The sequence below is a fragment of the Vicugna pacos genome, chromosome X (genome assembly GCF_048564905.1).
Source record: "Vicugna pacos chromosome X, VicPac4, whole genome shotgun sequence".
Taxonomy (NCBI): Eukaryota; Metazoa; Chordata; class Mammalia; order Artiodactyla; family Camelidae; genus Vicugna; species Vicugna pacos.
In genome coordinates, this window is record NC_133023.1 from 86,324,579 (window position 1) to 86,585,252 (window position 260,674).

Here is a 260,674-nt window from a genome sequence, read left to right on the forward strand (position 1 = left end):
CTTAAATGAAACATGTTTCTCTCCTCAAGATACCTCTTCCCCTGCATCTCCCTCCAAGCTGCTCATCCATTCATTCTCCACATACTATAGTCAGCATCCTCCTACTACGTCATCACTACTTCCAAACCATAACTCTTTCAATATGGCTTCCTTAAAGTTTATACCATCCATTTTCTCTTCTTCACTGCAGTAGTCTAATAACCTCTTGGCCAGCCTCTTTCTCTCTCTCTTTTTTGTTTTCTTTGTTGCCACTTGACTCACAGTCTTCCTCTCTAACAAATTGGTCACCATCCTGGGCAACCTCAGTGTTCTTATCAACAAGCATCCATCTTGGGCACCTACTGTCCAGGGTGGGAGGAGCATTTGGACAGCCTCAGTTGACTAAACCTTGTGGTTTCCTGGTGGTTTCTCAATATGAAATCAGTACATTTGTACAGAGATTCAGCCTTGTGGTGTCCAGGACAGAGAGTCTAGGATGATTACAGCTGAGTAGAGTTTCAATAGATTTGAATTTTTCTCTGCAGCAGACTTGGTCTCCAAGTATCTGAGATGGTGAGATTTCTGGGGAAAGGTATTTAAGCAAGAGTTGCAGCAGACAGATTCTAGGCTTATCTGCCACAGTATTCAAATCAAGTCAATTACAAAGAGACTGCCCTCTGAATTAAAGTTTCATGATTTTAATAAGTAAAAAACACTATTTCGATAAATATTTCTTGAGAATATAGTATGTGCCAGGTATTGTCCCAGGAGCTGAGAAAAGGAAAAATGGAGAAAAAAGAATCCCTGACCCCATTGCTTAAATCAGTTCATAACTGTTTAACATAAATCATCCATATGTCAAGTTGAAATAATGATACTCACTTCACAGAGTTGTTGTGAGTTTTAAATAAGATAATTCATATAAAGCAAATAGCTCAACAAATGGTAAGTAAGTGGTAAAGGCATGGGGCTATTATGAACTCTTCTGCACCTCCCAAGTGTGACCACCAGGTGTCAGCCTCCCCTAGCTAAACCCTACCAGGCCAAGGGTGACCAGGTCGTCTACCCTCTCCAATAGGAGAGGAAGAAGCAAAGGACCTGGACTCAACTATTTGTTCCTCACCTACTCCTGATCAGAGCTACTAAGACGCAGAAATTTCTTAGCACCAATTTCAGGTGAGAACTTGTATGCCTGCAGAGTAAGCCCAGTGGGAAGGGTTCTGCAGTCTCCCTAGGCACCACAATATGGAAATGACCAAGATCAGGTCAAGAAGCAGCAGATAAAAGGACATTAAAGGCCAAGAGAGGCAAAGGAAAACCAGTTCAGGAAAAGGCCAGGAACAGAGTGAAATAGGAGGAAGAAAGAGAGACTAAGAGAGAGGGAAAGATGAAACTTTTCTTAATCAGTCACCTCTCCAGGGCCTCACCCAAAGCTTTACTAAAGCCCTCTCATTTAAGCCACCAGCAACCTGAAACCCCCACCTCCCAGGCTCCTGCCACACGTCAAATCCCTTTTTAATCCTTGTAATCCCACTGATTCTCTAGCTGGCTTTCTCCCGGATATATTTCAGAGAGGAGCTTTAGAGTCCCTGGCAAAGAACTCATCATTCTTTTTTAGCCCATGTAATTTCTACTTTGTATCTGAGCTGCCATCTTTTCCAGACTTCCCTGTTCTCCTTATTAGAAACTATATTTCCATTTTTTGAAAGACGCCTTTCCCCCTCCGTACAATAGCCTCTTTGACTTTGCCACTTAACCAAGTTGCATATTTTATTTCCCAAGTGCCTAGTATTTTTGATAGTTGGCATACATTTTCTCAGGCTTCCAATATGGTATTTTTTAAATAGTCCACAAGCTTCCTGTGCATTATTGACTTTTTGAATGTTAGTCTTAATTTTTCCTAATGTCTTATAACATGTGGCATACCCAAACAGGAATAGGCCTGTTCAGACCCCATGGTGAAGTAGAGCTGTTGACTTAGTGTACTCTCTGTGGACAAAACGCGGCCTGCAACTGTTTTTCAGGACCAACCACCAGTTAAGGGCTCTTCCCTTAATCCAGAAAGAGATCTTTGCTTGGGAATTTCTAAAGAAAACCTAAAAAATTAATTGAGAAAGCAGAACCTACACTATGTAAAAAAGAAAGAACAATGTAATAAAAAGTAAAGCATGCTACAGTTACTATCAGTTAATATAAAGAGGGGTGAGGGTTTAGCTCAGTGGTAGAGTGCAGGCTTAGCATGCACAACGTCCTGGGTTCAATTCCCAGTACCTCCATTTAAAAAAATTAATAATAATATAAAGGCCAAACTTGTGAGCTATCATTAATTCCTTCTCTCCCTTAGTTAATTGTGGCAAAGGGAAGTGAATCAATTTCTAGGGCACCACAAGGATTCTAGGAACTAACAGATTCAGTTACCTGAAAAAATCTGAACTTGGATTTCCTGCAAATCACGATCAATCCAGGTCACTGCCAGCTCACTCAAAAGAGGCCTGAGCCCTTCCTCTCACCCAGCTGCCACTGTCTCTATCCATTGTCAATAGAGAAATAGCCTTATTAGGGAAATGGCTCTGCTCTGCCTTGGCCACGTCGCATATAACTACATAGGCAAAGGCTTGGACTATCGGAGTGGTGGAATGCCTCCTGGAACATGAGGGGATGGGAGCCCTGTAAGGAGCGCCTGTGAGGCCATCTCCCACTGGCCTCCCTACCCATCCTGGGAGGCTGTCTGAGATAGTTTCTCATCCCCGCCCCGATCCCCGCCCCGGTTCAGATAAGGCATGGAGCTTTCTATCCTACTCCTTGAGAACAGAGTGGCAGGACATAAAACCTTGTTGTGGCAGCTCAGCTCCTCAGGACAACTTGTTTAAATGTTGTCCTTTTTAGCGTGTGGGACAAGGATCACAGGGAGCTGGCACCTTAGGCTTATTCTTCTTTTTGCTGTCTACTTAAGTGGTAAAATGTCTGGATCTGGAGGTGACTCACCATATCTTACAGGTCAAATCAGTCAGGCCTTGGCCTTGCCTTGTCTAGTGCATGACCTTGACAAGCCTTGAGCCATTCCACACAACCAAGTGGTGATTGTGATCAAAGCACAATGGGTTGAGGCTGCAGCTAATTCCACTGATAAGGTCTGAGTCCTCCTACCCGCTGGAGGCTACTGCTGCTTCTAACACTAAGTGAGAGGCCTAGAGACTTAATTTGTTCCCCTTCTGTACACCTCAGCTAAGACTGCCTTTGAGACAAAATAACATTTCCAGCATTTTTCCTATTTTTTGAAATTGAGATATAATTTACATAAAATTAAATGTAGATTTTAGGTGTACTTCTTGATAAGTTTTTGACAAACATATATATACTCACATAAGCACCACCCCTATCAAGATAAAGAATATTTTTATCACCTCGAAAAATTCCCACTTCAACTTTCAACTAGTAGATAAATAAGTCCGAGAGATCTAATCCACAGAATAGCAGTTATAGTCAACAATACTATATTATAAACTTCAAAGTTGCCATGAGGCTAGATCTTAATTGTTCACACTACAAAAAAGAAATAATAATTATGTGGCATGATAGAGGTGTTAGCAAATGCTATTGGTAATCATACTGCAATATATAAATGTACGAAATCAACATGTTGAACAACTTAAATGTACAAAATCAACATGTTGAACAACTTAAATGTACACAATATTATATGACAACTGTATCTCAATTTTTTTTTTAAAGTTCCCACTTGCCCCTTTCTAGTCAGTTACCACCAGTCTCCTCCAAGGGCAACCCCTGTTCTAATTTCCATTTATAAATGCTTCATATATTGGAATAATAATAATAAAAGCATCTAATACTAAATAAATAGTTCAAATACATGGACTCATAACGTATGAACTCTTGTGTATAGCTCCTTTTACTCAACTTTACGTTTCTGAGATTCTTGTAAATTGTTGCATATATCAGTGTTATTTTTTTAATGCTGAGTAGCATTCCATTGGATAGATGTACCACAGTTTGTTTATCCATTCACCTGATGATGGACAGTTGAGTTGTTTACAGTTTTGTGCTATTATTAATAAAACTGCCATTAATATTTGCATATAATTCAACATTGTTTTGAATCCTGAAGAAATGCTTGTTTGCATCTTCTTTTCCTTCTATTATAGAATATTTCAAACATAAAAACAAGTATAGACAGTAATAAAAAGGAATATCTGTGTAACCCTCCATTTTTTTCCCTTTTAGATAGTTTTCATTTTTTAGAGAACTTTTAGGTTCCCAGAAAAATTGAGCAAAAAGTACAGAGTTTCCATACACAACTTATCCCCACCAATGTACACCCTCCCCTATTATCAACATCTCTCACCAGAGTGGTACATTTGTTACAGTTGATGAAAAACACTATGTTGTACACCTGAAACTAATATAATATTGTAAATTGACTATACTTCAATATAAATAAATAAATAAAATCTCTAAAATCTAAAAAAAAAAAACCCAACCAACCAACCAACCAACAAAAAAACCCAATTTGCCTAGATGCTTCAAAAAAGTCACTATCATAAAAGGCACAAAAAATGCAGTGGAACTTTACTAGATTAGAGGCTAAATGAAATGACAACTAAGTACAATGTATGACATTTGAGTGGATTCTAGATGGAGTTTAAAACACCACTAAAGGACATTATTACAGTAATTGGAGAAATTTTAACATGGATTGTAAATCAGATAATAGTATTATGACAAACATTAAAATGCCTTGAATGTGATCAGTGTATTGTGGTTATGTAGAAGAATGCCTTTGCTTTAGGAAATACATGCTGAAGTATTTAGGAATTAAGTGCCATTTGCTCTCAAATGATTCAGGAAAAAAATGTGTATTCACACATAGATAAAGCAAATGCTGCAACATGCTTACAATTGATAAGGGGTGTATGGGTATCCATTACACTATTCTTGCAGCTTAGTATTTTAAATGTTTCAAAATAAAAAACTAGGGAGGTAACTATGTTGCAAGGAGCATTTTTGCACATATCTTCTTGGGCACATGAAACTCTAGGTTATATACTTAGAAGTAGAATTTCTGAGTCATAAAATATGAGCATCTGTAGCTTTACTAGATTTTGCTAAATTACTCTCCAAAATGGTTGTATCAGTTTATAATCCCACTACATTTCACCACATCTTCATGCAACACTGTCAGTTCTCATGCATGCCAATCTGATGGGTGTAAGTGTCTCATGATTGCTTTCCCCCCCAAATTTTCTTATGAAAAGAATTTAAACATATAGTAAATTTTTTAAAAAAGTATTCAGTGAATTCAGGTGGTGGCTCTATTGAGCATTTTGTCCTATTTGCTTTATCCCATATCTATCCATAATTCAATCTACCATATTTTGTAATGTATTAAAAGTAAGTTGAACACATCAGTAGACCACTCCTAAACATTTCAGCATGCAGATCATTAACTAGAGTTCAACATTCGCTTACAGATTTTTAAGGTAAAATTTATACACAGTGGAATGCCCAAACCATAATTGTATATTCACTGAGTTCTAACAAATGCATATACACCTGTGTAACCCAAACCTCCATCCAAATATAGAACATTATTGTCACCCATAGAAAGCTCCCTAACTCCCCTCCAGGTCATTCCCTGGCCCCATTCCCACCAGGTAACACTATTCTATTTTTGTTTTTGTTTTCAAGAGAGATTCATTTTGTCTGTTCTAGATACCATATGTACTCTTACTCTTTTGTGGAAGATTTCTTTCACTCAGCGTAATGTTTGTGAGATTCAACCAGGCTGTTGTATCTATCACTAGTTTGTTCCTTTTTATTGCTGAGTAGAATTCCATTGTATGCCACAGCTTGTTTACCCATTTCTCTGGTGATAGACACTTTGTGCCTTTTCAGTATTTGGCTATTATAAATAAGGCTGCTATGAACATTCTTGTCAAGTCTTTTTGTGGACATATCTTCTCATCTCTCTTGGGTTCTTACTGTCTTAATCTGCATGTCTCTGATTACTAATGAAATTGAACATATTTTCATATTGACCGTATTGCATTTTATATATGTCTTCATTGGGGGGGGTAATTAGGTTTATTTATTTACTTATATTTAGAGGAGTTACTGGGGATTAAACCCAGGACCTTGTGCATGTGCATGCTAAGCATGAGCTGTACCACTTGAGCTATACCCTCCCCCTTCATTTTATATACTATCTACTTCGATGTTTTGTTCATTTTTCTGAGCTGTTTGTCTTTAATTTTTTAAGAAGCTCTTTATTCAAATGCTAATTATGTATCTCTTACGTGTTGCAAATATCTTGTCTCTCCTTTTGTTTATGGTATGTATTCTTATGCAGAAGTTTTAAATTTTACCATAGCCAAATTTACCAATTTTTCCTTTACATTTTGTACTTTATCTATCTTGTCTACCACAGGGATCTTCAGTCTAAGGTACACATTCCCTAGGGGTATGTGAAAACTTTTCTAAGGTGTTTAAAACTATGGATGGCATTGAAGGAATCAATTTCTAGATCCTCAACTTTTATAGCTATTCTTTCCTAAAACTGTAATATATCAGAATGGCTGTGTAGTGGCCTCATTCTGGGTCTCCTTTTCTACCTTTCTTCTCACAAATGCCTGCCTGTATCCTTTTCCCCAGTCTGAATCTTAGTATTGCACATTGTCCCAAGTATAAAACCTCTGGTGAGCCAAACAATGTGGCAAATCTAAATATTGGTGTTAAAAGTGTACATACTGTATTATATGAAATTATAGAACAGGGAAAATGAATTCACAGTGAAAACAATCAGAACAGTGGTTGCTTCTAGGGTGGGAGTGAAGATTGACTACCTTAAACAAAAAAACACAAAAGCAAATAACAAGCATGTTGAAGTATTTAGGAGTGAAGTGTACTAATGCCTGAAACTTAACTTTGAAATGCATAAAAACATAAGATGGGTTAATGGATGGATAGAAGGCTAGGTAGATGGAAAGATAGGTAATAAACATAGCAAAATGTTACTTACAGAATCTAGGTGCTGAGGATATGGACATTTATGTACAAGTCTATCAGCTTCTCAATTTGTTTTTAATTTTCCATATTAACATGTTAGGGGGAAGGACAAAAACTACTGATGCTGAGGAAACCTCCTCTACTCAAACTGTTGTGTCTTTCTCTGCTCCTGAGAAGTCCATGAGAACAAAGCAATGGGAGCTTTGGTGAGAAGTACTGAAGGTGGCAATGCTTTATTTCATCTGGGCAACATCTATCTTAGAATTCAGAAGTGAGATAGTTGTTATAAGGAAGGCATTAACACATTTTTATTTGAGTTGAAAAACAAAGTCAGACTTTTAAAACAAAATAGGTCTCATTTGACTTTTTTTTTCTTTTGGATGAATAGGAGTGACTCGGCCAATTAGAATATATGGTGGGCATTTTCCATAAATTGGATAAACTTAAATCAGCAGCTCCAAAAAGTTTTAATGAAAATATATTTAAAGCACAAGATAAAACAGAAGCATCTGGTTTTAAAATACTATATTGGTAAAAGTTCACTCAAATTAATAATATTTTTATTTTTCCAACCTTTCCTTTCTGAGCATATCAGGTAAAATAAGTTACCCATCAGGGAAAACAAGTGAAAAAGTAAGTAGGCATGGTTACTAATCATCTAAAAAGCTTTTTTGTTACAGTTCCTAGAAACTGATAAAGTGCATGGCTCTAGTGAAAGAGTAACAAATCCTTTTGCAAGTCAAGTGGTTTCCAATCCTTTGCTTTCAACAAATTTGAAGGAAAATATAATCAGGTAGTCAGAAAATCATAAAAAGACACTTTGATAGATCACTATATGGTTTTGGCAAAAAAAAAAACAAAACCCAGAGTTCAGATGATTAAATTATTAAATAAATAAATTCCCATATTCTTTTATGTTTGAACAAGTTTCTCAGTGTATCCCCTATAAAAATAAAAACAGAAATAGAATTGAAGCTGAATTCTCATTCTAGCAACAAGTGATATTTATACATCCATACAAGGGAGGGAAAAAAATCCAGTTCAATCAAGGGTGCATTTCCAATAAAATTTGACTTTTTGTGTTTTCCATTCATTTATCAAAATGTATAAAATATTTATATTTTGAGCAATTTTATACTAATAATAATGGTTACAATAGCTCAGTGCAGAGAAATAGTAATAGCTAAAAACTTATTTTTATAAGACATTTGTTAAAATTTTATTTTATATTCATATTCTTGCTGCAAAGAAATATGATAGGGTGATCAATAAAAGACTTTTAAATATAACATATATAATATTAAGATAAAATTCTATGAGGGAAGTGGAGTGGAAAAATGAAGTAAAGACAAAAATAGATACAAGTTTTCTGGCTGTTAACGAAGAACTTATTCCTTAAATTTTCAAATGGGTGATGGTGAGTATCAAATCACTACAGTATTTAGAGTTCATTTAAAATAACCATGGATTTGATTTTTATGCCAACATTTACAATAGATTGGAAAGTATATCCCCTGTAATTATTTTAACTCATAATGAAAACATTTTTATGTCACATTGAACATGTGAAAGAGGATCCATAATTTTTCAAAATTCTTTTATTAGAGATCTGAGAGCAAAAACCATGAAAACCACTAGTCTTTTTCTACCCTATGATGAAACTGTATTCTCTTATATTTTCTTTAAAAATGTAAAAGTTTTGCCTTTTACATATATACCTCTAATCAAGCCAGAATTGATTTTTTTTTACAGAGTATCAAGTAAAGAAATATATTTTCCCCCAACATGTAGCCCCAATAGACCCTGCATCATTTCTTGATTGGCCCATCCATTCTTTCCTTTTCTCTCCTACTGACTTATAATGCCACTTTGATCATATGCCAACTTTCCATATGGAAACATGTGGGTCTAATTTGGGAATTTCTTTCTACTTCATTGGCGTCTTTACCTATGTGTGGACCACATCACATTGTCTGAGTCCCCACATCTTGTTCTTTTTCCTCAAAATTGTCTTGGCTATTCTTGGCTGTTTGTTCTTCCATATGAATTTTAGAATTAGTTTGTCAAATTGCATTAAAATTTCTGTTGGGATTTTTATTGGAAATGCACAGGATCTATATTTAGATTCATTTGGGGAAATATCTTTACGATATTGAGTTACTGCAGTGGCAGAGAAGCTAGTTGTCTATCCCAAATCCATTCTCTTTTCCTTTCTAACAGAACCCTGACTTATTTGGGGTGGAAATGTGCCCAGATAAAAAAATACACTTTTCACTCTCCCTTGCAGCTAGGAATCGTCAATAGGTGTAAGTGCAAGTTCCATAAGGCTTCTGGGAAGGGTCTTTAAAGGGAGGGACCTGTCTTAGATAGGAAGACATGACTCATCCTCAGCTTCCCCCTTCTTCCTCTCAAAAATATCCCCTTTTCACGGCTCTTGAAATCATGACTTTACACTCCATTCACAGCCTCTGCTGGGACCTTCCTCACTCCCTGGTTACTGTATTTCCCTCCTAAGCTATCTCACCACCACTCCCCTCCGATCCATTCTCTGCATTACTATACCAGGGTGGTTCTTCTAAAACCCAGCTCATTTTACTCCCCTACTCCAGAAGTGGTTCTCAAACCTGGCTGCACCAAAATCAGCTGGAAAACATGGAGAAGCTTTATATTTTCCTGAAACATAGCCCACAGTCTCTGACTCTGAATCACAGGAGGAAGGAGTATCCCCAAATCAGTAGTTTCAAGAAGTTCTTCAGGTGATTCTATTTCACCATTCAGTTTGGGAACCACTGATATATGATAGAAGCCAAATTATTTAATGTGTTGTGCAAGGTGTTATGGATTCAATTGTGTTCCTCCAAAATTCACATGTTGAAATCCTAACCCCCAGTCCCTCGGAATGTCACTGTATTTGGAGCTAGAGCCTTGGAAGAGGTAATTAAGTTCAAATGAGGTGGTTAGGGTGGGCCCTAACCCAATATGACTTATGTCTTTATAAGAAGAGGAGATTAGGATACAGGCACACAAAGAGGAAGGACCATGTGCAGACACAGGGAGAAGATGGCCATCTGCCAGCCAAGAGGAGAGACCTCAGAAGAAACTGAACTTGCCAATACCCTATCTCAGACTTCCAGCCTTCAGATCTGTGAGAAAATGCATTTCCATTGTGTAAGCCGCCCAGTCTGTGGTATTTGTTATGGCAGCCAGAGCAGACAAACACACAAGGATTTTATCCAGGCTCTGACTACCTCTCTAGAGCCCCAGCTCTGTCAGGCTCCATCCATCCTCCATCACTACCCACCCAAACCTCCAACACTTAGTAGTTTTGAACTAGAGTTGGGCAACCTAACTTCTCTGTACCCAGTTTTCTTATCTATAAAATGGGGATAATAGTATTATCTCCCTAGGGTTGTGTGAGGATTAAATGCCATCAACTATGCAATGCATCTAACACGGTTGTGAACATATAAAATATTCAATAAATGTTAGCAGCTACACTCCAGCCATAAGGCATTAACGGCCATCCTCTAAATGTATGCTGTCTTACTCCACTTCCATAACATAGCACATGCTGACATGTCTGCTTAGAATGCCTTTTTCTCATGGCTTCACCTAGCTGACCCTTGATTGCCTTTCAGGACTGAATTCCTGGTGCAGCCAGCTCTTCCCCTAGTCTGGAGCCCCACCCTGGGCTCCCACAGCACCCTGTGCTCGCCTCTATCAAGTCAGAAGCCATTGCAGGGTTTTCAGTGGAGGACTGACCTCATCTGGCTTAAGTATCTCCTATATGACAGGCACCATTCTAGGTTCTGAGAATAAAAAGAACACTTAGCTCATGGGGTTGCTGAGAGGATTACAAGAGATAAAGTGTGCCAAGTACTTAAGACAGTGCCTGGCATATGGTAAACACCCAGTAAATGCTATTATTATCTATCTATATTCAGGACACTACCTCACAGCCACTGACGTCTTTGGCCTCTTGCTTCCAGTCCTCCACTCTAAACACAAATCCCACTACCATCCTGGGTGATGACCCTTCCAACATGCTAACCTCTCTCCTGGATCTCAACTCCAGTAGCTTTCACCACTACCCTACTCCAGACACACTGTGACGACATCTTGACCTTGACAATTGTTGGACTGTTGGATTTTTGCAAACTGAATACATTGTGTATAAATGTACAAATAGATTCATATATAGAAAGCCCAGGTGGAATCTTCCTTTAGCTTGAGGCAAGACTGTGCTCTTCGGTCTCCACCCCAAATAAGCAACAAGTCGCTTCTGTAAGACTGGGTCTCTGGAAGATAAAGGCAGAGAAGGGAAGGGGAGGGCTGGCTGGAGATGCTAGTTTTGCCTGCATAAGACAAGAGGAAATTACAGCTGTAGCCTTTCTGGAAGTAAGGAGGGAATAAGAGGTTAGTGATCAAGATATCTGTGAAAAGTCAGGAGATTGAGGGGCAGATGCTGCCAATAGACACTGTTCAACATTTATGATTGTCACAAAAGCTGTTCTCTGACACTGAGTTAAGAGTAATCCTGTGCAGGTGTGCACCCCTTCCTGCCAGAAGAAGTTACATCAAACTCACGGCTCCAAGGGCAAGGCCTGGAAGTCAGGGTTCACCCCACCTCCTTTCACTCAAATACTTCTGTATCTATTTTATTTATTTGGACTTTCACTTATAACTGCTTTTGCAAAAAGTGTTGCAGTGCTAAACCTTTGCTGTTTCCCTCAGCAGGTAACTATGTATTTTACTTTCCCTAGAAGCCAGCTTTCATTGAGGTGCGGTGACTACCCTCACATTCCTCTCTACTTATCCACATCTCATGCCCTCGAGCCTCTGACTATGTGTCCTTTTTCCTGTTCAAGGTTAATGCCACTACTCATGCTTGATCCCATCTCTTTCTCATTTCCTGAGTCTTTATGCCATCAATTTTCCTTTCTCCTATAAGGCTGAACCATATTAAATTGCTATTGGGGACATCTAGCAATGGTGGAACATTGACAATTTCACATAGTTTAAACTAATATATCTTTGTTCTTTCCCTCTTTAAATTTTCCTTTTCCTCAACCAAAACAATTACAAGAAATTATTGTACAGGTTAGAGTAACCTCTTCATAGATGGTGTTTAACTTCTCACCTCCATGTGTCCCTGAATATAAAATCTAGACACCATACCCCAGATATATCTGCCTTTGCTGTTCACATCTCCCAACTGACAATTCACCCACAAGTATTTACCAAAGGTCTGGCATGTTTATGAAAGTTTTGATCACTCATTCAACAAACATCTTCTGAGTACCTACATTGTGCCAGATACTGTCATAAGCACTTGGAATGGATCACTGAACAAAACAAAAACCCCTGCTCTCTTGGATCCTATATTCTAGCAGGGGTGGGAGGAGGGAGATATGCAATAAACATAATAAATAACTATATACACATACGTGTGTTAGAAAGTGATAGGTGCCACGGAAAAAAGTAAAAGTAGAGCAGGGAAGAGAGATAGGGAGTGCTAGAAGTTGTGATTTAATTTCATTTAAAGAATTAATTTATTTACTGAAGTATAGTTGATTTACAATATTGTGCTTGTTTCAGGTGTACAGCATAGTGATTTGTGGTTTTTTCAGATTATATTCCATTATGGGTTATTACAAGATGTTGGGTATAATTCCCTGTGCTATACAATAAAACCTTGCTGTTTATCTATTTCATGTATAGTAGTTTGTATCTTTTTCATCCCATACTCCTAATTTGTCCCTCCCTTCCTCCCTCTCCCCTTTGGTAACCATAAGTTTGTGAGTCTGTTTCTGTTTTGTATTTAGATTCAATTGTATTATTTTTTAGATTCCACAAATAAATGATATCATATAATATTTGTCTTTATTTCACTAAGTATAATATTCTCTAAGTCCATCCACATTGCTGCAAATGGCAATATTTCATTCTTTTTTATGCTTGAGTAATATTCCATTGTGTGTGTGTGTATGTGTGTGTGTATATATATATATATATATATATGTATACATACACCAATATATACAATCCACATCTTCTTAATCCAATCATCTGTTGATGAGCACTTGAGCTGCTTCCACACCTTGGCTATTGCAAATAATGCTGCTATGAACATTGGGGTGTATGTATCTTTTTGAATTAGTGTTTTTGTTTTTTCTGGATATATACCCAGGAGTGGAACTGCTGAATCATATGGTAGTTCTATTTTTAGTTTTTTGAGCAACTTCCATACTGTTTTCCATAGTGGCTGCACCAATTTACATTCCCACCAACAGTGTATGAGGGTTCCCTATTTTCTGCATCTTGGACAACATATGTTATTTGTAGGCTCTTTGATGACAGCCTTTCAGACAGGTGTGAGGTGACAACTCATTGTGGTTTTCATTTGCATTTCTCTAATAATTAGCAATATTGAGTATCTTTTCATGTGCCCGTTGGCCATCTGCATGTCGAGAAGTTGTCATTTTAAATATGGTGGTTATGGTAGGCCTTATTGAGAAAGAATTAAGCAAAGACTTGAAGGGTGAAGGACAGCCATGGAGATATCTGGGGAAAGCATTCCAGGGTCATAGTGGTGTTGATGAAAATTGGTGATATTCTGAACGTATTGTGAAAATTGAGATGAAAGCATTCACTGATAGACTGATGTGGGATAGGAGGGGGGAATTAAAGATGACTCCAAGGGTTTTGGAGAAATTTTAAAAAATGAGTTACACATAGATCATGCCATAAGTGAACTTACAATATAGGAGAGATAAGACATGTACACAAGTACCTATACTACATGGCAGCAAGCACTGTGCTCAATAACAAAGGCACAAATTCAAGTGTCAAGCAAGATGAAGAAGTTCTGGAGATGGATGGTGAATGTACATGTGGATATATTTGATGTCACTGAACTGTACACTTAAAAATGGTTAAAATGGTAATTTTTATGTTATATACATTTAATCATAATTTTAAAAAGGGTGCTAAGAAAACCAAAAACAAAAATTCAAGTGCCTACATTCAATAGCTTGTAATAACCAATAATGAAAAAGAATCTGACAAATATATATATATATGTATAACTGAATCACTATGCTATACACCGGAAACTAACACAACATTGTACATCAACTATACTTCAATTTAAAATATATATATATATTAAATTTCCTTGCAAGTCAAAAAAAATTCATGTGCCAAAAGAGTTCAGAGGAGGAAGAAGAGATGAGCTTCGGCTAAGGGAATAGAGAAGGCTTTGAGTAGGGGCAGTCTTTTCACCTAGGCAGAGGGAGCAGTTTAAGCAAATTAATGGAAGACAAGAAGGCTGAGGATGGGCAGGGGCACAGCAAGTGGTTCCATTTGTCAGAAGAAGGGAGTGTGAACAAGAGGCTAAGGAACTTTAACATTATCTTGGTGGCAGCATTGAACAGTTTAACTCATATGGCCTTGGGGAGGCTGAATTGTCGGGGACCAGTCTAGGGACAGAGGGGTCAGCTGGGAGACTTGAGTAATGGCCAGACCCACCTGTAATCAGACAGATTAAGGTTTGAATCACTGTTCCAGCTCCCACACATACTAGCAGTGTGACTTTGGGCAAGCCATTGAAACTCTCTAAACCTCAGTGTCTTCATCTGTAAAATGAGGAAAATGATAGTTAAATATTTCATAAGATTGCTGTGAGGATTGAGTGAAATATATATTTGCTTGCAATTACTATTATTACAGTAAGTCAGATGTGAGATTTCCAGAGCTGTGACAATGGGAGAGGATCAGAGGGGATATCTTAGCAAAAGCCTAAGAACCAAAAAGTTTCTCCTTTTCTCCCTCCAAATTCCCTTTTCATGAAGGGCAGTATCATTTGAGGATGCAGGTGATACTTATGATATTCCCCTTGACATGAAACATTATCGTTCAGAACCTCTCATCTCACTACACTAGCCTGTAAGGTGGCCCAAGTTTCTGAAGTAAACTTCATCTGTTAGTCTGATTATTGGTTCCTACAGCATATTTGAAATAAATCCAGGATTATAAGTATTTTATGTACACAAATTTCCTTCCGCTTTCTTTCTTCCCTGTTCATTTTCCCTTCGTCTCCCAATCCCCTTCCCGCCCCGACTGAGTCTTCCTTTCTTTTCCCTTTCACCCTCCCTCCTTGGACACAGATCATATTCTAATCTCAGCTTCCTCGTTTATTTGGTGCGTGCTATAGGCACAGTCAGCCTCTCCGGGCCTCAAATTTCCTCTGTTAAAATGGGTTTAATAAGAGAGTGCCTACCTTAGAGGGTTGTCAAAATTAGAACACACAACAAGTCCTATGCCGACCACAGTGCCTGGACTATAGTAAGAACTAAACCTCTTCGCTCTCTGTCTTTTCATCCTTTTACCTCTATCCCTTTACTCCTCCACCTCAGAGCTCAGCATATAAAAACCGTGGGAAAAAACACCTCGAGCCTACAGCAGGAAATGCTGGAGCTGGGGGCGGGGACTACGCGGTGCCCACTGCGCATGCGTGCCCGCTCCTTCAGGTTCTGGGCTCCAACTCGGGGGGGGTGGGGTGGGGGGAAATAGGGCTCCATTTGTCCTGGTTCCCCCTTCCGGCCCCAGGAAGTGGCGGGACCTCGGTGGCGCCCCGGGCGGGCTCAGCGTTAATCGAAGGACGTCCAGGCCCGAGGGGTAAGTTCGAAAATGGCGGAGGGGAAAGAAGGAGGGGCTTTGCAGGGCGGCGAGGGTAGAGGCAAGCTGACTGCGGGGGGCCCAGCGGCGCGGCAGGGGCCGGGAGACGGACGGGCCGCGCCGCGTGCCGTGTTTCTTTGAGGCCCTGACTTGCACGCACTTTGGATTCCCCAACTCGGGGTCCTCCCAGGGAATGGGCGGGCTGGTGGATGAGCGTGAGGGAGACGGAGGGACTTCCGTTTCCTTTTCGACTGGGGCCTGGCCGCGGAGAGGAGTTGGCATTTCCAGATTGGGGCTTGGGCTGCCCCTCCTCCAGGACCCTCCCCTCGGCACCGCGCGGGGCGCCGCGGGCGATCCAGGCCGGCTCTCCTGGCGCGGTGGGTACTGCCCGTACGGGCTTCCTCATCCCTCTCCTCCCCTCCCCTTTCCTTCTCTCCCCTCCCTCCCCTCGGGCCCGGCGCTGCGGGGGAGGGCGAGAAAGCCGCCCCTGCCCTGCGCTGGTGGCTCTCCCGGAGCTTCTTGCCCAGGTCCTCGCGACTGCTGAAGGAAGGCGTGGGTACGTGGGTGGCTTCAGGCCGCCCGGGTGCCTGCTTAAACCCCGTGGCCCCTAAGGTAAATCGAGTCAAAGAACTTTTTTTTTATAATGATCAAAGGGGACCCCCCCCCCACACCTGGTGCCTGTGGCAGGTATGGAGCAGGGTGGAGTGTGTCTGGCGAGGGCGTGTGAAGCAGAAAGAATAGGAGTCCAAGACCTTCCGGAAGAGGAAATTAGTAATTCTTTCCAACCCTTGCTGCCGTGGTCACCTCCCTAGCACCTTCTGGGAGTAAAACAAAATTCAATCTAACTTTCAGTTTCATTATTTTAACTCCATAATACACTTAATTGTTTTCTTTTCAGGAGGAGGGGAATGGTTATTGCTGACACTAAGCAACAGCCCTCTCCACCTCCAAAAAAGAAAAATGTCAATCAAAGCTTTGTAAAAACCTATCAGATTTTAATAATCTACTACTTTGCTTTCAAATATAATTACGTCACTACTCATGTCACAAATGTACTACCTTGATAGCTAATGACACTTAGAAATTTACTCTCGTAAGATTGGAGGTTGCTTTAGTGCTTTTCTGCTCTTTTTTTACTTAACATTTGTTACATCCAGTTCAAGAGTACACTGTTACAGACGGCCATCTTAGAATTATAACGTTTTAGAGTTGGAAAGGATCTTAGTCCAACCCTGATATTTTACAAAAGCATAAACTAAGGCACAGGAAGATTTCATGGCTTGCCTAAAGCTACTTGATTACTTAGATTAGAACCCAGGTTGTCTGGCTCCTAGCTCAACACTCTTTCTGCGCAGCTGCTTCACATAGCCTCCAAGCAAGAAAATTAAATGTATTCCGTGCACGTTTCTGAAGCATATACCACTTGTGCCATACAACCGTGCTACTGCTTTCTGTGTATTTAACATGTTTATGAAGCCAGTGCTGGAGATATTTTTCCCCATCGTTCAAGAAGTGGCAACAGTTTAGCTTAAAAAGATTTCTACATACGCACCCATCTACTTGTATATGCTTAACTTCGTGAAGGAGGCACAGGAAAAATGTTAACAGTGATTACTTTGGGAGGTGGAGGGGGATGGGAATCTTTTACTTTGTATTCACATATGACCGAATGTACTGTTTGAACTTCTTATCATAAACAAGTATTGATTTTATAACTAAAAACAAGTTTTAGAGTTCATACACATATATGTATATCCGTATAAACAAGTCTCAATGGTATGTGTGTATGTATTTATATACATACATATATTTATGTCTCAGTGGTTTGTGTTGTAAAATCCGCGAAGGTTCATGTCAGCCCTACTGGCAGAGCAGTCCTGATTTTTGGATGCTCACATTTCTTCTTTGGTTTTCTCCTGTTGCTCCTAATGTAAGAAGGTAGCAATGATATATGTTATTAGTCTTCACATATTTTTATAAAATGTGCTAAGCTTTTGATTATTGAGTAATGTAGGAAATAACATTCAGGATATCAAATTTGGCACAATGGTAAAATTTTGAATGTAGAATCTTTGCGGGTAAGAATCATAATAAAAAATTAAGACTGAAGCGGTCCCTGGTGATTAGTGGTTCTTTTGTTTTTATGAATAGGTTAAGACACAAGAAAAAGTGAATTGCCCAAGGTTATATATCTGATTATTAATAGAGCTTGGACTAGAGTCTTGGTCCTAATCCAGTGCCCCTTGTACTACACCTGTAATTTTATTACTTTCTAGTACATTCGATGACTAATTAAGGGGACAAAGTAATGCTGACTAAAGGTTAGTCAGGCCCATTTCAGTAGGTAAGAATTACTGTGATTAATGTACCAGTTAATTTATATAGTGCTTGAAATAGTAATGTAAATGTTCTCCTTATATTTGGTTGTAAACATTAGCTTGTTTAGTAAATCCTTTTATATTTATTTACATATATATTATTATGTTTATATAATATTTAGTAAATATTATAAATGCTTAGAGACCCCACATACGAAATAACGATATTTCACTGTTTTTGTTTGGTCTCATATTTAAGCCTGGTAGCTGGTGCTAATAGAAAAAAAAAAGCTATGGTTTATATTTAAAAAAAAACTAATGAGTGCCTACTGTATATGCCAGGCATTGACTGTGTGGTAGAGTTCCAAAGATGAATATGGCAAAGTAGATGCCCTTGTTCTTTTGAGAATGGGAGATTATCATGAGCTGTCAATTCTCAAACTTTATCTCTGGTCTAATCTGGTAATAGTATTAAAAAATGTAATCTGCGGCACTGTTTAAGGTCATTGTGTGAGTAGAATTGAGGAGATAAAAACAGTAGTGGTAAAATAAGTTGAATTGAACAAATACTATTTTCATGTTTTAGAGGTCATGTGATACAGTAGAACGAGCCCTACATTGGAGGCCTGGGTTCTTGTTTTGTCTTTGTTTCCGATTAGCTGTGCGATTGTCAGCAAATCACTAAGCCTTATTTTTTTCTTTTTTCTTTTTCATAACTTTTTAATATATTTATTCCATTTAATTCAAAACATGAAAAGGCCATTTGGAATACTATATATTATAAAAGAAAATATGTATATCATATGAATTTGAGGCCAAACTTAAGAGTTATATGTTTAATCTGTTCTGTGTATACTTAGTAATAGGTTGTCTTTTGTGTGATAAAAGCATATTTATGTCCATTTTGTAGGACTCAGCATGGACTTTTATTATTTTTAAATATAATATAGTTGTAGCTCTGCTATTTGATACATTTTGGGATTTGATCTGGTGTGATTGGTACCCAGTCTTTGTTGTTGACACATGTGATTCAGTATTATGATGTGTCTATTATGTATTTTCAAGGATATGGGTTGTGGTGACAAGTGAGGTGTGCTGTGTGGACTGGGAATAGTTGGACTCAGATGGTCAGACAGAAGTTGAACTGAGTGAGTTAAGGCTGATTTCCTAAACTGGGCAAAGCTGGTCCCACTGTGCATTCCCTGGTATATTTATAAATACTAATATGGTTTGAACTTTATACTTATTCCTGTAATAATTTTGTTGACCTTAAAACATGTCAGCATACATGATACACCTTTCTATGGCTCCAGCTAATTTTTCAAGCCTTGAAAGGGCATGGAGCCTAATATTTTCTACCTCACTGGACTACCCTTTTTGCCAGTGATCCTTATAGTAATTTCCTTAGACCTATGTTGGTCCAAATCACTGGGTTTACTTTTTATTTTTTTTAACTGTCATTTACTGGCCACATGCTCTTTGATGAGTAACAACCAGTCAGAAAACCACAGTTTCTCCATAACTCAAATGTGAGTATGATGTGTTGTATAGATTAGATTAGCTACCACATATGAAAAAATGCTAAATTGTAAGCCACATTACATATTTAATTATAATCAGAGGTAACATGGTAAAAGAAAAAAAAGGATGATGATCTGTGGAATCACATAAACTCATGCTTAAATTTTGACATTGTATTAAAACAAATAGCATGTTTTAGTAGAGAACTATTTACATGTAGCTAAAATGATGGGGTGGAGGAAAATGAAAATTAGTTTATGGATAGTTTTTAGAACACGTGAGCGTCCATTAAATATGTTGTGATATTTTAATTTGGCTTCTGGTTATTTATTGTGGCAAAGTTTCCTTTACTTTGTGTCATTTTTTAAATTTAAGCCGAACAGAAAACAAACCTACTCAATGTTTGCATATAGGCAACAGAGTGGCTATTAGATAGAACTAAATATTTTTACTGGGAGAAAAAGAAAAGATACTGACTTTTATCAAGAACTTGTTTCAGCACTTGCTTGAGATCCCAACATGATCATGAAAGGGAATTCTGAGAAATATCTAGGGTAGGTTTGACCCATTCACCAAATCGTTCATTGAAAGAACCTCAGCATGGCACTTATGGAACCATTTGATTTTTAAGTACTACATCCTAATTACTCTGTCAGAATAAGTTATCTGGACAAGTATCAAGTAGAATAAGTTCCAGTTTCTACGGTCTTAGTCAAATCATTTAACTTCCTTATGCTTTAGTTGCCTTATCTTAAAGTGAAAGTGTGACTACTATTATACTGTGAAGCACAAACATAAGTAAATTATATTGAACAAGTTTTGCTTGTGGATGTCTACAGAATATAATGATCTTTTCAGTGTACTTGTTTCTGAGCTGCCCTTTTGTAAAAATTATTTTAGAGAAATTTTGGCCAGAGATCAGGGGAGACTCCTTTTTCACCAGGCCCCAAATTAATTTATTGTTTTTATAAGGCAATGAATGAACAAGTTTAGAACTGCAACAAAAGGCATCACTCAACATTTTTCAATGAAGTCTTTTATTTTCAACTTAAGTTAACAATAAGTAGCGATCAGGTATTATTATTATCTGTATTCCTCAGCCCTCTGTGCTAATGATTTACTGCTACACAAACAGTGGACCAAAAGACATTTGTTCATGGCCAACTACTGTGGACGTGACGTGGTTACTGTGTTTATCTCTGGGAGTTGACCTATATCCTCTTTTTTGTTTTTAAGCTGATGATAGTAATATTACAAAGTAGAAAGGTGGCACAAATTCTCAGGACAGGCAAAAACATAAAGACTAAGAAAGTACCCTTCCCTCTCCTTTTGAGTTATAAAAATTATCTTCTGTGAAGGAAGAGCCAAAACCTTGGGATAGGAAGTCCCACTATTGGTAGCTTACTGGGCCAGTGTATTCACAAACTAAGGAAGCCTTGTCACGTGGCAAATAGCCAAATAATACCCCCAGTCTGCTGGGCAGGATTGTATAAGGGACCTTGATTAATCGAGAGTCCAGCTGCTTTTTTCTTTTGATTAGAATCTAATACAATTTAGATAAATTCTGGATAAAATGTGGAAAATTAAGAAAACCACAAAGAAAAAAAAATCAGTAGTCCCACTGCCCAAAGATAATAACCACAGTAGAATTTTGAATTTTAGCCTGTCTTTATATGTGTTTTTTAATAATTGGGATTATACTGAACAATATTGTATTGTTAACCATCTGCTTTCACTTAATACAACATCATGAACACATATCTGTATTCTTTAGTATTCTTCTACAACCTAGTTTTTAAAGATTGCCTAGTATCCACATTACCAAAGTGTTGTCCTCTTTTGTTGGAATTGAGGGGGGTTTTTGTTTTTATAAATAACGCTGTATTGAACATCCTTTTAAATACATTTTTAAAAGAAATCCCTGATTATTTCCTTGGAGTTCATACTTAGACCTAGAATGACTGGTTCAAATGTAATCATATATTTAAGACTTTTAGAGTATATTGCCAGATTATTCTCTAGAAAATGTGTACCAGTTTTTAGTTCCATCAACAAGAGTGCCTGTTGTCCCATACCTTCTCCACCGCTAAATTTTTATTGTTGATAGTGAAGACAATCTCTGCCAAACAGGACAAAAATGATATCTTTTAAAATGTTTATGTCTTTGATTACTAGTGCTATTTAACATTTTTGTATATGTTTTGTTAGCCATTAGTATCTGCCATTTGTAAATTTGTCTCTTTTCTGTTGAGATGTTCACCTTTTTCTCATAGATTAATAAGTGCTTTCCAGCTTTTTCTTAAGACTATTTCTAGTCAAAACCAAGATAGATTTAAAGGAGGTGGAAATAGGACACACTTCTGTTTGAGGCCACTTCATATTGGTGTTAAAAGCAAATAGACAGAAGGACATTTACTCCAACATTTTTTATAGTAGTAAAAAATTGTTAGCTTTCTAAATGTCCAGCAATAAAGGTGCATAACTATGTGTATATAGAATATGTTAACATTTATGTGTTTTAAAATGCTCATACGTGATTGCATGTTCGTAGCCCGTCTCTGGAGGAATGCACAAGAAACTGGTAAGAGTGATTGCTTCTAGGAAGGGAACTGGAGGTTTAAGGTTCAGAGGTGGAATTGATACAACTATTGTGCCTCTTGAATTATTTGATCATGTGTATATTTTCTTTTTTATAAGTATACATTTAAAATTAATGTTCAGCAATATGGAATTGATGAGGTTATGATACATTAATATAGTCAGATACTAGTCATCCATTTAAAATAATGTTCTAATCCAGATAAAAACTGATGTGGAAAGATGCTTATGATATATTACTAAATGGCAAAAAGCAAATTGTGAAAATACCATGTACAATAAATCCCCTTTAGAAATACTTGTAATGTGCATATGCTACCTGCACATAGAAAAGGCTTTTAAAGGATAAACATATTAAAGTATTCACAGCTTGAATAGTAGGATTCTATTTTTCCCCCTTTCTTTTATAAAGGAAAACTATTGTTTATATTAAATATTGGGTTGGTGTCCATCTTGAGATTTTGTTTTTCTGCCTGCTCTGATTTTAGCAAAGGTTTTGATCTGAACTCTGAATAAGCACAAATAGTATTAATCTATGTCATGGATCTAGAGTTTGGGCTATAGGTGGTTTGTTCTTGAATCAAAGACTTGATTAACAAGCACTGTAAATTGTCTTACGTTCTGAGCAGTTTTCAGTAAAGTGGAAGTGGGGATAATCGTGACCTTTTAATGATTTTGAGTGAATTCTTGAACCCCAAACCTGTATATTCTTCATGAAAACATTCTTTTGGGGAAACACAGTCCCATAATTTGTTGAAGAAAAAAAATGAAGGAATACCTTCCTGGGTTGTCCATTCTGAGAGAACTGTACCTGTGGAGTTAATTATTATAAGTAATTTGGCAAAGATTGGAGGTCTGGGCTCAAATTTAAGTATTATTATAGCTTTCTCAATTAAGTATAGAACATGTAATTGATACTCCCTTTGTTGATTCTCAGTATGCCCTTTCAGGTGTTTACAGAAGTAGGCTTCATGATCAAGCATATGTTGTAGACAGAAGTATTAATAAGTTTATGTTGTTGACTGAACTTATGGGCTAAGTGCTCATTAATGCCATTCAGTTGTTTGAATGGCTCTAGTGCTTAATTTTAGGGTGAGAACTTTTGATTGGATTGAATATAATTAACCTCAAAAATGTTTTATTGACCATTTAACCTAAAGTTAAAAGGAAATATGCTTCTTGGTTTGAAGAACCTTAGTAGTATAAATGAACAATTTGACCAAAAGTTGAATTTTTATGTAAATATAGTATAAAAGCTGAATTTTTTAAATGATCCCTTTTTGTTCAGGGCATATTACTTTTAAAATTCAGCTTTTTTTATACTGTGATACATTTACATAGATACAGTTCTTAGATACTACAACTTTGTAAATCAACATGCTATTTCTAAACAGGGAACTAATACTTTAAGATCATTAAAAGAGGGATTGACCTCCACTGGGTCAGGGAGAATGTTGCTTATTTGACAAAATCTCTATGCTGTATCATCTATAGGGGAAAAAAAGCAACTGATGAGAAAATCTTATAATATTTCTGCATGTAATAAGCAAAGAGAGAAGCTTAAGATAAATTTTAAATTATTATGGTGTTTTGGGTTAGCACATAGAAGTGTTTATGATGTTACTGTGAAAAATTTTGTAAATCCTGTAATATTTTTGAAATGTGACTTTAGTATATGTTTGTATCACTGAAGAACTGTACTGTTTGCCTGATATGCATGTATTTCCTGTTTGGGTCACATTTCCTGGGGACAATGGCATATTAACAATTTTTAGTACTCACAGTGATCTCAAGGGTTTAGGGGAGGTAGTGGGTGGGATGTGGGATAGTAACAGCTGTGGCATAATAGAGGTATTTCACATTCATTATTTTGCCCAACATTGATTAAGCACTACTGTGTGTCATGCATTGCTTTAGGCATTGGGAATACAAATATGATAAGACACAGTCCTTACCATATAGGACCTTCCTTCTCACAATACACACACACACACACACACATACACACACACACACGTGTGTGTGTGTATGCAAAAGTTATTCAATATTATTCTAGTACAACTTGAGTCATCAGCAAATTAGAGGATATAGTGAAGGCACAAAGAATAGTCATTTTACTGGGCTTTTGGGTGGAAGAATCAGCAAAGATGTCATAGATGAGATTCTAAAAACATACATTTTCTGAGTTTTAAGCAAATGCCCTTATTTAATCACATAATATGTTTCAGTCAGCATAGTAGTACTGCATTGGGGGCTAATAGGGTTATATTGCTTGCTTAATTTTTGTCGTATTTTTAATATCATTGTGTTAGTTTCTTAGGGCCACCATAGCAAAGTACCACAAACTGAGTGGCTTAAAACAACAGAAATTTATTTTCTCACAGTTCTGATGGCTAGAAGTCCAAAATCAAGGTTTTGGCAGGGCCATGCTCTCTCTCTGAAGGCTCTGGGGAGAACCTGTTCCATGCCTTTCTCTTAGCTTCTGGTGTTGCTGTTGATCCTTGGTATTCCTTAGCTTGTAGATACATCATCACTCTAGTCTCTGCTTCTGTCTTTACATGTCCATCTTCCCTGTGTCTGTTTCTTCTTTTTCTACAAGGATATCAGTCATATTGGATGAGGGCATCCTAATGACCTCATTTTAACTTGATTACATTTGTAAGGACCCTATGTCCAAAGAAGGTTACATTCCTAACCAGTAGTTAGGACTCCAGCATATTGGGGGTGGGGTGGTGTGTGTGCACAATTCAACTCATAACAATTGTTTAATTTCCTTTTACTGTGCCACATCAATATAGTTACTTAAGGAATGCTTTTTCATGGTGAGAGGTTAACAAAGCCTTTGGTTGCAAGAATATAAGTATTTGTAGTTCATTAAATGATCCTGTAGTGATTGGATGAATTTCATCAGAGACCAGAAGGGTGAAGCACAGACAGGTTATAGATTATCTATGAGCACAATGGAAAAAAAGGCTCAAGGTTTTGCTACTTATTTGTTAAGAACAATGATTTGTTATTCTGGTACTATTTTGACTTTAAAAAAATTTAATGGGTATTTGTAATAGTTAATTTTCAGTCATCAGAGATAGTTTCCTAGTTAACCATCTTAAATAATTAAATTTATATTAATCTTCAGAGTCAAAATTACTTTCTTCAGTGTCTTGTACACATATGAAACTGCTTGCTTATTTTTTCTACGTTGCTGTGATAACTGAAACTCATGATATTATGGAATAGATTATTTTCTAAAATTGCATAAGCCATAATAATTGACTACCAAATAGTGTTTTTATATTCACTGTTAATCTTCATTTCAAGTAAGGCAGATTTTTATTAGAAAGCTTAATACTTAAATACATTTCTGAGTAGTGTTCTGATATTAAATCTCACAAAAATATTTCCCTGCATGGGATTTTTTTTTTCTATTGCTTTGACATTAGAAGATTTTTTCAGTTAATCAAGACTTTATTTCGTTATATATTTTTTACCATTTAGAGAAGCTATCCTTCAAAGTGAAGGCGTTCAGTCCTTCATTGTTTTAATAGTGCACAACTGTTATAAAGGCATCCATACTAGGCCTACTGTAAGATTAATTAATAAGTAGCTTTGGGGGGAGTTAGCCATAAACCACAGGGAACTTATCTACTTCACAGTATTCTTAATTTCTATGTACACGCATACTATAGTGCTTGTGCATTTTGTACAATGATAATTACCAAAGAAATCAGGCAGAGAATGAAAGTTGGCAGCTTTACCCTTACTTGTTCTAAGTGGATATGTGGGAAATAAATAACCTAATGAAAATAATAATCTCTACCTGTCAATAGTAAATACCACAACTTTCTCCTAAAGTGTAGGCAGTGTTCCTAGAATAATTCCACTGAAGAAAATCCAAAATCTTTGTACAAAAAAGGGCACAAGTATGTCCTATGCATAAAAAATCTCTTAATGTAAGTGCATTTTGTATCCAAAACGATTTGCACTAGTTGAATACAGATCTTCCTCAACTTACAATGGCATTATGTCCTAGTAAAACCATCCTAAGTTGAAAATACCATAAGCTGAAAATGCATCTAATACACCTAACCTACTCAACATCACATCTTAGCCTAGCCTACCTTAAACCTAAAAAGCCTACCAGAATACTTATATTCACTTACAGTTGGGCAAAATCATCTAACATAAACCTATTTTATAATAAAGTGTTGAATGTCTCATGTAATTTATCAAGTACTATACTGAAACTGAAAAACAGAATGGTTGTATGGATGCAGAAGGGTTGTAAATATATCAGTTGTTTACCCTTGTAGTTGGGTGGGTGACTGGGAGCTGTGGCTCACTGTGCTGTCCAGCATCACTAGAGAGCATCAAACTGCCCTAGCCCAGGAAAAGATGAAAATTCAAAGTAAGGTTTCCACTGAATGGGTATCACTTTTGCACCATTGTAAAACTGGGAAATCATAAGTTGAACCATCATAAGTTGAGGACAATCTAGACATTAAAAGAGTTCAAAAGTGCACCAACATATATACAGACATACCCAAAACAAAAGGAATGCTTTCCAATGAGATTTTGAATGAGGATAAGAATTAAAGGACAGTGTCTCCTATATTACCAGAGTCAATGAAATTAATGTCATTTAAAACATAAATTATACCTATTTGGAATTAGTTTATAGATATATAATGCACAGGATGGACAAACAACAACACTGAATTTCGTAATTCAGGATCATAGCTTCAATGCTTCATGATATGGAAGGAAACTCCTAAAAATAGCCAGTTGGTTTGATTTTTTTAGAAGTTAGGAAAGAATGCATTTCAGAAAATAATTTGTAATAGTTAACAACAGAACAACAACATTAATAAATAAAATACTAGCAACACAAGAACTGAGGTCCTCAGAGTACCAAAAGAGAGAGAATCAGACTTCACATTAGAACTCAAAGAATGTAGTTAAAGGAAAAATTAATTAAGATCTTTGTAACAGGTTAAATATTTAACCACTTCAAATAGAAGTGATTTGGGCCTCTCACATAGTTCTGAAAATGTATTGTACCATCTAGTCTTCCATATCAAAAGCACATAATTTCATTAGCAGAGCTCCCTTTGTTTTAGACTTGAAAATCACTGTGATCCAAAGTTTGTACTAACAATTATCAAACTACTATTTAAATAACATTTAAATAGCTTTATTGAGATTTAATTCACATACCATGAAATTAATTTTAAGGTGTACAGTCCAGTGATTTTTAGTATACTCACAGAATTGTGCAACCACCACTACAGTCTAATTTCTAATGTTTTCATTACTCCAGAAAGAAACCTAGTAACCATTTATAGTTAATCCCTTTTCCTTCCTCTCCAAGCTGTAGGCAACCACTAATCTACTTTCTGTTTCTATTTATTTTAACGACATTTTAAACTTACAACATTATTGTTCACATGCCTATTCCAGGTCATCAGCTCAGAGGTTTAAAAGTTCTTAAACTAGCCAGATTTACAAGTCCTGTGACTTCCTCACTCAGAAAACATTCAAATGATGGTTTCATGATGTTATGACTATTCCATCTTCTAAGAGTTTTTGATCTGGAACATGTGTTTCAAATTCTGTTTGTACCACTTGCTAGGGGTGCTAAACTCATTTAATTAAAAGGAATAGAACCATTCTGTCCAGGCTCAAAACTGAGTTTGTTCTATTTGGTTTAACCTTCCAGGCTTTCCATAGTAAAAACAGCTTTAGGAATCTTCTGTGGCACGCCACTATCTTCAATAATAATGTCACCTTCATCACTGTCTTCATCCTTTGGTTCAATCTGCTGTGAATGGCCAAAAAAGCTATTGTCAGTAGCACTGCCAGAAGTCCTATTGTTCCTAGCATATTCTCCTGGTTTACTTGTCTTGCTATTATGGTGAGGTTGCGGCTGTTTGCAATCATCCTGTCTATTACTTGATCTCAACTCTTCCTTGAAACGTCTGTACAATTAACTTCTAAAACTTCATCATTAACAGCCAGTGGTTCTGTGCTATGAGCCAGACCTCCTGAAACAAGCCAGGATATAAAGATCCCTGGGACCTTCTCTAAGCCATGTGTTGTCTCAGCTAGGCTGAAACCATCCCAGCTATAGAGTCCTAGGGACTGTTCAGTGTTGTGTTCGTAGAAATGAACTAATCCTCTGATGTGTTTCTGGGAGAATATCCACACCTGTAATAGAATTCACAGGTCTAAAGTCTTGGTGCATACCAATGACTGGATGTGGCTTTTTTCTGTGGTTGACAGAGAACAATGCGTTGGTTAAAACACTTTCCTTTATTAGCATGTCTGTACCAAAGCAGTGTTTGCTTCTTCCTTTATCTTTTTTTTTTTTAACATAAAAATCCTAAGCCAGTGGGTTGGCTCTTGAAACAGCTTTGTGACAATTATCATCATTATTTATAGACAGTAAGTCTTCCTAGATGTCTGCATAGTCTAATAAAATGTTAACATTAGGTATCTTATGAACATGTTTCAGTAATCCATAAAACTCTTCAAAATGTCCAAGTTTTGCTCTTTCTATCGAAAACTGTTGAAATGAATGCCAAATCTACTGTTTTCCTCCAAGATGCCCAGAAGCTCGAAACTCACCAAATGCACCTGCAGAGGTGACTTGAGTTTCACTCCTGAGCTCCAAAGGGCAGCCGGTGTGGCCTGTCTTGTGTGGCAGGTGGAGATACAACTCCGTCCTCCCTCCCTCTGCTTTGGTGGCTGCAGAGCTCCGGTGGTCGAGGAGGAGGGGGCAACTAGCCCATTCACATCTTTGCTCTCGGCTGCCTCCCCGACGACTGGACTCCTGATCCAGGCCAGTGGTGCCAACCTGAGAGACTTTAAGTGAAAACATTAAAGACATTTTGGAAAAAAAGACCACTTGTAATCCTGCTACCTTACTATTTAACCAATTTATTAAAAATTACCTTCCAAGTCTTGTCCACAAGTAGTTTTCACGCAGTGGCAGTGTGATGTACATCCTACTTTATATTCTTTTCCCCTTTAAAATAAGCTTTGTTCTGTGTATTTGGCAACTTTATTAATAAAAACCTGAGGGAAATAGAAACTTGTGTACAGATACTAAGTAGGTGGGTTTTCTGTGTGTTTTTCTCTCCCTTCCAATCCCCCATATTCCCACATTATTACTAGATTAGCAGTTAGTCTCCTCTCCTTGGCACATGCCCATGGCTATCTTTACCCAGTTGACTAGGCTGTATGTGTGTGTCTGTGTTGTGTGGGTGTGTATATATATAGTGTGTGTATGTATCTGTATATTTTAAACACATCATCTCACCATCTTGAAATCTTCCACACCCCTCTATAAACGTGTACCACTGCTTGCTGATTCTTTTTATGTCATTGTTGGCTTTCATAGTGACATTTTTTTCCCAACCACTGTTCTCTCAAGATTCCTGACTGCCTAGCCCCTTTATGTCAAAGCTTTTTTGGGCATCGTTCTCTCTGTACCTTCTTACCTTTTGGCTTACCCAGTACAAAGTCTGAATATGCTTTCACAAAGAAGCCTTAAATTATCTCAGCATACTTCACTGCACTGAAACCTTTTCACATCCAAAGCCTTTTTATAATCCTTCTCCTAAATCCATATCCCATTTTCCTCTGTATTCACAATTCCTGTGCTCCACATATACTTTCTAAATATCATCTTCCCCACCTTTATTTCACTTAAATTCTTTTTTTTTAATTATCTCCCATCCCTTTCATTTGGTGCTTTCCTCCAATCCCAAGGTTTCTGTATTTTGTCAGTTATTCTTTCTCCCTTTCACTGCTAACCTCTGGTAATTCAGTTTTCTCACCCTTTTGCAAAATCTCACACTCTGATAATGTATAAGTAGTGTTCAATTGAGTGCTTCTGAATAAATAACCTGCTTTTCAAAACAGTGAAATCTAAACTATTAGCATGGAAATAACCCCTGGGAAGATGAGGTCTCTACTTGAAAGCTTCAAATACAGATTCTCTTGCTGTTGTTGAATGCTGCAGCTTTATCTGATATTATCTGAAATGGGATGACTACTTGAACCACACAGAAGGTTCACTGTTGTAAAATGAAAATAGTTTGTTGATTTTATACTTCTTTTTTGATTGACCCGAGAAGCAACACTTAACCACCTCAGAGAAGGTAACATTCATATGGTTTAGACTATATTGAGCATTAATTCTTCACAATAATTATAGACTTAGAATGTTTAATTCTGCCTCCTAGTCCATGCCAAAGTCGTAATCTCCAAGTCAACCCAATCCATTTTATACTGATATTGATTGTTGTAACTGTTCATCCTTGTATTGGGTTAAAATCTACTGGCTGTAATTATATTCATTGACTGTAATTCTTCCCTCAAGCTAAACAGAATTTGGATCCCTTTTCTACATGACAGCCTTTTAGTTATATAAAAATAGTTATTCTAACTGGGGGACAGTTTAGCTCGGGGTAGAGCATGTGTTTAGCATGCACGACGAGGTCCTGGGTTCAATCCCCAGTACCTCCATTTAAAAAAATGTTTAACGGGAGGAGGGTATAGCTCAGTGGTAGAGCACATGCCTAGCATGCATGAGGTCCTGGATTCAATCCCCAGTATCTCCAATAAAAAGTAAATTAAAATAAATAAGCCTAATTACCCCCCCAAAAAATAAATAAAAATAAAGTTATAAAAAAAAGTTTAACAAAGGTAGTTATTCTACCTCTTTCCCCACAATTGTCTTTTCCCTTTGAAATAAATATCCTCATCTCTTCCAACTATTCCTCACCCTGATGCTCTCTGCTGACATTACCCTTTGTTAATGTCCCTTCTAAAATGTGTTCAGAACTAAAAATAATATTCAATATGTAGCTGAATTGAATCTGGATGTTTCACCTCTGGACATTAATACAGACTGAAGTTGCTTCAGATTTTTTAGCAGCCATGTCATGTTGGCTCATGATGAATTTGTAATTAACTAAAATCCCAAGATTTTAATCTGGAGGTTTCCCTTTATACAACTTCTTTCTGAACCAAGATTCCATCTTCCTTTAGTTGTACAACAGATTTTTAAAGTCAGAATGTAAGACTTTACACATATCTCTATTAAATTTTATCTTATTAGCGTATCAGCCAGCCTTGGTTTCTTAGAATCTTGATTTTTGTCATCTGGCTTATGCTGATTCAATGAAGAGTCTTGAAGCTAGTATTGGAATGTTTTCAGACATCTGGAAAGCAGTAACCAGAAGTCATGAGGACTGTCTTCTAAAAATTACTGTATGTAGATATAACTCAGCTCTTGAGGTGTATATGAATTAATACCATTATAAATTGACAAGTTCAGTAAAGACTGAAGTTCTTTGACAGCCTGCAAGACAGAAGCCTTATGTTGAACATTAACTCCAAGAAAGATGATGTTCCAAGACATACTGTGCCAACGTAATGCCAAGAAAGCTGTTAGTTCTTCCCAAGAAATCAGTTAATACACATGTGAAGTAGAGATAATGTCATTGTGACCGTTCTCTTATTTTATGTTTGACAAGCTTATACTGAGCAGTGTCAGGAACAGTGCGAGATTCTGGAGAGCCAGATTTGCCTGGAGCAACCCTGATTTGCGCCTCTTGCCCCAGTGTAATTATTATAGTAGCATCACTTTTCACTTTCAAAAGAATCCAGTTTGGAGGATAAATTATCTGGCCACTCTTCTCATAACCCAGCCAGTTCCTTTTAGTATTTTATCTGGGTTAAATATTACACAGCTGCAATTTGGCAGCTCTAATGAGGCTGCAATAGTACTTCTCTCCCATGTGAATAGATTGTTCCTTGACCCTGGGAAGTTGATAGCAAAAATAACTGCAGTTAAGGTCTACACGCACTTAGTATTTTTCTCGAGCTACCCTCTAGAGGGCAGTATTAGATACATCTGAACTGATCCGATACCAACAAAAAATGAACTATGTATGCGTGAAAATCATAAACATTTGATACTCTTAAAGAACACATTGGAACCAATATTGTGAATAAAACTTACCTTTTGCTAAGCAATAAAAAAAATTAAAAATTAATTCATTAACATTCCTTTTATAAAAACTGAACTTTGATGCTTTGACTATACAATGATTCATTATAACAATTATCATAGACTTTAAGAATCTGCATATTTTATGCTTCTTTTGTATTTTTCCTAATTAATGATTTTACGTGGTTAATAATTTTAACATATTCTGTATCACATCTTCAAATTTATGTAAAATAAGCATTTAAAATGAATAGTTCTATCTGCTTAAATATTACTTTCCCCTAAAAGAGAAAACAAAAATGCTAGTTTTTACTTTATGACTTGAAACATGTGGTAATGTAGAATTCTAGTATTTAGAATTAGCTTGTTTCTTAGAGATTGTACAATTACTTTTATGTCGTTGGTGGGTAATTTGTTAGCTCCTAATCAAAAGTATATTGCCTGTGTTTCACATTTTGGATTTCCTAATGTAATGTTCTCGTTTTAGAAAAAGTGGACAAGTCCTATTTTCAAGAGAAGATGACTTTTAACAGTTTTGAAGGATCTAAAACTTGTGTACCTGCAGACATCAATAAGGATGAAGAATTTGTAGAAGAGTTTAATAGATTAAAAACTTTTGCTAATTTTCCAAGTAGTAGTCCTGTTTCAGCATCAACGCTAGCACGAGCTGGTTTTCTGTATACTGGTGAAGGAGACACCGTGCGGTGCTTTAGTTGTCATGCAGCAGTAGATAGATGGCAATATGGAGACTCAGCAGTTGGAAGACACAGGAAAGTATCCCCAAATTGCAGATTTATCAATGGCTTTTATTTTGAAAATAATGCTGCGCAACCTACAAATCCTGGTGTCCAAAATGGTCAATATAAAGCTGAAAACTATCTGGGAAACAGAAGTCATTTTGTTTTGGACCGGCCATCAGAGACTCATGCAGACTATCTTTTGAGAACTGGACAGGTTGTAGATTTATCAGACACCATATACCCAAGGAACCCTGCCATGTGTAGTGAAGAAGCTAGACTAAAGTCATTTCAGAACTGGCCAGACTATGCCCACTTAACCCCAAGAGAGTTAGCTAGGGCTGGACTCTACTACACAGGTATTGATGATCAAGTGCAGTGCTTTTGTTGTGGTGGGAAACTGAAAAATTGGGAACCTTGTGATCGTGCATGGTCAGAACACAGGCGACACTTTCCTAATTGCTTCTTTGTTTTGGGCCGGAATGTTAATTTTCGAAGTGAATCTGATGCCGTGAGTTCTGATAGGAATTTCCCAAATTCAACAAATCCTCCAAGAAATCCAGCCATGGCAGATTATGAAGCACGGATCATTACGTTTGGGACGTGGATATACTCAGTTAACAAGGAGCAGCTTGCAAGAGCTGGATTTTATGCTTTAGGTAAACTTTATTATAAAACTAGGCTAATAAATATCTTTCCAATTATCTCAGGTCTCCTAAAAAGTAAATAGATGCCATTTGCCCCCTGAAGTGGTAAATATTTAGGTGTAGGCTGACATGATTATTTATGTTACTATTCTGTAAATGCTAATGTTGAATCTGTAATATAGCCACTGAATTTATGTGTAAAAGACTACCATATTATGAATTATATTTATCTTCATGGAATTGTTTTTTGGAGAAGGATGACATGCAAAAGATGATAGATATCCGTGATCAAAGAATGGGTCTGATAGTAATACTAATTATAATTTATTGCGCACCTACGATATGTGCTCAATATGTATATTGCATGCATTTTCTTGATGCCTCATAATAACCCTATAAGAAGAGTTAACATTAGAGAGTTTCCTTTGGCTGATGTTAAAATCAGTATTTGCCTTTTGTACAGAGACTGTATATTTGAAAGCTGCTCCATATCATGCCTTACTGCTTAAAATGAGCACTTCTCAAATGAACTACCGTAGACATATCAGTAGGGAAGGAAGGGCCATTATTGTGATGGCTTCCAGGAATATTCAGAGAAATTATACCATTATGTATCGGACCTGTTTACTTTAATATTGAATAGTGCCAAAATACAAATATTGGTTATTTCAATATTTTACTTAGTATCATATAGCAATCTTGAAGGTTTGTTTAATGTCTTGTAGCTATAACTTTAGAGAAACTTATCTTGAAATTTCATTATACTGAACTTTATTGTTAAAGTTCACAGTTTGTAAAAGTAAATGTAGTATTGATGGCCCCAAATGACATATGTTAAAACAATTGTAATTTTTCGTATAAAAATTGGGCAACTTTCTTTTTGTTTTTCTGTAAAATACCTCAAATTGAATCAGTGAATTTAGTGTGTATTTACTCCTTAAATGATCTTATCTGTTACTTAGATATGAGTTCATGTATCTTCTTTTAAGCTATGAGATTTTCATGTAATTTAGAAATGCTTACTTTTATAGTGTTTAAAAGGATATTTTTGTGTAAGCTTGTAACTGCACAAATACATGTATTTTTACTTCTATGTTTTCTTAGGTGAAGGTGATAAAGTAAAGTGCTTTCATTGTGGAGGAGGGCTAACTGATTGGAAGCCCAGTGAAGACCCTTGGGAACAGCATGCTAAGTGGTATCCAGGGTAAGGTATTTAAATGTTCATTCAGTGACAGGCGGATTGGACTGTATGCAGTGGGAAGATTTGAATAACTTTTCACCTCAACTATTTTTGCCTTCACCAGTGGCTTGAAATTCACACCAGGTTTATAAAAACAGGGTAACCTACTTTGTATATATATATTTATTTTAAAACACCTAAGCCTTCTCTGGTGACCAAAACATTCATTACTTATCATATCTATGACATTCAGATGATTCCATTTCTAAACACCAAATTAGGAATGTGTGCTTTTGTTATAAGTAGGCTCTTCAATTATGGGCACGAGAGCCTGTGTTGCCAAGGAGATTCCTTAAGAACTCATCACACCCCCTAGCAAACATTACTGTGTTTCACTGATTCTGAAACACACAATTGTTCACATTTTCAGATCTCTGAAATCAGGAAACATCTGGTGTGGGTCATAATTGGCAATGGTGGTACATATATAATCATACTGCCTATAGTCAGTGACGTCTTAGAATGGTGACATATTCTAAATGTCTCTTTGCCATCTTGCCTCTTTAAAATAAAGTACATACATATATAAGTGATGTGAATTTTTGGCCTACAAAATAGTACAACATAAAACTTCAAAACGATCACTTGAAAATAAATTTTAACCTTAAACAGCCGTAAAAGGAAAGACTGAAAACCTAAAGAATTCCTTAAAATTGTACAATTGGTTGGTCACTCTTTCCTGCCCTCTGAGATGGCCTGCGCTCTGTCTATGGAGTGTGTATCTACTTTAACTTTAAACTTAGCACTCCCACACTTCTTGGTCTCTCTCCCTCTCACCTTTCTGAGATGGCCCACATTCTGCCTATGGAGTATGTATACCCTAAGCTATTTTCCCTTCTGAGCGAGATGGACCCCACTCTGCCTATGGAGTGTGTATCTCTCTAAATAAACTTGCTTTCACTTTACTATGCTTTGCTCTTGAATTCTTTCCTGCGTGAGGCGAGAACCTATTCTCCAACAACACTGGTACCTCACCACCAAGCAATCAGAAGAAAGTCACACACCCTGCAGCCCTCACTTCACATGTTGCCTATAAAACCATCGACGAGTTCAGGTCTTTTGAGCACTAGCTACCCATTCTCCTTGCTTGGCCCTCAAAATAAAGCTTTCTCTGCTCCAAAACAAAAGCAAAAAACAGTGTACAATTGGTTAATTTCTAAATAAAACTCGTTAAGATTAATTATTTAAAATTTTTTTTTAATGTCAAGGTGCTAACTTAATAACTTGCTTAAAAGTTGAAAATTCTCATTAGATATTCTTTTGCTTTACTAACATTAGCATAGTAGCATAACAAAGGGAAATTTTTTTTAACCTTAAAATGATAATTGGAGAGGGACTTGAGTAACATTTATTTTGTGGCTCCTTAGAAATACCAAAAAGTGAGTTACTGGAATAAAGATGATGGAGATTACATCTTTACTTATACTTTACTAATTTATGAGCTACTAAAGTTTAACCTTCTTTTAATTGTTTAGGTGTAAATATCTGTTAGAACAGAAGGGAGAAGAATATATAAACAATATTCATTTAACTCATTCAGTTGAGGAGTCTCTGGTAAGTCACATATTGTAGAATATATATTTTCAAATATTATATAATTCATTTTGCAATGATTTCTTGGTGTAAAATTCACAGTATAGTATTTTAAATTAATAATATATGGTGAGCTTTAAAGGGGAGATCTTGAAGAGTTCTTGTTGTTCTTAACCTGAAGCAAATTTGTGGAAAGGGTATCAGGATGAACTAAATTAAATATCATTGTAGGCAAAAATGGGCTTGAAGAACTAAAATACTTAACTCCCTCAGCCTTCTGAAATGAGACTTGTATAATGTGTTTTGTAGTCATAAATAGTTTTTAACTTTTCACAGACAATATTTAAAATCTCAAAAATGTGTCTAAATTGATAGTGTGGCCTGGGGTGCCCAAGGCATCAGTACTGTATGGGAAGAGCACTGGACTAGAATAGGAGACAGGAGTTGCCATTGTGGCCCTGCCATGAACTGTATTGCCTTGATCAAGTTGTTTAATCTCACTTAGCCTCAGCTTCTTGTCTGTAAAGTGAATGGATTGGGTTAGATGATCTTTTAACTTCCTTCTAGCTTCATCAGGCTATGCCTTTTGTAATATTCATGTTGAACTGGAATAAAGTCAATTTATAAGTTCATAATTAATGTAACTTCAAATTGAGGTAATTGCCGTCTAACAAAAAGAATTCTAACTTATAATTCACATTTCTATTTTAGATGAGAACTGCTGAAAAAACACCATCATTAACTAAAAGAATTGGTAAATATACTTATTAATGGTTGTTACTTATAAGGTGGAAAGATAAACTGATTCTTTCAAGGTATATTTATTTGACATGAGATTGCTATAAATTTAAGAATTAATGAAGTGCCTAGAACTGAACTAACTGTAAAAAACTGCAACAAATGTCATTACTTTGTTGGTTGATTGAATGTGATTTTTACTTTCAAAAAAAAGAATGAAGTGCCTATAAATATAAGTTGGATATTTTTATGTTAGGAACATTCATTCAGAAGTTGGACAGTTAGTTTCCAAGTTTGAAAGGAGCAGCTATAGGCTGTCCACTGTCATTTCTGTTAAAATCATGAAAGGAAGAGTTAAGTGTATTTTTGTCTCTGGGGTTCCTTTAGTTAGCCAGTCTTGAATCCCATGCTCTACTAATGTGCCATCACCATGATCAGCCATAACCTACCTGCTTCCTTATCTACCATACCTTTTTCCCTTCCCCAGCTTCTTCAGAGGGATACGGTGTGGTTTGTTTACCTCCTAATACCTTAGAGAGTTAGAGGTGGGTTTTTTTTGTTGTTGTTAATGTAGGTACTGGGGATTGAACCCAGGACCTTGTGCAAGCATGCACCCAATCATTGAGCAATACCTCTCACCCCTGAGAGGTAGAGGTTTTTATCACAAGTTATTTTCCCTCATCATAGACATCTTTAAAAACTAAAAAAGTGTGCAGAGAAAGATATGTTAAGCAGAGAATATATTATTATCCCACTTTTCAGATGAAGAAACAGAGGTTCAGTGACCTGCCCACAGTTACATTACAGAGCATTAGTGGAGCTAGGACTGTAAATAAGATCTTCTGAATCCTACATCACACTACAGATCTCATTCTCAACTTAGGCATCATGTTTCAAAAATAGTAAAGTTTAATTTAGAATATGTCTGCTGATTCCCCCATTCCCTGTACTCATAGCATCATCTGTTTCGTATCTTAAGGAATACAAGGCAAGAGAATGCTATATTCATAAATATGCTTGAGAAGGAGAGCCACTATGATGATTATTTGATAAAGGTTTTGTAATGTACATAAATGATACAGTTCAAGACATCACTTATTCCAGCCTATATTTTTGAAATTATCCAGAAACAAAGATTCTGTAACATTTCTTGATAATAGTCATTCTTACAATGCATACTATTCTTTTTATGACTAATGAGACTCTTTCTCTGATTTAGGATTAGTGCTCTTATATTGAGGTGCAATTTATTTAGCAAAAATGTCACCCTTATAAAGTATATACTTTAGTAGTATTTGGTATACTCACAAGGTTATGCAACCATCGCTACTGTTTAACTGCAGAATATTATCATAACCCCAAAAAAGAAATCCCGTACCCATTAGCAGTCACTCCCCATTGCAGCCCTCCCCACTCCCAAACAACCACTAATCTACTTCTATTCCTATGGATTTGCCTATTCTGGACATATCATATAAATAGAATCATAATATGTGGCCTCAAGGTTCATCTACTCTTGTATGTTCAACCTTTATTATATATGACTACTTCACTCTTTTTTGTGGTGGAAAAATATTCCTTTTTATGGATAATACCACATTTTGTTTATCCATTCATCAGTCAGTAGACATTTGGGTTATTTCCACTCTCTGACTATTATGAATGATGCTGATGCTGCTATGAACGTTTGTGTACAAGTTTTTGTGTGGGCATATGTTTTTAATTTTCTTGAGTATATATTTAGGGATGGAATTGCTGGGTCATGTGGTAACTCTATGTTTAACCTTTTGATAAGCTGCCAGACGGTTTTCTAAGGTGGCTGCACCATTTTACATTCCCACCAACAGTGTATGAGGATTCCAGTTTGTTTTTCCACATTCTTGTTGACATTTGTTGTCTGTCTTCTTATTACAGCCATCCTAGTGGTTGTGAAGTTGTATCTCATTGTGGTTTTGATTTGTATTTCCCTAATAGCTAATCATTTGGGGCATTTTTTCATGTGTTTATGGGCCAGTTGTGTATCTTCTTTGGAGAAATTTCTGTTCCTCTCCTTTGCCCATTTTTAAGTTGGGCTACTTGTCTTTTTACTATGGAGTTGTAATAATTTTTTATATATTTTAGTTCTTTATACATATAAGTCCCTTGTCAAGTGTATGATTTACAAATATTCTCCTATTCTCTAGGTTATCTTTTCACTTTCTTGTTGATGTCCTTTGAAGCATGTTAGTTTTTAATTTTGATAAAGTCCAACTTGTCTATTTTTTTGTTGCTTATGCTTTTGATATCATATCTAAGAAATCATTACCTAAGTCAAAGCCACCTGTTTTCTTCTATGAGTTTTATGGTTTTAGCTCTTACATTCAAGTCTTTGATCGATTTTGAGTTTATTTTCGTATATGATGTGAGGTAGGAGTTCATTTCATTCTTTCTCATGTGACTATCCTGTTGCCCCTGCTTTTGGTTTCTAGCAAGTTGAGCTTGAGATACCTGCAGAATATCCATGTAGGTGGATATTAAAACCTGGAACTCATAAATGAGGTTAAAATTGTGATAGTAGGAGGGGAGTGTCAAGAGAAATGGTAAAAAAGATCAGTGACGAAATGGAAGGGACCCACCAAAGTCTAATCAGGTGGGCAGAGGAGCCAGCAAAACAAACTATTAAAAAAAAAAAAAAAGAAACAATTAGAGTTAATAGAACCAGGAAAGAATGATGTCCAGCAGACATCTGAACATCTCCACCTAGAAATCTCAAAAGCAGCTCAAATTCAGTATCTCTAAAAACCGTTCAGACTGAATTCAGTCCTGTTCTTTTTCCCCCATATTGATTAATAGTACCACAATTCACAAAGTCACCTGGTGATTTGAGTCATTTTAAGCTCTTTGCATTCCTTAATCCCTCTACATTTAATTAATTACCAGATTTGATGATTTCCACCTTTTTCATATTATCTAAAATCCACTGGTTCTACCATAGTTCTTGCCCTTATTTCTCATCTAGACTATTGTAGTAGTCTCCCAACAAGTCTTTTATCTACATTATAACATCCTGAGAGAATTTTTCTTTATCAAACACAAATTTTGAATTACTTTCCTACTTAGAAAATATCATTAGTTGCTTACCATATAATGTTCTTTATAATCAAATCCCTGAATGTCTTTCTTTCCAGCCTTCTCTTTTAAAAACCGTCTAATGATGTATACATACAATAAAGTGCCTGAAGTGCACTGCTCTTAAGTATTCAACTCAGTGAATTTTAATGTATTTATGGTGTAACCATCACCCAGATCAAGATACAGAACATTTTTACCACCCCAGGAAGCTCCTTCAAGCCCCCTCCAAGTTATATTCTGAATTCTAATACCATGGATTAGATTTGAACATCTTAAAAATGTAATCATACAGTATGTACTCTTTTGTCTTTGGTTAATCATTATGATGATGTTTTGCTCATCATATCTACAAGCTTCATATGTTGTCTGTGGCAGTAGTTCATTCTTCTTTCTTGCTGTGTAGTATTTGAATATATCACAATTTACTAATCCATTCACCTGATGATGAACATTTGAGTTGTTTCCACTTTGGGGCTGTTATAAATAACGCTGTTATGAATATTCTTGTGTATGTGTTTGGTGGATGTTTGTACTCATTTTTAATACCCAAGAGTGGAATTGATGACTCAGGATAGATGTCTCCTCTTTTAGCATATCCTACACAATCTGTATTCCTACTTTGAGTACATTAAAGATAGGTTCTATCTGCTTCCTTTTTTAAAACAATTTTATTGTGGTATAATTTCTATATAGTAAACTATACATGTTTCAGATGCACAATTTGATGAATTTGGATAGATGTATTCTATTTGCTTTCTTGCCTTATGTAGTCCACCCTCCTCAGCTGCAGAAACTAAGTCTGAGAGATAGGAAACTGGTAGATTCAAGGTAACAGACTGAGACTTCCCTCTATTTCCCATGAAAATTTCCCAATTTTCAAAATAATTGCTGGTGACTCAGTAAAGACATTCACCCTTTAAGTAACTTATGTTAGTTGTTCATAAGCACAGCTGATTTGAAAAATGTTCAGATTTTTAAAGCACTTAACCCTTTTCTTATCTGTTTTACCTTATCTTTCACTGTTTCATCATAGTCTTTAAAGCACATATTCTCAATTCATAGTGATACAAAATACATGCTCATTGCATTTTCAATTATTATAAGATTTGGTGCCTAAATCAAAATCCTCTTCCCAAAGCATCTTTGGTTTGCTGGTTTGTTTTTGTTTTTTGACTTTCTGCTTAAATTTTTCTTTTTAACTATACTTTGTTGTTGAGTTGTGTTAATGAACATAAGTATTTAAACTGTGTTCTTTTTCCTCACCCATTTTCATTTCAGATGATACCATATTCCAAAATCCTATGGTACAAGAAGCTGTACGAATGGGATTCAATTTCAAGGACATTAAGAAAATAATGGAAGAAAAAATTCAGACATCTGGGAGCAACTATAAATCACTCGAGGTTCTGGTTGCAGATCTAGTGAGTGCTCAGAAAGACAACACACAAGATGAATCAAGTCAGACTTCACTACAGAAAGGTATGCATGCCTGTTTTTAAAAAGCAAGAAACACCTATTGACACTTCATTATGAATATTATCTTATATGACCTTGTGGCCCATTCATTTCCTTCCTCTCATAGGTTAAATGTTTTTTTAAAACTTCCTGTTATGAAAAATGTCAAACATACTCAAAAGTGAAGAGAACAGTATAATGAACCCTTATGTACCTATCAACCAGCATCAATAACTATCATCACTCTTCCAATCTTGTTTCATTTCTTCCCCCAACTTTTTTTTTGCTGTAGTATTTCAAAGTAAATGCTAGACACCTCATCTATCATTTACCTTTAAAGACTGAAACATCTAACAGATAAGAACTTTTTTTTAACATAACCTCAATACTGTGTGTTAATCTACTCAGATTGTTATAACAGAATACCATAGACTGGGTAGCTTGAACAGCAGAGATTTGTTTCTCACGGCTCTGGAGGCTGGGAAGTGCAAGGTCAACGTGCAGGCAGATTTGGTTCCTGGTCAGGATGCTCTTCCAGGTTTGCAAATGGCTTCCTTCCCTCTCTGTCCTCACATGGCCAAGAGAGAAAACAGTGCTCTTTTATAAGGACACTGATCCTATCGTGGGTCCCATCCTTACAACCTCATCTAAACCTAGTTACCTCCCAAAAGCCCTACCTCCAAGTACCATTGCATTGGGTGTTAGGGCTTCAACATATGAATTTTGAGGAGACATAGACATTTAGTCCACAACATACTATTATCACACTTAACAGAATTGACAATAATTCCATAATACCATCTGAAATTCAGTTGGTTTTAATTTTCCTCATTGTCTTAAAATGTTTTTACAGTTGATTTGTTTTAATCAGGATCCAAGTAGGATCTACTGATCCATTAATTTTAAAAGTGTGAGTTTATTTCTCTATTTTAGATAAAGAACAACAAAGGCAAACTTTGTCATTGTGTGTAGACTCTAAGTTTTGTAGTTGGAACTGTTTGGATTTAGAGTGTTCTGTAACTTTTTATATGATATAAATATATAAAAGGGTCATATTGCTAAATAGAGCCTTGAATGAATGACATCTTAATACTGTGAATCATATATAGAAAGTGTATTAAATAATATAAAAGTATATAAATTCCTTTTAGGGGAAAAAAGAGATAAAAAATTCTAATTCCTCCTTTAAGGATGACAGCTACTTTAGAACTTGCCAGCAACCCTGAAGGTTAAAGAAAAGATTTTAAAATGAATACATTTTTGGGTACTTTATTATAATCATTATTCTCTAAGCTTTTGACCACCTCTCCCCAAAGATGAGAATTCTAGTGCTAATGAACCTAAAAGTTTACTTATTTTTTTATATTAAAGACCCTTTTGATCTTTATGTTATTTCAGATGCTTTTGAAACATTATTCAGATAATTACATAAGTCATAAAACAGTATAACATTAATGATTTTTAAGATTACATTAGTTGATGTAAAAGTTTCAGCAGAAAACATACTACTCTTTTCCTAAGGATGCATTTATTTAAAACCTGTAAAAATTCTACTTGTCTTAGTGATGGTAAATAAACCATTTAATTCATCATCTTTCTACTGCAATGGAAATGCAAGTGATTGTGTCATTTCGCCCTGCATCTTAACTACAACTCAGGCTTAATTAAGTTTGACAGTAAGGTGTTAGATTTATACCTGAATGTGTTTGCAACTGAAGGATTTAGTGGATTGCAATAGGAAGTGAACAAGGGACAGAGTGCATTGGGGTTGTTTGCTCTCTGTCCAACAGGAATTGGTGGGGGAGTTCTTATTATCAGTGAGACTACAAGCCAGGGTGGTGTGGGAAAGAGGGCCTAAGCAGATGGCAGCTCTCAGGAGCATGGGTTGGAATTCATCAGTTGACCTCTCCTTGGTCTCACAAAATTGAAAAGCAGATAATTGATCCAGGCTATCTTCTCATGCAAGGGCTGCTGTTTATTTCTCTTCCCAAAAGCTGATGAGGAAAGACTGGCACTAGGAATCTCTTAATTTTGTACAAAATAGAGGGTGGGCCTAATTGAAATAAAGCAGATGAAAGTTGTTGGAAAAACTACAGTGTTACTGTTACTCACTCAGAGATCCTAGGTTCGATGCTAGCTTTTATCCTATTTGCTTGTGACAGAGAATGCCCTAGTCTTCTAAAGATAGTACCAAATCAGTATTTTTCTTTGTTTTTAAAAATGGCATAGTATGATATAAAGCCTTTTACTTCATTTATTTTAATCCTCATTGTGTATATTACAGTATATAATATAAAAATCAAATTACCCACATACATTTTAAAATAAATTTTATTTATTTTATTATTTTTTGATGGAGATACTGGGGATTGAACCCAGGACCTCATGCATGCTAAGTATGCATTCTGCCACTGAGCTATTACTGCCACCCATACACATTCCTTATCAGTCTGTCTTTCCATATGGATGTCCTGTAATAGGAACATGAATATCATCAGTTTATTCTAGAAGTGGTTTAAAATAATGTAAAAATACTAGCAAATAACATAAACAATTATGTAACTATTGCCTTTATTGCTATATGCCTGGAACCTCCTGAGCTAGATAGAAGAGGGCCTTGTAGGAAGTGGAAGGAGAAAGGTGCCTTAAGGAGGGATGTAGAATCCTATAGTTACTCTAAAGGTTAGAGCAAAGTCATTGCCAGAGGTAAACTATCAGTCTAGAAAAAATGCCCTGAGTATCACCATCTCAAGTAAGTGTCTGTATGCAAGGCTGAAATAAGGTAGGAAAAGTAGAGTTCATGATACCAGTGTTTGGTAGGCATGACAGTTCATTTCACTGTGGTCGGTAACATGGAATCACAAACAATCAGAACCAAAAGGCACCTTAAAGATCATATAATTTTCATTACTTCAGTGAGATAACTGAAGTGCAGATATGCTGTTCCCCAAGATAGGAGTAAAATGCAGGTTTCCTGACACTGGTCCAGTGTTTCTTTCTTTCTTTCTTTTTTAATAAATTTTTTTAAAATTGTGGTAAAACACATAACATAAATTTTACCATCTGAGCCATTTTTAAGTGTACAGTTCAGTAGTGTTAAGTACATTCATGTTATTGTACAGCCAGTCTCCAGAACTCTTTTCATCTACAAAACTGAAATCCTGTACCTACTCCTCAACAACTCCCCATGTACCCTGTCCACTGGCAACCACCATTCTGCTTTCCATCTCTGTACATTTGACTACTGTAGGTATCTGGTCCAGTGTCCTTTTTTAACTCATTGTGGCATCACATTAAATAGTAATGTATAAATTACTTGTTTTCCTCTTTCTGATTTTTCTTGGAATTACAAGCTACTTTTAAAAAACACTGGAAAGGGGTAATCCCTTCACTCCCAGGACTGACCCAGGGGGAGAGAAGCTACATGAGGGGCAGGAAACATGAAAGGGACCTGCTGTAAACTCAGGTAGAGGAACTGCGATGGGTGCTGGGACTTGTGAGTACTACAGGAGGCAGCTCGAGCATGCTGGGACTGGCTCCAGGCACACAGGCAAAGCACAAGAAAATTAGACATGAAGCCACAAATTTACTTGGGTTCCTTCTTCTCATTCACCTTTTTCTGCTTCTGCTGTATAATCTCCAAGTCCCTCTGCTTGTGGATGGCAGCAGAAAGCCTGTCACCTCCGTGCTTTCCCTTAACCGAGTCATGGCTATGGCACGTGTGTACGCCTTATTCTGGCTTTTTTGGTCAGATGCTTTCATATAATATAGATGAGTTTATAATGCCATCCCTTTACTGCTGTTGTTTCCTATACCCCAATTGCCTTTTTCCTGTTAGTATACCTAGTCTCATTCCCACTCCACCCCCAGTTTCCTAAATCCATTTCTTGAACTCACCCTTTAAGGCTCAGCTCAGAGGTCACTTCGAAGTATTCCCCAGTACCCATAGCAGAGTTCACAGCTCACTCTTCTACTCTCTCTGCTGCTAAAGCATTTGTAACATTGATTTGGCACTATCTTCTTTTCTATCCTGCCCATTAGACAAGCTTCTTGAGGGCAGGTGCTGTCTTTTTACCTCTCTGTTCCCTGTTTGAGTTTATAGTTTTGATTATGCCCAGAAGTTTGCCTTTTAAGAAAAAAGAGATTAAGCAATCCTCTCCTCCACCACTAGCCAGGAAAACCTTTCTGAAGCACAAATCTGATCATATCTCTTTCCAGGCTAAAACCCTTCCCTGGCTCCCAGGACCCTCAGTGTCAACTCCAATCTCCTTTACATGGGTTGCCAAATCTTTCCTGATCAGCCTCCTGCTAACCTTCTATACCCTCATCTCATGCTTTTTCCCTCTCAGGTTCTTTCCCACGCCTTACCTGTGCACTTGCAGGCCCAGTTCTGTCTCTCCCCTTGGAGCCTGCTTATGCCATTTCCTCTTACCAGAACCCTCTTCTTCCACTGCTTCTTCCCCTCAAGGCTTTCTCCCTGTCCTAGTTTACTGCTGCTCATTCTTTAGGACCCAGTTTAGGTATATGTTTTCTAGGAGGCCTTCCCTTTATGTGTGTGTGCACACACACACACCCCCTTCCTATGTCCTTCATAACACATTGTAATTACCTTTATCATCATACTGTATTATAATTTATCATCTACTTGTGTCCCTTACTTGTCTAGGAATGACTGGGAGCCCAGGGTCTGTGTATTTGTTAATTGTTCTATCTCTAGTACATAGAACCTAGCTAAGTATTCAGTAAGTTATTTTTTGAATAAAATTAAACCACTATTTCCCAAATTGTTTTCAGAATAGTGTTCTCTGGGATGTTAAAAGAGGTGCTGTCGAAAAGGAGCTCTGTAGTTAAACAGGGAAATGCATTATGAACTTCTCAGAGAGGACATAACACTGTGTTATACTGCCCTGAGCTTGATAGCCATGGTTCCCAAATGACAGTGGGCTCAGCCCCAGGAATTTTAGATTCAGTGTTTCAGGCCTAGGAGTCTATTGTTTTTTAAAAAATGCCCCAAGTGATTCTCATGTGAGGCTGACTTTGGAAACTACAGGTATACAGTGATTACAAAGATTGTTAAAATACGTAATACGTTTGGAATAGTGCCCAGCATATGGTAGTAAGTGCTTTATTCCTGTTAACTGCTGCTATTGTTGATATTGTTGTCATTATAATTTTATTTGACCATGAAACGCATTTTTGTGGCGTATTTGTTAACATTTCACAAAACTTAGTTTGAGGAAGGCTGAATTAAGCAGGTGCTTCAGTGCCACCTGTATATTGATGACACCGAAATCTCTGTCTTTAGCACTGTCTTCTCCTGACCTCAAGACTTGACTCTTCAACGGCCTACTGAACATTTTTATATGGATTCCCTGCAAACACCTCAAAAATATCTTGAAAATCTCAAACCTGTACTTCTTTTAATATTTCTTATTGGCATCATTATCCCCTTGTCACCGATGGTAGAAATCTTGAAATCGACTTGATTTCCTCTTTCTTCCTCATCCCTCACGTGCGGTCAGTCACTCAAATCCATTCCTCCGTGTCTGGGATAAGCCATGCCTTTTCCATATGGTGCTCCTTTTACCTAACCCTTGCTTCTCTGCTTAGCAAATTGTTGGCCATGTTTAAATGTCACTCTTGCATTTCCCCCCTCCCCCCCACCCAGTAGCCACCAACCTGTGGAGCCTTCCCCAACTAGTCTGAACAGAAGAACTTGTTCTCTCATCTTGTCCAAGGGCACTTAGTACGTAACTTCATTATAGCGCTCATCACTTTGTACTGTGTGCTTACTTCCGTAGCCTCAGCTCATGTCCTCTCCCACTGGCATGCGAGCTGCCTAAGGGCAGATGCCATGTGTGAGTCATCCTATCTCCCAACACTTGATTAGTGTCTGGCACATAGTAGGGGTTCACATTGTTTAATGAATTTAAACAACTAAAAAAGTCTAAAATTACCACTTTTTTTTTCTCTTTGTACAGAAATTAGTGCTGAAGAGCAGCTAAGGCTCCTGCAAGAGGAGAAGCTTTGCAAAATCTGTATGGATAGAAATATTGCTGTAGTTTTTATTCCTTGTGGACATCTGGTCACTTGTAAACAATGTGCTGAAGCAGTTGACAAATGTCCCATGTGCTACACAGTCATTACTTTCAAGCAAAAAATTTTTATGTCTTAATCTAACTACAGTAGGCGTGTTATGTTCTTATTACCCTGATTGAATGTGTGATGTGAACCAACTTTAAGAAATCAGCCTTGAATTCCATTAGCATTTGCTACCAAGTAGAAAAAAATGTAAACTGCAGTGTTATAGTTGGCAATTTAAAATTTGAATTTCTGGATTTTTCATGATTTTAGCTGTATTGTCCTATTTTTTCCACTGTTAGTTAATTGAAACCCTAGACTAAGAAGCAACATATTGTAACTGATCACAATGTGTATTTGTAGTACACTGACTTAGTTTTCTAAATGTAAGTGAATTAATCAACCGATTTTTTCATTCTTTTCAGATAGGCTTAACAAATGGAGCATTCTGTGTAAACGTGGGGATTAGAGTTAATCTCCCCAATCACATAATTTGTTTTGTGTGAAAAAGGAATGAACTGTTCCACACTGCTGGAAAGATAGAGATTATTTTTAGATGTTTGTCTTTGTGTATTAGGATTCTGTCCATTTCTTTTAGAGTTATGCACATGTACTTGGGTGGATGATTTTAAAAAATGATTTTGCCATTATTAAAAGGGTATTTAATGATAAAATACGATCTAGCCTACATGTACTGACAAGGAAAGATATCAAAGGTATATTAAGTGTAAAATCCAAGTGGCAAAACACTATGTATAGAATGAGCCAAATGAAGGTGTGTGTGTATATGTGTTTTATATATGTATAGAACAAAAGATTTGGAAGGATAGGCACCAAACTGTTAAATGTGGTTTCTTTTGAGGGGGTGGGGGGATGGGTCCCACTGGGGCTTTACAGGGGCCTTTTAGTTTCTACTTTTTTCATTTTGTTCTGTTTGAGTTTTTTATAAGTATGTATTACTTTTGTAATCAGAATTTTTAGAAAGTATGTTACTGATTTAAAGGCTTAGGCATGTTCAAACGCCTGCAAAACTACTTATTGCTCAGCTTTAGTTTTTCTAATCCAAGAAGGCAGGGCAGTTAACCTTTTTGGTGCCAATGTGAAATTTAAATGTTTATATGTTTTTCCTGCTTTGTGGATGAAAAATATCTCTGAGTGGTAGTTTTCTGACAGGTAGACCATGTCTTCTCTTGTTTCAAAATAAATATTCCTGATTTTGTAAAATGAAATATAAAATATGTCTCAGATCTTCCAATTAATTAGTAAGGATTCATCCTTAATCCTTGCTAGTTTAAGCCTGCCTAAGTCACTTTACTAAAAGATCTTTGTTAACCCAGTATTTTAAACATCTGTCAGCTTATGTAGGTAAAAGTAGAAGCATGTTTGTACACTGCTCGTAGTTATAGTGACAGCTTTCCACGTTGAGATTCTCGTATCATCTTGTATCTTAAAGTTTCATGTAAGTTTTTGCTGTTAAGATGATTAAGATGTATATAGGACAAAATGTCAAGTCTTTACCTAAATTGTTTTGTTTTCTTGTCTAGTAATAGTAATAGATACTTTTGAAATAAATGTTCTCTCAAGATCCTTAAAAACCTCTTGGAAATTATAAAATACTAACAAGAAAAGAACAGTTGTTTGAATATTAAAGAGAAAAAACTTGAATAAGAATCATATAGATAAAAAATGAAAGTTTAAAAATGCTTCGTAGAACACCCAGGCAAATATTCTCACAATGACCTATTGTAGAGGTGAGCGAGGCATTTTGTTGAGAGTGAAACTTAAAAATTATATTTTTGTTGTGTTTTCCAAGAGAAAGAGTATTGTTATGTTCTCTTAACCTCTGTTGGTTACTACTTTGATATTCATTTAAAGCATTGCAAACTTAAATGAGAAAATTTTCAAATAATGACTGCCCTGTTTTTATTTTATTATATAAATCCTCAGTTCTTTACCTTTGCACTTTCTTCCACTTAGGTTTAGTTATATATTCATTAAGGTAAATTTTACATGTATAGTCTAAGCTTTAAGTTTAACCTTAAATTACAAGGGGAGAAAAGTGTTAAAGTTTTTAAACTGTTTTCCAGGACACGTCAGCTCCAAGTCAGGTAGTTAGTTCAATTGAGTTTTTGGCCGAGGACTGAATTGTTTTAACAAAAGGCTTTGCCCATTCTAGGAGCTTCAGTTCATTACAACTCTTTTAAAGCTTTGTATGTTTAGAGTTAAGCAAGATCTTTTTTCTCCCCATGAGTTGTGAAATTTAATGCATGAAGCTGATGTGGCTAACAAGTTTATTTTAAGAATTGTTTAGAAGTGCTGTTGCTTCAGGTTCTTAAATCACTCAGCACTCCAACTTCTAATCAGATTTTTAAAAACTTACCAATGTTTGTCTGTGTTCACACTCGAAAAAGCACTGGATCCTTCCCATCTAATTGTGCAAAGAATAATCACTTGGAAGGTCGAAAATACAGCCAGATCCAAATCTCCCTGCCCTTCCCAAAATAGTTTTCAGTATCTACATGTAGACATTCCTTTTCTGTATAAAGTTCCCTCTCAGATTTCAAAGGTACCACCTATTTTACTACATTTTAGTCATGTGAAGAGTCAAGTTGTTCTATAATAATTTCTTTATTTGTAGTAATCTAGTATGCTGATCAAAAGTCTTAATTTTTGAGAAATGGGTTTAGTGTTTATAAACTGTAGTTTATTAATTCATGGCTTTGTATTGCCTTTCCTGCTAGATTTTTGTTTTTGTTTTTCCCCCTTTGGTTAGGAGCTAAGATCAGGTAGAAGGGGTGTAGCAAATGTATATAATGTGATTTGGCCCTGTGTATTACGATCTTTTGTTGTTTTTATTGTTATGTTATTTAAATGTTGGTAGTTTTTCTCTTGTTTTCATTTTAGTGGTTAAAATTGATATTTTGAACTCTCTGAATGGAGACTACCACCACAGCGTTAGTTGCACGTATTGTACCCTTTAGACCCAGGTCATTGTTTCATTTCCTGATTACATAGATGTTGAATATGGGGGAAAAGGGTGGAGGGGTGGGAGAAATGGGATAGATTGTATATCATTTCCATTGGAGAAATAAGAAAATGGGAGGGAGTATCTGATAGATAGTTATTTTTAGCCAAAACTGCTTTTAAAAAAAGAAAAAAGATATAGCCATTTCATCTGTGAAATAAGAATAGTACCTGTCTTACAAAGTTATAAGAGTTCAAGGAGTCCATATATGTAAGATACCTGCTATAAATGTTAATTCCCTTCCTAATACTCCATGGGTTTGCCTTGACTCTGGAAATTTGGGCTAAAACTTAGATAATAACTCTTTCAGTAACTCTTACTCATGTTTTATGGAGTTTCTCATAACTTAAGATGCAAATTACACTAAACAAGTAGGTCAAGTCCTTAAAAATATTTAAATTCCTTTTTTAAAAACTTGAAAAAATTATTCTTACCAAGTTTGGTTGAGCTTTCCTAATAAAAACAGTTGGCTTATTCCCACCTTCACAATCAGTTTCCATTTGACTCTTACACACTTAGCACAATGTGAATTTCATTTGCAGCATAATAGAATCATAGAGTGTCAGAGCTAGAAGTGACCTTAGAGAGTATCTAATTCATCCCGCGTGTTTTACAGATGAGGCAACTGAGGCTCAAAGATGAAACGATTTGTTCAAAGCTGTATAGCTAATTAGTGGTAGCCCAGACTGGGAAATAGTTTGAAGGTGAGAAACTTCAAGGTTCCTCTCCTGGGAGGCCTCAAATGTTTATTTTTTCAACTATGCTTTCTTCTGTACCATAATCTTCACTACATGTTAAATGACACTTTATAACTAATACAATAGGACAATCTTAAATACATATAGGTTCAAATTGTACAATACTACATTAATGTTTGGGTGGTAAGATTCTATTTTGAAGTCTAAAGTTTGCAGATACGTGTATAGTTTTATGCATTTACTACATTCTTACTGTGTATCATTAATGGAACATTTAAAATTACTATATAAGTATATTTTGTCATTCTGTGTATACTTAGTACCAAATTTGCATTTTTGATTTGATGTAACAAAGAGTTTAATCTTTTAGATTTTGCATTTTTTTCATTACTGTTATACTTTATCTAACCTGACAGAATGACTGATTCTTGTCGTTGTATTAGTGTTGTGAATAATCACGTGAACTGTTTGAGATAGAGTACTATATTTGTGAATATAATTTTATGACTTTTTTCATTTAGTGGAAACCTTTCCATCAGTATGGAAAACTAAGAAAATAGCTTTCTACTGTATAATCTGGCAGTCATCATAGATTAAAGCTTATTTTTCTGTGAATAAAGCTTATTCAATAAAATACTATTCTTTAAAATGATATTACTTTGTATTTGTTTCACTTTCTCAGAAAAAAATATAATAGACCTCTTAAAAATACTGAAATGTAACCTCCTAAATATATTCTATGCCACTGGGCCAGGCATTAAGGTACACATCAAGTCATGTCATGTTTAAAAAAAAAAGACACCCATTTTCACATGAATTTATAGAATTCTATACTTGCATGAAAAGTTAGTTTTTAACATATTTAAAAATATGAACCCGCCTCCCCCACAAAGATTGGCCTGGTTGACTCAAGAGGCAGTAAAGTCAGCATAACAAGGCTTGAACAGCCAGAGATTTAAAAAGCCACTGCCCCTTTGAGGCAGACAGGAGAGAAGGATTTTTGTGAGTCTGTAGAGGCAGTTTCCCAGAGAGTTTCAGAAGCTGCAAGCAAATCTGGTGGGATAAAAAGTGAGGGAGTAAAGGATCATTAAAGGGAGAGAGAAATGTAGAAGTCGGCATTTCAAGTGGCTATTTCCCCTACCCCTTCCTGCCCACAGCGGAGGTTCCTAAACTGAGAGTTCTGTTTCAGGCCCAGTCTGTATAGTGATTGATTGTTGAATCCTTGACTATTGTCAGTGTTATCTGAGATATACCATAAGACTTTGTCTTAAATGCAATCCACATTTCTTACATGTCAACTACACTTTCAATGAATATTGATGAAGATACGAATTTTCAAAGCTTTCTCTTACAGAAATTTTCAAACTTACATAAAAGTAGAAAGGAAATAGAATGAGCCCCATGGTACTCATCATTCAGCTTCAACAAATAACATATTGCCAATCCTGTTTGATCTAGGACACCCCCTCTTTTTCTTTATTTGCTGATATATTCTAGAGCAAATCCTAGACGTTATTTCTCCTGTAAAATTGCCTTGTTATGTACCTATACTAGATTAGAACATTTTTTATAAAAATTATGAATTTTTAACTCACCAGTATCACTGCTAAAATTTAATGGACATCTGAACAAGACTTAAAATCAATTTTATTCCCTCTTCCTCCCTATTTGAAGATTAAGGTAAATAAATCCCCTCAAAACTGACATTATCATTTAAAAATATTTTTAAACAATGTTCTCACTGTTTCACTTGTAGTTTGCTTATAGATTGTAGAATAAATATACTTAGTAGGCTAATTTGCAACAACATGGATGGATCTAGAGAGTGTTATGCTTAGTGAAATAAGTCAGAGAGATAGATAAATACTATATGATATCATATGTGGAATCTAAAAAATTAACAAATGTATACAACAAAACAGAAACAGACTCACAGGTATAGAGAACAAACTAGTGGTTACCAGTGGAGGGGGGTGGCAATATAGGGGTAAGGGATTGATAAATGCAAACTACTATGTATAAAATGGATAAGCAACAAGGATATATTGTACAACACAAATATAGCCATTATTTTGTAGTCACTAATTGGAGTATAAGCTATACAAACATTGAATTACATTGTTGTACACCTGAAACTAATATAATACTGTAAGTCAACTATACTTCAGTTTTAAAAAATTAAAAATTAAATAAGAGTTGGTATGCTAACTGCATGGTGTATGGATACCTAGTGGTTCTCAAAGTGTGATCTGGGGATCAGTAACATCTGCATTACGTGGAAATTTGTTAGAAATGCAAATTATTGGGTCTCAACTCAAACCTACTGAATCAGAAACCCTGGGATGTAACCCAGCAATCTGTTTTAACAACCCCTCTAGGTGGTTCTGATGCAGGCTAAAGTTTGAAAAACCACTGGAATATCGTATGGGGTCTGAATCCAGAAATAACTAAATGGCCGAAACCTGTAAATCAAATTGATGTCACTCTGCAGATGGCTGTCGTCCTCACCTTTCTTCTGATAACTCATTGCCGATCCAGTCTTGTATTTTCTCTTGCTACCAAAATGTTAAGACATAAAATGCAACATCCTGAAAGTCCCTTCTGATTCCATTTTTCAACAGAGTTTTCTTCCAGACAGTACTCTGAATTTTGTAATGAAAATCAATCTTCAGCCCTTACACTGCTAAATAGCCCCATGTTGCTCTGCTATTAAACTATCCTCCAATCAAGCAGCAGAAGAGTTAAGTATTTGAAGACTCATTTGTAAGCGCTAGTGTGACAGCAATCAGTTGAAATTGTACAGAACAGATCTGCACTTCTAGAAAGAGCCAAAGCTTCAGTAAAATGTGAGCAGTTAATCTACAAATGATAGAATTTGAGTTGGAAGGGCTCAGCCTCTAATTCATAATAACTAGCAGTTCTGAATTCTGAAATTTTTAAAGCTGTGGCACAAAAGAACCAAAGAAAATTCTTACAGTGATCTTATGTCTCTAAAGGCCTGGAGAGTGCATAAATCCACACTAAGGTCAATATTGGTCTCTAACTGTAACCAAAATAAAAATCTTAAGGTAGGTAAGGCTAGATGAAAGTCTGATTTAGTTTTCTTTCTTTCCCTGCAAACCACTAGCTTGCTTATAAAAAACACTTCTAAAACCTAGCCATTTGGCTTTGTATAGATTTGGTCTGTTTAGAGGGTTCCCCCCCAATCTTATTTGGTTTAATTTGGTATTTCCAAGACCCTATAAGCACCATAACTAATGACTACAGCATAAGAAATCTTTTGCATGGGCCTATACTTGCTAACTTTAGGCTTATGAATAAATTATTGGAAGGATACTGGTTCAAAACAAATAAGGAATAAGAACCTAAGAGAAACCAAACTTTATTCCTCCCTTTTATTTTCCCAGAAGAATTTAAATTTTCAAAAAAGACTATGGTATAATTAATTGAGGTAATAGTATTTAAACAATGATCTTGCTTCAAAATCTAATTCTTGTTTCAAAGACTTTTATGTTCCCAAACTGTTTTTTACATACAAAATTGTAAATGTCCATTTGTTAACAAAACTTTTGAGAGTTCTTTCTTTTAAGTCTGTGCATTGTGTTTCTTTAACTTTATTCTGTTACTGGGTACTAGGGATTTCTTTTTAATTCCATTAGCTTAAATAAGGGGCTTTGCATTTTTGGCTAAAACATCAAAAATGTATTTTCTCATTAAATACTGGAATTTTGTTTGGCAGTGACTAGGCTCCCCTTCTGCCAGATTGCTGAAAATTGGATTCAGGAAAAGAGAACACATGAGTATGTTCATGAAAACTTACTGGTGTTTCAGAGGAACTTAAATGAATAACAAAGACCCCAAATCTCCTCTGTAAAATTAAACTGAAGTGGAGAAAAACTTGCTAAAAATCACTTTATTTTTTATTAAATAAACATTGTGCATGGATTTCCTAGCAGAAATTTAACAAAGTCCTGTGTTAATCATTAAGAGAATGACCTAACTGACCTGGAAAAACCTGGTTCTCTTTCAACTAGACTTTTGTTTGTTTGTTTGTTTGTTATTTGATTACTAAAAAGAATATACTCTACTGTGCTTAAACCTTTCTTGGTTTTCTACTGTAAATATTTCAGATATATTATATTCTTATGTGAGCTATAAGAATTAACTAAAAAGACCTATCCTATGTATGAGTTATAAATCAGTATTTGGTCGCTTATATGTAATGAAATGTAACAAAATATTAACACATGGGGATAAGAATCCCTACTCCACCTACCTTAGAGGATTTTTGCAAGGCTCATATAAGTAAATGCACAAAAAAGAGCTTCAAAAAGTATAAACTATATAAGCTCAAGGAATCATTCCTCTAATTGCAGTTTACTAGACTAATTATGGCTTAGTTTCACACAAAATGAAACAGTTGTGGACCAGTATCTGATTAATCAAGGGTGTATAGTGATGAAATTCATTTATATAGCTTCTTGGCCATTTCCATGGCTCTCAAAATCCTTTACATACATTATCTCTTTGCCTTCCACTCTCTACATGGTTAATCCTATGTTTAAATCAGAAGTATACGGGTAATGGCACAGAGATAATTGGATAAATTGTTGCTATGTACAATTGTGGAAATTATGTTCATTAAACCCTGCCATTCAAGTGGCCCTTAAATAGATTTGCTTGGGCAGTTGGGTCAGCTATGTTTTCTAACATATGAAAACAAGAATATATAAAACATAAATTCAGGGATGATAAAATAATTGGTCTGGTACTCTCGCACTATACCATTGTGTCTCTCATTCATTATATTCGTAGCATCTCTGTAATTTACAGCTGAAGATCCCCAGACATAGAGGTTATGTGACTCACCTAAATCATATGGTGAATCACCAGTTGAACTGTTCTTATGGGCAGCGAAAATGTTTCTAGCTAATTTTTTTGGCATGAGTTAGCTAAATTGGCTGCCTCACTGTCTGAAGTTTGAGTATATATGTCCAAATCTAGGCTCTTTTTTGGATGGCAAGACCTGGCTGGCCATATGATACCAAACCACAAAACCAAATAGAAGTAATAAATGGGTATATGTGGTCCTTAGCATGTCTACTCAACTAGAATTGAAAAATTAAAGTAATTGTAAAAAAAACACCAAAATTAATAACTATGTTTCTGACCTCAAGGATTTGGAAATGAGAAAGACAACCTTTCCCTATATTGCCGAGGCAAACCGTGAAGGTCAGGAACCATATCTTCCTAATCACTATGTTCCCAATGACTAGGATGCTGTGTCGTCCATTAATAAGCACTAGGTTGATTTTTCAGTATATAGATGTATGAGTGAAGAAATGAATGAAAAATTTAATAAATGAATGAAGTAGGAAAGCCTTCTCATCTAAAAGTTGTGCAGTGACAAATAAAACTTGGAATCAATACTGACTTTCTACAGATTTCACTTTTTTTAATGCATGAACATTAAACACCTACTATGTGCCAGGCTCTGTGCTAGATGCTGGGGAGTCCATTCTATCATAGAACATGAAGGAGAATGGGAACTGGATCTAATTCAAACTGTTTGGGGAGGGTCTTGGGGAGCAGTTTTCTGGAGGGTGGGCCCTTGAAGTAGTCAAGGAGGTGGTGGAAAGCAGTTCTGCCTAGGAGAGAAGCAAGTGCAGAGCTCAGAATCCAGAAAGTCTGACACATCTGAAGACTAAAAGTGGAGGTTTTCAATGAGAGGTCCAAAAGCATTTATTAGGAATCCTCAAGGGCATTTTATGTGCACTAGGTCTCCTTGGGTACACATTTAGGATAAATTTGTTCTCTCTTTCCCCCTATAGATCAGAGAAATCCAGATGGTTTGATGGGTTTTGAATTTCTGAGCAAGAAACTAGTAAGTTATTTTCTGAAGCAGGTTTCATGAGGTATGTCGGGGGATAAGAGAAAGGATATTCATTCACCAGGCAACCATCACCTTTTCTAGGCCTTTGCTGAGGCTGGATAGTATACACAAGGCTCACACAGGTTTCTTTTTATTTGAAATACATATTTAAATTCAGCCACCTTGTTCAGTAAGTTTAACAAAATCTTGTTTCACTTCATTGTTGACCTCTACCAATGTCTTCTCAATCCTGTTAAATTGTACCAACAGTGTGTATTAAGTGCTTGCAGTGTACACAGAAATTCTGGGAGGTAGTGATAGAAGAAAATAAGACCCAGGATAGGTCCTCTTGGAGTTTACGGTCTTAGTAGCAGAAAGAGTTTTAGCCGGGAAGGTATGCTCAGTGGTAGAGCATGTGCTTAGCATACAGGAAGTCCTGGGTTCAATTCCCCAGTACCTCCATTAAAATAATAAACAAACAAACAAACAAATCTAATTACCTCCTCCCAAAAACAAAAACCAAAAATAAAAAGATTTATATTTGTCATTCATAAGGTATTTCCCCATCCCAAACATAGTACAGGGACCATTGGTAACCACGGTGCTATTTAATGCAAGAAAAAAAATCAAAGGAACAAAAGAATGTAAATATAGTGTGACAGAGCACTAGATTCTGTGGTATAGACTATCACCCTTCTGTGTGAGGATGATAGTGAAGGACAAGTGAGGGTGTGGCCCAATAATTGGAGCAGGTTTCATGAAAGTGGTATGGCTAAAGCTGCAGGACCTCAGATTGTTGAAGGCTGTTCCAGATACTAAAACTCCATGATTGTATGTGATATATTTGTTGTTGTCATTTTGTTTTGTTTTCTATGCAAGGTTAATGATGGAGGACAGAAGGACCAACTTGGGCTGTTATGCTATAGGCTTCTGTGTGTGTTCTGGCATGTGTCTTGAATAACATTTTAATATATTTCCATACACATTCCATCAAATAATGACTCTTTGAACAGCATTCCATCTTAAAAGGAATTCAGCCTCCTTTACTTCCAAGCGAAAAATAGAAGCCAAAATGTGTTCAAAGCCCTGCTCAAGCATTCCCTCTTCTTTTGGAAATGGTCAATTAACTCAAATGACAAATCAGGAACAGGAGCAACTCAGCAGGTGATTCATGGTGTGACTGAAGGGGCCTGGTTCCCTGTCTGTCTCAGTTTCTTCATCGTCTGTGGGAAATACTGGTCTCACAGAGGTGTTATGAAAAATAATTAAAGTTGGTAATGTGCTTTGAGATAGAAGGACGAACCATACTTTCAAAGTCTGTAATTACACACTGCAGTGAGTCTCTCAGACTGGCTTCCTCTACTCACTCTTTCATAGGTATTTAAAATGACCTAATTTAGGTAGGTTTTCTTTGTTCTTAAGTTACTACTACATTATTTAGCCACTGATACCAGTTACCTTTAAAATAGAATGCAACCCACAGTAGTAGTCAGGACCACTAATCCTTTGGCTTTAGGATTCTTAAAGTCTTTCCTTTTGAGGAGTTTAGTTTTCCAGATCACTCTCTACCTTCATTCTCAATTTTTCCACTTCAGTTGGCTCACTTATCTCCTCTCTGTTGACAGTCCCAAAAGATTATAAAAGATCAGCTCAAAGGCTTCACCGAAACCAAACAGGAGGCCCCTCTTTGCTTTGCTTAATACTTGATAATTTCTTCTTTGCTGTTCTTATTCCTCTTCTTTCCCTCCTCCCCATTTTAATTGACCGGTTGGAAACACCCAGCAGGTGAAATTCTTTAGATGACTCCACAGCAGGAGAAGAAAAGAGATGCTGAAATCCCAATGTTGAGCTGTTGAGTTGGGGGAGGAAAGAGGCTGGGATTGGCCAAGCAGAAAACAAGAGGGGAGATGCGAGCAAGATGTTGTGACAACATGCTGAGTCCACCCGGGTAGTAAGGGGAAACCTAGAACAACAAAGCCAATTGAGAACACGTGAGAAAAGAACCACTGACCCCTAACCCCAGGCCGCCACCCCACAAACTCCTTTTGCCATTTTGCCATTTGAGAGAAGGAAGCAAGAGACTGTGGTATCGCTGCTCATCACAGGAAAAACAACGTCAAGATTATATATCCTAAGGACCTTGGGTTCACAGTGACATCTTTATGTTCAAAGGAAAGCACACTTTTTCTTAACGTTTGGTTCCAAGATGGAATATGAAATGGAATACAAGACTATGAGTATAAATCAAGCTTTTTTCTTAAGCTCCTTTTGAGTTCTGTCATTTACCAATACGTGTGACAATTTTGACATACAAATCTCAGGCAACAGCTTTCTCTCATTCACCCCTATCCCCAAAGTTCTGTCTGCACTACCTGGGGGGCAATGTCCTTTAATACAAACCACTACTTGTAGCAGTGCCCATTGCTGAAGGGCTTCAGTTACTGTCACTAAACGAGAACTTTACCAGAGTAAAATATCCAGAGAGTGGGTCAGTTTTACTCTTTTACTTTGCTGGTAGGAAGTATTTTCCTTCAAATGGAGTAAAAAACACAGAGGGCTTATACTGTTCTTGAAATACTGTAGCACTGCATATGTTTCTCACTCTAAGTGCAGAAAACTTTTGAAAAATATCTATTTATATAACATTTTGGAAATGACACCACTAATCTGACCGCCTAGCCAGTGCTTTTCCAAAAAAGTGATGTGTGAAGAACAATATATAGGGGAGGGAGGGTATAGCTCAGTGGTAGAGTGTGTGCTTAGAATGCACGAGGTCGTGGGTTCAATCCCTGGTAACTCCACAAAAAATAATAAGTAAATAAACCTGATTACCTACCCCTCCAAAAAAATAAATAAATACAATTGGAGGGGGGAGGGTACAGCTCACGTGGTAGAGCGCATGCCTAGCAATCACAATGTCCTGGGTTCAATCCCCAGTACCTCCTCTAAAAATAAATAAATAAACCTAATTACCTACCTTTTTACACCCCCCCAAAAGAACAATGTGTAAAGGTCACTGAACTAAAAACCAGAAGAAATAGATTTTATTAGTAGCTCTGACATTGTATATTTTGACAAGATATTTAATTTGATAGACTTATTTTTTATATAACAAGGAGAAGGCAGAGGAAGTTATGTGGTTATAAAAGGGCAAATTGAGGAATCCTTGTGATATTGTAACTGTTCTGTATCTTGACTGTGATGCTAGATACATGAATTAACATGGGTGACAAAATTGTACATAAATTAATATAATTTATTTACACTTGCATGCATGCACACACACACACATACACACACAAATCAGAGCAAAACCAGTGGATTGTATCAATGTCAATGTTCTGGTTGTGATATAATGCTATAGTTTTGCAAGATGTTACCACTGGGGAGACCTGGGCAAAGTGTACAAGGGATTTCTCTATATTATTTCTTACAACTGTAGGCAAATCTATAATTATCTCAATAACAATTTCAATTTTTAAAAAGTTAACCAGGACTTTTCTAGGCCCCACTCAAATAGTATAGGCAAGGAGACAAACTACCCATGGTTGAGACCAAGAGAAGAAAGCTAGACCCTGAAGACTGAGTGACCCAGAACCAAAATTTGATAAATCAGAAAAGAAAAAAAAATGGTTTTTGATTACAACTTAACATTCCAGATAAAGGATTTAGGTTACGAATTAGTTAAAAAAAAAAGATGCTGAATTGTACAATATTTGTTTTAAATATTTATTGTAAATAAATATATAATAATATAAATAAATACTTAATATTTATTTCTTTTAAAAGTTGATCTAAGATATGAAATTTAAAAAACAAATAGCTGTACTTTCTAATGCCTATTCCATTATTTCATTATAAAATTGTATCTTTATGAATAAGGTTGGGGAAATCATGCTGATGTTTGGGCAGAAATTTGTCTGAACCCACATGTCATCAATGGGAAATGACTGGTTCAGATTTGTTTGGAGAAATGAATAAAACTTATAAAGGTTAAATCTTCACACTAAGTATCAAGTGACAGCAAATGTTGTAGACACAGACTTTTTTTGGAAATGAACAAAAATATTAAGCCTATGTTTTGAATATATATTTGAACCAAAAAGGAAGCAGTAGATAGGACCAAAGTGAGATGGAAAAGACACTAGCTGGAGCCACTGATATTCTCTGTTAGATTATTATTATCCTGAGGGAATAAAAGAGGAAAAACCGGCTTAGCCCATCTGTTTAAGTATTAAAACTTCTCCAATTAAATTATTTTGTGTGAGTCAATAATGAGGTAATTCAGATAGAATCAAACTAATAAACACCTTGATATAGAACTGAAAAGAATTCCAGGTCAAAGTCAAATCTCTGCCTAGTATCCTATTGGTATAATACGCAAGACTAGGCGTGGCTGAACAATAATGAATAATACATATGCTGAAAGTCCAACTACTGTATAGCTACTCCTGGCAAATAACAGCATTCTTTCAAACAACATCCTGAAGCCTCAACAGGATGATATTTTCCATCCCCACAAAGACTTGAAGGATATCATCCAAGCAAGAAGGAAAATAATTTCCTGGAGGCTGAGTTAGGGATCTCACTGCCAGCGTGGAATAGGAGAGAGCTCATACTTAGCAGACACAAGATCAAGATTACCACGTTGGGGAAAACATAGGAGAAATGGAAGGGCTGCTCTCCTAGAGGTTTTCAAAGACACGTGAGCAAAAGGGAACTGTCTGCTAGGTACATGATAAAAGAATTAAAGGGCTATACAGTGATATCTAATGAGCCAGAAGAAAGACTGGGTGGAGGGAACTGAAAACAGGATTCTTGAAAGCAAAAAGGCAGAAAGAAGCAATGAAGAGCTCCAGATCCAGAGGCTGCAAATATTAGCACAGAACTGATTCCAAGACCTCCAAATGGCTGAGAAATTTTACATAAATGGAAACTGTATAAAACGTAGCACTGGTCCTAGGCTATAAGAAGAACGTGAAAGGAAAATTATTAATAAGAATTTTTAAAATGAGGATTTCAGAGAAGTACTACATAGGAACTGAAAAGGGAGTCTGGCCATATGTAATTTGGCATTTCTGGAGTAAAGTTTACATTGACATTCAAGTATTCCAGGTGGTCTCTAACCAAAGCTGGTGGCATCAAGCCAATCACAGTTTCATGGCCATTTAAAAACGTAGAGTTTACTATTTCAGAAACAAAAAAAGGATTTTGATGGCAATTCTCCCACAAATACAGTATTGCCTTAGATAATAATAATTATTTGAAAGCCTCTCTTTCCTTTCTGGGGCTAAGCATGCCGTATTCTAACTTCATACTGCCTGTCAATTTCACACGATAGACTTACAGACTTCTAGAACGTAAGAATTGTGGCTTACTTTTTCTGAACCCCAAGTCCCTGACATATGCTAGACACTCAATAAATGTTTGCTTCTTTCATAAAGGAAAAGCAAAGCAAATTTAGCAAAATTGAAAGGCAATGTTAACCCACCCACTGGGTCGGCAACTAAATTCTGAAAGTGCTTCTTAATAATCTCTACAAGATGACATTGAAGAAACTAGATAACGACCTAACAATTTCTTTGAGGAGGTTGGGAGAAAACAGTTCACAAAGGAAAGGAACATTACAAGAGAAGCACAATTCCTGTGTGATGTTCTAAGATGCGATAACATTAAATTACGACTGCTAACAACACTTTTCCCTTCCAGACTTACACGCAGCTTACCCTTTCATCAGCTACTCCCTGCCGTGCACCTTCTGTTTTCCCTTTAACCACACAATACCACTTGCCCTTCCTGAGATAGGCTGTGCACTTTGACTCTTCTGCGCCTTTGCTCATTATATTCACTCTGCCGGGGAAAGCTCTTGTCTCCATTGTCTTCTGGAGGATTCCTACTCACCTATCCACTGCCAGCTTGTCTCACTTACCTACGGCTGTATAACAAACTGTCCCCAAACTGAGTGGCTTAAAACAACTTGATTTATTATTTCCCAAGATTCTATGGGCTGGCTGGGCAGTTCTTTTGGTCTCCTTGGACTCACTCATGTGGCTGCAGTCAGCTGGTGGGTCATCTGGGGGCTGGGCTCAGCAGGGACACTCCCACACCTGGTCTTCTCTCTCCATGTGGTCTCTCATCCCCCAGGGCCTCTGTCTCCACATGGCCTCTGTCTCCACATATCCTCTTTCTAGCAGACTAGGGTGGACTTTTTTCCATAGCAACTGGGTTCCAAGAGCAAAAGCAGAAATTGCTAGTTCTTTTAAGGCCTGCCTGTGCTCCACAATCCCAGAATGTCATTTCTGTTGCATTTTATTGGTCAAAGCAAGTTATACAGTCAGCCCAGATTCAAGGGGGAGGAGAAATAGACTTCACCTCTTGATAGGAGGAGCTGTAGCATCACTTTGTGAAGGGACGTGATGCAGGGAGGTAGAGTTCATTGGAAGCCATTTTAACAATCATTCAGCTGAAATGTCATCTCTTCATTCATCATCTGTGAGATATATGTATATATATACACACACACATACAGAGAGATAGAGAGAAAGATCACATTATCTCATTATTTGTGTCTGTGTCTGTTTGAAGGAGGCAGTGGTTTAGGAAAACAGTCTGAAAGGACCATGTTCTGTAATCTGACTGGGGAAAGCTCTACTGACGAGATTCAGTTGACAATACAGTTTGGGGCCAGAACATGGGGGGATCTTGAATGCCATACAAAGGAATTTAGGTTTTATTTTGCAAGTACTCAGAACTGAAGTCAAGAATATCTCTCTCCAAACTGCTTCTCCCATATTTCCTATCTGGGTGAATGGCAGAAATGAGAATTCACATCTACCTATCTTATTCAAATGGCCTCTAAGTGCTACTTCTTACAATTCCTAAATATTTCTTGACTCTGTCCCATCCTCCCATCTACACTGCCATAGCTTTAGTCCAGGACCTCTCTCATCATTTCTCCTCTGACCTATTGTCACAGTTTCCCTGATACTAGTCTTGCCCCCTTTTCCATCCTGCATGATTCCACTCAAACCATCTGCTAATGTTAGCCGCCTGATTATAAGCCTTCATGGATTTCTACTACTCTCGAGCTAAAGTTCAAAGTCTTTAGCACTGATAGCACTGATTAGAAGTCTCCTCCACGATTTGGCCCCCGATTAATTTCACTCTACTGCCCCCTGCCCTTGCCCTTCATATTTCAGCAATACCAAACTTCTTGTAACTCCTCAATCCATGCTGTCTTATGTCTTGGTGCCTTTGCTCATGCTAGACTGTATGTCAAAAACTATTGCCTTCTCTGCTTGGGTAACCCCCAGTTTTCTTTCAAGACTCAAGTCTCTAGGACTACTTCCCATACACTCTCTCAATCTCAGTTAGCTGCCCCTTTTATGTGTCGAGATAGCACCTAGAGCTTATGGTTATCAGAATAACAATAATTATTGATCACTCATATGAATAACTCAATTCTTATACCACCTGCATGAAGTAGATTCTTATAGTGATGGCTAATAAATGACAGAGCCGGGATTTGAACCCAGGTGGCCTAAAGAACTACTGTTGAAAGTACTATATTGCTTTCCCACTCAGGCACAGCACTCATCACTCTGGATTGTAATTGTCAATTTACCTGTATGTCTCTCCCACCTACTGTGAGTATCTTGAGAATAGAAATTATGTCTCACTTATCTTTTTATCCTCAGAAACTAACATAGTGCCTGTGACATAATTTATAATCTATAAATATGTGTTGAATGGTTGGAAGGACGAATGAATGAATGACTCCTGAAATTTATGAATGATTCCTCTTGCTCTGTTGTTTTAGCCATTTTTTAAAAAATAAAAACTGCTTATAGAACTAGAAACATACTTCAATAAAGACTCAAATTGCATTAAGGAAAAGAACAGAGGACTGCACACAGGTGATAAATTTTCTGTTTACTGATGTTCTGTCAGCAGTTTAAAAAATGCAAGCAAAATCATTTTATTAAGAAAAAATATACAACAACTGAGTGAAGAAGACACTAGATAACAGAGAGTTTAATTCTTCCTTTAATTCCTCCCCATTAAGGTAAGACATGAAATGAAACCTACTCTTAAGGGAAACTAGAGAAGGACACAAAGGCTGCCTAAGAAAGACATGTCCTTGACCAGAATAAAGATATTAATAATATATAGAATTATAATACAATAATACACTGAAAGGTGGCCTGGTTGTAGTGGAAAGCACATACATTTTGCACCCTAATAGATATGAGTTTGAATCCTGCCGTGGCACTCTCTATGAAAGTCACTTAAGCTCTCAGGACCTCAGTTTTCTCATCTGTAATATGGAGATGATCATATTTACCTTAGAAGGACATTATGAGGTTTTACAGATCAGACACCATGCTTAGCCCAGTGCTTGACATAGAATAGGTGGTCAATAAATGGCAGTTTCACTTATTATTTACTTGGCCATTTATACACCTCAAATACATACATATTGTCTCAACGTGAGTTAGGGACAGAGAAAGAAAATATGTCATGAAAGCCTGCAGTATACTGTGAAAAAAGCACTGGACATGAAATCAAACTGACCAGGGGCTCAATCCTGGCTCAACCATTTCAGAGTTGTGTGACCTGGGGCAAATTCCCTTCACCTCTCTGATCCTCAGTTTCTATATCTATAAAATAGAGATAATAATACCTATTTACAGAATGAGGGGTTTCATTCACTTACACAACAGGTCTAAAAACCAATTAGAAAACTAAAGTTCAGTTTGTGAGCTCTGGAAAAAACAAAGCTTGTACTTATGAATAACAACCCAATTTAGGAATCACAGGCATCAAAAGGCTCAAATAATCTGGTGCGATCCCAAAGACTTTGGAAGAAATTTTTGTAAAAAGAATATGAAGTATTCTGGAAAATGGGAAATAAGAATCTACCTATTTCTGCCTAAGATGGCTTCAACAGTACCTGAATACTGGAGACGTGGTGTCTCAGAGGGTTCATCGAAAAAAATTAGGTCCTGGATTTGCAGAAGTGAGTTCTGGATCCTGAATTATGTTGATTCTCTCTAATGTACAGTCTCTTTGAAAAGTTCTGTTTGGGTGGAGAGCTGGCTTCTTGTCATACTATCTCAATTTCTAGACTCTCTGTCAAAAAGCAACAGTTTGGGGTGAGGGGCGGGGAGGGTATAGCTCAGTGGTAGAGTGTGCGCTTAGAATGCACAGGTCCTGGATTCTGGCCCCAGTGCCTCCATAATGAAAGATCAATCGATCAATCAATAAACAAACTTAACTACACTCCCCCCTCAAAAAAACCACAACAATTCATAAGATTACATACAAACCAAAAAGACTAGCTTAAAACTTTACAATCAGTTTTCATTAAACTAGTTAATTCTCTCCCATCAAAAGAAGTACATACATTGCACTTCTAGCAGAGAAATACACCCACATGTACAGAAAGATGTTTACTGTAGAACTGTTGTTAATAGTAACAAGTATGGAACAACCTCAGTGTCCATCAACAGGAGAATGACTAAATAATATGTAGCTTATTCATTCAACAGAACACTATACACTGGTTAAAAGTCATGAACTAGCGCATGTATCAACTGGGATAAATCTCAAAAACCTAACTGTTTGAAAACCACAAGCCACAAAAGGATATGTATGATATGAAACCATTTGTATCAAATACTATGATACAATCCTATGTATTTTTCTCTATCTATTTAGGTAAAACTATTTAAAAGATTTATCTGGAGGAATGCTCATCAAACTCAAAAATGGTTATCTATGAGAAGGGAGGGAGCAAGTTGGGGAGGTGGCCAAGGAGACTGTGACGATTTATTTTATGTGTCAACTTGACTAAGGCCATGGGTTTCCCAGATATTTCATCTAAGATTATTCTGGGTGTGATTGTGAGGATATTTTGGGGTGAGATTAACATTTGACTCAGTAGACTGAGTCAAGCAGATTGCCCTCCCTAAAGTGGGTGATCCTCATCCGGTCAGTTGAAGGCCAGAATAGAATAAAAAGGTTGACCCTCCCTCCTGCCTGACTGAGTGAAACATCAGCTCTTCTTGGGTCTCCAAGCTTGTCTGCGCTCGAATTGGAACTAGACCTTTGGCTCTCCTGAGTCTCCTCTCCTGAGTCTCCAGCTTTCCAACAGCAGATCTTAGCATTTCTCAGCCTCCATAACTGTGCTGAGCCAATTCCTTATAATCAATCAATCTCTTTGTCTCTCTCTCTCTCTCTCTCCACACACACACACACACACACACACACAAATACCAAATACATATATAAGTTTGTTTGTTTGTTTATGATGGAGGAGGCAATTAGGTTTATTTATATTTATTTATTTGTTTGTTTGTTAACAGAGGTACTAGGGATTGAACCCAAGACCTTGTGCATGCTAAGCATGAACTCTACCACTGAGCTATATCTTTCCCACCTTTTAAAAACTGTTTTAAAAATTTTTTTTGAGGAGGAGGTAATTAGGTTTATTTATTCATTTGATTTTGGAGGAGGTACTGGGACTTGAACCCAGGACCTCGTGCATGCTAAGAATGCACTCTACCACTTGAACTATACCCTTCCCCCCTAAATACATATATAGATACACATGCAGATCCTGTAGGTTCTGTTTTTCTGCAGAACACTGACTAATACAAGGATTTTACCTTTATCTTTTTAATGTTCTGATTTTTTTCTAAATGAGAATGGATTCATGTATTATATTTATTATTAACCTTATTTTCAAAGAACCAAACTATGTCAAGCCTGTATTATTATTCTTAGTTAACAGATAATGAAACTGAAAGGTTAAATGATGGGCACAGTCCTTCCCCTCAGCAGCTCCCGCATACACATTCGCACTTGCAAAGAGAAATGAAACATTATAAAATAGCAGTATTTGGAGCTCCTTTTTAGGACATAGAAATTAAGGGTATTATCATTTCTTGATTTTTCCTTCTCACCTTCTTTTCTCAGATCTTCCACACCAAAGGAATGAGCTCACACACAAAGAGGAAGAGAGAGGAGGCAACAAATGTCTCATAGACATGGTAATTAACTCCATGTTACTTTCAAGGTTTGAGGATGTGCCAAAAGTTGTCTGACCCCCAGAGTGTGGAGTGAATACTGCTTTGGAAGTCATTGACAATCAATGCTTCAGAAACATAATTCATGGGCACAGTAGCTAGACAACAACATTTGCAGTGGAAAATTCCTCTCACTCCCAGGTTAAAGGCTAGGAATAATTCTTCTAGACAGGAAAAATGTGCTTTGAAATATGTAAGAGGGAGGCAGAAAAAAATTAAAAGGGGGGAAGTCTATGGGAATACTTATAAAATATTTGCTCTCTTGACTCTCTTGGCTATATTTTCGAAGAAAAGATATATTGACATGAAATCTGTGGGATTTCCTACTTCACTAAAAAGGGAAAGATAAGAATAAAGGTGTTTCTTTCTGTTGTCAGCAAAAACAGAAGCCCCCTTTCCACCAAACTAAGAAAAAGCCATTGCATCTTAGATCTTGGGAGGTCTTGTGTAACTACTTGAATGTCTGCAAACAGGGAGATAGGACAGTGTCTTTTCTCCTCTGCCTTGCTCCAAAGCAATGGCTTGACCTTTAAATTAAAAACGTGGGACTAGTTGTTACACAAATAAAATGTCCTATTATTCAAGTAGAATTATGCATCTTTTCAAACGTGATCATTTATCAGGATACTTCTGAAAGCTGTTTTCAAAATTCTTCCTTTTCCCTGATTAAGCACAACTTTCTTTAAACAATATAATTTAAATGCGTAAACAACAGTACTACATTCCAAATGGTTATGTGGACTTATGGATTGAATTTGGACATGGTCTCTCAAGAGACTGTATATGATGTGCTTATACAAATAGATGCTGATAATATTTTATTGTGAAGTTTTCATTACTTTTATATGTAGAAACTAATTTTTTTAGGTTGTATCAGGGAGCTTTTATTAAATACCCAAGTGCATTTCAACTGAAATGAAAATGGGTTTCTGAATGTCACAGAATCTTTATTTTGTATTATTTGTATAAATATTTAAAATTACAGTCAGAGCTGTTTATTATATTGGAGATCCAAGACACATGTTTCAGCTTTATAACATAACTTTTCTCTCTTTTCTTCTTCTTTCAAAACTTATGCTTTAAAAGTTATGAAATGTTTTACAAATGCAGAGAGATATAGAGAATAATATAGTAAGCTTCATTGTACCCACTACCCGGCATTGTCAAATCTTAAAAATTTGTCATATTTACTGAAGATCTTTTTTTTTAAGAAATAAGAATTTACATTATAACTGAAAAATTGTGCTCTACACTGGAATTTGACACAATAATGTAAAATGACTATAACTTAATAAAAAAAGTTAAAAAAAAAGGAAATAAGAATTTACAGATACAGTTGAAGTGTCCTGCCTCCATTCATTTCCCCTGTCTCACTTTCTCAGAAGGGGCCACATCTGTGGATTTGATGCCTGTCATTTCCATGCATGTTTTCAAATTTTTACTACATATGTATTTATCCAAAAACTATATAGAAATTTGTTTTGCATATTTTAAGCTTTATTAAATGGTATCATACAATCAGTAGTAGAGGTAGTACAGTGCAGTGAATAAGAGCACAAACATTGTGGCCAGAGGCAGTCTAGAATATCTGCTGTACATGTTACCACTTGTGTGGACAAATTACTTAATCTCTCTGTGCTTCATTTTTCTCATCTATAAAATGGAAATTCATAATGATACCTACCTCATAAGATTATTTTAAGGATTAAATGAGTTGATACATACAAAGCACTTGGAACATAATAAACTGAGTGTGATGTGTTAGCTATTATTCTGCACCTTGCTTTTTTTAACATGATTTTTGAGATTTATCCATGTTGATACATGTAGCATTAGTTCATTTTCACCACTGCATAGTAGTCCATCATATGAATATAGTACAACATATCTACTCTTCTGTGATGGACATTTAGGTTGTTTCCATTATAAAAAGTGCTGCAATAAACATCCTTGTACATGTTTTCCTGTGCACATACATCAGAGAATTTCTCTAGATCTAAATGTTTGCAGCTATCCTCCTGATCATCAAAATTACAATATAGTTGAAGTAATGATGTCATGATAGCAAATACTGGTCTCATTAATTTTTGATTGCCTTTTATTTTTAACATACTGCTATCTGCAAATTGAAGGATAGAACCTGACCTCCAATGCAACAGCATACGATTTTTCACACGTGATAATTAGACTTCAAAGGTTTTGCAGTCTATGTCACAACAGTTGTAGCTAATGAATGTCTTTTCAAACTCTGCCCGTTTTGTTATTTCTTCTTGGGAAAATACTGAATTGGTCAAGTCGGTGTTTTATTAGTCTTAACTTGCTGAATGGTAAGCTGTAAACCTTAAGAATGTTTCAACAACTCATAAAAGAATAAAGACCCCAGTTGAAAGTCTCTGATGATTAGGATCTTAGACTACTAACCTCATTAAGTTTCATTTGGTAGTCCTTTTGAAAAGGTATTCAAATTTTATCATTTTCTCATTGTGAAGAATGTAAGAAAGTGTTATTTTTTTTAAATAGGGACAACTTCTGATAGCCATTATTTTTTGCATTGTCTTGTGCTATTCATTAATACACTTCTCCCTTAAGAATATCTAAATGGCTATAATGTTTTGCCCTGAAATGTGACTTTAAATTGATTCTCAAAGTGTTCTATAAACCATATTTAAATCTGAAAGAATAAAACCTCAGTACGGACTCCAAGGCTGATCTCATTTTATAATTTGGCACCTAGACATTTGGATGTCCCACCCTCTGAGAAACAAGTCATTTACTTTCATTGTTGGTAGCCAGCTCTTCATTTACAGCTCTAAGAAAATACATGTCAGGTTTTATAGCTTCGTAAATAAATCGAAAGGCATCTTTGACAAAAAAAAGAGAATGTGAAAGGCATTGCACACTAATGGATACATCAAGTGTTTATTGAGCACCAAATTTTATGTATTGAGCAGCTACTGTGCTAGATAGATGTTCCTACTCTCGGAAAGAGTAAGCATACTAAATTTGGCCAGGAAGCAGGAGATTATGATCTATAATTCAAATCTGGTCTGGCAAGCGTGTTCTCTGGTGGTGTAGAGAAATAGCTCCGGGCTGTGGATGAGAGGACAAAGGTGTGGCTCCTAACCCTGTCACTGGACATTGTGTTAAACTGGGGACATTAATCTTTTGGTCTTCAGTTTCTCCTTTGAAAAACGAGGTGGGGTTAGTCTGGAGGCTCTTCTGTGTATCTTCCACACAATTCTAGGAACAGTAAGGAAGGCACCAACGTGGAATGTGGTCTTCAAGAGAGACCTTATGGAGAACATGAGGCTTCACAAAGTCCCACACAGAATTCAGGTGCCTGGGAGGCAAGCAGTGTTTGGGGATAACTGAACTGGTTTCTACTGCTAGATATGTGATTGTTTTTAGTTTATAGTGTGCCATAAATAACTATATAACTAAGGTAATGTATATATTTACCTACCTTTTTTGAGTTTTGAAAGGTATTATTTTCCAGTGATTAGAAGATAACATATTAAAAATATTATTTCTACTGTTATTTTTGAGTATTTAGCAGCACTAGGTTTTTTTTTTTAATTTATCAACTCAGGTTAAGAGCGAAATAGAATAACCCATCAATTATAATAACACAAAAAAATGTCATGAATCTGGACATTATCTTTGATTTTGATCCGTGGCAAATATGTTTTAACAACTGGCTTTCCAGGGGAAAAAAATAGCCCTGATCTATAGCATTTGCTGATTTTCCTGGTGAAAATGCTCTCACCATGGCTGATTTCAAGCTCCCAATGTGAGGTCACTAACTGAAGTTGGGAAGACATATACAATCAGCTCTTGTGAGCCGGTGCTGGCAGGTTCTAGCACACTACCATAATGTATAATGTGTACATAAAGAATATATTTACCTTTCTTGCTGAACCATTTGAGTGTAAGTTGCAGTCGTAATGCCCCTTTACCATTAAATACTCCAGTGTGTATCTCTTTGAAAGACATCGGCTTAAGTAACTACAATGTAATTATTAAAATCAGGAAATTAACATTGATAGAAACTTGTTATATACTCTACTAGACCTTATTCAAATTTTGCCACTTGTCCCAATAATACCCTTTAAAAAGAAAAAAAAAGGTTTCGTCTAGAATCTGATTCAGCATTTTCTATATTTGGAGGATAAAATGTATTTTCTCAGAAGTTTCTATCTCTATCCCTCTTCCACTTCACAAATCTCCTTTCATCCTTTCTTCACACTTCTTAATCTTTCCACAAGCATTAATATCCGGTATTTAACATTAGAAATGTTATCAGCATTACGACAGTAAGCTTGCTACCAATGACAGACATCAAATGCTGACAGTGGTTCTAGTATTTGGATTTTACTTAATATTGGTAGTTACTAGTAAGAAACATTGCATTTAAATTCAAGGAGTAGTCTGTTGTTATCAATATTAGTGTCCCTATTAGTTGTTAATATGACCTTGGCTTTATAAGCTTGTTTGCATGCCAATAAAAGAGAGTCTCATTGGACGTTCTGGGCAATGCTAATTTTAACCAAATCATCTTCAGCAATATAGAAAAACAGCCTAAAAATGTTTATTTTGGGTGTGTGTGTGTGTGTGTGTGTGTATTGTGTATCTGTTATTCTGCTAACAATAATGCTTCTGCTTCCAAAAACTATTCCTGTTTCTATAAAAGGTAACACCCTGCAACAGTTTCACAACAGCAACAAACAAAATGAAGAATAATGTAGCCATTAAATGTGTATAGGTTTAAAAAGATGTCTCCTGAACATACTGAAAAATCCTGCATCACAATAGGACCTTTAAAGTAATCCATAAGTTTGAGTTGATAGGTCTGCCTATGCCTTGATAAGTCTTTTTCGTTGTTATTAAATGTTGGCTCAAAAAATAATGCAAATGTCATCTGTCTATGTAAACAAATCCTGTGACATGTTTAACTACTTAATACAAATAACTAGGACCAGTGCCAGCATTAAGTGATGAAAGAATTAGCTGCTGATAGGAATGAGTTATTTTGGCTAGTATTTCTCAAATGATTTAAGCAGAAGGTAGTTTTCTCCTTGAAATTTCCAAATTTTCATATCAAGTTTCAACTTTGCCTCCATGGAGATCTGGCCATTCAGTGAAGGCTCTGTCTCTACATGCAAAAAGCAAAAAAAGAAAAAAAAAGGAAAATAAAATGGATTATTAAATAAAGACAACAAAGATGTTCACTGTAATTATCATCTTATTTCAAGCTAAAAAGCACATATACCCTGTCTAAACCCTGACTACATTTTTACTGCTTAGTCCAAGCCCCATCATCTCTCAGACTGTCTAACCCTTTCCAATCCATCTTCCAGAGACATCTCTCTAAAATGTGAAAATAAGCCTGTGGCTCCCATAGCTCCCCATTGCCTATGGGATAGCAAGCTCCTCTTGGATCGGGCTCCTGCCTATACGTCCAGCACAAAGTTCTCCAGCTCTCCTTTTAATAGAGCTCTATGCATTCTGCTTCCCAGGTGTAAATCAAATGAACTACTTGTAGTTCCAGGAGGAGGGGGGCTCTCTCTTTTGACTTTCCATGCCTTTGTTCACCCTCCTCCCTGGGCAAAGCTCTTTATCTGTTGTTTGCCTGATGAATACTAATCTTAACTTGCTTATAAACCCTCTTCTGACTCCTGCCCACATTCACCTTTGGACACACATTCTACTTTGTCAATCTTCTATAATAGCAACTATAACACTTGATTGGATTTATTTGATCCTATCTTTTCTTAATAGGTTGCAAGCTCTTTGAGGTCAAGGACCATGAATTATTCATGTTTGTATCATCAGCTCCTAGCCTATTTTGTGTCTGGCACACAGGAGGCACTCAGTAAATATTGTTGAATGAAGAACAATTGTAACTAGAATTATCTAGATAGCCACTGCCCAGTACGTAGCCACTAGCCACATGTGGCCATTTACATTTAAATTTTAATTAATTAAAATTAAAAATTCAGCTCCTTGGTTGTACTAGCCACATTTCAAGTGATCAGTGGCTACTTGTGGCTACCATACTGGACAGCATAGATTACGAATATCACAAAAAATTCTAATACATAGTGTTGATCTAGATAATTCTTTATTCTCCCATTTGAAGTTACTAAACATTGATTTTCTACTATATGCTAACATTTGTGCTAGGCATGATGGTTACAGCAAATGTGAACAAAACATGACTACTACTATTATTATCTGCAAGGCATTCAAAATCCGGTAGGGAGAAGCCTCGCAGAATGAGAGAGATTATTTCCAACTTAGGACATTGGGGAAGGCTTTATGTAGATATTCTCATTTAGAATGGGCATTTAAGGATGAAGAGAATTTGAATTGGGCAAATCCAGGGAAAGGAGAGAAAATAGAGTGAGCGAAGGTGTAGAGGTGGGAAAGTACTAGGAAAATGGGAAGTAATTTCGTTTTCTTAGAAAGTATGGTGTATGAGTAGGGAATAGTTGTTTAGTTTATTCATCGATTCCTCCAATCATCCAACACATATTTTTTGAACACTTATTTCAGGCTCCGTACATAAGTGCTATACAGACATTGCCCCAGCAAAGTCCAGTTATGAGTGATGAGATTTGGATAAGAGTGTGGAAAGCGCTAAAAACTACCCTAAAGAGTTTGTACTTTGTTCCTTGGGCCCTCACACTCAAAGGGTGGACTTTAGACCCAGCGTCGGCTGGGCATGAGCTGAGAGTTTGTCAGAAATGCAGACTCTGAGGTTCCACCCTAGTTAGCCTCAGACTTACAGAATCAGAATTTGCATTTTAGCAAGATTCCCAGGCTATTCTTCAGGACATTCATATCTGAGGAGCATTATTGTAGGCCAACTGAGCCAGTAAGAGAGTAGGTAAGTGAATAAGTTAGAATAAGTGAGGGAATAAGAAGGAAGTAAGGAAGTAAGCATAAAATTAGGAAGTAAGCTCATAGCGAAAAAAAATGTGACAATGAAGATACGTATGTTCATACATAACTGAAAAATTGTGCACTGGAATTTGACACAACATTGTAACATGACTATAACTCAATAAAAAATGTTTAAAAAAAGTAGGAAGTAAGGTAGTATTCTAATGAGGATTGGGTTGGATGCAAAGAAATGGGACATAGGACTATCACTGCAGCTCAGATGAGAAGTAGGAAGGAGCGGATGTGAGACACTGAATCTTTTGTATATACATATAACTTCAGTTTCATTAACTCATACTGGAAATATTATATGTTAGTCACAGTAAAAAAAATCAGCAAATTCAATAATATGGTATTTGAGATGTCTTAGAAGGTGCTAGCTATTTGTTTTAGATAAGGCCTATTGGTATGTCTAGTCCTGTTGACGCCACAGTCCATAGTCTACTCCTGGGTATCAAAGTGTCAGCCCCTTAATCATATAAGTTCATAGAGGAGTGATAATAAGGATTTCAGAAATTAAGTAATTGTATCCCAGTTCACAAAAAATTGATTTGTACATGAGAAATTCAACCTATTAATTTATAATTTACTAACCAGAGTTTTTTTAATACCAGCATTAAATTTTTTATTACTTTTTATTTTGAAATAGTTAGAACTCACAAGAAGTTGCAAAAATAATAGAGAATTCCATGTACCCTTCACATAGCTTTTCCTAAAGAGAATAGCTTACAATACCATACTATGTTGTCAAACCCAGGAAATCGACATTGATACAGTAGTATTAACTAAAGTACAGACTTTATTCAGATTTCACCAGTTTTTTTCACACAGTTCTGTGTGTATGTGTGTAGTTCTATAAAATGTTTTCACATGTGTAGATTTAAGTTAACATCACAATCAGGATACACAACTGTTCTATCACTACAAAGAAACTCTCTCCCATTACTCCTTAATAGTTACACCATTTCACCAACCCTAACACTGAGCAACCACTGACCTGTTCTCCATCTCTACAATTTTATCATTTTGAGCATTTATATAGTGGAATAATACAGTGTGTGCCTCTTTTGAGATTGGCTTTTTCCACTAAACATAATGCCCTTGGGGCCCATCCAAGATGTTGCATGTATCAATAGCTCCCTTTTAATTGCTGAGTAGTATTCCTTTGTATAAATGTAACATAGTCTTTTTAACTATTTACCAATTTATGGACATTTAGGTTGTTTCCTGTTTTGGGTGACTACAAGTATAAATTCGCTATGAACATTTATGTACAGGTTTTTGTGTAAACATAACTTTTCATTTCTCTGGGATAAATCATCAGGAGTAAGATTGCTGGGTCACAGGGTAAACGTATGTTTACATAAGAAAGTGCCAAACTGTTTTCCAGAGTAACCAGTATAAGATCTTAAAAATTGCCTTAGTAATACATGCTAACTGTAAAAAATTAACATGAGGAAGCAATATATAAAGTGAAAAGTAAAATTACAGGCCCTAAAATCCTACATCATCTCTACAGGTAACTATTGTGAGGTCTCTTGTATACTTTTCAAGACTGTTTTTATGCTTATACAAGCACATTTATGTTTGTTAATATATATATTCACAAATGGGGTCATACTATTTGTAATTTGATTTTATTTCACTTAACCTATCCTAGACATATTTTTGCATCAGTAGGTAAATATATACTTAATTGCTTTAATGATGGGCATAGAATACCATTGTAGGGATGTATCACAATTTCTTTAACCAGTCCCCTAATGATGCCATTTCTATTGTTGTCAGTTTCTCTTTATTACAAAGCTGTAATAAAATTTTTTCTAAGTATATCCTTGTATAATTTGTATGAGCACATCTGTATGACAGATTCCTAGAAATGGAAATGCTACGTCAATTTTACATTTTACGTTGTGAGATAACTTTTTTTTTTAACAATTTACACTCTCATCAATGGTATGAGAATTTGTAGTTCTTCACCAACAGAGTACTGTCCAAATTTAAAATATCTGCCAATCTGATAGAAGTGGTATTTAATTTGCATATCTTAGTGGTGAATGAAGTTGAGCACTGTTTTACATATTTTATATATTTATTAGCCATTTGCATTTCTTGTCCAATAAGTTGACTGTTTTTATCTTTTGTCCATTCTTCTATTGCAGTACTTTCATGTTATTGATTTGTGAGAATTCTTTACATATTGCAGAAATTAGCCTTTTTCATTCATGTAGCAAATATTTCCTCACAGCTTATAGTTTATCTTTTGACTTTGTTTATGGTATTTTGATATACATCATTTAAAATTTCTGTGGACTCTTCAGGCTTCTGGATCATAGGTCATATTTAGAATGGTGATAGAAAATATAAAAAAAAAATGTTTGCTATCTAGAGTAGGAGACTATGTGGAAGACCTAATTATAATCAGAAGCTTGCTCCATTTGTATGGACTCAGAGAAAAGGGAATTGTGGGAAGCTTTATCCAAGCTGTGGTAAGGCTGGAGGATTATCTCCGCTACACTGTATAGTATGCATTTCTAGTGACCAAAATATTTCTGCATCAAATAGTGTCTTGCCCTTTACACAGTATCACATGTTCTAAATATTCAACTTTACTTTTTCAGTATTTCTTATCAGGCAGCAAAAGATTCTGCTATTGCAATGTTATCTTGTGAAGGACATCTACAAATAATTAAGATTAAAGCTTATTTTACATCAGTTACATATTTTATTTGACGGATTTTCTCATTTTGTCTTCAAATTCTAAGGGTGCATTCTTGGTTTTTCAGTATCCTAGAAATAAATTCCACTTCTCAGGATGGGACTGTGATCTGCATATATTGAAGGTTTAATAAATATTTTCTGAATGAACTCTAGAAAAAAGCTACTGTGAAACATTCTTAAATATTGGTATAAATTTGCTATAAAATTTATTTCTGATGTTACACCAGTTTGTTATTAACCTTCTTCAGTGTTATCTTTTACAAAATGAAAGTAAGTTTACTAAACAGAGGAACTTTTCAATTTTGTTCAAAGTATAAAATTGTTTAAAGAAGTATCAGTTGCTAGAAAATCAGCTGAGAATATAAATTTATAAAATAGATGAAAAACTGTTAGCACCATGTACTATAAATGTAATGTTTGGAGCAGAAAATCAGTAGTTTTCATCTAGTATTAAAACAGGAAATCATTTAATATCAATTGATATTAAATTGGCACAACTGAACTAAATTAATGTAAAATGATTTGATACAGAGCCCAATTTTTCTATTACTTTAAGTGGAATTTTGCATTAACTTATATAACTGTAAATTTTCCACTATTCCGTTTAATGCTCTAGCTGCATCATTCTGTAACTTCAATCTATTAAAAACTATAATATTCTACCAAAGATGGTCTATTAAAGAAATGGAAATTTATTTTGAATAGTATTCCACTCCCCAAAGCTTCAGAGGTTAAGTAAAAATGTCTCAGATTTTACTTCTTGTTATTGATATTTAGATGTTTCTGTTTAACTTTTATTGTTCAGGTGATTAAATATACCATAACTCTTTTTTAAAGTTGCAGGGAAAAAAAAAACCCCAGTAAGCACAGAGGATAGGAGAGAAACTAGACACAGGCGTGTAAGGAATATAATTTAAGGACTGAAAAAAATCATTATATTGCATTATGAATGCTTTAGAAGTGATACCGGGTGAATTCTCGATTTACACTGGGCTTCTTGCATTATTTCTCGTTTGGAAAATTTGTCTTGTTATTAAATACATTTATTCCTTTTCTTCTAACTGAAACCTAGTATTAAAGGAATAGCTTAACCAAAATTTAAAAAACAAAGAAACAGAAACGAAGAGCTCTTATTAAATAGACACTATTGTATAAATCAGGGAACTTCTGTAACAGCAATGGAAACACTGTCATAGGTCACGTCTTCCTGTCCTAGGAAAAGCGGCGCTTCGGAGGGGACAGGCCCTCCCCTAGTTGATCTCCCCCGCGTAGAGAGCTCTCGGCGGTCAAAGGTCCGGGATGCTGGATTCGAAACAAACAAGCCAACCAAAAAAAGGGTGATAAAGACTTGACTTAACCCGGGTCGAAGAAGCCTAAGGGTTTCTTTTGTATTTTAAACATCTTGGGGGAGGGGTGAGGAGGCAGGATAAAAAGGAACCAAAATGCTTAACAAAGTCGCGAAGCCGCCTCCGCCCACGCTTCCAGGAAGACGGTGGAAAAGCGGGGGAGGCAGGGAAAACCCGGTAGGGGCTCCTCGACTCCTTCGGCCCGAATTTCGATTTCCCTACAGTGCGCTCCGTCCCGTTTCCTCCACTCCGCCCGAAGAGTGGAGAATAAACTGGTCGAACGCCCAGCCTAGCCTAGTAGCCCAGTCCCCTAAGTCTCCTAGACCCTGGAAAGAGAGACCACATTTTCTACGAGACGGGACTAGTGTTGTATAGGGAAAAAAAATTTTTTTTTCCCTCCAGCGCCAGGTCTTCCCGGTAGAGAATCAGTTCGCTTTTCCTCTACACCCGAAGCAAAAAGGAAGCAAAACAAAACAAAAACTCAAAAAACCACCCCGCTGCATCACTTAGGATCAGGTGCTGGAGTTACGCGAGTTTTCTTTCGGTGGGAAGGAGTAAGGGGCGCGGTGATGCGAGGGTCCGGGATCTAGGGCCGAAGGCCCCCCTCGCTGGGGCGTGTCACAGGAGGGGACACCGAAGGGTGATGCTCGACTGGGCTGCCACCTCGGGCGGCGCGGGGGGCGGAGGGACCCGGGGCACGAGTCCTCAGCTAGCCCAGTTTCCGATTTCCCACGGCGCTAGGCTCCGCCGGACATTCCTATCACCCTCCCCTCGACCCCCCCAATAAAAAAAAAGAGGAAACGCGGCCCAACCGGCTGCGCTGCGGAAGCGCTGCTAAACGAATGAGTAAGTCAGGCGCGGGCACGGCACCTTGTTTACCCCACTCGGCGGCGCGCCCCTGCGGGCGCCTAGCTGGGAGGCGGCGTCGGAGACGCTGAACCCGGGAGGCAGTCGGCCACGATTGGCTGGCGACTGGGAGGAGGACGCTGGGTGGGAGGGCTGGGGGCCAGGCGGGGTAGTGGCAACTCTCTGCCGCTAGATGCCGCTCCCTCCCAACGGGAGCCGGGCGCGGGTTCGCGGCCGACAGATGGCGCCTGCGCGTTCCATTCGCCTCCAAGTCGCCGAAGAGCGAACACCCCAAACAATCCCGAAGCGCCACCAAAAAAAAAAAAAAAAAAAAAAAAAAAAAAAAAAAAAAAAGAAAGAAAAAAAAAAAAGAAAAAAAAAAACCCGCCGGATCCGACCGCCACTTTCAAAACCCCCCACCGCTCTAGAACCGCGGGAGCTTCCGTCCCTGAGTAGAATTCGAGGGTGTAAAGAAGAGGAAGGGAAAAATATCTTGTACCAGCCCAGGGGTGAAGAAGCCCCCGGCCTAAGAAAGAAGGAAGGAGGAGTGGGGGAGGCGAACAGTCTCGTTGCTGCCTCTGTGTACGCTGAGGGGGGAGGTAAGTTATAAAATGGCGGAGGCGAAGCTTCTAGAAGTTTGGAGGGGCACCCGGAGGGCGCGGGGCCCACCGTGAGGCGCGTGTGGTTGAAATAGGGCGAGAGAGAGGACTTGGGAGGGGAAGAGACTGGGCACTCTTGCCGTTTAATTTCCCCTCTTCTTCCTTTGCCCCCAGCGGGGCCGGCTGTGGAGCTGGCGGCCAAGTGAAGGCGGGGAGAAGCCGCCCCGTCCCCGCGTAACCCCCAGCCCTTCTTTCTCGCCTCTTCCCCCAAGTAGCTTTCTCAACACTACCAAGGAACTTCCAGCCCCCCTTCCTCCCTACCTCCTACTCCTAGAGTGGCTTTCTACCGCAGGACTCTTGCTTTCGACTACCCTTGCTGAAGGTTTTCCTTCCCTCGTCCCACTCTCCCTCGGGGCCTCCACGGAGACCCCCCCCATGGGTGGCCCAAAATGGAGAACGCGGAGCAGCGCAAGATGGAGGCTCTGCTTTCTCGGTGTAGCGTTAGATTTAGGTGCCTTTTCTCCGGCAGGCTCTTAAGCCTGGGAGAGCCCTAACTGGAGGTGGGGTGGGGTGCGAGCCGTAGTGGGGGAGGAAGGCCGGGCAGCCGTGCTTGGGGTGGGGGGGAGCGCGGTATCGCGGCGAGGGGAAGGAAGAGAGCAAAATGGTGGTGCTGGGAACCTAGGGGGGAGGGGAGGCGAGGAGGCTCGCTTGTGTATATTTGGGCCTCGGACCGAGGGAGGCGAGGGAAAATCTACTCTGATCACACCCCTCCCTCGTGCCCCCTCCCTTCTGCCTTCCCCTCCTTCCTTTCCTCCCTCCCTCCTCTCCCTCCCTCTCTTCCTCCCTTCCTAGAGAGGGAACAACATTCATGTGACGGGCCCCTCTGCTTCTCCCCCGCCCCATCATCTCCAGCGCGTGGTGGGGGAACTGCCGGGGAAAGCGATTGGCATCGATCTCTCCATCCCTTCCGAGGCCCGACTTCGGTCAGTTTTCTTCGGGCAACAATTCTCTAAATAGGCTGGGGTCTGGCGGTGTTGGCCCCCGCGTGCAGACCTTGCCCCGAAGGGGGCCCTGCCTGCCTGGCATGGGAGGAGGGGGGAAGGGCGGGAGTGGAAGGCTGTTTGTTGGGGGGTTTTGGCGCCACTTTTGTTTTAGTTTTAGTGCTGCTTTTCGTTCCCACCCCCACCCGCACTGTCTTTCTCAAGGCACGAACTGAGCCGATCCTTGCCCCAGGTAGGCAGCTTCTGCTTTTTCCCTCCACACTTTTATTCTTGCTTGGGGTTGACTTTCTTTTTTTCTCCTCTCACGTACCCGGTGATCTGCGGACGGCCACTTTAGGACGGAAAGGGTCGGATGGGCCATGGGAGAGAGAAGGTGTGGGAAACAGCATCAAGTAGTTCCGCAAAACTTTGAGCCCCGTTCCCATTTTCTTCTGGCCTACATTCGTAAACGTATTGTTGATTTCTGCTCCCCTTTTTTTCCCCCGTCGCGAGAATGTCTTGTTTTGCCTTTAGTTTTTTATAAACCGCTGTACTTTCGACATTTAGTTTCCGCTCCCCCGTGGTGTATATGTCATTTTATTTTTAATCCTGAACTGTAATGGGTTTTATCGTGTGATTTTTTTTCGTGCTGCAGTGTTCAGCTTTAATTTTTAATATTGCATTAGTAGTTTCATCTCGTTTGTGAGACTTTCTCCTCCGTGGCCTAGAAATGTTTTATATGTTGTTGCCTACCGCTCCCTCTTCCCTCTCCCTCCTCCGTTCTCTTGGATGTAGTTTTTCAATTGAGGGTCATGGTATTTGATTAAATGGTTATTTACAGTTTACGTGATATATCTATTGGAAACTTTTGATCTCTAGGATTAGATTTAAGTACACGAAAAGCTTCTGTTGGTTTGAAATGGCTCCTTAAAATGCGCGGGCCGTCCCCCCCGCCCCTCCCGTAAAGCCCCATCTTCCCCTCACACTGGAGTGTAAATTCCATACCCCTTTTCTCCCACGGACCGCCGTATTTCACAGCAGCCACACCCTGTATTTGTCTCTGTGGATTGGACTCATTATCAGCTTAATTTAGTGACTCTTAAACCACCATGATGGGACTTGCTTAAGCACGAAGCTTCTTTTCCTGTTTAGTCCTAGTGGTTAGTGTCGAAAGAGGAATAATCGAGGTTTCTTGATGAAACCTGGTGCGGTCCAACCTCTGCCTTTTTTCTGTTGTCTTTTTTTCCTACTCCGGGCTGTTGGCGGTGTCAGCACCGCTGCTGGGGGCGGGGGTGGAGGGGAGAAAGAGTCGGGTTACCGAAGTGCGTCATTCCTGGCTCTAGCATGGCCTGCTCGGGAGCTGCTGGTGTTTGTTACTGTCCTCGCAGCACTTTCCTGCCAACCTTCTCTCTCTGCGTATTGGTTAGGAGCAAAAGCAGGAGGCGGTCTCCTAATTCTATCTGTACCCTAGCGCGTTGCGTTTAAGGGTATATGTGAACTTATTTAAAAAAAAAAAAGGCCCTTGGAAAGTGGATACATTTCTGTTTAATGACATACAATTTAGGTAGTTTAGACTTGGTTTCATATATTTCCCAATGAACGGTGGGGTTAATTTTGAACATTTTAAACCACTTACGTTAGAATGTCTGGCTTTCTTTCTACATTGATATCAATCTATAATTAGGAATCAGAAGGACCAGTTAAAGCATAAGGGTTCAGCGGTTTTTCAAGTGGTTGAATTGTAATTTTATGACACATTTTGTTACATAGTTTTTTTTTCGTTTTGAACCTAGGTACTAAGTGAATGTAAGCTAATTGCAGATGTTTAAGTTCATTTTTATCACATATTCCTATTTACCCTTTTAGATGTAATTTTAAATATGTCCTTTGAAGCTTATGGACTTCATTAGAATTCTTAAAGATGGCTATTTCCTTTAAAAAAAACTGAATTCTTTAAAAAAATTACTAACAAGTTTTATACGGTGGCTGTACAGTTACATTGTTAGCTTCTTGGCTTCTTGCTAGTCTTTGATACTTTTGTTATCTTTGGATTTTTCTCAGTGTACTTACTGAGCACAGTGTCTTCCTCTTAATTCTTTTCTGAAGATAATAATTGGGAGGGAGAGGTGGAAGGTAGAGATGAAACAAAAGTGGCCGTGAGTTGATGATTGTAGCTGGGTGATGAGTACAGGAGAGCTCATTGTACTACTATTCTCTACTTTTGTGTGTAGTTGAATGTTTCCATAATTAAACAAAAAATTTTGAAGAAAAAATTTCTAATTGTCTTGCAATTTTGAAGTAATTATTTTAGTTTATTTACATATTTGCATGGAAGACTTGGCCTTGTGTATAGGTAATTACACAATGATATACAGACTCAAAAATATTTAAATTAAACAGTATAGAATGAGCAAAATAAATGCTTTTATAAATTGGTTGTACTTTAAATATTTGTAACTTAGTCTCAGTGTGCTCTACTTTTAGTTTCTTTTTTAATCCTTTGAAAATAGAAAATTCCATTTGCAAATTTTGTAAATTCTGCTTGGTGTTTATTTCATTAAGTTGGAGTTCCAGTGAGTCAGTATGAAAGGGATTTACTATTAATAGGAGGGGCTTTGGCAGTTGGAATAAGTGACTGTGGAAGGGATTCCGGTGCCCTAGGGAGCATTCCTGGTAAGAAGATCGAGGTAGGAGTTGAATTCAACTCCAGTATTTGGTGTTTAATGAATGGGTAGAGAACAGGATTGGAAAAGAAAATGTACTTATTAGCTATTCTTTCTCACTGTGAAATAACTATAGCATTCTAAGCTATCAGAGACTGGCAGTGAGGGTGGGGTAGGTTCTTTTTTTTTTCCAAACTGATATGAAAATGAATGTTTACATATAAAATGAGTTAACTCTCCCCCCACCTTTAACCATCTGGTGCTATAAATAGTTAAAAGTTGATGTGTAAAATATTTTAATATTTTATGTTAAGAACTTCTGACCCATCAACACTAAAGTAAAAATGCATTGCGGTTAAAACTGTCAGTATCCTTAATAAGTGTATTAGTAAATTGCTCCTACAAAGAATTTGTAAATTATTTGAAGGTAAATGCCTTATTATCTGCCACTTTTTGTTGTTCCTTGTCAGGTTTTTTCACCCTGTGAGATGTACTTTTGAATATATGTCAAAGTTCTAAAGGGAACCCAAAATAATGGATATTTAATTTTTATGTTTGGTGAAGTGTGTTCCCTAAAAGCAAAATTCCACCCTAGGCTGGGAACAGACATTTCATAATTAATATTAGTCTGTTTATGTATTTTATGTTCGACCTTTTAGCTTTAAAAGGATGTTAAATAGAAAACATATATTTTGAATTTTTATTCAGATGCAAATAATCTTGAATAGTTGATGAGGATTGACTTCAGATTTATTTTATTGTGGTCAGGTAAGAACTAAACTACTAAACCAACAAATTATGAGTGGCAGTTTTGAAGTTTGTTTAGTTAGGATTTTTTATTTAAGCCCAAGTACTCAAGATTTTAATGAAATTAAACTACATTATTTTTTCATTGTTTTCTTTTTCAACCTTAATGATGTCGGTGGGCGCCTGAGAACCTGCGAATTTAAATGGGTGGGGGACAGCCTCATGCTCAGATTATCCTTTTGGAATACAGGGTTAGATGTGAAAATACGCCTTGGATAGTTTAGTAATGCTTAATATTCTGCATGTTTAGCTGATGCCACCCACAGTCATGTGTGGGAAGGGAGTAAACAGTGAATAGCATATTCTTTTTGCATAATAGGTAGAAGACTAAGTTTTTGATGTTGCAAGTTAACTTTTTGAGCTTAAAATTTACAGTAGATGAACACAATGATCTATTACATTTCAGTGGGAAAAGGTTCATATCTCTTTAATGTGACTTTTTCGTGTCTCACATGTTAAAAAAAGCTGGCCTTGTTTTAGCACTTTGAAATTGCTATTAGACTATTTGAAGACTTGAAAACAACAGATTACTGTGCAGTGGAGCATCATGGTATACTTATTTTGGGAGTTGGGGAGCATAGCAAAGGCATTGGGATAGTGCCAGTTAGCTTTGGGTGTCAGTCTATATTGAAACGTTAACTATTGAAGAGTGAAGAAGAAACTTTAAAGATACAAATCATTTTAAAAGTTCTTAATGTTTTCCTTTTGTAATTTCTACATTTGATACATATTTAGGACTTTTAATTTGTGATTCAGTACTGTCCCTGTGTAATAATTCTGTATATTTCCGGCTATCTCGAGTGCTGGTTATTGCATGTTCTATTTGGCAACGATATGTGAGAAAACGAATTGTCAGCTTGATTTTTTTTTCAGTCGCCTGAGTCGCCTGCTTTGCATTTAATTTAACCAAATTTTATATTTCTTCAGTGTAAATGGTGTTGCATGGTGTAGTCTTGATTTTTGTGTATGTGCATTTAAAAAAAAACTATCTCTTTAGCAGCCGTAGTAATCTTCTACCTGAACTGTATTTTTAATATATGCTTGCTGTACTTCTGTTTTTGGTACTAACTAGAAGAAAACAAGTCTTTACATATGATTAGTCTAGTCAATAGATTATCAAAATTGTTTTAAACCCCACCCCTTCCCCCAAGGTAGGGTGAATAGTATGATGGTCTCTTTTTTTTAATTATTATTTTAATTGAAAAATACATGACTAGGCTTGATGAGACATACTAGGGAGATTTCTAGAAACTGGATAATCTAATGTACAACTCAAAGGTAAAATTTCTTTATAAAAAATATGTTGTCTAAATGCTGTTGAACCTTGTTAGAGGGGGGAAAAAGTAAGTCCTGTTTACACTTTTGCTTGGATAACACTGTAATGGGATTTGACCTATAACTTGTTGAATCCTGAGATAGTCTAAGAAACTCTTAATTTAGTTGCCATTTGAATGCCTTTTTAATGCCAATGACTGTACTAAATGTTTTAAAATGTATTGTTTAATCTTCTCAGCAACATTACAAGATAGGTGGTTGTCATTTTACAGATGGGAAAACTGAGGTTCTCTAAGAATAAATGACTTGTCATGTGATAATCATTGACAGCCTGAATTCATACCCAAATTAGTTTGACCTCAAAACCTTTGTACTCTTGTTAAGCTCAGTAGTTTCTCTTAACTTACTTAGATCTTTGGAATATCTAGCACCAGAAAGCATGTATCGTTTCAGTGTTGGAAAATGAAGATTTTTTTCTTGTATAGTGCGGGGTAAATGCAGATTTTTTACACAGGGTTGGATGGCTTGCTGCCTGATGAAAGGTCTAAATTGTGTTTTATACTAATAACTGAAATAGTTGAAATAGATCTGAGCTTTGGTTTTGCTTGAGTATGCGAACTATACAGAAGTTTGTGGGATTATATGTTGAATTGTATTCTTGATTTTTTTGGGGGGGTTGTACTATGATATATGGTAGAATGGTTTCACTAATTTTTTTGTCATTTAAGTTCTATATAGAGTGGAGGCTAAATGTGTCTGAGAATAGTTCTCCAATCATTCAGCATATTTATTGAATGATTTGAAATAAAATTTTAGGTGACTCTTATAGTTCAGTGCTCTGATTGGTTCTGTAGGGGGGATTTTTGTTATTTAATGGTACCTTAAAAATATTTTATTTCCTTCTAAGTGTTAATACTGCCTCTGTTTCTACTTTCTATTCTAGTTCATCTTTTCACTTTATTAAATTTTCTTGTTCTTATTTTTTATCAGATAATAGTTAATATTACTGCCCTGGATTATTTGGTTCATTAGTGATTAGAATCTTGGTTTTCTTTGCTTTTCCTCTTTCTCCTTCCTGCTCTTCATAAACTGTAACTAGAACTTTTCTTATCCAAAGGAATGCTAGGTATTGTATATCTGGCCTAAGATAAATTAGTGGAGATGAGGTAAAACTGAAAATATTAGTGCTTTTCACAGCCGTGAGTCAAATTTATATGTTTTATGTTAATCATTTCCTTAAACTTCATTCTGTAGGTAATATTTTTCTAGGTGACACATTCTTTTACACAGATTCTTTGTTCAATATTGAATCTTTTCATCCATATTTTTTCCCTTTGTAGTCCAAGAGTACTGAGACCCTGGTGTTCTACGACAGAATTATGCCCCAAGGCATCGATTGTATGTAATGAATTAGTTTCTGTCCTGTGCACCTAGAAAGATACCGGTTATGTACTATTCTTGGGAGAATTCAGGAAATTGTCAGTCGAATCATTTTCTGAGTTTTATGGTTATTAACATGAGGAACCCTGGTTGAGAAAGGCTGCTAGAATGTTAGGTACTTGGTTTGGCACTAAATAATGTTGTAGTTTTCTGTCAGTAACCCTAATTTAGCCTCTACTAAAAACTTACGTTTGATAAAACGTGAATGCAGTTGATAATATTGCCATCTCTGTGGGATAAATTGGTTAGTTTTGATTTCAAGCAGTTAGTGCTACTTAGTTGTTTTAAAGAATTGAATATTGAATGTGGGAAGTTGAATAATTTTTTTGTAAAAAAGAATATCGTGGGAACTCTGTTCATTCTTACTCAAAACCTTTCATAAGAAGCTTTTGACAGTGACTAACATGAACAATAGCTAACACTAACTGTGCTCTTACTATGTGCCAGCCACTGCTATAAATGCTTTATGTGTATTCGCTCACCTGATAACCTTCTAAGGGTGGCCATATGATTTATTGTTCAAACTAGTATACTCTTGAGAGTGAAAGGAGGCACTAACCAGATGGCATGCTGGGATAATAGTATAAACTAGGACTTTCCCAGAGAAACTAGGATGTATGATGACCCTAATTAATACCACCCCCACCCTTCCAGAAGAGAAAACCAAAACATGGGGAGGCCAAGTAACTTGCCCAATTAATAAGTGGCAGGAAGGGATTTGGAACCTCTATAGAGATTTCTTTGGGCATGAAAGTGATTTAAATTACTTTAAATTGCTGCATTCTTGGAGTTTATTTTTGCTCTTTTGGAGGAGTTTTTATTGGTATGGGGTTGATAGTGAAAGGCAAGATACAGTATTTTTTTTAAAACCCAGTAGAGTTTCCAGTTGGCTTTTTTCAAGTGACTTGAGTGATTATATATATGTCTTAATGTTGAAAAGCAACTTCTCTGAGGTTCTCTTAAATGAAAACAGAGAAAACTCCAAGATAACTACTTTTAGTGTTTACATCTGTGTTTGTTTTCCTTACATTATTCAGGCTCCTTTTATGGTTTTTTTTAAGAAGGAAATGTGAATTGTATGATGTTTCATGGGGGCTCTTACATGAAAAATTTCTTCTAAGAAAGCTGAAAGAGAAACAGTTGTGACTAAGGAGAAGTGGTACTAGAAAAAGAAAGAAAAAGATCGAGTTAGAGACTTATGCAAAGTTAAACTGATTCTGTAACAAAATTTGAAAGTTAAGTCTTAACAGAGATTGATGTGTCATTTCATAAAATTCATAGTTGTCTTTTATTTTTGGTGAGTTTTGTAGTTTCTTTGTGTTGCTGGCCTATTCATGTTTGTGGTACTCCCCCACCCTCCAAAAATGATTGCTGTAGGTGAATTCAAACATTTGGAGAAATGATTTCAGCATAATCGCAGATTTACTGTTTTATAAACTAATATTTTTTCCCCCTCTTTTTTTCTTTTAGTGGAAGGTGGTAAAGTAGTAGAGAGCTGATCTTAAGCAGACGTTGAGTTTTGTTTCCATACTTGGCTATTTTAATATTTCATTGAGGAATTTGTGTTTTTCTTCCACCTGGGTTTCACTTGGAAATTTTGTTGGTGTCACTATTTTATGAACAACTGAGTTTATTAGGTAGGTCTATTCAACTTTTAAAGGCATTTATTTAGTTCATTAAAACCATCATGAAGTTGGAAGGGGCAGGGAGAGGGGGGAGACACTGCATTTCTGACAAGATGAAGGAATTTGTGGGTCGCATAGTGACTAGTAAACAAAATGTTACCTTGTGGGTTTGATTTATTATATGGAAGTAATACAGTTTTTTTTTTAAAGAAGCTATTGCTGAGTTTTAATCTGGGGCCCATGGATAGGGTGGAGGTGTGAAAACCCTATGAAATTTTGTACAAAATGTGTAACTGCCTTGTTTTCAGAAGGCTTCATTCATTGTAATATCAGCTGATTCTTAAAGTGCTTTTGGAGAAGGGATATAATAACAATGGTAAACTACATAGTTGTTACCCCTCAGTTAACACTGTCAGTTGGATTTTATCACCCTAACAGGGCTAAAAATAACACTTTTTGAAAACATGTACTGTGATTACTATTTGTTAAAGAATATTAAGCTGAAACCGATAGCCATCAATGCAGTTTTGATACAGTGTTCTTAATTTAAGATTAGTGACAAGTATTTAAAAGTAAGGACTACTCTGAAAAGTTTGAGGGGAAAATAACAATTGTGGACTGTTGATGTAGCCTTGGAATGCTTCAGTCTTTGTTGGTTGTTAACAGACTAAAGTTAAAAAGCCCGTGATCGTCCTTTATAACCAGTTACTGTCATCTAAAAGTTGAGACCTTAGTGATACTGTGCTTCTGTCTGAAAGAAAAAGGGGCAATCAACAATCACTCCTGTTACATGGGACTATTGTGTGTTTTTCTTTCTTTCAAATTCTAAATGATTGCTTTTAAATAGGAATTTAAATTTATTCATGCTTGTGTTTTACTTTTTGACTGGATTCTTTGTTGCAGTGTTAGCTTGAAATGTCCTTGTAGCAGTATACGATACTCATTAAATTCATTCTCTACGTATATATGAAGATTCAGGTTTGGTATATTTAAAGTAGTGTTTCCATTTCAGGATTGGAATATATGATATCTTTTTTTATTGGATGTCTAGCCTTTTTCTCTTTTCAAAAGCAAGAATTTTTCCATACTCACCAATGTATCTCCTGTCTTGTACCTAATTTGCAAACTTTATGGTGACTAGAATGTTACTACAAAGAACACATTTAATATCCTCTTACTAAAATAGGTCTTTTTTTAATGGTTTAAGGAAGTAGTATTAAAGATAGTTAGGGACATGAACCTTTGAGAATTTCCCTTCTATGCAAAAGAAGTAGAGAAAATGTAGGAAATATTAGCAAAGCAGTAATATTTTTCCTTTGGGAGATGTCCCTCCCTGTTTCCACCATGCATTCAAGCCAAAAGACATTCCTCAGACTGTTCCTGGCAGGAGAATTGAGGAAGTGGTGGTAGCCATGGCTGGCAGGGAAGCAGAAGCTTGAAGGTATGTTTTTGAAAAGCAAATTTGTCAATGACAAATGGATTTTTTTGAGTTTTGATTACATATCAATGCATAAAATACTACTATTCATTGAGGAATATTTAGTAGTTGCATTCATATTTGGATATTCTAAGTATACTTGAAAAATTTCAGAGGGATTATTTGGACAATACAGGATTATATTAGAAAAGATCATTTAGTAGGGAATTAGTTCCTAAACCTTTGAAGTTAGACCGAAGCAGTTATCCATGTTGCTGTAGAAAAATAGCAAACCTAACATGTGAGGTAATTATTTGTGTGTATAAATACGTAGTGTTCATATGTACAATATTGGTGAATATCCCCATTTTTATCTTTTGACCAGATTAACTTTCTCAGGCAAGGAATTATGTTTTTATCTGATTTTGAATCCTTATTTCATTGTGTTATATGTATTATGCAGATTCTCAAATGGTAATTAAAATCTTAGGTTTTCTAGAAATGTAACCCTGCCTTATAATTACATTATTAATATTCATCTTAAAGAGCTATATGTTGGAAGAGAAGTGGTCAGTTAGTTTCCTCTGGTTGGCTTTGCACTAATGATAAAGTGTGTATCAACAGGGTATAATTTACAGGATCTACTACATGGCAAAGCTCCCTAACATTTAATTTTTATTTCTTAAAACAACCATGTGAGGTAGTTGGTATTTTCATTTACTGAGATTCAATATGGTTAAGTGACTTGCCCAAGTTCATTCAGCTAGTAAGTGGCAGAGCCTACTTTTCAATCCAATTTCTGCCTAATTCCAGCACACTTCTTTACACAGTGATATACTGCCTCCCAGTGGGATGATTTATAGGTTTGTAGTGATAACTTTTTTGGGAGAATGAGTAAAAAGGGGCAGGAATCCTAAATTGACTGAGAAAGTGAAACTTCTCAAAGTAGTCAGAAAACTTTTGGAAATTAAGTAGGAGAAAGGCTTATTTTCTACCAAGAACTGATAGAGAATAAATTATTCTCAACCTGAAGTTACATGTGATATATTTGTATTTTATAATCATCAAATAACACCTGGAAAAGGGTTGGATGGGGGAAGATGATAAAGTTTCTTGTATTGAATTTGTTTTAATCCTCAGTAAAGTGACACCTGAATTTTAAGGAATTAAACTTCTTATAAAATAAACTATGAAACAAAATACTATACAAAGCATTGCTGGCATATATCTCACTAGCAGTTTTCCTACTAAAGGACAATAATACTGAAAGGAACAGTCTGTTCAGGTAAATTGTTCTCAATCCAAGCAACATTATGATGCCACTTTCGTGTTCTTCTGTTTTTTCATTTTTCTCCAGCATCCCTTTTCTGTTGCTTTTCCATCTTCAGTATCTTTGCAATTTCTAAAATTATCCATGGGATGTAGAAACATTTTGATGGTGATTTCCTTTTTGCACTTCTATGCTATTACTAATAACACTGTGTAACTATATGCTAGGCACTGAAATAGAGATGATTTCAAAAATAAACCCATTTTATCCGCCCAATAGCCCTGTGAGGTGGATACTGTTATCTCCTGTTACCTATGAGAAAACAGAGGTGCAAAGCAAAAAGATTAAATTACTCAAGAACGCATATCTAGGAAAGTGATGGAGACTTGATGTGAATCCAAGCAATCTGATTGTAGAGTCTGTGTTCTTAGTGCCACAGCAACATACTGCTGATTGTTGACATTAATGTGAATGATTTCCTCATCCTGCCAGTGTATTTGTTTTAAGCCTTCTCTTTAATTATGGAGTATGTTTGTTCATCTTAATAGGAATTTTAGAAGTCAACAGAGGATTGGGTTAATTTCTGATTCTCAGGTTTCCTAGCTATAAAATGGGTATGATTCCACCTACATTTTGTGTTATTATGGCAATTAGATAACAGTACTTTTTCTGAGTGTTTATCTGTGTGCCAGACAATATGTTGAGGGTTTTGCTGGCATGATAGGCCCCCAGATAACTTAGTATTCTCATTTATTGAGTACATTCTATGTATCAGATACTTGATATAATATACTACTTTTACATCTTACATGATATGGGGGATATTGTACCCATTTTACAGAAAACTGAGGCGTAAAGAAATTTAGTAGTTTGCCCAAATACATTCTCACCTCATGGCCTTTGTATTTGCTGGTCCCCTGTCTGGTTCCTCAGTTCTTCAGGACATTTTGCTCAAGTAATTAGCATTTCAGTGAAATATTCTTTGGCCATGTCATGTAAAATAATATCCTTTGCCCCCAGCACTCCCTTTTCTCCTTATTCTGCTTTATTTCTCTGCATGGCTCTTTTCACCATCAAACATAGTTTTATGTGCATTGTCTCTTTCCCCACACTAGAATGTAAACTCTGAGGTAAACTCAGTAAGGGCAAGAACATCTGTCTGTCTTGTTCGTTGTCTTAACCCCAGCACCCAGAACAGTGGTTGGGACATGATAGGTTGTATAATATTTGAGTGGATGCATTATGTGGTATCCTGAGATTCACTAAGCTTACTTGCAAGCTGATCCTGAATTAAACTGATTTAATCTTTTAGGGGGCAATTTTATTTATTTTTTTTAACAGAGGTACAGGGGCTTGAACCCAGGACCTCATTCGTGCTAAGCATGTACTCTCCCATTGAGCTATGCCCTCCCCTCTAAACTGATTTAATCTTAGTGAACCAAGATGGACATTTCCTAGAACAGAGAAGTGCTGAGGATTGTGCTTGGGCTTGTTTTCCGATGGGAGTAGGGAGGCATTTCAGTCTGACGCTGTAGTTTTTAGAAGCCTATTCTCATGAATTGCCTTGAATTCCAGGAGTATTGCCTCCTCAGCTTCTAGGTTCTGTGAAGCCTTTTATCTCTTCGTAGAAGTCTGCTATCCAGCTTCTTCTTACTGTCTTAACTTTGAACCCCTCATTTTGCCTAAAGATCTGTTCATTGACCATTTATAGTGTATTTGTGATGTGCACAGTGTGGAGCTAGATGTGAAGCAGGGAATTGGCTTCATACAGGAGGATTCCTAGCTTTGCCATAATTTAGAAGGTAATACATATACAACCTATGTACATACACACATATGTTAAAAAACTGCTGTGTATTGAAACTGTAAGTAATTATTTTAGTTAATGTTTTGATAGCACATAAAGTCTTTTTCTGATGTCCTGGAATTAATACCTTTCTTTCTAATTCTAAAATTTCTTGGAATAATGTCTGTAGTTAGAACACAGTAGTGATAATATTGTACTATGCTCTTGCATTTAAAAGGTAGATGATTTTTGAAAAAAAGAGAAGTTGTATTTTAGATACATCAGCCTTAAGCTGATGTGTAATTGAAGGTCAGCAGGTCTAAGAATTCAGGAGATAGATCTTAGGGATCCCTATGTACACTATGCAGTGTACATAGGCCTTTAGAGGGAAGAAGTTATATGTAAAGAGGACTAGAGGGACAGGAGTGAAAATCTTATTAATTGGGCAGGAGGAAGTAGGACCATTGATAGAATGGTCAGGGATATAGGAGAAAATCTAGGAAAATACAGCATAAAATCCATAAGCATCTCAAATTTGAAAAGAATCCAGAGGGTCTCCCATTTGGGAGATGCTTTTAAATTGTATACAGTATAAAAACTATTGTTTCAATTATGTCAAATTGAAATTATCTTTAAAGCTGATATAATCAACGATTGTCCTTACTGTAGATTATTTTCTTTGTGGTATCTCTTGGGAGTTGGGTTCTTCTTCCACACTGGGTCCCAGGTTACCAGACTAAGCTGGGAAATGATCTGGGACAAGAAGGAGGGTATATCTGGTTTATTGCATTCTGAAAAGTCAACTAAAATTTTATTGAAATTATTTTGTATGGAGCATTTATATTAGCGTTGGTAATCAAAGAATTGATTGTACTTAAACATGTGAGTGGTATTAGATGATATACTGCAATTTGATGTCCTCTTCAAAATAGCTATGAAAATTATGATTGGATTAACTGGAGGAAAAGCTTTTTTTGCCCCCCTTTTTCCCTCTGTACTTTCATGTGAAATAAGTGTGTAGGCAACCACTTCACTTGTTCTTCAAGTTTGTGGAAAACTATCTTGGGTAGAAATAATGCCAGATATGACTGTCTTATAAAATTTTGTCACTTTTCTGCTTCTTGGGATAATGTTTCAAAGAGAAATTACTGTTATCAATCTGAAAAACCACTCATAATTCTACTACTTTCTTCATTCCAAGACTTTAATTTTTTTTATTTTGGTAAAATATACATAGCATTTTACCATTTTCAGTATACAGTTTAATGGCATTAAGTACATTCACATTGTTGTCCAGACATCACCAACATCCATCTCCAGAACTTTTCCATCATTCCATAATGAAACTGTACTCATTAAATAGCTCCCTATATCCCCTCCACTCTCAAACCATCCCTGGTAACCAGTGTTCTGCTTTGTGTTTCTACCTTTGTGACTAGGTACCTCATATAGGAGGAAGCATAGATATTTATCCTTTTGTGACTGGCTTATTTCACCTAGCATAATGTTTTCAAGGTTCATTTGTGTTGTAGCATGTGTTAGAATTTCCTTCCCTTTTAAGGCTGAATAGTATTCCATTTCTGTATATATACCGTTTTGTTTGTTCATCCATGATGGACAGTTGGATTGCTTTCACCTTTTGGCTGTTGTGAATAATGCTGCCACAGACATGGTGTACAGATATGTATTTGAGTCTCGACTTTAAAGTCTTTTGTGTATGTACCCAGAAGTAGAATTGCTGCACAAATATTTGAGTGTCTAGTATGTGGCAGGCACTGTGCTAAGCACTGGGGATATCAATGAACAAGGCAGACCTGGTCCCTGCCCTCAGAATTTACAGTCTAGTAGGGAAAAAAGATATTAAATAAACAGTTACAATAACTTTGGCAAGTGTTACAAAAAGGCAAGTACAGAGTGCCCTGTGTATATTTTATATAGTTGTAATAATGTATATATTGTTAAAGTAAAAAGAACACAAAACATCAAATGCTTTTCATATTCTAATATCCCCTGCAGCATTTCCCTCCCCACCTATTACCACAGGGAAATCTGTTTTTTTTTTTCCCACCAACATTTAAAAATTTGATGCGTCTGGAATTTTTTTTTTGACAGTGATGTAGTGTAGGGCTATTGTGATACTGTGATTTATAATCAATATATATTTGGTTTTTGTCCCCATTTCTGGCACAGAGCTCCAAAAACTTTTGGAATTTTCTGAATGTTGAGAGGTATCTTTTGTTATGTTAGTAAGGTGACTTTTGGAAAGCCCCTTAGGGTGGGGGCTGCTTGGTTGCCAGTGGCACCTACTGCGTAATTAGAGGGTTGGAACTTTCAGTCCCTCCTAGTTCCCCACCTCTGGGGAGTGGGGGGGGGCTGGGCCTGGAGCGCAATCACCAGTGGCCAATGATTTAATCACTCACAAAGCCTCCAGAAAACCCCAAAAGGAAAGGGTTCAAATAGCTTCTGTTTGGTGAGCATGTGGAGATTTGTGGGGAATGGCAACCTCTGAGAGGGCTTGGAAGCTTCCTGCCCTTTCCCTATCCCTTGCCCTTTATCTCTCTCATCTGGCTGTTCCTGAGTTACATCCTTTTACAATAAACTAGCAATCTAATAAATAAAATGTTTCTCTGGGTTTTGTGAGCTGCTGTGGCAAATTAATTGAACCTAACGAGGGATTCTCTGAAATCTCAGCTTTATAGCCAGTCAGAAGGACAGATAACAACCTGGACTTAAAACTGCCCACTGAACCCTTAACCTGTGGAGACTGATACTGTCTCTGGGTAGATAGTGTCAGAAATAAGTTGAGTTGTAGAACACCCAGCTGGTGTCTGTAGAATTACTTGGTGCTGTATGAGACATGCCACCCGCCCCTGGGCTGCAACACGACATTGGAGTTGGATCTCAGAACCAATTTAGCTTATACACACTTTTGTCTTTTGTGTGTGTGTGTGTGTGTGCGTGCGCCATACCATGAACTACCTAATAATTTTCCTTGCCATGTATTTGTCTCTTTCCTTCTCTTATTTTATGTGGCACAGCTTCTGTGAGTAACTTTTCTCCCCATCTACTTATGTCCTGCCATGGGATTATGCCGTCAATCAATGTGAATTTTTTAAAGCTCCTTGTAACTGAGGGTGTGTTGTTTTCCAATAGGGTTTTACCCACCTTACAGTCCCACCATTGCTGTCATATATGGTAACCACATTATCCCTGTTTTGGAGATGTTATTTTAAGACGTTTTGCCAGTGGTAGCTCAGATTCCTTTAATTTGTGTTTCTTTGATTACTAGCTAGAGTGAACATTTCTAAAAATGTTCTAACAAACATTTTTGAGCAAAGTATTTTGAATGTCACAGATGACACTTAAGTTTAACATGAGGGCCTTTTAATTATGAGTATACAGTAGATTTCTGGTTAATTACTGGTAGTGATGGGTTTTAGTATTAAGTAGATATATCTAATTATTTTAAATTGAATTTGTGTATTATTTTGTAATGTCTGTTCACTTTATTCGTGGTGTTAGTTCACTTCAATTTGCAAACAGCTGTTGCTTAGGAAACCTGCAATAATCTATCCATCCACTTGTCTAGCCCAGTAGTGCTAAGTTGCATTCAGCGGACAGTTTGTGGATGAGCTGTGCTCAAGTGTTTTACAAATAGAGTATGAGAGAACCAATGGGAAAAGCACAGATTTTTTTTTCTCACTGCAGTGTAATCTTTTTAGCAATGAAGCCTACAGTGAAATTAAATTTTTATTAGCAGTTCAGCTTGTTTCTTGATAATAGTGATTATTTTTAGTCATGAGCAGGGTAGATAGAGTGAAATTGGCTGTTCTACATCATTCTTTCAAAAAAAATAATTGCATGACTGCATTTATTGTTATGCCATGTAGTAGTCCATAGACTACTTCTAGATGGGAAGCTCATAGACTTCCCCTGTTGAGAATTTGTCAGTGCCAAGGCATTGTGAAACCTATGGAAAAAGATACCCTTCTTTAGATATCCGAGAATGTTCAGGGGTCTCTAACTTTTGAGTGATTAAGTATACACTAGGAGCTTCGTAGTGAAAAATTTCAGGTCTGGGGATAGACGTTCAAGGCAAGTGGAAATATGGAATAGTTAATTTTCAAGCATTCTTTTCGGATTAGCACTTACTTTAGTTGGGAACATAAAATGTATTCCTTATAGCTTTAGTTAAAATGATCATGCATGTTACATTAGGTTTAAATGTAGTGAATGGATCCTTGGTCCCCTCTGAACACTATCACCTTGTTTTATTTTCTTGGTAGCTTTTGCCACTGCTTGGTATTTTCTTTGTAGTCTCTTCCTCCTGCTAGAATTTAATTACCATGAGAGCAAGGACTTTACCATTTAATGCTATAACTTTGGTGTCTCTAACAGTGCCTGGTACATAGTAAGTCCTCAAGAAATACTTGAATGAATGAAATATTCAGTAATTTATCTGGATACTGATTGAAATATTCAGAAATTAATTCAGCCCTACTTGTGAATGTAACTAAACTTCTGAACTTATGAAATGGCTGTTTTTGTCTTTTGTTTTTTAAATCAGTTTGAGAAGTGGAAAAAGATCTGAGGGGCTTGTCAATATTACTATAGAATACAAGACATTATTGGTATTATAAATTATAGGTAAGATACTACAGAATACAAGAAACTACAGGACCCAGTCTCCAGAGTTCATTAAATAAATCTTTTGCTGTGTGTAACTGTGTCTGAGCTCATTATCTGAGCTATGACTATTAGCATATTTTCTTATCAGTTTTATCTTCACAAGTTAAGACAAGCTTTTACTCAAGCATCTGATTCGGTGTATTTCTGAACTTTGACAAGTTTCTTTTACAAGTTGTGAAGTTAAGAAAACTGAAGCAGGTGAGAATAGAGTAGTTAGAAACTGTGTTGCTTTTTTTCCATCATCTTCTAGGAGGATTGGTAGAGGAGAGATTTTTTGCTTGTGCTGTGTTCTCCAGTGTTGAACCTATTACCTAATAACAAATTCTGAGTGTCCACTCGTTAATGTGTTTGTCAATGTAATGATAGTGATGATTCCATCATAGTTTCAGTGCATTGTAGAGTTTACATAGCATTTTCACTCTGTCATAATAATCCTTCAGGGAGGGAGGTCTTTTGGTATTCATGCTATTTTACAAATGAGGAATTAGCCTTTCAGATTTGCCAAACAACATGGCCCAAGGTCACACTACTAGAATTAGTAAAATGAACACTAGAACATACATTTTGTGTTTCCTGGTTCTATGTTCTTTAGAAGCATAGAATTTTAGATCAGAAAGAAGCCTTAAAGACTCTGAACTCTACCTATCTATAGATATAGATACAAACATTACAAAGCTGATGTGCCACGATTCCAAACTAGGTCTCCTCCTCAGATGGATCTGTATTGTTTCTAATATCTTCTATGTCTTTGATATTGGATATGTGTATGCTACTGGATGAATTGGCTGGCTGATAACAAGGGTATTTGGGTTTCTTAATAGTTTTCTGATTCACGTCTCTATTTGTAATGGTGAATAGCTTTTAAAAACACTTAAATGTATTTTGAGGCAGCTTGTGATAGTGGAAAGAACATAAACCTTAGAGCCAAGCAGATTTAAGTTGGAATCCTATGACTCCGTTCTTCATTAACTGTGTGACCTTGTAGAAATTACCTAACTTCTTTGTATTCTCTGTAAAACGGGCAGGATATCACCTACTTTGAAACAATCAAAGACACTGTAGTATGTCAGATTTCTGGCGTGTGCTATGTGCTCAATAATGCTAACTTTTACAGAATGTCACAGAGACAAAACTTACTTTACAGAATAGAAAGGAACAACTAAGATGAAAACATTTTTGGGAAAGTGTATGTAGCAAGTATGACCAAATGTTTTACATTACTTAACATTCATAAAAATTGATATGAACAATTATTATGATCTTAAATGTTAGTGGATATGAAGTTTTTAATATTATTACTACTACCTATTGAGTCTTATTGAGTGCCTGGCACTAAGCTAAGTGCTTGATAAATTGATCATTTTAAATCATTAGGCAGTAACCATGCAAAGAATAGGTGTAAATGCCCTCAGTTTACAAATAGCAAAAAATTGTAGGCATGCACCTTGTCTTTAATCAGGAGCCCTAAAATAAATATTGATCTACTTGGATCTAATAATAATAAAATAGGGAACAATTCAACATAAAATAGACACACAGGAAGCAGTGTTATTGTAATGAAATACTGGGGTCACTCTTAATGTCTAATAATGAGTAAGTAGGTTATAGTACATCACATGTGAAATTTCATGAAACTATAGGTATAGATTATGACTATTGCAGAAATGGTAGAAATTCATATAGAGATGAAAAATTATGTACAGTTACATCCATTGTGTGATTATAGTTTTGAAAATTTTACACCTAGTCATTCATGTGTGCACATATGGACAAAGACTGGGAGAAAAGTGAAAATAAGTAATTTATCAGGGTAGTGGATGCTATGTGATTGTTCTGAGTATTTTAAAGTTTAAAATTTCGTTTGTAATTCTGTGGGAGCCGAGGTGCTTCCTGTATAGTGTGCACTGGAAGACATTGCCCTTAAAACATTCAGGGGGTTTTACCTAGATGACATGATCCAGTATAATGTTTCTTATACTTAGGGAGCACTTTAGTAATCTCAGCTATTGGCTTTTTATTCTTTTAGTAAACTCAGTACACATTATCTTTCAACCCATTGCATTTTACCATGGAATTTTAGTTTTCTTTTTCTTTTTTTCTTCTTGTTCTTGAACATCATGGCCACAACAAGTAGGCCTATATTTTATATAACTACTTTTGTACCTTAATGGATTTATTTGGGAATCTTCAAGCTCTTGATGACATGGAAGAAGCATGCTTTAAGCCCCAGATATATGTCCCATTGCAGTATTGTGAGGGAAACCATCCATTGTAATCTTCTGTGCCCATTGCTTTTTGTGTAGCTTGTCTTGTCAATCAGTAAAGCAAATACTTTACTGCTCTCTGCCTTCGGAATTACTTCATGTATTTTATGGTTGATGTATTTTATGGTATGTGTGTTCTTTTCTGTTTCATTGCTTCCATAAAAAAAGGCTGGTTTAGGTGTTTGATTCCTTCTCTTTTTCTATTCATCTGTGAGTGCTACAAGAAACAGTGCAGCATTGATTCTTGAATTTCTCATTTATGCTCTGATTTTAAAAGAAGCTTATTAGAATTTGCCTCGGTAAATGATATGATGATCTGGTGGTTTGAAAACTTACCAGAATGCTGCTTTTTCAGTTGTTTCCAGTTGTGTTCCAGTTAAAGGTTTTGTTAAATTGATTCTCTGTGTATCTGTCTGTCTGTCTCTCTCATTTATTTTAAAGTAATCTTCAGAAAGTTTGTCTGCAAGTGAAACCATTGAGAGTTCCCTGTACCATAACTCTTTGGAATATTTGCCTTTCTTGGGTTGTGTATTTTCCAGAAGCAGTATCTGGAAAACTTACGGGCGCTGTAGCATGGTCCTTGTGTTTTCACAGGATTTTTAAAAATGTTTAGAACAAACTACTTCAAAAGAAGGGACTTTATGATCACTTGTATAAAAATAATAATCCCTACCCATCATAAAAATTCAGTATAAAAGGGGTGTAAAGTGAAAAATTCCAGTCCCTTCATTCCCAGTTTTCGGAGATAACCACAGCTGATAGTTTCTTTGTATCCTAAAAATTTTCTAAGCATAGACAAATTGGATCATACTTACATGTATTGGTCTGTAACTTGTTCTTTTCATTTGATGATACTATTTTACATTTTATAATACCAGCACATTTCTTAGTAGTATATATTTTGTATTTATGAATCTAATCATCCCCATGCCTTTTAAACATGCAGAAGTTTTCTGGGCATATATGTAATTTAGTGTTTTTTTCTTCCAGAAGTGGTATTGTAATTATTTCTCTGTACTAAGTTAGCCTCGACATTTTTTTTTGTTGTGTGAGAAGTTCATCGGGATGTGATTTAGGGCATATTTTATGTCAAAAAAAAAAACTTTACTGTACAGTTGTCCTTAGGTATCCGCAGGGAGTTGGTTCCAGGACTCACTGTGGATACTAAAATCGGTGGATGCTCAAATAGCATGGTCAGCCCTTTGTATCTGTGGTTCTGCTTCTGCAGATTCAGCCAACTGTGTATCATATAGTACTGAAGTATTTATTGACAAAAAATATCTGTGTATAAATGGACCTGCGTAGTTCAAACTTGTGTTGTTCAAGGGTCAACTGTATATTATTATAGTAGTATCTTTTCAGAGTGAATTGTATATAAAATGCAGGTTTTGTCCTCAAAGAGTCAATAGTCTAAAGGAAAAAAAAAAGACATGGAAATACAGGATCATTATTGTAATGATAAAGGCTTGTGTATAGGAACAGAAGGAGGTAGTGATTATGTGGGAGACTTCAGGGAGTGTACCTTACAGAGGGGAGATAGTAATTGAGGTTCAGAAGGAGTTGACCAGTGCATTCCAAAGCAAACCCCTGCCCCATACATTGCAGTAGTATCCAGCTGCTCTTAGTTCCTTTAACATACCACGATATTTGATTCCTGCGTGTTTCTTTGCTTGAGCTGTTTCTAATGCCTAGAATTCTCCTGCATCCACTTGCCAGCGTAACTGTGCCTGTCATTCTAGATTTAGATTGGAGTCACCTGGAAACCATATCTGAACTCCCCTTTCCCAGATAAGAGCCACTTCTCTGTGCCCTGGGGCTTCTTATGCATATTTATGGCAGTGTACTTTCAGTGTACTCCATTGTAATTGCTTGTGTGACACCTTCACTCTATTGTAAGCTCATTGAGGGCGGGCTATGTTTTATTCATTTCCCAACATTTTATTATGAAAAAATTTCCAATATACATAATTTCACAGGGATAACCCATATACCCATCACCTAGATTCTACCTTTAACATTTTGCTGTGTTTGCTTTGTTAAATATCCATCTAATGATTGCTCCCTTATATTCATTGATTATCTTTTTTTTTTTGATGAATTTTAAAGTAAGTTACAGACATTAGTACCTTTCACCCCTACAGACTTCAGCATTAAGGTCATTAAATTGAGTTCATGTTTTATTCATTTTTTATCCTTTTATTTACATTTTGAAAATTGTGCCTGTTATTTTTGTCATTGGGGCTATCACAGTGCTAGTACAGAGGTGCTTAGTATTTGAATTGGAATCCTTAATTTTATGCATTTGACTATAAGTGTATTGCACTTGAAAGGAGCAATTCATTAAGGGCTGGAGTAGAGAGAATTTAATAGAATAAGGATAATTATGGTTATTAGAATAATTTATTATTTAGAGGCTAAAATAAATGCTAGGTAAACAGAAAAGGGCAGTCAGGCAATGGATTTAGGGATAGGGTTGGGAGGGATAGCTAGGTTGGAAGGATACCAGGAGCTGACCTTAGAAGCTAGGGTTTTAATTGGGCTTTAAAGAATTATTCTAGGTTGAATAGAAGGGGGCAGTTTATGGTTATAGGTTGGAGAAGCAGAGATGGGAATGAGCACCTTTTATGGAATATTGAGACAAGCATTATAATTGCAGCTGTAGGTTCAATTTCATGGATTAAAAAAGCATTGGTTTGTGGTCTTTTCAGGATCTGGTCAGGATTGTGAAGGAGCTTGACAGTGTTAAAATATAACAAGTGTCCAAAAAAGCTATTTTGTTTTTTTCTTAAACTCACAGTTTAAAGAATATACTCTTTTTTTTAACATTTTTTTTATTGATTTATAATCATTTTACGATGTTGTGTCAAATTCCAGTGTTCAGCACAATTTTTCAGTCATTCATGGACATATACACACTCATTGTCACATTTTTTTCTCTGTGATTTATCATAACATTTTGTGTACATTTCCCTGTGCTAGAATATACTCTTTTTATCTAATACTTTTTACCAGTTGAGTAAACTTTTGTCTTTGGTTATTCAGAATTTCTAGAAACTGGCAGATCCTGATGTTTCTGTACAAGATGGAAATTGGAAAGGAGATGATCCCAGTGGCAAGTTGAAATCTATATGGAATAAACTTCCTGGAGATTTTCAATCATGGTTAGCTTAAACTTGGGCTGTATCTCTTAGGAAAGGCACATTTCTTTCCTGTGGAAAGAAGAGTGGTGTGGTGAGCACGGGTGGCTTAGACTCTGGGAAGCTTCTTAAGGACATTCTGGGGGAAATGCATCATTGAGCTGTGGGTTTCTGGCATTTGAGTGAATAAAGTTCAGATGATTAAGTGGCCCAAGGCAGGAAGAGGGAAGTGTGTTTGCTTCTCTTCCCTAGCTACTCATGCCTTCTCTGTTTCTAAAACTGGGTCATCCTGTATATCAAAAGTTGCTGATTTCATCACTTACAGCAACTTTTCTTGAAGTGGGATATGGACCCACCTATATAGGGGATTTGTGAATAATACAAGATACCTGAGACTTGCATAAAGGTCTACTGAATGTGTCCCTAGTTGTGGGCCCTGTGACGCTGGATTTAAAGAAGCATTTTTATGATTCTTATGCACACTGGAATTTAAGAAAACCACTCTGTTATAGATAGAATTTTCTATTATTTATTGCATGATCACCTATATGTATGATGGTGGAGCTATTGTTCCCCTTTAGGGATGTACAATTATAGTCAACAAATGCTTGTTTGCTTTGTGAGATTGATGGTAAAGTGCAGCTGTTGGGGATTTTCTGCTGCTCAGGATTTTGCTAGAGATCATTTTGTGTACACAAGTGTAAGGAACAAATACTGTTTTTATTGCATGTGTTGAACAATTTCAGGGGTTTCTGTGTGGTAGTTTTAGACATTTACGTAAATACAGAGGAAGAAAACTAACACCTCTCTTATATTTGAAATTGACTGATTCACAAGACTTAAGAGCATAATCTCATTTATGGTCTGAAGAGCTGATAATGTGGATTATCCTAACAGGACACCCATCTATTTATGAAGCAAATATGCAGAAGGCAGGGTCAAGCCCAGAGTTTTGCCTCTTACAAGCTGTGTGACCGTGGGCAAGACTCTTAACCTTTTACAAAATAATCTTATGGAGTGTTTAGGGGAAGTTGATGATGTGTTATGGAAACCATTTTATTACTTGCTTAAGTATTTTGATACGACTTCTGGTTCTTACCATGATGATGTGAGGGTATTTTTCTTCTTGCATATAATACAGAAATCACAAGAAGTACATACTGACAGGCATATGTAGAATAGATAAAACAAGATTATACTGTATAGCACAGGGAAATATACATCAGATCTTGTGGTAGCTCACAGCGAAAAAAAATGTGACAATGAATATATGTATGTTCATGTATAACTGAAAAATTGTGCCCTACACTGGAATTTGACACAACATTGTAAAATGACTATAACTCAATAAAAAAAGTTTAAAAAAAAACAAGGAGTACAGAAAGAAAGTCCTCTGTAAACTAAATTCTTTTTTTTAAAAGCATACTTGATGACAGGTAAAATGTGCAAGTCACAAAAAATTTGTAAGGGTGGGTAGGTAGGTAGTGCAAAGAATCGTGGAGCGTAGTGAGCTAGTCCAGAGATGGCTGATCTCAGAAATCTCAAGTGCAAAAGATAGTAACATCCTTTGTATGTGGCAATGGGAGCAGATAAGGAGGTGAGCAGGCAGATAAAGCCCTCATGGACAAGGTTTTGTCAGACTAGGATAGATGGTAGACTGTAGGTAACATCTTGCGCAAAGACGCCATTGTAGCAGGAAGTGATCTGTTTCCTTGGAAGCAGTGGAGAGAATGTTTTGCTTTTTGAAGTCAGCAAGAAAGATATCATCAGCCTGTTAGGAATATGGACAAATGACATGAATAGAGAGAGTTTATGGAAAAAGACAATAATAATGACTCTTAAACATAAGGAAATTAGGGAAGTGCAAATTAAAACTACAAGTATTGCTTCTTAGCCAGACCTATTTGGTTCCTGATTTTCATTAGCAAGAATTCAGATAATGATAACTACTGCATTATCCAAATCTTCTGGTTTATGAGTTTTGAATAACAAAGGATTTGTTACATTGAAAATGTAAGTTTGGTTTCTGAGTTTGTGAAGTGAAATTTTGTGTAGGGAGACTCACCTCTACCCTGAATTACCATTTTTCACTTTATCAGATTGGCAAAAATTTGAAAGTCTTGACAGTGCTGTTAGATGTACAGAAACACACCCATACGTAGGTTGGTTGCTGCTGAAAGTACAAATTGGTATAATCTTTGTGTGTGGAGATTAATTTTGGTATTTGTTAAAATTACAAATGCATATGACTTTTGGCCAAAATCTTAATCATATGTCAGTTGGTATGAGGGACAGTTTATGTGTTAATTGACTAAAATGACCAGAGCAACATGGAATTAAATATTGTTCTAGTGGTTAAAACAGTTTTTATGTTCTAATGTAGATTTTGAAGAAGTTAATTGAAAGAAAGCAATTGGGTAATGGTGGTGGTGGGGACAGCACTGATGGACACAGACAGATTTTAAAATTTTTTATTAAGATATCATTTACATAAAGTCCAAGTCACTTTTTTAGTGTACAGATCTATGAGTTTTCACAAATGTATTTATGATTACATAACCATCCTCACAAGATATATTACTGTTCCAATATCTCCACCCCCAAATTCCTCCAATACTCCTTGGTGTAGCCAGTCTTTCTCCCCAGTATGAGCCCCTGGCAACTAGTGATCTGTTTTCCATACATAAGTTTTTTTTTTTTTTGCCTTTTCCAGATTGTCGTATAAATGAAATCATACAATAAGTAGCCTATTGACTTTGGCGGTTTGTCACCAGAATGCATTTGAGGTTCAGCCAACTTGTGTATATCAGAAATTTGTTCCTTGTTTTTACTGCTGAGTAGTATTCCGTTGTGTGGATGTAACATTTTGCTTATCCATTCACCAGTTGAAGGCATTTGGGTTACTTTCCACCCCTTGGGGGTTACAAAGTCACCCAGTTTTATAGTTTAGTTTTTACGTTTGAGTCTAGCATTCATTTTGAGTTAATTTTTTTTTAAATTGAAATACAGTCGGTTACAATGTGTCAATTTCTGGTGTACAGCACAATATCCCAGTCATGCATATACATACATATATTCGTTTTCATATTCCATTTTGAGTTAATTTTTGCATGTGGTATAAGATACGGATTAAAGAAACTTTTGGCATACGGATGTACAGTCTGTTGGAAAAGACAATCTTTCTTCATTGAAGTGCCTTGGTACCGTTGTCAAAAATTGAATGACCATATGTGTATGGGTCTGTTTCAGGTCTCTATTCTGTTGATCTGTCATAATCACCATTCACAATGTCTTGATAACTGTGGTTATATAGTAAGCATTCATATAGTGTATAGTGTGAATCCTCCAAATTCATTCTTTTTTGAAATTGTTTTGGCTTTTCTAATTCCTTTACCTTTTCACCTAAGAATCAGTTTGTTGATTTTTGGGAAAAAGATCCTTGCTAGGATTTTGATTAGATATTTTCAAGTTTCATTTTAGTATGATACTAGATTCATAGGAAGTTGCAAAAATAGGAGATAGGTCCCATGTATCCTTCACTCAGTTTCCACCAATGGAAACATCATGCATAACTATAGTACAATATCAAGAGCAGGAAATTGACATCGAAGCAAACCACAGTTTGTTCAGGTTTTACAATTACATGTGTATTGATATGTGTGACTGTGTGTTTATAATTCTGTGCAGTTTTATCACATGTAGATACATTTAACCACCACTAAGATACAGAACAGTTTCATCGTCACAAAGATCTCTCATACTACTTGTTTATAATTACACTCATCCCCCTCCCTCACGTTCCTCTATTCTGTTCCTAATCCCTGGCAACCACTAATCTGCTCTCCTTAATTTTGTCATTTTGGAGGCTGTTCTGTAAGTGGAAATCATATAGTATATAACCTGTTGAGATTGGTGTTTTTTTACTCAACATAATCCCCTTGAGATCCAAACAAGCAAGTTGTTGCATTCCAGCAGTTAATTCCTTTCTATTGCTGAGTCATATTCCATGATGTATCATACTTTGTTTAACCATTCACTCACTGAAGTATATTTATGCTTGTATTAGTTTGCTTGGGCTGCCACAGCAAAGCATCACAAACTGGATGGTTTAAAGTAGTAGCTTCTTTTTATTTACTTATTTGGCAGGGGGAAGTAATTGGGCTTGTTTATTTAACGGAGGCACTGGGGATTGAACCCAGGACCTCATGCATGCTAAGCATGCACTCTACCACTAATCTATACCCTCTGCCCCCACAAACTGGATGGTTTAAACAACAGAAAATGATTGTTTCACAGTTCTGGAGGCTAGAAATGTAAGATCATGGTGTGAGTCAAGTTGGTTCCTTCCGAGAGCTGTGAGAGAGAATCCATTCCATACGTCTTCCCTAGCTTTTGATGGTTTGCTGGCAATCTTGTTTTTTGGTTTATAGAAGCATCACTCTGGTCTACACCTTCATCTTCACATGACATTCTCACTGTGTGTTATGTCTGTCTCCAAGTTCCCCCTTTTATAAGGATACCAGTCATACTGAATTAGGGCTCACGCTAACTTTTTAACTTTTAACCCATGCCATTTCAACTTGATAACTTCTGTGAAGACCCTAACTCTGTAAAGACCCTAACAGTTGTTACCAATTTTTAGCTATTAAAAATTAAGCTGCTCTGTACGTTCATGTATGTTTTTATGTGGTCATTGGTTTTTCAGTTTTCTTGGTTAAATGCTCATGAGTAAGGTTGCTGGTTTTTATGGCAAATGCATGTATGATTTACATTTTAAAATTTTTTATTGATATGATTAACAGTGTATAAGTTTAAGGTATACAATGTGTTGATTTGATACATTTCTGTGTTGCAGATATGATTACCACAGTAGCTTTAGCTGACACGTCTATTCTATCACATGATTATCATTTCTTTTTTTGTGGTTTTATGGTTTTTAGAAGCAACTTCTAAACTCTTTACTAGAGCGGGTGTACCATTTTACACTTCCACCACCAATATATGAGAATCAGTTTCTTTGCATCTTTGCTATCATTTGATTTTGTCACTACTTTTTATTTTCACCATTCTGATAGGTATAATGATATCTCATTGTAGTTTTTATTTGCATTTCCCTTCAATTCAATTTTAGTATGTGTTATTAAAGTTTTTTTTGTTAATTGTCTTTTTTCTCTTACACTTGAATCCTTGATTCTTAGTATTATTAACATGATTACTTATTTCCTATCCTGTAGTATAAAGTAAGTAACTTCAGAGAAACAGAATCAGTATTACAACAAACACAAAACTATTAAGTAAAGTTTAAATTTCCTTTATTTCATTTTGTCCTTAGAGTTCATCCCACTAAGGATACAATGTTGTATTTTAAACTCTTACTATAAATGCTTTCTCTGTTTATTTGATGTACATGATTAAGTTTGTTCTTAGTTTTTCAACTTTAGCAATTTCACAAATTCATTTCTTGAATAAGTAATTCATTTTCCTAAATCAAGAGTTAAAATTATGTAGAAGAGTGTATGTAGAAGTTTTCAGAGACTCTTGCCTCCTATATTCTTTCATCTCCTCCCTCTTATAGGTAACCTTTAAAAAATGCTTTTTTAAAGAAAAGTTTCACGTTAATCCTTGCAGTATTTCTTCTTGTGCAAACAAATGCATCCATATGTGTATTCTTATCTTACACTTCTTTCTTAAAAGTAGCATACTGATCAAAACAATTTGTTGTAAACATTGATATTAAGTGCCAGACCTAACAGAAGGTGACTCTGTTGATGATGCCTTTCATGGTGAGGGAGTTGAATCTGTCACACTGACTTCTGAACCATTTCATGGTCTACAAGTTATGATCAATATGAGTTAGTGAAGTACGTTGGCTAGTAACTGTGTCGATGATAGTGTTGATATTCATCTGCTTTAGCAGTGGAGAAACTCTGCTTATTGCTCTGTAACTTTGGACAGAAAAAGAGACAGGTGAAAGATAGCTGAATACCTAGAAAGTTATTGCTAGCAGAGCAGGTGACACAGAACTAACCTGTGAGTTGGGGGACATAATGGAGTTAAAACTTTCAAGTAAAACAACATGAGTGGGATATTTGGCAAACATTAGCAGAGTAATTTACTAGAAGCAGTTGGAGGAGAAAACTTTTTCCCTTTCTTGTTTGCAGTTTATTAAATCAGGAAAGCTGAGCATAATCACTGGTGGGAAAGAGAGAGAAAGACTGCTTTTCATGATGAAAAGAGCATTTTGGGCAGTTTTACCAAAGTAAATCACAGAGTAAGATGGGAGATGCTTGCATTTGAAGAATCTCCTTATACATACTGTTCTCAGATTTTGCTGCATTATTTGGCAGAAACCTTTTTATGAAGTGCATCGTTATGACACGTTTTTCTATAGAATTTTCTAATTGAAAAGTTTCTTTCCTGACTAATGACTTAGCAGATAAATCTCTGGTACAAGAAATTGTCTTAAAAGCAAAGTTGCAATAACTAAACCTCTCTAATTTATGATAGTAGTTTCAAGTTCTCTGCTGTAGAGTATACTTTTAAGTGTAACACAGAGAAACATTAGTTCTGTTATATTTTTGCCTATAGTAATATATTGGTCTTAATTAATATTAAATGTTTGCTGAATCATTATTTTGCCTCCTTTCTTAGCATTTAGATAATCCTTTTGGTGATGTTTTGCCAGGATGCTTTAATATATTCGTAGTGGTTTAGAAATAAGGTAGTCTTTTGGTCTCAGTTGCTTTAGAAAAGTTTAAAAATTTCCTGTCACCTTAGAGCTTGGGTTCACAGTTGGTCTGTTTTCCTCCTATTGAATGACTTACTGAAGTAGAAGACACTCATGGGTGTTTAAAGGCACTGAACATTGAATAGGTTACAGGGCAAAATATGGGGGCCCCTGGTAATACCTAGTACCAGTTATCTAACTACATATATGTAACATTTCAATAGCTCTTCTTTGGATCATCTTTATGATGCAGGCTAATCATAAGCTCCCTTTCCCAAGTTTAATGGAATCACATGCTACGTTTTAGGGATCAGTAAGTCCTAGTTTCTAGTATCATTACACAATGCCATTGTAACACGCTAACCCTTGACTGCAGCTTGCCTAAATTGCTACTAGAAGGTTCTTGGTGCTTTTTTTCTTGGTTTAAGTTGTATGCTGTTCTCTTGTGGGTGACTATGAGACTTGTGCCATCAAATTTTGAACAAGGAGGAGAAATGTTGAACATTTATTCAACGATAGTTTTCATATCCTGTGGTGAATAACTTAAAAAATGTAGCTGAAGATAGCTTCATTGTTCAACCAGGTGCTTCCATTCTTTTTTTTAAAGCTAGATATTTCTTTGACTCTTGCTATAAAGTTAGACAAGCTTTGGTTTCTTTTTACTGTATAAATAGGAGATAAAAAATCTGTCAAAATAAAGTATTCTGAGTGTAGATATAATTGTCAGTTCTTAATTTATAAAATTACATTTCAGAAGATATGAATAGTTATGGTGTATAGTATGCTTGTTCAGTAGAAAGGTGTTCTCAAGTGATTGGTAAAACCTTGTGAATATTTGATATGAGAGAAACTTACTTGATAAAAGGGTTTAAATTTAATTTTTTGTTGTGGTAAAGAAAATAAAATTTACTGTCGTAACCATTTTGTAAGTGGATAGTTCAGCAGTGTTAAGTAAATTGTCATTGTTGTGAAACTGATCTCCAGAACTTTTTAATCTTGCAGTTCTGAAACTATACCCACTAACATGTTGATCACCACATCACCCAAATCTGGGTGATGATTGTGTTTCCTCAGGGCCACTCGTTCCACAGTGGGTGATTAACATGTTAAACAACAGCTCCCTCTTCCTGCCCTGACTCCAAACTAAAGCAAAAACAAAAACTGGTAACCACCATTCTGCTTTCTGTTTCTATGAATTTGACTACTTTTGATACCTCATGTAAGTGGGTCATGCAGTATTTGTCTTTTTGTGACTAGCTGGCTTATTTCATTTACCGTAATGTCCTGAAGGTTCATCAATGTTGTAGCACGTGAAAGGACTTCCTTGTTAAGAATGATATCCATTGTATGTATATGCCATATTTCATTTCTCCATTCAGCTGTTGATGGACATATGGGCTGCTTCCAACTCTTGGATGTTGTGAATAGTGCTGCTATGAATGTAGGTGTGCAAAGATCCCTTTGAGACCCAGCTGTCAAATATTGTGGATATATACCTGCAAGTGGGGATTGCTTAATTATATGGCAGTTCTATTTAAAAATATTTTGAGGTACCTCCGTACTATTTTCCATAGCAGTTGCACAATTTTACAGTCCTACCAACAGTGCACAAGTGTGAAATTTTCCCCACATTCTTGCAGACAGTTGTTGTTATGTCTTTTTTATTCTAGCTATCCCAAAGGGTGTGAAGTATTTCATTGTAGTTTTCAATTTTTTGTTTTTATTTATTTTAAAAGAAACATTATGTGGAGACCACAAGGAACCACTGAAGGTTTTTGTTTTGAGGGAGGAGGTAATTAGGTTTATTTATTTATTTTTAATGGAGGTACTGGGGATTGAACCCAGGACCTCCTGCATGCTAATCATGCACTCTACCACTGAGTTGTATCCTCCCCTGATTTGGTTTTGATTCAAGTCCTTTGTCCATTTTTATTTGCATTTTTAATTTTTTTGTTGTTATAGGAATTCTTTACATATTCTAGTTGTTAACCTCTTATCAGATATTGTTTGAAAATATTTTCTCTTATTCTGTAGGTTGCCTTTTCACTCTGTTGAATGTGTCCTTCGATGTGTAAAAGTTTTGATGTCCTTTGATATGTAAAAGTTTTGATGTAGTCCCATTTGTGTGTGCTTTTGGTGTCATATCCAAGAAATCGTTGCAAAGTCCAGTGTTATGAAGCTTTTCCTTTATGTTTTCTTTTAAGAGTTTTATAGTTTTAGTTCTTAGATTTAGATCTTTAATCCATTTTGAATTAATTTTTGTATGTGGTGTGAGATAATGAATGGTCCAACTTCATTTTTTTTTGCTTGTGGATATCCAGTTTTCACAGCACCATTTTGTTTTTGAAGAAGAATCCCATTGAGTAGTCCTGGCACCCTTGTCAAAAATCATTTGAATGTGTATTCCAGGGTTTATTTCTGGCCTTTCCATTCTATTTTATTGGTCTTTATGCCTGTCTTTATGCCAATATTATACCTTTGTGATATGTTTTGAAGTTAGGAAGTGTTTCCTCTAACTTTGTTCCCTTTTTCCTGAATTATTTTGATTATTTGGAGAACCTTGAATTTTTGTGATGAATTTTTCTATTTCTGCAAAGAAAAAAAAAAGCTCTTGAGATTTTGGTAGAGATTGCTTTGAATCTGTAGATTGCTTTGGGTAGTACGGACATCTTAACAGTATTGAGCCATCTAATCCCTGAATGTGGAGTGTCTTTCCATTTATTTGTGTATTCTTTAATTTCATTCAGCAGTGTTTTGTGATTTTCATTGTATAAGCCTTCCACTTCATTAGTTACGTTTATTCCTAGGAATTTTATTCTTTTTAGTGCTATTGTAATGGAGTGGTTTTCTGAATTTCCTTTTTGGATTGTTGATTTTTAGTGTAGAGAAGCACAGCTCACTTTTGTGTGATGACTTTGCATCTGACACCTTTGCTGAATTTGTTTATTCTATCAGGTTTTTTTTTTTGGTGGGGGTGAAATTTTTAGGTTTTTTTACATGTAAGAACATACCATCTGTGAATAGAGAAAATTTTACTTCTTTCTGATATGGATGGATATTTCTTTTTCTTGCCTAATTGTTTTGGATAGGATTTCCAATACCATGTTAAATAGAAGTGGAGGGAGGATGGCATCATTGCCTTGTTTCTGATCTTACAGGGAAAGCTTCTAGTCTTCATTCAGTATGATACTGACTGTGGCCTTTTGTAAGTGTTCTTTATTATGTTGAGGTACTTCCTTCATTGTCTAGTTTGTTTAGTGTTTTTTTTTTATCATTTAAAGGTGTTGAATCTTATCAAATGCTTTTTCTGTTATCAGTTGAGATGATTGGGGTGGGGTTTTTACTCTTCATTTTGTTAATACATTACAATGATTGATTTTTGAGTGCTGAACCAGCCTTGCATTCTGGGAATAAATCCTATTTTGGTCATGGTGTATAATATTTTTAATGTGCTGTTGAATTTGGCTTGCTAGTATTTTGTTGAGGATTTTTATATAAGTGTTCATCAGTGATTTTGGTCTGTAGGGTTTTTAAAAAATTAATATTTTTTAATTTTAATTAAAAACATTTTTTAATTTTTATTTTTTTAGTGGAGGTACTGGAGATTGAACCCAGGACCTTGTGCATGCTAAGCTAAGCTTGCACTCTACCACTAAGCTATACCTCTGGTCTGTAGGGTTTCTTTATAGTGTCTTTATCTGGCTTAAATTTAATTTTTTAAAAGTGATTTACATGTTTAATCTTTATTTAGGAAGACTTAAGTTTAGAATTAAAATAATTTTAGAGTACAACATATGTGTGACTCTCCTGTTATTGTCATTGTGTAGAATTACCAACCTTTTAAATTTGAAATAAGAAATGGAAAGTACCTGTACTGTTTTCATAAGCCTCATTGTGAAAAAATGTTTGATTTCTGAACTTGAATATGAACATAATTCAAGCCTATGAATTGTGTACTATTCATGTTAGTAGGAAGGTTAGTGGTTTATTGAGTAGATGCTTATGCTAGATATTTTAGTAAGGTGTTACCTAATCAGAAGTGTAAGGTACAAAAATTTTAAATATGTAGCATGTATGTTGTGTTTTGTCATACTAAAATGAACAAAAATATTGTGCTTAGTGGTAGTAACTGCAATTCTAAATTTTAGATTAAAATTTCCCATGACCCTTAATAAATGGTTTATTTTACACTTTGATTTTATTGTGTCTCAGGTATAATTGTATCTCCATCTTCATGTGAACCATTAATAAACACTCAAGATTTCGTTAGGTCCTCTTTACTGCCTTGAGTAAATAAATGTGAAGGTTTTTTGATACAGTCAACCCAAGAGTATATGAAATAAAAATCTGTGGATTTCCCTCAATCCATGCAGGATTATCCTGTATTTATCTACTTTGCTATGAAATCTGTCTTGATAATCTGCTATTGCTTGAAATCTGCCAGTGAACCAGTGGTGCCCAGTATGAAATGGGTTTGATGGTAATAATGCACTGTGCTTGTATCATACTGTATACTATTTGCGAGTGTTAACATGTGAAATTAGCTTGTTGTAAATTTGATTTTCAGATCTAGATATTCTTTTACACCAGGTAATTTGGTCTCACCTCTGAAATGTTGAAAGCCACTACACCCAGTAGTAATTACTGCTGTTTACTCATGATGTCTTAACATACAGAAAGTTAGGTCAGTGGAGCACATATGTATTTCAAATTAGTGCAGAAAGCTAAATGCAGAGTATGATATTCCAGTATAAGTGAGATGAAGAGTGAACATTGACAGTGCTTTAAAAAATGATTCTTATAGTTTAGCTGTGACTCTGGCAGACTGAGGTATGATTTTTTAAGGTGGTAGTATATGATAAAACAAATAGTTACCTGTTCTGATACTTACCTTGGGATAGGTATGATAGTTGACATATAATGTCTAGTCAACTGCAGCTTGTTAAGGCAAACTGGGAAATTAGCAGGCTTGGAATTAGATAGCTGATGTATGTCCACTCCTATATTAGGTATGATACGGTATCCAGTGTCTAGCAGCAGTCAGTGCCACTATGGTAGACAGATGAGAAGACAGTATTGTGTCATTTAGATTAGGGCAACTGGGGGAGACACAGGGAGACTGTTTTTAGAATGGGTTTAGGGGCAGGATTCCAGCTCCTGGGAAGGGGCTGGTAGATATATTATAGCAAGAACAAGGCAGGATATTGATCATTGGATGATTCAGGCATAGGGTACAATTGAGTACAGAGTGATAGAGTAGTGGGTCTGCAGGAATAAGGCAGAAGCCTTTTCTTATCCCCCACCTCCCCCTGTAGCACTCATTTGTTCTGAAGTTGATGATGGCGTGCTAGATTTTCTACAGAAATCAGAACTGATGGTCAAGAACTGGGGCAGGCTGAGTATGTAGGTTGGGCTAGGTGATCCTAATTGTGGTTAGAACTTGAGTCACAAATGGAAAGTATTGGGGAATGTGGGTGGACAAGGAAATGAGGAAGATTGCTGAACATCTACTATCCTACTCTTAAAAATAGGAGGGGAACAGGTGGATGTTTCCAGTTCTTTCTGGCTTTAGTTTCTGGCAGTGTATAGTGATGCCAAATCTATGTAGACTATGCCCCAGCTTGCTCCCTCCCCTCTTCCTGAAAGTAAAAGTTGTTTTTGAAGTATTGTGGCATTAGGTTTGTTTACTTTATCTACTTAGTTATTTTAGGAAGTTTTTTTTTGTTTTTTGTCTTGTTCTGTTTTTTACTTTTGGCCTCCCCCCTCCTTTCTGTGTATTAATTTTTAAGTTTGTAAGGGCAGATACTTGAGCTTTAGTTAGGAAATGTAGACAGGATCATTAATTCTCTTATGTATTCAGATTTCTTCCAGTTATACCTTCTCCAGATATCCTCCTCCTGCACTAGAGCAGCAGGTTCTACCTTTAGAAATTCTTTAGTTCTCTTTCCCAGTTTATGGAAAAGAAAATATATTTGTAAATGATATATGTGGTACTTGTGATGTGAGTATGCTATCAAGAAACGTTTAGGTGAAAATTTTGTTACTGGCCTGAGTATTACATGATCATTGCTTGATTTGTCATTCTTTTCACCCTGTCACTTAGTCAGAAGACTATAGAAATAAACTGGGGGAAGAAAAATACCTTTTTGAGCAAGGAGAAATCTTTTTTAAAGGTTACCAATCATCAAAGGAGCAATAGATTTCCTTCTTTTGAAGGTAGTTATTTATGTCTGATTTAATTTTTTTGGTGAGTTTTTCATTCTTGTCCTTTGTACTCAAAGTTGCCATGTATCATTTGACATAAGGAATGACAGCAACTTTCCTGTTTTCATTAACTATACTAATGCAGGAGCTAGTCTACTTTCTAACATTCACAATCTCATCTTAAATGACAGACTTCTGTCTGCTGTCTCCTAAGAAAGTAGATAAGCCGATAAAAGGAACATACCTTTGGGTCTTGTCAGGAGATCTTATGAAAGTTTCTGTTTCCTGCTAATCTTGTAGGTGAGCATAATAAAGATAGTTTTATGATAGAACTCAAAGTTTTTTGTGGGTTTCTTTTTGTAGATGCATATAACTTTATGAGATTTCATACCTGAAATATGAGTAAATCAGATTTTAGCAGCAGAGATAGTTTTGTAATTCCTCAGTTCAGCTATTTAGAGAAGATGTTGAACAGAAATTCCACCCTCATAATTTACTTTTTTTATACTAACAATAAGATTGTAATTAAAAATTTAAAAATCACCCACATTTTCTCCATCACGATAACTGTTTTCTTTTGCTTCTTTTTTTGGTGAATATTGTATCCTAATATAAGGCTTTTAACTTAAACTTTACCTATTTTGCTATACAGTTGTCATAAGTAGTTTTGCTACACAGTCATCATAAGTAGTTTCAGTGTATGAATTTTAATTACATTTGTAGCATAAGTTAATATGTGGCGGGACATTTAAATAGTTATTTATTTATTTATTTTAAAATTGAAGTATAGTCGATTTACAATATTGTGTTAAGTTTCCAGTGTACAGCATAGTGGTTCAGTCATGTCATATATATATATTCAGTCACCATATATATATATATATGAATATATATATATATATTCATTTTCCTCTTCCTTTTTAAGTGTTTGTATTATAATGATGGTGGTATTCCAGAAGAGTATGTACATTTCCGAGATGTGATCCTCATAGATACAAGAATATAACCCTTTTGGGAGGAGTGTTAAGATAAGGGGGTGTCATGTGGTGTATGTGCTGAGTTTGCTAGCTTTTAGGAGTTGGATATTTCTGCATTTTTAGGGAAAGGATTAATACACCAACTACTTTAAGTGCTCTCCCCCACTCCCCAATAACACGTAGGTTCTGAGGGACTTTGTTATTAATAGCTCTGTTTTGTAGCTTTTTTATTTTCTATCTTGAGACCACTTGGGATTGAAACAATCATTCTTTTGTAAAAAGAAATCAGAATTACTTTAAGATTTTTAAACAATATTAAAGAAAATCGGGTTTTTTTGTGTGTGTGTTTACTTTTTCCTGGGAGGATAATTTTAATCAATTAAGTCATTTGGAGTTAAGAATACAAGCATAATTATATATATTTAATATATATTTGTGTTTATATGCTACATAGTAGGTGTCCAGCAGGTTTTCAGACGTGGAGGAAGAAAGTTTTTTTGTTATTGAATTAATTTAACTTGGGATCTAAACTGAGTAACAGGTCCTAAACGTATTTATTATAGATCACTTGAAAAAGTTATGGTGATCAACTTTCAGCTTTTAGATCTGTTTACATCAGGAGTACTGCTGAGAGTGTTTACTTGAATTTAACATATAGAATTAAAAATATATAACCACTTATTACTTTTTAATCCAATAATTATATAATGAATGTATTTAACAAATCTTTAATGGCAGTGTATTATATACACTTGAGCCTAAGGAAGTGGTTTTACTTTAAAGTATATTATTCAAGCTATCAACAAATGTGTTTGCTTAGTTTTAAGTAAGGAGAAACAGAAGCTAGTTGTTATTGAAAATATTTTTTCCCAAGAAGAAAATAGTGATTGAGAGTTAAAGTAAATTTCATTTCTATGCTTTATCCTCCAAAGCTGTTGGAATGTTAATTCTTTTATAGTAGTTATAGAAAATTGGTACATATGCTAAAAATCTCAGAGTTTTTCCTTGACACTAGGTGAGAGCTCCACCTTGTGATCTTTGAGCATATTTTTTTAAAAATTAATAACCTACAGTAGGCCAGAAATGGTGTGGTGAGTTAGATTATTAAACTTACACTTTTATTTGAGCATTATGTATTCTTAGTTTTGGGTTTCCCAACTTAGGTCAAATGGTGTTAAGTAAATTTAAAGCCCTCGTTTGGGAATTTTTTAATGAAAATCCTTTGGGGAAGCAAATTGTATTTGTATATAGCTGTAAACATTTAAAATAAAAAGGGAAAAATTCTCAGTTCTTCCTGCAGATAAAATTTATATTCTTAAAGAAAAAAAACAATGCTAACTTACCCATTATTTCTCTCCTTTAAATTACAAAGCAGCTTCAATGTATATAACTCTTTTGAGCTATGAAGAACTGTTTTGGTGGCAAATTAGTTACTTAGAGAATGATTACAATAGTAAAACCTCAAGACACATGGAATTTAATACTATGTTTAATAATAGGTGGCAGTAGAGATAGATGCTTTCTCTTAGAAATAAATTTATTTTCACATTTATTGTTACAGGTAGTTCTATAAGGGCAAGCATCATTGCCCTCCTGTTCACCACTGTATGTCCAGTGCCCACCACTGCATTTGGCACATGGTAGATACTGTTAGTTGGTTGGATGGATTTTTAATATTGATAAACTTTTAAAAACAGATGTTTCACTAGGATAGAGAGTTGGCTAGTTTAGTTTAATAATTTTTTCTAAATCTATCAGACTCTGTCACGGTATTTCTTTTTAAAATATAGGCACCTTGTCTGGGAGACTTACATCTTCGTAAATTGTTTTTCTTTTGTGTTTGCTTTGGTTTCTAAATTACCAAATACATACTAGTATAACCTTATAGTGAGCAAAATAATTTGACTTGGCAAGACTTCTTGTACACTAGAAATTAGTTCTGTGCTACTTAGAGGAATGTAGTTTATCACACAGTACCTATTTTATTTAGTGCTTTCTGCTTTTCAGAGCTGATTCATTCTTTATGTCCCTTAGGAGAATCCATTTATGAACTATCTTTAAAGTCTGCTTAAAAACTGTATATTTAAGAAATGCAGCAAGTTTGGTTTTATAAAATGCTTAGAGAGAAGGGGCAGAGAGGAGTAGCTTAATTAGAGTGAGCAAGGAAGTGCAGTGTTTTGAACTTTTTTATTTTAATTACATATTAGTGGACATTTATGATGCTTTTTAGAGAGTTAAAATTAATGGAAAAATTAAAATGATCAGTTTCTTGTATAATGTCTATGCTGGAAGAGATCATTAGAGAAGTTCATCAGTAGGTGACATTTGAACATTTATTATTAATTGGATATGTTTAGTCTTTAGGTGGCTACCAAATACTAGATTCACTTGGAAATAAAATAAAATTATAAAGTTAAGAGCTTCAGACCCAGCCTATTTTCTTTTTTGTTATAAATTTGTCATTTGCTTTTAGATCACTCTCTTGTTTAGGAACTACATCTGTGACTTTCAAAACTAGAAATAATACCCTTCCTTTGGCCAAACTTAAACTTCGATCACAAATGGCATTTGTCTCTTGTCCATATGACATTATTTGTATTTAAGTTGATTGGAAGTTCCTTGAGGGAATAGTTAAAAACTAAGATTCCCCCCCCCCTTCCTGTTCAATGCAGATGTATTATTATGAAGTAGTTATTTATTAATAATAAACCAGGTTTTGGACTGTATGTTTTTTCTATGGTTGAAGAACCCATTTTTAAAATGTTTTAAAATTGTATCAGATTTTTTTATTAGCTCCTTTTAACTGTACTGTACATCATCAGCAGAAAGGTATAGAATTTTCAGGCATCTTGTATTATGGTTTAAACTTGTCAAAGATTTTAGGACGAGTGAAAGAGTCACATTCTGTTCCTAGTTAGGGTATCTGTCTTTTAAAGCCAGGCTAGAGAATCATGACAAATTTTAGAAAATAATTGTAATAAAAGGTTCTTTCCTAGTAACTGTTGTTACTATTGTGGGGCTATAACAGTTATAACAAATTCATATCTAGAAAAAGCAGTCAGATCCTTTTTGACTGCTTTTCTTCGAAAGAAATCCTTATTTACTAAAACACATTAGCAGGCACTTGGAAATTTAGTTTTTGAGTAGATAGATACCCTTCCCGATATTTTTGGTGTGTTCATAATAAATACGGCATCCTCCCTCCCCTTTTAAAGGAATTGTCTGTCTTAGAAGAAAGAAGCAAACCATCATTTTGCCCACGTAAATATATGAATGTATTTCTGACTTTGGGGCGTTCCAGAAGATGATAAAGAAATGATAGCAGCTCCAGAAATACCAACTGATTTTAATCTACTTCAGTAAGTATACTATGATAATTTCTAAATACTTGTTTTTTCCACAGAATGGGAAATGTATTAACTTCCGTTAAAGTTGCTTCTGCTTGAGAAGATCTAATATTTCAGTATAAGATAGCATTGCATACTTTGAAACAGTTTATATCAATGCTTATTGGGCTCTGTAACAGTAATTCCATGCTTTTTATACAGTACATTTAAGTTTATTTTTTAATTTAGATACTGTAAAATTTATTATTTTTGCTCTTCAGTTCTTTGAGTCCATACTTGGTTTTACAGTAGCAACTGTTTTGAGGGAATATCATGAAATTCTTAAAATGGGAAGTGTTCTCATTAGTAAGGAATATATACCAGGCAGTAATATTTAGGATGTAATGTCAGATTTCTGTTATAAAATTAAATGATAGGCTAAAACAAACATAGGAGGGTAGGATGTGCTTTCCATGTTTTTTTCAGAAACAAATGACATGCTCGTTTGTCCATAAAGTCACTTCAAAGAAAGTATTTCCTTTAAGCCTTATCTTAAAAGCTATACGTACTCTTTATTCAACTTTTATTCTAATTACTCTTTGGTGTTGATATAAGAAAGAATTTGAGCTACTGTATATGCAGTGGTGATTTTTATGCTAAGCTCCAGCTTCGTTAGGTGCCTAAGTGAAAACTTAACCCTTAAACTGCCCATGGACCCCTTTAACTTTACACATATGTACACCACACTATAATTGTTATTAGACTCTTTGTAAGACTTGATGTAAAAACAATCTGGTTGCTGAAAATTTTGAAAACAACAGATACCCTTGTACATAGTGGTGGCCAGTGTCTGCTTTTGATGTTATATGAATTTTCATTTTAAAAATACTTCTATATTCAGACTATTAAGGGTCTGCTGGGATATTGCCAATATTTCAAAGTATGAGTTTTAATGTGATTTTAATCCCAGTTTATATTGATTCTGTTTTAAGATTCTTGAAAATTTCTTGGCTTTGTTTTTGTTTGTTTGAAGGAGGCTATGGGATCATCTGAGAAAAAGAGTAATTTTTGATTTGACTATTATAAAGTTGTGAAATTCCTCAAATACATTAATACATTAGAGACAATTAAAAGGATTTGTATTATAGACTGTTGACTATTAGAATAGATCAAGTAATTAGGGTCTGAAGTAGGATAACAGAAAAGAGGGAATTGATGTTGTGGAGATAGATAGCATTTGATTGGGTATGTGAGTAGGGGCCAGGTAAAGGAAAAGGAGTGGAAGATTCAGTCATGTGATAGATGACTTGAAGTTTCAAGCCACTTTTAGGTTAACATAGTAATGGTCTATAAACATTTTAGCTTGTATTATTTCACCTAGGATAGGTTTTTGTTGTTCTTTTGACTTTAAAAATAGAAGAAAGCATTGGAGACTCACAAGAATAATTTCTTTGGTTGGGAATATTTTAGACTAATTCTCATTACTCCAGTTTTCTTCAGGAGGTTTTCCAGTTAATAATTAAACCTGTAGTGGCTTATTGTTTTAGTTGGGATAGCCTGGAGATGAGGATTAAGCATGTGTTGAGCCTTTGATTGCTTTGCGGCCATTGGAATATTGGCAAAGACTAGTAAGTGCAGACTTAGAGCATTTACTGAGCTCTTTAGGAGAGCTGGTATCCCACAGATGTCTTATTTATATACATCAAGTTGTTTAAAAACATTTTCAGTCTTTTTAACAAGGCCATATAGACACTTGGGAAGATTATTGATAACAGTCTTTTTAAGATGTAAGAGGCATGAATTTCGGGGTTAATATTAAGCAGTCATTCAGTTTTTGGTGCATTAACTCTGGGAGATGATGTTATTACAGGCTCTTTCCTCGCAACATTATAGGACATAGTTAGGATTGCCATTATCTTCAATACATTGTTTAAATAACTTTGTAGGTAAGTGGTATAAAAAATAACTTTTTTCCCTGCCAGCATCTTAACCATTACGTTAATTTTATAAAGTATTCCTACCTCACAGCCTCTGGACAACTGGTTATTATAGAAAAAAAAAAGGAAATAGAAGAAATCTAGTTAGAGAAGACTAGCTTTAGAAACATAGCCTTTCACTTTGATTCTGTTTATTTTAAACAAAACTGATACTAGGTTTACACATTTAAAATGGTAAAACCTCTATCTTTTATGTGTGTGGTTCAATTTCAAATGCCAAATATGCCTTGCTTTAAGCATTTAAATGTGGGTATGTTATTACTATTTAGATAGATATGTTTACATATATAAGAAGCATCACACATGCATATTTAAATTAGTCTACTTCCTTATGCCCAAGAAAATCCAAATTATACAACGCACTCCTACTCCAAAGTGAGGGATAGTTTCTTAGAACTGTAAGTTTACATTTTAGAGATTAAAGAGACTTTATGTGGTTGCCAAGGGGGAGGGGGGTAGGAAGGGACAGACTGGGAGTTTAAAATTTGTAGATACTGACAGGCATATGTAGAATAGATAAACAAGATTATACTGTATAGCATAGGGAAACATATACAAGATCTTGTAGCTCACAGTGAAAAAATGCGACAATGAATATATGTATGTTCATGTATAATTGAAAAATTATGCTCTACACTGGAAAATGATACAACATTGTAAACTGATTATAACTCAATAATAAAAAAAGAGACTTTAGAGATTACATTCTTTCTTGCATAAACATTGTTTATAGATGAGAAGATTGAGAGACTGTCAGTTCAAGACCACACAGTTTCTTAGTACAGCTCTAGAACCAGTTCTCTTGACTATGGCTCACTGCCTCTTTACTTCATAAAGGATCTTGATCAATTAGCACACTTCCCCACTGTATCTCAAATGGTTTGTTTGTAACAATGTTTTCTACATATTCTTTCAGAAACACATGTTTTCTACAGTTACCCTCAGGTTTATAAATGTTTTTTGAGTGATGTAGTAGAGGTCATAGGATCCTTAACATTGCTAAAATTCCTAAAGATTATCCAGTATCTAGTGCAAAAACCCAGTTTCCCCTGTACACCATAGTCTTTGAATCAGAAAATGAAACCAGCCATTCCAGTAGAACACCACAGTTCCTAGGGTTAAAAATTTTGAGAGCCCTTGGTTTCGTTTTTATGCTTTAGTTAAAAGTTAATAAAAAAAGTTTAGACATTTGTGTTTTAGTTTATTGTTTTTGTGTTATGTAACCTTATATGTTTGGTAATGTGCTATGGTATGATGCTTTGGGAAAGCATCTTAATTACATTTAAATCTAATACAGAATTTTGTAATGAGTTAACCAAGCCTTCCTTGTAGAAAATATGGCAAAAATTAGAAACTCCATCTACATTTCTAAGAAAGGTTTTAAATAATTGCCTATCTTTTTGTCATAGGGAGTCAGAAACACATTTTTCTTCTGACACAGATTTTGAAGACATTGAAGGAAAAAACCAAAAGCAAGGCAAAGGAAAAGTATGTACAGAATATGTGTTTTTATTTGGGTTAAGGTCCTAAATACACATATATGAATAAACATAATTATATGTTTAATGTCTAACATATATTTAGCTATGTCTCAGATGTTGTCTTTTAAAAATGCTTTTTTTTTTCCTGGTTGGTGTGGTTTCTTTGACTTTTAGACCAAATATCTTTCATTATCTACTTATATTACTATAAAGTTGGAATTACTACATCATTGTTTCTAGTAGTTTATTTTATAAAGCATAGTATGCTAAGCAAAATACGGTATTCTGTTGACTTTATTTTTACTTACACATGACTCAATATAAAGCAAATCAGTAAATTTCTTATTCTAAAGCACCCTAAAAATGTAACCTACAAGCGTTTAAGTCTAATGGGTTACTTTTGGCAAGTTTTACTCTTTATAAGTAATGTCAAGGATAAAAACTAACAAAGTGAAGTTCTGAGTCAGTAGAATGTAAGTTTAGAGCATCAGTTGGGTAGCCTGAGGGGTGTGGATGACTTAGGGAATTGTTAAATCATTTTGCTGTTTTGGAAAATATGTTTCACTTTGTGCATGTGAAAATACATTGTGCAAAAGATGATTTGTTTTTGTTCACCATTTTCTTTGCCAAAATGAAGTTTGGATTTATATTTTCTCACAACACATTTTCTTTTAAAAAGTCTAAATAATGCAGAAATGTACAATGAAGAAAGTAAAAATTTCCCATTTTAAACATGTAAACATTGTGGTGAATGTACATATGTATGTATATACACACACACCTATGTATAAATATGTCATAGAATTTTGCTTAAATGAAATCATACTATGTAAATGGTTTAATTTGCTTTTAAAAGTTAACAGTATGTTGTCAGCAGCTTTCTTATCAGTGAATTTTTCCTGTCTGTAATTTTTAATGGTATCATAGCATCCCATTTTATGTAAGGAACATAATTTATTTAACTAGTCTTTGGAATATCTTTTTAGAGGGTACATAATCCATGTGTTTCATAATTTCATATGCATTCTTAGTCCTCTAAAAAGTAATAGTTTGAGAGAGAGTGAAAAGAGAAAGTGGGAAAGAATACAAATGTTAAATCATGACTATCCAAAGACAGCCATAATTCTAGTGGGTAGGATATGGTTATTCATTAGAAAACCGGTTTTTGTTTGTTTGTTTGTTTGTTTTTTCTGTCATCATCTTGCAAAACAGAAACTACTTTAGACCTTGATTTGATTTGCACGCTGAGATAAGACTTATAGTGGCATCTGAATAGAGTAGCCACTGCTTTGAGTCAGGTGTTAGGGGTCAGATCAAGGACTTATTATAATGGTAGTATTTTGACCCTATACTATGTATGTTGGATGCACTGTGCTAAAATTTTACATGTTATCTAATTTAATGATTGAACAACCCTGTAGATTAGAAAACTTCCTTATTTTTATAGATAGGAAACTGAGGTCTAGAGAAGCTTAGTGGTAAAAGGATTTGAGCCCACATCTGTTAAAAGATGATGTTCTTAATCCACTATAGTATACTATCTAGTCTTCTTGTTTTCTGCTCTACAAGATTATACCCAGGTTAGCATGTTTACTTCTTGTACTTGCCAATATTATCACTCCTTGCACATTGTTTTTTCTAGCACAGCGTATCCGTTGAGTCATTTTAATTGTACTAATTAGTTTTTCATACCAACAGGGAATATTGAGGCATATGATAGATAAATTGCAAATACATAGCTCCATGTTAATTAACATGAACATTTTATACTTTTCTAGTGTACTCTTTGTAGTTGATCTTTTCTTTCACCCTTATCTCTGAAATTCCTTTTACTGGAGACAAAAGCCTGGGGACAAAAGCTTTTCATTCTACAATTAGTAATTAATGACTTAGGTTCACAAAGACTGAATCTTATTAACAAAATAATGTAAATTAACAAGTAGTATCTCTCATTTGTTAGGAAGGGATTTGAAGTAGTTCTTAAGAGTAGAGTGGTTTTGGACTCTTGAAGAAGGAGGAAGGACCCTTTATGGAACAAAGTATAGAAACATACAGACTGTCAGTGGAAATAAGTTTGTAGACCTGGCAGTAGATCACAGATCTGCAAACTATGGACTGTTTTTGTACTGCCCACAAACTAAGAATGGTTTTTACATTTTTAAAGTGTTGTAAGAATAAAGATTGTGACAGAGACAGTTTGTGGCCTGCAGAGCCTAAAATGTTTACTATCTGGTACTTTACAGAAAGTTTGTTGACTGTTGGCTCTAGATCATAGAAATGTATAGGTCTAAAAGAGACCTTCAAAATCATTGAATCTGTAAATATTTTAATACAATTCTAGCGTTTTAGAAATGAATACTCTGAGTTAGGGAATAACTTGTTTTTTAGTAACAAGGTATAAGTGCTGTTGGAGATACTTTATAACTAAGGCAGGTAGGCAACCTTTTCACGATTTAAGAAGTCCCTATTCCCAATATCAGCAACTTTCTTATAAAGGGACTTCATTTCCGTAGTGTTCATTAATTGAATTTTCATGATAAACAAGTGTTGGAGGGAGGGCCCAGAACAAGAATGAGATTGATACACCCATTCATACTGTTTAGAATTCCTTTGTCAACGCACTGCAATGATTTATAAGGCTAACAATAGACATCAAGTTAAAATATTGAATTATGAGTTACTTATTTCATAGAGTTTTATTATTCTTGTTGCCCACTCCAGCCTGCACCCTAGAGCAACAATCCTATGAAGTAGGCGCAGTTGTATTCTCACTTTACAAGTTAGGAAATCTCTGCAGCACAGTGTGATTAAGTAACTTGCCCAAGATCCCTCAGCTAACAGGGATAGAAATTTAGACTCATACAGTCTGCTAGTCTGCAGAGACTGTGCTCCTACCTGCAGTGTCACATGTGGTATATAGTAGTATAAATGAAAAAGGTGATACCACAAAGAAGCTGTCACCATATCATTTTATTATGACATATGTGTATGGTACTCCCCTTTAGGTCAGGTTTTAAGCATGTTATAATTATGAATCCTATCAGCTGCTTCTGCTGTATTTTATTTTTGAACTCTCAAGGATATAAGGATATAATTTAACCAACTTATATTTTTATGCAGACTTGTAAAAAAGGCAAAAAAGGCCCAGGAGAAAAGGGCAAAGGTGGAAATGGAGGAGGAAAACCTCCTTCTGGTCCAAACCGAATGAATGGTCATCACCAACAGAATGGAGTGGAAAACATGATGTTGTTTGAAGTTGTTAAAATGGGCAAGAGTGCTATGCAGGTAATATTTATTGTGTTCTTCCCAGTTCATTTGTACATATTGAACTTCAGTGATTTCTGTAAAATACATCTCTGATTTTTCTAATTGTGTTTTAAAAATTTCTAACACTGCTTATTAGAAAAAAGCAACAAACTAGTCAGAAAACTAGGGATTTGTCTATTCAGGCGTAAGACCTTTAATCTGTGTCTCGTCATTTTCTGCTGCATTATTTTCTTTTAATGGCACATAATAAAAAATTATTTGGTCAAAAAATATGCTGATGTGAACCCTGACTATGAGGTTTCAGTTTCCCCTGAATTTATGTAGTGGCTATTAAAATATGAAGTCCTTTGCCCATACAGAATTCTTGGTTGAGTGACCTAATAAAATCACTATCCACTTCAGTGAACTGAATTATTTTGATCACAGTTGTATTTTACAAATTTTATTACCTGTGCTGTTTCTTAGCTGAAGAGTAAAAAGTTGGAGTCATATCCTTGTCAAATCATCTTAAATTTTGCTTCTTCATAATTTTATGACAATAAAAGCATTCAGGCTTTACACTGGAGGCTAAACCCATATATGGTTTTAAATATTGAATAAATACTAAAAGAATATACATGCCTAGTGAAATTGTTTAATTTACAAAAGCAATAAGGAATTTTTTTTTCCTTCATGGAATTAACTTTAATCAACAAAAGGTACACATGGATGGTTTAGGGAGGGCTAGCCATTAAGCTTTTTGTTTTTAATGAATAACTGAAATGTAAATCTTATTTATAAATATGGAGTTATCTAAATATGTGTAATTTTATAAATACATTTTAAAATATCAATTTAAACTAATGAACATTTTTACACGTAAAATGAAAAAGAATTGTTGGCTTTTGAAGTATCAATTGCACAGTGCAACGTATTTTCTTAAATTCAAATTCACCTTTTATGCATATATGGTTTATGTTCACATAGCTGTGATTAGGATGTAGATTTTATTTCTTGTTTAATGTTTTAAATGATTATTTTGTGTACATATTTGAAAAATAATTTCTTGTTATATTACTGTGCCATGGTTTATTTAGTCATTCCCTAATTTAAAAAATTATCGTCTTTGTAGTTCCCATTTTGGGTTAGTTTTATTGAAGGGATAAATTATCTGTCACATCATATACCATTTTATCACCTTCCTTTTTATATTTATATTATACTTCTCTAATATTTTGTTCTAGGTGGCTAAATGCGTTAATCTTTTTTCTGATATCTTTTGTTTTTTGTTAACATCAGAAACCTCAACTTATATCCACAGCTAATTAGGCTATTCTATTTTTGTTTAGTCTGTTTTTTTTTTAACTTTTTGGCATATCTGAAATTTTAATAGAAATTGTGAGGGCTTAGCTTTGTATTTCTTTTTGTTAATGATATCTCAGTGTTTAAAGAATAAACATTTTCCTTTTTTTCTGTTGCTTATGGTTTGTCATATGTTAAGATTGTACCTCTGTGCCATTTTTCTGTTTCTAAATGTGCTTTTCCCCTTAAAAGCAGAATGCCCACAGTGTATCTCCATTGGTTTCCTTGAATCATTTTTCCACCTCCAGTTTGTTTTGTGTACTCCCACTTGTGTTATCTTTCTAATACCAATTTTCATCAAGGAAGTCTTCTGTTTACAAACTTTCAAGAGTTCTTCCTTATCTAAAAGTTCCAGCCCCAACTTCCTTTTGGAATACTTGCTGTTTTATAGCCACAGTATGTTCTCTGCCCCCAGACCATTCTTTTAGTTTTTCTTACTGCATGGAATATTGTTATTTTCCTCTCTTCCATATCGTACAGGATTGACTAAATCAAATGTCACTCTTTTTTTGAGAAGCATTCTTGGACTCTGTCTCCTTCTACCCATGAATGTTTTTCTTACTCTTCTCTTTCCAATGTAGCACTTAGTATATTGTATTTTAGTTATGCACATGTCTGTATTTGCTTCTAGATTATTCATTCCTTAACCGAAGACTGTGTGTTACTTTTTTGTATTCCCAGAGTATACTTATTTCAGTAATTATAAGGGAGAGTGAATAAGTACAAGACTGGCTGTTGGTTTTAAAATACTTCTTAAATTTTAAGAAAGGACAAACCATGCATGTGTCCCTAGTTCTATTAGATGATAGATGTTGAATTTTGTTGAATGAGTTCTTAGTATACTATATGATTAAAATATTTAAATATAGTTCAATGTGATAGCTTGTTTTATTTTTACTCTTTGTGTTCAATAGGTATTTATTACAGCAGCCATATATAAACTCTAGTATAAACTCTACTTGATCTTCATTAATAACTTTTAAATGTGATATGGTGATCTTTTTGTGAGATTTCATTAAATTTTTTTTATATCTTTATTGACAAGAATAGCCATTCTAGTTATTTATTGCTGCATAACAAACCACCCCAAACTTAGTGATGTAAAAAAACAGCCACTTTATTATGCTTAGTGATTCTGTGGATCTAGAATTCAGACAGAACTTAAATAGATTTGTCTCTTCTGTGCTGCTTATCCTTGATGGCTGGGGTTTTAGCTGAGATAGCTTGAAAGCCTGGAGGTCAGAAAAACAGGGACTATAGTCATCTGCAGTCTTCTTTATTTATGTTTGGTGCCTAGTTAGGAGTGACTTGAAGGCTGGGCTCAGCTGTAACTATAACCTAGAGTACCTACAATGGCCCTTCCATGTGGCATTGTTTTCTTTTAGTATGGATTCTGGGTTTGGAGAGAGTGTCCTGTGAGGAAGTATTTAGATCCCCAATGCTGTAAGAACCCAATACAGAAATTGAGTAGCCTCCTATGACCTAATCTTGGAAACATTATTTCCGCCGTACTCTGTTCTAGAGAAGGGGGCATAGACCCCACTTCTTTTTGGGGAACAATGTCAAACAACTAGGGGTGATGTTTTAAAACTTTCATAGTCCCTTAATATATTCTCTTGATACTTATTGCCTGTATCATATTTGGAAATCATCTTAAACACATTTCTTTCATAAATTGAGTTGATTAACTTATACAAGCTGCTGTAAAATTTAGAAAAGGACTGAAATCTAGAAATTAAGCAAAATTTTAGAATATGTCCAGTTTCTCTGAGCCAGGTAATTCTTAGATAATATTTCCTTTTTCTTTTCTTTTTGTGTAATCATATTATCTTTCTTGTACAACAAATTGTACATATTTTATTTATTCAGTTCATACCCAGATTCCATATTTATTGGTATATAACTTAATATATTTTCCCCTCATAACTTTTCATTTTTTATATTAGCTGTTATTTATTATCCTAATTAAAAATTTTTTTAAATTTTTTTTTGTTGTGATTTCTTCCATCCACAAAGGAATCCAGTACTGCTTAAATTTTTTAGTTCTGTTATTTAAAAAAAATTGCTACATTGAGATATACATCACAAACCATAAAATTCACCCTTTTAAAGTGTAAATTCAGTGGTTTTTAGTACATTCATAGAGTTGTACAACCATTACCACAATCTAATTTTAGAATTTTTTTTTAATACCCTGGAAAGAAACCTTCTGCCCATCAGCAGTTAGTTTCTCCTCACCTGCCCCCAGGTTTAAGTAACCATGAATCTATTTTCTATAAATTTACCTATTCTGAACATTCCAAATAAAGGGAATCATACAATATATGGTCCTTTTTGAATGGTTTCTTTGACTTAGCATAATGTTTTAAAGGTTCATCCATGTTGTGGCATGTATTATAACTTCGTTTTTATTGCCAAATAATATTCCATTGTATGGATTATACCATATGTATATATTTTTTAATCCATCCATCCCTTGACATACCTATGGTTTGTCTCCACATTTTGGACATTGTGAATAATGCTGTTAAGAGTATTATTATACAAGTTTTTGGACATACGTTTTCATTTCTCTTGGGTAGTATATACCTAGGAGTTGAGTTGCAGTGTCATTTGGCTACTCTTTAACCTTTTGAGGAGCTGCCAAACTAGTTTTTCAAAGTGGCAGCACCATTTTACATTTTCACCAGCAGTGTTTTAGCATCCCATTTCTCCAAATCCTTGCCAACATTTGTTATTGTATGTATTTTTTAATTATTGCCATCCTAGTGGTTATGAAGTGGTATATTATTGTGGTTTTGATTTCCATTTCATTCATAACTAGTTACATTGAGCGTCTTTGCATGTGCTAATGGCCATTTGTTATATCTTTTACATAGAACTGTCTATTCATATCCTTTGCCTATATTTTTAATTGAGTTATTTGACTTTTTAAAATTATTAAGTGTATTTTTTTATATTTTCTGGGCACAAATCCTGTATCAGACACAGGATTTGCAAACATTTTCTCCCATTCTGTGGGATATCTTTTCACTTCCTTGATGGAGTCCTTTGAATAACAAAAAGTTTTAATTTTGAGTAAGTCAAATTTATTTTTCCTTTTGTCTTGTGCTTTTTGATCTAATATTGAAGGTTTTGCCTAATGCACGGTTATGCAAATTTACTTCTGTGTTTTATTGTTTTAGTTCTTACATTTAGGTCTTTGATCCAGTTTCAGTTAAGTATCGTGTACAGTGTGAGATAGGGTCCAACCTCATTCTTTTACATAACAGATATCTAGTTGTTCCAGAACCATTTGTTGAAAAGACTAGTCTTTCTTTATTGAATTGTGTTGGCATCCTTGTCAAAAATCAAATGACCATCAATCTAAGGATTTATTTCTGGACTCTGAATTTTATTCATTAATCTGCATATCTGCTCTTATGTCAGTACTGTACTGTCTTGATTACTGTCGCTTTGTAGTAAGTTTATAATTCATGAAGTGTTGAGTCTTCCGATTATGTTCTTTTTTCAAGATTGTTTTGACTCTTCTGGATCTCTTGCATTACTATAAGAACTTCAGAATCAGCTTTCCAATTTCTGCTAAGAAGCCACCTGGGAGTTTGACAGGGATTGCATTGAGTCTATAGATCAATTTGGAGGGTATTGTCATCTAACAATATCGAGTCTCCAGATCCATGAACTGTCTTACTTTCTTCTGATGTCTATTTAGCCTTCAATTTGCCTTTCTTATTAATATGGGACTATTAATTAGTGCTCACTATTGGAAAAAGGTGTTATTTTATTCTGCATTCCCTCAGGCATTCATTTTTTAAAATTAAAAAAAAAAGTTTCATTCCATTGCAGTGTTAATATTTTAAATATTATTTAGTACAATATTTTGCTAAAAATATTTAGTACATTATTTAGTCAAAAATATTTTAGTGTTTCCTAAGACATCTATGGTGTCACTAAGAAATAATAAATAATTTCAGTTTATAGAGTTGGATCCCATAGTTGTCAGATTCCTTTTAATGCAAAAAATGTAGAAGATGGATCATCATTATGTTCTATCAGGTGATTAATTTACTGAATTTGATTCTATTTTATTATATTTTAACTTTAAACTTCAGTATATAAATATGTATTTATTGAAGTAATGTGATACCACTTAATACTGAATCTTAATGACTTTAATCTGACTTAATTAATTCTTGGAACATAAGAAAAAGCTAATGGTTTTTTCCTCCTCTTCTCTACTGTAGTCGGTGGTAGATGATTGGATAGAGTCATACAAGCATGACCGAGATATAGCACTTCTTGACCTCATCAACTTTTTTATTCAGTGTTCAGGCTGTAAAGGTAAGATATACTTATTTTGGAGGCAGAATGTTCTCAAATGATCTCTTCTTACTTCACCTAAAGATACATTAGCCATTTACATGGAAAATAATGCCAAGATACTGAATTGTTTGCATTATAACCAAAGAAAATGTATTTAAGGAAAAAAAAAAGCAAAGAACAACGTAAGAGAGGAAGTCTCTTGAAATAGTTGTTTTCATATGTGAAAGTTAACCAAAAACTTGGCAATTTATAATTGTTATGTTACTTTTATTAAATATATCTCCCACTTTCAGCATCTGGTTTTAGGAACAAAGAAATGGATTAAGAAGGGAGGAAGAAGATAATGAAGAGATACAGGTTCAAGTGGCAGGGAAATGTAAAGTGTAGGGAATTAAAAAGTGCCCTGAATAACAGTAAGTAAGTAAGTAAGTTAAGCAAGGTATTGGTGAAATCTCCAGGTTTTTTTTTTTCCTAAAAGGAAAAAAACTCTGGAGTAGGGAGTGGGGTCTTATTTAAAATGTTTATACTTTATTTAGAAAGGTTTTTAAGTAAGAGTAGAGAAAATATATAGAAATGTCTTTCCTGGAACAGAAGTTTAGCATACACATTTGGCAGGGGGACAAAATTGTGTAAATTGGAGAGTCATATATCCTGATCTGGATTAGTAGATAAGTCAGTCAAGATCATGGGCAGGTTCTGATCTATTCTGTATCTCCCCAGTACTTGTCCCATCCTTGAAATTCTAGAAGATAACATGAGCAAATAAATGTTACAGAGTTTTCCAGGGGTATTACATATTTTAATGAAAATGGCACCAAAGACATAGGCATTAGAAGTCAGGAAGAGGAAAGGTTGCTAAAAATAGATCTAAAAAACTAAGATGTTAAAAAATGACTGATTAAAGCAAATCTGAAAAAAGATTGCAAGAAGAAATTTACTAATGTCTACTCCTTTAATTCTATAAAATTTCTTCAAAAACCCTGTCATTGGAATTGGAAAACAAGTAACATTATAAGAACTGATGAATTTTATTTGAGGTTGATCACAACTTCCAGTGTAGCCTCCATGTTAAATGTTACATGTGTGAGGCCTGGTAGGCAAATTTATTAACTTCTTGAGTCTGTGGTCTTCATAATACCATTAATGTGGTCAGTTTTGAGAAATTTTTTAAAATGTCTTGAGAATTGCCTACTTTACTTGACAGTTTTTGCTAAAGGTAGCTGTAAATCAGTATTACAAAATTCTACTGAATCTGCTCAGAGGAAGTGTTGTGATAATGACAGTGTAATGAACCAGTGTAATTCTTTAGTTAATGTTATTTTTATTTTGTCTATGTCCAGTCCATCTTTCTGGAGTAGAAGGGTACAAGTACCTGTTTGTTGTGTGATGTAATCAAGAGCAATGTCATTTCTCTTTAGATTCCTTGAAAATGGAAGGTTGATTGCAGAACAGCTGAATAGGTGCCAGAAATAATTTGATGAGTTGAAATTCTAATTTTTATCTTTAGCCTTCCCTGTTTTACTGTAGTTTGATCAGTTTTAGTTTCCTAATTGGGCTTCTGAATTGCAGTTTTAAAACAAAGCCCTAATAAGAGCATTTTCCCTTTATCAGATATATTTCCTTTTCTGGCATCATTGTGTTTATAAGTCAGGAACTTTCAACATTTTGGATATACCTTGTCACAAACCAGATTGTGAAGATTTTTTTTTAAATTAAAGGTGTTGAATACTTAAATAGATTTCAACATGCTATAATATTTATTTTAGAATCAGAGAAGCTACATACAGAGAAATTTACCAGGTAATCAAAAGTTAAGGTCATTAAGTACTTAGAAAACACACTCAATTATTTTGATAGAATTCTTTTATAAATGAGTTAGAAATAAGTTTAAATAGATACAGTGTACTTTAACATTTTCCTGTGGATTTAGCATTGTTATTATGAATGTCAGTTATTTTACTGTAGTTATGCCTTCTGCAGCTATTGAGATGTGTGTAGAGGTGTTTGACCCTACACTGAATGGCTCCAGAACACCCTGGTGGGTGATTCTGTGGCGAGTATTGTTTCCTTCTTTCCTGGTCTGCTGTCACTTTGCGGTTTACCAGTTTTTAGCAGTCTCACTTCATTGTCCCCCACACTTTTAAGGCAGTAGAATCTGACCTGATGTTCTGATGGCTCCTTCACGCCTGCCTCAGGAATGAGGCATGGAGTTTGTGACAGCTACTTTGTTTTCTGTTTATATTTGGATTTATGGCTGTTAGGTTTATGAGATGAGAGGAGGGGCTTTAGGAGTTTATCAAATCGTATGCAGTAAGTTTGCTTTGAGATTTATTTATATATAAATGCTTATTTCATAGAGATTATTTCAGGGGTTGAGTTAGTTGTCCTTCTCTAGCATTGCCAAGTTTATAGTGTCTGGGTAGAAAGTATAGGAAAGTTCTGAAGATACATCCATGGCTCTAGATAAAAATTAAAAATCCTTTGAAAGGTTTTTGAGGATGTGCTTCTTTAGCCAGGGAAATGGTGCTTTCTTCCAAATTTGTTAATATTTTAAACAGTCATTTGGTTCTTAAACGTTGTGGTAAGTAAGGGCTCTTCGACAGTACCAGTAGAAGTTGATCTCACCTGGGGCTGGGCAGCATGATGTAGACAAATAATCTCAAATTATTTAACATCTCTTTGCCCTAGCATAAATTTCCTCATCTATAAAGCCAGGATTATAGTACCTGCTAAATAGGCTTGTTACCAGGGCTGAAATGGCTGGTGCATAAGAGGCTCAATGGATGTTAGTTCCTGTTCTACTCTTGCTGGCTTTGTTACACTACTAGAAAGTCTTAAATTGCATGCTCACAGAGAAGGAGCTTGGTTCTTCTTTTCAAATTTGGGGTTGGAAGGAGAGACTATGATGTTCTATTGTTAAATTTACACACGCAGACATACACACATGTGCATGCATATACAAAATATAACTTGGTCAATTGAAATGTATCTATTAATTATTTCTAATTTTTATAATAAATCTCGTATTCCTGTACCAAGACATTCTTCTTCTAGGTGTTACTGTATTTATGATACTCAGTGATAAAACTGGCAAGGAATAAACAATCTAGCATTAGAAATGTGGTTTAGAAAATTCAGTTTTTACATTTTTTTTTAAAATCTGACACCCCATAAGTGTGCATCTTCTTCCTGAATTGTCTCTTACTCATATAACTTTCTCCTAGAAATCCCCTTCCTGATATTTGACCTGGCTAACTTTTACTGCTTCTTGTAATGTGCATCATTCTCTCCCATCCTCCTTTAAAACTCTAAATGTCCTTATCAGATTCTTTCTCTGTGAAGGAATGCAGATCTTATGTAAATCTTTTTTCTTTTTTTGGTCTGAGTTGTAGCCTTTCTTGGCTTTTCCATTCATTAGGACATTATGTACTACCTTCAATACTTTATTTTTCCCTTCTCCCCCTCACCCCCATTATTCTTTGTTTAAACTTCCAACTAGATTACAGGTTTCTGGATGGGCAGGAACTACAACTTACTACTTACATTTATTTGAAATCCTTTTAGGGGATGATGGGATATAGTTACCTTACATATAATTGTGCTAAATAAGGAAACCTGGCTGAAGTGAACTCTACCTTGTTACTCTTTCCCTTAGTATCTTCAGGTTCATTCTCAAGGTTTTAAATGTTACCCTGGATGCTGCCTCGTGCTTGATGACATATGCCTTATATTAAAGGGTCTAAGCCAGTGTACATATTCTAAGCATAAGTAAAGTAAGCCAGATAGAAATGGGTAAGGCTGATTGTGCTAGGCAAAAAGATATGTCAGAAGTGTGAGGCTGTTTTCTTGTGTATGAGAATGGCATTTGTGCTTTATTTATATAGAGTTAGAGTATCATGGTAAAGATCATGTGATAAAGAAGTACCCCTAATTGTGTGATTGTAGACATTTTAGTGTTTGATACTGACTTGCAAGTTCTCCATTTTTTCATTTTACCATGTGTTAACATCTTATACTTTCATATTTCAGGTGTTGTCACAGCAGAAATGTTTAGACATATGCAGAACTCTGAAATAATTCGAAAAATGACTGAAGAGTTTGATGAGGTAAGTTATTACCCTAAGTGTTGTGATAATTTTATGCCTGTTGATCTTGATTTAGTCTTCAAAGTATTAAATTCTGAATATTAGTGTTGTGGATAAGAGCTTTGGCATTAGAAATTCAACCAAATGATGGCTATGTGATCTTGGGTAAGTTGTCATCTTACATCAGTTTTATCATCTGTAAAATGGAGCTAGAAATACTTACAAGGCTGTTACGAAGATTGAATTCAGTAATATTTGAAAAATTCCTTAGCATTTTACAGTGCCTGGTACATAGTAAATGGTAGCTATTATAATTTGTCAAAAATTACAATTTCAAGGAAGAATAAAATTAAGAGTCTATGAACATACCTTAGGATGTTGTAAAAGATTCAGTAAATATTTGGGGAACAGGTAGAAGCTTAGGCAAAGGAATGTGTATATATATTTATTTTATATATTTTACTGTTGAAGATCTTTATGTTTCAAATATGAGTAATAGGAAAAATACAAATACATAATAAATAGTAGCTTAGACTTGAGTTGATCCTTTATCACTTTGAAGTGGTGTCTTTGAAGTATTATTACCAATAAAGACATATTTAGATTTACTATAATACAAGCTCCTTCAGAGCAGAAATTTTTGCTTGTTTTGTTCACAGCTGTATTCCAGCACCAGTAGGGTAGAAAGCCTTGTCTCATTGGAGTTTATTTGATCATTTTTTTCTGCTTACTTGGATGAAGGAACTATCATTCTAAAAGATAGACAAGAGTTGTTAAAATGGCTTTGATGATCACTAAGTGCTATTAATCAGTCTCTAAGTAGTTGAGAGGTAATTATGAGAAGTGGTATTATTTTAACCTTCTGATATTAAATGTTTTAGTGAGAACTTTCTTACTAAAAGGAAACAGCTATTTTAGATAAGAGTCCTGAAATAAGATTTGAAAATTGCAGCAAATCAAGTTGCTAACAACAATTAAGATGATACCTTTCAGTATAGTCACTAAATGAGCTAGTCAGAAAACGTGGAAGAAAACCTTTTTGTGGAGAATTAGGAACTTATTCTCAGATGACACATAGTTCAACTTATGTATGACATGACTTAAAATTCTTTTAAAAATTGCTCTAATAAAATTTAATTGTTAAAGAATTTACTAAACCATACTGATAAAATGACCTTAAATTTCTAGGACGTTCTTGTCAGAAACTCTTACTTTTAGAGGTTCTGTGTGATGTTGATCTCTGCTTTTATTTTTAAGACTTGTTTTTAATAATTTATGGAGAATCTCAGTGTATCCGCACTGGTGAATACCCCATCTTTATATATAGGAATACTTGAGTACTAGTCTTTCCAGGCCATACTGGCTACATTTTCATTTTTTAAAAAATTATCCCATTGTTTATGTCTACTGACTGTTTAATGTCTTGAAGCTAATGAAAACATACATTGTAATCCTTCAATTATTTATAAGTCATAGATCAATCCCTTAGGCTGGCTGAGAATATCATTTCATCATTTTGAATTCATTAAAAAATATAACTTTGGTTTGATTTTGGTTTGCTTTTATTTTAAAGAAATTTAGTAAGTTTGTATCTGCTTATCAGAATAATGTTTTGCTTTGATGGGAAAGGCTTCTTATTTTTAACCTCTGAGTAATTGGTATGTATTTTCATTGGTTAGAGTGAATTCATTATATCCATTTTGATCTTAAATAAAAGAGCAGAGGTGCTCAAAGGTACCTCTCCTTTTACATATTATTCTCTTACCTACTTTGAGGATTTATTGTAGAAGAAACATGAGATAAAGGAGTCTTTTCAACTTCTGCCTAAGGTATTTCAAAAACAAGTAAAATTTTATTAAGTCCTGCATTTTTAAATGAAATTACTGTTTAAAATTTCTATTTTAGGATAGTGGAGACTATCCACTTACCATGGCTGGTCCTCAGTGGAAGAAGTTCAAATCCAGTTTCTGTGAATTCATTGGCGTATTAGTACGGCAGTGTCAATATAGTATCATATATGATGAGTACATGATGGATACGGTCATTTCACTTCTTACAGGATTGTCTGACTCACAAGTCAGAGCATTTCGACATACAAGCACCCTGGCAGGTCAGTATTTAGGATATATTTTCTGTGCATTTTGGTTAGAGATGAAAATGATTTTCATAAAAAGAAATAATGGTGACATAAATTAGTTTTATTTATAAAGTAACCCCTAAGAGGGCACTCTCCTCTCTTCTCCAACCCCCATAAATTACTGGGAATGGGGTGGCATCTTCAGTTTTGGTTCTGTTCAGGCATACTGTACTTAATTTACTTATGTTAAACCTACTTGATGACTGTGCCACAGAAAGAGCAGAGGTAGATAGGAATGTTTTGGGTTCTTGAAATATGTTTTATCAAGGAGGATATTGACAGCAAATTTAAGCAGACTGTTATTTTGGATATGCAGTTCTAAATGACCTTTATGCATGGTCTCTGTTATACATGGTCCCTACTAGTATAATGGTCCCTACAGGATGATGCTTATTTAACCACACACAAAAAGTTGATTTTTTTTTAATGTTTCTGAGTAACTTTAGGCTGAGGCAAATTACTTGATCTTTAAATTTTAATGAAATGATTTACAGTTTTAAGACTCACATGATTAATTTTAGAACAGTGATTTTTGGTGTTGATATTGATAAAATCTGGTTTCTCTTTTGTGCTGAAGGTAAAATTGTTGATATGCTATTATTTGAATATGTGCTTTTTGAGTTTGAATAAGTCATCTAGGCATTAATTGTACTAATAGTATTCTAAGCTTTAATAATAGAATATTTTGATTTCTATAAAAGTTTTCTATTTTTTAAGTGTGGGGATATTTTTTCCTTTATTTTCCCAAAAGAATTAAAGCTGTTATTAAAGATGTACTTCTGCTAAGCCCTCCATTTAAAAATAATAAAATGCAGATAATCTGTAGATTTGATTTTAGATTTGAGGTCACAAAATATGAATGTGATCTTACTCTATGAACTTAGGTAGTTTTAATGTTAAGAACTTGAATGGTTAAAGTAAATTAAAACAAGTATGATGGCCTAAGGTGAATAATTTTAGATCAGGATGACAAACTGGTTGGCTTAAGGTTTGTGGAATAGCTCAGAGCAGAAGATTGGGAATCTCTTTTAAAGAGAGCCAATAGCCACAAATTAAGGTTTAGTTTTGTGTTACTTTATTATGTAGTAAGCCAGGTCTAAGAAGTAGTCAGGACAAAGCTAAAGAAGGCATCAAATGGTCAGATATTTCAATTAATAAGTTTTAAGGCAAAGGCAATAAATCTTGTTTCAGGAGCAAGAGTTCAATAACAGAAGGTGCAGATCTGGAGGAACTCTGATAAAAAGTACTTTATTGAGTGATATTTTATTCTTTGTACTTTTGACTTTTTAACTAGATCTGTCGTTCATAATCTCACCATTGTCTTTATGATGATATGTAATAGGATAAAAGTAAAGGAAATCAAATACTGATAAAACTCTCCAACATTTCTACATGCTGTAGTTTGATAAAAAGCATTTAAGTTCCCTCTCCCTTTGGTTATTGGAAGGCTAAGTGACTGCTGTATGAATCAGAATTTATTTGAAGATGAATCATAATTTCTGAAAAAGATCATTGTACGGGAGGGACATTGTAGACTAGTGGGATTTGAGAATAGTCTAGAGTCAAATTACTTTGTTTTAAGTCTTAGTTTAACTACGTATATGAACTGTGTAATTTGAGGCAAATTTCTTAATCTCCCTGAGCTTCAGGTTCTTCATGAATGAAATGAGGATAACACTAATTTTGAGGCTGTTGTAAGGATTAGGAGGTAATCTGTGAAAAGTACTTAACATATGTAACTGACTGACATATAGTAAGTGTTCAGACACGTTGTCATTTGTAGCAGCCGTATTTTTCTTTTCCGTTAGAAGCAGAACAGGCCATCTTATTTTTAATTTCTCTTAATTTGATCTTAAATTATAAATTTTTGCATCTGTGAGACTAATTTCAACATTTTCCATTTAAAAATAGCTATGAAGTTGATGACAGCTTTGGTGAATGTGGCACTAAATCTTAGCATTAATATGGATAATACACAAAGACAGTATGAGGCAGAACGGAATAAAATGATTGGAAAACGAGCCAATGAGAGGTTAGAACTCCTCCTACAAAAGCGGAAAGAGGTAAACTCCTGCACTGAATATTTGAGCAATTAATCTGTGAGCTACTTGGTTACCATTAATTATGACATAACTTTGCTAGTTCATCAGATAAAATTTTTTGAAACATTTACAATTAAATAACATGTTTCAAGTTGTTTATATGTCTGTCTTCTTTTTGTTTACTATCCATGCCAACAATACCTTTTGTGTATATTTTCTTTCTGTGTTAACTAGGATTAAAAGTTCAAGGCTTAAAGTATGGAGTCCTGGACCAGTCTGAAAAGTTGTTTCATGCTTTAGTGTTACTCATCTCTACTGTGAAAATATCTCTCCTAACTTTCTCCCTTGGCTTATTGTCAGCATGAAATGAGGTTTCACTTATGTAAAATCACTTTGAAAAATATTTCATAAGCTATTTATGGTGTCATAATCTGTATTTTTATTTCTGTTTTGTTTTTTGTTAGTATAGGCACTTGGTTAACATTAATGACTGACCACCCAATTCAACTTTGAATAAGGAAAATATTTTTTGAGTTTTATGCTAAATAATAATAATAATTAAATAATTAAATGTGTTTTTGCTTTAAATCCTTCCTTCATTTGTGATACAGTATTTTGCTATCTGATGTTGGGGTTTATTTTTATTTCTAATAAGCAAAGTCTGTTTTAAAAATATTAGTAATGCAGTTGAGTTAAAATATCTGCTGTGTTATTCCATGAATTACTTACTTGATTTTGACATTTTTTGGGAGGGGTTGTGGTAACTTTAAATTGATTATTTCTGAGATAGCCAATAGCTTTTAAAAATGCCTCTGCTCAAGAAAAGCCAAAAAAAATCTTAACCATATTTTCTCCATGCCTAAATTCCACATCTTTTTCGTATATAGCTGACCCTTGAACAACACAGGTTTGAACTGTGAAGATCCACTTACACGTGGATTTTTTTCAGTAGTAAATACTACAGTACTTGCATGATCCATGGTTGATTGAATCTTTGGTTGAGGAACCATGGATACAGAGGAACTGTGTAGATGGAGGGCTGACTATAAGTTATATTTGGATTTTCAACTTTGCAGAAGGTTGGCACCCCTAGCCCCCATGTTGTTCAAGGGTCACCTTTAGTTGGAAATGAAGAATTGACCTTTTTGCCCCTTAATTCAGTTAATAGATTTCATCAGATGATTTATTAGCTGAACATAATGCATGTCTTAGCCCTTGGAATTATGGCCTAATTCTTGGACATAAATTCAAGATTGTGAACATATAATGAGTGGATATAGGTAAGAGGGTTTTGAGATTAAAATTCTTGTACAGATATAAGATATGACAACTTCTAGGTTAGGGTTGAGATTTTATACACATTGGAAGGCCACCTATGCCTTTGACCTGACTGTGCTAATGAATACAAGTGTGTGCCTTTGTTAGAATTGTTGGAAATGCAAGATTATATTTATGAAAAGGAAAAAAAATTATACAGAAACACTGAATATAATCTAAAAGCTAATTGATACTTAGATTGTGAAAGATTTTTCTTGTAACTTTTAAGTTCTGAAAGAGTTACTCTTAACTCTCAAGCTCTGAAATGAAAATACATGGGAGTAGATGTCAACTTAGATTTGAAATGTTTATTTGATTACTTGAAGTGAGTCTTGTTTCCCTCAAAAATACTTAGCAGGGAAACAGATTTCTTACCAAGTTATTTTACTCAAATTCCTTTTCTTGGAGCAGGCACTAGTTAACACGACTTATTTTTCAGATGATAAAGACCAAGATAATGAAATTGTTACACTTTTTTGATATGAACATATATGTTGTATAATAGATACGTATGGCAATAAAGTACTTAAGAGATTTCTTTACATATATTTATACAGTGAAAATATGAGAGCATATGAAAATATTAATTACCAGGTAAACATTAAAAGTCAACTACATATATTCCAGGTATCAAGGGACTTTAGCTACCTGATATACAACAGCTATTAATTTTTCCATGAGGATAATTTTGTCTAGTGGAATTAAAAGTTAGATGTAACCACCACAACACTGGAGAAACCTGCGTTTTTGCTTGTAATGATTTTTAGATGTTCTTTTGGTTGTCTTCCATTACAATTAAAAATAAATGATGCGTTCTTTTTAGCTTCAAGAAAATCAAGATGAAATAGAAAATATGATGAATGCAATATTTAAGGGAGTGTTTGTACATAGATACCGGTAAGTCAGGACAGTTTTTTCTGTGTAATTCTTACTCTCTTCAAGTTTGGATATGTACTGGTTTAGCAGTATAAATTTAGTGGAAACAGTGTTAGAGTAAGATCAGTGTTCTCTTCCACAGATTGAGACACTTGAGGCAAGTTACTTAACTGCTCTCAACTTTGTTTCCTTTCTGAAAAATGGCATAATGTTGTACTTGACTTATAGATGCCCAGCAGATGGAAGCTACTGCTATTATTAGGAGTCAGGGTACAGAGTACTTAAATGCTTTTGGATGTACTGTGTTAAAAAGAGGCTCTGTATTCTGATTCTTAACTCTTCTCTTCCATTGAATATCAGTGGGGAAATCTGGATAGGTTTAAGTGAGATGTTTCCTTTATTTTGAATGAGCAGAGGAAAGAAATAGGTAATCTTACCACCATTTCTGCTGTAAGCTGTTCTTTAAATGTTGGTGGCATTTTTATTCAACTTCTCTGTCATTTCCTCAACTTGGCAGTTACTGAATCCAGTTAATACTTCCTTTGTAATATCCCTTTGTCCATTCTACTTTTTTATTTCTATTGTCACCATTACCTTAGTCTATTCCCTCATCATTCTCATGCCTAGAGATTTTTGCAGTTGTCTTACAGTGTTCTTTTGTTGTATTATTCCTCTGCTCAGAAGCCTTGAATGACTCACCAGTACCTAGAGGATGAATTCAAAATAATTTAGTCTGACATTCAGATCCGGATTGAGCTTGGCCTCAATATTATGTGTAACTAATTCTCACCTGGAAAATTATGCTCTAACTAGACTAGTGTTCCTGCTGTCTTCTGAGCACACCATGCCCAGCAGGTGTGAGCAAAGGCTGGGGTATGGTATGGTATAAAAGGTGGCCATCGGGTTTTGTTTGTAGTTTTATTTAACTTTAAATATTTATATAGTGATAATTATGCTTTGACAACTGACTCTAAGTTCTTGGCATTCAGGGGCCATGCTTCAGTTCTACTGTTAAATCCATAGTAATACTTAAGATAGTGGTATATTCATAGTAGGTATGAAGTGTTTGGCATCACTTAAATAAACCACAAGTCCTCTGGTGTATTTGCACTAATATGCATAATTTTCCTTCCTATATGCAGCGATGCAATAGCTGAAATCCGAGCTATTTGCATTGAAGAAATTGGCATTTGGATGAAAATGTATAGTGATGCCTTTCTTAATGACAGTTATTTAAAATATGTTGGTTGGACTATGCATGATAAGGTAAGATATGCCCTGTATAGACTGCTTATCCTTCTACACATAGGCATAGCTATCTGCAGCTCTCATTCCTAGTGAGTTACTTGCAGAGGTATACTTGGGAGCACATTGCTATAGGCCTCTCTCCTTATTCTTTCTGTCTGCCTCATGAAGGTATGGTCTCTATCACATAAAGTCCCCTGGATTTTTGAATCTTTGCTACTGATTTAGCCTTCAGCCTTGAATCAATTTTTGTACTGAAACATTAGAATCATGTAGGTGGTGGTGGTCGTGGTAAGGCATTTCTTAGAGAAGAGTTCTTACTCTGTTAATATGTAAGTGCTATGTATTTTTAAAAATTTCTTCAATTTTTATTCTCTTGATAATGTCTATCTTAGCCAGAGTATAAGTTACAACTTGGCCTCTAATTAAAAAAATTTTTTAAAAATTAATTTACCTTTCTCTTAGGCTGACTCTTCACACTAGCCTTGAAGTTCTTTGTATGTTTCCCTTATAAATATTATTTTCTGTAAAGGAAAACTTACTGTGAAATAAGCTACTGTCATCTTTCGTAATAGTATTGCTCTGAACAAGTCTTCAAAAAATTTTCATTTGACCTACAGAAATAGTAACCCCAAAGGTATTTAGTCTTAAATGTATGGGTTGATTCCTATTTTTGCACTATCAAAGATGAGAGTTTTTGAAGAGATGCTATTGTATAGAACATATGTAAAGTAGAAAATACTGTATATATCTTAAGTGTTCGGATTGGAAATATGCAAGGTTTTAATGCATTTTCTCCTCTTGTTTCATTCAGCAAGGTGAGGTAAGACTCAAATGCCTCACTGCTCTACAAGGGCTTTATTATAACAAAGAGCTTAATTCCAAACTGGAGCTATTTACCAGTCGGTTCAAGGTTAGTACTACTTTAAGTATTTAAAAATTACCTATTATTTGAAAATATTTTTCTCTTGTTTTCCCTTTAAAAATATTTTAATTTTTTTGTCCTTAGGATAGAATTGTGTCTATGACCCTTGACAAAGAATATGATGTTGCAGTACAAGCAATAAAATTACTCACTCTTGTTTTACAGTAAGTATTTACTGCACATTGTCGATGTCCAGATATCTAAATGATACATTAGAGTACTTGGTTTAAATTTATCTAGATCTAAATTTTAATAACTTGGGGTTTTACAGGTAGAATTTTAATTTTCTCATGTAAAGTTGAGAAAACAGGAAGCGAGAGCCATTGGACTAGAAAATTCTAACTGAGCTATGAATTCATGTGTTTTTGTTCTCTTGGCCAGTTTCCTTTCAATTTTACTGTCTTCAGATGCTCTTGAAATAAAGTTAAACACGTGAGTGTATTAAATATGCTCATATTTTGTCACACTTTTAGAAATTTGTCACACTTTACTGAAACTTCTCTATAAACAATCTGAATTTAAAACATTCTAAAATGTAGGAGTGATGCAATTCACTTTTTTCCTTTTTAAAAACATGTATAAGTGTACAGCTCAGTGACATTAAGTACATTCATATTTCTGTGCAGCCATCACCATTATCCATCTCCAGAACTTTTTTTTATCATCCCATACTGATACTCTGTAGCTGTTAAACACTAAATCCCATTCTTGTCTCCTCCCAAACCCTGGTGACCACTCTTCTACTTTTTATCTCTGAGTTTAGGTACCTCATATGAGTGAAATTATACACCATTTGTCCTTTTATATCAAGCTTATTTCACTTAGCATAATGTCTTCAGAGTTCATGTGGTAACGTATCAGAATTTCATTCCTTTTGAGACTCAGTATATTTCATTATATTCCATTGTATGTGTATACCACGTTTTATTTATTCAGCCATCCATCAGTGGACATTTAGGTTGTTAATGTGATCCAAATAATAATTGCAAAGGGTATTTTTAAAAAATCATAGCATGCTAATTCTGATGTTCATGGAAAATTCATCATGTAAAAGTATCTGGCAAAATTCTGTTAAAACCTTATGAGACGATTGCCCAGTATGATTTTAAGTCATATTTTAAAACCATAGTAACTTTAAAATTTTGTTACTGGTGTGAGAATAGACAGAAATCTGTGGCACAGAATAAAGACTAGAGACAAACATAAATGCATCCAGGAACCTAGTATAGGGTAAGGGTGGTTTCTTATCAGAAAATAATTGGTTTTGTGATAACTAGGTTCTCTTTGGGGGGGAAATTAAATTGGATTCCTGTTACACTGCTAATACAGAAATAATTTTCAGATGGATGAAATGTTTAAATGTAAATAAACCATTAAAGTGCTAGATGAAAACTTAGGGAAGATTTAAACATTTTAATTTTATATGTATATTCAGCAAGATCTTTCTGAGCATGACATAAAACCCAGACATTAAAAAATTATTGAGTTTTAACTACATAAAAAACTAAAAATGTATATATGACATAAAATATCATAAACTCGGAAAAGAAATGACAGAGTGGGCAAAATATTTGCATCATAGGAGTCACTTTCAATAAATCAATAGAAGGAACAGAAACCCAACAGGAACAGTCTAAAGTTAGGAACCAGATCATTGACAGAAAAGAAAATAAAAATTTAAACATATGAAAAGATGCTTAGCCACACTTAGAGACACGTATATTAAAGTGAGAATTTTTTGTCTGTATCTTGACAAAGATACAAAAGTGTTTGGTAATATACTACATTGCTGAGGCTATGCAAAAACAGGCCCTTATACATTATCAATGGGACTATAAATTGGTGTAACCTCTTTGGAGAGAAGCTTGAGAATATCTATTCAAAATTTAAAATGCTCACATTCTCTAACATAGCACTGTTTGCAATAGGATTTTGGAAATATCCTAGATGATTATTAATAGAGGAAGAATTAAATTAACGTATACAGTAATAAATAATACAAGCACCTAGTATGGGTTATCTCATTTAATGTATCAGTCCTGTGAGATGGCGGTTGTTAACTCCATTTGTATTAAATGGATTACATTTGCAGTCATTATAAAGAAAGCAGCTCTAGACACACTGACATTTTCTGAGAATTTGCTTAACTAGGAGGATTTTGAGCAGTTTGAACTATTGCATTTTTATTTAATTTTAAATTGGATTTAAAAATTACAAATTATTATATGCCAATGTTATAAAAATTCTGAAAGAATCCTGTAATAAATAAGAAAATAATGGTACTCTATCGATTTTTCTGTGGCTTCTCCCCTCTTCTTCTATAATACCCTGTGGACATCTTTTGTTTGTTTTCTGGTATTTTAATGAGGGGTAATAAGGCATTTTTGCTGATCAGTCATGTATATACCTAATAACTGAAACTTGTCAGGAACATTCCTTATCGGTTATAATGAGTGAACACATTTACTATAATTTATGAAACTATACAAGTGGTTTTTCAGAAAACAATTCAGTATTATACATAGAGTTAATTTAAATCAAAGTGCTTTTGAAACTTCTAATATTTTGGTTTTGTTTCTCTCAAAAAGAAATAATATTTCCTTAGATATGAGACTTGTAGAAACCTTGTGCATGGCAGAAAACCAAAAAGGATCTGAACTCCTTAACTAACCATTTAAATTATACTTAGGCTTTTTTCTCTGATGGTGGTCCTGTGGTTCTTAATTTACATATAATGGTAAAAACCTAGACTGTTTATCTCACAGGCTAAAAACATATTAGGAGGGAAAGTGGGGCCAGAGGACAGGACTTTGAATGCAGAGTCTACAAAGGAAGAACCCAACAAGGTTTATCCTGGGGTACTGTGGTTGATGGGCCTAATAATGACTTTGATTTACCAAGAAGATTTTGTTAGGTTTATTTTATTCTTTTAAAATGAGATCAGGAAAATGAGCACTACATTTTAGTAAGATTTTTCCAGTGATTGTAATTAAAGGTCTTTGGCACTTAAATTTTAGTTATTTGGAAAAATCCATTTGCATTGCCTTATATGGTGTTTTGTACATGGCAAATGAAGTATTATTCTTTATCATTGTGTGATGACTGGGGTGTTACTATATTATAATGTTGAAATATTGTCTCTTACTATTTCTATGAAATACATGCAAAGTATTCTCTCTGATTATTAACTCTTAAGTGCTTAGCGTGCCACCATTTTATTTTCTATGTTAGTTTATATTATTTTGTCTTCGTTTCCCTTTAATATACTTATCTTATTGTTATTTCTCTTTAGCATATATTCTTTATATTCAGTATTCCCTCTAATTTTATCTCCCATTGATCTTAGATGTTAACAAAATACTCAGCTCTTTTGTAAGGGCAAGCTTTTACTGATAGATGATAATCAAATAAGGTTGATTTCTTCTTAAAACAAGTTTTTAAGAAGTGTTTCTTTTAAACTCAAGTTAGTGGAAATGTACTATTTTTTAATGTATGAGTTTTTGTACTCAGTATGCTGAAAATTACATTTTAAAAACTGCTATTGCTTACTTCTTTTTAGGAGTAGTGAAGAAGTTCTTACTGCAGAAGATTGTGAAAATGTCTATCATCTGGTTTATTCAGCTCATCGACCAGTAGCAGTAGCAGCTGGAGAATTTCTCTACAAAAAGTAAATCTATATTTCTGTTGTACATTTTCTAAAGTATACTTTAATGATAGTAATTTGTGTTATAATTTATATTAAAACTATATAAATATAACTTAATTGAAAATTATTCAGTACAGGTCATAAGCCTATTTTTGCTTTGCAAAAAAAAAGTATTTTGAAAATACTAAAAGGTTTTATTTCAAGTACTTGATAACAGTTTGGTATAAGAACTGCAAGAACCCTTTAATCTCTTTTACTTTTATGTTGCTGTGTAACAAACACCTCAGATTAGGTAGTATAGATAGCAATGTGAATATCTGATCACTGAAAATATTCAGCAGATGTTATGCGAGGATTTTAAAGAGAACAATTTGAACACATGGACTAAACTGTATTTTTGAAAAATTTTATAAAATGACCATTTGGGTGAAGCATTTATTAGAGTAAATGATATGAAACATTTACACTACTGTTCTATTCATTGTGACATGGCGATAACTTTGTTGCTGTTTATAAGGGAAAAATGACCATGTTATCCATAGAAAGAGACCACTAAGTTCAGACTTCGGAATAATTGGTGCAAGAAGGATAGAAGGAAAACATTTTATTTTTAAAGAGAAGAATATTTACCATGGATTTATTTGCATAAGTGGTATAGGTTAGTCATTGTGATACTTTTATGAAAAGAAATGGTTGCGTAAAATGCAGTAAGATTTTGAAAAAGAAATAATTTAGAATGCAGTGCCATTAACTTGAGAAGTTAATTTAAGAGGATTTAGGAGTACCATCAAATGTGAAATGAAAAAGGTTTATAGCAGTTATTTACTTGGGTATAATGTTGGACAATATTGTACCTACCCAGCTCCCATTTACTCCTCCCATTACTCCTTTGTTAAGTATGGAATCCAGTTTTTTAAATAAGGAATTTTGTTTTGCTTTGTTTTAAAAGTAAATATTTTGCATTGATCATAGGCTCTTCAGTCGTCGAGACCCAGAGGAGGATGGAATGATGAAAAGAAGGGGACGACAAGGCCCAAATGCCAACCTTGTTAAGACATTGGTTTTTTTCTTTCTGGAAAGTGAGGTTAGTTGATGTTGTTCATTTTATACTTAAGTTCAAAACAATTTGGAGATGCGGTTAAATGATGTGAATTTTAAAATCTTCTGAACATCACAGCAAGTGTTGGATAGAATAGAGTTCTACCAATACCACACCAAAAAAAATTTTTTTTTCTACTTTAGTAAGATACGAATAGTATGATTTATATGTAGTGCTAAGAGTATGAATTTTGGAGTCAGAAAAACCTGATTACCAATTGGGCTCCTCTACTTCTTATTTGTATAATCTTGATTCAGTTACTTAATCTTTTCTTGTAAAAATATGGTTAATAATTTCTTAGGAAACACTGAGATAATCCATAAACTATTAACACAGACCTAGCATTTTGTTAGTTCTCAATATTTGGTACCTGTGATTATTACTGTTATTGTAGATACAGATTTACATTTAACATCAGCTTTTTTTACATTTCCCTCAGGTTGACAACCTACTTACCTGTTAACCAGGATTTGAGAGGGCCTACCATATATTTTTGGTGTTTGTGTATTATTTAATCAGTGTTAGGGCCTTTTAATTAAATTTTCTAATTGTTTCCCTATATAGAAATACAATTTGGTTTTGCATATTGACCTCCTACTTGAAATTTTGGTGAATTCAGTTATTTTAATAAGTTTTAAATAATATTGTTAGGATTTTCTGTGGTATACAATCAAGTCATTTGCAAATAATGATAATTTTATTTCTTCCTTTCTTACATTTATGCCATTTTTTTCCCAGCCTTATTGTACTGGCTAGGACATCCAGTATAATGGTGAGAGTGGATATCTTTGGACTGTTTCTGCTCTTAGGGGAAAGCATCCAATATTTCAACATTAATTATGTTGTTAGTTATAGGTGTTGTGTATCCGCTTATCGTATTGAGGTTCTTTCCTTCCACCGTTTCTTTTTCTGAGAAGTTTTATCATGAATGGATGTTAAATTCTGTCCAATGCTTTTTCTTCTTCCCTTGAGATGATTATTTTATCTTTCATTATGCTACTGTGATGAATTATGTTGATTAATTTTTCAAATGTTGAACCAACCTTGCATTCCTAGAATAACCCCTGCTTAGTCGTGATCTGTTATCCTTTTTGTCTATTGCTGGTTTCAGTTTGCTTATTTTTTGAGAATACTTCCTCTATGTTTATGCAGGGTGTTGGTATGTATGTGTGTATGTATATATTTATTTAATTGCAATGTCTTTCACAGGTTTTGGTATTATGGTAATGTTTCTCCACTAAAGTGAGTTGGGAAGCTCTAGGGCCTTTTTAAGCTTCACAGAATGAAGAGAAATGATTTGCCTATATGTTGAATTGATAAGTAAACATGTATTTTATGTTTTAAGTAACCATATCACTCCCAATTATAATAAATTCATAGTATATTTTATAATCAAGAATAGTTAATTCATGTAATACAGTCAGCCCTCCATATCCATGGGTTTTGCATCTGGGGAGTCAACCAATCGTGGATTGGAAATTTTTTTTTAAAAAAAGTCATCAAGCAAAACTCGAATTTGCTGTGTACTGGTAACTATTTATATAGCATTTACATTGTATTAGGTATTTTAAGTAATCTAGAGATAATTTAAAATACGTGAAAAGATGTGCATAGGTTATATGCAAATACTACACCATTTTATATAAGGAACTTGAGCATCTTTGGAAAATCTAAAGGGGGTCCTAGAACCAATCCCCCTTCCCTATACAAAGGGATGATTATATTGAGTCTAAATAGGTACTAAATATGCATGCATATAATCTTTTCAAAAAACAATTTTCATGTTTATGATTTAATGATTATTTTGAGAAAGGTTACTACCTAATAAGGTTTACTTATACACAACAAGCTAAGGGAGTTTTTCTCTGTCCTTTCTTCCATTTGACCTCAAAAAACAGATTGCTATTTGAGTTTGTACATGGTGCCAACAAAGCTTCCATTCTTTTAATTACGGCTAGTATGCTGTTTGTCTAAGAGCACATTGCTCTTTTTAAATTCTAGTTACATGAGCATGCAGCATACCTTGTGGATAGCATGTGGGACTGTGCTACTGAGCTGCTGAAAGACTGGGAATGTATGAATAGCTTGTTGCTGGAGGAGCCACTTAGTGGAGAGGAAGGTAAGGATGTTTAATTAACGGTATTTTTGTTGTCTTGATAATCTTGAAAATAGATTTACAATTGTTTCACAATTATTCACATGGATATTATGCTATGTAGAAAGATGTGGTTGCGGTCAATATTCTTTATTTTGTTCTATTGTATTTTATTTTTTGTGTCTGTTTATATTTTCATTTTGCAAACTGTGGAGCAATGGTGTACAGATTTGTAACATTTAGGAAGGTTTAACTTGTTCTGATCCGTTCTGTGATATAGTAATGGGGTTTTCTTTAGTACATTAGGTCAGATTCTGTCACAGGCAGAAGGAGCTGTTATGTAATAATTATAAGTGGCATATAGGGAAAAGAAATAGGTTAACCATCTCTTTCTGATTTTTTTTTTCCAGCTCTAACAGACAGGCAAGAGAGTGCTCTGATTGAAATAATGCTTTGTACCATTAGACAAGCAGCTGAATGCCATCCTCCTGTGGGGAGAGGGACAGGAAAAAGGGTATGCCAACATATTTTCAGTATTCTAAATTACACTTCTCGTTTTTCAACATCTTTTAAAAATTTCTTACTTGTAACCATTTAACCAAATTTTGAATCTTAAATTTTATTTTTCAGATGATCTTTGCTTACAAATATATGTTAGAAGTAAATTTTAAAGCATTAGCAATTTGTGAAATTGAGTTTCTTCCATAAGATACTTTGTTGGTAAACTATAGGAGATACAATGATTGACAGTCCCTGCCTTCAAGACTGAATGTGGTGCACCATTTTAGAATGGTGTGTTCGTATGTTTTAGTTTACTTATAGATTTGCTTTCTTTTTTAAAAATAAAAGTTGGAAATAAAAATAGGATAAGTATTCATTAAAATGGGGGAAGTTCCTATTTCCTGGAATTAGATTTTAAGGCATCATTGCAAAGTTCGCATATATTTTGTATTATAGGCCGACAGTTGCACAAGTATTCAAACTTTGATTGTGAAGCACAAAAATACAGTTTTATATTGTGACCTAGTACACATCTATATATATGTATTTGTGTATAACTGAAACAGAATTTTATCAACAATATGGAAACTTGTATGATGCATTCTGTTTTCTTTTGTTTTCTTTCTGTGTTTCTTTCCCTTATTTTTCTGATGGCTGGTAGTAACCTATTATTATGTTGAATTGGTAACCCATGGATCATGGCCCAGCTTATAGTAGGCTAAAATGTTATTCAGTCACATTATTACATAAGCTCCTAAGCTACATTTCCTATTCCTAACTACCTCTTCTTTCATCCAAAGGTAAAGTTGGTTAATCTAATTGGGTATTGATTTTGCCTCTAGAACTATTTGAACTATTCAAAGTGTTTTTGTTATTATTTTTTTAAGTAATGTGCAGGTTACTCTGTCACTTCTGGATTTCAAGTTTTACAGTAGAAATTTTTGTATCATTTAAAATGTCATTTTATTTTACTTGTTTTGTATAGCCTATCTTAATCTTGAGCACCTGAAGTGTTAATGGGCTTATTAATAAATACTGCTTAGAAACTTTCTTGTGTTACTTTAGGTGCTGACAGCAAAGGAGAAGAAGACCCAGTTGGATGACAGGACAAAAATCACTGAACTTTTTGCTGTGGCTCTTCCTCAGTTATTAGCTAAAGTAAGTTTGTGTCAATACCAAGAGTGTTACTAAGATATTACAAGGTTTGTTTGGAAGTGCCACACAGGATTTTATCATAATATTTACTTACCATCATTGTGATGTTTTTGACATGATTTTTTTTTGTTTGTTTCAAAGTACTCTGTAGATGCAGAAAAGGTGACTAATTTGTTGCAATTGCCGCAATACTTTGATTTGGAAATATATACCACTGGACGATTAGAAAAGGTATGGTGTGTTCTGGGTATAAAAACCTTGAAGAAGTAGAGGAGGGTAATAGCTCAGTGGTAGAATACATGCTTAGCATGCACAAGGTCATAGGTTCAATCACCAGTACCTCCACTAGAAGAAAAAAAAGGAAAAAAAAGAAACTTGAAGAAGAATTGTCAATTTAGTTCATCCCATCATATTTCTTGTTTATATTTTTTGAAATATGTTTTTATAACTTTTAATGTGAAATGAAACCTATATCTTGTATGCCTTACATATTTTAGGTAAGTTGGATTTAGAGAATGGTACTAATGAGGCTTCCCTTTGATTCAAGCCCACAGCCATTCTTTCATTCCTAGCCATTATGTCACTATATCACTGATCATTTTTGGAGATTGAGGGTGCATAACTGGATAATAACAATTGCAAAATGAAAACAGCTAATATCCATTAAGCACATTTACTATGTTCTAGGAAAATGTGTTTCTATGTATTAACGTCTCACCCAAACCCTATGAGATAGGTAATATTCTTGTTAAATCTGGGGAAATAAATATGGGTAGGTCAGTGTATTTACTGTGACAAGAAAAACTTAAAATGTATGCCCTAATGGTTGTAGAGTTACTATGTTTGAAGCTTTTCACCCTAGTTTCATAGTCATTTTTATGCCAATCATACATATCTTAGTTTTAATGAAGAAAACTTTGATTTTGCAGCATTTGGATGCCTTATTACGACAGATCCGGAATATTGTAGAGAAGCACACAGATACAGATGTTTTGGAAGCATGTTCTAAAACTTATCATGCACTCTGTAATGAAGAGTTCACAATTTTCAACAGAGTAGATATTTCAAGAAGTCAGCTGATAGATGAGTTGGCAGATAAATTTAACCGACTTCTTGAAGATTTTCTGCAAGAGGTATACATTTCAAGTATTTTGTCAACCCCCTACTCCCCCATAACCAAGTGGATAAGTTTTAGGGATAGTTCCAGCAGTATGTGAAAAGACCTTCAGACTTTTTATTCTGTGATTAATCATGATACTATTATTCTTTCATCAAAATAGAAGGTGGTAAGAATCTGTGAGAAGGTGAAAGCAAAACTAACATCTTTCTCCCCCTTTTTTACTTAAAGAAATGATCTGGGATGTTACCAAGGTTTAGTTGAACAAGAGGCTATTAGGGAACAGGATGTTAATGGAACAGAAAAGTAGAACTAGATTGTGGTCATGTAGCCTCAAAAAGTAGGGTATTTCTTAATATTTTGGAAGTTTATTTATAGTCTTTGTTATTATAAAGCCTTGTAAATTATAGCCGTTTCGTTGTTCTATTGTATTTCCAAAGAGGCTTAAATGTGGTGCTCAAATACAGTTGTATTTTTATTGTGACTTTTTTTTCTTTTATGGAAATATATACTTAATAGTTTAATTGATTTGCATAAAGTAAAAGGTCACATTCTTAAATTAATGCACTTAGCTTTTTCCATATCACTTTTGTCATTAATGCTGCAAAAATGATATGGTGTTTTATAATTTGTAAAAACAATTCTTTAACATTCTTAGTTAAAATTTTTAATGGCTCTACTTTTGGCTGCATATGATTCTCATTAGAAAAATTAAAGTCAAGCAGTGGTTTGTTAATTAAGTTTAATTACTTTATATAAAAATTGTTTTGAGAGACTTCAAGTTTGATAGAATTTTTTTTAATTTGTAAGTTTCTTGTAGTGAGACTCAAAATTTTCAAAAACTCAAAAGTTACTCTAAATTGGAAAGTTGATACCCAGAAAAGACTAGCATATCTAGGATTTTTTCCAAATTAATTGTGATTGTTTTGATATCTTTTGAGCACTGTTTCATTTACTTAGTAGATTTTGTCCTTTAGGTCTTATCTTTTATGATCTCTTGCTTGTCCTCTACTAAATTTTTCTTTATTGTTCTAATTCATTTATTACCATGAAAGAGTAGATGTCTTCATAGTTTTGTGTCAAGGTTACTTAAAGGAAAAAGGGAGAATGTTGTTCAGTTTTTCTCTCATGAGTATAATGTACCTTTGATAATAACTCTGTGTTGACTCATTACTCTAGCCATATTGCTTTAAATTTGGCCATGTCTAGGTACTGAATGACAAAGTTAATTTGTGGTTTTTAATTAGGTTATTCTTTTCAAGGTGGTATCACTAATGTGATAGCCTAAGATTTTTCACTTTGGTGGTTATTAATGTTTAATACGGTATAATATTCATAGGGTGAAGAACCTGATGAAGATGATGCATACCAGGTATTGTCAACATTGAAGAGAATCACTGCTTTTCATAAGTAAGTTGAAGTTTCTGATTTCTCAAAACTGTAGCAAAATCAGAACCAACTTGCATATTTTGGGTTATAATGTGAAATTCTTTGCTGGATTTCTTGTGCTTTTGGGAAAAACGTACTTGTAAGAGTCATGTTTTGAATGGGGAATGACAAATTATCCTAACATACTTTCAAAAAAATACACATTTTGTTGTTGTGGGTGCATGTTAAAAAGTTTACTATATTCAGTATTCTGTTAACACTCAAGTACAAAACAAATAAGATTAAGCTTAACTTTTTAATACAACTTTATTGTTTTTTTACAGTGCCCATGATCTTTCAAAGTGGGATTTGTTTGCCTGTAATTATAAACTATTGAAAACCGGAATTGAAAATGGAGACATGCCTGAGCAGGTTTTTATTTATTTATAAATTTCGTATTTAACTTTGAGACTGAAGACTGTGACTTTTTAATTTTAACTGTATTCTTTTGGTTCCTTTTTACAGATTGTTATTCACGCACTGCAATGTACTCACTATGTAATCCTTTGGCAGCTTGCAAAGATAACTGAAAGCAGCTCTACAAAGGTTTGTGGTGGTTCAATGGTATCTTTGTTATATTAAGTACCATTAATTGTTTTCAGCAAACCAGGACCAATTATTTCAGTAAAGTCTTGCTTATTGCTAATCTACTGTTGAGGCATGTGTAATTTTAAAAACAATTATTTGTAGTTTGATATATATTCAGTGAAAGAACATATTTATGTTTTATTTATGATTTCAAATTAAATCACACTTGAAGGAAGCATAATTTATGGATTTTCATATCATTCTCAAAAGTGCTGAGTACATACAGATTTTTGAAAATTATGACCAAGAGCCTTAGAAACATGCAGATAAGAGTACTGAGTTTCATAAACTAATGATTACAAGTCACCTGCCCCTGGATCTTATGCCTTGGTATTGTTTTGAGATCATATTATTCATATTTAGGCTCTCTCTCCTGATATTCCAAATTCATGATAAATCACTTTCTGGTTGAGTATAATGTGCCAACTACGAGTTCATAGAACTTTCAAAATTTTTATCTGTAATGGTAATCTTTGATGTATTTAGTAGTTGAATTCAATGGTATTGCCCTTTTCATTTGTAAGTTAGAAGCTTAAACATCCTACTTGCAGTAGATGTTACCTTAAATGTTGTTTAGGCACATTTTTATAAATATTAAGTAATTTTTTGGAAGTTAAAGAATTAGTTCATAATTATTTTCCTAAAAAAGTAATCCTCTGAATAATAAGTTTGTTTTATATAAAATCACAGAATAATTTTAGAATTTTTTTGAGGTTTTTAAGCACAAGATGCTACTATATCTACAAATTTCCTCCTTGAAAGGCAACCTATAGTACTGTTGTTAAAATAGTGTACATTTTGTCAAATACCCAAAAAGTTTATTTAACTCATTATTAAGCTTGTGGTAGGAATAATGACCATATTAGCAAAATATGATTGCTCACCTAAATCGGAAGCATTGAGTTAACATGGGAAAATACTTTTAGTAGAGGGAAAAAGGTAAAAATAAAGGTTATTGAATACAAAATCATTTATGCTGAAGCTTGTTTGAGTTTTCTTCACCAAATCAATCTCCACGTTAAACCTGTTTTTATTTAACTTGTCTATTACATATATCAAACGTGTACTGATATTCTATCGCTTCACATCCAGTATCAAGAGGTGGGCCAAAAGTAATGCATTAAACGTATTAGTGTGGATGATCTTTATATAGAATAGTTTCCTATTTTAAGTTAACTGGTAAATATTTAGGGAAAAAATGCAAGAAAAAGAATCTTTTTAGTGTAGGTTTGTAAGACTTTTTTTCCCTTAAGTGGAGTAATACCAAAAAACTAATTTTTTTGATACCTTTATTTTTAAAAAGCACAACCAATCTCCTACAATTGAAATGGAAATGCTCTCCCTTTTTTTATTAATTAATTTATTCCATTCATCAGTTAGCCATCCTTCAAATTACAAAGTGAGGATGGAGCATACGTTTTTACTTTTTAAGCATTCTGAGGTAGTGGATTTAGATGGATAGCCATATATAATCATACAAGTTTTCTCATTCTAAAGGACTCAAATCATTCAGGATATTATCCATTAATATACCTTGTAATTTTAAGGCTGTAATTTGTTGAGATTTTAAGGAAAAATGGTTTTTGTTTTCTGATAAATAATAAAGAATTTAAATCTAATACATAAGCAGTTTTAATATAAATATATGATGCTGTTTTATTTAGTTTAAAACATCTTAAATACTGAATGAGTTTTTAATACAGTATTTTAAAATGTTCATGTTAAATTTTTTTAAGGAGGACTTGCTGCGTTTAAAGAAACAGATGAGGGTATTCTGTCAGATATGTCAGCATTACCTGACCAACGTGAATACTACTGTTAAGGAACAGGTTAGTAATTACTATAGACAGCAATTTTTGTAAGATACTCTGAACAAATACCTGAACTAACCTAGAAAATTTAAGTAATACTGAAATTGGGCAAAGTAGAAATATCTTGTATCTATCCATGTAGACCCTGCTCAAAAACCAGATTAACATTAATTCCATACAGAGCATTACAAATTACCCTCATAGCACAGTTACTCTGTGTTATTGTTTCTTCATGCCACTTGGTAAATAGACCCAAATATACAAAGTAGGTGTATGCAGTTACATAAGTTATTCCTGGAAGCAACAAGTATAACAAGTATGCCTCAGGGAGGAAAGGTCCATCCGATTTTGTCATCTCTGAGAGTATCATCAGATGTTGAATTCCTGCCCATCCTGATTGTGTAAGTTAAAATTTTTTCTTACGTGGTCTTTGTCTGAAATAAAAATTTTAATCATTTCCCTGTCTTCAAAGTGTTACCTTCCCACCCCATATGCCCTCTTGACTCCATTACTGCCAGCTTCTCATTCTGGAAATACCGTGTTATCTGGTGCAATAGGTAGTTTTCTCATCTGTAAAATGAATTCTGATCCTGGGACCAAGAGCCTATTTAGTTCTAATTCCCTAATAGAGGATTAAGCTTTTTTGGATGCATACTTTTTGAATGCTTCTGTGGGGAAGATGTTTTTATAATCATTTTGTAAGAAATATTAATAATGATACAGTCAGAATGCTTGTGGTGATTTCAAGGGGTTTTGAACATTTTATCCTGCTTAACCTTTGTATATTGGGGTAGAGCCCCAGTAGTTCTCATAAGTGCTCTTTTTAGCAGCTTGTGTTCTGTTGGGTACTGTTTAATTTAGAGTGTATTAACTTCTTAAAGCTACCAAGAAAACATTCAACCCTTTTATTTGTCACTTGTCTTTATTTCATTTTAAAATATCCAAACTAATTTTAATGAAATACACTTGGATTTTCATTGTTAAAATTTTTTTACATTTAATACCTCACTGTTAGTATCATTTTTCTTATTATTTCCAACTCCCTTTTGTCCCTCCCATACTATATGCTTGGGCACAAATAAATTAGAAGATACTAAATGGCCAAGATCCAGTTACTGAATTGTGTGTTTTTCTTTCAAAACAATAAAGTATATTGCCATAATTACTGCATTACTGAATTCTCTCCAGTTTTGAGTATGTAGTTTTGAACTGTAACAGTAAAGGACTTGGAACTTGAATTTTCTTCTCTACAATTCAGGTTAAAGGAACAAAATTTCTGAAGGTAGTAAAATGAGTTGAGAGTCAAAGTCTTATAATAGGATTTTAACGAAGAATATACTGATCCAAACTTAATACATGAAGTATTACTTGATATATTTTCATAGGCGACCAAGATATTCAGCTTAGTATTCCTTATTTCTTACAGTGTTAACATATAATTCCTTACGGGTTAGTGTGTGTAATCTCCTTTATATGTAATCTGTTGTTTAGGCCTTGGAGATTAATTATTTGGTCATTAAATAGCTTGTGTATTAGTGTTCCTAACAGCTTCCAGGAATATGCCCTGGTCAGCTGACAAGACCTGCCAGTTAACCTAATTAGTAAATGTCACCATGTTTATATCTTTACTGTGTATGTCGCAAAAGCTTTTGAAAACTCAAATATCCTGATAGGTATAAATTACTACTATAGTAGTGAAATGAGAAGAAGAGACCAAAAGAAAAGGTAAAAAGTATAAAGAGAGAAAATAAATGTGGTTAGTTCCAAAAAAGCAAAACTATTATTAAGATCTGCTTTGTGGTCTATAGTATAATCTGTCCTTCTAATTGTAGTCTTCCATTATGTAATTATTCTGTTAGCTTTGTGACCCCTGAATTTTATTTTCATTACGTCTTCCCACAGATAATTAAATTTTTCCAGTTATCTTCTGACATTTTTACCAGTGTTTGACTCTATTTAAAACTCCTGGCAGAGTCTTTATAAAGCTCCTGGAGGTATATAACTTGTAGCCTTATGTGTATTATACTATCAGATTTGTCTGATGATTAGTAAGCAGGCCCATAGTTGATTATGCTTTTTCTATTTAATCAACACTCATGGACAATGGGAGTGCTTAAAAAGTACCATGGACTTTGTGATCTCTCTTCTAAGAGATCTTCAGGGATCTGTCTTCTAAGAGATCTTCGAGGAGATAATTTATCTTCTTGGTATAAATTTTTGTCTTCCAAGTTTATATATTACTTTATATTTGAGAATGTATACCATGAGACATTGTGGTATAGTGTAAAGTATGAGATTTGGAGCCAGAAAACCTGAGATTGAGTCCTGCCTGCATGTTTTTTTTCCTTTTTTTCAAGTGTGCATGTTCTAATGATATATTGCACAAACCACTTACAAGTTGTTGACAATAAAAAAGAATATTTGTGAAACTACTTTGCAGTTTGTAAATCACAGTGCAAATATCAGGAGTTATTGTTGCAGAAATTACACTCCTTACCTTTAAAATCTTAGGAAAATACTAGAGATTGGTTTTTCTAAAGAGTTTAAAATATAGAATGTTGGATTGTATTCCACATTAAATATGTAAGTTACTTGTGGCAGTTGGTGAGAAACGGGTTTATGGTATGCTTTCCTTTTTTTTTTAATAGGCCTTCACAATTCTATGTGATATTTTGATGATCTTCAGCCATCAGATTATGTCAGGAGGACGTGACATGTTAGAGCCATTAGTTTACACCCCTGATTCTTCATTGCAGTCTGAGTTGCTCAGCTTTATTCTGGATCATGTCTTCATCGAACAGGATGATGACAATAACAGTGCAGGTAATTTTATTGCCATCTTTTTGTTAAATCTATGTGTCTACCATAAATCAAATTTAAGTAATGTGTGAAGTGTTACACTACTATTTGATACTTTATTCTTAAAACATGAAACATGGGTACATTTCCCAATGCAATTTGTGTTCAGTTCTTGTAACATTGTAAAGACAATGTGATACCACAGACCATAGGCTTTGGAATCAGATCTTTGTTTCTCACTAGCTGTGAGCTGGTTTTTCTAATTTGTAGCTGCCTTACAGATTTTGGTACTGTATGAGTAAATTAAATTGAGTAAAGTGACTAGTACAGTGCCTGGGCATGTAGAAGGTAGGTACTCAATACAGTTTGCTTCCCTTTCCCCTTAATCATTGCTGATATCAGCATTCAAGTAATTAGAACAGAATAAAGTGTTTCTTTAAATGATGTATTTGTTGTATACTTTTATAACATAGGTTTTCTGTAAAAGTCTTGGGCAGTACAGAATGTTCACAGGTAAATAACCAAACCAACCTTGCCTAGTTGTAAGTTACTCTTCACACCCTAATTGCATACACAGATGCCTTACTTGAACAAGAAATCATGGAAAAACAGGTAGTATTTGTTGACTTCTTTCTGGGTTTGTTTTAAATTTGAAGTTAAATTTGATATATAACATCAATATATGTATGTCCATACATAAACTGACACATCACTCCAAAATAGGACAAAATAGACTCAAAATAGAGTCTTAACTGTAATTCTAGAATTGCCTTGTTAGCTTATCTTTATCAATAAAGAGCTTTATTCTCAAGTATTAAACACTTAACCAGAACAGGATTGAAAAATCTAAAGTAGCCAAAACAGTTGTCAAAATCCATATGCTTTAAGTTTATGTACTTAGAAATTGCATTCACTTTCAGCTATTGCTTTAGTTACACTTCATTTTTAACATTCATTTGACATTTATTAGTTAGCAGGCAGTATACTAGATGCTATGAATATAAACAAATGAGACATAGCTTTTCCTTTAAGAATTCAATTCAGGTGGAAAAGACTTATCTAAAAACAAGTAATTATAATGCAATTTGATAAGTAATAGAGTTATGTACAGGGTGTTGTGGGAATGTAGAGGAAGTTCTAACTAGTCTGTAGGAGTTGAAACACCATTGAAATAAGCTAACATCTGAACTGGATCCTAAAAGATGAGTAGGAGTTTTTAAACCTTCTATAGGAAAGCATAGTTATATACCAAAAACTGATAAATCAGTTTTGGTCCATGACCCTTTTGTTAGTTGGGGACTAACTTGACTTCATTTAGACCATAGAAAGTAGAAATGAGAATAATCTTGCTAATACTCCTGAATTTTATGGGAGCTTCTTGGAATTAACCTCAATCTTATCTCCTTGGACTTTGTTTTTTTTCTATTTACACTTTTAAAATGAAATGTATTCCAGTTCTATGAAAAAGTATAAAATACAACACATTTGTACATACCTACTACTAGCATTTGTCAAATTTTGCTCTGTTTGTTTCAGATTTGTTTTTTAAAGGAATAAAGCATAGATACAAAAGAAGCCCTTGTTTGTATCCCTCCCCAGTCCCATTATTCTTTTTCCCTAGACATAACTGCTATCCTGAATTTGGTGTTTATCATGCCTTTGCATTTTCATTTTATTTTACTAGTAGTTTATGTATCCTTTAACAATATAAAGGTTTTCTGTTGCTAGCTTCGACATAAATGGTATGCTGAACATTTTATTTTGCATCTTGCTTTTTTGAGTTAACATCTGAAAAATTTGTCACTGTTGACATGTAATTATAACTTATTCATCTTGACTGCTGAGTATTATGTGATGTGAATTAACCATATGTCATTCATTTTCATATTGATGAACATTTAGGTTTTTTCCATTTTTTCTATTATAAATAATGTTACAAAAATGTTCTTCTTGAGCACATGTGCAAATGCTTTTCTAGTGTACAGGCATACCTCATTTTTATTGCACTTCGCAGATACTGTATTTTTGCAAATTGAAGGTTTGTGACAACTCTGCATCAGGAAAGTTTGTTGGCGCCATTTTTCCAATGGCATTTGTTCACTTCATGTTTCTGAGTCAATTTTGGTAATTCTTACATTTCAAACTTTTTCATTACTTTTTCCTTTGTCATGGTAATCTGTCTGTGATTAGTGATCTTTGATATTACTACTACTACAGCTCACATGAAAGCTTAGATTATGGTTAGCGTTTTTTAGCAATAAAGTGTTTAATTAAGATATGTACATTTTTTAGACATAATGCTATTATATACTTAGTAAGACTACAATATAGTGTAAACATAACTTTTATATGAACTAGGAAACCAGAGGAGTGTGATTCATCTTACTGTGATATTCCCTTTATTGGGGTGGTCTGGAATCAAACCTGCAATATCTCTGAGGTGTGCCTGTATACCTTAAGAGTGGAATTGCCAGATTCCACTATATAAGTATGCATTTTAAACTTGACCACATGTTTCCAAGTTAGTCTCCCAAGTATTTTATTCTTTCATTTTCCCACCAGCAACATACGATAGTTTCCATTGCTTTTTGTACTCATCTAACCCTTGGTATTACAGACCCATGGCTATTTAGTTTGTTAGCCCACCCACATCAGACTAGAAGGGGAGAGTAAAATAGGGAATGCTAGAGGCACTGACAGCATGTAATGGCAGCTGACATCTATGAAAGGCCCATTGTGTTAGGTACTTCTCTAACGTTCTTTAATCCCCACAAGAGAAAAGGTGGCTAACTTTTGATAAGAAGTGAAGAAAACTAAAACTCAAGGCTTAAAAAACTTTTACTATCTGGGTAATTTAGTCTGTAGGGGGATTAAGTCTGTACACCTCTAGTTCCTGAGAGCAGTACCGCACAATGATTGGAAATAGTATCATTTGGAAATCCATTATAATCACAGAGTCATTAAGAAAAAGTTAGCTTAGTCTTTTAAAAGAATAAAGAGTATGGTTTAGGTTTCTAAGCAAAAGACTTCGGCATTCTGGAATAGGCACTTGTTTTGGTTCTGTCCTAAACAAATTCCTACTCTCAAAACTTGGTTTTAATTTATTAGCAGTTATCAAGGGTTATCAGAGATGGAGTGAAAGAAATACTTGTTATAAAAAGCTGTTATTTTATACACGATATTTTTTGATATAAGTAATTTCATTTGTAAAATTGGTCCAGAGTTCAGCTTTTTATGTAAAAGTCTTCATCACAATTTTATTTACAGTATCAAATAATTAGAAACAATCCTTTGACAATACTTGGAGGCTGTCGTCTGGATTTCCTGATTATGAATTTGGAAATAATTCTATTCCTTTGATAATTGAACATCAAGATCTTACATAATGGATCAGAACAGAAATATTTGAAATTATCTTAAAAAGACAGAATGATTTCTAGGTCAGTCTAAACTGAATATATGTAATACGTATAAAGGAAGTATGTATCAATAAAACTTGGGTTTGAGGTGAGGTGTAGGGTCATCTTTAGAACAGATAGGAGAATTTTTGAGGTGGTCTGCCCCTAGGGAAGAAAGAGCTTTAACCAACAGGCATTGAATATGCAGATCTCATCACCAAACTATCCTGTTAGGAAAGTAGATGAATGTGTTTGGCAAGCATAGCCTGACCTCACTAAACATCAATTCCTCTGACCTACTCCACTTATTCCTGTTCCATGTTCACCAAACAGCCTTCTGATTATTATTTGATTTCACAGAAAATTTGTCTATTGTAATAAATGGGCTGGTCATTCATGAAGATAGAGTAATTATAATTTTTATTTTATTTAAATGTGTTTTCCTTATTTTTAAAATTCTCCAAAATAATGGTGTTTTATAGTAAGAATTTTATATATATATGTATATGTGTATATATATGTATGTATATGTGTGTGTGTATGTATGTATATGTGTGTGTGTATGTATATGTGTATATATATATATATGTATTTATGTGTAAAATGTATATATATTACATGTATTTATGGCTGAAGTAAAATACAGATGGCTTAATGTTTGGAACTTTTTTCCCCAGATGGTCAGCAGGAGGATGAAGCCAGTAAAATTGAAGCTCTGCACAAGAGGAGAAATTTACTTGCAGCATTTTGTAAGCTAATTGTATATACTGTGGTGGAGATGAATACAGCTGCAGATATCTTCAAGCAGTATATGAAGGTAAAATTGAATAATGGATAGCAAGATATTTTTATATTACTTTTATGGTTGGTTGCCATTGAATTTTTTTATATAGTAAATTTACTTTTGTAGCATAAAAGAAATCTCTTTAAATACTTAACATTTTCAGTAACATTTTCTCATATCTCCACACCTCTTTTAATGGACATTTTGAGTTCATTTGCATTTGGAGTATTGAAAACAGCTTGTTTAAGGTTAACTGTCACTAATAAAAATTGCATTTGTGATTTAGTTTAAGATAGTAGGATGGTGTCCCTCCCCTGCTTGGCGTTGCATAAAAAAGTGTTTTAGGAGTCAGTAGATATGTTTTAGATGGTATAGTTTTGGCTTTGTTACTATGCAGCTTGTGACCTTGAGTAATTCAATACTTTTTGTATCCCATATTTCTTCGTCTGTTTCACTGGGATAGCTAAGATTCCTTAAGCTCTGAAAATCTGATTTGATTCACAATAGGTTATTCACAATTGTCATAAATACATTTGAGATTCTTTAACTTTTTAAGTAGCAGTAGAAAGGATAGTGTTAATTGTACTAACAGAATGTGACTAAATATGATAATTTTTCTGTAATCCTTTTCCAAGTAAAATCTAATTATAAATATAAGCTTTTTTTAAGCCTTTGCTTTTACAAAATAAAATATATAGTACATTTAACAAAACCTAGTTAATTCTCTTTGGAATACTTCCCTACACGGTAGAATACTAGCACCATTATAAAGTACTTTGGAATTTAAGTTATTTGGCATGATACTTGTTAGATTTTTTTTTTTAAAACTAAGATTGTTTTTGAAGTCATTTTGCAAGTTTTAAACTTTTAGACTTAGATATTCTACATTTGATTAATCATAGGGGCATGGTTATCCTGTTATCTCTGTTAGTTGTTATATATGCATTTTGAAACAAGACCTTTAATTAGAAAAATTCACATGCAGTGTATAGTGTAAATGTCACACATAGTAAGTTTCCTTTTAAATGCTGTTAACAAGCTATTCATTTCCATAAACCAAATTAATAAAGTTGGAAACTGCACATGATGTATATGCCAGTAGCAATGAAAGTAACTGTGATTAAATTCATTATCTTAAATAGTTCAAAAAAAAGCACAAAAACTTTGTTTCTGTCCTTTGTTTTATTTCTGAAAATCTGTATAACTTAAATATTGTTACATAATATACCTCCTTAAAACCAATTCTGGAGCTTAATGTGATTAGATCTTAAGTGATATTTCTGAACTTAACTGATGTTAGGAATTATGTGTTTAGAAATACACAGCAAGAAAAAATGTGACAATATATGTATGTTCATGTGTAACTGAAAAATTGTGCTTTACACTGGAATTTGACACAATATTTTAAAATGACTATAACTCAGTAAAAAAAAGTTTAAAAAAAGAAATTATAATGACATTTCAGTAACATTCTTTCATGTCTCTGAAGGCATAATTTCAGCCAAATACATTTTTGTGACATGCTAATATGACTAACCTAAAATTAGTCTTGTCCAGTAATTTTTTTTAACATTTTTTATTGATTTATAATCATTTTACAATGTTGTGTCAAATTCCAGTGCTCAGCACAATTTTTCAGTCATTCATGGACATATACACACTCATTATCACATTTTTTTCTCTGTGATTTATCATAACATTTTGTGTATATTTCCCCTTGTCCAGTAATTTTAAGAGACAAAGTTCTAATTTGCTCAAATTTCTTTTCTAGTATTATAACGACTATGGAGATATCATCAAAGAAACAATGAGTAAAACAAGGCAGATAGACAAAATTCAGTGTGCAAAGACCCTTATTCTCAGTTTGCAACAGGTAAGACAAAGTACCAGCTTAGGCTAACATAATAAACATTTAATAGTTTTCAAGGTAACAGTTGAAAACTGGGCAAAGGATGCAACAGATAGTTCATAAAAGTGGAAATATAAGATACTCAGTCTCACTAGTAGACATTGTGCAAGTGGAATCATTTTTTGCTTTGAGGCTGGCAAGATTGGCAAAACCTGTAGTTGCCTGAGGTATCAGGGAAAATCGGTACTGTCAACAATTTATGATTCAACTTTCCTGGTAGGCATTTTGGCAATGTATGTCAAAATTTATCATGTGTATGCCATTTTAGGCAGCAATTCTACTTTTAGAAATTTATCCACAGTGGTAATAGGACAAATATGCAAAAAAGGGTGAATGAGCTTATACATGGCAAAAATGTTTATAATAGCAAGAAGTTAGAAATAAATCAAATGTTCCTCAATAGTATATTAGATGAATATGTTGTGTAGTACATCTTTGCAGTGGCTATTGTGTAGCACTTAAAATTAATGTAGGTCTATATTCATTCATCTGTAAAGATCTCTACAATATATAGTTTGAAAATAAAGTAGATTATAGTATAGCAACTCTATAAAATTGTGCATATCTCTGTATCTATTTGGGAAAAAAAATCACCAGAATGTTAGCTGGGGTTAACTTGCTTTGGTAGGTTTCAGGTGAATTTTACTTTTTCCTTTGTACATTTCCACATGTATTTCAATGAGCATTTATCAATCCTATAATCAAAATACAACAGTCATTTTGATTTTGGCAGTGGCAAGGCAGGTTTAATTAGGTAAAAATAATTTGCTTAGTATACTTTTGTCACTAGAGACCAAATGCATGCAAAACACAACCCAACCCATTTCATTTTGCTAAACTTTGTTCTTAGGAATCTAGGTATGAAAGCTCAATTTCATTTGCATATTTGGATACTCTTTATTAAAATTAATAGAATTTAAAAAATTTTAAAGGCAGCATTTAAATAACTTTTGCTATAAAATAATAGCTGCTTGCTATAGAAAGTTTAGAAAATATTGTAGGAAAACTAGAAAAAAACCCAACTTTTCCCTAATTTTTTCCACTTAACAATGTTATAATTTTTAATAGTCTTCCTAATCTTTTTTATGCCTATGTGAATCTTATTTTACAAAAATAAAAAATTGTATTGTGCATTCTATTTTGCAGTCCTCAAATTTTCATTTTAATAAATCCTGAATATTTTCATGCCATTAAATACTTCCCTCTTCATTTTTAATGATTGTAATATTCCATTTTATAGGACTGTAATTTAACCATGATCTCTTCTTTGATGTTGAGGTCTTGTACAATTCTTAGCACTTGCTTATAAATAGCACTAAACCAAACATTTTTGTGCCTATGTATTGTACACAGGTATTACTATTACCATTCCTTTTGGATAAAGTCTGGTCATTACAAGTGCTTAGTCAAAGGGCATGAGAATTCTAAAGCTTTCACTATACATTGCCAGATTGCTCTACAGAAAGAAAGGTTATCTCAATTTATGTTCCCAGCAGATCAGTGCTCATTATTCGAAGCAGTAGCCATTATCTGTTAAAAATCTTGGCAATTTGATAGTTGAAAAGTTGTATTTTGTTTTGCTTACTTTATGATGAAAGTTCTTGATGGAACTTATGATGGAAGTTCTTAGAAAAATCATTTAAATGTTAATAAAAGAGCATGGTTGCCTAATATTTTACTTTCCTTTTTCTTTATATTTTTATGTGCTATTTTAATATTCAGTTAATACAGGCAGAAAACAAGTCTGTCATTACAAATTTAAAGAGTTTCTAATGTTGATACTACCTCTAGTCTGAATATATGAAGTGCTACAATTTTGGTAATTTATATCATGTTTTTAAAAATCTATGTTAGAATAAAATACAATGCTTCATTTATGGTATATCAAGTATATTTTAAATAAAAAATGTACTTTTTAAATTAGATGTTAATAATCCATAGTTATTAAAAAACTTGAACATGCTTTCTTTCTTTCCAAATAGCTTTTTAATGAAATGATACAGGAAAATGGCTATAATTTTGATAGGTCATCCTCAACATTCAGCGGCATAAAAGAACTTGCTCGACGTTTTGCATTAACTTTTGGACTCGATCAATTGAAAACAAGAGAGGCCATCGCTATGCTGCACAAGTAATTTCCAAATATTTCATTCAGCTCTCCTGTTAAGTTGTTATTAATCATTAAGGTTTTTTTTGTATCTAGCTCTTTTATTTAGAATAACCAAATTCAGTTGATGTTTTATTACTTGTTTACAAATCTGTGGCATATCTCCTTAAGTTAAGAACCAGTTGCAGTGCTATCTCCATTAACACATGAATTGGGACTAAAATACCTTTTACCGAAAGTCTTTGCTGTAATTAAAATCATACAGAATCTTTATAAATTATGTGAAGAAAAGCAACATTCATGAGGTATTAAAAAATCTCTTTTGATAGTTTTTGTCATAATCTCATTGCTAGGTAGAAAAATTTTTGAGATTTGATTCCTTTGTTTCAAGTTTTCTGCTTCTGGTTCTGTTCTCTATTTCGTAGTGACCTTTTTTCGTGTTTTGAGCCACAACCTTTATTCTGTCTGCATGTTTGCTCTGCCTTGTCAAAATTGGAAATCATCTGATTTTATTTTAGGCATGTAATTTACTGATCAATTATACTTTTAAGTGAGTGTGAGTGTATTTTAGAGCTTAAACATAACCAACAGGTGGGCATTAATACCCTTTATTTGTTTATTGTGGATAAAGAGCCTTGCCTTTGGAAAAGTCAGGAGGTTTGGATGCTGTTTCATTGAAAGCTCTCTGTTTTATTTGTGTTTTTTTTTTAATTCTTATTGCTTCCTTAGTTATAAAAGTGTTAAATGTCTCCCTACAGAAATTGTTCTGCTCTTTAAGTTAGTCCCATACTTTCCTCAACTTTAATTCACTCTCTAGTCTTTTAAATATTTTTTTTTCTGTTGCAGAGATGGCATAGAATTTGCTTTTAAAGAGCCTAATCCACAAGGAGAGAGCCATCCACCTTTAAATTTGGCATTTCTTGATATTCTCAGTGAATTTTCTTCTAAACTACTCCGACAAGACAAAAGAACAGTGTATGTATTTCCTGGAAATATTCTGTTTAATTTTGTTTTGGAATTCTTAAAGATTAATTATTATACTTGGTTTCTCTCTCAGATTAGATTAGATTTGTAGGATTGCATTAGTGCATGAAAAAACTTTATACTTCAGAAATTTTATAATTTAAGGATTTTAACTATGTTTTATGGATAATACTCCATTTTAATTCCATGAGTTCCCCTTACAGCGTAGTTGTGGCTTTAGAGGTATAACTGGAATGCTTTGTGTATTCTAATTTGTGTTCTTGGCTTAGCCTAATTAAGGAAGAAGCATTTAACAGACAATAGTATTGTGATCCATCATGAGCATCTTAGTCTGTGTCCTGAGCTGTGACTACACTGTAAATTAGAAGTCCCCCCTTTTTATTTATCTTTGTACTTTGACTGCTAGTCCTGTTCTCAGAAGACCCTGTTCTCAACAGACCATTTAAACAGGATACTTTTATGGTTTGGTCTCCTAAAATGGTGACATATTCTAAGAGAGCCCAACAAATGAAATTAAATTCTAAAAATCTTCTTTGAACCACCCCCTGCTCCCTGAATCCCTGTCTTGGAGGTACAAAAGGGCAGAAGAATGTGAGTAACTTAATAGTATAGATAATGTCTTTTGAAAGCCCACCAGTATTTTGCATTTAAAGATTATATAGATCTTACATGAAATTCTAAAGCAGACAAAACTAATAATCCATGGTGATAGAAATCACTAGTGGTTACTTCTAAGGTTGTGGAGACTAAATGGGAAAAGGGATATAGGGTATTTTCTAGGGTCATGGGAATGCCCTATATCTTGAAAGGTGTGGGTTACATGACTGCATTCATTTGCAAAACTGACCCAACTTTATTCTTAATTTCTGTGCATTTTATTATATATAAATTTATCCCTATTAAAAATTGCATTGACACTTAGAGAAGTATAAATTAAAATAATAAAAAAAAAACATTTGTCACCTAGCAGATTAGCAAAAATGAAGAAGACTGATAGTGCCAAGTTTTGCCAAGGACGTGGAGCAATAGAGACTTTTAGACATTGCTGGTAGAGTATACTGGTACAAGAACACTTTGTGGAGATATTTGGCAATGTCACAAAGTTTAAGATTCTCCCTACTTCATGGTCCAGCAATTCTATTCATAGGTAGATACCCTAGAGGAGATCCTGCACATGTATATAAGGAGAACCATAAAAATATCTGACTGTTGCATTGATTGAATAGGGAAAAGCTCAGAACTAACTAAACAGTTATCAAGTGGGAAATAGGATCAACAGATTGACATAGAATGGAATACTATACAGTGGTCAAAATGGTTACTTTTTTTTAAGTAAATAGTTCTTAATTTGATTAAAAACCTAGCTATTTTTAAAATTTCTGGTAGCCTCAGATGTCATAAATTGATTTTATTTTTATAGTTCTTTTTATAGAATTGGGATTGAAATAAGACTCACACAATCCAATTGATCTTCTTTTAAAATCTTAAGTTTTTTTCAGGTTTATTGAGGTATAATTAACAAACAAAATTATATATTTAAAATACACAGTATGATGATTTCATATACATTTTGAAAGGATTCCCATCATCAGGTTAATTATTTATCGCCTCACATATTTACCCTTTTTTGGATGAGAACACTTAAGCTGTATTCTTTAGCAAATTTTAGCAAATTTCAATTATACAGTATTGTATAATTACACAGTATCATCAACTGTAACCACTATGTTATATATTAGACCCTCAGACCTCATTGGTCTTTTTAAAAAATTTTTTCCTGACTTAACATTGAGATACAGTTGGCATATAATACTATGTAAATTTGAGGTGTACAACATATTGATTTGATACACTTAAAAATTGGAAAATGATTGCTACCATAGTGTTAGCTAATGTCACTCTTTGGAAATGGTAAGATTTTAAATTATAATGTTGAGTGCAAAAAGCAAAGTACAAAATGATGCTATGATGTCTATAGACTAGTAGGTATTAAAAGTATAAAACTAATGCATGGGGACAAAAAACAGCAAATTCAGGTTAATGGTGACCTCTGTGGCTGGGAAGAAGACAAAAGGAAATAGCATTAGGAAGGGCTACTTATCCGGAATGTTCTGTTAAGCTATGTGGTGTATACTGATGTAGTTGTAAATCTCTCTACCAGTGAGTGTATTTTGGCTTAGGCTGCACATCTTGTCACAGACGGATAGCAGTTCTCAGATTGATAGGCAACTTACAGACCACACTTTGAGGAGTACTGTATTACTGTGTATAGCTGATAGATATTGTAATTAAGAAGAAATAATGAACAACTAACACCAAACAGTATGTTTGTAACTGATACTTCTTTTCGTTTCTCTTTAATGGTGTTCAAAACTGGTAATTCTGAACTGATTGAAATTAGCCGTTATTATGATAGCAAAATTTGGATTGCACTTTATATAGTTAGTTGATGAAAATTGTGTTCATGTTTTTGAAGCATAATTTAGACAATAAAGCACTGAACTTTTAGTGTCAAAGGCCTGGAATTTGAATCATGGTTATACTACTTTCTCATTTTTATGACCATGGATATATCACTTAACTTTTTTTGTCCTTTCTCTCATCTGTCAAATGGGGCGAATGTCTCCCTCACAAGATTTTAAGAATAAAGTTAACCCAAGAGGAAAATGCCTAGCACACAGTAGTCACACAGATGTTAGTTGATTTTTTGTTGGTATATTACATATAAGCCATAGAGTCCTTGTGATACTGGGATACAGAAGTATAAATTCCATCGGGCTGAAAATTGTTTTGCAGGTAGGGACCATATCTGATATACTTTTGTATCCATCCTCATTGCCTTGGATGTAAATGCTCAACAAATACTAAGCTGAAATGCTATGAATTATTTCATTTAATGTGAGAATCTTGATAGAGGTAAAATTGCTCATCAGTGTACTGATGAGGCTGAGATTGAGTAAGTAGTGAAGTAATACGCTCGTGCTCACACAGCTGGGGGTGCTGGTAGAACGGGGACTAGAACCCAAATTGTATGATTTTTAAATCCAGTCCTCTTTCCAGAAATAGAACTCAGGTTTGTTCTTCTAACAGAGGTTCTGTAAAGTTCGGATAGAACAGATACATCTCAAGAAAAAAAAACACTAGCATCCTTCAATTGTAACTGTGTGCTTTGAGGAAATGTAGACTATCAACTGTTATTCTGTTTTATTCTAACTTACTTTTTATTTAGTTCTAATTAAATCATTGTATGTTCCATATAGCATGTGAGCCTTAAGATTATTAAGAACAAGCAAAAAGAAAAAAAGCTATGGCAGTTTAGTGTATCGAAGCTGATGGTTTCTATTCCTTTTTAAGGTATGTTTACTTGGAAAAGTTCATGACCTTTCAGATGTCACTCCGAAGAGAAGATGTGTGGCTTCCACTGATGTCATACCGAAATTCTTTGCTAGCTGGTGGTGATGACGACACCATGTCAGTCATTAGTGGAATCAGCAGTCGAGGGTCAACTGTGAGGAGTAAAAAATCAAAACCGTCTACAGGAAAACGGAAAGTAGTTGAAGGCATGCAGCTTGCACTCCGTAAGAATATGGTTCATTCTCTTTATGTTTATCCCTTATGTTTACCAACTGAATTGTCAATTAAGGGTCACCTTATTTTTAGATTTGAGATATGTATTGTTAAATAATAGCTTGCACAATGTGTCCAGTTTTGTGTAAATGTACTGTTTTAAGCATTTTACATACATAAATTCAGTTCTCACAACTCTCTAGGTACATCCTCATTTTTCAGATGAGATAACTAGTACAGGGAAGTAACTTACCTAAAGTCATACAGATAGTAAGTAGCAGAGCCAGGTAGTCTTAACTCTAGAGCAGCTGCTTTTTAGTCACTGCACTATACTGTATGCATTGGGATATGGACTCAGTATTTTAGAGCTAATCATTACCTAAGAAATCAGATCATCTAGTTTAAGTGGAACAACAGATTCAGAGAGGTTCCAACTTTTGAATTTCTATGAAGAGGTCATTAATCATAAAGAACTTGATAGAATACAAATTGCTGTCTATAATCTTTGAGATAAGAGTCATTGTGACACTTGAATCTCTTGGACTCTTAGTTCCCCAGAGTTGGTTCAGAATGGTTTGGGGACTTTTTCCCTCTCCTTAGGAAACTTTAAACAAATTAGCAAAGTTGCCAAAATTTGTTCCAGCTGTTACTCCTTAGTAATAAACTATCCCCCAAACTTAGGACATAGCAGGGACATGATGTCTGGTAGCTTCAGTTCAGAAGACTCAGAGGCTGGTGACTGGAATCATATGGAGGCATCTACACTTACATTTCATGCTATCTCATTCTGGTTGTCACCTGGGACCTCAGCTGGATTTTCTACCAGAACACTTTACATGTGACCTTTCTACCAGAACACTTTACATGTGACCTTTCCATGTGGCTGTTTGGCTTCCTCACAGCGTGTGACTAGGCTCCAAGAGCAGGTGTCTCAAGAGACAAGAAAGAACTCTGGAAGCTGTCATTTTCTTAAAGCCCAGAAACTGGATAGCATAATTTCCATCATATTCTATTGAGCAAGCTGTCACAGGACCCAGATGTAAGGGGATGGGACATAATTTCCCACTTGTTAATATGAGGAGTATCAAAGATTTGGGGGCCATATTTTTAAATTGCCACATAATTCTTCAACCATCATCAAATGTATAGTATTTAAATCTTGATTGTCCCATAGATGGATGGTTTTAGTATTTTTTGTCCAATAATATAAATGCATAAACTTACACAACTTTCTATTTAGACTTGATTGGTTATATAGCCCCAACATCCCACTCCGTGGAGGAATTTCCCTTACAGTATCACTGACTGGTTAAAATAGCTAGGGCTATTTTATAGCTTTTTGATGGTTTATAGGTAGTTAAAATAAATTTTCCTTTTTTTAAATACAAAAGTTACCAAATTAGAAGATGTGTTCGTTGCATATCACTATAAATTTTAAAAAGTTTTTCTCATCTGAACCTCTAATTCCCCTGGGCTACAGAGTTAGCTTCCTAAGTGGCCTGTTTGCTCACCAGTCTTCATATTCTCAAGTACACTTCTCCATCCACATCCTCCACTGTCACTAAAACACGTAACTCACCACATTGCTCCTGTCATCTTAGCACAGCTTATAAGATTTTCCATAAATTGACTCCTGCCTCTTTATTCAGCCTTTAGCCATTTACTCCAGGAGTACTAAACTCTTGAATCTGCACTATATGAAATTAGCATTTTTGCAGGTCAAAAATTGCCGAATATTTCAGCAAATTAGTATGGTTCTATCATTGTTGTTTCATGCCTCAGTGCTTTGGTTTATGCTCTTCCCCCTGCCTAAGACTTCACAGTCTCACACCTACTCTAGTCAGATGCGACTTCTGGGTAGGTGGCTCTGACCTCTCATGGCTCCCATTCTGCCTGGGCTTCCCTCTCTTTACCACTTAGCCCTGTGTTGTAATTGCCTGGGTTCTCTTTTTCCACAAGCAGGCTATAAGGGCAGGGCCAGGACTGCACCTGTAGGAGGTGTGTAACCTGTGTATCTCCCTGCTCCAAGCACTAGTATGTGGAAAGCAACCAGATGTTTGACCTGAACAGGTCGTATGATACTTCTTGGTTAGTCAAAATTAGTGGCTGAACTTTGTTGCTCTTAATTTTCTTTCTCAGCTGAAGAAAGCAGTAGTAGTGACAGTATGTGGCTAAGCAGAGAACAAACACTGCACACCCCAGTTATGATGCAGACACCACAACTCACCTCAACCATTATGAGAGAGCCCAAAAGATTACGACCTGAGGATAGCTTCATGGGTGTCTATCCAATGCAGACCGAACATCATCAAACTCCTCTTGATTATAAGTAAGTACATCTGATCATTTTCTGTACTATAACTTTATTAATTACATAGAAAAAAGTTAAGTTAAAAGAAGAATAAAATTCTCCTTGAAGCACGCAGGTAACATGGATGTTAGCTCAAAGACAACAAGAGGAAGCAAGGCAACAGCAGGAGAGAGCAGCAATGAGCTATGTTAAACTGCGAACTAATCTTCAGCATGCCATGTAAGTGAGAGTGCCTTATTGTCTGAGTCTAGGAAGTTCACTAATTCATTTTAACATACTTTAATGTGTGCCTTATCTAAACATTTCAGCAAACTCTCTAAAGTAACTAAGCTGAAATAATCAAGGAACCAACAATTGGTCTTTCCAACAGAAAAAAAACTTTTAAAGTTAAATATTAACGAGTTAGTTAAAGGACCAATCTTAGCTTGATCTGTTGGAAAAGTTTAAGTATGAATCCTTGTTTATTTTGGTACACAGACCTATAGCTAAAAATCCAGTTTTGTTACATCTTAATTTATTCCCTACCTTAGTTCAGGCCCTCATCTCTCACCTGAACTATTATTTTAGCTTTCTAACTTGTTTTCTTCCCTCAGATCTCCCATTTATCCTCTCACCAAACCCCTCCCCTCACTCCCTCCACCACCACTCCATTATTCACACTCTCATCAAGAATTGCTATTCTAGAATAAAAATCTCATCATGTAACTCTTTTCCTTAAAAACTTTCCATGGCTCCCCATTACCTGCAGGATACAGTTCAAACTCCTTAGCTCATGGCATGCAAGATCTTTCTAAATATGGCCCCTGCCTACATTTTAGTATCGTATCCTATTCCCTGGCAACTGGTAAAATCATCGTAAAAGAACAAGCTCAGGTGTCACCTTACATGAAGTTGCGGTGTCATCTATGCTCCCATAACACTATGTATATTTCTATTTTTTATAGCACTTATCACATTGTATTGTAATTTGTTTATGAATTTGTCCCTTTCTGTAGACTGTGAGCTCCTTAAGGGCAGGGACCTCTTTTTTTCTTTTTTAAAAATTAAGGTATAGTTGATGTGCAATATTATGTAAGTTACAGGTGTACATTATAGTGATTCACAATTTTTAAGGTTATACTCCATTTATAGTTAGTATAAAATATTGACATATTCCCTGTGTTGTACAGTATATCCTTATAGCTTATTTTATACCTAATAGTTTGTAACTCTTAATAGGGACCACTTTCATTTCCTGTTAGCGCTTGGCACATAAAAATGTGCTAAGTAAATGTTCATTGAATGAATAAATGTCCAATGTTTAAAAACTTTGTAGTTTAACTTTCAAATACTTTGTTTTTACTGGAATCTGTATGAGAGTTTTATAAATCTTTATTAGCTTCGGCTCCAAAAGAAATGGCATACAAGCAGTTTTTAGATGGTTGATACAGAGGGGGAAGATCTGATGACTCTGATTATTTAAGTTTTTGAGTTTGAAAGCTTTGTATTTGTAACATAATGTGGTATGTGTTTTAATGCTGGGAGATAGTAATTGTTACCTTTTTAAAATTTATTTTTTGTTTCATTTTGTGTTTTTAAATGATGAGAATTCACCTGTTTTTCTTAAGAAATGATCATTTATCATGTGAGTGGTAGTCTATTTGAATTCACTTTAGTTATCTAGAGTGGTCTTAAGAACCTCTATAGACAGAGTATACTTTATCACACATAGAGATTCTTGTAACCTGCTACCTTGCTGAATTCTTCAATTATTTCTAGTAGTTTTTGTGTGGAACACATAGAGATTCTGATCCCAGTATGTCTAATATGTTCATCCTCTATACTATCCCTTGGTTCTGTCCCCTTTTCTGTTTTGTATGGCCACATTCCTTTTCATATATGTTCTTACTACTTGTTGAATCCAGCATGAAATTTCTTAGCTTCCAACCAGTCACCAGTCCAAACACTTCAGAATTCTGCCATGCAGTCATTTGGTCCATGTCTCCCCTGAGAGCTTTCCACGAGTGCCCACGATCTTCCACAGCGTCTCATTACTCAGTACCATTTATCATTATTCTTTTGTTTGTAGATTAATTGATTGATTGATTAAAATTTTTTTCTTCCAGTTTTGTGGAGGTATAATTGACATACAGGACTGTATAAGTTTAAGGTGTACAGCATAATGATTTGGCTTACATAACATCATGAAATGACTATTGTAATAAATTTAGTGAACATCTATCATCTTATATAGATACAGTGTTTGTAGTTAGTTTTAATTCTTCTTAGAGAGCTTCCCAAGGTGACTAAGAAATTATCCTAGTTAAATAATTATTACCAGAAGATTCTTTTGGTTGTTGTACCACAAGTGGTCTATTGCTTGAGACTTTAAAATATTTTAACAATAATTTTTCTATAATAGTACCTGCCCTATACCTGAAAATACTTCCAAATTATCTTTTTAAAATTGCTTATATCATATATCTTTGTTATACTCCAAGTGAAGTTCAGAATGGATTTCTAGTTTTCTATGACATATGGCCACCAAAAGCACACATATTACCTTCACAGTTGCCTCTACCAAATACAATAAAATTGTCATTTACTATCCAGAACTCTTAGGAAATAGGAACCATTGTCAAAATATTTGTCTGGATAGCCTGGATTAGACATCATGTCATGCTGTCTTTATCTTTTAAGACTCGGCATAGAATTGTGTAAATTGTAAGCAAGTATTTAGTAAATAATTGATTTTGGGGTGGAATCTTTAGAATGAGAAAAGAAGGAAATGCTGGCCAGACTGGGGAACAATAAGTCACCCTCAGTTTCACTCCTTTATGCTGATCTGGGCCAACTGTGAACTTGGAAATTTGAGTTTGTTCCCTATAATTATGTGATAACAAACAGAATTTTTGGTCTTAATTTTTATTTTACTTTTTCTCTATGTATCTTAGTTTTGAGTTTCATAGGACACAGAATGCAGCTTTCAGCATAAATGTTGCTCATTTCTTCCCAAAGCAGAATTAATCTCTTCTTTCAGTATAACTTTATAGCACTTGATGCATATTTCTCTTGCAGTATTCATCACACTGTCATAATCAATTATCTCTGTTTCTCATAGTAGACTGTGAGCTCCTTGAGGGCAGGAACCATATCTTATTCATTCTTTTATTTTGCATCCATAGGACACAGTAGAAGCCTGGCACATAGTAGGCACTGTGTGAATGACTGACTGAGTGCTTAGTACAGTTTAGGTACTGAGTGAATGAGTGAGTGATGGGTAAAATTAACATTACATGTTAATGAAAATACGTATTCTGAAAATGTCATTTCTTTGGTCTCTGTTTTATATTTGTTTATTAATTTGTACCCTGCCTACTTTCAAAAAGGATTTGAGGTATCTTGTCTGTTCCCATGTGGGAAATTCTCATTGAACTTTTTATATGGGATATCAGAACTATCAAGCTAAATGTATTGAAGTAATAGAATAAACATAACTCCTTAGCATTTTTAGACAAGTGAACATTGGGGTTTTGACATCATTGATGACATGATCAGTGCCTAATCATTTTCCCTGACCTTTAATCCCATCATTTTCCATTACACTTGAATATAGAGAGCCACATAGTTGCTGCCAATATATTAATAGTCGCAGCTTTGGTTCAGGTCTTGACCTAGTTTTGTATTTCTCTAGTCGGCGTGGTACAAGCCTAATGGAAGATGATGAAGAGCCAATTGTTGAAGATGTTATGATGTCCTCAGAAGGGAGGATTGAAGATCTTAATGAGGGGATGGATTTTGACACCATGGATATAGACTTGGTAAGACACAATGATTTCTGTAAGATTTTCAATTTAGATCTTTTGAAAATTAAGTTGGATATTTATTAGAGTAGAGAAATACTTGGCATGAAAAGTAAGCTTTGCAAAATTACTTAATAAAATAGTTGCCAGGAGTTTAGATATATGAGAAGGGATTGAGGAATAGGATGAGGTTGGTGAGGGTGTTAGATCCTAGCTTAAGATGATAAACTTTCAGGTTAATTTAGGAATATTAGATTTAAAGGATATATTTTACTTAATAGTTTCCTAAGTATAATAACACCTTATAATTTTCCATTTATTTACCATTATCAAAGCAATACATTATTAACATTTACTCTGTTATTGAGACCTATTTCCATATCAGATAAGAAAGTAAAATTACTTACACTTGGAATAATATATAAGGGTATATTCTTTTAATAATTACAACATATATACAATTAGGGCTGCGTCGTATGGAAAATGCTTCTACATATTTCATTTTGCCCCACAGCTCATTCACCTTTATGAGGTAGGTTGAAAGGACTGAGGATATTGAAGCTTAGACAGCCTATCCAAGGAGACAAAACTAAAACTAGTAAGCAATGAAGCTGAGACTTATAATAAGCCAGGTCTTCTGAGTCTATTTCTCAGTAAACCTTGGTGTAATATCCTTAAAGGGAAGAAATAAGTAAATATAGCTTCTCTTCAAAATAGTGTAATTTGGTGTCTTTTAAAGGAAAGTGAGTTGAGAGAGACAGTTTTGAAGTAAACAAAAAATTGGTTTTCCAGTTTTCATCTTTAAGAATAATTTTCCATACCTTATAACAGCATATAATGAAAAAGAATATGACAAGGTATATATATATATATATATGTATAATTGAATCTCTCTGCTGTACACCAGAAATTAACACATTGTAAACTGACTATACTTAAATAAAAAAAGGAGTAATTTTCTATGAATGAATTGCTTTTGTATTTTAAAACATTCTGTAATTTGAGTATACAGTATTTAAAGTATTATACAATTGGAATTCCATAGGCCATGTGAACACTTAAGGATAATTAATTTCAATATTTTCAATTACTATATGGCTTATAGATATGGCAATTGTCAACTTCCTTCCTTTTCTTCCCCTTAGCCACCATCAAAGAACAGACGAGAGAGAACAGAACTGAAGCCTGATTTCTTTGATCCAGCTTCAATTATGGATGAATCAGTAGGTTTAATTTAAATATGCCTCAAGATCACAAAATCAAAAGTAATAGGCAATCCCAAAGTTTGAGGTTGAGGAGCTGGGACAATACATTGAGAATGGATGAAAACAACTGGACAGGAGATAAAGAGGCTGGCAGGAGGCATTTTGAGGGGATGGTTGGGGAGGACTTATGCAGTGGTGGGAACAGATTCAAAGTGCCTTTGAATGCCTGGCCAACTGGGACTCGAGTGTTATGTTAAGGAATTTGGACTTTTCCCATAGGCTTGAGTTACCTATGGAAGGATTTTGAATGAGGGAATGGCACATTCAGAAAGATTTCCTTGGACAGGATGAATGAGAGGAATAATAATCATTATAGTCGTAATCATAATATGAAGGGATGGTGAAAAATAGCACTTGAACAAAGGCTTTGGTAATAAAGAGAAGGGGATTGAGGTTATTGTTAGGTATTGTCAGTTCTATTTGTTGTATCAGTCCCTGTTGCCATATTCTTCTGAGAATGCCCTGGTTCAAATCTTGTAGTTCATCTCAAGACACCAAGCTCTTTCATGACTTTGTATAACCTTTCCTCTCTGTCAGAATTGTCCCTTTCCTTTTCCTCTTAGTGAATTCTTCCCTTAATTGTTGGTTCTGACATGACCTGTGGAGTTTTTGCTAATCTTTTTAGATAGATAACTTTATTCTCAGCTCCCATAACACTTTGTATACACTTCTGTTTTGTTAATTACAAGTTTGGTGTAGTGAAGTAGGATATTACATTTCGTTCAATAGACTGAACTCTAATGTACATACGAATCATCTGGAGATCTTATTAAAATACAGATTCTGCTTCAATAGGTCTGAAGTGTGACCTGACATTCTGCATCTCTAACAAGACCATAATTTGAGTAGCGTAGGTGACCTAGGCCTACCCATAAGTCTATAGTTTAAGTGCATATTGAAATATATGGTTTCCCTAATAATCTAGGAGTATGTATCTTCCGATTTGTTTAATAAAACATGAAGGTAGTGATTGTGATGAGGAATAAAAGACAATCTTTTCAAGCAGATATGATGAAATGCATTAACGTAACAATTTATTGTGTTGGAAGTTGGTGCCAAAATGAGTATGATGCCCTACCCTGCTCTCAAGGGGCTCGTGTTCTAGTCCCCCTGGACTATCACTTTGAAGTGAAAAGCATTTGAAAGCTCATGTGCCTGATAACTATGCTAGGCATGATTTAGTTTGATCTCAGCAACCTTGTTAAGATAGGTGGTGGGATCCCACTTTTAGATCCAAGCAAACTTAGACTGAAAAGGTGGTGGTTCGGTGACTTACTCAGAGTTATACAACTTTAGTGTCACAGTAGTAATTTGATCTGAGTTCCTTTTAATTTTAAAATCTCATGCTGCCTCTACTATGTACTTCTCAGAACTAAAATCGGACCTTATTTGGAAGAAATATCAAGAAAAGTAATAGAAATTGAAATGATTATCTGAAGTCAAAATTGATATGGGCAGTTAGAGATCTCCTTATTTTTTTCATGTATCCATCCGAAGTCAGGAAAACTATAGGCATTCATTACCTTAGTTAACTTAGTAGATTTGCAAACAGGTGCTCTTCACTTCAGTTTACCAAAATAAGTGGAACAGCAATGTGAATGTATATATATTTTTGACATTTGACATTTAGAGAAAACTATAATATGAGTGAGGCCAAAGTTAGGGACCTAATAATTATTTGTTATTTATAGAAAATGTTGGCATTCTTGTGCGTATTGAATATGTTATAACTAAGAAGATAGTAGTTTAGATGCTTGTACTAAAATTAGGGAAATGAGCACTTGTGTCAGTACCTGTAGTTTTATAGTATTACCACATGATGGCAGCAGTCACATAACTGAGTGCCCAATATCTTTAAAAGTTCAGGTATCTTTGACCATATATATATTTAAGTTAATACTAGCTTATTTTAAAACATACATTAAATTTTACCTCATTATCTCAACAATAACTTAAATGGAATAACAAATTTTTAATGTAAAAATCTGCATTTGCCTTTGTACAATAGCTTACATGTGTTTTCACTCAAGCCTGTGATAAGCGAGTGATCAAAATAATAGTAAAATTGGGACTTTAAATCTTTTATACCCAGTTCTAAGATTCTCTAATTCTAAGTGAAGTAACCCAAAGCATCCTAGTATAATAGATATTTTAGGTTATTACTAAATCCTAAATATAATCTTGGTAACATCATATCCACATGCTCCAGAAGTGGTAATATGAAAACTCTGAGCAGATAACTTTTGGTGGCATAAACACAAGATTCTAGATTTATCATTTAATTAGTTTCATATTTGGGCACAGTGTCAACAGTGGTTTATCGCATTGTGCCAATGGTTGCTTTCTGCTAATAGTGGCCAAGTAGTGCCTCAACACCAAAGCTTGCTATTGGTACTTTTAAAGTATATGCTTAGATGTTAATTAATGTTAACACCAGAAATAGGTGTAGCTTATGTTAGCACAAGAGAGTATCACTATGTCATTCTTCTGTGTTGAGATTCTCTTACTAGAATTATCTGTAGTATAAAATTGGCGAAAGAAGGGTTCAGTATAATGGAGTTAATTTAATGTTCTAGTAGAAAAATCTTGATTACAACCTAGTCTGTACAAGCACCGGAGGAAAAATCAACCTGTTCAGGCCATTTCTAGGTAGGCACTTGGTTTGGAAAGAACTTGAGTTCATCTTCATGCCACACTCTACACTAAAATTACTAATTAAGATTTTATCCTTTCATTCATCATTAAATTTTCCTTTACCCAGAGTCACAGAGTGTTATGGTTAGAACGGATCTTTAAATATCACTTATCACTCAGGCCTCTTTGGTGGAAACATTCTAACCACCCAAACTCTTGACTCTTAACAAAAAAAGAACCCTGAACCTTATTGGAGGGGTAGAGAGGGGGCAGGGGGTGAGTAGTGATGGTGGTTTTGGTGGATGACAGGTAAGAAATGGGGTACACATTAATTCTCTATAGTCCTCATTACTGGGGATTCCACTTTTCTTAATAATTACTACAAGAAGGCTGCAATCAGATAGATATTTGTTTCCTGGTCCAAAAATACACAGTTCCTTCAGATCAAAATAATCTGTGAATTCCATGACTTTTGTTAAAGTGAGATTTAATTTATAAGTAAGAGCCCTTTGTAACCTCAGTCTTAGTTCATTACCTCTGGCTTTAATACCACTTTTTTAAAATTAGCTCATTATATATAATGTATATGTAATTGTCATAGTAAGTGTTGGAATTTGAATTGAAGAGCCTATCTTTTAGTATATACAACTAAAAGTTATGTCTTATCTCTGTTTAATGAACAAGAGGGCATTGCTCCATTCACTACCTGCTTTTACTTTTATAAGTTAGTGACAATTACTAGATTTTACCTAACATTCTTTCCCCAAATGGAATGTAATGAAAAACATCAATACAAGTTTGTGTGCTCAAATTTTACCTTAATTATTAAATTTCTTAAAATTTGTACTTCTTTTCATTCACTCCATGCCAGATTTTTTATTTTCTACAAACTTATTCTTGGATGTTTTTGGTCTGCATATTCAAATACCTTTTTAAAAACTATACCCACTTCACAGTGCAAATGACCAAGTTTGCCAGACATTCTTAACAAATCTGTGCCAGAAGTATATGTCAAGAACCACATTCATTTGTTCATTCAACAAATGTTGCATGCCTATGTTCAGGGCACTAGTTAGGTATTAGGGGTGTGTATAAAACATAAATGAGACATGGTCTCTGCTTTTAGTTGTATTTGTGAGGTAAGTAGCACATTGTGATTAGGCCTGGTGTTATTTCATTATATGTTAATTGTCATTATAATTTTAGAATTATGTATCTGAAGAGGGGAATTTTTTAAAGTGGTTTTTAGCATGTTATTAAACTTACCAAGTGTTGTGTAATATATTTTACAAAGAAGTGAATGACCATTTTAACGAGATTTTTTTCCCTCTCTCTCATTAGGTTCTTGGGGTGTCAATGTTTTAATACCAGTACACGATTAAATCTGTGGTGAAGTCATTTTCTAAGTGGAAGAGGAAATTTTAAAATAAAGTGTGGTAGAAACAGTGAAATTCTGTACAGATTTTTCTCTAAGGAGAATATGACTTGCTTATGCTTACCAAGATCAAGTGCATTGAGGGGCAGTTTTGTTTGCCTGAAAAAAGTAAAGGACAAGTAAACAATTTGATGATAAGCTACAGTTTTTCTTAGAAAGTAAATATTTTATTTATGCGCTGTTAGTTGGCTTTTGAATCAATTATTTCATGCTTTTTTTAAAGAAAATATAACAATCTGAAGAGGCATTTGGTACAGACATGAATCCTCTCACATTTATTTACTGGGTGTACTAAGTAATGATGACCTCTGCTGGATTTCTGTTTACATCCAAGAAACAAAGTTAAGGATGAATTTATTCCCCTACCCTGAAATCATAGAATTGTTTTTAGCATTCTAAATTTAAATGCTTAAAACATCAATCAACAAAAGCTTTCTTTTAAATATTGTAATTGTGGAGAAAAGTAAACTTATAAGCAGAACTTTTACAATTTTTTCATCTAAAATGTATTTTAAGATATTTTTAAAATCCAAGAGCTTCTCTATACTTTTCAGAAATACGCAGATGCAGTGAACTGCCAGAAGGTAACCAGTCTCAAACATGCTTATCCCGTTATCAACCCTGAAAGTTTGCTTGTCCTTTAAGATAAAAATGTAATGTTGTGATATTCCTTCCAGTAGTGCCACTGTATTTTGTCTCCAAATAAAAGAAGCTTATTGTAGTATGTTTGCAGAAAAATTCTAAACAAAAATTATACAGCTTATTAGAGTGTGGGAATAGGGATCTAAATTTTAAATAAAATTATATATATATATAAATTGGTGCTGATTTTATAATTGCGCAGTTTGTTTAGTTTTTTCTTACTTTTAAATTCCAACTTAAAATTATGAGGTTTCAGAAATATATTGAAAGTTTAACAATGTTTAAAAATAGAAAAGCATGAGTGTTCATGCTTTAAAATGATTTTTAAATTTGTATTTTATATTGTTTTATCTATCTGTCTTTGCAAGCAGTCTTCAGGTTAAAGATACTTCTAACAGGTTACAGTACATTTCCTCTGTATGTAAATTAGATGGGATAATAGAATTCATAACCCATAATATTCTTTGAAAGCTAAGCTTTAAACTTCATTTTATGTCCTTTCACAAATAAATTAGTTTAAAACAGAAAGTGGCTACTTGCCATTTTGACATCAACTCATTTTGCGAAGCTTAGGCAGCTAGACATCGTTTAAAACAAAATATTAACTTATATTACATGTGTATCTATCTTTTGTCAGTCGTCTCTCAGTTCTTGAGGTATATTATTTTAATCATTCCATGCCTTAATATGCTTGCAATACAAGAATATCTTCAGATGGGTGAATACCAAAAGGCTTCCAGTTCTTAAAGTCGGAAATCAAGCATTGGGCTGTGGTAGCCAAAAACCATAGGTTAGCTAAAAGATCATGAAAAAATACAATTATTTTATTAAATCATGGTTAATAACAAATGGAATCAGACTTGTCTAAAAGATATTCCATCAACAAAAACTGTTATGTGCAAAAGTATTGCCTATGTTGTTTTTCACACCACTGCATTTACTAGAACTGCTGAGAGGACTGTATATATGATTTTAAACCTAAGTTGATTTTTTTGTTCTCACTCTTGAAAGGAGTACTTCTTTGTGAAAGCAGTTCTTACAGCTTTGTTTTCAACCAGCTAAAAATGTTTTATATATTACTCTAACCTGTTGTCCTCCACATTCTATTGTCCTAATTGTACTGTTTTCTGATTTGTATTTATGTCTTGAGACAGTAACTTTTTGAATAAAAATAAACCTACAGTATGTTGTATGTTTTATTTTTTTGTAATTGAGGGAGGAGGGTGGTTACAAATGCTTTAGAAAGTATACCTATTATTACATCTTTTTGGGTGGGAATAATTTATAGAAAATTTGCCATTTTATATTTTTAATAAATCCGTGTGTATTTTTAAATGAGACTAAATCCCTAATTGGGTTATTACTTCAAAATAGAAACCTGTGACCATTATTACTTTAATTTTTATCTGGTATGAGTTAAACGCTCTCTAAAATATCTGCATTCTTCATCCAGGATACATTTGCATGCCCACTATGTGTTAGGTATGTTCTTTGAGATCTACAAACAAGATAGGTAGGGTCCCTCCCTCATAGATCTAGTGGGGGAAAACAAGGAAAGAATCAGAATAGTTAAACTTGTAGTAAGAAGTGCTAGGAAGGAAACCTAATAGGGTGTGCTGAGCTAGAGAGAGTGTGTAAAACCACCCTTAGATAAGCGGCTCATGCTTGGAGGGGAGTGAAAGCCAACATTTGAAAAAGAATTTACTATTGAATTCTTACTGAAAACTCTTCAACATGTTAAGATTTGCACTGTACAAATTAAAGTGATTCACATCAGTGTAACAGTAGCACATTGGTCATTTAGGCTAATTTGTAGATATTAGAAGCCCAGTCTTCTGTCACTGGTGGTGTGGAACTGAACATAATAAATAATAGCTAATAGCTGGGCACTGTTGGAAGTAGTTTACATGCAGTAGCTTACGAAGGGCTCACCACAACAGGTGAAGCGTGTTATCCTCCATTCTCTGTCCACTACCCACCATACCCGCCGCCATTTTTTATATTCAATCAAGAGGTAGTGAGGAAAATGCACAAAAAAGCTAAAACACTATGGGCAAGGTTACATGGCCAGTAAGTGATGAAGTTGGCATTCAAGCCCAGGCAGTCTGGCTGCATTTAGTCCCAACAGCATTGAAACTATTTGACACATAAGGATAACATAATTGCATAAAGGTAAAGTGGCACATTATTCATTGTGCCATGCTGAGGAGATGGAGCATCTATAAGGAGTCTAGCTGGCTATAGAACTGAGAGTGTGAATCAACATAGTCCTTTACATGCTACCCAGGTGACGTCTATAAAGAGAATATAAGTTAAATCTGAGCCCTGAGCCCATCAATAGCTACTAGTTAATAGTTTTTAAAGTTAAGAGACTGAGGAAGAGGAGTAAGGTTAACCAGGAGGGATGTCTTCAATATCTTGTCAAAAGGGGAACTTGTAAGGATTCACGTGGATGAATTCCAGGTCAGATAGATTATTCTGGTAGCTGTAATGATTCAGCAAAAGAAAATGAGCCAGTGAGGCACAAGGTCTTTGGTTATAAGGAAACTAGGTGACGAAGTTCACTAAGTATCACTTCAAATCTGAACTGTCTACTGTGTACCTAGCCTTGTGCTAGCTGCTGACGCTAATTAGACAGATTCTGTTGCTTACAGTTCTGCTGGGGATTGGGATGCAGATATGGAACTAATAAAATGGAGTAACTTCAATGCTTTTATTGGGTGTTATGAGATCCCAGAGGAGAGGCACTAACGGTGGGTGTGCTCAGGGAGGCTTCCTATAAGGCTGACATTTGAGGGTTTTTTTATCTCAGCGTCTTACTATGAAAAATTTCACGCAGCAACGCTGATAGAATTGTACAATGAACACATTTTACATACTTTATCCATCTATCAATATGTCTCTTTTTTATGTATTTAAAAGTAAACTGCAAACATGGGTATACTACCCCCTAAATATTTCATCATGCCTATCACTAAGAAGTTGCATATAATTTTTTCCTTTTGGTGTTAAAATTCATATATGATGAAATACACAAACTGTAAGTATATATTTGCTGAATTTTAACGTGTTTGCAGCTGTTTAACCCAGACCCTTATTGAAGATATTAAACATTACCATCAATTCAGAAAGTTCCTTTATACTCCTTACCAATCAATCTCTGCTTCCATCCCTTCTCTGTAGAGGCAACAATTGTTTCTTTCCACCATAGGTAAAAATTGGCTGTTGTAGAACTAGATTCAAATGGAATGGATACGAATGTGCAAGGTTTCACTCAGCATGCTTTTCAGATTTATCCATATTGTGTGTATCAACAATTTATTCGTTTGGTAGTTGACGGTCGTCTGGGTTATTTCCACTTTTTGGCTGTTACGAATAAAACTGCCCTTGAGTTGAACTTTAAAATCCAAGAAGTGGGCTAGGTGAATTGGAGGCGGGGTGACCATGGTCAAGAATTCCAGGCAAAGGGGACAGTATAAATGACTATCATGGATATAAGAACTGTTTAGTAACCAATTAGGCATGGGTGGGGCAAAGCTGTAAGACAATTGGCTACCCACTGCCTCTCATCCGCTTTAAAAAAGAAAAAGGGCATTCACAACTGTACCTTTGGTCACCAGTGTTAAATGCAGTGTTCTCGGAACTGGCAAATATCCAAGGTAGTGGTAGTAGTAGGGTGCCTTTAAATGAGTTGTGATAAATTGATTTGTGTAATAATACAGATATTGGCCTTGTTCTACTATTGAGAACAATAATACTTTTCCTACAGTTTATCAGTCGTGTAGTTGTATTAAATTACTGAGACGTAGGTTCCTCAATTGAAGTCAGTTGGGGGCTGACAGTGCAAACTTCAAATGAAAGTTCAGCTACAGTAAATTTACTTGTTTTTTATTTTCCCTTTTCCCTCTTCCATCTTAAGTTCAGTAGAGGCGGGAGGAGTTAAGTAAATCTTTGGCAAGTTAGATTTTAAATAATTTTACAGTACTTATAGCAAAACTATAACTAATTTTGAAGCAGTAACAGCTAATATTTGTTGAGTGTTTACTGTTTGCCAAACATTATTCAAAGCACTTCACTAGTAGTTAATTCTTGCAGCAAATCTAGTTGATATTATCCACATTTTACAGATAAGGAAACTTGATGCACAGGTTCTATATCAACTTGCCTTAGGTGATGGAATTCAAATTTGAACCCAGATCATCTGACTCCACAGTGCATGCTCTTAACCATCACTCCTCATCTTTGTGCTAACAAATACATCACTTACTTCTGTATTTGTATACACTGCATTTCCTTTGTTGCACTGGATAAACTGCCCTGTATCTAAAACACTGGATTCCCCTTTCTTCCCTCCTGCATTATTATTAATTTTCCCCTCAACTGGATCATTCCTAACAACATGCAGACATCTCCCATCTTTAAAACTAGAGGAAAAACATTACTTTCATTAAACATCTCTCTTTAGCCACTGCCCCATTTCTCTCCTTTTGCTGTCTGGACTTCCTCTTCTCCCATTCTCTCTTGAAAGCTCTCCAATCAGGCTTTCATTTCTACCACTCCACTGAAACTCTTCTAAATCCCACATGACCTTTATTTTGCCAAATTTCCTTACCAATATTGTGTTTTGTTTTATTCTTTGTGGGTATTTTGGGGGAGGAGGTAATTAGGTTTATCTATTTTTAGACGAGGTACTGGAGATTGAACCCAGGACCTCGTGCATGACAAGCATGTACTCTTCACTTGAGCCATACCCTCTCTCCTCTAACATTCTATGTAACCTATCTACAGAGCCTAGTTTCCTCCTTTTTCCTAGTTTCCTCTTCCTCCTCCTCCTAGTTCCCTCAAGTTACACTCTCCCCCTCTGTGCCCCAAGCTAACCTGCCAATGGCAGGTTGAGAATCATGCCCTTTTGGTGGAGTTCTGGGGATAACTTTCTTTGGCGGCTACCTCTCAGGAAACTGACAGACGAGTGTTCCCACGTGGCTTTTCCAAAGCCTGTGGAACAGTAATTGAACTTGTAACTGTTACATGAAGTCCCCAAACTCCATAGCTGTTAGGGTCTGGCTTATGCCACATGGAAACTTCCCTTGGATTTCCTGGCTTTCCTTGTTAGTGAAGCAACCAATTTTATCATCTCCTCCTTTGCAAATGGCTTTGGTAGTGAGTTGAGAGAAGCTGGATAGGATGGTAAGATTAAGCTTGGAGCAGAGCATGGCACTCAATTTCATGCCTGCCAAAACCTGTTTGGGTCAGATTTATCTTCTGATTCTAATCCTCTTGGGACCACTGTCCTCTGTACCAAGTCTCAGTATAAGTGTAAACACATTTAACTGGTCCTTCCATAGCATTTAAAGGTTTATCTGGCATTTCTTCAGATTTTAGCACCTTCAAAAGCCCTTTCTTAAGAATTGTCTGCTCTGAGAGCCCCAATGGCTTCTGTATTAACTTCAGAAGGCTGAGCTGTTGTAAGAAGAGACTGAATAGCAATTCAGTGACTTATTACATAAGCTTTCTCCTGCTGGTAGCAACTCAGGACAACTCTTCCCAATTGGCAGGTGCCTTTTCTCTATATGGTTATGGAAAGACACAGGCTAACGGAAGGCAACTCTGCCATCTTTAACACATGACTTCCAAGGTTGTTTGGTCGTTGCCATTCTAGCCCACAGGCGATGAGAAAGGTCGTGGAGGAATCATGTGGGGGGTTTTCATGGGCCACACCTGAAAACTGCACCCACTGCTTCTGTTCACCTTTCACTGGAGAGAATTATATGGCCACACCCAACTTGCAAGGGGGCTGGGAAATGTAGCCTAGCAATGTGCCCAGGAGAAAGGGAAGAATGGATTTCTGCCTCAGTCGTTCTCCTCTGGCCATCCATGTACATCCGTCTTGCCATTCTTAGGACATGCTAACCCCATCCCCCAGGCAAACAATCCAAAGTCCTATCCAGTTACTACATTTAATTTCTCTGCGTTATGCTCAGCCTTCTCCATCAAGTCCAGACATGGATGGATATCCTCTAACATCCAGTATAGAATGGTGCAGCATGGACAGAACCACCACAATAACTCACATCCAGAAAAGGGAAGGTTGGGAAATGCAGCAGTCACTGGTCCATAGGAAACCTGCTAGACAGAAATTACGAAGACCTGCTGTTTGGAGGAAGTCCTTCGGTCAGATTCCGGTTTTGCTCTCTGGATGGGATTTCCTTATCCTTTGTCTTCCTTCTCCTCCTCCTGGAAGTTTTTCCTTGTCCTTTATCCTCCATGGCCACCTCTTAACTGGGCAATGCCAAACAGTTTATTTTGTTTGGTAGCATCCCACTTTAAGGTACCTGATCTGTATTAATTGATATAGGATACACTGCTGTTAAAAGATCCAATAATGCCTTACATACAGTGGCTTACATAAGAGAGAGTTTTTTCCCTGCTCTTATATCGTGCAGGGTAGCTGTTCTGGGTGAGGATGTTACTCCCTTCTATGTGGTTATCCTCGTTGACAGAGGGAAGTTCCATCATTTTTTAAGATTTTTTTTCAGCAGGCATATATCATTTAGTAGAGTTCACCATTTACAGCTTTTTTCTTTTGGTATAAATTTTACATATTGATTTTGAAATAATGTCAGACTTACATAAATGTTGCAAGAATCAGTACAAAGTCCTGTATACCCTTTAGCCAGATTATTCCTTAAGTTTTACTGTATTTATCATTCTCCGTCAATGTGTACATGTTTTTTTCCTGAAGTTTAAGTATGTTGCATGATGCCCCTTTAGTCCTTAGTAATGTGTTTTTCCTAAAATACAAGGATATTCATTTGCATAAGCATGGTACAATTAAAAATCAGGAGGCTAACATAACGCTACTATTTTATCTACAGACCTTAATCAGATTTTTCTTACTGTCCAACTGGTGTTCATTATATCAAGAAAATAAAAATATCTGGTCCAAGAACTAATTCATGATGACATTTAATTGTCATGTCTAATCTCTTTTAATCCAGAAACATCCCTAGTCTTTGTGTTTTATGACATGGATATTTTTGAAGAGTATAGGCCAGTCATTCTGTGAAATGTCCCTCAGTTTGGGCTTGCCTAATATTTCCTCATGATTAGACAGATTCAGGCTATGCACTTTGGGCAGGAGTACTACAGAAGTAATGTGTCTGTCCTCAGTGCATCAAATCAGGAAGCACATGATGGTGATCTGTCCCACTATTGGTGATTTTAACTTTGATTACTTGGTTGGAGTGATGCTGGAGACCCACTGTGAAGCTACTATTTTTGCTTTGCAATTAGTATTTTCTGGGGAGATATTTTGAGTTCATGTAAATATCCTCTAACTCAACTTTTCTTGCCTGAATCAATTATTACTATTTATTATATCAGTATGGATGCATGAATATTTGTTTTAATCTGTGGCTATAATTTAATAATATCATTATTTATCTTGATCAAATTCTCACAGTTTGTCCAGCGACAGTCCTTTTAAGCTGGCTCCTGTGGTTTTTGGCATGTTCCCCTCATTCTTTGATCATTTCATTACTTTTTGGTACCACAAGATAGTCCAGGCTCATTTTGTACTTTACCTGCCCAGCATTGAAATCAGCCATTTCTCTAAGAAGCCCCAGTTCCTTTTATTGAAGAATGGTATTTAGAAACCAGGATATGGGATCTACACATGTCATTGGCACTGGGGTGTGATTGCTTCTAGAGGCCTTCTTAGAGAACAGGGCTGGGAAATATATGTAGGTATATGCATGCATATGCATGCTTCTATATCTGTATGTACATTCCTCCCCTGCCACCGCCACCATAATGCGGTAATGTCACTGATTTGACATACAGTTGCGTTCATTCACTTCTTCTTATATTGCATTTTGGGGGCATCTGCAATCCTTATTTATTTATTTTTGAACATGTGAAACATTATTAACTTGACTCCAAAAGCCAAAACCACATGAAATATATACTCAGAATCTCACTCCCACCCTTGATTCCTTCTATCCTTTTTGCATTCACCATTTCTTTCCATCCTGTTTCCACTTACCCGCTGTAGATAACCAGTCTTTTAAGTTTCTGGTTTATATTTCCTGTAGTTCCTTTTGCAAAAGAAGCAGATGTATGGAAATTTTCTTATTTTCCCTTCTTTCTTACTTTTTTGCAGTCTTCCTTTTTTTTTTTTTTAACTTAGTACTTCCTAGAAGTCACTCCATATCATTTACGGAGTCTTTCTCATTCTTTCTTGCGGAAACATAATACTTCATTGTGTGGGTATACTATAGTTTAACTACTCTCCTATGTATGGGTGTTCAGGTTGTTTTCATTGTTTTGCATTCACAAAAAAATGCTGCAATGAGTAACCGTATGTATATATATTTTTGTATTGTTGAAGGTGTATCTTCAGAGTAAATTCCTAGGATTGGAAATGCTGGTTCAAATGACAAATGCCTGTGTATTTTTGTTAAATATTGCCAAAGCCCTCTCCATAAGGGTTGTACCAATTTGCATTCCCACCAGCATATGGTACTGAATGTGTGTGAATGCCTATTTCTCCAAAGCCTCATCAACTGACTGTGTTGTCTTACTTTTTAATGTCTGCCAATCTGATAGCTGAGAAATGGTATCTCAGTGTAGTTTCAATTTGCATTTCTACTATTTAACTGAGGTTGAACATTGTATTGTTTAAGGGCCATTTTTATGTTGTGTGTGTGTGTGTGTGTGTGTGTGTGTGTGTGAGAATTGTCTGTCTTCTGCTTATTTTTAAAGTTTTTGGTATTTTCCCCTCAATTTAAAAGAGTTCTTTAGATAGTAGTGATATTTGCCCTCTGTGATGTATGTTGCAAATACTTTCTGCCAGTTTGTCATTTCTCTTTGACTTTGTTTATGCTAAATTAAAAAATATATATATATATATCACCATGCAAAGGTTTTAAAAACTTTTATGTGGTCAAATGTATCAATCTTTTATCGCATCTGGATTTGGAGTCATGGTTAGAAAACTTTTCCGTACACCCAGGACATATAAGAATTCACCAAAATGTTCTTCTAGGACATACTGGGTTTCATGTATTTATTCAGATCTCTGATCCATGTGAAATTTATTTTTGCATGTGGTGTGAGGTATGAATCTAATTTTATCTTTTTCCAAATAGATGTCCTGCATTGTTTATTCAAAGTTCATTTTTGTTCCAGTGATTTTTGATGTCATCTTTATCATATACTAAATTCTCTATGTAGTTGGTTTATATTTCTGGACTTTTATTCTGTCTCACTGGTCTACTTCCATTCAGGTGAGCAGTACCACACTGTTTTGTTTATAAAGGCTTTATATTATGCTTTAACATTCCATATGTAATTTCTCTTTCAGTGGTTTTCTAGCTCTTCATTAATGTTTATTTTTCCATAAAGACAGTTTTCCATTTTTCCATATAGACTTGTCTAGCTCCATAAAGAAAAACTTTTTAGTATTTTATTGAGATTGTGTTAAATTAAAAAATTAAGTTGAGGAGAACTGATATCTTTATGATGCTGAGTTGTTCTATCCAGGAACAGGGGGTATCTTTCCATTTCTTCAAGTCTACTTTGTGTCTTTCAGGAGTGTTTTAAAGCTTTCCTCACATAGGTTTTGCACATTTCTTACTAATTTTATTTCTAAGTATTTTAAATATCTTCATTGTTATAATGTGAGTGGGATTTTTCTCTACTATTATCTTCTCTGATTATTGCTTGTGTATATAAAGGCTATTGATTTCTGCATCTTAATTTTATGTTCTGCTATCTTACTGGATAAAATGGTGTTGGAACAACTGGTTAACTATATGAAAAAAAAATTAACCTCAACTCTTATCTCACACTATGCACAAAATCAATCTGAGATGGATTATAGATCTAAAGCTTCTAAAAAACCAGAGAGGAACATCTTTGTTATTTGATGGTAGGTAAAGGTTTCTTAGGACACAGATAACAATATCTATCAAAGAAAAAAATTGATAAAATAGACCTCATCAAAATGTAAACCTGTGATAATGAAATGACACTATTAAGAAAATACATAGGCAAACCACAGAGTGGGAGAAAATACAAAACATATATCTGAAAAAGGACTGGTATCCAGGATATATTTAAAAAAAAACTCCTGACAACCCAATGAAATACCCAATAAAAATGGGCAAAAATTTGAACTCACAAAATTTGCACACACACTTCGCACTTCACAATGAAAGATCGATGAATGGGAAACAAAGCCACGCAAAACATGTTCTATCATATTAGTCATGAAGGAAATGCAAATTAGAATATCAACGAGATACTACTCCACACCCATCAGAATGATGAAAATCAAAAAGACTGATGACATAAAATACTGGCAAGGGTGTTGAGAAAGTGAAACTCAGCTATTTTGTTTTGGAAAAAGGTCTGGCAGTTTCTTAGGAAACTAAACATACACATACATATTCTGTGATCCAGCAGTTCTACTCTTAGGTGTTCATCCAAGAGAAGTGAAGGCATATGTCTATAAAAAGACTTGTAGAAGCATGTTCATAACAGCTTTAGTTACAATAGCCCCAAACTGGAAATAGCCCAAGTTCCATCAGCAGGAAAAAGGGTAAGTAAACTGAAGTATATTTATCCAATGAAATATGACTCAGCAACAAAAAGGAGTGGTAGAAAAAATCATAACAGTGGTTGTCTCTGGTGTGTAGAGGCCAGGACTGACTAGAAAGTAATACAAGCCAACTGTGGCGATGGATAAGCTTTGTCCTGTGTAACTCAAACCCTTAGACTTAATATTTGTACATTTCATGTTATTTATGTTTTACCTAATAACAAAACCCATAAATAAACATTTAACTCTAGTTAATATTATACCTAAGTGTTTAAATGTGAAAAGAACTGCTGTCTTTAACTTCTTTCAAAATGCATCAAAAATAAGATTAATTCATGGATGAGATGGATAGATATGTGTAGTTAAAATGTTACTTGTAGACTCCAGGTGGTGGGTATATGAGTGTTCACTGTAGAAATCTTTCAACTTCTGTGCTTGAGAATCTCCATAGCAAAATGTTGAAAAGGAAGGAATGAGGAAAAGAGGGGGGAGGTGGGGGAGAGGGGAAAAAGAATCACTTATCTTGAGTTTTAAGCTAGGACTATGTGGTCTCTGGAAACAAGGAAGGCTAACAATCTGTTCCTAGAACCAAATTAAGAGACTAGGTAGTTACCTGATCATACACAGACAGTATATGGTTTTTGGAGGACCACTTAATTTACCATTGTTTTAAAAAATATGTACAGTTTTAATTAAAGAGCTTAATTGGATCCTTTTCATGAGTGTGATGATTGGGTGTTCACTTGTTATGTGACATGTGCCTCCCTCAAATCTTGTTATGACACTGGTGAATAACTCATCTGACAAAAACACAGAACAAAACAAAAACCAAAAAGTTACCCAATAAAAGCAACAAGAACACCACTGATGGCTTATTCACTTCCCCTATGGAAGAACTCAAACTTGTATCAATGCAATCTGTTTAAGTGTAAGATTTTGCCTTGTTAAACAACTGGTAGTGTGGCTGCATTCAGAAAGTTATTTAATTTTTGTGATTTATCATAGAGTAGTAGAGCTAGAAGGAACCTCAGAAATTTCTAATCCAGCTCATCTTCTACACAGAAGAAAGCATGCCCAGGGAATAATAAAGCAGGTTAAAGGCAAACTCAAGTTTTCCAACTACCTGTCTCTTGTTTTCCTCACTCCAGGGATTTTCAAATATTTTAGCAGAACTATCTTGTAAGATGAAATTGTACACAGAACCCCTACATGCAAAATGGATAAAAATAACAAATGAGTTTCATAGGTAGTTTAAATCTCTATTGTTTGGTAGAAAATATTTACCTGAAGAGCCTCTAAAATTTCTAGATCCCATTTTATAAAATGTGGACAAAGGTAAAATGATTCTTTTATTTGTGTCTTGGTAACTTACAATTTTACACCTCTGCCTTGAAGGCAGTTATTGAAATTTAAGAGGATATGTGTATGGTCCTCTTGCCCAACTGACTTCTAGTTTGCTTTCTCTCAATATTCAAAGCCCTGTTTCTGTTCAGCCATGACTTGTAGAGTGGGCTAAATGGCCACTAATGTTTAAACATACGTTGTTCAAAAAAGAATAAAACAACAATATAAAAATAAGCAAGTAATCAGGACAATAGGTAATTAAAAGTAAAAATCAAGGTCCTATATACCTACTAGAAGTGGGCCATAAATTTGTTTCTGACCTTTCTAAAAGTGAACACCAAGAGTGAAAAAATGGTTAGTTACAGGATTCACAGTGTCCCAAAGCATCTAAAACAAAACCAGTTTTTCAGATAAAGTCTAACTCTTGTGAATTCTTATAAATGGGATTCTGAGCAATGAATTTTACTTACTGACAATAAGTAAAATCTCACATTTCTAATATACTTCTTATGATATCCCTTGGTGTAAGCTTTTAGTATAATGCCAAAGTGCAATTCACTAAGAGTAGTTCCACAGCAGCATTATTCACAATAGCCAAAAAGTGGAAGCAATGCAAATGTCCATCAACTGATGAATGAATGAATGAATGAATGAATAAAATATGGTATATCCCCAAATGGAATATTACTCATCCATAAAAAATGAATGAAGTAATGATACATGCTGTAACATGGATGAGTCTTGAAAATATTATGCTTAGTGAAAAGACTCTAGTCACAGAAGACCACATATTGGATGATTCCATTCATGAACTGTTTAGAAAATGCAAATCTATAAGAGAAAAGAGATTAGTGGTTTGCAGTGGATGACAGTGGTGGTGAGGGGAAAGGGGGTGTGACAGCTAATGGGTATAGAATTTTTTTTGAGGGAGTGATGAAAATGTTCCAAAGAATAACTGTGGTGATGGTTACACAACTCTGTGAATATACTAGAAAATACTGAATTACGCATTTTAAATAGGCAAATTTTATGGTATGTGGATTATATCTCAATTTTTAAAAAGTGGGGGCCAAAGTAATTCAGTCCAGGGTTACAGCTTGTACTCAGGGATATACTTCTACCCAGGGATAAAATATAGACTAGAGAAATGGATGGACTTCATAGCCTTCAGGCAACCCTCCCTAAAATTTGATTTCTTTCAGCTGAGCTTTCAATAAGTGGAGCAACTGTGGGTTGGAGGGTGTGCTGTCTTACAAGCCCTTAGAGCACAACTCTTCTGTGTTTGTCCAGGTACAGAATCATGTGTTTTAAAAGTCAACCTAATTGAAAGATTAGCCAAAAAGAACCCATCCTGGAGTAGAAAGTCACTGCCCTTCAGTGTGAAGGCAGGCCGAGGGAATGTTTACTGTCAGGGCAATATAACTCTCAAGAAGTAGGCTGGGATTTGCTTTAGCACATAGATGAATCAGATCTCAAAATTCTGTACTAGAGAGCAACACTATAGTAATTCTAGACTGGAAAAAAATTTAAAGCAGTAACCAAATCTCAGTCATGAAAAAGAACATCAGGAAAGATTTAGCTTTGAACAATGTAACGTCCTGATGAGCCAGCCACCAAAGAGAGACCAGTTGTAAAAGGTATTCCTAGGTAACTGAACGAAGTGACTTTATTGAATAAGATTGTTAGTGCTGAACTTGATAAATATTGGAGAATGTCTACCCAAAATGGTGATTTTGATTTTCTAAGGGCTGGTTTGAAGCCCCTCTATTATTACCACTCCTAGTTTGTGACAATAAAACCTCTGCATGTGGGAAAGGGTAAGGCATCTACTTATTTCAAAGGGATATTAAGTTATGCAGGCACACCAACACTGAGGAGGAGCTGGAACACGTGCCCATCGGATCAATCAGAAAATGTAAAGTGAAAAGGTTAAGTGAAATACTCCTCGTGATTCTGATGTTCTTATTTACTTGGTGATTAGAGGTGCACTGAATATATACTTAAACAAAATGCAAAATGGCCACATGTTAAAAATCAATATTTCTCTGGAGCTAAGGCCAAAACTAAAGAACACTATCACAGAAAAAACTTCTGGAATATAAGAGTAAGTACAAAACTTTACTGAAAAATTATTAAATATCTTTGTTTAAAAATGACATTTTCACATTTAAAATTTTGACATCATAATTCAGGAACACTAATTTCTCAGCACTGTCAGTTTTGTATACTGCTTGAAGAAAATATTTTCTGAATATTTTTAATAGACTTTATTTTTCAAGTTCACAGCAAAATTGAGTGGAGGGTACCTAAAGACAAATGAAAACAAAAACAGAACAATCTAAAACCTCTGGGACACAACAAAAGCAGCGCTAAGAGGGACATTTATAGTGATAGAAGCTTACCTCAGGAAACAAGAAAAATCTCAAATAACAACCTAACCTCACAACTAAAGCAATTAGAGAAAGAAGAACGAACAAAACCCAGAATAGTAGAAGAAAAGAAATCACAAAGATTAGATTAGAGACTTTAAAAACAATAGAAAAGATCAATGAAACTGAAAGCTGGTTCTTTGAAAAGATAAACAAAATTGATAAACCTTTAGCATAACTCATCAAGAAAAAAAGGGAGAGGGTCTAAATTAATAAAATCAGAAATGAAAAAGGAGAAGTTACAATCGACACCACAGAAATACAAGGGATCATAAGAGGCTACTATGAGCAACTATATGCCAACAAAAAGGACAACCTAGAAGAAATGGACAACTTCTTAGAAAGGCACAATTTGCCAAAATGGAACCAGGAAGAAATAGACAATATGAATAGACCAATTACTAGTACTGAAATCAAATCAGTAACTAAAAAACTCACAACAAGCAAAAGTCCAGGACCAGATGGATTCACAGGTGAATTCTACGAAACATTTAGAGAAGAGTTAACACCTATCCTTCTGAAACTATTCCAAAAGATTGCAGAGGAAGGAACACTCCCGAACTTATTCTATGAGATCACCACTACCCTGATACGAAAACCAGACAAAAATATCACAAAAAAAGAAAAGTACAGATATATGAGGTCGCTTATTATGTGGAATCTAAAAAAAATGATACAAATTTTATTTACAAACCAGAAATAGACCCATGGACATAGAAAACAAACTGTGTTTGCCAGTGGGGAAGGTGGGTGGAGGGATAGATTAGGAGTTTGGGATTAACAGATATACATTATTGTATATAAAATAGACAAACAACAAGGACCTACTGTATAGTACACGGAACTATATTCAATTTCTTGTAATGAGCCATAATGGAAAAGAAACTGAAAAAGTATATATGTATATATGTACATGTATAACTGAATCGCTTTACTGTACACCTAAAACTAACATTGTAAATCAACTACATTTCAATAAAAAATAAGAATAAAAACATAAAAGATAAAATTAAAACAGAGAACAGCAAAGTTTTTCTTAAAGCACCAGATAGTATATATTTTGTGCTTTGCATGCCATATGGTCTTTGTTGCAACTACTTAACTCTGCCATTGTAGCATGAAAGCATCCACTGACATTATGTAAACAAATGGATGTGACTATATTCAAATAAAACTTTCTTTACAGAGGGAAAAGAAGATTTTCTTAAAACACTCATTATAATTAAATAATTAAAAATCAAATACAGTTCTTAAAGATTGTTTTGCTTACTGTTATGAATGCTAATACAAAAAAGTTATACAAAGATTAGAATATGATATCTAATTATTATTTTTGTCTTATATTTAATTTAAAATTTTTTGTCTCAAAGGATATGATGCTCTTAAATATATTTGGTCACTTCATGTTCTCTTGATAGTTGTATTAACTTCATTTATTTCCCTATTTCACTGTAAGTTCCTAATAATTACTTTGTACATAAAATTTAAAGATTTCATAATCATCAATAAGTATCAGAGCATTTTACCCCTGCCATGATAAATATACATTTATACTTCAAATGACTGAGATTTCAGCATGTAAAGCACATAGGGAGATTTTTTTTTCACTCCAGTTGACATCTAGAATGCTTACCTATACTTGAAAATAAATGTTTAGATATTAAAAATAAATGTAGGTAGTATTCTTTGTTCATATTTCTGACATTTAGAGACCGAGTACAGATGATGGTAACATACATGATTATATTCTGCACGTGTTCCAGGATGGCAGTAGTGATATTGAGGTAGACATTTGGACTTCAAAAGGGTGAGGTCATAACTGAGAGAAGATTTTGGCCTAATACATCAGTTCATCTCTACAGTTGACATTCACTTATTTCCCTGCTCCAGAACTTTCCTGGAATATGTGACTTGGAAAAATCCTGAGATGATTTTATCCACAGCAGCACACAGAGGATAATAAACCCTGCTTCATTAAGCTCCACTTCCACATAGCATCATGTGTTTTCACTAATATCCCATACCTACCCCAAGAGACATAAATCTCTTCCATTTGTGAGCTGGGTCCTTTTAAGATTAATGGAGGGACGATAAGTAGAAAGTACACCTGTAGTGGGGAAAGAGAGATACCAGAAAAAGAGAGATGACTAGGAGATGGATATGAGAAGAACCAGAGAGGACTGTGGTTTTCTTTAGAGAAGAGAAGGCTGCAGAGAATATTTGAATGATAGTTGGAGGCTACTCATTGGTTTTAATTTCCCCTAGGTATGGGTGTGAAAATTGCAGGTTTTAAGGAAAACACTCTCATGGAAGAAGCCACGTTAAATGTTGGAGAAAGTTGCTGAGGCAGGATCTTAGGAGTAGGGAGGAAAAAAAACCAATGTAACGATGATAGTCTCTGAAAGCAGAAAACCCTCTTAGTAGGCAGACTTTCCAATTTGCTGTCTTTATGGTTTGGCAAGAAGTGAATCACTTTTCTATAACAAAGTGTGCCCTGAACAAGAAATGGGTTTCCGTCAAGCTCCTAGTTGTCTATTGCAGATTAAAAGGAAGGCCCCCTAAATGCAAGCAGTATCCTGGATTGGATCCTAGAACAGAAAAAGGACATTAGTGGAAAAAATTGTTGAAATCTAAGTCTGGAGTTTAGTTAATAGTAATATACCAATGTTGGTTTCTTGGTTTTGACAAATGTTCCATGGTCATAAAAGGTGTTAACCATAGGGGAAACTGGTTGGAGGTATATGGAAACTCTGTACTATCTTCACAAATTTTCTGTGTATCTAAAATTACTAAATATATTTTTAAATAACTGAAGGTAGAGGTTAAAAAAAAGACTTCAATTTGAAAGTAGGATGCTGGCTTTTGGTAGAAAAGTATTGTCCCCAAGGCAAGACAGACCCAAAAAGAAGATCAGATTAGAAGGATGTAAGGACTGCTCCAGTTATGGACTAGGAAGTAAAGTGATGAAACACAACTAAGGAAAAGAAGTAGGCAGACTCACATCAAGATACTTAGTATAAATTTTAAGGAAAATATCTCAATATGTGTATTATAATGAAATACTAATGGTTGGTCTAATACAAACTCATTATCTAACATAGGTTATCCTTTAGTCATTAGCCAATGTTCAATTCACATGGAACCGACATTTGTCACCTTTGGTGCGAGTTATAGAAACCAGATCTATTTCTTCCCTTCTTCCCTGTAGATGTGAGCTGCAGTTTTAAACCTTAGTTTTTGAGTGAGATGGCTCAATTTTTTTCTTCTTAGCGTGTTGTTTCATAGTGCCAAATTCTGCATTAAAAAATTAAATAGATTCAAAAATGAATATAAACTACACCCATTTTTTTTAACCACATAATACAAGAAGCATGCTTTGGTAATGAGACTAGGCCTTCTTCATGTCCTCTAAGTCTGTGAATGATGGCTGGGCCTTAGATCACAGCTTCTTGGATTTCTGAATGGTTAGCACATGTATAAAAAGTCACAAGCCATTCCACTACCTAGCCTGCTCTCTAATGCCATGTATGTAAATTGTGCCAGCTAACCAGTCTGGTTGCCTCCCTCCCTTTTGGTAGACTTGGATAATGGAAGATAAATTGGGCAAGATTTTGGCTTTAAATAGTAAATAGTACCTCAAGCCAGCTGAAGCAAAAAAATCCATAAATCGTCATTTACAAAAAGGAAATGGTGGAGGCCTCATGGTATCTACAGGCAAGAATATAGCTGAATCTCAGGAGGAAACTAGAACCACGAACAGCAAGTCAGCAAGGAACCCAGGAAGCATACTCTCTTTTGGCCTCCCATCTTTGCTTCTGTCTCTGCAAAATGACTTGGCTTCTCTGTCTACACAGAGACTGACTGGCTGACTCTAGGCCCCATGGAAAATTCTTCAGAGAGAAAATATGATTGGCTAACTCTGGCAGGCACCACCCCTTATCTACTGCAACCATGAGGGCAGAGTCACATAGTGTAAACATGGCTTCCTAGCCATAGAAGTAGAAGAGCAGTACTGAGAGTTGTGAGCTGTGCAGACACCTCAAAGATTATCTACTATAGTAAATGGTGGCAACCATAATGCAGAAAAGAAAAATACTTAATTGTTATGTGAAATACATACAAGTACACAAACCATGTGATATTGCCCATTCTCTTAGAGTCAAGCATCAAGTGTTGCTTCAATTCATCAAAAAATATTGAATATTTACTCTGTGCCGATACAGGTTTGACCAAGTACTGTGGGCAGAAAAGAAGCATTAGATATAGTCTCAGCCCTCACTTGAGTTAGGAAGTTGTGTCTATGAGAAAATAAACCAAGAGTACAAGAGTGTATAATATTAAATATCAAGTAATACAGATGCTAAGTTCTAATGGAGTTCATGTCTAGAATTAAAACTTTTTGTTTATCTTTTTATTCAAGGTCCATTTTATTAATGGTGCAAATGCATACTGGCATTAGTTTTATCTTATATAACATGAAGACTGTAGGGACTATGGAAGGGCATATGGGCCAAAATACACACTCTCATCTCCTCTGGTCATTTTTATGGACGTTGCCCCACAAACAAATTCCTTTTGTAAAAACATATGCCATCTGGAATACTCTATTTGAGTGCATCTGCTCTTTGGAATACTGTATGATCAAGCATTAATACCTTAGCATAGATTGGTTTATCTTATCCTAGAGACTGGTAAGCTTTGACAAGAAATCAGAGAAGATCTTGAGTACAGAGTATGGGCGATAGCCCCTTTTGGGGGACTGTGGAAGTGAATAGTGAGGTGTAGAATGAGATGGTGAGAGGCCACTGGAAATTGCCTCCTTAGCTCAGGTTGTTGCCAAGAGTTCTGAAGGCTTCCCTAACAACTTCAGTTCCCAGAAAGTGTCTGTAAAAATCTTAACGGCAAAGATTAGATCCTCTGTTCTCTGTAAACTCTTATAAAGGCTTATACTCATACCAACTTCCCTCATTCTTGCAGAATCCTGTGAATAAATCTTCCATTGACTGAAGGATCAGGATTAGGGAAGGTATTGAGGAAAACAGGAGCCTCAAGACACTCTAACTCCATCAGAAGAGCCGTCATCTGTGTAGCCTCTTGGCTGGTCTGATGCCAGGAAATTTCTTTATTAGAGTCCTTGCTTTGGGGCATTATTAACCAACCCTGGCCAAGGTGTTCAATAGCATTTGTTATAAGATATGGTGATGACATCAGGGGTTAGCATGAATGTCTCTCAGTTTAATGAGATCAGATTACCCACATAAAAGATGTTGAGTGGGGTAAGGTTGGTAAAATATAAGTCATGGTTCTGTTTATTCTGTGACAGTGTAAACAGCACATTTTAATAGATCAAGATAGAAAGTCAAAACAGACTGTGAGCACCATGTCTTAGAGAGGCTTACCACTACCACATCACACTGCTTCCCTTCTCTTCCATGACATCCTAGCCACCTGCCAGTTGATGTCGGCTGATAAGACCAGTGGTGGAGACTGAACCTCTGCCAAAGTGAAATATACAAAGCTACTGCTCATACCTCCTCAGTTGTTCCAAACAAATCATCAGAGGGTGGAAATAACTCAGTGGCTGGATTTCCTGCATTCACTTTGTTCAAAGCAATTTATCCAGACAAACCTTCCTTTTTCCTCCATCATTCTGGGAAAATACCATCAGAAAAAGTCATGCAAAGTAAATATATGAGGTTTTAAGGAAGACTCAATATATTCCACTTCTAAGAACTATGTTTAAGAGAAAGAGAATGAATTATGGAGTTTTCATTGCTAATTTTAACATGAATCAACCATGTCTTCATCACCTGGTGTTAGCCTCACCTTCTTTTGTTTCTATAAAATTAGACAGTAGTTCGAGATGGTGGACAATATGCTGATAAATCAAGAGGAAAAAATTTAAAGTGAAATATTAAGATTAAAAAATCACACAGCGAACAGTTTAACAAAATTCAAGTCAAACTTTGTCATTTTATCATACAATTGACTCCAAGGACTGTGTATATAAATGAGATTAAAATGACTTGTCCCTGGAGAGAAGGGATTTGAATGCATAAGCACTTTTCTATGTCAGTCATGTTATTAGTAAAATTTTGAGAAGACTTTAAAACTCACATTTGTCACCAAAATTTTTATTTTTTAGAAATGTAGTTCATGCAAATAAAGGTCTCTTTGGACCCAAATGGACATTATTGTATGAGAGAAACTGTCTCCAGTTTCCAAACTATACCATAAAGTGCCTATCAGTATAAGAAAACAGTTCAATTATTTTTTAATATTTGTCAAATCAAAGCAGCACCACATCTGACTTAATTTCATTATTACAATTTCAATACTCTGCTACTACAGTATCGTTACCCTGCTGCATTTATGGTATGCCTTGTTTTACACAAGCAATGAATTCAGAAAAATACACATGGAAATAGAATTCTATTATCTTCCACTGATACTGTCTAATATGGTTCTGCTGAACTACTCATTTCCCCTCCCCCTTTCTTCCTCATTCCCTTCACCAATGCCCAGTTCAGACCAATGGGTTGGGGAGAGAAGCAGTGATGTATTGGTTGAAGCAAACATTTTTCTGAAAAACAGCTGAATACAAACTACCTCAGGGTCGTATAAAAACACCTATAACAGTGGAAACATTGGCATGATTTGAATGAACTTTTTCACTCAACAAACATTAGTTGAACATTTGTGTGCTCATTGTTTTAGGCACTGGAAATACAAATATGAATAAGATAGTCCCTGACTTTAACAGTTCACTCTTTTAGAGGACAAGCACCATGGGGCGGAAGGCGTGACAGACAATTTATATGTGTGACTGGGTTTAAAAGGATTGAGTAGCCTTTTCCGGTCCTCAAGGAGTCCGTGCCAGCCGGGTCTAGGGCTTCACCCCAGGTGTGGGAGGCAACAGAGTCATGGTGATGTTTGAGCAGATGGAGCAAACGGGGCAAGTTGCTCAAGGGTACTGACAGGTACAGTCCTGAGAATCTGGCCACCCTGGAGCGCTATGTGGAGACCCAGGCCAAGGAGAATGCTTACGATCTGGAAGCCAACCTGGCTATCCTAAAGCTGTACCAGTTCAATCCAGCCTTCTTTCAGACCACGGTCACCACCCAGATCCTGCTGAAGGCCCTCACCAACCTGCCCCACATCAACTTCATGCTGTGCAAGTGTATGATGGACCAGGCACACCATGAAGAACGGCTGATCTGGCAGATTTTGTACCTCGGAGACCTGTTGGAGACCTGCCACTTCCAAGCCTTCTGGCAAGCCCTGGATGAAAATATGGACCTCTTGGAAGATATAACTGGCTTTGAAGACTTTGTCCAGAAATTTATCTGCCACATGGTGATCATCACTTATCAGCACATTGATCGCTGGCTGCTGGCCGAGATGCCTGGGGATCTGACACAGCCAGCTGAAGTGTGGATGAGCAAGTACAGCTGGAGCGCTGACAAGTCGGGCCAGATCTTCATCTGTAGCCAGGAAGAGCGCATTAAGCCCAAGAACATCATGGAGAAGATCGACTTTGACAGTGTGTCTAGCATCATGGCCTTATCCCAGTAACCTTGGAGGCATTTAATAAACATTTGTTGACTTCAGAAAAAAAATAATTGAATAAAATCTGCCTGTTGGACAAGGAAGATAAGGGCTGCTAGGCAGAATGAATAGCAAGTGCAGGACAAGAAGATGTGAATTGACAAGATGTTTTGGGAACTTCTAGGCAAATGGTGATGAGAGGATGAAAAGTGGCCAGAGAGGATGTTGGAAAGGGACAAGAGCTAGATAACAAAAGGGCTTTGTATACCACTTATCATTAGAGAAGTGTTTTCTCTTGTTGGGCAAAGAGGTACATATAGCCCGGATGAAATATCCTCAGCCCATCTCTTTCTTTTGATTCTCACTTCATGCTTACTAAGTTTTCTGGCTTGTTCTTAGAGATACCACAGTATCAGGAAAGGACTATTTAGCGCAGTGAGTGGAAATAAAATGGTAACTGGAAAACAGAACTTCATTTAAAATTAATAAATCAGACAGAATAAAGAGTTCAGAAACAGATCCAAATCTCTTTGGAAATTAATTATATGATACAAGTAGAATTTCAGATGAATATAGAAAGGATGGAACAACTGGTTAGCCTTTGGGGGAAGAAAATTAAAGCTGATCCCTACTGTATTCCTTATACTAAATAAATTTCAAATGGAGCAAAGATTTAAATATTAAAACAAAAATATTAGAAGAAAATATAGGTAAACATTTTGATAATCTTGAGACGGGAAAGATATTTTAAAGCTTTATTCTAAACTCAGAAATAAAAAGAGTGAGAAATTTGGCTACATAAAAATTTTTGGCTTCCTAATAGTACATGAAAATTAAAATACAAGCAATGATCTGTGGAAAATATTTACAATATTTACATTAAAGGGCAAATTTACTTAATGTATAAAGAGCTCTTTTAAATCAGTAAGAAAAAGCCCAACGCCAGAATTAGAAAATGGCCAGTAGATATTGATAACCTGATTAGTCTCTCTATAATCAAACAACTTTGTCCTGTATTATAAATGTTAAAAAATTCAACTAAAGATCCTCAAATGCTTTATTTCTTTAATCTCTTTTGGTTTTTTTTGGACAAAGACTCATTCTCTTTCTTCTCAAATATATATCTGAATCTCTGTTTCAGATGAATATTTTACCTTCTTTATTTTGAGTGCCCTTGTTTGCAAAATGCTTTGAACTTGAACTGCTTTTCAAATGTATATTAACCTTTTGAAACATGTTTACTTGTGAACACAAGGCCTTCTCTTTCCTGTGGATCTCAAAAGAATACCTGAGAAGACATGGAGATAGATCTTTGTACTCATTTAAAAAGAAATGTAGAACTGATGTGCTAAGATCTGAGGATGTGATAGTTGCCCGGTTTCTGGCTAGTGCTCACTTAATCCCTCTCATTTCTTGCCTGCTGCTCCATGACAAAAGCCATACTTCAGAATTTCCAAGTCTGTGGTTTTATTTCCACAACATACATGAAAGGGAAACTCATTAAAAAAAAAACAAAAACCTAAATGGCCAATAGACACATAAAAATGCTTAACCTAACTAGTAATCAAAGAGGTAAAAATTAATACAACATTAAGATCGTTTTTGTCTCTTAGATTGATAAAATTGAAAAGACTGATAATCATGTTGACCTGGGGGTGGAGAAACAGAGCACTGCTTTGGTAAGGGCCTTTGTGGTTGGGTCTAACTTGACAGGTTTCCCTAATTTGAATCTGAAAGTGAGCAATTCCCTTCTCATTCCCTTCTGTCCCAGAAGGCTCTATGCTCTATGGCCTCCTTTCCCACTCTGCATGCCGGAGGGGAGACTTTGTGAGGACATAAAAGATCCTGTTATCCCTTTACTCAAAGTAATAACTACCTCCACACCTCTCCTTTGAGAGAGAGGCACTCTTCAAAACACTCTCCCTCAATGAATGTGATCCAACAGAATTTTCTATGTCTCCTCCATAGGAAAGAAGATGGCAGATTTTTGACTTAAAAAAATAATTTGTTCAAGTTACTCCTTTCACCAGGCACCCTACTACAAAAAAGAGCTTCCTGCCAGTTTGATTAGTGTGCAGGAGTTCTGCAGAGACTGACCAAGTCTTGATACACTCACTGAACCAAGTTTCTAGACTTCCAGAAGTGAGGATCAGACCCTGGACTACTGTCCACTCAGGCAATAGCCTCTATAAGAAATCAGCAAAACTCTTTTATCCATTCCTTTAGGAAATATTTATTCCCTACTGACTATGTGCTAGGTACTGTTACAGGCACTGGGAAATACTGCAGCGAACAAAACACAGAACAGACAAAAACCTCTGCCCTGATGGAGATTACAATGTAGTATGCTTGATGGGTAATTTCTATTTATTCATTTACTCATTTGAGCATTTATTCAATAAATGTTTATTGAGCATATAATAGGTGCTAGATACTATATTGGATCAGTAGTTATGTCTAGCATAATCAGAATTAATGATCCTAGGGATTTTTTTAAAAATTGAGATAAAACTCATCACTTTAATCATTTTAAAGTGTACCATTTCAGTGGTTTTTTAAAAATATATTCACAATGTTGTACAACCATCATTATTTAATTCCAGAATATTTTCATCACCCCAGAAAGAAATCTAATACCCATTAGTCTTTTCTCATTCCTCTCTCCCCTAAGTCACTGGCAAACACAAATCTAGTTTCTATCTCTTTAGATTTGCCAATTCTAGACATTTCACATAAATGGAATCATATATGACCTTTTGTGTCTGGTTTCTTTTACTTAGCATAATGTTTTCAAGATTCACCCATGCTGTGGCATGTATCAGTACTTCATCCCTTTATATGATTGAATAATATTCCATTATATGGCTATACCACATTGTGTTTATCCAGTTATCAATGAATATTTGGCTTATTTCTACTTTTTGATTATTATAAATAATATTACTATGAAGGTTTGTTACAAGTCTATGTGTGAATGTTTTCACTTCTCTTGGGTATATGTCTAGGAGGGGAGTTGATGGGTCTCTTTTCACTTTTTTGCTGATATCCTTTGAAGCACAAAGTTTTTAATTTTGAATGAAGTCCAAATTATCTGTTTTTTTCTTTTGTTGCTTGTGCTTTTGGTGTCATATCTAAGAAACCATTGCTAATGAACATGATTTACTCCTAGGTTTCCTTCTAAAATTTTTAAGGTATTAGCTCTTATATTTGTCATCGACCCATTTTGGGTTAATTTTCATGTATGGTGTGAGTTAGGGGTCCAACTTCATTCTTTTGCGTATGTCTATCCAGTTGTTTCAGCATCAGTTGATGAAGAAATTATTCTTTACCCATTGAATGGTTTTGGTACCCTTGTTGAAAATCAATTGGCCATAGATGTACGGGTTTATTTCTGTACTTTCAATTCTATCCCATTGGTCTATATGTCTGTCCTTAAGGCAGTACTACACTATTTTTGATTACTGTAGTTTTGTAGTAAGTATTGAAACCAGGAAGTGTAAGTCCTCCAACTTTATTTAAGATTGTTTTTGCTATTCAGGGTCCCTTGCAATTCCATATGAATTTGAGAATTGGCTTTTCTATTTCTGCAAGAAAGGTCATTGAAATTTTGATAGGGATTGTACTGAATATGTAGATCACTTTGGGTAGTAGTGACATCTTAAAGCAATATTGTGTTCCAATCCATGAATATGAGGTATTTTTCCATTTAGTTAGGTCTTCTTTAATTTCATTCAGCACTGTTTTGCAGTTTTCAGTACGTAAGTCTTTGACCTCCTTGGTTTAATTTATTCTTAAGTATTTTATTCTTTTGGATGCTATGGTAAATGCAAATGTTTTCTTAATTTCCTTTTTGGATTGTTCATTGCTAGTATATAGAAATACAATTGATTTTTGGATGTTGATCTTATTCTACAAATTTGCTGCATTCACTTATTAGCTTAAGGAGATTTGTCTGTAGTCTTTGTAATTTTCTGTATGTAGGATTATGTCATCTGTGAATAAATTTTTCTTCTTCCTTTCCAATTTTCCTTTTTTTTTTTTTGCCAAGTTGACCTGACTAGAACTTCCAGTACAATGTTGAATAGCAGTGGAGAAAGAGACATCTTTATCTTGCTCCTGAACTTAAGAACTTAGAGGAGGAAAGCTTTCAGTCTTTCACCATTGAGTATGATGTCAGCTGTGAATTTTTCATAAGTGCCTTTTGTCAGGTTGAGAAAGTGCCCTTCTATTCCTACTTTTCTCAGTGTTGTATCCTGAAAGGGTGTTAAACTTTGTAAATTCTTTTTCTGCATCAATTGAGATGATTGTGTAGATTTTTTCCATTCATTCTATTAATGGGGTGCATTACTACACTGATTAATTTTTTTACATTAAATTACCGAGCACGTGCTGGGACAAATCCCACTTGATCATGGTTTATAATCCTTTCAATATGTTGCAGAATATGCTTTGCTAGTATTTTCTTGAGGATTTTTACATTTATATTTATAAAGGATAGTGGTTTGTAGTTTTCCTTTCTCGTGATGTCTTTGGCTTTGGTGTCAGGGTAACGTTAGTCTCAAGAATGAGCTAAAAAGTGTTCCCCCTACTTCTTTTTCTTTTTTCCTTTTTTTTGTGTTTAATTTTTATTCTCTTTCTTTTCTTTGTGAGGGAGAGTTTGAAAAGGGTTGGTGTGAATGATTTTCTAAATGTTTAGTAGAATTCACCAGTATAGACATCTGGTCCTGGGCTTTTCTTTATTGGAAGATGTTTGATTACTGATTCAATTTCTTTACTTGTTATAGATCTGTTCAGACTTTCTATTTTCTATTCTTTTTGAGTCAGTTCCAGTAACTTTTGTCTTATTTTTAAAAAATATTTTCAGCATATGAATGAAATCAATCCACTTTTCATCTCTGGTGTTGTCTTGCTTATTTATGTCTTCTCTCTTTTTCCCTTCCACCGAAAGTTTGCCAATTTTATTAATCTTTTCAAAAAAACTAGATTTGTTGACTTTCTCTATTTTATATATAGTTTCTATGTCACTAGTCTCTATTTTTGTTGTTATCTTTCTTCTGCACTTTGATTTTTGTTTTAATTGATTTTCAGCCTTTCACATACACACACACACACATATATATATGTTAGGCTGAGCTATGTAAAATTGTCTTTTATAGAAAAATGATTATCAAAATTGTCTTTTTTTGGAATTTGACACAACACTGTAAAATGATTATGAATCAATAAAAATGTAAAAAAAAAATAAAAAAAATAAACTGGTTAGAACCAACTCAGCCCCAAAAAAAAAAAATTGTCTTTTTTACAGGAAAATGATGATCAAATGTTGATTATCAAATTTAATGTGCTTCATTCTAATATTTAAGGCTCAAAAAGTTAGCTATAAGCAGTATTTCTTACAAGTTAAAAAGATGACATTACAAACTTATTTATTGTTTATGAGTGCATTTATTTGTAGTAAAAGTGCAAATCATACCCGGGAAAGATACACACCAATTTCAGGGCAGTATTACTTCTGGGAAGGAAAGGAGGTAAAAGGATATATGTGTAATATTCTATTTTTTACAAAGAAAACATTAAACTATAAATAAAGATGTAAATCAAATAAGGCAAAATACCAATATCTGTTTAATTTTGTTGGTGAGACAATCCCACAAGAGGTGATACTTAGAATTTTTGCTATCATTCAGTTCAATATATTTTCTTATTTTATTATAATTTATGATTTCTTTCTTCCTTTTTTATCTTTGAGTTGTTTGGAAGTCTATTTTAAAATTTCCAAGCATATGGATATTTTGTAGTTATCTTTGTGTATGTGCGTAAACAGAGCAAAAGAGAGAGGTGTGGCAATACATCTGCTCTGGGGAATCTGAGTGAAAGGTATATGGGTTTGTTTTTTTAATATTCTTGCAGTCTGAATTCTGAAGTCAGTCTGAAATCTATAAGTCTGAAATTACGTCAAAATAAAATGTTAAAAAAAATCTAAAAAAAAAGATTCGCCTTCTCTGGAGACTCATACTTAAAATGAAATTTATTTCACATGATATTAATTCTAAAACTTTTGTATTTTAAACTTTCCTCTTTTAGCTCTTCCTTTTATAATACATTAAACATGTTGATATGCTAAAAATTTCCAATACACATATTTGATATTCACTATACCTCATGACTATATCCAACTATGGCATACTTGGTTCTGTTATTGAAATTAGCTTGTGTTTTTCTTACTGGGATAAATGTATCCTGTTATTAAATATCATTATTTAATTTTCCCAAATTTCCATAAGTCATTAATATTGTTTTATATAGTCAATATTCACTTACATTTACGTACGTATTTGTTTTCCTCTTCATTTCTTTCTAAATCTCAGCTTTTACATCTGGAATAACTTTCCATCTGCCTGAGGTATGTCTTTTAGAATTTCCTTTAGTGTGAGCCTCTTGGTAGCAGGCTCTCTCAAGTTTTGCTTGTCTAAAAATGTCTTTATTTCATCCCAAATTGTAAACTTGGAATTACCGAAAATTTTATATAAAAAAATGAATAATGTCATCATTACTATCGTATTGTTCCCTTTTTCACTCAAAATCAAATGTTTGCTTTATTTTATTATTGTTCTTGTTTGTATAGGGTTTTCCTTTAATTTTGAAAATTGTCAAAACTACAGAGAAATTGACAGAATTGGAAAATAAACACCTGTATACTCTTTACCTGGATTCACTGACTGTTAACGTTTTGCTACATTTTCTTTTTTTCATTTTTCTTTCCCTCCCCTTTTCTGTGACCTCCTCCCTCTCCTCTTCCTCCCTACCCCGTCCTCCTTTTCTTCCTCCTCTTTTTCTCTTTCTTGTTAACACTAAACCAATTAAGAGTACACTGCAGATATTATGACACTTTAATTTCTTCAATATGTATCTCTTGAGAACAGACATTCTCCTATATAACCACAAATAATTATTATAGGATGTTAATGTTAATACAATATTATTACCAAATATTAGGTCCACATTTAAATTTCTCCAATTATTCCAATAATGTCCTTTACACATTTTTTAAAAAATCCATGAACCAACACAGGATCATACATTGCATTTAGTTGTCCTGTCTGTGATGCGTGAAGTGGGTTTCTTTGTATGTATTCTCCTCAGGAACCACTGGGTTTCTCTAATCTGTTTATTGCCGTCCTTCATAGGTTCTGGAAAATTCTTGGTCGTTTTCTTCCTGAATATTGTTTTTGTCCAATCTTTTTCACCTCTCTCGTTGGACCTCTAATTAAAAACAGTCAGTCCTCATTATCTGTGGATTCCGTATTTGCAAATTCACCTACTTACTAAAATTTATTTGAAACCCCAAAATCAATACTTGTGGCACTTTTGTGGGCATTCCTAGACATGTGTAGAGTGGCAAAAAATTTGAGTCACCTGATATGCATGTTTCTAGCTGGGATCAAACAAGGTGATGCTCTGTCTTTTTGTTTTAGCTCTCCTGCTATAGACAAGTGCCCCTTTTACAGTCTATTTAATAGCATTTTTTCTTGCATTCCTGTGTATTTCATTGATGACTTCTCTGTTTAAAATGCATTATTGATTTTGCTGGTTATTTCTACCTATTTTTGCTCTTGGAGTCTAGTTTCCTTGTATACTTGGACATCTTTGACTGTGTGTTGCACACTGTATTTAAAATTTTTTTGTAAGAATAATTTGAGATCAAGAGTAAAGGTGACTTCCTCCAAAAAGGATATGGATTTAGCTCTGTTAATCACTTGGGGGTACCAGCAGTATGGCTCTGCTTTAAGTCTAGTACAAGGATTGAAGTTCTCTGAATGACCCAGAGAATCCGACTTGGGCTGTAATCCCATGTAAGGACTGTCTCAATTCTGGTTCACCATTTCCCTGAGGGTGTAGCACTTTGGGGTCCCAGCTTAGTCTGTGGAGGATCTCCTGTTTGTGAAGGACCTGGGCTTTGACTTCTATCCTGCTGCTACTTGTTCTTTGAGTTTTCAAAGTGAAAATTCAAAATTTGGGGGACTGTCAAAAACTCAGAAAAAAAGTTGCTTTGTTCTTACTTACCTTTCTGGTGACTATTTTCCCTTTACTTTTGGCCTGGTAATTCCACACTGTCTTGTTGGGTCTTTTACACTTTTAAGATGGCAATTTTTATACTGTATCCAGTGTTTTCCATTGCTTTCAGTAGGAAGGTTGTCCAAATAATCTAGCCCTCAATGACCGTAATTAGGAAGCTAGCATTTAATTCCATCCTGTTTTATTTTCTATCTCTTCTGCAAGGTGAAGGCCATTTCTCAGGCTCAGTTTCTCATCCCCTGTATGTGATCACTCAAACAGAGGATGACATATTTCCACAAGAATAAGCAGTAGTTTTAAGGCAAAGGACAGTTCCCCAGGGCAAAAAAAACAAAAACAAAAACAAAAACAAAAACTCTGCAGAAACATAAGGTAACTTTAGTTTAACTACATCTAACAATTTTTGCAACAATTTATATTACCAAACAGAACTCCATTTGTCAGTCTAAAGACATCTTCATACAGGTTGCTTCATAGTTTCCTTTAAGAACAAAATATCATTACCTCCTTTGCATGTATGGAACTAAAGGGCCCATTCAAGAGTTCTCCCCAACCTCTCCTACAAAAGCAGCAGCTTGAACTAAAGATGAATTCACATTCCTATTCCCAAGCTCAGTGCTTGTATCTTGCAAATAAAAATCTTCTCAACTTTTATCCACCAATATTTTCAAAAAATTCCTAGGCCTCAAAATTCATCCTAGGCACCTTATTAACTTTCCATCATTTAACAGGCAGATTCCAACTGAATCCTTCCCCCATCTCTCCTCTTTCCAACCTTGACAGTTTAAATGGAACAAAAGTTGATGACCTACAATGCTGCCTTTCATAAAAGCTGCCTGTTGCTGAATAGGTCTTGCCAACACATTTGCTTATAAAAAGCAGGTACCTCTGTGGCAATATTTTATTCCAACGATGCTTTTTCCATTCTACCAGTACATGCCAAAACTGCAGTCACTTTGGTTGACTGCCCTTAGTACAACGGAGTCAAGTGTTTAGCTTTACATTTTTCGGTCTTGTGTGTTCACTGGCTAAGATGCCCAAGCTGAGATGGTTTAACACATCAAAGAGACACTGAATTTATGAATAAGGAAGAGGGTAGTACTTGAAGAGGCTCTCTAGTGGTTTTTAAATTTGAAAATTAGTGCTCACTGTCCAGCAAGTTTTTATTTATTATTTGATAGAAGTACAGGGTGTTTCAAAGAAGCATCTTAAAATACTGAGATTTAGAACAACTTGTTTTAACATGAGAAAGTTTGTTTACTGGGTATAGATGGAAATGGAGTTGAGAGTGTCTGTATAATAGAAATTCCATCAGAAAGAAGGATGAGGGGAGGGAGGAAGGGCAGGAGACAGCTTCCTCTTAGGCAGAGGAGAAGAACGGACAATTTGGTTAAATCTAGTCACCTGCCTCCTCCTGTCCCTCCAAGTTTGTAGGTACAATTACTTGAGGATATTCTAGATATGGTAATAAGTAACTCTCAATGTTAGCACCTTAATGCAACAAAGATTTATTTTTCCCGCATATTCTATATAGATCTGAGGGACTTTCTAGCACAACTGTACCTCTCTGTGGTAACTGTACCATCCAGACTGATGGGGACTTCACCATCCAATAATTGTACCGTCTTAAACATGTGGTTGTTTAAACTTGACTGATGTAACATGGGAAGAAAGAAAGTTTGAGGATCTTGCACAAGCAATTAAATACTCCATTCCAGAAGTGGTACTGCCACTTTAGCCTGCAAGACACTGGCCAAACTTGTCACATGGCCCTGACCAAGTTCATGATGGATAGAGAAGTGTAACTTCCTACGTGTTTGGAAGGAGAGGAAAACCAGACATCAATGAGTGTGAGAAGTCTCTACCACAGACCTGCACAACTGAGACTCTTTCCCTGTCTTGCAAGTTATTGTGTCATAAGATGTAAGTGGAAATGTATGGTTCTTAGTCATAGAATACAAGCCTGTGCTACACTGTGGAGAGGAAGGAGCCATTTGTCTTTAAAAAAAATTCACTCCCAGTCCTACTGCCATTAGGATAAAGTTCAAATTCTGATTCCATGGTTTGCAAGGCTCTCCAAGACCTTGTTAAAAAGAAAACCTCCAGGCTCAAAATGGCATCACTGGTGCTAAGGCCCACGATACTAAACACAGGTTTAATACCTAGCCTAATTTTAGTTTTGACCTTCACCAGAAAAGTAATCTCCATCACACAGTCTGGAACTTTATGGTCAGCATTGGTGAGGTCATCTGCCACACGGGGCTCTCCCCACCCTCCAGAGAGAAGGCAGTGTACTTGTCTTCCTCACCAGGATGTGAGCTCTATGAGGGCAGAGGCCATGTCTGTCTTGTCCAATGCCCACCATATGGCTTAGCAATTAATGGGTGTTCATATATTTTTGTTAATGAATTACTAAGTAAAGGAATGAATGAATGTCAGACATTCTTTATCTCCTGATGTCAGGATTCTCCTGGTACCTCAGACTCCAAAGAAATTGCTGGTTTTTACTGGGAAGGAGCTCCCACTGACCTTCTTGTTTAATTGATGCATACTTGCAGCACAATCTTCCAGATACATGCAGGGCAAAGCAGCCAGGTTCAGGGGTTGGAGGATGGGGCAATAAGGTAGTGGTGGTGCTCATGTTCCTGGTGGGTTAGTGGTATTGTCTGTGTAATTGGAGGCTGTTTTTTTTCATATTTGTACTTAATTTTTTAAGAAAATTTCAACACAATATAATAAATGTTGTCATAAAGATGTGCAGGAATCAGTTTCTAGTATAATTATTCATTTATACTACCTACAGCTTTTCCTCTTCATCTTTGGGTCCTCAGTGTCACAGCCATTGCCTCTTGCATCACAGAGATTTTTTTTTAAAGTATAATTGGCCTACAACACTATGTTAGTTTCAAGTGCACAACATAGTGATTCATATGATTTTTCTTAATGTCACGTCTGTCTCTCTCAAGTGGGATGCCAATTCCATGAGGACTGGTGCCAAGTTTTCTACCACTTTGGAGGCCTCCAACTTTGCTGGCCCAGTACGTTTAACACTTGATAATCAGCTTCCCCAGGAGCTGACTAAAAGTTGTGTGCAGGAAGGCTGATGAAGATTTTGAGGTTCATTGGCAAAGGTAACTGGAGCAGAAGTGTGCTCTTGCCCTTGTTTAATTAGAGGTGTGGGGTCCTCTTGAGTAAACACACGGCCATATGCTAATATTGGTTTTTTTTTTTTTACCCCAGGGTGAACATTAACTCTTATTTTTATCTCTCTTTTGTTTTAAATTTATTTTATTTATGTATTTATTTTTATTGAAGTATAGTTGATTTACAATGTTGTGTTAGTTTCAGGTGTACAGCAAAGTGATTCAGACATATATATATATAGATGTGTGTGTGTGTATGTATATATGTATGTATGTATATATATATATTATATATATATATGTAATTTTCCATTATAGGTTATTACAAGATATTGAGTATAGTTCCTTTGCTATACAGTGGATTCTTGTTGGTTTTCTATTTTATATATAGTAGTGTGTATATGTTAATCCCAAACTCCCAATTTATCCATCCCCCCACCTTTTCCCTTTGGTAATCATAAGTTTGTTTTCTGTGTCTGTGAGTCTATTTCTGTTTTATAAATGAGTTCATTTGTATCAATTTTTAAGATTCCACATAGAAGTGATACCATGTATGATTTGTCTTTCTCTGTCTGACTTACTTCACTTAGTATAATCTCAAGGTCCATCCATGTTGCTGCAAATGGCATTATTTCATTCTTTTTATGGCTGAATAATATTCCACTATCTATCTATCTATCTATCTATCTATCTATCTATATATATACACACACACACACATATACACACACATACATATATATACACACGTACATACATATACCACATCTTCTTTATCTATTCATCTGTCCATGGACATTTAGGTTGCTTCCATGTCTTTCCTATTGTAAATAGTGCTGCTAGGAACGTTGGGGTGCATGTATCTTTTTGAATTATGGTTTTCTCCCAATATATATGCCCAGGAATGAGATTGCTAGATCATATGATATCTCTATTTTTAGCTTTTTAAGGAACCTCCATACTGTTCTCCATAGTGACTGTACCAATTTACATTCAATATTGGGTTACTGTTATAACAACTTTGCTGTGGGAATAAAATTTCTTCCCAGGTCCTGTTATTATTTTAATGTGTAAATATGTCAACTACTAAGTCTCCTTGGAGAATCCCACCAGACACTTCTGAAAAGAAAAAGGGGCGCTTTACATCTGGAGGAAGAGATTACTCCTGTCTTACCCTTGTGGATTTCTTATTCTGTACAATTAATGTCACAGTTTTCATTTTACTGTGCCCTTCACTCTTCTTGAGTTTGACTAACCATGGACCTTTACAACTCATCCCAGAGAACCTGTGCATTCATTTATATGTTATGCCCAAGAAACAATGAGATATAAGCAATGTACAGTAAAAATTCAAAGGTGTGTGATAAGAGTTAACCTAAGTGTGAACACAAGGGTTGCAGAAATCTTGAGTAAATGATCTCTAAATAAACGTTTACCTGTGTTAAAAAATAAAAGTTCAAAGTTTTAAGGAGATTCTAAGCTGAATCCTTTTATAAATTAAATGAGTCATACACTGTGAATAAATAACCCACACTTGATCTGGTTTAGTAATTTGCATTTTTCATATTGGAGTTTTCTAAGGTCAGGCACAATAATACTGAGAAATCACTTACTAATGTCATTATTTTTGATAAGGAACAACCACCCACTTGCCAATATGTACTGTTGTAAACCAGTACAGTTGTAGAAATTAGTGCTGTTAACCAAGTTTTTCTGGTTCTCCTTGGCACATCATAGGGTTTCACCTCCTGGCCTCTCTGAGGTTGGGTGGGGCCATGTGAATTGTGAATAGTTGCTATGTATTGAATGTGTGTGTGTCCTCAAAATTCATATATTGAAGCCCTAATCCTCAATATGATGATATTAGGAGGTGGGGCCTTTGGGAGGTGGTTAGGTCCTGAGTGTAGAGCCCTCATGAACAGGATTAGTGCCCTTATAAGAAGAGGCATGAAAAAATAAAAGAGTAAAATAAGGAATGACCAAAAAAAGAAGGAAGGAAGAGACACAAGAGAGATTATTTTATAATCATTCCAAAATTTTCAATAGTTAAAATTATATTTAGAGTCTAATAACTCTTCATTTTCTTTCATTGATAAATACTATGATGAAATATCTTGTGATGACACACAAGGTATCTTTCCATTTCTTTGTATCATCTTCAATTTCCTTCATCAATGTTTTATAGTTTTCACAGTATAGGTAACCTCCTTGGTTAAGTTTATTTCTAGGTATTTTGTTGTTTTTGATGCAATGGAAATGTTTATGCCAGTTATAAAATTCTGGTTTTTGAAGTGGAAAAAAAAAAGTGAATGAAGGGCTGCAAATGGCAAAGTATTCTCCTTTCTTATGGATGAGTTATACTCCATCACATATATATGCTGCATCTTCTTTATCCATTCATCTATTGATGTGCACTTACAATGCTTCCATGTCTTGGTAATTATAAATAATGTTGCTGTTAACAATGGAGTGTATGTATTTTTTTTAAAAAATAGACTTTATTTTTTTAGAGCAGTTTCAAGTTTACAGCAGAACTGAGCAGAAAATAGAGTTCCCACATAGCCCTCCCCACCCACACATATATACTCCCCTCCCCTCAACATCCCTCATCAGTGTGGCACATTTGGTACAACTGATGAACCAACAAGGGCACATTACTATCAACCAAAGTCCATGGTTTACATTAGGGTTCACTCTTGATGTTGTACATTCTGTGGGTTTTGACAAATGCATAATGACATGTAGCCACTATAGTATCATACAGAATAATTTCATTGCTCTAAAAATCCCTTGTGCTCCATCTATTCATTCCTCCCTCCCTCCCTCTCCCCAAACCCCTGGAAACCACAATCTTTTTATTGTTTCTGTAGTTATGCCTTTTCCAGAATGTCTTTTGGTTGGAGTTGTACAGTTTGTAGCCTTTTCAGACTGGCTTCTTTCATTTAGTAATGTGTCTTTTAAGTTTCTTCTATGCCTTTCATGGCTTGATAGATCTTTTTTTTTTACTGCACATATATTTTAAAATTTACATGTATGTACTGTTCATTGTTTCTAAGAATGTTTAGAGCTTTAGCTTTTTAAACTTACATAGTTATCAAAGGAATAAAGCCAACCACAAAATAAGAATTAACTCAAAAAGATACGTACACCATGCTATTAAGAGCAACATTATTTGTAATTGCCAAGATATGGAAGCATCCCAAGTGCACATCAATAGTTGACTAGATAATGGAGATGCTATATACATATATATATATATAGGAATACAACTCACCCATAAATAGAAAGATATTTTGCCATTTGTGGCCCTTCATTCACTTATTTTTTTCACTTCAAAACCTAGAATTTTGTAACTGGCAGAGACATTTCCATTACATCAAAAACAACAAAATACCTAGAAATAAACTTAACAAAGGAGGTTACCTATACTCTGAAAACCGAAACGACACAAAGAAATGGAAAGACTTCTTGTGCTCTTGGATTGGAAGAATCAACACTATCAAAATGGCCACACTACCCAAAGCAATCCACAGAACTAACACAACGCCTGTCAAAATATTCACAACATTCCTCACAGAACTAGAACAAACAATTGCAAAATTTATAAGGAACCGCAAAAGACCCCGAACAGCCAAAGCAATCTTTCGTAGGTCTCTCTCTATTTTTTTCCCCCCTCTTTTGTCTTCTTTTTGTTCTCTTTTCTTATGGTTTGATGACTAGAGAAGGTCCTTTAACATTAGTTGTAAAAGCTGGTTTGGTGGTGCTGAAATCTTTTAGCTTTCATTTATCTGTGAAGCTTTTGATTTCCCCATGAAGTCTGAACGAAAGCCTTGCTGGATAGTTTTCTTGGTTGTAAGTATCCCCCTTGCATCACTTTAAATATTTTGTGCCACTCCCTTCTGGCCTGTAGAGTTTCTGCTGAAAAATCAGCTGATAACCTTATGGGAGTTCCCTTGTATGTTATTTGTTGCTTTTCTCTTGCTAATTTTAATATGTTCTCCTTATCCTTAATTGTTGTCAATTTGATGACTATGTGCCTTGGTGTGTTCCTCTTTGGGTTGATTCTGTGTGGTACTCTCTGCGCTTCCAGGACTTGGGTGACTATTTCCTTTCCCAAGCTGGGGAATTTTTGGTTATTATCTTCCCCCCAATTTTCTCAGGTCCTTTCTCTCTCTCTTCTCTTTCTGGGACCTCTATAATGCGAATATTAGAGTGCTTGGGGTGTATGTATCTTTTTGAGTTAATTCTTATTTTGTGGTTGGCTTTATTTCTTTGATAACTATATAAGTTTAAAAAGCTAAAGCTCTAAACATTCTTAGAAACAATGAAAGTACATATATGTAAATTTTAAAAATATGTGCAGTATATTGTATATATGTATTTACATGCAACACATTGTATATGTGCAAACTGTTAACAAATCTACCTAATAAAACTGAAAAAAGAAAAAAAAGAAGTATCTTGTGAGGACACAAATGGATTTCAAATCCAATCGAACTTTTTCATGTCAAGCACAGTATTTCAAAATAACAATGATGTTACAATTTGCAGAACACACAAGCAGTTATCATGTGGCTAACTTGCATGCAATGAAAAGGGAGCATCAAACAGATGTTAAGTATGTGACATGTGAAGATATGGATTTGAGTCTGGTACCTGGAACTGCACCCACTCCCTCACTGTCCCCTTCCTCACTCTCTCCCCAAGCCTCCCTCAAATCCTTGTCCCAGTGGTAGAGCATCTCCTTGTGTTCACTCAGCATGAAGCAGTGGTGCAGCCAGGGCTGGAAGTGTCCTTAGTACTGGATGCCTGTGAAGGATGTAGGGCAAGACTCCAGATTCTGTTCTGCAAGGTCTCTTTTCTGAAGAAAAGACCCTATCTAGGCTGCTAGCAGTTGGTGGCAACTGGCCTGGGGGCTCTCACTCCCCCAAGCCCTGTCTGCCCCAAACCCTAAGAAGGTCAAATATTCTTGCCCACTTCTCATCCTTGGCAGTACCCAGTGTGTCAGGGCCCACTGGTTAGGAAGCTCTGCTTCAACTTTCCCTAGAACTACACACAGAGGGTGGAGGAAGTGTCACCATGTTAGGCCTTCAGAAGATAGGTGTCTCCTTGTACTCTTGCTAGCTCTCAACCTGTCTGTCTAAGGTCCCTCTCTCTCTAAAGAGTTGCAGAAAGTGTTTTGGTTTCTTCCTCTGGATGCAGATGGAGACTTGCCACTACTCAGACTGGACACGCTCTGAGGCTGAGGCCTGTGGGTGCTGTGAGCCACCCACAGCTGAGTATAACACTCCTCCTGTTTGTCCTCTGATACCTACAGAAGCTTCTGTGCCAGTGCAAGCCTCAACCACAGTGACACCAGGGGCGGGCTTGGACTGCTGAACGCCCAGCAGCGCTATGTTGTAGCATCAACAACAGCTGAAGGAAACACTCCCTAGGTGGACTGAGCAGGCTTCTAACTTTCTTTTCTCAAAGCAACACAAGCCAGCACTGACCCTCTGACATGAGTATGTGCCCCTGAGATTTGTTGAACTCTTGTGAGAGAGAGCACCCCAGAGAGGGCAGGCACATATTCTAATGATAGGTAAAATGAAGGGCTGGGGAGAATTTCATGAGAAAAGTAATAGAAATGTAATTGTTTTACTTCAAACTAGATCAGTGGTATATATATAGTTTCACAGTTTAAATTTGTTCTTTTCCCAAAACATAATTGCCTTAAGTTATTACTGGCTTCTGGCACAACTGGCCTTAAGAGAGATGTGATGACATATTAGAGTAGTGAAACAAAGTGGGCTGCCCTCTCCGTTAATCTTGCCTGTTGTGGATGTCAAATCTCATTGCAAACCTCATTTTCTTCAGGAAGCTAATCCCTGCTCTGTCAGATTCTTTAATCCTGGGTGCCCTTGGACAAGTAGGACAAAACTTCTCTGAGTTTTTTTTCCTATTTGTTCATCTGCTCAAATGTATAGGATTTAGTCTGCCAGTTGACTGCTCAATGGACTGAAGTGCTCCCCATCCCATGGCTCTGGTCCATCTGGGGAATGGGGAGAAAAGAGCCAAGTACAAAAGAATGTTGGAACCAGAGTTAAGGTCCTGGGAGTTGCTTTCTTTTCTTCTCCTTGGAATTATAAATATCATTTAAGTCATGAAAGTGCCACCTGGGTTAACAGCCAAGTCACCGTCTTCCCTCACCCAGGCTGGTTTTCCAGCTCACCAATTGCATTTTCATTTCTTATTGACCCTCATGCTTCCTCCCCTATGCTCCCCTAAACAAGTGAAGCTTTCCCCCACCATAGCACTTAGGACTCTGCTTACTTCTGTGTCTTTCTCACTATACTAAAAACTCAGTGAGGTGAGGGCCTGTGTCTGCCTTGTTCTCCACTGTACTTCCCACCTGGCATGTGGTCTACCTGGCATAGAGTCAGCATTCAATACATATTTATTGCATGAACTGAACCAAACTCTATTGGGCTAGGTGACCTGAGCAAATTTATTCCTTTCTCTAAGACTCAGTTTCCCTATCTATAAAATGAGGGCTATGGGCTAGATACTCTCCAAGAGCCTTCCAGGTTCTAACATTTTAGAGCTTACTTTCCTCAAACCTCAATCCAATCCCAGTCATGTTACTCCCTGATGACTTCACCCTCCATTTTGATAATACTGAAACTGTCCAAAGTGAGGTCTTGTAATATATCCTGCCCATTTCAAAATTATTTTGCACAACCACTTCTTCTCCCTTGTATTACTTTCTGTTTCAAAGAAGAAAGCTTTCTTCTTCCATCCAAAGCTCACTCCTCCACCCCCACTCTCTACCTGACCCTGCTATTCTCTGATATCTTACTTTCATGTGTTCATTCAGTGAACATTTATCGAGCATTTACTATGTGCCAGATATCATGCTAGGACAGAACTATAAGTGTCCAATTCCTACCCTCAAAGGCTTTATACTCTTCCTCTATCATATCTCTGCAGATGCTCTCAAATCTTTACCTTTGGCCTGGATTCTTTTCCAAAGCTAGTTTTCTTTTTCTCTAGGCATCTCCATATGGATGTTCCATCAACCCCTTGTATCATATGTAACATAACCAAAACTAATTTCTTCTTCCCCAAACTGTTTTCCCTTCTTGTTGATATTCTTACTTGGGTTAGTAACTATATCATGGTCTGAGCCACACAGATTAGAGGTCCCAGAGGTACAGTTGCCTTCCTTCTTTTTACTACCTGTGATAGGTGAATAATTGCTCCCCACAAGATAGCCACATCCTAATCACTGGAACCTGTGAATGTTACCTTGTATGGTAAAGGGACTTTGCAGATGTGATTAACAATTTTGAGATGGGAAAATTATCCAGGTAAGTCTGATATAATCACAAGTGTCCTTAAAAGAGAGAGGCTGATGGAAATTTGACACAGAAGAGAAGATTTATATTCAGTATCTTGTAGTAACCTATAATGAAAAAGAATATGAAAAGGAATATATGTATGTACATGCATGACTGAAACATGCCGGACACCAGAAATTGACACATTGTAAACTGACTAGACTTCAATAAAAATATATATATAAGAAGAGGAGAAGACTATGTAACTGTGGGGGCAGAGACTGGAATGACACAGCCACAAGGCAAGGAATGCTGGCAGCCACCAGAAGCTGAAAGAGGCAAGGAACAGATTCTCCCCCAGAAACTTCAGAAAGAACCAGCTCTGCTTAAGCCTTGATTTTAGCCCCATAAGACTCATTTTGGACTTCTGGCCTCCAGAACTGTAAGAGAACAAATTTCTATTGTTTTAAGCCACTAAATTAGTGGTAGTTTGTTACAGCAGCAGTAGGAAATGAGGACACTTCTTGAGTCTGACCTCAAATCTGTGGCTAAGTCCTTCTGAATCTACCTTCACCTGTCTTCCAAATCCCTTCTCCCCTCACTATCTCCACCACTACTGCTCCAGTTCAAGATCTCATGACCTTTATTCCATGTTACTAAAATAGCTTTCTAGCTCGTCTCCCCTTTCTTAATTCTCACCTCCTCCAATTCATCTACCAGAGTGACTTTTCTAAAAACAAAGTGATTTTTTTGTTTTTATATTTCCAAACATTTTGCCTGTAAATCTCTACTTGAACACATCCAGAGATGAGGAGCTTCCTGATTTATGATAAAGTCAAAACAATGATTAGATAACTCAAGTTGTTTGAAAGTTATTCCTGTAACTTCTATCTACTAGGCCTAAGTCTATCCATCAGGCTGTTCCTGGTACCCAGTCTCTACTTCTGTTCTCCCTGTGCAGTTCACTTGACTATGCTGAACTGCCTTTCCCAGAATTTCCTTTCCTGTGTATTTCCCAAGAGGGTGGGCCACAAGACAGATTCTTGTGTGATATTTACAGGGCAGAAATGAAGCAGCAGCCATTTTGTAGCTCATACATGTTGCTAAGCTGTTGACTCACCTCATTGGTATGAGGCAAAGGCTGGGCCTGCCACTGCTCCTCCTCCCCCAGGATCGCTCTTCAGTGTCTCCAACTCCTGGAACAGGTGTGTGGTTTGTTAGGACACCTATACACCAAAGTCAGAGGCAATCAGAACTGACAGGGGTTTCCGTCTGTCCTCATGGGCTCCAGCTTGTCCTTGTGGGTTTCCAGTGTTCTTGCTCTTTCCACTTTACACTTGTCTTCCCTTGCCACCTGCCTGCCCTGTGGTCTTCAAGCTGGAATATCCAATGCAAAGACAACAGCCTTATAGAGACCAAGAGACTGCTTAACCAACTCCCACAATTATATAATGTCAAATCTCTGAAGCAAACCCATATAACCTACACACATATAGAATATATATATGTATATACAGTGGCTCCTAGCTGCTAGAGTCACTCCTAGGGGCTCTGCTTCTCGAATTACACCCTGACTGATGCATTCCCCCTGCTGGGACCATTTACTAGGGGATCATCTAGACCCTGAGCTATAGCCTCAGCTCTGTGCCAGGCTCTAGGACCCACCCTGACCACAGGTCAGAGGGAAGTTGATGGTTGCAACCCAACAATCTGAGACTCTTCCTCAGGTTGCTCTTGCTGCTGGGCCAGTGCTGAGCTCAGGTCCTACTTCTGACAACTGGGCAGCTGCCTTCTTCTTCAGACTCAGTCTCCTTCAAGCTCTAGTTCTGATCACTGGGGCCTGAGTGAGGGGTACTTTTGCTCCCACCATGTTCTCACTGTAGTCCATACAGTGAGGGACTAGGAGGATAGAAACCAGAGAAGATTCTGAGCAGTAACTCATGAACCACATCTTTGGTGATCTCTCATTGGTTGCCACAACTGCCATCTCCTTTGGCACTCACTTATCTCCACTGGAGTCAGATTCCTAGAAGAGGGAGTTGAATAGGGCTGGCTTGGGTCACATGCCCATCCTTGTGTTTAAGGAGGTGGGGACTAATGATTGGCAGTACAACAGGATCCTAAGAAGTGCAGGGGATGCAGATGCTGTGTGGACAGAAGTGCGATGTTCACCACATGCCTGCCAGCTTAGCTTGTTCCCGTACCTTCAGCTCAATCCAGAAGTTCACCTTTCCTCAATTATTTCTATCCCATCACAGGGGGACTAACAAATTTCCTACTATAGCCCTTTCCAGTGCTGTTTGTGAATACATTTTGCTGTGTTCTCAAGGTATGAATTATTCTGCCTTCTGGAATAACACAGAATAAGTCAATTCTTCTTCTACACAATATTCCTTTCAAGAGTTTAAAACAAGCTTTGATTCTGCTCAACCTCTTTGCTTCCCTCTACCTTGGAGCCATCTCTTTTTCAGACTAAACATACTTCCTGGTTCCCTCAGCTGTTCCTCATGGTCCACTTGAGTCAGCTTTTTGAGGCAGGCCCTGTATCTTAAGGCCTGGCACAGAGTAGGTGTTTAGTGTATTTAGTAATTGATCCATTAATTAGATTTCTATACTAATCACTCTACCGGTCAGCTTTCTGGATGCAGTCAAATTGGCGTTGGGTTCAATCATGCACACAGACTGGTGCAGAAGACAATGGGGAGGAATTCCTTCTTTGATTTGGATGCTACAGTGGTCTGAATGCAGTCCACTGAGCCCAGGGCACTTCTGAGAACATGACAGCAGTAGCTCTGTGATGACTTTTGTGCTCACTTCTACTCCGAGCCTCACAAACCCCATAGAAAAGTCCAGGGACTTGTTTTTGTTTTGTTTTTGAGAGAATTTTATTTTTTGTTTGTTTGGTTTTGGCTGGGGGGTATTAGGCTTATTTATTTATTTTTAATGGAGGTACTGGGGATTGAACTAAGCACACACTCTACCACCGAGCTATACTCTCCTTTCAAGAGCTTATTTAACTGCATTTTCTTGAAGCTGCTTCAGGGGGATGCACTGGCAGCAAACTAGCTGTGCCTGTGAAGAAAAACATCATGGCCCCCATCAGCGTGTCTACACTGATATGCTGCCCAGGAATGTTAATTCTAGAGAAATAAGGGAAAATGAGCAAAAAGAAAATAAAACCCCATAATTCTTCCATCCAGAGGCAACCACCATTACAACATAGTTTGTATCATTCCAAATTTAAATTCTGATTCTGCCAATGCTTTTTACTTTGGGCAAGTTTTAAACTTTTTCTGGTCTCAATTTTCTCATCTGAAAAACTGAGATAATAATGCCAATCTAGCAGGGCTGTTGTGAAGATCTGACAAGATAATTTATGTAAAGCACTTAACCCATAGTTACTCTGAAAATTGCAACTATTATTATTTTACCAAGTCATTCCAATGCCAAATAACAGTCTCAACCACTATTCTGATCTTTCTTGTGATGCTTTTCTTCCTTAAAAAAAAAAGGGAATTTAGATGGAACAAAACTGGCCACAAGTTGATGATTACTGAGAATGTGGGTTCACTGTAGTCTTATTTCTACTTCCATATTTGTATGGGAATTTTCCATAATACAAAGTTTAAAAAAGATAAAGAAAGTAAGTAACCTTGAATTCAGATGTTGTCCCAATTTCTTGTTATCAGCTTGTTTTCTGGTTTAGAAGCTAGCAGGAAGGGACTTTGCAAGCTGGGGCTTGCAAGTATGAAGCCCATAACAAAGGGTATTTTGAGATGTAACTATGTGACCATGAGCGTTAGTTTTGGACTGCATAATTTTGGATTACATAGTTTATGGATACTGAGGCGAATGAGTGACTTTCTCCCTAAAGGGCACAAAGCCCATAAGAGGAGGCTGGGGCAGTGCAGAGGTGTGTACAGAGAGGCTAATATGGTAGTGATCTGACAGTGCTGTTGAGTAGTTCTTGTTATGAAGACCCTCTGGTCCTGCCTAGTTCCTGACCTTCTTCTGCCTCCCTTCCATCCTGCGGGCATCTCCCTATCAGCTCTGAGGGCCTACTGTTAACTTTTCAGGAATTTTGTGAGCCAGATGATGTCACACCAGTAGTTTGTAATTGGCCATGGTGGGAGTATTTATATAATGGAAATAAGTAAACAGTACAAGTCAGATTCTTTTTTGTTCTGAAGAGCTGGTTGTTAAATATTTACCAGTGCACCACTGACCAGATCATCCTAGAAAATTCCCTTTTACTCAAATTAGCCAGAGTCAGATTCTGCTATCCTTCTCCTAGCTTCTCCCAGTAAAACAATTAGTAAAAAAGTATACCCTGAAGAGTGAGAACAGCTTGTTACTGCTGCTTCTTTGAAGTGCTAACCATGGTACAGGGCTCTTTTAAAATCAGTGACTCCACAGATACCGATCAAGTGCTCAATTTCCTTCTCTAATTGTCAAACAGCTCTTTGGGGGACTTCTAAGTGACAGGTAGCAGCACTGGAGGCATCAGAGAAGGCAAAGTGCCACAGCCTCTTCCTGAGCATCTCCAACCCGATACATTCCGTGGTATCGTAACAAGCCTCTGGCCTTCTCCCTTTCACTGTTCACTGAGACAGAGGACTGGCTGAGCACAGTTGACCTCTGGCACATTTTTCAGATTTAGTGGTTCATTTGTTCCCACCATCATTTCCCTGGTTTTGGAATCTAGTTTTCCTATGGCATTAAGGAGGCCTGGGTTGTACACTTAACTCTGTCATTCACTCACTATGTCAATGCGGGCAAGTCTCACTCGTCTCTTAAGGTTGTGATCTATAAATTCATGCTCGGCTCTGGCATTCTCTATGCTTGTTGCTGGTAGAGTAACGGGGCTACTACTGATTCCCCTATCCCAATTTGCTTTGATGTTGTTTAAGAACTTATCTTAAACAAGTTTTTGGAAAAAAAACAAAAACAAAAACCCCACAACTTCCTGGAAACTGGAAGCGGCAGTGCGGTGGGGCAGGCGGGCCCTGGTGCCAGAGCCCCGGCAGGGTCTGCACCCTCTGCACCGCCACCATAAGGAAAACACACACACACACACAAGTTTTTGAACTAGATAATTTTTTTCAGTGAGATGAATTCACTTCTGTTCTAAAGGTTCAAATCACAGAGTTACATAGAGTAAAATGTGAGACTCCTTCATTCCTTCCTTGTTTCCCCATTTCTCTTCCTAGAGGTAGCTACGGTAGGAGTTTGTGCATTTTCATCTAGTTCTTCTAAAATGCATTTACATACATACATAAATACATATACATGTACGCAGTGTACACACACACATACACACACACTTGTAAATGGGATCATACTACACATATTACCTGCTTTCATGGGCTGAATCTGAGGATATTGAACTAGAAAATACTACAGATAAAGGACTCACCTTCAGCTCCCTTCCCTCTATATGGCTGTTTTGCTGTCTGATTTTGCTCTCCCCTCCAAGTCCCACACTGCCTAGCCCCATCCCACCCCCCACTATAAGAATATTAGGCTGCCCCATCTGAGATTTGGGCAGAGGAAGAAGCCAATTGCCAATGAGGTTAGGTTGGAATTTCTGTCACCACAGAGTGTATATTTCAGGGTTTTGTGGTGCCATAATTTATTTAACCACTCCTCTAGTGGGAATGACTGTTTGCCTTCAGATTTTCACTATTACAATCTTGCAAAAAAAAATAACTGTAAATATATCTTTAGGCATGTTTGTCTCCATAAGCTAAATTCCTTGAAGTAGAATTACTGAGTTTGAAGGAATTCACACTGAAATATTTGAGAGACATTACCAATTACACACTAGAAGTTATTATTTCATATATCACCAATAGCATGTGAGTGTCTATTTCCTCACACATTTTTGTCAATACTAGATATTCTTAATCTTAGTTTTGGCTAACTGATGTACCAAGAATAGTCTCATTTTAATCAGCACTTTGCTAATAACTAGTGAGGCTGAACAGCTATTCGTGACAACTGATCACCTATTTTTCATCTTAAGGATTGCCTGAAACATCAGTGAAATGGCAGAATAGGGAACTCCAAAAGTCCATCCCACCACAAAAACAATGAATAAATTGGCAAACACTGTCAAAATAAAAATCTGTGGGACTCTGGAAACTAATCAAATACAGCAACCAGGGGAATACTTAATCGAGAAACTGTATCCAAATCTCAGTAAGAGAGATTTGTGGCATTTAAACTTACAATGGTGCCACTCCTTAAACCCAAGCTAGGCGGTGGCCTTGAAGACAAGAGCCCACACTCCTGGTACAAGCTCACCCAGTACTGGAGGGAGTAGAACAGACCTTATTCTCAAAGAATTATGGTTAATATTTTGACCTGTCTGGTATCTCCCTGAAGGATGAGCTCAAAAGGCTTGCCTTAATTTTACCTAACTTGGAACTTCCCCAGGGCTAAGGTGGCTACACAGGGGATGTTTTTTTGAAAATGTTTAAAGGCAAATGTTTTTAGCTGCTGCTCCCTGGAGCAAGGGATAACAGGAGTGGCAAACAATAGAAAACTGAAAAGCTTGGGAAGAGAGGCTGGGAAATGAGATGCCTTGAGGGAAAAGGGCTTTGAAAAGCTCCTCTGTATTCCTGGGAATCTAGAAGTTTGTGTGTATGCCCAAGGCTGTGCATGTGCTCAGGAAAGATCTGAGAAGGCTATAGCTCTCACCTATGACCCACCTCAAGGCTCTGTGGAAGCAGGGAGTGAAGGTCAGGCAGAGTTGATGGCACACCACAACACACACAGAACCCTCCTGCAAAGATGAGGAGATTGTTGTTGTTGTTCCATGCATCTAAGGCATTGTCTGTTAAATCACTAGCTGACCACTGAGTGTGCGGAGTAAGAAATTCCGTGGCCACAAACGACAAAGAATACAGATCTTACAAAATTAGTTCAGAGAAGTCACCAAAGAAAGAAATAACAACCCTTCTCAAACTGTTCTGTACTTCAGAACAGTTAAGAATACTGCTTAACTCCTGTGAGGCCAGCATTACTCTGATACCAAAGCCAGACAGAGATATCACTGAAAAGAATACAGACCAATATCCCTTTTGAGTATAGATGTAAAAATCATCAACAAAATACTGGCAAATTGAATCCTGCAACATATTAAAAGGATTATACTCCATGACTAAGTGGGATTTATCCAAGGTACGCAAAGGTGGTTTCAACATACAAAAGTTTAAAAGTATAATATGCCATATTAGAGAATGTTAATAGTCTCTAATTAATAATCTCATATTAATAGAATGAAGGATAAAATTCCACAAACTCATCTCAATTGATGCAATAAAAGCATTTGATCCAATCTAACACCTTTCCATGAGAAAAACAATCAGAAAACTAGGAGTAAAAAGGAACTTTCTCAATACGCTAAAGGGCATCAGTGAAAAACCTATAGCAACTCATGCTCAATGGTGAAAGACTGAGAACTTTGCCCTAAAATCAGGAAGAAGACAGGGATGGCTCTTCACTGATACTCAACATTGTGCTGGAAATTCTAGCTAGGGCAATTAGGCAAAAAACAATTCATCCAAGTTGGAAAGGAAGAAGAAAAACTACCTTTATTTGTAGATGACATGATCTTATATGTGGTAACCTTAAAGAATCCACAAAATAACTATTAGAACTAATAAATTTCAGCAAATTTGCAGGGTAAAGATCAACATATAAACATCAGTTTCATTTCTATATACTAGCAATGAACAATCTGAAAATGAAATTAAGAAAACAATTCCATTTACAATAGCATCAAAAAGAATAAAATGCTTAGGGATAAATTTAACCAAGGAGGTTTATGATATACTGCAAACTAAAGAAAGTTGCTGAAAGAAATTAAAGAAGACCTAATAGACAGACAGCCTGTGTTTATGGAATGGAAGATTTAATATTGTTAAGATGGCAATACTATCCATAGTGATCTACAGAATCAATGCATTCTCTATCAAAATCCCAACGGCATTTTTTGCAGAAGTAGAAAAATCAATCCTAAAATTCACATGGAATTACAAGGGGCCTCAAATAGCCAAAAAAAAATCTTGAAAAAGAACAATTTTAGAGGACTTACACTTTCCCATTTCAAACCTTACTACAAAGCTAAAGTAATCATAACAATGTGGTACTGGCACAACTATACACACAGAGATCAAAGGAGTAGAATTGAAAATCTAGAAATAAAACCATACATTATAGTCAACTGATTTTTGACAAGGGTGCCAAAACTGTTCAATGGGGAATAAATAGTCTTCAATAAATGGTGCCGGGTCAACTGGATAACCACACACAAAAGAATGAATTTGGACCCTTACCTCAAAACATACAAAAAATAACTCAAAATGGATCAAAGACCTAATTGTAAGATCTATAAAACTCTTAGAAAGAAACACAGGTATAAATCTTTGTGACCTTGGATTAGACAATGGTTATTTAAATATGATACCAAAAGCATAAGCAGCAAAAGAAAAAATAGATAAATTGGACCTCATAAAAATTAAAACCTTTAGGGGATGGGGTGTAACTCAAGTGGTAGAGTGCATGCTTAGCATGCACAAGGTCCTGGGTTCAATCCCCAGTACCTCCTCCAAAAATTAAAAACTTCTGTGCTTCAAAGGATACTACCAAGAAAGTGACAAGACAATCCATAGAATGGGAGAAAGTATTTGGAAATGATATATCTGATAAGCATTCAGAATATATAAAACCTCATACAATTCAAAAATGGAAAGAAAAAAAATCCAATTAAAATGGGCAAAGAAATAGACACTTTTCCAAAGAATATATGCAAATGGCTAATAAGCACATGAACAGACGCTTATATCATTAGTTTCTAGGAGAATGCAAATCAAAATCACAATTAGATATTACTTTATACCCACTAGGATAACTATATAAAAACAAACAAACAAACAAACAAACCCCCCCAGAAAATAACAAGTTGTTAACAAGGATATCGAGAAACGGGAACCCTCATACATTGTTGGGAATGTAAAATGGTGCAGTCGCTGTTGAGAACAGTTTGTTAGTTACTCAGTAAATTAAACACAGAATTACTAAATGATCCAGCAATTTTACTCCTAGGTATATATTGAGAGAATCAGAAATATATGTTCACACAAAAACTTGTACACAAATGGATGCTGGCGAGGATGTGGAGAAAAGGGAACCCTCGTGTGCTGTTGTTGGGAATGTACTTTACATCTGGTACAGCCACTATGGAAAACAGTAGGGATGTTTCTCAAAAAATTGAAAACAAAACTATCATAGGCTCTAGCAATTTCACTTCTGGGTATATATCAAAAGGAAATGAAACCACTATTTCAAAAATATATCTATACTCTCATATTCAACGCAGCATCACTTACAGTAGCCAAGACATAAAAACCACCTAAGTGTCCATCTCTGGATGAGTGGGTAAACAAAATGTGGTATATATGTGTGTGTGTATATACTGTATACACACACACATATAAACCATGGAAGATCATTCAGCCATAGAAAAGAAGGAAATCTTGCCATTTGTGGCATGGATGGACCTTGAGAGCATTATGCTAAGGAAGATGTCACACAGAGACAGATAAACACTGTATGATTTCATTTTTATGTGGAATCTGAAAAAAAAAGGAACTCATAGATACAGAGAACAAACTGGTGGTTGCCAGAGGTGAGTGGAGAAATGGCTGAAGGTAGTCAAAAGGTATAAGTTTCCAGTTATAAGAAAATAAGAAAAGAAAAAAGAAAAATAAGTCCTGGGGCTGTAACATACAGCAGGGTGACTGTAGTTAACAATACTGTGTCGTATATTTGCAAGTTGCTAAGAAAGTAAATCTTAAAAGTTCCTATTATGAGAAAAAAATTTGTAACTATCTGAGGTGATGGATGTTGACTCCATTTACTGTGTAATCATTTCACAATATATACATACATAAAGTCATTACATTGAACAGGTTGGACTAATACAATGTTATGTGTCAATTACATCTCAATAAAACTGGGGAAAATTAAAAAAAAAACTTGTACACAAATGTTAGCATTATTCATAGTACCTGAAAAGTGGAAACAACCCAAATGTCCATCAACTTATGAATGGATTAAAAAATTTGGTATATCCATACAATGGAACATTATTCAGCCGTAAAAATGAATGATGTATGTATGGATACATGATATAATGTGGATGAATATTAAAAACATTGTGCTAAGTGAAAGTAGCCAGACACAAAAGGTCACATATTATATGATTTAACTTACATAAAATGTCCAGAATAGGTAAATCCATATATTTATGTATATTATAGATTTATGTAGAGTTTAGATTAATGGTTGCCAGGAGCTTAGAGTAAAGAGTAATGGGAGTGACTGCTTAATATGTATGGGTTACTTATGGGGATGATTAAATGTTCTTGAATTTACATAGTGGTGATGGCTGCACAACATTGTAACTGTATTAAAAACACTTTAACAAAAAGAACTGCCTGTTTAGGGGGGAGGGTATAGCTCAGTGGTAGAGGGCATGCTTTGCATGCAGGAGGTCCTGGGTTCCATCCTCAGTACCTCAATCTAAATAAATAAGTAAATAAAACCTAACCCCCCCCAATTAAAAAAAAAATTAAAAAAAAAATAAAAAAAGAACTGCCTGTTTACATCTTTTGGCTATATTTCTACTGTATAGTTGGTATTTTATTAATTTGTGGAAACTATTTATATTCAGTAGATATTAATTCTTTGTTTCATATGTTGAAAACATCTTCTCATAGTCTGTTGCTTGTCCATTAAATTTGTGGGGTTTTTTTGGCTGTACAGAATTTGAAAATTTTTACAGAGTATGATCTGTTAATATTTTCCATTATGGGTCCTGAATTTGAAACTTAAGATATTTTCCATTCCAAGACTATAAAAATGTTTTTTAACATTTCCCTCTAATGCTGTTGAGCTTTTATTTTTAATGTAGGTTTTACAAACATATAGAATTTTTTATATGTTTAGCATAAAGTGGGAGTTTAACTTTCTTTTTTTCCAAATAGTCCTACACAATTCATTGAATAATGCATGCTTTTCCCACTGATTTGAAATGTTCCCTGTACATATTTTGATAATAACATTGAAAATGTAGTAGTCATTCACACTTAGGTCTTTCAGAAATTCCTCTGTAACAATTGATGGTCAGTATTCAAATAGCCTATTCTATGTGAATTATAAGACATACAAAAATAATGATTTTTATACCTATGCAGTTATTTTAACTATTTTCCCCACAAGGCACTTTTATATCTCTTAAATTATTTGATTGTCTCAATAATTTTTATGGTGGGTGTATTTGTCTGCTAGGGCTGACAGAACAAAATACCATAGACTTGGTGGCTTACACAACAGAAGTTTGTTTCATCATAGTTCTGGAGACTGGAAACCTAAGATCAAGGTGCCAGCAGGGTTGGTGTCTGATGTGGACTCCCCCTTTGAGTTGCAGATGGCTGCCTTCTCCCTGTGTGCTCACATGGCCTTTCCTTGGTATGTCCATGAGGCAAGAGAGAGGGAGAGAGACGAGAGAGACAAGAGAGACAGGGAGAGAGATAAGAGAGATGAGGAGGGTGGGAGAGAGAGAGAGAGGGAGAGGGAGGAAGAGAGAGAGGGAGAGGGAGGAAGAGAGAGGGGGGGGAGAGAGAGAGAGAGAGAGAACTCTCTGGTGTCTCTTCTTCTAGGGACACTAATCCTATTAGATCAAGGCCCTGTCCTTATGATGTTACATAACTTTAATTACTTCCTTAGCAGCCCCATCTCTAAGTACAGTCACAGTGGGGGTTAGGGCTTCAACACGAATTTGAGGGGCACAAATTCAATCTATAATATGCATTCAATCTATAATATTCCATTCCATCTATAATATTCCATTCCTGGTTCCCCCCAAATTCATGTCCTCACATGAGAAATATATTCCAACAGCCCCCAAAATCTTAACTCATTCCAGCATCAACTCTGAAGTTCAAAGTCTTATCTAAATATCATCTAAATCAATTATAGGTGAGGCTCAGTTACAACTCATCCTGAGGCAAAATTCCTTTTCAGCTGTAAACCGTGAAAGCAGACAAGTCATATGCTTCCAAACACAATGATGGGATAGGCATAGGGTGGACATTCCCATTCTAAAAGGGAGAAAGCAGAAGGAAGCAAGGGGTGACACATCTCAAGCAAGTCCCAAACCTAGCAAGGCAAAATCCATTAGACCTTAAGGCTTGAGAACAGTCCTCATTGGCTTGATGCCCTGCCTTCCAGAGGGTCTGCAGTGTTGTCTCCATGGACCTAAGTGGTGCTCTCACCCCTAAAGCTCTGCTGGGTGATGTTCCAGTCCCTGCGGTTCTGCAGATGGGGGTCCTGCTGGGCAGCCCTGCCCCCAGGGCTCTAGGTTGTGGTGGCCTGGTTTGTTGAAACTTTCAGAGGTGGGCCTACCCTCAAAACCTGAGGGGGAATAAATTCTGTCCCCTGGGCCTGTAGGAGTGGTGGCCCTGAGGATCTCTGAGTCACCTTCAGAGTCATTATTTTCTTTTCTTGAAGGATAACACACATAATTTTCTTACTAAGCTTAATTTTAAGTACTTTTTTCCTAAGTACTTTCTTGCTTAGCTCTTAGAAAGAGACTTTATTCCTTTCTCCTTCCTCCTTCCTATCCTGCATCCATTCTGCCTTCTTTTGTAAATCCTTAATTTCATTTTGGGAAATTCTCTCTATACATACTGGATAAAGTCCGTCAAGAATATTAATTAAGATACCTTGTCCGATCCTAACTCAGGAGCAGTGATGTGGACCCAAGCTGGGTCAATCAGAAGCTTCCTCTTGAATTCGATTTGTGAAGAGTGATAAAGACTGGATGAAATGGTAAGCAGTTCTTGCCCGACACCTTCTGGAGTTGCCTGGTTTCTGTCCTGGTTTCTGAAGAGCTGGGTTCGCCAGCCTTTTCTTAAACCAGTTTGCTCCCGTGTATCCTTCAAATAAATTGCTCTTTTCCCCTCTAAGTTAGCCAGAGTTGGATTTTGTTATTCACAACCGAAGAACTCCAACTCATATAGTAAAGGTGATTCATTCATTCGTTCAGCAGGTATTTATTAAGTATTTACTATTTGCCAAGCACTGTGCTAGTCGCAGGGGAGGGCTTTCCAAGTGCTTAATAGGCTGATCTCTTTTTGTCAATAAGAGAGAAAATTGGGGGTTAGCACTACAAGCCATCATTATAAGTGCCAGGAAAGAGACTCTAGGAAACTCCCAGTGCTTCACAGGGAGTTAATAATTAACTATCATTAAATAAAGTTTAATAGAAACAATAAAAACATGAATGTTGGAATTGTAATACTTTTCTCTAATTGAAATAATTAATTCAGGGCTGTAATAATTTTTAACTTTGTAACAAGTTTCCTTGGAGGTCATATGTATTGTTACATTGTGGTGCAGGTTTGAGTAGATCCTGCTGCTAACCACTCAGGAACACATTACATAGTGTTGCCTATATGAGAAGCAGCTCCGTCAAGAAACAACGCCGATTATTTGAGGCATCTGTGTTTGTGATTTATTAATAGCCATGAGGGGAAAAGACACTCACTTGGTATTTCAGGCATTTAAAAGATGAAGGGGTAGTTTGAGGGAATGAGTGGTTTGGGGGAGTTATATAATGATTTCTCTCTACTGCACGCCATGGAAATATACAGGTTAAGCTCTGATATTATCTTAAAGGTCTTGGGATTCTGGATGCTGCTCCACTAATGAAGATTTTAGCAACTTTGGGGGCTTAGTAATTGGCTCCAACGTGACCTTTTCATTGGAACATTTAGGCTCTCCTTTCAGATTCCAGTCATAGAACTGGTGTAGATTCCTTGGCATAATTGATTTCGAGCTCAAATTTAAAAGCACTATTTTCTCTAGAAGAAGCATCTGAATTCATAGCTCACGTATCTCATGATCAGCAGCCAAATGTCTCTTTGAACTGGACTCTGGTTTCAACTGCCTGTGAAAGAACACGATTCTCCTGATTGGCCACCAAGCATTCTTCTCATTGCACTTTCATTTGCCCTTGAAAGAGCCTATCTTTCCAACTGGCCCTCACATGGGTGTGCCTTTCAAACTGGGTTTCCACCTCTCTAAAAATTCTCCCTTAAGAATGCTCTTGCTGACGTGAAGTTAATATTTATTCAAAATCTTTGGGGGTAAATTCTGTGGTATTTAATTTCTTTGTATTTAGGAAAAAACAAAAATAAAAATTAATGAAATATTGGAATGTCCTCTTCATCCGTGACATTTTAGCAAAATTCATAAGGTATACATTTCTTAACTCTTACAAACCTTTAAAGTGATGGGCCACACAACTCACTAAGAAAGGAAAAAAAAAAATAACCAAGGTGCCCTCCATAGTCCCCAAAGTTAATTTTGTCAATACGATGTATTCTATATCACACCATTTCAATCATAGCCTCCAAATTTGGTGAAAATCTGTGTAGCTGTTTCCATACCACAGGGAAACAGACAAAACTGGATGTTAATTACATATATAAGACATAGACTACTGCTACTTGTTAGTACCTCCACCAGAGGGCAGGCATTAAAAAAAAAAAAAGGAAAGGAGAGGCCCTGCTGTGAGGCCCTTGCAACACAAAGGACGCAAGCTACCTAAACCCATCTCTGAACTCATTCCCTCATGGTCCTGTTGGGTCTAGCTTATTTGAATGAAGTTATCTCAGGTAGGGACACTGGGTTCAAATCATGGTTTAGTCACTTCAGGCGGTCAAGAACTATTTATTGAGTGTCTGCTGTGTGCGAGGTCCTGTTATAGGCAGGGAGATACAGGACAGACAAAAACATTCTCTTCTGGAACTAACATTCTAGTATTGTATTTTCATAATCACAGTGAGTCTCAGTTTCATAATCTGTACAATGGGAGCAATAATACTAGAGTTTCTGTGAGCATTTAAATTAGATTCTTACACATCTAATGAAGTTTCTGGATTTACTATAATATACAGTTTGTAAACAGTTTTACATAGTGTCTATAAAATTTTGTGTTCTACTTTATCTCATAAACATTTTGCTATGATTATTTCTATTCAGTATTTTAATAGTTATGTAACATTTCATTGTGTCAATTTATCGTAACATATAAACATGATTGTCTTCCTCTGTTCTATTGTGTACTTGGTTCATAGTAGGTTCTCAGTGAATATTTGTTGAAAGAATGCATGAATATCATATATGTGTCTTATTTGTATCTTTTCACTATTGCAAATAACACTCTTTATCTTTTGAATAATCTTCCTGGGAAAAGTTCTAAAAGTAGGATTATTGTATCAAAATGCATGACACAAGGCATGAATATTTTCATGATCCTCAATATATATTACCATCATGGTGTCATGAAATACTGTACTAATTTAATGACTACCACACTGTGGTTTAATTTTTATTTTTTAATTATTTGTATTATCTAATTTCTTTCATATAGTTACTTACTATTTGGATATTCCTGTTGTAAAACTTATGTGTTTGAGGGGTGGGACACTTTGGAGGGAACACACGAGAGGCGCCACACGTAGGATGCTAATTGAGGAAGGCAAGCCTCAGAATTACCTCCTGAGCCATCATGGAAGCAGGAGCAGAGAATAAGGTGACAGAGGAAGAGTGATGCAGAAAATAAATCGGAGGGACATTGAAGAGATATGTTACATTTTTGCCAAAGACTAAGAGATAACAGATAAAAACTATTACCACAAGGAGTACCTCTTTGTTGCATCACATCAGGGGTGGGGCTGTTTTGTGCAATGAGCACCTGCGACACTGAAAGTGAAGTCTGCAAACTCTGCTGTCTCAGTTGGACTTGAGAGAGCTGATGCAGCACTGGGCATGGAAATGTTGATGAATTAGTATGAATTGGGGCCTGGTTAGCAATATGATTTGCATACCTGTGGTTTGGGGTTAGGCATCCCATATCTTTACCTCTTTGCCCTGAAGAATAGAATTGGTTGAGAGGTTGAAATTAAGCAATGAGCCTTTGATCTGAAATGGTTTGGTAAAATAAGCAATTGTGTGGTTTTGAAAAATAATGTATTTTGAAACATTTTCAAACCTACAGAAAAGTTACAAGTGCAGTACAAAGAACTTCCATATCCCTTTCATCTAGTTTCCTAAGTGTTCACATTTCACTGCCTCTGTACTCGCTTTCTTTCTCCTTCTCCAATCCCCAGACCCCATTAAAATTATGCCAACTGACCTAACAATTTTTCTTTTTCCTTTACGGTTCAGGATTCCATTCAGGAATTTGTGTTGCATTGAGCTGTCATATCTTTTAGGCTCCTCCAATCTGAATGAAATAGTTCTGTAGTCTTTCCCTATGTTTCATGTCCTTAGCAGTTTTACATATTAGTGGTTTTACATTTTGTAGGATGACCCATATGCTTCTTTTGGACTAGATGCAGGCCATGTTTTCTTGGCAGAAATACTCCAGAAGTGATGTGCTCTTCTTAGTGCATCACATCACAGGGCACACAATGCCAACCTGTCCTGTCACCGGTACCATTAAGTTTGATCACCTGGTCATGTTGGTGTCTGCAGATTTCTCCACAATAAAGACATCATTTTTTTCTCTTTGTAACTAACTAGCATTTTGTGGGGAGATATTCCCAGGTTATGCCAATATCATGTTCGTCATCAATTCTCCACCAACCTCCTTTAGCCTCCCGAAGCAAACACTACCGTCATGGTGGCCAAATAGTGATTTTCTATTTCCATCAGTCTTTCTACATTTATTACCTGGCATTTTACTATAAAGAAGAAAAGGGATTCTCCCCTGTTCCAGCTATCTATTGCTGTGTATCAAACTATTCTCAAATGTAGCTTAAAACAATAATCACGTATCTAGCTCATGAATCTGCATCTGGGCAATGTGAGGTATCAACCAATGCAATAAACTGGGTCAGGAGGAGCCACTTTCAAGGTGGTCACTCACATGGCTGACAAGTTGGTCCTGACTTTTGTCTAGGACCTCAGTTGGTCAGCCTGAACCACTACATGAGGCCCCTCCATGTGGCTGCTTGATTTCATCCTAGCATTGTGATGGAAATTCAACAGCAGGCATTCCAAAAGAGTAAAGTGAAAGTGCATGGCCTTTTTCTGATACAACCTCTAAAGTCATAGAGCTTCACTTTCATTGTACTCTGTTGGTTGAAGAAGTCACAAGTATCCACCCTGGTTCAAGAGGAGGGACATAGCATTTACCACTCAATGGGAAAATTGTTAATGCCACATTGTAAGAACAGCATGTAGGATAGAATATATTGTGGTGGGCATCTTTGTAAAATACAGTCTCCCCCATTCCCCATTTATTTATTCATTTATTTGTTTATATCAATATGGACTCATGGATTCTAATTTTATATAATCAGTCGTAATCCATTACTATAATAATTTATTTTGATGTTCAAATTGTCCCAGATTCGACTATTGGGAGCCCCTTTCATTATTCTTGGAGCACTTCCTTTGGTGGAGGGTGGTACATATAAACCATGATCTGGGTACTTGGTGCACTCATTGCTAATGGGCTGTTATTGCTTCTAGGCCCTCTTATAGACAGAGGTAGTCTGTAAGAGGGCCCAGAATACACACACATACGCACAATAAATACATCTATAACTATTTCTCCATCTCTCTGAGTATAGATGTTAAAAAAGCATGGGTTCATATCAAAACCTCCAATTTCAACTGAGAATCTCAGGTTCAGTCTGGTCTTCTTCCTTTCCATGATTTTTCTATCTTCTCCAACAGTAAGAAACCTGGTGCTTATCATCTTCCATATAATTCTCACTTATTTGCTCAATTAATATAACCAGTCTCCCAACCACACTGGCTTTCTCCTCCACCTGCCCAACTCCTGCACCCTACCACCAGCACTCTGCATTCTCAGATATCAGCAGGCACATTGCCAATGTGCTTCCATGTGGCATCCTACACTGCTACAGCAACCCATATCTTTGGGTACCAACAAGCACACCTCCAATGTATCTCTTCTGTCCAGCTCCCTTCTTCTCCCCCTTACCATCCCATGTCCTTGGGTACCACTGGGCATGATACTGACATCCGTCTATATAGCAACTCCTGTCTCCCTCCCTAGCACTCTATATCCTTAGGCACTGGCAGGTATACCGCCAATGTGTCCCCACGTGACAGCTCTCTTCACTACCACTGACTCCTCCAAGCTTTGAAAAGGAAGATGGAAAGGGAAAGTGTGCAACTGTATTTTAACATGATTGAAACTGGCCAATATGTGGTCCAGAATCCTCTGTCTTTGAACATCCACACTAGCTCCTTTTTAATCATTTAAAAATGCAAACTTGATCTTGTTACCTTACTTAAAACCCTTGGATGACTTTCTGGCCCTTAGGCTAAAATCCAAAAACTCTAATATGATTTCCAAGGCCCTACATAATTTGACAACTTTCCTACTTTTCCATTATAATCTCTGTTTTATTTCTCTGGATTCAGTCAGTTTCCCAGAGCAGAATCTACCAATCTCCAACTTGGAGTGTGTAAGCCTTGGCTGTCAGTATTTTGGGAACTGATCCAAGAAAAGGGACTGGAGGTCTCAATGATCAGAATGCAGACTTTAACTTAATCCCCATTTTCAGAATGGCATCTCAGTGGGTCCTCAGCTGTGCTTGGTTTAAGTGTCTCATCCTTTAGTTAGATGGAGGTAGAGATCTGAGAACTGTTTGCTCCTTATAAAGATGTTCAGTCACCCTGATTTCAACTCCATACTCCCACTTTCAGAGATACCTGGTACCTTTCATTCCTGAGTCTTTAGGATCTGCAATACAAACAGCTTCTTTAGGTTTCAGCTTTCTCTAGTCAGCTAAATCAGTTGCTACTCATTTATCCATTTTCTACTTTCCACATTTTATGGGAGGTAGGTGTTATCTTGCTTGTAGCCTCTCTTCCTGTTTCCTCTGTTCTCATGATTTTTGGCCTTTAAATTCCTTTACATTTTTTTTTTGTAGTGGTCTCAGGAAGGAGCTAAGTGCAAGTGTTCAATTTGCCCAATTTAACTAGAAGCAGAATTATCTTAAATAGCAAACACCCTAGTTCCTTTTAAAGCAGATTCCATAAATGAAAATTAGATTTCATAGACTCATGAGCTATTATAATTAGAAACACTTATTCAGTCCAGTGGGTTTTTTTTAAATAGATTTTTTTTAAGAGCAGTTTTAGGTTTACAACAAAATTAAGAGGAAGATACATTTTCCCATATACCCCCTGCCCCTACACATGCATAGACTCTCCCATGATCAACATCCCCCACCAGAGTAGTACATTTGTTACAACTGATGAGTATATGTTGGAACATCACTACCCACAGTCCATAGTTGACCTTAGGGTTCACTCTTCGTGTTGTATATTCTGTGGGTTTGGTCAAATGTATGATGACATATATCCACCACTGTAATATCAGTATTTTCACTGGCCTCAAAGTCTTCTGTGCTCTGCCTGTTCATCTGTCCCTACCTCCACCTCTAGGGATCACTGATGTTTTTACTTTTTCCATAGTTTTCCCTTTTCCAGAATGTCATACAGTTGGAATCATACAGTTTGTAGTCTTTTCTATTGGCTTCTTTCACTTAGTAATACGCATTTAAGTCCTCTATGTCTTCTCATGGCTTGGCACTGCATTTATTTTTAGTGTTGAATAATATTCGATTGTCTGGATGCACCACACTTTGTCTTTTTAACACCAGGTACCTATTTTATTATATATTCATCCTCCTTCACTAAATCCCCGTATTTGAAAAGATTTATTAGACTTCTAAAACTCAGTTTGAGAAACTTTGGTTTAGTCAGTACCCTCATTTTATAAATGAGGAGAGTGAGGCCCAGAGATGAGAGGTGATTTGCCAAAATCTCACAACTAGTGACGAGGTTCAGGGCAGGCCACCCCAAGATGTTCCACTCTGGCATGCAGATTATTTTGAGCTGAAAACAGTCAAGGCCCAAAAGACTCTGAAAGAACTTTTGACCTTCCTCCTAACTGCCTAAAAGAATATAGATAGAGGACCCATTCTAGGAAGGGAGCCATCGCCATACATGACTACAGTGTAGTATGAACTAGGTGTGGTGGACAGTGAAGAACCCAACAAAGTCTGTTGTTAAAAGTCCCCTCTGTGTCCCACTGTTTCTGTATGGCCCAGCCAACCTTTGTTTACAAACATCTGCTCTTTTTCATCTTCCTGTGAATTGCCTTCCTTCCCTTTGAAGTCCCAGATCCCTACCTCTTCTCCTTAGTCCAGGATGACACATATGCCCTGTTTTACCTGGCTGCCCTATAGGCCTCATAGTCTTACGGAGCCCCTGTACAAACAAAATTAAATTTGATTTTCTCTTGTTAATCTGTCTTATGTCATTTTAATTATTCAACCAGCGAAAAGAACCAGCAGGGGAAGGGGGAAATTTTCCCCTTTCCAACAGTTTTGGTGTAGTAGGCAGGGTCAAATTGCTGGCTGAACACTACTTGCCCTGAGGCTGCCGCAGCTGAGAGATCCTGGGACATCTGACAAAAGCCAGCAGAAGGTAAGACTTCTTATCATGTCAGTCTCCTGAATCTCTGGCTGTGGGATCTGGTGGAGGAGAAAGTGGTGAGAATCTTTTTTCTCTCTAAAATTAGATTAGCAGGAGAAAATATTTGTTGAACTAGGTTCTTGGGCATAGCAACTCTGGTAAATTTGGTAATGAGTACTCTTGAATTTTACTGATTCATTTTCTCCCAGAGATGGTCACTATCTTTCTTTGTTGCTGTATGCTGTGTTGTTTGTCACAAAGACAAAATACCATAGGGTAAGAACTCAGGCATCTGCCCTATGAGCCTACTGTTTGAACTGGCCTCACAGATTGGTGAGTTTATGATTCTCATCAGACCAGCATCTATTTAGACAAATTTTGCTGTGGGCCCCCTATGTAAAAACCAGATGAGGTTTTTTCCTTTCTCCTTGTTTTATGTCTTGAGAGCTTGGCTTTGTGATCAGTGAGACTATTCTCTCTGACCTCCACCATCTGGACGGTGCACCTTGGTGGCCAGTTGAATAGACGGCGGTTCTGAGACATGAAGTCACAAGCAGCTAGCTCTCTCTTTGTCCAGTCATGCCAGCTCTCAGGGGAGTTTGTCATAAAGGGTCCCAGTCTACAAGGGACTTTTGTCCTTTGACGTCTCAACCTTCATTGCTTTGTTAGTGCTAGAAAAATCCCATTCCAGTAGTGCCTGCTCAGTGTTGGATTAGTGGCTTTGTAACTGGAGGTACCTCCTGTTCCAGTGAGAGACATGAGACATCACTTTCACCACACCATCCTTACTGTCTATGCAACAAAGGCCTTTACTTTTTTAGACTATCTTTGGGACTATCTTTGATCCAGAGTAAACTTTCTGGATCTTATGAAGGCTGTATCTTTTTGCTCTTGTGAGATGCGTTTTGCATCCTTGGTTAGGCCATAAAAAGGCTTATTGATATGAGTTGCTATATTTTAAAAAGAAAAAGAATTTTGTTACAGAATACTCATTCTAAACAATGGTCTTATTGGTATGATGGCTGGCCTTAGAGACCTTGTAACAAAATGAAAGAACAAGAAATTGAACTTAGAACAAAAATTAAAATTCTACAGCCAACGGAAATTCCCCTTCTTAAAATCCAAATAGTTAAGCACACCACCTTCCAGCACACCTGCTTACTTTATATCTAAGAACAGTGATCCCAGAAGCTGGAGGTATCTAACAACAACAACAACAACCACAACCACAACCACAACCACAACCACCACCAGCCAGAATCTTACTAAATTTGTATTATGTCCTGGGAACTTGGCTTGGTAACTGTCAGTTTACAATACGACTGGACAACAATGTGGGTTATACCCCATTTGCAGCTAGATATGGCTAGACAGAAAATGCAAGTTAGACTCCATTTGTGACCAGTGCTTTACCAAACGGCCGGGAGCCCTCAAGGAAATTACAACCTAAAATTACAACGGCCATTGTGAAGAATGTTACAATTAGATAAGACCATTTAAAAAGCAAGGCGTCGAAGTCAAACAAACAAAATAGGATATATATTTTAACTGGTATGCCAGAGCCTCGAAAAAGCTTCAAAATTTAAAAATAGCTTCATTGAAAGATTCCTTGTAAAAGGCTAATGAAAAATTAAAGCTATAAGAGGTACCTCAGACGCAGGACACGGAGGCTGACGTGACTCGTAGCGCTTTCTTCTACCCTTGTTTTCCTCCTTGCGCCCTCCCGGCCGGACCTGAGCCGCGATGCACGAGGGACCGACGTTCTAGGCCAACCAGACTGCTCTTCTCATTCTGCCCACGGGCCCCTTGCCCCTCTGCCCTGCCCGCCGGCGGTTTGTGCAGTCCAGCCCACCCCGGTCTCCCGCCCCCTTCCTCACGGCATTGGCGGGGCGGGACCTGGCGCAGCAGACACGCTCGCCTCGCCTTCACGCCTTCATGCTTTCACTGCGCATGTCTCACCAGCAGCGCATGCCCGCCTCGCCTTCACGCCTTCATGCCTTCACTGCGCATGTCTCGCCAGCTGCGCACGCTCGCCTCGCCTTCACGCCTTCATGACTTCACTGCGCATGTCTTGCCAGCAGCCATCCCTTCCTTGGGGTGAGAGCAGGTCTCCCCTGGCCCTCTGTCCTGCCCCTGGAGCACTCCAGCTCGTCCCTCAGATGCCCCAGTTGGGCAGTCGTGTCGTTTCTGTTCCCAGTGAGCCCCTCGGGTTCTTACTGCAGTGGTGGGTCCTGTGAGCAGCTTTCTTGGGAGAACGAGATAGTAAGGGAGGCACGCCCGTCCTCCTCTATAGCACAGAGAACTATATTCCCTATCCTGTAATAAACTATAATGGAAAAGAATGTGAAAAAGAATATATCTTTCCTGAGTACACATGCTTTACTAATTCTCTAGGCTGCCTTTCCACTCTGAAGAGACCTTTTAAAATAAGACCACCTGAGGCTACAGGTAATCCTCCTGAGGTATCTTCCACTCCTTGGTCAAAGACCAAACTAAGGGCCATAGTTAAAGAATTTCTTAAACCCAGGATCGATCCTCAAGATCTCCCTTAAGGTAAAATAAAACTTTATAACCAGAGGGAAAGAAGCAAATTGGAGATAGTTTAATTGATAGTCAGGCTGCAACCCAATTCTTCCAGGAATTGGAAGCAACGGTCTTTGAGTTGCAAATCTCAGCAAGGCCAGAGGTGTGGTTCTAGAGGCAATTCAAAACCTTACCAAGCCCCAAACCTCCCCTATTCATCTCAAAAGGTTTATATATATTGGGACTTTAGAAACAAAAGTTGTTCTGAACTTAAGAAAAAGAGGTTGGAAGTATTTAGAAATTGGGCAAATAAAAAAACTTCTCCATAGTGTTTATCTGTGTATATGTATGTTCTAGATGTGTGATTTTTTTTTTTTTTACCTTCAGATGGTATTGCCAAAATTGATTTATAAAGAGCTCTATGTAGTTTCTTTGAAGGCAAGATCTTCTAGAGACTGGGTATTCTAAAACTGTCAGAAATATAGAAACTAACCCAAATGTTTTTGAAGTTCACATGATCTAGGATAATTTTTGGTAAATAAAAACTAATTTTAGCTTGTTGGTTTAATTAATGCAGACATATCTTTGAGCTATCAGCATTAAGTATAACACTTTTTTCTACCTAAATTTACTAAAAATAAGCCCATGTTATCTTTATTACAAAATTTGTCAGCAAGAAAAAAACTTAAGATGATGACTAACTGCTTTAATATCCATGAGTAATCTGATTGTTAGAAACAAATAAATATATGTAAGAGGGATAAAAGATTTTTAGCTGAACTTTTTAACAATAATTATGTGTTATGGTATGTGTATTTAAAAATAGTTTCTTATAATCTTTTTGGTAATTTGAAACCTTGGTATTTTTCTGAGTTAAATGACGAGAATTCACTGAATGTCTAGATCGTTTCCAAATAAGATAAAATATTAACATAGTAACTACTAAGCAAGTCTAAGTTTACCTACTCTTGACCTCTTATTACAGAGGGACTATATATGTTTGGGTCTATTAGTAAACATGTTTTATGCCACATTGAAAAATTGTGCTTTGATGAAATGTATGTTTCTAAAAATTATGAAATGTATTCATAAATTTCCAATCTAAGAAAAGCTGATATAACAGACAGTTCACTAGAAGTTAAGGTTTCTAAGGGTTAAGAATTCTAATTAATACATGTGATTAAAGCTACTAGAAATAATAAGGGAAAGAGTTCTGTATGTAAGAAAAGTAGAATGTATTTTTGGGGGGTAAGAAAAGGTATAAGGTATGGAGACTCATTTTTATTGAGGGAAATGAAAGTGTCCTAAAGCTAATTATTTTTAAATGGGAAAGAGAACAAGGGACAAACTAAAATGGATGTAGAAAGTTGTAGAAGGTTTGTGGAAAAATGAATCTTTAGAAAATAATTTTATGTGTGGTCAGGCTGGAGCAAAATTGGAATTTGGTTTTCTCTCTGTTAAAAAGACAAAGTTTAATTGGACTATTGGTCTGTTCTTGATAAGAACTTGTAAAAGGTTTTCCTTTACCTTGAAAAAATAATCTGCCGAGAAAACAAGGATTCTGTGTTTTGTTAAAATAATTTCCTGTGTTTGCTGTCTTCAGGTCTTTGATCACTTAAGAAACCTGAGTCTTCTTGATATTAAAAGAGCTAAGTTTTGCTCAGAACTACCTAACTTTCTATATTTGCCTGCAAAGTCTTTAATTGTTACTTTGGTTAAATGGATAACTAAGCATTGTTTCACAGTGACCTGTGATCATACTGATCAAATGTTTTAGAGACCTCTTTGATATTTTTGACAAACTTCCTCAAAATCAAATTCTAAATGAAGTCTTTTTGACTTCAGACTAACTTTGAAATTTTCCAGAGGGTCCCTAAAATATTTTAAAAGATTTGCTCTCTCCTTATAAAAAGGAAGATGTTACACTAATTAGGTTTATTTGATATGTTAAATTACATGGGAAGTATTGTTGAACAAGAAGTAACACTAAACCTTCTTAGATTATATTTGTGTGGATATATGTAGTGTTCTAGAAATCATATGAAATCCCTAATCTGATATATTCTAATATAATGTTATCACTTGTAATTCTAGTTGTTATCTTAAAATGTTATATGTCACAGAAGTAACCAAATTTCCTTGTCAATTCCAATATAATGAACTCTCATCAAATCTTTAATAATGGGCATTTTAAAAAGTCTTTTGTCATCTGCAGACAGTTATTGTTTTACTCAGATGCTTTTACAAAAGTATTTCTGCAAAAATGCCTCATCTTCAAGGAGATGTATGGAAAGGACTTTTGACATATACAGATTTCTGATAAGTTTAAGACCATAAAACTGAAATGGGAAAAAAAAAAACTGAAATGGGTAAAAATTACCAAAACTAATAAAAAAAAAACCTAGATTTAGGCAGAACAGGTATTAATTATGTGGGACTGAATGAACTGAGTAGGATAATTATAATTTTTATGACTTTTTACTTGAAACTTTACTGATTTTTAAAAAAATGTTTTGCTTTTCCAGATTTAAGAAAATTTTTTCCTAAAAAAATATGAAAATGAATATATGTATGTGTATGCATGACTGGGACATTGTGCTGTACACCAGAAATGGACACATTGTAATTGACTGTACTTCAATTAAAAAAAAAAAAGAAAACCTTTTCCTCTTCCTCTTAAGCTGTCAACAATTTTGTAAGCTATACCTTTGTCAATAAAGATGAAACATTTATTTCTCTCCCTCCCTGATCCCCCCAGAATTCAGAAACTTGTAGTGAGTATTCTTATTTTTATAGCAATGTAGTTATTTACATAATTTCAGTAAGAATCTGTTCTCCTTGTCACAGGACACAATTGGAAACTGGTTATATTACCAAGATTTTGACTGGAAAGTCATATTTGAGAGAGACTCAGATATGACCAGACAGCTTTAAGGAACTAAGATTGACTTTATGGAGCCAATAAAGCCTCTTGGAGCCAATAAAGCCTGATACCTTGCTTACAGAGTTTCCAGAAGTCTTACCAGATGAGAAAAGAAGGTCACTTCCTAGCAGGTGCAGGAAAACTCAGAATATTTTGGGGATCTTGAGAAGAGAGGAATTCACCCAAATTATAGGTATTTCAGGATAGTCTAGTGGCAAGTTTCTGGGTAGGCTTCTTGGCCTCAAAAGGCATTTAAAGGTCACTCTGAGACTCCTCATGAAAAGTTCCAGCAAAGAAGATTTAAAAGAGCCTATATGGTCAATTGCTATTCTTGCTGTACTTATGTGAATAACCAGGCCAAGTTGATTGAAACTAGACTTATTTTGCAAATAAATTAGCCTTAATTTGGCTATCTTTGGTAAAAATGGGGTAATTTTAGAAAGAAAAATTGTTTCAGTAATACATCTTATTGGATATTAGATCCTGGTGCTGTTCAATGTCTTTTAAGGTTTTGTTTTCTACCTGTAAACTGGACTGGATCCTAAAACTCTTCTACTTTCCTCCAATATTTGGCTACAACTTTCTGAACTAACGTTTCCACATTTTGCCTCCCATTCTTCTAGCTAGGAATTGCTAAGAACTAAAACAGTCCTTTGTCCAAAGCCATGCAAGTTAAAGTTGGACAGTTCGATATAAACATCAGAGACATCACCACAACAGTTCATGTATAGACAATCAGTACGCCTGTTGCTCTGTGGGCCACTCAGAAAGATCACCAGAGACACCCAAACTGTAAACCCCCAAAATCCAGCAGATTGTCAATGCCTGCCCTCGCTCCATTTGAAAATGCTTTGAGCCACACGCAAAAATCTCAACTGGCTACCTTCAGAACTGAGAAACAAATGCCTCTTAAACACCTGATTTCTTGCACTATAGGCCTAACTTTGGGAGCCCACCTGCATCACTGCTTTCTGAAATGAGCTTTAACTGAACCGACCTATTGTCAGGACTAGGAAACTGGCCACTGAGATAGAACAATCTACCAACTCAACTTCTGGACTGTAAAATGTCAAGGGAAGTTTCAGAGGAAGGAATTGATGGGGTTCAGGGCAGGCCACCCCAAGATGTGCCACTCTGGCATGCAGATTATTTTGAGCTGAAAACAGTCAAGGCCCAAAAGACTCTGAAAGAACTTTTGACCTTCCTCCTAACTGCCTAAAAGAATATAGATAGAGGACCCATTCTAGGAAGGGAGCCATCACCACACATGACTACAGTGTAGTATGAACTAGGTGTGGTGGACAGGGAAGAACCCAACAAAGTCTGTTGTTAAAAGTCCCCTCTGTGTCCCATTGTTTCTGTATGGCCCAGCCAACCTTTGTTTACAAACATCTGCTCTTTTTCATCTTCCTGTGAATTGCCTTCCTTCCCTTTGAAGTCCCAGATCCCTACCTCTTCTCCTTAGTCCAGGATGACACATATGCCCTGTTTTACCTGGCTGCCCTATGGGCTTCATAGTCTTATAGAGCCTCCATATGCACAAAATTAAAGTTGTTTTTTCTCCTATTAATCTGTCTTATGTCATTTTAATTATTCAACCAACTAAAAGAACCAGCAGGGGAAGGGGGAAATTTTCCCCTCCCCGACACTAGTGAGGGGCCAAGTTAGGATGTGAATCCAGGTCTCCTGCCTTTTGCTCTAGTGTTACTTTTAGATCTTTGATATAAAGTTGTACTCCCCTCCAAACTGATGAGCAGGGGAGGGAAATCTTTCCTCCTGACTCCACACAGTGGTTTTTCTCAGCAATATCAGTCATGGTATTGAAACATGATTTCTTTGAGTGTCTAGGAGGAAAACAACTCCCTCCCACCCACCTTGAGGGGCACAGAGGGCTAAACATAGGGAATCACTGGAGCTTTCTCAGGGTCCCAGGGGAACTGTTTGTTTGAAATGTAATAAAGGTTCCTCTCCACCAAACATGGAGAAAAAGCAATGCTGGGAACACTTGAGAGTCAGCACGGGAGGTCTTGTCTACCCTAGTCAAGCAACCAGTCAGCAGGGATAGATTAGACTCCTACTGTGAGCTCTTCTGTGCTAGAAGTTACCAAGGATACATGGGCTTTGCCCTGAAGGGATTTATGATCAAATTGCAGAAACAAAACATCCTATCTGATCAATCTCTCTGAAGGCATAGCCTCTGTCTCCCCTATTTCTTGTGGCCTCAGTGCACCTGACCTCCTTCTGGATACAAGTTAGTTATCTATGGTTCGATTAAACCTTCTTTGCTGCATTATTTTCTCTCCCCAAAAAGGAAATGAGTGCTGAGTAGATGCAATTATGTAGCCCCATTCCATCAGGTAAAGTGACAACAAATATTTTGTCTGGAAACTCACTGTTTTACGCAGAATTCTTTCTCACTGGTAAAGGATAAATTTTGCTATTCTCCTGGATCCTTTGAAAGTATCTCCTACGAATGAGGAGGCTAACAGTAAAACCCCTACTGTTTGTCTAGGCTTTGTAGTTTACCGTGATCTCATTTAATCTCCTATCTTAGCTTTTTCCTCAGTGCTGTGTACACAGATGTTATTGATTCCCTCCAGAGGCAGCCATGTGTGGTGGAATAAACAGCACGGAAGTGGAGTTTTAGTACCTACCTCTTCAGCTAACTATCTGAGTGTTATTAGGCAAGTTGCTTCCCCTCCCTGGGCCTCAATTTACCCATATGTAGAAGGAGGAAAGGGTTTGGATTCCACAGAGTCTGAGGCCCCTTCCAGTTTCTAATTGGAGTGCAGCGCCTTTGTGTGGTTTCTGCTGTGGGTGTGGTTGTTCCAAACCAAAGGGCAGAGACAGGATGCAGTCTGATGATCAGGGACAGAGGAGGAGTGGTTGAGCAGCTTTGCACATTTGTGGGTGCCTTGCTCCCCGTCCTTAGCCTTCCAGGCTGTTTAAGTTCATGATCCAGGGCATTGCCTGTCCGCCCCCGCCACAAACACCATGCCATTCAGGGTTTCTTTACCAGCGTCTGCTTTGAAGCCAGTGGAAGGTTTTCATAGGTCTCGAATCTTCTTATTTCTTGCCCTCTTGACATCTGAGGCCTGAAAAGAACTTGGGTTGCCTGCCTAGGCAGGCTTCCGGAGGCCGCAGCCTTCTGTCTTCAGGGGCTGGGGGCAGGAGGATGCCGAGCGAGCGCAGGCAGTCATTATTTGGGTATTGACTCAAAGGAGCGGGAGTCACAATGCACAGGAAAAAGGATGAGCTCATGACGGCTAAATGAAAAGATTCTTATCTTGGAAACAGCGGTTTCTTATGCAAAACAGGGGGCGGCAATGTGATTGTGCCCCACGGAGTACATTCAACAACAGGGATTTCAAATGAAGAAGCTGTTTTGCATACCTACGGGAGCAGCAATGGGCCAGATTGTTCATTAATTAAAAAGAGGGGGCGGGTGCTGAAAAACCCACGCTCGCACTTGGTGCTGAACCGAAATAATTCATTTGCCTTCCTCTCAGTCCCAGTTGATCAGCTGGGAGACAAATGTTGTTTTTTCAACCGTAGCCACCTCTGGAGAAGGGAGGGGAGGGCAGAGGAAGAGGGAGGGTGGGAGAAGATAGGGGCAGGGAGGGGAAGGGTGTCACAGATGACTAGAATGGCAGTAATCTCTCAACCATTGCTCCTTGGCGTTCAAATGTACTGTACAGAGGTGCTGGTTTTTTTGTTGCCTCTTCCTCTCCACCCAACTCAGCAGATTTATCTTCCTAGTTCTGTTTGATTTCGTATGAAAGAAGTCTGAGCAAATCCCCACTGATGGGGATGAGAGGAAAGAAGAGAAATAAAGAGGGTGGGGGAAAAATAGAGGCCAAGAATGTGTCCACTAAATACAGCCCTCTTATTGCCCAAACTCTGACATGTGGTCCCCTGAGGGGATGGATGTGAACTGTGTCTGTCCTGGAAATTCCAGAATATAGGTCACCAACTGAATGGGTAATATCATAAGTGGAGAGCAGGGTTGAATGTGGTTGCAGGTGGGAGGTACCAACGCCTCCCACATATCTTTCCTACTAGACTGCTCTCCTTCCACCTCACATCATCTTTTGATTTTGGAATAAGATTGGTTATCATTTACCAAGCACTTTTATATACATTATTTCCTATGTTATCTCCTATCACTGTGTTATACCTGTGTGCCAGGCACTTTCAGTTATGTTGCTTATTTGAGTTTCTCAGGTAGCCAGGGAGATGACTGGGTATTATTGCTCCTGTCTTAGAATGAAAAAACTGAGGCTCAGAGACATTAAGTTGGTTACCCAAGGTCACACAAGTTGGAAATAGCAAAGCTAGGATTTGAACCCATATTGGTCTGATGTTAAAACCTGTGCCCTAAACTACTGTGCAATGCTAACTCTCCTCCCTTTCCTTCATTCTTCCCTAAATAGTATTTTCCCAACTCTTACTCAAAAGGTAAACTTCCCTCTTAGAAACCATGATCAGTACATATATGTAAACTAAAAAAATGTGCAGTATACCGTGTATATGTATTTACATGCAATATAATGTATATGTGCAGTCAAACTGTAATAATTCTACCTAATAAAACTGAAAAAGGGGAAAAAAAAAGGTAAAGTTCCCAAGGCTGGCATTCTGGCAAGCAGGGCAAGGATGCAGGTCCTTCCTGAATATGACACTCCCTGCAAACACACATACCTGTAGTACGGAAGACAAGCTTGGTAGATCCCTTTTCTGCCATAGGCTCACAATATGATTCATGTTGTTTAAAGTCAGGTTATTAAGGTATAATTTTCAAACAATAAAATTATCCTTTCTAAAGTACTGTTCAGTGGGTTTCAACAAATGTTTACTGTTGTGTCACTACCAACACAATCAAGATATAGAATATTTTCATTATAAACCTCCTAGAAGAAAACATAGGCAAAACATTTTCTGACATAAATCTTCGCAATATTCTCCTAGGGCAGTCTAACCAGGCAATAGAAATAAAAGCAAAAATAAACAAGTGAGACCTAATTAAACTTATAAGCTTTTGCACAGCAAAGGAAACCATAAGCAAGACAAATGACAACCTACAGAATGGGAGAAAATATTTGCAAATGATGCGATTGACAAAGATTTAATTTCCAGAATACATAAACAGCTCATAAAACTTAATAACAACAACAAAAAACCAACCCAATCCAAAAATGGCAGAAGACCTAAATAAGCAGTTCTCCAATGAAGACATACAAATGGCCAATAGGCACATGAAAAAATGCTTAATATTGCTAATTATCAGATAAATGCAAATCAAAACTATAATGAGGTATCACCTTACACCAGTCAGAATGGCCATCATTCAAAAGTCCACAAACGATAATTGCTAGAGAGGACGTGGAGAAAAGGGAACCCTCCTACACTACTGGTGGGAATGCAGTTTGGTGCAGCCATTATGGAAAACAGTATGATGAGTCCTCAAAAAACTAAAAATAGACCTACCATATGATCCAGCAATCCCACTCCTGAGCATATATCCAGAGGGAATGCTAATTTGAAAAGATACATGTGCTCCCAATGTTCATAGTAGCACTGTTTACAATAGCCAAGACATGGAAACAACCTAAGTGTCCATCAACAGAGGATTGGATAAAGAAGTCTTGGTATATTTATATAATGGAATACTACTCAGCCATAAAAAAGAATAAAATAATGCCATTTTCAGCAACATGGATGGACCTGGAGATCACCACTCTAAGTGAAGTAAGCCAGAAAGAGAAAGAAAAATACCATATGATATCACTCTTACGTGGGATCTAAAAAAAGAAAAAAGAAGACATTCATGAACTTATGTACAAAACAGAAACAGACTCACAGACATAGTAAACAATCTTATGGTTACTGGGGGAAAGGGATAAATTGGAAGTTTGAAATTTGCAAATATTAACAAGTATATATAAAATAGATATACAACAATTTTCTTCTGTATAGCACAGGTAACTATATTCAATATCTTGTAGTAACCTATAATGAAAAAGAATATGAAAACAAATTTATGTATGTATATATATGACTGAAACATTATGCTGTATACCAGAAACTGACACAACATTGTAAACTGACTATACTTCAATAAAAAAAATAGGATATTTTCATTATGCCCCAAAAGTTCTCTGTGCTCCTTTGCAGTCAAACTCTTGCCCCTATACCCAACCTTTGGCAACCACTGATACTGATCTATTTTCTATTTCTGTAGTTTTACCTTTTCCAGAATGTTGTATAAATGGAATCATACAGTTTGTAGGCTTTTGGGTTTGAGTTATTTTATTTAGCATAGTGCTTATGAGGTTCATGCATATTTTGGTTCATTCCTTTTTATTGCCAAGTAATATTCCACAGTATGACAGTACTATAATTTGTTTATACACTCATCAGTTGCTAGATGTTTGGGTTGTTTCCAGCACAGAGTGATAATTAATGAAAGCTGCTATGAGTATTTACATATAGGTTTTTACATGAACATATATCTTCATTTCTTTTAGGTAAACAACTAGAAATTGAATTGCTGGGTCATAGGGTAAGTGTGTACCTAACAACAGCAACAAAACCCTGCCAAACTGTTTCCAAAGTGGCTGTACCATTCTGAAATCCCACTAGCAATGCAAAGAACTTGTAGT

At 35.7% G+C, this 260,674-nt stretch overlaps 2 protein-coding genes and 3 pseudogenes across 11 annotated transcripts; 4 read left to right on the top strand and 1 right to left on the bottom strand.

Moving 5' to 3' along the window:
• Window positions 1–15,557: 15,557 nt before the first annotated feature.
• On the top strand, window positions 15,558–68,738 carry XIAP (X-linked inhibitor of apoptosis). Of its 4 annotated transcripts, none has more exons than XM_006203980.4 (7): window positions 15,558–15,681; window positions 32,624–33,532; window positions 34,625–34,724; window positions 36,236–36,314; window positions 37,005–37,047; window positions 41,421–41,621; window positions 47,579–52,053. In XM_006203980.4, the coding sequence occupies exons 2-7, from the start codon at window positions 32,656–32,658 to the stop codon at window positions 47,770–47,772; spliced, it is 1,494 nt and encodes a 497-aa protein (XP_006204042.1). In that variant the 5' UTR covers window positions 15,558–15,681; window positions 32,624–32,655; the 3' UTR covers window positions 47,773–52,053. The 4 variants fall into 4 exon arrangements, with proteins under 4 accessions (XP_006204042.1, XP_072811957.1, XP_031527222.1 ...); XM_072955856.1 differs by lacking the exons at window positions 15,558–15,681; window positions 47,579–52,053 and adding exons at window positions 15,708–16,058; window positions 68,254–68,738; XM_031671362.2 differs by lacking the exon at window positions 15,558–15,681 and adding an exon at window positions 15,708–16,058.
• On the bottom strand, window positions 27,666–29,121 carry LOC140692030 (partitioning defective 6 homolog beta pseudogene; annotated as a pseudogene).
• Window positions 68,739–80,474: 11,736 nt separating the features above from the next.
• On the top strand, window positions 80,475–188,682 carry STAG2 (STAG2 cohesin complex component). Of its 6 annotated transcripts, XM_072956804.1 has the most exons (35): window positions 81,362–81,380; window positions 81,673–81,803; window positions 121,297–121,440; window positions 124,814–124,892; window positions 128,006–128,170; window positions 133,738–133,834; window positions 137,846–137,922; window positions 139,807–140,011; window positions 141,950–142,101; window positions 144,221–144,294; window positions 145,416–145,539; window positions 146,333–146,431; window positions 146,528–146,607; window positions 150,003–150,110; window positions 151,062–151,173; window positions 153,190–153,307; window positions 153,694–153,797; window positions 154,850–154,942; window positions 155,081–155,170; window positions 155,869–156,072; window positions 157,396–157,466; window positions 157,769–157,856; window positions 157,950–158,030; window positions 159,809–159,901; window positions 162,532–162,706; window positions 166,758–166,897; window positions 168,636–168,737; window positions 170,756–170,904; window positions 171,727–171,855; window positions 175,219–175,442; window positions 177,571–177,760; window positions 177,851–177,961; window positions 181,416–181,542; window positions 182,670–182,747; window positions 186,765–188,682. In XM_072956804.1, exons 3-35 carry the CDS (start codon window positions 121,397–121,399, stop codon window positions 186,786–186,788), a joined length of 3,807 nt encoding a protein of 1,268 aa, XP_072812905.1. In that variant the 5' UTR covers window positions 81,362–81,380; window positions 81,673–81,803; window positions 121,297–121,396; the 3' UTR covers window positions 186,789–188,682. The 6 variants fall into 6 exon arrangements, with proteins under 6 accessions (XP_006204043.1, XP_031527221.1, XP_072812905.1 ...); XM_006203981.4 differs by lacking the exons at window positions 81,362–81,380; window positions 81,673–81,803 and adding an exon at window positions 80,475–80,820; XM_031671360.2 differs by lacking the exon at window positions 81,362–81,380 and having other exon boundaries at window positions 81,442–81,803.
• A 10,130-nt stretch (window positions 188,683–198,812) lies between these two features.
• Window positions 198,813–198,909, top strand: LOC116277300 (small nucleolar RNA U13; annotated as a pseudogene).
• Window positions 198,910–208,799: 9,890 nt separating this feature from the next.
• On the top strand, window positions 208,800–209,485 carry LOC102541057 (eukaryotic translation initiation factor 3 subunit K pseudogene; annotated as a pseudogene). Its single transcript, XR_338192.4, has one exon. The product of XR_338192.4 is annotated as a eukaryotic translation initiation factor 3 subunit K pseudogene (transcript).
• The last annotated feature ends 51,189 nt before the right edge of the window (window positions 209,486–260,674 follow it).

Coding starts and splice junctions, on each gene's coding strand:
- XIAP (XM_031671362.2), top strand. CDS start 15,875: ATGGGCGGGCTGGTGGATGAGCGTGAGGGAGACGGAGGGACTTCCGTT. Junction 34,725..36,235: donor CATGCTAAGTGGTATCCAGG/GTAAGGTATTTA, acceptor TTAATTGTTTAG/GTGTAAATATCTGTTAGAAC. Junction 37,048..41,420: donor ATCATTAACTAAAAGAATTG/GTAAATATACTT, acceptor TTTTCATTTCAG/ATGATACCATATTCCAAAAT.
- STAG2 (XM_006203981.4), top strand. CDS start 121,397: ATGATAGCAGCTCCAGAAATACCAACTGATTTTAATCTACTTCA. Junction 170,905..171,726: donor GCCATCGCTATGCTGCACAA/GTAATTTCCAAA, acceptor TTTCTGTTGCAG/AGATGGCATAGAATTTGCTT. Junction 177,962..181,415: donor ACTAATCTTCAGCATGCCAT/GTAAGTGAGAGT, acceptor GTATTTCTCTAG/TCGGCGTGGTACAAGCCTAA.